Source organism: Lagenorhynchus albirostris, chromosome 11 (assembly GCF_949774975.1).
Source record: "Lagenorhynchus albirostris chromosome 11, mLagAlb1.1, whole genome shotgun sequence".
NCBI lineage: Eukaryota > Metazoa > Chordata > Mammalia > Artiodactyla > Delphinidae > Lagenorhynchus > Lagenorhynchus albirostris.
This window is the reverse complement of record NC_083105.1, coordinates 21,140,513-21,387,160: the sequence shown is the minus strand read 5'-3', so window position 1 is coordinate 21,387,160 and position 246,648 is coordinate 21,140,513. Positions and strand designations below refer to the sequence as shown.

At 40.1% G+C, this 246,648-nt stretch overlaps 3 protein-coding genes and 1 long non-coding RNA gene across 5 annotated transcripts in view; all 4 read left to right on the top strand.

Moving 5' to 3' along the window:
* The first annotated feature begins 51,361 nt into the window (after positions 1 to 51,361).
* On the top strand, positions 51,362 to 117,586 carry NR1H4 (nuclear receptor subfamily 1 group H member 4). 2 transcript variants are annotated; one of them, XM_060164795.1, is made up of 11 exons: positions 51,362 to 51,474; positions 67,024 to 67,200; positions 67,862 to 67,996; positions 81,832 to 82,197; positions 97,447 to 97,599; positions 99,528 to 99,661; positions 101,161 to 101,259; positions 101,585 to 101,684; positions 106,522 to 106,668; positions 114,306 to 114,419; positions 116,386 to 117,586. In XM_060164795.1, exons 3-11 carry the CDS (start codon positions 67,918 to 67,920, stop codon positions 116,622 to 116,624), a joined length of 1,431 nt encoding a protein of 476 aa, XP_060020778.1. In that variant the 5' UTR covers positions 51,362 to 51,474; positions 67,024 to 67,200; positions 67,862 to 67,917; the 3' UTR covers positions 116,625 to 117,586. The 2 variants fall into 2 exon arrangements, with proteins under 2 accessions (XP_060020778.1, XP_060020779.1); XM_060164796.1 differs by lacking the exon at positions 67,024 to 67,200 and having other exon boundaries at positions 51,424 to 51,474.
* A 5,291-nt stretch (positions 117,587 to 122,877) lies between these two features.
* Positions 122,878 to 156,676, top strand: GAS2L3 (growth arrest specific 2 like 3). Its single transcript, XM_060164751.1, has 9 exons — positions 122,878 to 122,925; positions 134,221 to 134,263; positions 139,196 to 139,364; positions 140,525 to 140,640; positions 142,910 to 143,051; positions 147,149 to 147,212; positions 148,136 to 148,274; positions 150,702 to 150,809; positions 152,334 to 156,676. Exons 2-9 carry the CDS (start codon positions 134,240 to 134,242, stop codon positions 153,660 to 153,662), a joined length of 2,091 nt encoding a protein of 696 aa, XP_060020734.1. The 5' UTR covers positions 122,878 to 122,925; positions 134,221 to 134,239; the 3' UTR covers positions 153,663 to 156,676.
* Positions 156,677 to 181,153: 24,477 nt separating this feature from the next.
* LOC132529129 (uncharacterized) lies at positions 181,154 to 200,498 on the top strand. The gene is made up of 3 exons (XR_009543382.1): positions 181,154 to 181,266; positions 185,380 to 185,532; positions 199,462 to 200,498. It is a non-coding gene; the product is annotated as an uncharacterized LOC132529129 (long non-coding RNA).
* An 11,242-nt stretch (positions 200,499 to 211,740) lies between these two features.
* Positions 211,741 to 246,648, top strand: part of ANO4 (anoctamin 4) — a 454,222-nt gene continuing 419,314 nt past the window's right edge. The window contains exons 1-3 of the mRNA XM_060165661.1: positions 211,741 to 211,783; positions 235,741 to 235,824; positions 245,867 to 246,118. Of these exons, the coding sequence (XP_060021644.1) occupies positions 211,741 to 211,783; positions 235,741 to 235,824; positions 245,867 to 246,118 (379 nt within the window). The remainder of the gene's footprint in view (positions 211,784 to 235,740; positions 235,825 to 245,866; positions 246,119 to 246,648) is intronic.

The following is a 246,648-nucleotide window of genomic DNA, read 5'->3' as shown; positions in this document are numbered from 1 at the left end:
AAAGGAGAGAATGGAAGCCGTAGGGGTCTCTTGAGGCCACGTCTCAGATACCCCACAATGTCACTTCCTCCAGATTCTCTTGGTTCCAGAGCCAGCCCCAGTTCAAGGAGAGGGAAGATAGCCTTCATGTCTTGATGGGAGGAGCCTCAAAATCACCTTGCAAAGGGACATCCATGCAGGGTTGCAAGGATTATAGTGATCATCTTTGCAGGCAACCTTATTATCACAATTAAATAAAAACAAAATTTTCACTATGGCCCCCAAGTCCCTACATCATCTGACTTCCTTTTCAAACTTGTATTGTTCCACGCTTCCCTTTGTTCCTTGCCCTCCTTTCTGTCACTCCAACAGCCTCACCTTGTTCTCTCTGTCTCAAGTGCTCCTTCCTCATATCTTGGCTCCTTGTTGTCACTCAAGTCTTAGTTAAATGTCACTAAGAATATATATTTTTAGAAAAATACTTTATTGAGGTATGATTGGCATATAAAAAGCTATACATATTTAATGTATACAGCTCTATGAGTCTGGGGAGAAGTACACACCCTTGAAACCATCACCAACATCAGTGTCACAGACATATCCATCACCTCCCAAAGTTTTCTCCCACCCCTATTATTATTATTAGTGTGTGGTGAGAACACCTAACATAAGATCTATGCTTAGTAAATGTTGAGTATACAGTACAATATAGTTGGCTAGGCACTATGCTGTATAGTAGATCTCCAGAATTTATCTTGCATAACTGAAATTTTGTATCCTTTAACCATCACCTGCTCACCCCCCTCCACCCCCCGCAATCAGCCCCTGGTAACCACCATTCCACTCTGCTTCTACGAGTTTGACTATTTTATATTCTACATATGAGAACCCTCAGAATGTCTTAAGTTGCCTCTTCTACTTTCTTAGCAACTCTTTATTACTTATATGCTTTTATTTATTTTATTTATCACTCTCTGAAATTACCTTATTTTTTAAAAATATGCTTATTGCTTATTTTCCCACTGGAGTATTAAGTTCTACGGGAGCTAAGGCTTTGTCTGTCTTGTTTATTCCTATATGTTTGGGGACGAGAATGTGTCTACCATAATGGTCCTCAACCTTGGCAACACTTTAGAACCACCTGGAGGTTGTGGGGTGATGCCCAGGCTGCACTCCAGACAACTGGAAAAGCCAAGGGATCCCACAGACCACTGGCCTAGCCTGAAAACCTCAGAGAAGAGCAGGAACCAGGGCTGGGTATTAAAGCGAAGGCAAGATTTAGAGATGTGGAGGAAAGAAGACGGCCTCCCAGTCAGAGTGGACCTAGGAGGTGCAAGAGGGAAAGGAAATGGGTGTTGCCGAATGAGTCATGCCAGGAATAGGCTTGTAAACTTGATTCGATAAGTGGTTGGTACATCGACCATTCTTCCTGAATTTTCCAAGCTAGCTGATTTGAAATACTGTATTCCATTTTCCATGTAAATCAGCAAGACATCTTCTAACATTTCAGCATCTAAAGTCCACATCTAAAGCAGAAGCGACACAATATCATAGTAAAATGATGAATCTTTTGTTTTTTTAATCAGCAAATATATACTCTGACATGGGAAATCTTATCATTTAAGAAAGCAACTTTATATTCTTAAGTGGGGCACAGGAGTGATAAAAGTGATGTCTTAGGGTTGTTCTGTAAGAAAGGATTGGAGATTAGAGGAGGAAAAGGAAAGAGATGGGTACCGTAGCCATGCTGGTGCATTTATCCAGGTGAAGTGGATAAGGGTCACGGTGATGGGAACATAAAGTCAAAGGTAGATGTGAAAGGCATTTGGAAAAAAGAAGCAAGACACAACTCATGATGATGGGTCAATAGTGTCCCAGCTGGAAGAGAAGGGTGGCCTTACTCTCCTGGGTTAAATTATTCCGGTGAGCATTTATATTGACCAATTTCACAGAATTAAATTCACATAGTGCTGTGTGTTGCCTGAGTGACAGGGAAAAGAGCAGAGAGAAAAAGACATTTACCTGGTACCAGTTTCCAAAAGCCTAAATCCTTTATTTTTAAAATTAAGATATAATTCATGTACTATAAAATTCACTCTTTTAATGTATACAATTCAGTGGCTTTTCATATATTCAAAAGGTTGTGGGACCAACATCACTGTCTAACCCAGAACATTTTTATCACTCCAAAACAACCCTGTACCCATTCAGTTACTCCTCATTCCCCCCTCCCCATCTCTTGGCAACCACTAATCTAGTTTCTGTCTCTATGGATTTGCGTACTGTGAACATTTCATATACATGGAGTCATATAATATATGGCTTTTTGTGATGGACCTCTTTCATTTCACATAATTTTTTCAAGGTTTATCCATGTTGTAGCATATATCAGTACGTTATTCCTTTTCATGGTTGAATAATATTATATGGATATACCACATTTTGTTTATCTATTCATCAGTTATTTGGATTATTTCTACTTTTTGCCTTTTATGAATAGTGCCTAAGCCCTGCAGTATTGAGATTGCCTTTACTACGTTCATGAGCCATCTTCAATATCTCAAGGATACTACTGGAAACATCCCTTTGGCTCACACAAATGTTAGAATGATGCCATCAAAATGGAAGACCAGGCCATTCCTTTTCTCAAAATGCTCCAGTGGCTCCCTTCTCACTCATAGTAAAAGACAATCCTGAGCACAAACTCTGAGACTTTCTTCAGTCTGTTCTGTGTCTCCTGGTTCCATCCTTTGTCTCAGCTGCCCTGCCTTCCAGTTGATATTCAACCACGCTGGGCATGCTGTCTCCTCGGGGCCTGTTCTCCTTGCTTGCCCCTCTTCTCCCAGGGATCTCAATGGATCACTCTGTCCCCTCCTCCAGATCTTTGCTCCAATATCAGCTTCTTGGGAAAAAAACACCCCTGTACCTACACTGTGCTTTTCACATCCCATCTCCCTCCTTGCTTTGTTTCCCTTAGAACTTATTCTATCTATATATTTTATTTATTTATCTTGCTTATTGTCTATCTTCATTAAAATGCAAACTCCAAGAGGGTAAGAACTTTGATGTGTTGTGTTCACTGCTATATCTCCAGCACCTAGAATTGCATCTGCCACATAATAGATGTTCATTAAATATATGCAGAATGAATATTCTTCAAATTAGGCTGCTCAGGCTATCTGAAATATCAAATTTCTTTGTTTCTGACTGGAAGGATACCCATGCAGTATGAAAGTATGTCTAACTCATGCTGATCAAAAGTTCTAGTGAGCATAAGTCTTTGACTATACTTATTAGTTTGACTAATATAAAAAAAATACAGGCATTATCACTTAGATGCATCAGTTTATTTGGTAGAAAAAAAATTCAGAAACTTTGGTTTATGTGGGGGGAGGTTATGGGGAAAGGGGGGTGCCTCGTGGCAAGAAGTTTGGGAACAACTACCCTAAACAGCTGTCTAAAAGGATCTTGGTTAATGCAGTTGGTTAATTACCGAGAAATTCCAGGAAAAAATAAAAGAGCTTCATTTTAAACAAATGTTTATCAGCACATACCATTTGACTGGACTACTGTTCAAAGGTTCCTGTTGCAACTCTTTTTGGCAGCACCTGTGTAAAACTGAGGCAGCAGTAAGTGACAAAGGTTTTATTTATCTCCTGTTATTATCTGTTGACTTTTAAAAGGCTCAGTAATGAACAGCGGCAGATTAGCTAACCCATCAGGAAGAGTGAAGCAATGTCTTGTGAGGCCCAATGTTCCCACCAGCCCCCTTGGAACTCTCCAAGCCAGTGAAAGAGAACATCTCAACGAACTTTTTATTACATAGTTGTGTGAAATGAGGCTCCAAAAGGGGAAGTAAGCCATGCTGTTAAATAAGAATCTGCCAGAGTAAAACAAAGCTAGCACTAATTGGAGAGAGTTCACATTAATTGTACTCTGATTACACTGGACATTTTCTACACATATATTACATCGCTTCATCAGTAGTGTGACCTTTGAGATAGATATTATTTTTTCCTTCTACATTCAAGAGACCTGAGACTCACAGAGGCTAACTTGCCCCAAACTTTAAGTAAATGGCAGAGCTAGGATTCAAATCTCATTATCTGGACCATGAAAATCTTTGCTCTCTTTCTCTGAAGTCTAGTATCTCCAGGTGGGAAAACCTCTTTCTCTAAAAGTCTCTTAGTTCCTGCCCCTTGACATTCACAAATAATAATGATGATGATAATAATAATGATAAGGATTATGCATATTTACTTGGTGCCTACATTAGTCTAACCTCTGGGATATGTTTAAAAAAAGGAAGAAAAATTCCTGCCTTTGTGGGAGAAGAAAGACAATGAACATGATATAGAAACAATTTAAGTAGTTTTTTAAGAAAGTGATATTTGTGATGAGGAAAATAAATAGAACAAGCTAAGGGGCAAGATCAAATAGAGTGGTCAGGGCAAGCTTCATTAAGGTAATACTTGAGCAAAGACTTGAAGGAGCTGAAGATGCAGATATCTGTGGTGAAATGTTTGAGGCAGAGAGAAGAGCTAGTTCAAAGGCTCCGAGGTGGAAACATGCCCTATGGGTTTGAGAGACAGTGAGAAGGCCAGTATGATGACAATGGCTAGAGTGACAGCAGAGAATGGTGGGAGGTGAGGTCAGGTGAAACAGGGGCCAGACTGTGCAGGGCCTTGTAGGTTACTGTAAAGACATTGGTTGGCTTTTACTCTCAGTGAAATGGGGGAGTCTTTGTAGGATTTGGGGTAGAGGAGTGACAGGATCAGATTTACACGTTAAAAGTATCCCTCTGGCTGTGGTGGTGAGGAAAGTGAAGGGGGAGAAGGATGGTCACCCCAGATAGGAGCCTTCTTCAATGATCTAGACAAGAGATGATGATGGCTTAGAGCAGAGTGGTAGCAGTGGAGGGAGAGGGAAGTGACTGGGTTCTGGATAAGATTTGCTGAGGGATTTGATAGACAGTAATCAAGGATGCCAGTGGCTTTGTAGTAGGCATCTCCCCATTAAATCTTCTAAGCAACACGGCCACAAGGGAATGCAGGGTTCAAGAATCTTCACAGTGTGCGTGCGACACATGGCAAAATATTTTACAGCCTGAGGAGGAACCAAAATACTTTAAACTATTTCATCAAAACAATCAAGATACAATATTTAAAATTCTAAGTATCAAGAATCAGAATCTAGTGCTATCTCTCCATTTGATCATGGTCAGAGTTACTTAATCTCTCTGAGCCCCAAGTTCTTTTTCTGTAACATGGGGATTACTGTTCTGCTGTCTCAATTGTGAGACAATGTGATCTCCATGGGAGCAGTGACTTTGTTTGGATAACTGCTCTACTCAGGCACTTAGAATGGTGCCTGGCACATAGCAGGTGCTCAATAAACTCAAATGACTAAATGGAAGAGAATGTACTCAAGACTTTTTTGGGAAAAAACATAAGTATGTTAGGTTAATTATTAGTGAACTAAGACAACTGCCAAGACAAGCAGCTTTGGGGGAGGCCTAAATTAACAGGGTAATTACTTTGCTTTGACTTAGCCTGTCACTTCTAGTTGTTCATGTAATGGAATAATGAGGACATCCCTTCAGAGTTTCTAGCCTCTTGTGCTCATATGCACTTTCATAAGCCAGCAGCACCTGGACAACTTATGTAAGAACAGCTTTGATGAGCAGCCTCCTTTTAATTAAGGACATCTGCTTTTTTAATTGGTCTCATTAGAGAGTTTCTTTGCAGCGTGAATCTGATCACTGAGGAAGCTGATAACGAAAATAGACCAGGTACATAAAGCCCGGGGGAATTGAATTCTAATCTCGAGTCAATGAATTAATACATGAAAGCACTTAGAATAGTACATGGTAAGAAAATGCTCCAGAAGTACTAGTTATTCTTATTGTTATCTGTTCGTTCATTCATTCATTCATTTTCCTCCTCTCTCCCTCCCTCCCTCCCTCTCTTCCTTCCTTCCTTCCTTCCTTCCTTCACAATTCACTAGTCCATTCATCTTATGGCTGTTTTCTGAGACCTGTTTCGTGGCAGGTCCTGTGATAGGTGTAGGGCATATGAAGACGAATGAGATACTACCTCTACTTATGAGATATTCACACGAAGCCAATTAGAAAACAAAGCAGAAATGGCATCTGTCCAGCCCATCTTTTTCCTGACATTATATTAATGTAACATAAATGCCTGAGTGGGTGTCCTTAAGTTCCCCAGACTTTTGAGGTCCCCTTTTCTGTTCATTTAGGAATAAAATGTCTCCAGACCCCATTGTATGGGGTGTAGGAAATTCAGCACCCTACCAAGCTTTCTGAGGATTCCTGTTGGTCACTTCTTACTCCAGTGTCTTCCCTGCTCTTCATTTGTCATCTTGTCTCCTACTTTTTCTCTGCTAGATCTGAATGGATTGACCACAAGCAACCCAAAGCACCACTACTCAAGGTTACTATGGATAAGAGATTTTTGCTATGTGTTTTGTGTGGATAATGGGAGATGGGGTGCGTAATTTAAGCAGAGTAGGACTATAACTTCATATGTGATGTCAGAGTGCCTTCAAATTATCAGTCTTTTCTGCAATTCCCCCATTAAAAATGCTCCTCTTTTATACTTTAGCTTGTTGCTCTAAATGGACTCTGTTTTACTCCCTGTAATTTTCTCTTATAACCCCTCCTTCTGGTCCTTCTGGAGATTGGGGTGGGGGTGGGGGGGAAGTATGGAAACAGGAAGACCAGAAAGAAGGTTGTGGTAGAAATCCAGGCGGCCAATGATGATGATGTGGACCATCATAAGGGGAGGAGGTTAGTGAGCAAATAGATTCAGAACTTCTTTGAAGGTAGAGTTGACAGGTTTGCTGATGGATTGGATATGGGATTTTAGAGGGAAAATGTCCATATGGCTCTAGGATCATTGGCTTGAGCAATAGGAAACTTGGAATTAGTAAAAGTAACTCATGTTTAATGCAGGATATCTGGGAAATATCTAAAATATAAATAAGAAAATAATTATCCACAGTTTCTATTACCTAAAGATAATCATTTTTATCTTTACTATTTCCCTGTATTTCCATCTAGTCATTTTTTTCTTCCTTGTTCTAGGCTGTTTTTCTATGAGTGTCTATATGTACATACATACAAAAAATATAAATACACATATAGAGCAATGTATATGTATACACACACACACACATATATTGCTTTAACTGTACAGAATACATATTCTGCTTTTTTTGTTTGTTTGTTTTTCGGTACGCGGGCCTCTCACTGTTATGGCCTCTCCCGTTGCGGAGCAACAGGCTCCGGACACGCAGGCTCAGCTGCCATGGCTCACGGGCCCAGCCCCTCCGCAGCATGTGGGATCTTCCCGGACCGGGGCACGAACCCGTGTCCCCTGCATCGGCAGGCAGACTCTCAACCACTGCGCCACCAGGGAAGCCCCATATCCTGCTTTTTAAAAAAGCCTAACGTAATGATAATACCTCTGAGCTATTGATACCCAGCATTTCTCCGTTAGCAAGCAGCATTATACCACCAAACTTCCTTGTAGCATTATTTTTTCTAATATTCTGAGTATTTCCCCATGTCATTAAATGGTTTTGGAAGGCATTTTTAATAGATGCATAATGTACCACAGTATAGCTGCAGCATAATGTCTTTAGTTATTGCTCTATTGTGTGTATCATTTCTATTTTCATGCTATGAAAAATAATGCTGCAATCTTTGTACGTAAATATTTGTGTGTGACTGATGATTTCCTCAAGAGAAATCGCTAAACATGAAATCAGCAGGTCGGTATTTTTTAAAGGTTAAAAAAAATGACTTCTTGATTATTGATCATTTCTCAGCATTATACCTAACACATTATGATGATAAGCTGAGAGTTGAAGGTCCCCAACGGTGAGTCACTTAAGCGCTCACTTATTCAGTTTCTCACCAGGCTTTTAAAACCTGTGCCTACTTCTCTTCTAACTTTGATTAAACTGAAAGGGCTAACTATAATTAATCTGTGTTAATGAACCTGAAGAGCATTTGAAAGTCATCTAGAAACTGATGATTATGAAATCTTTTCATCCACCTCAGTGCCCTTTATTTTGTAGGAGAAGAACTTCCTTTTCCACCAACCCTATGTCCGTCTCTTTCCTCCTCTGCCCCCAGTTTGGCAGGGCATGGTCCTGGGCCCAATAGTAGACAGTAGCTTCTCCAGATGCTAACTAAGGATGTCACTTAGGATGATTACAAATAACTGAAACCCAGTAAAACTATTGGAGGGCTCCAGGCTTTTAGGCATAGAAAAGCAAGAGGCCAAAGTTAGGTCTCTGGCTAAAAGGCAGTCTTAGGCTTGAACAGTAAATCCTTGCTGTATGGTTTGGATTCTGATTTGGCTTCACAGGGGTGCAGCAAGTGTGGCTATATTATTCACCTATAATACAGATTCACTTGTTACTATCGTATTCCATTTTGGGTCGCCCCCCCCCCAGCCACTGCCCCCCTGCTCTCATTCATACACTCATCTTATGATGAGTTGATGTTAATTGATTATTTTTGTCATATGAAACATTACTATGATTCTAAGAGTCAAGGCTGTCCAAAAGGTATGTCCTAAGATTCAAGGCTGTCCAAAGGAAGTATTACTACCTACCTCATCCCCACTACCCCAAACCCCTTCCCCCATTCTTTCCACCTCATCCCACCCACTCCTCACAGGTAACAATCTCATTAGTTCCTGGTTAATCTTTCCTGTATTTCTTTTGCACAGAGACATGTATGTTTTCTCATACACTTCTTTCTTACAGGAAAGGTAGCACACTATATACATTCTTTTGTAATTGGCTTCTTTTTCATTTAGCAATATATCCCGGAGACTACTCATAGTAGTATCAGCTCATAGAAACCTTCCCCTTCTTTTATATAGCAGCGTAACATTTCGTTGTGTGAATGTGTCATAGTTCATCCAACTAGTCTCCTATATTTGAGCATTTAGGTTGTTCAGTATTTTGCGGTTGTAAACAACGATGGAATGGATAACCAAATGAGTATATGTATATATATATTTTTTATTGTTGAAGGTGTGTCTTCAAGGTAGATTTCTAGAATTGGGATTGTTGGTTCAAAAGATAAGCACATATATAGTTACTGTAATGTGTTGCCAAATTTTCTTCGTGAAGAATTTTACCATCTGTATCCCCACCAGCGGGTATGAGAGTGCCTGTTTTTCAACAGTCTTCTTAACAGAAAATGTGGTCATAATTTTTAATTTTTATCAATCTGATAGCTGAGGAATAGTACCTCCCGAAACTCTGACTTCTGTCTCCTCAACTCAGCCAGATTGCCAAGTGAGCTCTGTTTGGCTATATCCTCCCTGCACTGTGGCCTGGAAACTGCCTCCCTGAAGCAGTTTGGCCAATCATAAGGCTCACCTCATTTCTTTCACTTTTCTCAGGGATGATAGTCCTGAATTCTATTATCCATGTCTAAAAAAAAAACAAAACTTTGTTTCATATATTTTGTCTAGTTTTCTAGTTGTTTAGGGCAAGAGCATATATTCAGTCTCTGTTACTCCATCAGTGGTGGTAGCAGAAGTTGATCCAATGTTCATATGATAAGATGTCCAGACACAGAGGGGAAATTACCAAAGATTATCAAAGCAATTGGAAAAAACCTCTAAAACTGAATAAACACTTTGTCTTACACTGAAAGGGCCCAAAGAATTACAAGCAGAATGAATGCCACCAAATCCACTCTGTGAAAATTCTTAACTCTAAAAGAATAAAGAAAAAATGGAAAACTTCTACAAAGGGAGAAAAGAGAAAGGGAAGCTCTCTCTACAAAAGAAAGAGAAGCTGAGTAGTAACAGACTTCTCATTGGCAGAATGCTAAAAGACAGCTGACCGACCAAATTTTCAGAGACCTGAAAGAATTTTATTTTGAATCTAAAATTCTATAACCAGGCAAATTAGAATATGAGTGATAGTAAAATTTTAAGAGAATACTGTGAACAGCTTAATAGGAACAAATTTGAAAATAAAGTTGAAATGGATGATTTTCTTGGAAAATATAGATTAACAGAATTGATTCAAGAAGATATAGAAAAATCAAATAGACCGATATTCATAGAAGAAATTGAAAATTAACTTCAATATATACCTATTAAAAGGCACCAGGCCCAGAAGTAACTATAGGAAAGTTTTACTGAACTTCAAACTACAGATAGAAAAAATATGAAAAGGTTTCTAATTCATTCAAAGAGGCTACCAGACCCAAAGCCAGACAAGCATAGCGGACCAATGAAGGTCCAGCCAGAGACAGAAACCTTGCCAGTTGTTGAAAATGATGGAAGGAATTAATTAGTAGATGTACAGTTGTTACCCAGGTAACCAAAAGGATAGAAAGAGAAGTCTAAGGTATCAGAATTGTAGCAGCTGCAGAAAGCAGTTTACACACTAGGGTGTGAAGGAATAAAGAAAGGAAGTTGAATGTATTAAAATATAAAAGTATAGAGAAGGGTCCCAATGAATGGAAACTTGGACCTCTGAAGAGAGGCTGCTGTCACACCTGTGCTGGTGTATCTGAGTGGTGGGGATGGCGGGGCGTGGTGGATACTGAGGCTGGTTCTGCAAGTGTTAGAAAAACAACAAACTGGATTCAGCTATTGGTATGGGAAGAAACTGCCCTGGCTGAGTGAAGAAGTGTTGCCAGGATACTGCACACAGGAAAAGGAAGCAGACAGGAAGATCACAGCAAGCTGTTGGAAGGAGCAAGTCCCTTCTTCCTCTCCTAGCCTTTGTTCGTCAGAGACTAAGAAGAAACCAGTTGGCAAAGCAGAAATGTGGTTTGTGGGGTTCCAGCCCCAGCATCACAAATCAAAGTATAGAAGAGTGGGTTTGGAGCTGAGAGAGCTCAGAGAGCATACACACAAAAGAAAATTTACACCCACCCCATTTATAAATGGATGAAAAAAAAATCTTAACTAAAACATCAGCATATTAAATCTAGCAATGTAGAAAAAAGTATATATCACAACAAAGTAGGGTTTATCCCAGGAATACAAGGATGCTTCGATGTTCAGAAAGCTATTTATTAGCAGATGGAAGTCGATAGATCCTGAAAAAGCATTTGATGAAAGTCAATGCCTGCTCCTGATAAAATCTCTTAGCAAAACTAGAGTTAGAAAAAAATCATTATATGTAATGGTGATACATCAGAAGAATTCCTACCAAAGTCAGAAAAAAGACAAGGAGGCATATTATCACTGCTTCATTTCAACATTAAACTGGAGGGCTTAAAAAATACAATTAAATGAGAAAAAGAAGAAGGTATAACTATCTGAGTGGAAGAGATGGAATTGTGATTTTTAGTAAAAAGCTGATGTACAATTTTTAAAAATCCAAGAAAAACTAGTAAGACTGATATAAAAATTCAGAAGGTCACATACATGAGCATACCAAAAGCTAGAAACCATGTCTTTCCTGTGTATCAGTGATGACCAATTAGAAAATATAAAACTCTTGTTTATCTTACAATAAAACTATAAAATGTGTACAAAAAAACTAACAAGATTTGTACAGAGCAATAAAAACTATAAAATATATATGAATGAGCTTAACAAGAAATGTACAGAAAGCTCTATTAAAGGACACAAAAGAAGGTCTGAAAAAATAGATCTGGATGGGAAGGCTGAATTTCATAATGTGACACTTATGTGGAAATAGATTATTTGGTCAATGAAACAGAAGACAACATTTGGAAAGAGAGGCATACATTTATGGAATTTAGTCTATGGTAAAATTATCATTTCAATAGTGTTGGAGGGCTTCCCTGGTGGCGCAGTGGTTGAGAGTCCGCCGATGCAGGGGACACGGGTTCGTGCCCCGGTCTGGGAAGATCCCACATGCTGCAGAGAGGCTGGGCCCGTGAGCCATGGCCGCTGAGCCTGCGCGTCCGGAGCCTGTGCTCCACAACGGGAGAGGCCACAACGGTGAGAGGCCCACGTACCGCAAAAAAAAAATAGTGTTGGAAAAGAGAGCTTACTGAATATTGATTTGGAAAAAAATAAGTTTAGATCATAATTTAACACCAACTCTCAGATTAATGGGATATGTCTAAGAAATTATTAGGAAAAAATACATGACAACATATTTACATCTTGAAAATTAGAACAGCTTTCCTAAGCAAAACATAAACACAGGAGCCATAAGGAGAAAGAATGGGTAGACTTGACTGCAGAAAAATGGAAATTATTTTACCCAAAGAAAGACACTATATTTAAGTTAAGAAATGTATGACTGCTTAGGAGAATGTTTTTGCAACGTAGTTAACAGATATTTAGCCTCAATAACCTTTTCCAGTATTAAAAGCAATCTATTAATGTACTGAGTTAGAACTTTTAATTATTTATCAAGAACGTACTTATAAGCCAGGCACTGTGTTAGCTTTGCAGACATGATTTAGTCCTCAGAACAAGAGGACTAATTGGAGTTGATATTATTGTCCCCATCTGGCAGAGAGAAAACTGAGATTCGGAAAGTATAAGCAACTTGCTTCTCACAGTTTCTAAACTGTGGAGCCAAAATTTCCTACCAATTCTGTTTGACTGCAGAGCTCTTTCCCATGACCTTTTCTTTTCCTAGTGCTAACTTAGTTTACCTTTAACATTTCTAAAATTGCGCTATTATCTCATATGAAGTATTCTCTGACCTCATCTTTTATGCTATGGTCCTGCAGAGTCTTAGCCCCTTAAATCACCCATAGCACAATGAAAGAGTAAATGGAAAGTCAGAGAGTCTACAAATATTTATTCTAAGAGAAGGGAGAGGGATAACCTTATCATCTCCATTCACAATTAAAAACTTGGCAAAAACAGAAGCTAATAGGGAAATTTGAATTTGGCCCGTTCTCTGATTTGTTGTGTGGTGGTGTCAAAATTATTCATTAGCCTAGCTTCATGCTGACAAGCAATAATTTCTGCAGGGCCAAGTGAATTTCATGACCCAAACGCATAGGAAACTCTTAAGCATGGAATCTGAAGATGCTCGCTTTATCTATCAATGAATGACTCCAAACAAATTCTTGATTGGAATAATGTGGTGAAAAAAAGAATGAAGTTCCCAGAATTTGAAAAAAAAACTTTGTTTAGATAAAAACCTACAGCTCCCATTTTCTACCTTATCTTTGGCCAAATATTTGAACAGAGTTGCAATAAAGGAGCTAAACTGACAGTTTTCAGTTACATTTCTTTTCATCTATTTCCTTGTGGTGCTGCTAGATCATGACTACAATTGTTACCTTTGTTATATGGGACTATGAACATTTCCTGGGCTAATCTTTCTCACACCCCTTGGCAGCTTTCCCTTCTTCTCTGTCTGTCCTTTTAACATTGGTATTTTTTAGAACTCTACCCAAGGCGTTTTCTGCTGGTCTCATCCACCCTATAGCTCCAGTTACCAGGATGTGCAGGTGATACCTGTATTATTTAGGGAGATTTTGGTGGCAAATATCAGAGGACGCAGTAATGACCTAATGATGATATTAAGTACCTCATAGAAGTGAAATCTGGAGATAGTGTGTTCCACGGGTGGTTCAGGGGTTCAGAGATGCCATCAGGTACCAAGGTTCTTTACACCTTTCAGCTCTGGCATTCACAGAGCCATGTCACCAGTTTCTAGATGGCAGCTGAAGCTCCAAACCTCAGGTTCTCATATAACACATTTAAAGTGGGAAGGAAAGGGGTTTTGAAGGCAGAAGAGAGCTTTCTTCTCATGTTGCTCTCTGCTTTATCAGGGAGGAAAATTTTCCCTAGAAGTTCCTCAGTGGATTTCACTTGCCTTAGAAATGAATCACATATCATACCAATGACAAAGAGAAATGGAGTTACCAGGGTTGACTTAAATTTTTATTCATTCTTTTGTGAACTGGGTGCACCACTGCCTGAATAAAATTGGAGTTCTGTTAGCAAGGAAGATGGGAGGGTATGGTTGGTGGACGGTTAATAAATAATGTCAAGCATAGCGCCCCAAAATCAATGTCTTCAACCCAGATCTTCTACATGAAGTTTAGCCCCATTTATGCAAATGCCTGCAAAACATCTCAGACTTCTCAGATTCCATAAACTTGTCACTTTCCCTGACAGTCCTCTGCCTAAACCCTGATATCCTGTCCTATTGCATGCACAGACCTCCTCCTGCTTTAATGAAATGAATGGCATTGCCGTTCATTCAGTTGTCCAGAACAGAAACTTAGGTGTAATCCTTAACATCTCTTATCCCTTAACCTTCACATTTTAGTCAATCACAGATTCCTATCCAATGTATCTTCTAAATATGGCTCAGATCTTGTATTTCTCTTTATCTTCCTTTCCATGGAAGCAAGCAAAATCACCAAATGATTGATCTGCCAACAAACCAGCTCATTATACAATAGTTACAAAATTTACAAATTGTGTCTTTAGCATTTTAATATACCTGTTTACCAGTTTTAGTAAAAATTTTGAGTTTTACTTACTGATGGATAACACATGTTTTTTTTTTTAATTTTTAAGTAAACTCTGTTAGTTTACTTAGTAAACTAACAGTAAACTGGTGTTAGTTAGCAGAATGATGTGCATAAAATTTATTTCAAGTCTGAAAGCACACAGAAGAGTACTGTGTACCATTTGTGATTTGGTATATTATAAAAATGTAAAAATATGCATAGGAATGAGAACATACAAAGCTCATTTATAGTGGCAAACTTCAGAGAAGAAGGAAGGAGAATGGGATTGGGGGTTGACAGGGCCTTCAACTACATGTAAGGTTTTATTTCTTTCAAATAAAAAAATGAACGAAATGTGACAAAATCTAAAGGTCTCTTGACTTTGATTGATTAGTGATTTCTAGGGGTTTTAAAAAAGATATTCTGTTTTTCTGTATGGTTGAAGACTTCATGCTAAAAACATTTATAAAAGATAAAAATCTAAAAGAAATTAAAATTGTAAGCTTATGAAATTTAAACAGAAAAATTTAATTTAAATGTAAACTAAATTTATATTCAGAAGCATTCATTGGAAATGGTTGGAAAAAATCTTACCCCATATAAAATGCTAAAATTTTTATTTATAATCCAAAAGAATAGAGATCCATCTGCTTGATAAGAGTCTGCAGAATGATTCTACATGAAAAAGGAAAACAAAAAAGCAATAGAAAGGAAATGAGCAGGGCTTACTCTAATGGATAATCTGATTAGAATGCCTGTCACGGTGTTTATTGATGCTGCTGATGCTGTTTGCCAGTATCTGTGTAAAGAGGAGTATTAGGCAGGATACAGTTTTAGTGGCTGACACAAAGAACCAAAATAAAAGTAGCTTAAACAAGGGAAAAGTCTGTTTCTCTCTCGTAAATAGTCTGGGTGTAAGTAGTTCAGGACTGAAACAGTAGCATGACAGTGTCAGGGACTTGGACCCCTTCTTTTTTTCTTTAATTTTATTTTTTAATAAATCACAAATACAGAGTCAAAGGGACATTCCATTATACCACAGTACAATACTTCTTTTATTTATTTATTTTTGGCTGCGCTGGGTCCTCATTGCTGCGTGTGGGCTTTCTCTAGTTGCGGCAAGCGGGGGCTACTCTTCGTTGCGGTGTGAGGGCCTCTCACTGCGGTGGCTTCTCTTGTTTTGGAGCACGGGCTCTAGGCGTGCGGGCTTCAGTAGTTGTGGCACACGTGCCCAGTTGCTCCACGGCATGTGGGATCTTCCCAGACCAGGGCTCGAACCCGTGTCTCCTGTACTGGCAGGCAGATTTCTAACCACTGTGCCACCAGGGAAGCCCATACCCCTTCTATCTTGTTACTCTGTCATTCTCAACACACAGCCTCCTCTTATGGTCCAAGATGGCTGCTCCAACTTTCACCATCAGGCCCACATTTCTCCAATAGGAAGAAGGTACAAAGAAAGTGGAGGGCATGCTCCTTCCTTGTAAGGACATGACTAATAAGTTACTCCATCAGTTCTGCTCTTATTCCATGGCTACACCTGGCAGCAAGGGAGGCTGAGAAAGACAGTCTTTTTCTGGGTGTCGTGTACACAGCTAAAAGTCAGGAGCTCTCATTCGTAGCACATAAAGGGAGAATGGATAGTAGGAAATAATTAGGAATCTCAGATCAAGTGGCAAAAATCATTCCTTAACAGCTGGTACAAAATTCTTCTTAGGGTGAGAAATGCCTTGTTTAGGGAAATATCTTTGAGTTGTTTGGGTGTGAAAATATATGCAGGGCAGAGACTAGAAAGAGAAGATAGAATAAAAGGAGGTTGGCTGTTTCTCTGCATAGGTAAATTGGATTTTTTTTCCTACAAAGAGAAGAGAGGGAGGGGTACCAAGTTACTTGACAGAAGTCTGGACTTCCCAGACTTTTATCAAGTCTGCCACTTAAAGAAAGGCTCTGTGAAGTTGGGTTTTATATATGGGTATGTGTGGAAATCCAGGAAGGAGCTGAGTTTCTGTATGAGCAAGTATCGTGCATGACAGGGAGACCACTTGAGAAACTAAACAGTTCACGAATAGAAGTATTCAGAATCACCCCTCAGCTTTCCATTGGCTTGTTTTCCTTGAACCCAATTTTGGAAGAGTTATTTCCCGAGAGCCTTCTAGGTTTTCCTAGTGAATGAAGCCCTGGCAGTTCTCTTTCATGTCTCCAGATATGCCCGAGTTCTAGGAAGAGCACAGCAGAGGCTCCAGCTGAAGGCTTTGCTAATCTCAGTCTGATCTTGGGGGAGTCCATTCACCCCCTGCCCAAACTTCTTCTATCACTGAGAGACAACGTGCAACATCAAGACTCCACATCAGAACTCTGTATGAACTCATTAAGATTTTTTTTTTTACTTTCAACATATTCCCATTATTATTTTTTTTAACATGTTTATTGGAGTATAATTGCTTTACAATGGTGTGTTATTTTCTGCTTTATAACAAAGTGAAGCAGCTATACATATACATATATCCCCATATCTCCTCCCTCTTGTGTCTCCCTCCCACCCTCCCTATCCCACCCCTCTAGGTGGTCACAAAGCACCGAGCTGATCTCCCTGTGCTATGCGGCTACTTCCCACTAGCTACCTATTTTACATTTTGAACTCATTAAGATTTGTTTGCGAATTTTGGTGAACATAGTCACAAAGAAGTCCAAACTCTTAAGTGCTGGCCATGACTTTGAAAGTTCTCTAAAAATTGACTCTGGTATTTTAAAAAGTCAATAGTTTGTGGTATAAAGTTAAAACTTGTATTTAAATTGTTATTATTTAAAAAGTTATTTGTATTCTAAGACTCAGCTAAACGATATTCATTCACTCATTCACCATGACAGGTGTTGTGGAAGATAGCACAATGTATTAAATATGGTCCTTGCCCCCATGTAGCCTTTCATGAATTGATTCATCAAATATTTATGGAGCATCTGCTATATGCCTGCCACTGGGTAAAAAGTCCAGTGAGGAATGAGCTATACGGCCAACCCTCAAAGAGTTTCCTATGAGTGAGGCAGACAAGGAAATAAATAATTACATGATGGTGGGATGTATGCTATCAAAGAGGAAAGCTTAAGGTGCTGTGCTTGTCAATAGCAAATACACAACTTTTAAAGCCAGTCATTTGTGGGATCTTTAAGATGAAAAAAACCTGCAGATTGGGAGAGCCTTCCCAGTTTTCAAAGCATCTGTGATTTCTCTGATATTGTTTACAGAACAGAGCCTGAGAAAATCTTTCCTGCTAACAAGCCAGAATTTAGTTTATAATTAGACAAGAGGGCTCAACAGCCAGGGGTGATGGAACATTGCCGAGAATCTTGGAGAGGACCAAGGGAAACAGCTTAACATTATTTTAAATTTTGAGTTTTGAAAATGCCCATTTATTTCCCATGGAAACCAAGGTCAACCCACCTCAGAGTGGAATTATTAAGGGTGGAATTATTTGTTGTATCATTTACCTGCTTTAATCACAAGTAGTGATTATTAAACACTTACTATGTGCCAGGCAGTGCTGGATGCTTTATATACACCATTATCTTATTTTTTTTTCTAAGGAGGATAGAGGGAAAGAGGATGCAAGTGTGGGATTCAAGATTTTGCCTGAATCAGTCTCTGAGTAACCATCCCATCAGAAGGATTTGTGGTAACTTAAATGTATTGATTCGTAGCCCCACTGAGAAACAGCACTAACTGGCATCATTTCCGTTATGTAATTAAGAATGCATTTGAACCAAACCTGCTTGCTGACCATCTATCTATGCAGAATGGAAACAACAGATAACTGTGGGAGAGAAATTGGCTATATAGGTATTTTTAAATCTAATCTGGGCTTTGTGAACTGTAGTCAAACAATTTATTAAAGAAACTGTTTACCTTGCTGTTCTTTCTTGTCAATCAAAAAATGGGAAAAAAGATAGAAGAAATAGAAAGTAGCTTCTGGACTTAGAAGGGGATGAGAAAAAATATTTGTAGCTTTATTAAGGCTGTTGGAGCTATTTACTCTGCCACATTGTGTATTTTTTTGTAAATTCCCTCATCTTGCTCTCTTAGCTCATGAAACACAGTTATACTGCTGTCCTTGAGTCAACCTTTCTTGAGGAAATCCTTCTTTTATTTATTTTTAATTTCAATTTATGTCAACTAAAACCAAAAAAAAACCCCACAATTCACCCATTTCTCCTATCCCTGCCTTCTGCCTCTGGCAAATACCAATATATTCTATGTGTCTATGAACTTGTGCCCCCCAGCAAGGTGTGTGTGTATGTATGTATGTGTGTGTGTGTGTGTGTGTGTATATATATATATATATATATATATATATATATATATTTAATTTTTTATTGAGTTATGTTTGATTTACAATATTTACAATATTATATTGGTTTCACAACATAGTGATTCAAAAATTTTATAGATTATACTCCTCTGAATGTTACTATAAAATATTTGCTATATCCCCTGTGCTATACAATATATCATTGTATTATTTATTTTACAGACAGTAGTTTGTACCTCCTAATGATCTACTCCTATCTTGTCCCTCCCCACTTCCCTCTCCCCATTGGTAACCACTAGTATGTTCTCTATCTCTGTTTCATTTTTGTTACAGTCACTAGTTTGTTTTATTTTTAGGTTCCACATATAAGTGATAACATATACTATCTTTCTCTTTCTGACTTACTACCCTTAGCCTAACACCCTCCATCCGTGTTGTCACAAATGGCAAAATTTCATTCTTCTTTATGGCAGAGTAATATTCCATTGTATATGTATACCACATATTCTTAATCCATTCATCCATTGATAAACACTTAGGTTGCCTCCATATTTTGGCTGTTGTAAAAAAAAATGCTGCTATGAACATTGGGGTGCATATATCTTTTTGAATTCGTATTTTCATTTTCTTCAGACATATACCTATGAGTGGAAGTGCTGGATCATATAATAGTTCTATTTTTAGTTTTTTTGAGGAACCTCCATACTATTTTCCACAGTGGTTGGACCCATTTACATTCCCACCAACAGTGTGTGAGTGTTCCCTTTTCTCCACATCCTTGCCAACACTTGTTATTTCCAGTCTTTTTGATAATAGCTATTCTAACTCGTGTAAGGTAATATCTCATAGTGGTTTTCATTTGCCTTTTCCTGATGGTTAATGATGTAGAGCATCTTTTTTATGTACCTGTTGGTCATCTGTATGTCTTCTTTGGAAAAATGTCTATTCAGATCTCATATTTATTTTTAATCAAATTATAGTTGATATAGTTGCACTTATTTATTTTTGCTTTTATTGCTTTTGCATTTCATGTCAGATTCAAAATAATCATTGCCAAGACCTATGTCAAGGAGTTTACCACCTATGTTTTCTTCTAGGACTTTTATAGTTTCAGGTTTTACACTTAAGTCTTTAATCCATTTTGAGTTAATTTTTGTGTGTGCTTTAAGAAAATAGTCCAGTTTTGTTCTTTTGCATGTGGCTGTCCAATTTTCCCAACACCATTTATTGAAAAGACTGTCCTTTCCCCATTGTGTATTCTTGGCTCCTTTGTCAATATATTATTTGACTATATATGCATGGGTTTATTTCTGGGCTCTTTTTTCTGTTTCATGATGTATGTGTCTGTTTTAATGCTGACATCACACTGTTTTAATTATTATAGCTTTGTAATATGGTTTGAAGTCAGGGAGTGTAATGCCTCCAGTTTTGTTGTTCTTTCTCAAGATTGTTTTGGCTATTCAGGATGTTTTATGGTTTCATACAAATTTTAGGACTGTTTGTTCTATTTCTGTGAAAAATTCCATTGGAATTTTGATACGGATTTCATTGAATTTGTATATTGCTTTGGGTAAATGTACATTTTAACAATATTAATCTTCTAATCCATTAGCATAGACTATCCTTCCATTTATTTGTGTCTTCTTCAATTTCTTTCATTAACATCTTGTAGTTTTCAACATATAGGTCTTTTACCTCCTTGGTTAAATCTATTCCTAGGTATTTTATTCTTTTTGATGCAATTATAAATGAGATTGTTTTCTTAGCTTCTCTTTCTGATAGTTCATTATTAGTGTATAGAAACATAACAGATTTTTTATATTGATTTTTTATCCTGCAACTTTACTGAATTCGTTTATTAGTTCTAACAATTTCCTGATGGATTTATGGGGCTTTCTATATATAATATCATGTCATCTTCAAATAATGACAGTTTTACCTCTTCCTTTCCTATTTTGATGCGTTTTATTATTTTTTTTCTTGCCTAATTGCTCTGGTTAGGACTTCCAATACTATGTTAAATAAAAGGGGCAAGAGTGGGCATCCTTGTCTTGTTTCTGATCAAGCTTTCAGCTTTCCACTGATGAGTATTACGTTAGCTTTATGTTTGTCATATATGGCATTTACTATGTTGGATATGTTCCCTCTATGCTCACTCTGTTGAGAGTTTTCTTAGATTATAAATGAATATTGAGTTTTGTCAAATGCTTTTTCTGCATGTATTGAGATGATCATATGATTTTTATTCTTCATTTTGTTAATGTGGTATATCTTATTTAATATTTATGAACATATTGTGTGGGAATTCTTAGGTCCCATTTTACAAATGGATAAACTGAGGCTCAAAGTATAAATTGTCTCCATCTACACTGTGAGTGGGTAAAGCTGAGATTTAAACCCAGAATCTGTGAGATTCCAAGCCCTGTTCTCTTAGTCCCTAAGATGTAGTTTGTCCCAGATGCTATCAGTTTTTACAATAAAACGTTTTCATTGTCTCCCATTTATGTGTTATACTCTCCTACTTTTGAAAAACATATAATAAAAAATATAACAATAAACATATAATAGAAAAGCAGTTACAATAAACATAAAAAAGAAATCAAAAGCCCTTTGAGGCAGGGACAATATCACACTAAAATAATCACACTAAAGTAATCATTTTCCATAAATGTTTGTTGAATAAGCAAATAAATGAATTAAACTAAAGTCAGAGATTTTAAGCTTAGAAATTCCTAGAAGCTAGAGCACAAGGAGAAACATGATGAGTTATGTGTCTAATATAAGAAAGCATATAACCTTAGTGAAACAAGTTATTGTGTGGACATTAATAACAGGGTGACATAAATGATGATATTGTTTACTGCAGTATTTCAGAAGAAGCAGAAATGATCTATATATTAAAGTTATTTTTCTAATGGTCATTAAAAAAACAGATGATTAATCCTTATGAAGCATTTCTATGAGGAGCTAAGCTAATATACTCTACATAGGTCTCCTTCTGTTAGCTAATGTGATGATTCTGATTCTTAGTTGGAAGGAAAAGCCCTCTTCCCAGAGATGTTCCAGTACAGAGCAAGAGTGTGGTGCTGGAAGGCTGATTAGTGTTGGTTCAAACCCCACTGCTTGAACTTTCTAGCCTTTGGCCTTAGGCAAGCCCCTTAACCAGCTTCAGCTTCCTCAGCTGTAAAAAGGAGAACAGGATCTACTTTGGAAAGTTTTTGTAAACATATTAGAGTAGTTATATGCAAAATGGCAGGTCACAATATAACAAGAAGGATGATGATTATCTAATTTTCTTTGATTCCTCTCTTTGCAGTCATGGAGGTCTAAATTAAGATTTACTTCAATTCTCTTCAGGTGCTTTTTACTTTTGAACATTTTCCCCCATTTTGTTTCATTTATGTGAGGTAGATTTGGAGTTTACTACATAATATGCTTCATAAAGGTAGAAAACGCATCAATCTTGCGCACTGTTGTTCACCCAGTAACTGGTCCAGAGCAGGGGCTCATTAAGTGAAAGATTGAATGGATGAATGAATTAGGGTAAAGTGGGAGGGTTGTTGCTTAAAACTACACTCTTCCTCATCATACCATGTGCCAAATATTAGAAATATTTGAAAATATTAGAAGTACAAGGATACAATGTCATATTACATTGTAATATATTCTTCTAATATTATATTGCACCTGAGTATGAGGTCTTCTATTTTTGAAGAGGTCGAAGAGTCTGGACCCTCCCCACACCCTCACTGGTCTGATTGATATTCACAGGCTCTACTTTCTGCAACAGCTGAAAATCTGTTTGATTTTCATAATCTCCTTCTCCAGCTTACTTTCTTTTATATTTCAGGGGAAGAAGATAAACTCCAGATATGATTATAACTTTATACTTTATATGTTGTTGCTATAGACACATTTTGCTCATTTTATCACATAGATAGTAGCTTTGCTTTTTCAGTATAGTTCACTCAGCAGTTAAGCCCAGAGAAGCCCACATTTGCAGATAGATGGTTTGATATTATGCTAAAGAGCAATATTTTAACAAACTATTCATTAATGGATAAGCCCACAATTAGTTGTATTTAATCATTGGTGATGGATTCACAGAGACAATACTACCAAAGTGATTCATAGAGACTGGTGTTTAGAACTTCATTTTTTTAATCAACTGAGAAAAAATGTTAACAAAACAGGTATTCAGTACTCATAGACAGGGAATAATAAAATCACAAAGAATGGGAGAAATTTCCAAAAGTTTTTTTCAGAGGAAGAGAATGGAAGGAAGTGGCATTGATGAAATTAAACCCAGTAGTTAAAACCTAATGAGTAGGGAGTCAAGATGGCGTACTAGTAGGACAGAGAATTCATGTCTCCTCACAACTAGGGCACCCACCAGGCACCAGTGGGGGACCACAGACACCTAAGGGGACGGGAGGAACCCCAAGCGACCGGGTAGGACATGGGACATGGGGGGATTGAAGGGGGAGGAGAAGTGGAGGTGGGATGGGACTGGCGCCCCTGAGGGGCAGCTGGGGGAGGGGAAGGGATCCCATGCCTGAAGGGGGAAACTGGGGAACCATTGGGAGGGCAGAGGATCGAAAGGGAGCATGGCCAGGTTTCCCCTGGCCACTTGAGCCCCCAGGAACCTGTTGAGACCCTGGGCCTGATCCTCTGCCCACCTAGGCCCCCTCCAACCACGCAGGTCCTGAGGGAGGGGGAGGGAGGGAAGGGGGAGCAAAAGTAATGGCCTGACCTATGGGACTGGCACCCCTGAGGTGTGGCTTGGGGAGGGGAGGAGTTCCAACACCCAGCAGGACCCACCCATGGTTAGGGGTCCAGAATCATCGGGGGAGACCATGGGGGAGACAGTCAGGGAGGAGCACGAAGGAAGGAAGGGACCGGAGCCAGTGCTTTCCCTGTACACTTAGGCACCGGGAAGCCTCGTGGGTGCCCGGGCCTAATCCTCTGCCCTTGGAGCCTCCCTCCTGCTGCGCAGAACCCAAGCCCCATCACTACACCCCCACCCAGGCCCCCACCTCGACACTCAGAGACCCACTCCAACTGCTCTGGGCCTAAACCCCACCCACACACCATCACCCAGGGCCCTACCTCTAAACTCCAGAACTCCACATTCCAGAGGCCCTCCTTTCGATGTGCTGCCTCTCCCCTACCGTGCAGGTCCTAAGCAGAGGCCTTGCCCCATGCTTGAACATCTCTGTGCCTAGGCCCCACCCCACACTCAGATGTCAACCCCCAACCCGCCTAGGTCCCACCCCACCCGAAACCCCACCCCTGCTTAAGTTCCACCCCGCCTAAACTCTGCCCCCATAGCCAAGACTTTTTTTCCTTTTCTTTTTTTCTTTTCTTTTCTCCTCTTTTAGATTGGGGTTCTGTTCTACCTTGTTGATTCATTGTTGTTGATTCTTTATATTTTTCCTATTCTTTTATTTTTCCAATTTTATTTTATTCTTTATACTTTGCTAGTGATTTCTCCTTTTGGCTTTTTGCCCCCCCCCACCCATCCCCCCCTTGTATTTCTTTTTTCTAAAGTTTTTTTTTTAACATCTTTATTGGAATATAATTGCTTTACAATGTTAGTTTCTGCATTATAACAAAGTAAATCAGTTATACATGTATGTATATCCACATATCTCCTCCCTCTTGCATCTCCCTCCCTCCCACCCTCCCTATCCCACCTCTCTAGGTGGTAACAAAGCACCAAGCTGATCTCCCTGTGCTATGCGGCTGCTTCCCACAGCTGTCTATTTTACATTTGGTAGTGTATATATGTCCATGCCACTCTCTCACTTCATCCCAGCTTACCCTTCCCCCTCCTTGTATCCTCAAGTCCATTCTCTAGTAGGTCTGTGTCTTTATTCCCGTCTTGACCCTATGTTCTTCATGACCATTTTTTGTTTGTTTTTTAGACTCCATATATATGTGTTAACATACGGTATTTGTTTTTCTTTTTCTGACTTACTTCACTCTGTATGACAGACCCTAGGTCCATCCACCTCACTACAAATAACTCAATTTCGTTTCTTTTTATGGCTGAGTAATATTCCATTATATATATGTGCCACATCTTCTTTATCCATTCATCTCTTGATGGACACTTAGGTTGCTTCCATCTCCTGGCTATTGTAAATAGAGCTGCAATGAACATTGTGGTACATGACTCTTTTTGAATTATGGTTTTCTCAGGGTATATGCCCAGTAGTGGGATTGCTGCATCCTGTGGTAGTTCTATTTTTAGTTTTTTAAGGGACCTCCATACTGTTCTCCAGAGTGGCTGTATCAATTCACATTCCCACCAACAGTGCAAGAGTGTTCCCTTTTCTCCACACCCTCTGCAGCATTTATTGTTTCTAGATTTTTTGATGATGGCCATTCTGACTGGTGTGAGATGATACCTCATTGTAGTTTTGATTTGCATTTCTCTAATGATTAATAATGTTGAGCATTCTTTCATGTGTTTGTTGGCAATCTGTATATCTTCTTTGGAGAAATGTCTATTTAGGTCTTCTGCCCATTTATGGATTGGGTTGTTTGTTTTTTTGATATTGAGCTGCATGAGCTGCTTGTGAATTTGGGAGATTAATCCTTCATCAGTTGTTTCATTTTACCTTATTGCAATTGTTTCAATTACAGTTTTACTTTTCCTAACATACTTTTTATATTTCTAATTTTATTTAGTTTTTTATTCTTTGATATTGTACTGCTCCTTTTTTTCTTTCTTTCTTCCTTTTTCTTCTTCTTACCGAGCCACAAAGCTTTCAGGATCTTGGTTCCCAGGCCAGAGGTTGGGCCCGAGCTCCTGTGTTGGGAGTTCTGAATCAAAACCACTGGACTAACAGAGAACCTCAGACCCCAGGGAATATCAATTGGAGTGAAGCCTCCCAGAGGTTCTCATCTCAGCACCAAGACCCAGCTCTATCTAACTGCCTGCAAATTCCAGTGCTGGATGTCTCAGGCCAAACAACCAATAAGACAGAAATACAGCACCACCCATCAAAAAAAAAAAAAGAAACGACAAAAAAACATGTTATAGATGAAGGAACCAGGTAAAAACCTACAAGACGAAATAAGTGAAGATGAAATAGGCAACCTACCTGAAAAAGAAATCAGAGTAATGATAGTAAAGATGATCCAAAATCTTGGAAACAGAATGGAGAAAATACAAGAAACATTTAACAAGGATCTAGAAGAACTAAAGTGCAAACAAACAGTGATGAACAACACAATAACTGAAATTAAAAATACTCTAGAAGGAATCAATAACAGAATAACTGAGGCAGAAGAATGGATAAGTGAGCTGGAAGATAAAATGGTGGAAATAACTTTCAGGGATCAGCATAAAGAAAAAAGAATGAAAAGAATTGAGGACAGTCTCAGAGACTTCTGGGACAACATTAAACGCACCAACATTCAAATTATAGAGGTCCCATAAGAAGAAGAGAAAAAGAAAGGGTCTGAGAAAATATTTGAAGAGATTGTAGTCGAAAATTTCCATAATATGGGAAAGGAAATAGTTAATCAAGTCCAGGAGGCACAGAGAGTACAATACAGGATAAACCCAAAGAAAAACACGCTGAGACACATATTAATCAAACTATCAAAAATTAAATACAAAGAAAACATATTAAAAGCAGCAAGGGAAAAGCAACAAATAGCATACAAGGGAATCCCCATAAGGTTAACAGCTGATCTTTCAGCAGAAACTCTGCAAACCAGAAGGGAGTGGCAGGATATATTTAAAGTGATGAAAGGGAAAAACCTACAACCAAGATTACTCTACGCAGCAAGGATCTCATTCAGATTTGATGGAGAAATTAAAACATTTACAGACAAGCAAAACCTAAGAGAATTCAGCACCACCAAACCAGCTTTACAACTAATGCTAAAGGAACTTCTCTAGGCAGGAAACACAAGAGAAGGAAAAGACCTACAATAACGAACGCAAAACAGTTAAGAAAATGGTAATAGGAACATATATATCAATAATTACCTTAAATGTAAATGGATTAAATGCTCCAACCAAAAGACATAGACTAGTAGAATGGATCCAAAAACAAGACCTGTATATATGCTGTCTACAAGAGACCCACTTCAGACCTAGGGACACGTACAGACTGAGTATGAGGGGATGGAAAAAGATATTCCATGCAAATGGAAATCAAAAGAAAGCTGGAGTAGCAATTCTCATATCACACAAAATAGACTTTAAAATAAAGACTATTACAAGACACAAAGAAGGACACTACATAATGATCAAGGGATCGATCCAAGAAGAAGATATAACAATTGTAAATATTTATGTACCCAACACAGGAGCACCTCAATACATAAGGCAAATGCTAACAGCCATAAAAGGGGAAATCGACAGTAACACAATCTTAGTAGGGGACTTTAGCGCCCCACTTTCATCAATAGACAGATCATCCAAAATGAAAATAAATAAGGAAACACAAGCTTTAAATGATACATTAAACAAGATGGACTTAATTGATATTTATAGGACATTCCATCTGAAAACAACAGAATCCACTTTCTTCTCAAGTGCTCATGGAACATTCTCCAGGTTGGGTCATGTCTTGGGTCACAAATCAAGCCTAGGTAAAGTTAAGAAAATTGAAATTGTATCAAGTATATTTTCTGACCAGAATGCTATGAGACTATGTATAAATAACAGGAAAAATTCTGTAAAAAATACAAACACATGGAGGCAAACAATACACTACTAAATAACCAAGAGATCACTGAAGAAATCAAAGAGGAAATCAAAAAATACCTAGAAACAGATGACAATGAAAACACGATGACCCAAAAGCTATGTGATGCAGCAAAAGCAGTTCTAAGAGGGAAGTTTATAGCAATACAATCCAACCTCAAGAAACAAGACACATCTCAAATAAACAACCTAACCTTACACCTAAAACAATTAGAGAAAGAAGAACAAGCCCCCCCCCCGCCAAATTTAGCAGAAGGAAAGAAATCATAAAGATCAGATCAGAAATAAATGAAAAAGAAATGAAGGAAACAATGGCAAAGATCAATAAACCCAAAGCTGGTTCTTTGAGAAGATAAACAAAATTGATAAACCATTAGCCAGACTCTTCAAGGAAAAAGGGGGAAGACTCAAATCAACAGAATTAGAATGAAAAAGGAGAAGTAACAACTGACATTGCAGAAATACAAAGGATCATGAGAGATTACTACAAGCAACTCTATGCCAGTAAAATGCACAGTCTGGAAGAAATGGACAAATTCTTAGAAAAGCACAACCTTCCAAGGCTGAACCAGGAAGAAATAGAAAATATAAACAGTCCAATCACAATCACTGAAATTGAAACTGTGATTAAAAATCTTCCAACAAACAAAAGCCCAGGACCAGATGGCTTCACAGGCAAATTCTATCAAACATTTAGAGAAGAGCTAACACCTATCCTTCTCAAACTCTTCCAATACATAGCAGAGGGAGGAACACTCCCAAACTCATTCTACGAGGCCACCATCACCCGGATACCAAAACCAGACAAAGATGTCACAAAAAAGGAAAACTACAAGCCAATATCTCTGATGAACATAGATGCAAAAATCCTCAACAAAATACTAGCAAACAGAATCAAACAGCACATTAAAAGGATCATACACCATGATCAAGTGGGGTTTATCCCAGGAATGCAAAGATTCTTCAATATACGCAAATAAATCAATGTGATACAACATATTAACAAATTGAAGGAGAAAAACCATATGATCATCTCAATAGATGCAGAAAAAGCTTTTGACAAAATTCAACACCCATTTATGATAAAAACCCTCCAGAAACTAGGCATAGAGGAGCCTACCTCAACATAATAAAGGCCATATATGACAAACCCACAGCCAACATCGTTCTCAATGGTGAAAAACTGTCACCATTTCCTCTAAGGTCAGGAACAAGGCAAGGTTGCCGACTCTCACCACTATTATTCAACATAGTTTTGGAAGTTTTAGCCACAGAAATCAGAGAAGAAAAAGAAATAAATGGAATCCAAATCAGAAAAGAAGAAGTAAAACTGTCACTGTTTGCAGATGACATGATACCTTACATAGAGAATCCTAAAGATGCTACCACAAAACTACTAGAGATAATCAATGAATTTGGTAAAGTAACAGGATACAAAACTAATGCACAGAAATCTCTGCCATTCCTATATAGTAATGTTGAAAAATCTGAAAGAAAAAGTAAGGAAACACTCCCATTTACTACTGCAACAAAAAGAATAAAATACTTAGGAATAAACCTACCTAAGGAGACAAAAGACCTGTATGTATAAAACTATAAGACAGTGATGAAAGAAATTAAAGGTGATACAAACAGATGGAGAGATATACCATGTTCTTGGATTGGAAGAATCAACATTGTGAAAATGACTCTACTACCCAAAGCAATCTACAGATTCAATGCAATCCCTATCAAATTACCAATAACATTTTTCTCAGAACGAGAACAAAAAATTTCACAATTTGTATGGAAACACAAAAGACCCCAAATAGCCAAAGCAATCTTGAGAAAGAAAAACAGAGCTGGAGGAATCAGGCTCCTGGACTTCAGACTCTGCTACAAAGCTACAGTAATCAAGACAGTACGGTACTGGCAGAAAAACAGAAATATAGATCAGTGGAACAGGATAGAAAGCCCAGAGATAAACCCACACACATATGCTCAACTAATCTATGACAAAGGAGGCAAGAATATACAATGGAGAAAAGACAGCTTCTTCAATAAGTGGTGCTGGGAAAACTGGACAGCTACATGTAAAAGAATGAAATTAGAACACTTCCTAACACCATACACAAAAATAAACTCAAAATGGATTAAAGACCTATGTGTAAGGTCAAACAGTATAAAACTCTTATAGGAAAACATAGGCAGAACACTCCATGACATAAATCACAGCAAGATCCTTTTTGACCCACCTCCTAGAGAAATGGAAATAAAAAGAAAAACAAAAAAATCAGACCTAATGAAACTTAAAAGGTTTTGCACAGCAAAGGAAACCATAAACAAGATGAAAAGACAACCCTCAGAATAGGAGAAAATATTTGCAAATGAGGCAACTGACAAAGGATTAATCTCCAAAGCATACAAGCAGCTCATGCAGCTCAATATCAAAAAAACAAACAACCCAATCCATAAACGGGCAGAAGACCTAAATGGACATTTCTCCAAAGAAGATCTACAGATTGCCAACAAACACATGAAAGGATGCTCAATGTCACTAATCATTAGAGAAATGCAAATCAAAACTACAATGAGGTATCACCTCACACCAGTTAGAATGGCCATCATCAAAAAAATCTACAAACTATAAATGCTGGAGAGGGTGTGGAGAAAAGGGAACCCTCTTGCACTGTTGATGGGAATGTAAATTAATACAGACACTATGGAGAACAGTATGGAGGTTCCTTAAAAAAGTAAAACTAGAAGTGCCATATGACCCAGCAATCCCACTACTGGGCATATACCCTGAGAAGACCATAATTCAAAAAGAGCCATGTACCACAGGGTTTGTTGCAGCTCTATTTACAATAGCCAGGACATACGAGCAACCTAAGTGTCCATCGACAGATGAATGGATAAAGAAGATGTGGCACATATATACAATGGAATATTACTCAGCCATAAAAAGAAACAAAATTGAGTTATTTGTAGTGAGGTGGGTGGACCTAGAGACAGTCATACAGAGTGAAGTAAGTCAGAAAGAGAAAAACAAATATCATATGCTAACACATATACATGGAATGTAAAAAAAAAAAAAAGGTTCTGACGAACCTAGGGGTAGGACTGAATAAAGACGCAGACGTAGAGAATGGACTTGAGGACATGGGGAGGGGGAAGGGTAAGCTGGGACGAAATGAGAGAGCAGCATTGACATACATACACTACCAAATGTAAAATATATAGCTAGTGGGAAGCAGCTGCATGGCACAGGAAGATCAGCTCAGTGCTTTGTGACCACATAGTGGGGTGGGTTAAGGAGGGTGGGAGGGAGACACAAGGAGGAGATATGGGGATATATGTATGCATATAGCTGATCACTTTGTTATACAGCAGAAACTAACACAACACTGTAAAACAATTGTACTCCAATAAAGATGTTTAAAAAAAAAAAAACCTAGTGAGTAATGATCTAGCTTTCTCTTTAAAATAATACTGGACCTTGTTCTGATGATAATCTGATCTCTTTGATAAGCATAGGAGCAGAGACGGATAACGCTTTGAAAATGGGCTTTGTTGAATAACAAAGCATTCACTGTTTTCAGCTTCATCTGTGATACCTGATCCCTAAATCTGATACAGACACACTGCCTTTGCCTGGAGACAGGAAAGAGGGGGCTGGGCTGACAACACCTTCCGTCTAAAGTAATTCATCATTCTGCAGTGAGATGTGTCTCCTCAATGTGTCACCTTGTCTTACATCCTCCCAATATAATAGATGATGATGAATCATTGTAGTAGGAGTAGGAGTTTATTTGTGAAACGTAAGCTCCAGAGATCAGTATAGCGAGTCTGCTCATCTTTTGTATATTGCCCCAGTCCTGCTTTTAAGACACCAACCTGAGCGCTTATATCCAAGGGGTAGAGTCTGATTAGTTGGGCTGGACCAGGGGAGAAATTTGCCAGACATGTTAAAAGCAACGCTCTCAAAAGCTATAGGCTGCAGGGTCCAGGAAGGAAGATTTCAGCCACAGCTGTAGACATACCACGGAGGTTTCATATCCAGAAATGAGCAGGTTTAAATCTCAGGCCAGAAACTCAAGTGTATGAAAAATAGTTCTGTTTTCCATTCTGCCCAATTGCCAAGAAGTTGAATTTTGGTCATTTACTGGGACTCTACCCCAGTGTTGTGTCAAGATCTCACACATAGTCAAAGCTTCACCAACCGTGGAACATCACCCGCAGTGTTCACTGTTGCGCTGCCCTTTGTTCCAGCCTGCAGGGAGCCTACAGCTCAGTTGCTTCTGTGCCATATTCAGGGTACCTGAATCTTTGGCAAGGTTTGCACTGCTGGGCCCAGAGCCCAAACTTTCTAGAAACCCCTTGAAGCTATACCTCAGTAGTCCTCCCCACTACCCAAGACCAAGTGGGACGTGAGTTCTCACTAATCTTCTCCCACTTTCCCTCGTAATAGCTTCCCTCGTAAGCACTAAGCACTAGAAGAACCCATAGGTGGAATAGCAGCCAGTCAGGGCACTAGCAGTGCAGGGGTGCACATGTGCACACCCCTACACACACACACACGCACACACACACACACAGAAACCTTGAAAAGAATTAATATTATTAAAAATCATTAATCAAAAGGAAAAATCCAAATTTAATTGGATTTCTTTGTTTCTGATGTTATGGATCAGTATTATTTCTATCTTGAATTATTTTCAGAAGATGGTGGTATTGGCACCATATTCCTCTCAGTGCGGGTCTCTAAAAGCCTTAATCTTATCTAGAAGGCACTTCTCTTCTTTCTCCATTCTCAGATTACCTTTAAAATCCCCTTGAAGAGGGCTATTCTCCAGCAGCTTCTGCTTTCTTCTCAGTTGGATGACGTGTGTGTGGCAAAGAAAGGAAACACACAACATCTACCTGCTGCTTAGAGTGGTGGCCTTTTTGGAGGGAAACTGGAGAGCAGGGGGACGACACGTGCAAATCATCATTCCATTAATATCCTGTTGCCCTGGTCATGGTTAGAAGTGATAAACATGATAGAAGTCAAATTTGAAAACCATTTGTATTTACTTCGTTCGGGACCAAGGGAAGGAATTATAACTGCCAGGTTAAAGGGGACCTGTGGGATACATGTTTATGGGAGAAATGCCCAACTATTTTTTCTGCCAGTTTATTTCAAACAACAGTGATATTTCTTTCGTTTGCCTTAATTATATAAAGAGCTCTGTCACTTTAACTTTTCAACCGCTAAGATATATTCCTTTAGGAAAAAAATATTTAGTTAAGTTTTGTATTTTTGCCACTTGGACCAGGTTTTTTTTTTCCTATAGATATATTCTGTTCTACCCTGCCTTTTAAATGGAGAATGCAAGACATAATTTACCTCTCTTTGCAGCTCTTGAACACAATTTCTTACCTGGGCTGTAACACTAATGCACTTTTCTCGTATTTTAAGGAGTGCTTTGGTCTCTCGCATTGCTGTTGCCTTTTACTTTGCGCTTACGTTCTTTTCCACTTTGCTGGTGAGTAGATGCTCTTAGTGGGAAAACCAAGTGACCACAACTGGTGAGGATACCTACCTAATAATAGTGAATAAAGCTCTGGCCTGGGACCTGTGCCCAGCTTTAGTGCAGGGGCTTTGTGGCAGCCGTTTTAATGACATAATCAACTTTTACTGAGGACGAGCTATTAAATAAATCCTAGGCACAATGTACCTGGTGTCCTAATTGAAACTTCTTGAGACACTAGGAGATAGATACTCTAATCCCCTTTTTATTGATGAGCAAGTAGACCCCAGAGTAGTTAAGAAAGTTGCCCAGTGATGCCCAATGCAGTCAGGAGTCACAGATCTAAGACTCTACACAAGCTTTGAAAACTATGGGTCACAATCCACTTGTGGGTCATGAAATCAATCTAGTGGATCAAAAGCAGTATTTTTAAAAATTAGAGCAAAATGAGATAGAAGATATCAAAATAGATGCCACATAGAAAGCCTAAGAATTTTCCCACAAACTTCATTTCAGTTACACATCGATGAGTGTGTGTGTGAGAGTACTGTGTTGTGATATGAAATTTATTTACTACTGTGGGTCACAGTCCAAAAGATCTGAAAAACTCTGTTCTGTACAGCCCCCCTCCAGAGGAGATGCTGTTAGAAATGTGTTTTTGGGAACACGGCTGACAGTAGAACTCTTTACAATCGAAGCAGATAGGCTGAATAGTCTAATATTTATTCCAGAAAAGTTAGCATTTCATTATAAAACGGTGTACATAAGACTATTGATGAAGCATCTGGGAAGTTTGCTTGAATCAAAGAGACCTTCAGGGACCGTGCCAAGTAACCATCTAAATCACTTAAGACCTTCATGTTTAATAAACACCATTTTGCCGTAAAGGACAAGAGCTGCAATTTATTCAGAATTTACTATATGTTAGGCCCTGTTCTAGCTGCAGAGAACAGCTGGTCACCATCCCACTGACAACGATGCGTCGTCAAGGAGGGGACAGTAATTGTCCTCCTTCAGAACTGACAATCTCAGCTCCTTGAACTGTTTTCCCTTGGCCCTATTTTTCCCCAACCCTTCAATTACATCTTTGTTTCTTGTGGAGGGGACGGCTCCACAGCTCATCTCCTTACCCGCACTAGATGTGTGACAGGGCGAGGTTCAGGCACTTTGAGTTTATGTTCCTCTGAATTTCCTTAAAATGAGCACCACTGGGCTGACTTCTAATCTGCAGTCAGCCTCAGGGGCCCCTTACAGCCCCTCCCAGGTCCCTCCACACCCAAATCTTAGCTTCCTGTGCATCTGCTCCCAACTGCAGAGGGCACACAGACCTCCAGTGAAACTTCCTCTCATTTCGTGTTGTCAAAGTCCCAGTCACAGTCTCCATATCTCTGCCTCTTCCCTTGGAATGCCCTTCCCCCACTCTCTAAATATCCTCACAACTTCCCCGTCTTCAAAGGCTCTGCTCAGAGGCTCAGCACTCCCTGATGACCAGGAGGACGGATTCTCTCCCACCTCCAGCCAGCTGCATACCTTTTCTATTTCTCTCTAAGCTCTTTTGACTTAGAATCTTTGTGTACATATCATTCATTCAAAAAATTAATTTGCAGTTTAATTTTTAAAATAGGCAGTATGTACACATAGTATTCAGTCCAGAAGGTACAAAAAGCACACACAGCAAACATTTTTCCTAATACCTTGTCCCCCTAGAGACTGGCAACCTATGTTATCAGTCTCGTATGTATAATTCCAGACATAGCCTGTGTATCCAATTTGTGATTTTATATATATATATATATATATATATATATATATATATTTAACAACTACACACATTTTTCTGTACTTTCTTTTCAATTAGTAATATAGCTTGGATACTATTCCATTGTGAGCTCATAAAGAGCTTCCTCATCTTCTTGGCTGTATAATATTCCATTTCATGGCTATACCCTAATTGATTTCACCAATCCCTACTAAAGGACATTTTGTTTTAAGAGGAGAGGCCTTAGAATCAGATTACCTTGATAGAATTCCTCTCATCACTTATTAGCTATATGACCTTGGGCAAATTACTTAACTTCTCTTTGCCTCTGTTTTTGCATCTGTAAAATGGAAATTACAATAGTACCTCCTTCCTAGGGTTGTTGTGAGGATTAAATATGTTAATCAATGTAAAGTACTTAGAGTAATGTATGGCACATATTAAGCTCTTAATAAATGTTAGTTTTTGCTCGGGTTGTTTCCCAAGTTTTGCTATTGCATTCTATGCTACAGTGCATAACCTTGAACATAGGAGTGATATCCAAATATTTAACACTAACAGCACAGGAACCCACCAATCAGAATGAGGCTGGCCATAGTGCTGAGCATGATCCTGGGGCCCCTGCAATATCAAGCATTACCTCTTGAGTTGCCGGGTTGCAGCAAGGTCTGGGGATTTTGGGGTAGGGGCTGGATGACAGGGCACCAGTAGGATGCCAGGTGGACTCAGGTCAGCAGTATTTACCAATGAGCAGGTAACAATTTCAATATTTTAACAATTGGTACAGCAGTTCTGGAGCATACAGGTGAATTTAGCTGTGTTCACACATCATTTCACACATCTGTGCACATATCTTTTCAGTGTGCTTTTAATTTGCATTTCTTTTATTATGATTGAGTTTGAACGTCTTTTTATGTGTTTATTGGTCATTTGTATTTCCTTTTTTGTGTTTCATCTTTTTGTGTGCTTTACCCATTTTTCTTTTGTGTTGTTGATCCTTTTCTTATTGATTTGTAGGAGCTCTTCATATATCATGACATTTATTCTTTTACTTGACTGTAGAGATTCATTGGTCACCTACAGCAGGCTTGGTGCTGTGCTAGGACTAGGGATACAGAGATTAAAAACAATCACAGAACTTGTCTTCAGAGAGCTTACAGACTAGTGAAGGAAACAGATAAGGAAATAAACCATTGCAATAAAGAATAAAAAGTGCTTTGAGAGGGGTGAGCCTCAGATGCTTTGAGAGCGCAGAGGAGAGAGAACATTTATGTTGACCATGTCTGATTAGGAATTGCAGAGGATGTACAAAGCCTCTGAGTAACAAATGCTTAAATGCTGTCCCATGTGTAAAGACTAATGTTTTAAATACTTGGTTGACTCCTCTGTTTCAGACCCATTTCTAAGAAAACCAACATTATGATTTCATCATATCTGATTCTACTTCATGGTCATGACCTACATCCAGACCCTGAAACACAAAAGGAGTAGTGTAGATACATCTCCACTTTCCTGATGGTAAGTAGCTTTGTCTCCATTGAAGACAGATAGCTTACCATTGAACTATCATCTAAATTTCCTAGACAGGTAGAGGCATTTCCAAATAGAAAATGGGCCATGTCCCCAAATGTGGTTCTTTGTTCTATCTATTAATAATCTTTTTAGCAATCGTTGGGTTTTAAATGCAGGTTGGACATCATATAGCACTCAGACCCAGGACTGACCTTCATCTTTCTATTACATCTTTTATTTTCTTTATTGTGAACCTGCTGCGAATATTTCACATCTAATTAACCCGTATAGCAGCACATGGCATTAAATGGGTCATCCTATTTTAAGACCTTTTTTTTTTTTTTAATCAGTTGAGTGCAGTTTGGGCAATCTACTCCAGCTGGGGCTGGAACAATGGAACACGAGCCTTGGGCAGAACAAAAGTTCTAAACAGCTTCTCTTATGAGTTGTTCTAGTGCAGAGCAGAATTTTGAGATGCTGTGTGTCATAAACCCACTAGGCAGCTTGTCCTTCATCCACTGAGGTGGAGAGTCACTGCTTCAGCTCTCAGCAGTGCCAAAGAAAAGAATTTCACTTTCTTTTTTTAAATATCTTTATTGGAGCATAATTGCTTTACAATGGTGTGTTAGTTTCTGCTTTATAACAAAGTGAATCAGTTATACATATACATATGTTCCCATATCTCTTCCCTCTTGCGTCTCCCTCCCTCCCACCCTCCATATCCCACCCCTCTAGGTGGTAACAAAGCACCGAGCTGATCTCCCTGTGCTATGCGGCTGCTTCCCAATAGCTATCTATTTTACATTTGGTAGTGTATATATATCCATGCCACTCTCTCACTTTGTCACAGCTTACCCTTCCCCCTCTCCATATCCTCAAGTCCATTCTCTAGTAGGTCTGTGTCTCTATTTCCCTCTTACCCCTAGGTACATCATGACATTTTTTTTCTTAGATTCCATATATATGTATTAGCATACGGCATTTGTCTTTCTCTCTCTGACTCAATTCACTCTGTATGACAGACTCCAGGTCCATCCACCTCACTACAAATAACTCAATTTCGTTTCTTTTTATGGCTGAGTAATATTCCACTGCATATATGTGCCACATCTTCTTTATCCATCCATCCAATGATGGACACTTAGGTTGCTTCCATCTCCTGGCTATTGTAAATAGAGCTGCAATGAACATTGTGGTACATGACTCTTTTTGAATTATGGTTTTCTCAGGGTATATGCCCAGTAGTGGGATTCCTGGGTCATATGGTAGTTCTATTTGTAGTTTTTTAAGGAACCTCCATACTGTTCTCTATAGTGGCTGTACCAATTCACATTCCCACCAGCAGTGCAAGAGTGTTCCCTTTTCTCCACACCCTCTCCAGCATTTATTGTTTCTAGATTTTTTGATGATGGCCATTCTGACTGGTGTGAGATGATACCTCATTGTAGTTTTGATTTGCATTTCTCTAATGATAATTGATGTTGAGCATTCTTTCATGTGTCTATTGACAATCTGTATACCTTCTTTGGAGAAATGTCTATTTAGGTCTTCTTCCCATTTTTGGATTGGGTTGTTTGTTTTTTTCTTATTGAGCTGCATGAGCTGCTTGTAAATTTTGGAGATTAATCCTCTGTCAGTTGCTTCATTTGCAAATATTTTCTCCCATTCTGAGGGTTGTCTTTTGGTCTTGTTTATGGTTTCCTTTGCTGTGCAAAAGGTTTTAAGTTTCGTTAGGTCCCGTTTGTTTATTTTTGGTTTTATTTCCATTTCTCTAGGAGGTGGGTCAAAAAGAATCTTGCTGTGATTTATGTCATGGAGTGTTCTGCCTATGTTTTCCTATAAGAGTTCTATAGTTTCTGGCCTTACATTTAGGTCTTTAATCCATTTTGAGCTTATTTTTGTGTACGGTGTTAGGGAGTGTTCTAATCTCATACTTTTAAATGCAACTGTCCAGTTTTCCCAGGACCACTTATTGAAGAGGCTGTCCTTTCTCCACTGTACATTCCTGCCTCCTTTATCAAAGATAAGGTGACCATATGTGCGTGGGTTTATCTCTGGGCTTTCTATCCTGTTCCATTGATCTGTCTTTCTGTTTTTGTGCCAGTACCATACTGTCTTGACTACTGTAGTTTTGTAGTATAGTCTGAAGTCAGGGAGCCTGATTCCTCCAGCTCCGTTTTTCATTCTCAAGATTTCTTTGGCTATTCGGGGTCTTCTGCGTTTCCATACAAATTGTAAAATTTTTTGTTCTAGTTCTGTGACAAATGCCAGTGGTACTTTGATAGGGATTGCATTGAATCTGTAGATTGCTTTGGGTAGTAGAGTCATTTTCACAATGTTGATTCTTCCAATCCAAGAACATGGTATATCTCACCATCTATTTGTATCACCTTTAATTTCTTTCATCACTGTCTTATAGTTTTATACATACAGGTCTTTTGTCTCCTTAGGTAGGTTTATTCCTAGATATTTTTTTCTTTTTGTTGCAATGGTAAATGGGAGTGTTTTCTTAATTTCACTTTCAGATTTTTCATCATTAATGTATAGGAATGCCAGAGATTTCTCTGTATTAATTTTGTATCCTGCTACTTTACTAAATTCATTGATTAGCTCTAGTAGTTTTCTGGTAGCATCTTTAGGATTCTCTATGTATAGTATCATGTCATCTGCAAACAGTGACAGCTTTACTTCTTTTCCGATTTGGATTCCTTTTATTTCCTTCTCTTCTCTGATTTCTGTGGCTAAAACTTCCAAAACTATGTTGAATAAGAGTGGTGAGAGTGGGCAACCTTGTCTTCTTCCTGATCTTAGTGGAAATGCTTTAAATTTTTCACGATTGAGGACGATGTTGGCTGTGGGTTTGTCATATATGGCCTTTATTATGTTGAGAAAAGTTCCCTCTATGCCTAGTTTCTGGAGGGTTTTTAATCATAAATGGGTGTTGAATTTTGTCAAAAGCTTTCTCTGCATCTATTGAGATGATCATATGGTTTTTCTCCTCCCGTTTGTTAATATGGTGTATTACATTGATTGATTTGTGTATATTGAAGAATCCTCACATTACTCGAATAAACCCCACTTGATCATGGTGTATGATCCTTTTAATGTGCTGTTGGATTCTGTTTGCTAGTATTTTGATGAGGATTTTTGCATCTATTTTCATCAGAGATATTGACCTCTAGTTTTCTCTCTTTGTGACATCTTTGTCTGGTTTTGGTATCAGGATGGTGGTGCCCTCGTAGAATGAGTTTGGGAGTGTTTCTTCCTCTGCTATATTTTGGAAGAGTTTGAGAAGGATAGGTGTTAGCTCTTCTCTAAATGTTTGATAGAATTTGCCTGTGAAGCTATCTGGTCTTGGGCTTTTGTTTGTTGGAAGATTTTTAATCACAGTTTCAATTTCAGTGCTTGTGATTGGTCTGTTCATATTTTCTATTTCTTCCTGATTCAGTCTTGGCAGTTGTGCGTTTCTAAGAATTTGTCTGTTTCTTCCAGGTTGTCCATTTTATTGGCATAGAGTTGCTTGTAGTAATCTCTCATGATCCTTTGTATTTCTGCAGTGTCGGTTGTTACTTGCCCTTTTTCATTTCTAATTCTGTTGATTAGAGTCTTCCTCTTTTTTTTCTTGATGAGAAAAAAAGTGGTTTATCAACTTTGTTTACCTTCTCAAAGAACGAGCTTTTAGTTTTATTGATCTTTGCTATTGTTTTCTTCATTTATTTCTGATCTGATCTTTATGATTTCTTTCCTTCTACTAACTTGGGTTTTTTTGGTTGTTTCTCTAATTGCTTTAGGTGTAAGGTTAGGTTGTTTGAGATGTTTCTTGTTTCTTGAGGTAGGACTGTATTGCTATAAACTTCCCTCTTAGAACTGCTTTTCCTGCATCACATAGGTTTTGGGTCGTCGTGTTTTCATTGTCATTTGTTTCTAGGTATTTTTTTATTTCCTCTTTGATTTCTTCAGTGCACTTCGTTATTTAGTAGTGTATTGTTTAGCCTCCATGTGTTTGTATTTTTTACAGATTTTTTCCTGTAATTGATATCTAGTCTCATAGCATTGTGGTCGGAAAAGATACTTGATACAATTTCAATTTTCTTAAATTTACCAAGGCTTGATTTGTGACCCAAGATATGATCTATCCTGGAGAATGTTCCATGAGCACTTGAGAAAAATGTGTATTCTGTTGTTTTTGGATGGAATGTCCTATAAATATCAATTAAGTCCATCTTGTTTAATGTATCATTTAAAGCTTCTGTTTCCTTATTTATTTTCATTTTGGATGATCTGTCCATTGGTGAAAGTGGGATGTTAAAGTTCCCTACTATGAATGTGTTACTGTTGATTTCCCCTTTTATGGCTGTTAGCATTTGCCTTATGTATTGAGGTGCTCCTATGTTGGGTGCATAAATATTTACAATTGTTATATCTTCTTCTTGGATTGATCCCTTGATCATTATGTAGTGTCCTTCTTTGTGTCTTGTAATAGTCTTTATTTTAAAGTCTGTTTTGTCTGATAGGAGAATTGCTACTCCAGCTTTCTTTTGATTTCCATTTGCATGGAATATCTTTTTCCATCCCCTCACTTTCAGTCTGTATGTGTCCCTAGGTCTGAAGTGGGTCTCTTGTAGACAGCATATATATGGGTCTTGTTTTTTATCCATTCAGCCAGTTTGTGTCTTTCGGTTGGAGCATTTAATCCATTTACATTTAAGGTAATTATCGATATATATGTTCCTATTACCATTTGCTTAATTGTTTTGGGTTTGTTATTGTAGGTCTTTTCCTTCTCTTGTGTTTCTTGCCTAGAGAAGTTCCTTTAGCATTTGTTGTAAAGCTTGTTTGGTGGTGCTTAACTCTCTCAGCATTTGCTTGTCTGTAAATGTTTTAATTTCTCCATCAAATCTGAATGAGATCCTTGCTGGATAGATTAATCTTGGTTGTAGGCTTTTCTCCTTCATCACTTTTAATATGTCCTGCCACTCCCTTCTGGCTTGCAGAGTTTCTGCTGTAAGATCAGCTTTTAACCTTATGGGGATTCCCTTGTGTGTTATTTGTTGTTTTTCCCTTGCTGCTTTTAATATGTTTTCTTTGTATTTAATTTTTGATAGTTTGATTAATATGTGTCTTGGCGTGTTTCTCCTTGATTTATCCTGTATGGGACTCTCTGTGATTCTTGGACTTGATTAACTATTTTCTTTCCCATATTAAGGAAGTTTTCAACAATAATCTCTTCAAATATTTTCTCAGTCCCTGTCTTTTTCTCTTCTTTTTCTAGAGCCCCTATAATTCGAATGTTGGTGCGTTTAATGTTGTTCCAGAGGTCTCTGAGACTGTCCTCAGTTCTTTTCATTCTTTTCTCTTTATTCTGCTCTGCAGTAGTTATTTCCACTATTTTATCTTCCCGGTCACCTATCCGTTCTTCTGCCTCAGTTATTCTGCTATTGATCCCTTGTAGAGTATTTTTAATTTCATTTATTGTGTTGTTCATCATTGCTTGTTTCATCTTTAGTTCTTCTAGGTCCTTGTTAAATGTTTCTTGCATTTTCTCTATTCTATTTCCACAGTTTTGGATCATATTTACTGTCATTATTCTGAATTATTTTTCAGGTAGACTGCCTATTTCCTCTTCATTTGTTAGATCTGGTGGGTTTTTATCTTGCTCCTTCATCTGCTGTGTGTTTTTCTGTCTTCTCATTTTGCTTATCTTACTGTGTTTAGGGTCTCCTTTTTGCAGGCTGCAGGTTCGTAGTTCCCATTGTTTTTGGTGTGTGTCCCCAGTGGCTAAAGTTGGTTCAGTGAGTTGTGTAGGCTTCCTGTTGGAGGGGACTAGTGTCTGTGTTCTGGTGAATGAGGCTGGATCTTGTCTTTGTGGTGGGCATGTCCACGTCTGGTGGTGCGTTTTGGGGTGTCTGTGGACTTATTATGATTTTAGGCAGCCTCTCTGCTAATAGATGGGGTTGTGTTCCTGTCTTGCTAGTTGTTTGGCATAGGGTGTCCAGCACTGTAGCTTGCTGGTCGTTGAGTGAAGTTGGGTGTTGGTGTCGAGATGGAGATCTCTGGGAGATTTTCGCCGTTTGATATTATGTGGAGCTGGGTGTTCTCTTGTGGACCAGTGTCCTGAAGTTGGCTCCCCTACCTCAGATGCACAGCACTGACTCCTGGCTGCTGCACCAAGAGCCTTTCATCCTCACAGCTCAGAATAGAAGGGAGAAAAAGAAGAAAGAAAGAAAGAAAGAAAGAAAGAAAGAAAGAAAGAAAGAGAGAGAGAGAGAGAGAGAGAGAGAGGGAGGGAGGGAGGGAGGGAGGGAGGAAGGAAGGAAGGAAGGAAGGAAGATAAAATAAAATAAAGTAAGGTAAAATAAAATAAAGTTATTAAAATAAAAAATAATTATTAAGAAAAAAAGTTTTTTTAAGTAAAAGAAATAAAACGGACGGACAGAACCCTAGGACAAATGGTGAAAGCAAAGCTATACAGACAAATTCTCACACAGAAGCATACACATACACACTCACAAAAAGAGGAAAAGGGGAAAAAATAATATATCTTGCTCTCAAAGTCCACCTCCTCAATTTGGGATGATTCGTTGTCTATTCATGTATTCCACAGATGCAGGGTACATCAAATTGATTGTGGAGATTTAATCCGCTGCTCCTGAGGCTGCTGGGAGAGATTTCCCTTTCTCTTCTTTGTTCGCACAGCTCCCGGGGTTCAGCTTTGGATTTGGCCCCGCCTCTGCGTGTAGGTCGCTGGAGGGCGTCTGTTCCTCGCTCAGACAGGACGGGGTTAAAGGAGCAGCTGATTCGGGGGCTCTGGCTCACTCAGGCCAGGAGGAGGGAGGGGCGGCGAACCTGCGGCTGCAGAAGCCGGCGTGACATTGCACCAGCCTGAGGCGCGCTGTGTGTTCTCCCAGGGAAGTTGTCCCTGGATCCCGGGACCCTGGCAGTGGCAGGCTGCACAGGCTCCCGGGAGAGGAGGTGTGGAGAGTGACCTGTGCTCGCACACAGGCTTCTTGGTGGCGGCAGCAACAGCCTTAGCGTCTCCTGCCCGTCTCTGGGGTCTGCGCTGTTAGCCACGGCTCGCGCCCGTCTCTGGAGTTCCTTTAAGCAGCGCTCTTAATCCCCTCTCCTCAAGCACCAGGAAACAAAGAGCGAAGAAAAAGTCTCTTGCCTCTTCGGCAGGTCCAGACTTTTCCCCGGACTCCCTCCCGGCTAGCCGTGGCGCTCTAGCCCCTTCAGGCTGTGTTCACGCCGCCAAGCCCAGTCCTCTCCCTGGGATCCAACCGAAGCCCAAGCCTCAGCTCCCAGCCCCGCCCGCCCCGGCAGGTGAGCAGACAAGCCTCTCGGGCTGGTGAGTGCCGGTCGGCACCGATCCTCTGTGCGGGAATCTCACCACTTTGCCCTCCGCGCCCCTGTTGCTGCGCTCTCCTCCGCGGCTCTGAAGCTTCCCCCCTCCACCACCCGCAGTCTCCGCGCACGAAGGGGCTTCCTAGTGTGTGGAAATCTTTCCTCCTTCACAGCTCCCTCCCACTGGTGCAGGTCCCGTCCCTATTCTTTTGTCTCTGTTTATTCTTTTTTTTTTTGCCCTACCCAGGTACGTGGGGAGTTTCTTGCCTTTTGGGAGGTCTGAGGTCTTCTGCCAGTGTTCAATGGGTGTTCTGTAGGAGGTGTTCCACGTGTAGATGTATATCTGATTATCTGTGGGGAGGAAGGTGATCTCCGCGTCTTGCTCTTCTGCCATCTTTCTCCTCCAAGAATTCTGCTTTCTTATCAGGATGACTTCATATTGTCTGAATTAGTACACTGGACCAACTATATACTGTGTGGGACTCAGTGGAAAATGAAAATATGGGGACCTTTGTTGAAAAATTAAGAATTTCAAAAGAATGACAGCAGAGTGTTAAATCAAACATAGGGTCTTCTAAGTGAGGGACCCTGTGTGACTGAACAGGTCACTTGCTCATGAAGCAGTCCTGTGAATGGGATGCAGGAAACTACAATGGATCAGCATAACACAGCTGATCCCTCCATCAGACCCTCGGCACCACGCATGGAAGGAACCTTGGCTATCATCTGGTTGAACATCCTCATCTTCCAGGTAGGGAAACTGAGGCTTAGAGAGATTGGGTTGATAAGTTCCAAACACAGCTGGGCAGAGGCAAAGTCAGAGCTATAACCATAGACATAATGTGACTAAAATATATGGAGAAGAGAGCTCCAGACTACCTGTTACACCCTGAAATTGATCATATCTCCTATTATATAACCATGACTTAGGTTTTATGTGCACCTTTGAGAGTTTTATCACATTTCTATCAACATTTTTCTACCGGAGATAGTAAATGGGATGTGTGCCCTTTCTCTTTGCCCTTGGCTTCCTTCTCCACCTAATTACATCCAGAATCCAAGTCCATGGGCACTGATTCAATGATCTTTTGACTGATCCCATGCTTTTCAAACTTTCGAAACTTTGACCTTACAACTGTGTTATACTGAAATCTAGGTCGCATCAACACACACATATATAAGCGAAACAGCTCCATTAAGCAGTACTTACCTTTCTACTTGCAAAGGAAATATTTGCTATGCTATTTAAAAATACTATTTCATTGAAAACAAACAAATGCTGGTCATGACCCCCTAAATTGATTTTGGGAACCACAATGGGTTATATCACACAGTTCAAAAACCCTGCTTGAATGTCCATGTTGATTCTCTACTGGGAGGGGTAGGTGAGGACTGGAGGCATCTCACAAGAAAGCTCTTCTGGAAAAAAGAATCGCCAAGGCCCCCACGTGCTGGCAGAGGGGCAAGAAATAGACACATTTGGACCCTACGGGGGGGATATAAATTGGCACCACCTTTCTAAAGGCAGTTTACTATAGCATCTTAGAAACGTGTTCACTCTGACCAAGTAATTCTACCTCTAGAAAACAAGGCCAAGGTCATAATCACCGGTGTAGCCAAAGATTTAGCTACAAGGGATGACCAATGCAATATCATTTATAATAGAGGGATATTAGAAACAATTCGAAGGTTCAACAGTAGGGAATTGGTCAAATGAGGGCATATCCCTGTGAATTCAATAGTATACCTCCATTAAATTATTTTGTATATGTAGTGAAATATTTAGTAATATCAAAATATTTATGATACATTAAATGAGAAAAGCAGATTCAGAGCCGTATATACCACATGATCCCATTTTCTTATGAAAAGAGAAGACTTGGGTGTATCTATTCTTCATTAAAAGTCTGGAAGAAAATATATCGCAGTTTTGATAGTGTATTCTATGAATATGTGGGTTGTAGGAATATAGGTGAATTTTATTTTCTTTAAGATTATCTATATTTTCTAATTTTTCTACATGACCGTAACCACTTGTGTAATTAACAAAACAACAACAACAAAGGACTCCTCAAAAAAATAGAGGGGCAGGGAAGATACAGAAAGCAAAGTGCATTTGATCTAGGATGAGTGGAGAAACTCATTTGAATCTTCCTAAGTAAAATATAGTAATGTTTTCTCTTATGGGTTACATATTCCACAAAACAGGTTGTAAATATTTTCTTTTTAAAAAGTTTGAGCATTAGGACTGGCCATCCAGGTTCAGATGAAGGTTCAGCTACATTCTTCAACATTTACAGGAGGGTTCTCTCTCCAGTGTAGACCCAGTGATTTCAATGGGTCACTTAGAAGCTTTTTTTTTTTTGGGGGGGCATGCCATGTGGCATGTGGGATCTTAGTTCCCCAACCAGCGATCAAACCCATTCCCCCTGCAGTGGAAGCACGGAGTCCTAACCACCGGACCATCAGGGAATCCCCCAGTGAGTCATTTAGAATAGCTGAATACAGAAGTGGGTGGAGTCCCTATAGGGCTTCTAGTTTCTGGAAAATTTCACATCTAATGGGGCCTGCCAGATGCTTCCCTTTGATTTTTGTACCACACATTTTCATGTGACATTTCATGTTGATCTTCACAATAACCCTATGAGATAGGCATTCTTTTCTTGTTATTATTAGGGGTGGGGGAGAAAATTAATACCCAGAGACTGGCTTGCTCAAGGTCATATGGCAAGACCAGTCAAGGTCATATGGCAGGACCAGTCAGGACTCAAACACAAGCCCCTGACACTAACACCCATGCTTTAGACACTGCCCCTACCTCGTTGCCCTACGTCTTGAAAACGTTTTCTGTTTCTGAAAGCACAGCTTCTTGAAGGTTGTGGTGCCTTACTAGGAAAAAGCCGTTACTCAAAGCTATAGTGTAAGGACCACTGCAGACACACTGATAGGTTCAAAGTTGGGGCAGAGATTCATGCTCACAGCCAGGTCTGAGCCAGTAGGAAAAGAGGCCAGCTTGATTATCCAAGCTCTCCCTCCTTTCCTTCCTCTGTGCATTTCAGTGTCCCCCTGTGGTCACCACCCTGTGAAGCTGAGTGCCCTGGCTCTGTTCTCTGTCTCTGGTGATTACTCAGACTTCCTAGGTGGGGTTGCACCCTCACTGCACCAATATCCAAAGTTCACCCATTCTACTTCCCTTTCGCTTCAGGATCTCTTACAGTCCCTGATCTGGGGTGACCTCATTCGTTAAGGTTGGGGGGAGAAATTTTCAAAAAAAGGAGGGATCCTGGAGAAGATAAGGAAGCCAACATATTAACCAAGAAATAACATTTATGAATGGAGATCTTTTTTTTTGGCAGAATGACTTTTCTACTATATACTCAATACCATTCCAGAGTTGGTCACTAACAATATGTTAATGACTTCCTTCATCTGTATTCTATTCAGCAATTAATTAAAATAAGCCAGTATTGAGACGCATTTCATAGAATAAATATTTTGATCTCACTTTGCCTAGGTTGATAGTGGAACAAAATATAGAAGAAAATATAGCAGCTTTGGAGAAAACAAACTTAAATTTAAAGCCCAGCTTTCTTGCTTTGATGAGTCGTTGAACGTCTGAGTCTTACTTTCCTCATCTGAAAAATGGAGATAATACTTCGTAGCTCCTAACTTGGAAGGACAACACGTAAGAAGCCCTCATTCCCCCAATGGTGTGCTGAGTCAGCTTGCCCTGGCTCAGAGAACCCATGGTTAATTTAAATTTTCAGGTTTTTCTGAACTGGTTGTTAAACATAGTCGCCATTAAAAGTTAAATTACATAAACTTATAATTAAATACATTTTAAATCAAAGGTAATAACTACTTAAAACTCATCACATTCTAACTATTTTACTATATTTCACAACTGTCTATGCTCTCATAGCTATTCACGTCTATTGTATCTGAACAGTGGAAACCCTAAGTAACAGTGTGCCTCTGTACAGCTCTTCCCAAGTCTGTTCAGTGACATCACACTAATAGTTTGAAATTGGCCACAATGAGAATATTTACACCATGTGTATGAGCAAAATCCACAAGTCAGTACTCCATTTACTGCTTTGGTGATTGTCTAACACAGTGTTTCTCAACCTCAGCACTATCGACATTTGGGGCACAATAATTCCTTGTTCTAGAGGGATGTGCTGTACGTTGTAGGATTTTAGCAGCATCTCTGGTCTCTACCTACAAGTTGCCACTAGCATTCCCTCCAAGTTGTGACAATCACAACTGTCTCCAGATATTGCCAAATATCTCCTGGTGGGCAAGATTGCCCCCTCTTTTCCCCATCGAGAGCCACTGGTCTAAAGGGTTGGCAACCCAAGGCTGGTGGACAAAATTTGGCCTGTGGATGTTTTTGTATAGTCTGTAGGCTAAGAAGAGGTTTTAAATGTTTAATAGGTTGAAAAATATGACAGAGACCAGATGAGGCCACAAAGCCTATAATATTTACTTTTGGCCCTTTAGAGAAAAAGTTTGCTGACCTCTGGTCTAAGTTGTGGAGATGTTAATAATACAGATTATTTACATTGTGAAGAGCACACACAAAAAACTGAAGAAATGTTCTTCCAGTATTTGAAAACTGTTATTTAATTCAGCAAAGAAGCTGTTTATGTTTCTGATAAATGAGTGAATTTCCAACCTATGCAGTTTTGGAGCCGAAAGAGGGTCTGGTTTAATGAATGCAATTTGTATAAGACTAAGAGTTTAACAGTACATCACATGTGTGATTTCAGGAAAATAAGTGTATTGGGAAGGAATTAGTGGAATGGAGTGCAGTTCCATTTGTCAAATCATGCTTGAACTGCAGCCAGAAATTGGCTACCAATACAAGAGTTCAGCAAAACTCAATGAAAGCATTCTGTGAGAATCAGTTGGCCACCTGGAATTTATAATTCACAAAATTGTACATTTTATTATTATTTGTAAAACGTGTGTTAAACATCTGTTATATCAGAAAATTTTTAAATAAGTGAGTGTATATGTATATGTAAGTGTGTGTGTGTGTGTGTGTGTGTGTGTGTGTGTGTGTCCCCAACTCTGAGAGCTCGTTGTTAAACACTTCCCAGCACATCACTGCCCCTACCTATCCCACCCCTATTTCTTCAAGGCTCCTCCATACTCTTAGTTGAGAAACATTGGCCTTCTCTTTGCTTCATGGGATCCTCTAAGCTACCTCCTGCCTCAGAGCCTTTCCTTAGCCTGAAATGCTCCCTTTTCTCCTCCTCAATACCTTTCACTCTAGATCTTTCAGATCTAGTCCAATCATGCAAATGTGATTGTGTGAAATGCTCAGAGAAAACAATAACAGCTAATGCTTATGTAGCACTTCTGTGTATCAGATACTCTATATGTACCAGCACTTTGCATACATTCATTCATTTAATCCTTAGAGTAACACCACGAAATGGGTAGTATTTATATTACCATTTCACAGATGAGAAAATTGAGAGATGGAAATGTTAAGTAAAAGGTCTAAGGTCACAGAGCTCATCAGTGACAGAGCTGGGATTTGAACCCAGGTGGTAGGCTCCAGAGTCCGTGTCCTCAACCCATACCTTCCACTGCTGATGAAGAGAATGAGATCATAACACAGGCTCTCACCATCCAAGAAGAATTTGTCTGGGAGTCTTGCAGGAGCCTCTCGGGCAGCCCAGAGCTGCAGAGCCCAGTGAATGTCATGGCAAAGACTCTTCAAATGGGCAAGGGAGAGTTTACAAGGGCTGGGCTCCCCCTCCTCCTTGTGAGAAAGGGTGTGGGTGGTGTGCTCAGTCTAGAGGGAGCCCACGGTGGGTAGGGAGTCTGAGCCTGCAGGACCTATACATGCTATTTAATGAGAGAAGTAAAAAACAGCTTTCCTAACAAATTTGACCGTAGGCCTTCCACTAACTTTATAATAGGGAACATTGGCGTGCACACACACACCCCCCCCATGTGTGTGCACAGGCTCACTACTTTGGAAAGTTATCATTTTCTCAGCTCACTCATTGATTCAATTAAAAAATAGTTATACAATACTTTGTCCATGAGAAGCACTGTGCTAAGACCAGGGATTGATACAGAGGCAAGTCTGCTACTGTGCTTGTCCTCCAGAATTTTGTTCTTGTCAAAGAGCTAAGTAGGTAACTATAATGTACAAAGCCAGAGGAATTAAGGGACAATGAGAGAATTATAAATAAAGGATGAGGGGCGTTTGGTGGGCACCATAGGGGCAGATGAGAAACAGGGTTGGCTTCAGGGGGGACTCAGCATTTGAGATGGGTCTGTGGATATGAAAGGAAGGCTATTCAGGTAAAGGGAAGAGCATATGCAAAGGCATGGAGGGAGGAGAGCTTGGCATAGGTGGGTAAGAGGTTGGGGTCTCTGAAGAGACAGGATGTGAGAAAATGCTAGATAGATAGACTAGGGCTATCAGGGTGGAGGGGGTTCTATACGTCAGGCCATACCATTTAGAGTATATATATATATATATATATATATATATATATATATATAAAATTTATTTATTTATTTATGGCTGTGTTGGGTCTTCACTTCTGTGCGAGGGCTTTCTCCAGTTGTGGCAAGCGGGGGCCACTCTTCATCGCAGTGCACGGGCCTCTCACTATCGCGGCCTCTGTTGTTGCAGAGCACAGGCTCCAGACGCGCAGGCTCAGTAGTTGTGGCTCACGGGCCTAGTTGCTCTGAGGCATATGGGATCTTCCCAGACCAGGGAACCTGTGTCCCCTGCATTGGCAGGCAGATTCTCAACCACTGCGCCACCAGGGAAGCCCTAGAGTATATTTTTTAGACCACGGGAATCCATTGGAGATTTTTGATTAGGAGACTGTCTACCAAGGTGCTGGGTACCTAGTGTGCAGATAACCAGTATTTGTTCAACTGATAAACAATAGTGCCTAAAATTTATTGGGTGCTCGCTGTATGCCAGGCACTTTTCTAATCATGTTATGTATTTTAAACTAGGCATGTAATTTTTGCCACAGCATGTAAGATAGTTGCACTATTCCCATCTTGTAGACAAAGAAACCAAGTCTCAGAGAGGCTGAGTGTCTTTCCCAAGGTTGCAACAAATGGGTAGGTATCTGACCAGAGCCCTACGCTTTACACTGCTGTGCAGTTTGGAAAACAGAAAAAGAAAAGGAGAGACGAGTTATGGGGCCAACCAACAGTGTTCTTTAGAAAGGAAGCTGCAGTAGGCCCAAATTAGCAGAGGAACACAGTGGGTTGGAAATAAGAGACAGTCCAAAGATAGAATCTACACGAATCTGTTATTACTTGTTATAGAAAGCCCGGGAGAGGGAAGGGTCAAAAAGGCTCAGAGTTGCTAACTTCAGTCCCTGGGAGGTGGTGGAGCTATTAAAAGCAATTGGAGAGAGGGAGGGAATATGACGATTCAGTTTTAGATGATGTGTGTAGAAATCTGGGTGCTAAGGACCCTAAAACGCAGCCTACAGAGAAGTGTTTTAAAAGGTGAGCTTCAGGGCTCCCCTGCTTTGTCACAGTCCCTACCCAGGGGCTCTGGGAGTTCGTCCTGGGAATCTCGAGGCTGTCCCAAGGTTCCTTTCTATGTTTATATCATTTAGCAGGGGAAGGATTGTTAATGACTAATCTCTGTCCATGAGGAACAGAGCCAAGGCAGAGATGCGGCTGCTGGGTGGGAAGGCCGACTGTGATCGGCCACAGCTCCTGCTGGAACTCCCTCCTCCTCACCCCACTGTCTCCTGGACTCGCCCCAATGCAAAATCAGATTCTGAGGATTTGTAGCAAAGTCACTGGGTTTTGGAGAGGAAGACTGGACTCAGAATCCTCCCAGGACTTTGAAAGTTCATCGCCAACCTAAGACAATCCGAGTGAGTATCTAATTCCTCTGGGCTACGGTATCCATCTCAGGGCAGCAGAGGAGAAGTTGTCATTGGAAGCTTCTCTTTAGCATCAGGAAGTTTGGTCGATGAATGAATTCTAAGTTGGTAGAGTTCGATGTAAATCCTGATAATTTTTTTAAAAGTAAAAGAAACTCTTCAAAACAAAGAAGCAGAGGTTCATGGGTCAAAATTAATTGAAAAATAAGCTGGTTTCCTTATTGAAAAATTACTTAGGAATATCTTTTTAACACTGTGGTTGCCCAGGAGAATCACGGGAGACCGTAAATTTCGGAAATGTCTCTGTTCTGATTCCATAGGCAATTTCACCTGTGTAGCGTGCTGTGATTTATCAAATCCTGGTGTGAGTTGGGAAATATTACTAATGGCAGATGACTTCAGATCTAAGACTAGGATGACATTTAAGCTATGCTTTATTGAAATGAAATTCTTTCCTAGGAGGAGAGTAGGTTTAAAAAGCTTTCTCTTTTGACTTCTACTGTAAACGTTTCTATTGTTTTCCATTTCTTATATTGGTATCAGATGGAAATATTAAAATAAGATGGAAAATGTTAGGAGGAACTTTACTATTAAAATTGTCCAAGGTCTGAATGTCAGATTCAGATAAGGCATCTCTTTGTCTGCGTACTGCCAAGGAAGTAGACAACTATTAGGGAAGCCTGGGTCATTTCTCTTAACTGAGTTTTATTTAGAAGGAAGGGGCTGGGGAAGGGGATGCAAGTGACTCATGCTGGATTTTTTGTCTGAGAAACTCACCTGAGCTTTAAAGAAATCAGATAATGCCACTGATACTGCCTTAGAACCACTCAGTGGTATCCGACAAGAGAGATAGAGAAAGCCAACGCTGGGTTTTTAGCTGTGATTTTATAAAATGATAGACGTCTTTATCTCCCCCACCCTCCAAATGGTGGACTTGTGCCATTTGCACCGTGAACTTATCTGTTTTGCTGAGAATGTTGCAATATGTCTGATGCAACTCCGAGTTAGCTGATAAAGTACTGGCCAGACTCTCTTGTCCTGAGACACTTCGTCAGGACTTGCAGCATTGTTTTCCACCACACACCTCTGCCTCTCCCCCGAGCTGGAGAAGGAAAGTAATGTAATCCCTGTCCTTCCTCTTATTTCCACACCTCCAAAATCTGGCCACATGTTCATGGAATACTCAATAGTTGTGCTTGGAAGGAAAAGAAAAGAACTGTGTATGTGCAAGAGTGTGTACCAACATGTCACAGGCTTTGCCTAAATAGCCTATTTTCTTCTCACAATAACCCTGAATGGAAGTTCTTATACTCATTTTACAGATGAGGAAACTGAGGCTCAAAGAAAGCAAGTAACCTGTCTCCGGTCACACGGTTAGGAAGTAGCAGGACCTGAATATGAGGGCAGGTCTTTCTGACTCCAAAGTCTTCTCCTTGCTACCCCAATATTGTTGGAGGCTAGGAGAACTTGAAATCTAGAATGATGGGAGAGCAGGTGAACCAGTCCACAAATGTCTCAGCTTGACAGGGGCGATTTGTTAAGAGCCAGCACAATTGTGAAGATTCCCAAAAGCTCTTAGGGTATTGTCTAATAACTATACCGGGAGCAGAGGGAGTGGAGAGTTTTCAGCACTAACCCAAAGGTCAGTCTAGGAGAGCTGATTGGAGACTTCAGTTATCAGCATCTTAAAGACTTGATGAGCCCTCCCTGGTTGTTGTGATTGGCCGCTTGTATTTCCCTTTTGGTGAATTTCCTCTTTATATCCTTTGCCAGTTTCTCCCTTGGATTGTTTATCTTTTCTGCTTTTATTTATAGGACTTATTTATATATTGTTTGTACTAATTTTTGGCTGTTATTTATGTTGTAAACATTTTCTCCCAGTTTGTTTCATATATTTAGTTTTGTTTATGGTGTCTTGATTTCTGTCTTCTTGATTTTAGTGTAGTCAAATTGATTCTTTTCCTATTTGTTTCTTGTTTAATGAGTCTTTCTCAGTCTCTAAATTCATAGAGATCATAAGGGTGTTTTCCTATATTTTCTCCCAATAACTTTTATCATTTTAAAAGTCTTTGATCCACTTGAGACTTATTTTTCAAGAATGATACAAGATAGGACCCTTTAATGTTTTTCCCCCAAAGGAATAGTCATTTTTCTTGACACTGTTTCTTGAATAGGCCATCCTTCCTCCACTGATTTGAGCTAAATCCACTCACTACAGCACAGAGGACAATGTATGGTCGCTCAGAACACAGCATGTTATTTTCCTCCCATAACCATCCCCACTGCATGCCTTTTGCTTAGTCTAATGCCTACTCCTTTGAGATTAAATTCAAGAACCAGCCCTCCACCCTCAGGAAGACTTCCCTTATTCTCTTAGTCACATCCATGCTTAACAACCACCAGTGATTACCACTGAGAACACACCAGAACTCCTTGCCATAGTTGACAGGCCCTAGAGAGCCGCTTACTCTCATACCTCATCTCCTATGCTGCCTCTTTGCTCGCTCAGCTCCAACCTCATTGGGCTTTGGCTGTTCCTCCCGTGCCCCAAGCCCAGGCCCTTAGTGCTTGCTGACCACTCTGCCTGGACTTATTTCCCCCTTGTATGGCTCACTCCTCCTTCTCCTGCACATCTCTGGTCAAATGTCCACTCTTTAGAGAGCTCTTCTAGGATCATCCTCTCTGAAAGAGTATCCAGCCACATCACTTTATCCCTTATCTCCTTTATTTTCTTATTAGCACCACTGGAAGTCATATTACTTGTTTACTTGCAAATTATCCATCTCCCTCATTAGAATGTAATCCCCATGAAGACAGGATCTTTTTTTTTCTGTCTCATCCATCCCTCTATTTCCAAGACCTAGATCAAAGCCTGATACATAGTGGAGAATTAATGCATGTTCAATGAATGACTGCCCTTGCTCGTGTTCCTGAAGGGACTTGTGCTTACCTCTGTCATAGCAATCCCCATACCATTTTTTTAAAACATCTTTACTGGAGTATAATTGCTTTACATTATTGTGTTAGTTTCTGCCAAAGTGAATCAGCTGTACGTATACTTATATCCCCATATCCCCTCCCTCTTGCGTTTCCCTCTCACCCTCCCTATTCCACCCCTCTAGGTGGTCACAGAGCACCAAGCTGATCTCCCTGTGCTATGCGGCTGCTTCCCACTAGCTATCTATTTTACATTTGGTAGTGTGTATATGTCCATACCACTCTCTCACTTCCCATAACGTTTTAATTGGGTTGCCCTTACCTGACTTTTCTACTAAGCTTCTTGAAGGATCATGATTTTTTTTTTTTGCCTTTATCTGTCCAGTACCTGACAGAGTCAATAAATGTATATTGACTGAATAAATAGGTGAGTGAATGAATTTACTTGGCATTGATATTGGAAATTGACATTGAAATGCCATTTTTTAAAGAGTAAATGTAGTATTCTTCAGCAAGTGCTCTCTTTTTGAGACCCACTAGGACAAAAGACCACATGCCATACTGTTCATTTTGGGAGATGGTATCAGTTATCTAGTACTATGTAACAAGCCACCCCAAAAGTTAATGGCTTAAAATATAATGATTTATTATTTCTTATAATTCTGTGGGTTGGCTAGGTGGCTCTTTCCTGGTTTTTCCTGGGCTCATTCACATAACTGATGCCAAATGGAGGGTCAAGTAGGTCTCACACTCATGACTGGGGCCTTGATGCTGGCTGTCAGTGGGGCTAATGGGAACGGCCCAGTCTCTTTCTCCTAGAGTACTTCATTCCTGGCTTCTTCCTGGCATGGTGGTCTCAAGACATCATTCCAAGAGGGTGAAAGCAGATGTCACAAGGTTCTCTTGAGGTTTACCCTCAGAAGTAGAAAAATTCTATTGGTCAAAGCAAGTCATCGTAACAGCTCGTTCAAGGGTGGGAAAATAGACTTGACTTACTTATGAGAGGGATTGCAAAGTCAGCTTTTAGTTTGTGATGGCATTGCTCTCACTAAAGCAATTTGCTCAAACACTTTGTGGATTTCTTATGAGTCCTTCTGGGACTCACTCCATGCCTGGAAACTTATACCCATAATTTTTGTTTGTTTGTTTGAGATAGACTTTCTACTCTGGACATGTTAAACTACTGCGAAACAATGCTGTGAGATAATGCCCCGACATTCTTAGAAGTTCTTTTACCTGGATGAGAGGGTCTCCTAGGTACCTCCTTACTTCTTGTGAGCTCTTAGCAAAGGATCTTACAGCCGCACCCATGATTTGATATTTACCATGGAGTCATTTCTTACTTTGAGACTCTTATGCCAGATGGCGAGACCAAAAATGCAAAACAGTCTTATTTTTTGACCCAGCACATCCTGAACCTTTCATATTTACTCCAAATTCTGCTTTCAAAATGAACAGCTCCTTCCATAATCTCTCTCTCTCTTCATTACCTTATCATGAACTGCTAAAAATACCACCTGACACATTCACCATACTACTTGGAAAGCTCCTTAATCTCACACTGAGCCACAGAGTTACCTGGAGTTCTGTCGGAAAGAGGCTCTGCCACTCCTGAAACCAAACCAGACCAGAGAGAAACAAACAAACAAAACCCACAGGTTCATTAGGAAATTTTGTATCTTCCACGTTACCACATGTTGGACAGTTTTGCCAATTGTTTTGTGACTGCAAGATATGACCCATTCCTTTTCCAGCTTCCTAGAGTGATTTCCTCACCACTCTTCCAATGTTCACTATCCGTGTTCTCACTGCCCTTCCAGGCTCTGCCCACCTCCCAATCCCCAAGCCAAAGCCATATGTTTTAGCCTCCTTTTTGTTTTTTTTAAACAGCATCCCCCTTCTAAGTGCCAATTTCTGTAGCAATTATTTACTTCTTTGTAACAGCTACCACAAAGCTTAGTGACTTAAAAGAGTAATGATTCATTAATTCTCATATTTCAGCAGATCAGCTGCTCTGCTGGTTTTGCCTGGGCTCACTCATGGGACTCTTTCTGATGGACGATCAAATGGAACAGAAGGTCCAAGGTGGACTCACTCATGTCTGGAGTCTTGGTGTGGCTGTCAACTGGGCCAGTTTGGGTAGCCGACTTCTCTCTCCATTAGGTTTTTTATCTGGGGCGTCTAGTTGTATTGATTTTTTTTCCCCTAAATGTGTTATTTTAATAAATATCTCGTGAATGAGTTTGAAGTTTCAAAAAAAAAAAAAAATGCTGCCCTGAGACTGTCATTGTAGCGTGACAGTCTCAGGGCAACATTCCTAGACTGAGAGAACAGAAGCTGCAAGGCCTCTTAAGGCCTAGCTCAGAAGTCTCACAACATCACTTCCATCATTCTATTGGTCAAGGAAGTCACCAGACCTGTTCAAGGGCTTGGGAAATAGCCTTCACCTATCGATGGGTAGTGGCAAACTCTCATTGCAAAAGGGCACATGGAATGGAAGAAGTTGTGGTGGCCGCTTTTGCAAATAACAAATAATTTATGTAAATAATAGTCATAAAATTTCAGAAGATCTAATTAATTATTTGAAAAAAGATGACAGGTCAGTCATGGGGAAAGTATAACATTTTCCAAATTCTTGACCATTTTGACTACAGCAGATAATGGGGAAAAACTTTCCCAACTATGAATGTTAAGAAGATAAAAAAACTATTCCTGGTAGTTCTCAAGGAAGAGAAATTAACAAAAGGAGATTTGGGAGGATTATTAAAACTATTTCCTGGCTGGTCAATTCACTTATAAAATGTGCGGGGCTCACTGCTTAAGAGATTTCCAACAAGAATAAATTTAGTTCACTAATTAGGGCTACATTGTGGGGAAGCAGCCTTAGTTGTCAGGTTTTTTGTGTGATTAAAAAAAATAATAAGTCCTTCTTCAGCTCTTAGGTGTGCTGTCCTTCCACAACTCTATTTACTATTGATCCTATGGCTAAACAAGACTGATTCTAAAAATGGGTATCTAGTAAGGTATACTATTCATTCATTCATTCATTTATGTATTTAGTTATTCATTCATCCATTTATTCATTCAATCAATAAGTATTAACTCTGTATCTAATATGTACTTGGCAGTGGGCTAGGAACTGGAGATCCAGAGTGAGCTCTCCTGGAGCTGATGGTCCAATGGGGAGACAGACAGCCAAATCACCAAAAAAACAAAGGGAGAATTACAACCGGACACACTCTCGAAGAGGTGCCCAGTGCTATGAAAGTCTTGCTGGAGTCTTGACTGCTGGTGCTAGCCAAGAAGGCTGAGAAGCAAGGGGACTTGAGTGAGACAAATGAGTTGCCTAGGGTACAAAATGTAAGCAGCCCTTACTTTCAGGTTCATGGCCCTGGGGACCTCTACTGCAAGCGCTTCTTTTACATCTAGTTAAAAATAAAGGTCAGCCACTCTTTGTGCCCCATTGTGTAACCTCCAGAGCACAGAAGGGCAAAAAGCTGTAGAGGTCTGTTGGGTGAAAAGCATTTTTATTGTACATCACCTGAAGGAAGTACACCTTTAAATGGAGACTTCAGAAACAGCAAAAGAAGTTTGAAAAGAAACAAAATAACATAACAGGCAAACCCTGGAGAGTCTTACTTAATTGTGCATGCGATCAGCTAATGTTGAAATGCTTTAGGCAGACGTGACCTTGCAGAAATGCCAATTCACCCTCACTAGGTGTTGGTGAGCAGTTAATGACAGTCTCAGTGGGAGCATTGTGTGAGAAAGCATGAATTTAGAGTGAGATGGTGGGTTTACATCCCTACTCTGCTTCTTACTAGTGGCGTGACCTCGGAAAAGTTGCTTAATCTCTTTGAGCCTCAGTTTTCTCATTTACAATGTGTGTATATTAATACCTGCTTAGTTTATTATAGATTAAATGAGATAACATAGCATGAAAGCTGCCACATAGTAAGCACTCATAAAATGGTAGATATTATTTTAATCTATGTCCACAAAAAATGTAAAGTTTACTATGATAGCAGTAAAGGCCATCTAGTTCCTATAGGGCACCACCCTCAGAATAATGTGATCACAATGACCATATTGTTTGGAGGACATCATGTCTGACACGTGGTCACTACTGGCCACACGTTGTCCTTTAAATCTCTCTGCACTTCAGAAAGGATCTATTTTCTTAAATCTGTATTTTTGCCCTGTAAAAAATTATTGGGTTGGCCAAAAATTTCATAACGTCATACAGAAAACCCGAATGAACTTTTGGGCCATCCCGATACTTCAGTTTGATTGCTTCTGGGAAGACCAAATCCCTGGAAAGATAAAACCGTTTTTCCTAGAGCTCCTTTCTCTTTTCCCTTAGGAACATTCTTCCAGCCTTGGGCTGAATCCAGGGCTTCCCCTGGGCATGAAATTATGATGGCTAGAAAAAGTTTACTTTTCTCCTGCCCTTTATGAATGGACTACATAGATATCCAACAAAATGTATGCTTTGCCACCAACAACTGGGTTCATCTGAGAAAAATGTCACCAAGGATGGTGACTTTGGGCGTGGAGAGTTCATAGGGTACCAGCGCAAGTAACTGGTTTTTATCTTCATCTTCTGAGAGCTGAGATTCTTCAAAATCAGAGTCAAGGCTATTTAATTGGAGCAGGGTCTTTCCAAGGTCTCTTGCAAATGGTTTGTGCTAAATCAGAGGAACTCCATACACTATGAACTCCCTGTGACACACAGTATCTAAACAAGTACAAATTGATAACCAGAGAGTAGGAGTCCAGGCTACCAGTCACTCTGTGTCTTATCACATTAAAAACAAACAGTGCTTACCACTTCTGAAATTAATCCTGGGTCTTAAGTTATGGCTTACATTACACCATAGTACAAATAAACAAAAGTAAAATAAACATTTTGTCCCTGCTTCCACGCATACTCAAGGCTTAAACTTCATATCATCAGCCTGCTTTCTCTCCTTCCTCCTCCTCTTTGTATACGGTACTCAGGTCTCTTCCTTTCCATCTCTACAGAAACCACCCTGCTATGCACCTAATCATCTCACTTCCTGAATGAGAATTTCCTGAATCTTCCTCCTCTTTCACTGCTTGCCCTCCTCATCCTGCCTTCTCGTAAGAGTAATCTTCTTGAACATAGATTTCATTGTGCCACTCAAAATTTCCAACAGCACCTCACTGACCACAGTTTGAGTCCCCAGACGTTTTATGGGAAGGAAGTACTTCCTCTTCAAAGCCTCAAGAGTGTGTGTGTGTGTGTGTGTGTGTGTGTAAAAGTATGGAAGAAACAGAGAATCCCTGTAGGAGTTTGCATATCTTTATAGATGAGGAACATTTTCACATATAGAATTTCATTCAATCTTTTTTATTATGAAATATTTCCAACATGCAAAACTAAGTAATATCATCAGCTTCGTTGTAATTACCCCCTAGTTTAAGGAGAGCATTACAGATGCTATGGAAATTCCCTGTGTACCTGCCCAGTCATTCTGGACCACTGTTCTGAATGTGGGTTCAACACTTCCATGCATGTCTCTATAGGTTAGACAGGGATCACAAGCTTTTTTTTTTTTTTTAATTATTATTTATTTATTTAATTTATTTTTGGCTGTGTCAGGATTTAGTTGCTGCACGCAGGATCTAGGTTGAGGCATGCGGGATCTTTCGTTGCGGTGCGCGGGCTTCTCTCTAGTTGTGGCGCACAGGTTTTCTTTAGTTGTGGCGCACAGGCTTCAGGGTGCATGGGCTCTTGTAGCTGCGGTATGCAGGCTTAGTTGCCCCGCGGTATGTAGGATCTTAGTTCCCTGGCCAGGGACCGAACCCCCGTCCCCTGTGTTGGAAGGCGGATTCTTTACCACTGGACCACCAGGGAAGTCCCACAAGCTTTTTCTATAAAGGCCACAGAGTGAACATTTTAGGCTTTGCAGACCACGTGGACTGTGTCGCAACTACCTAACTCTGCCATTGTTGTGTGAAAACAGCCATAGACAATATGTAAACAAAAGGGCAAATTTGGTTCTGGGTGGGCTGGATTTGGCCTGTGGATCACAGTTTGCTGACCCTTGCATTAGGGTATCAGTAGTAATATGTAGCATTGTTTTGCATATCTTTAAATTTATATACATTTTATCAAACCGTCTGTATTATTCTGCAACCTGATTCTTTTGCTCAATATGAAGTTTCTCAGTTTATCCATATGAATACTTAGTTCATTCATTTTAAGTGCTGTATAGCACTTACGAATATAATATACTTACAGCATAATGCATGTATTATTTCTTTATTGTACCCAACTTCTTGTTGATTGACATTTTTCCAGCTTTTTACTATTGGAAACAATGCAGTAAAAATTTTGTACATGTCACCCTATATATATGAACAATTATGAAGTTACCTTTTAATCTTTACAGCAGTCCTATTATTTAGACTTTTAAACATGCAGCTGAGGCTCAGGGTGTAGTATGGGGGCAGGGTGTTAAGTGAATAGTTGCAGGTCATACGTGAAGCTATGAAAGGTCAACACTGGTTCTCCATTCTAATGTTCCTTGTTTTAAAAAAAATTTTTTTGAAGTATAGTTGATTTACAATGTTGTGTTAATTTCTTCTGTACAGCAAAGTGACTCAGTTACACACACACACACACACACATACATATTCTTTTTCATATTCTTTTACATTATGGTTTGTCACAGGATATTGAATATAGTTCCCTGTGCTGTATAGTAAGACCTTGTTGTTAATCCATTCTATATAAATAGTTTGCCTCTGCTAATCCCAAATTCCCATTCTTTCCCTCTCCTTTCTAATCTTCTCATTGCCTCCCCACCCCGAATTTTTTTTGGGCCGCGCCATGTGACATGTGGGATCTTAGTTCCCCGATCAGGGATTGAATCTGCACCTCCTGCATTGGAAATGCGGAGTCTTAACCACTGGACCACCAGGGAAGTCCCATGCTTCATCCCACTTGACATCTGTACTAGATCACAGCTATTATTTCTGTGTATGCATAACACTGCTAGCTGTGATGGGGGGTACAAAAGTAATGTAAGCTATGATTCCTGCCTTCTAGGAGTTTACAATATAGTGGAGAAGACAACAGATGCCGTTAAATCATTAATGACCACATGAGGAGGGGGAAGATAAATGACAGGGGATGCATCCATGGAGAAGTTGGGAAATAAATGGAAAAATAATCTATCAAATTGAGAGTTATAAAAATATATTTGAATAAATGGAGATATACCTTGCCCCTGAAAGGCAAAACTGAATGTTATAAAGATATAAATCTTCCTACCTAAATATATAGGGGTTTGGTACCATATCAAACTCCCAAAGAAACTTTTTTTTTTAATGTGATACAAGATGTGATAGTTTATCACAGAGAATGAGAAGGTGAGAATACCTTAGAAAATGTTGAAAAAGAATGAACAATAACAGGAAAACATGATGTTGAAACAGATGTAACTGTATGATCAATGGAAAACTAAATTCAGTCTCAATAAAGGAAAAATTATAAATCAATGGGAAAGGGGAAAAGTATTCAACAAGCAATTCTGACAAAATTCACCCTGTACTAAAAACTAAATATAAGGGGCTTCCCCGGTGGCGCAGTGGTTGAGAGTCCGCCTGCCGATGCAGGGGACACGGGTTCGTGCCCCGGTCTGGGAGGATCCCACATGCCGCAGACCGGCTGAGCCCGTGAGCCCGTGAGCCATGGCCGCTGAGCCTGCGCGTCCGGAGCCTGTGCTCCGCAATGGGAGAGGCCACAGCAGTGACAGGCCCGCGTACCGAAAAAAGAAAAAAGAAAAAAAAAAAAAAAACTAAAAATAAAAAGCAATAAAAGTAAGCTTTAAAAAAACTAATATATTTAACTACATACAATGCAAATCTTTTCAAGTAAAGATAATTAAAAGACAAATGAAAATGTTTGTAGTAAATATACCAGAATGCTAATACATTCAATATACAAAGAACTCCTCTAAGTCAATTAAAAAAAAAGAACACTTCCATAGAAAAATGGCAAAGAACATAAAAAATGGAAAGAAACTATCACATCTAGACAATATAAATTTTTTTTTCAATTTCACTCATATTCAAGGAAATGCAATTTAATACAGTGAGATAGGATTTGTCACTGGCAAATTAGAAAAGATTGTTGAAAGTGGGAGTAGGTAATGCCAATGAAGTTGTGATGAGACAGGCACTCTTATCCACTGCTGGTGGGAGTGTAAATTGGAACGAAATTACAGAATGCCACCTGACATTTTGTAAATGCTTTTCTGTATTGTCTGAATTTTCTGCAATGACCCTTTTATTTAAAAAACACTTTCATTTGGAAAATAAATTTTAACAAATTTTCAGGAAAACAGTGCATGAAGTTAGAGAAGGTATTTTTCTTTATCTGCTCCAATTCCAAACTTAATACTTTGTGTGTTAAGACATACATGAATTCACCTGAATAGAAATGATGGCTTCCTGCTAGCTGGGCTTTTATTACTAACTCCAGAGAATTCTTAGGCTCTCTGTCTGCAGTTGCTCAAAGTTCATTATTTAATCAGAACCTTTACCCGTATTTCTAAGAAGGTGTTCTTCCCCTAGTGCGTGTGCTCTGTCAGTGCTGGCTAGGGCTGTTGCCCAACAATCCTGTCTTCTGTCTGCATGCTCTTTCCTCCATGCCAAACTGCTTTCTCCACTCATGCTGTGGCATGGGAGAGAGTGAACCACCCTATTTGCAGAGAAAGTCTAATAAGCATTAATAATAACAGCTAATAATAAACTTAATCCAGAAAAATTTTTATCTAAACACTTAAAATCTTGAAGTCATTAGAAATTTTTAAAATCCAAATTTATATACAAAATTTAGTCATAGAAAAGTATGATAGAATGATCAATAATAGACATTCAACCATTAAAATGTGCTACATTAGGGTAAAATTCTGCAGTGAAGTGGAATGAAATGGGAACTCAAAAAAGGACAGGAATGGTTAAAAATTTTTCCAAATTTTAAAGAACATTTTCTTGTATTTCTTAGAAGGATGAAGAAGGATATTAAGTTGCTGTGGTATTTAGATTTAATTGAATAGATCTGAGTAATGTAATGACATGTAAAAATGCCAATTTTTGCAATATGTCAGAAATTACATTTTTTGCAACTATTTTATTTTTCAGTGAAAAACTTTAGATGTCAACCCAAAAATGTGTTGAGGGAGCATAGTGTTTTTTAAAACTTCGTTTAGGGGGGAAAGAAAAAAATTCAAAGGCCACTAGAGTACAGAATACCCATTGCTTATTCTGAACCTATAAAATGACTCCTTATATGAAAGGGAGGATTCAAAGGGGAAAAAAAGACTCCAGAGCTAAGATCTTCCTTAGAACTTGCAGGGCTTTATTCTCCTATTGCATTTCTTCCCCTAAAAAGAGGGTGAAGAGTATTAGAGAAAGGACACAGAAGTAACCCTCATGAAAGAAATAACATAAGTGGAAACGCTTGCCAAATGCTTGGGACATAGTAGGTGCTCATTTAAATCACTTAAGGCAATTAAGGCTAAAGCTGCCAAACCCAGGAAGGAGCTGTTAAGAGGTAAAGAAGACCCTACTATCATGGGATGTATACAATTAAGTTGATTTATATCTCCAAGGTACTCATTACAGTTATTCATAGTTTACCTATGATGTTACTTTGATTTTTTAAAAAATTTCTTCTGTTATTTGTTTAAGGCAGGAATTAAACTTTTTCTGCAAAGGCTAGATGGTAAATCTTGGCTTTATGGGTCATACAGTGTGTGTTGCAACTACTCAACTCTGCCACTGAGCAAGAAGCCATAGATAGTCCAGAAACAAATGGATGTGGCTGTGGGCCAATAAAACTTTATTTATAAACACTTCAATGTGAATTTCATGTCATTTTCACATGTCATGAAATATTTTTCTTCTGATTTTTTCCCAACTATTTGAAAATGTAAAACCATTCTTAGCTCACAGGCTTTACAAAACCAGGTGGCGGGCCAGCTTTGGCCTGAGGGCAATAGTGTGCCAGACTCCAGTTTAAGGTATGGGGCCCTTTACGGTAAGAGAGGGCATAGTACCAGAAGGACACACAGGAAACCAGCTATGGCGGTTGGTAAGGGAAATGCATGACAGAGCTAAAAGGAAGACTTATTTTTCAGTGTACTGTTTGAATTGCTTACCATGTGCTTGTGTTACCATTTCAAAAATGAAAGAGTTTCCTATGTATTAAACCCCTTCAGGAATCATAAACCAACAGACCTGATTTGAGCAGACTCGGTCAACTGTCTGGATTCTGGAGGGCTTTTTGTTATTGGCTAATCAGGGGCACCCACGCAGGGGATCTCCAGCCAGGGGTAATAACCCAAATGATGCAGAATTAGGAGAATTGGACTTTCATTCAGGCGAGAAACTGGTACATTTTGTCCCTTTTGCCAATAGGAGAATGAAATCCTAGTCTTGTGCCATTTCTCCAGGAAGAGCATGCCGAGTGTCAGAGAGTTTGGCAGAACTAAGCAGTAGAAACAATTAATACAGATTATTTGATTGAGCCAACATTTCTTAGGGGCCTATTGTGTGCCAGGTACTTGAATTAAAGATGCCAAGTTTATATGAATATATAGAGGAAAATATAAGAATCCAGAATGAAAATGAGCATACATGGAAAATACTAGAGAGTTGTAATGTGCTGTGGAAGTATGGGGGAGCTTGGTGACCAGGATGGAAAGTTAAAAAAGACAAATGTGAGAAAAAGCACAGAGGGAAACCCAAAGTAAGAGTCACAGAGCTGAAATCTCTTATTGTTTTTTAAAGACCAGAGCAAATATGTCTTAAATGACAGAGGGTAACTTTGGATTGAATATTAGGAAAAATTCCTGACTTTGCTCATTTGTGGATTCCTGGAAATTATTATTATGGGAAACTGTTGAATTTTCTACTCCAAAGATAAGGGTAACTATTTAAAACAATAATTGCCTAAATTTGGGGGGAGCTTTTCAACCTACTTATTATATGATATGCAGACACATACACAATTGTTATACATAATTCATATATATATTAAAATATACACATTGAATAGATACCTATACAATTCATATGCACATTGTGAAAGTTGCATTTCCCTAGTTCTCAGCTAGCTTATGAGTATGAATGAGGTCCCATCAATAGTGACAACTGAACTTTTACGGGCTTATTCCTCAGGGCCTCCAGTTCCCTATCAGAGGCCTCCTCCCCTTGCAGGTATTTCAGGAATGCCCTGAGGTCTCTTTATGTTTTTTCATAATCAAGTCTACTCTGGCCACTTCTTCCACTACTTTTGGTGTCCATGGGGGAGAGCAGTGCCCAACCAGTTGTCACGGTTCCTCTGCTGGGCACATCTCCACAGGTTATGGTGATACCTGGCGTGGTTCTGCTGTTTCACAATTGCCCCAGAAAGGCTTGGAGTCCTCTTGGAGTCAAAGCTCCACTGTGATACATGGCAGAGTTGTTTGAGGGTGAGGGTGGAGTTGAAATGAGCTCTCTCCTACTTGTTGCATTCTTTTGGAAGATCTATCCTACACTTCAGTACTTCCAGACTCATATTTATTTATAACCCTTTCCCTTCTCACCTCAGGGTGGCAAGAAGGCCTCTTGAATCTGGTTTGGGTTGGTCAAACACCGTGCCACATTGAGAATTACACATTCCTCTAAGGACTGAGGCTTTACTTTGAGGTGAAGATCATGGTTCTTGGTTCCTTCTGACTTTAGGATGGGTTTTCTCCTAAAAAGCCCCTTGGCTTACTGGACAGTAGACTTTGGTAGGGCCAGGCCATTGGTTACCAGATGGACCCAGATGTGTCTGCATTCCCACAGTGGACACAGCTTGTATCATTTCACAGGAGCTGCTCTCTCTCTCATTTCTTCAACTTCTCTGGTGTATTCAGATGTGACCTAGTATTGCCTACCTTTAAAAATTGCCCTCAAAACCACATTTTCCTCCAGCTACTTCTCTACCTCAACTCCTTTTCACACCCAGCCTCTCCCCATCAGAGCATCCTCATCTTTGCCTTCATCAACAGCTTTTAAGTTAATACGTAATCATCTATGTATTCCTGTGATTGTTTTTTAATGTCTTTATTCCTCATTAAGCTTGATGTCATAGATTTTGGATGATTTTTTTTTCCTTTAACCATTTTATTTCCAAAGATCCAACACAGAGGTTAGTTCAGAGTAAGTCCTCAATAAATATTTGTTGAAAACATGAATAAATGAATGAACGCAGCAAATGTAGTCTGGTGTACTACCTTACCATCAGCCAGATGTCTGCTTGAGCTGTCACTTCTGCTTGAGCTGGAACATTTTGCTGAGTGAGGGAGAAAGAAATAGAGACATGAATAGTAGGGAAGTTCTAATGAAATAAATATTTGTCCAACAAAAACCCTGTATTCTCTTTCTGAGTAGCAAGTATAAGTAGGTATTTGTAAACGAAATGATTTCTTGGTGGAGATAGGATGAAAGGTTTAGAAAATCATGCTCAGAAAACAGCCTTGGAGAAAAGTTCTGATAGCATACATTTTCATTATTCAACTTTTCTCATTACTTTTTCAGGGAGGTAGGAGACATTGGAAGGAAGGAAGAAAGGAAGGAAGGAAGGAAGGAAGGAAGGAAGGAAGGAAGGAAAGAAGAAAACAAGACCTAGAGATATAGCTAGAAGTGAACACTGCATATCTTGGAGTTTTGGATGCATTCTGGACATCTCCTCAGGATGAAACTTCAGACATTTTGGTAAGATTTACCACTTTTTTTTTTTTTACCATAACTTCTTTTACCCTAGTTAAATATATGACCAAGGTAGACCATGAGAGTGAAAATGCAAGCCCCTGAAATTTTCTCTAAAAGGCTAAATTAAAGATGATCTTGGGTGAACACTTTTTGAATTTTTTATCTGCTAATATGATGCCTGCTCGACTTAAGAAAGAAGGAAGGAAGGAAGTTGTCTTGAACCACTTTTGTGCCTTTGCAAAGACCTGTTCAACTTTAGAATAAAATTTAAGATAATAAATCATCAATTCATCCCATTTTAATCAAGGCTTTTATATCTGTTTCTGTTTTTTCTACATGTAAAAGAAATAAAGACATAACTAAAATATCATCATATCTTGCCCAAGTCTCCTAAGTGCTGAAACAAATGAAAACATATGGTGTTTTCCCAGATAAATTAGAGAGTATCTATTCTGAAAGCATATATCTTAGATATTTGTAAGTCCAAATGAGGTGTAAAAATGGTAAATGTTGAGGAAAGATATGTACAGAAAAGCTATGATAAAATGTCTACAAAGGGAACCATATGTGCTTTTTAAAATTAGCTTGCTCTCTCTCTCTCCCTCTCCTTCATAATCACCTCCCTACCCTTCCCAAACACTCTATGTATTTATTTACCTTTCAGGGGATTTTTTTGAAGACCACCATAACGAAGATACATTCTCAAACAGAAAAGTTTGGATGGGATCAAAAATGAATCTCATTGAACACTCCCACTTACCTGCCACAGATGAATTTTCTCTTTCTGACAATTTATTCGGTAAGTTGTCAAGTTCATTTGAATATTAGTAAAAACAAACTGCAATTTGGACATACATAAGAAAAAAAACCTGACTAAGTCCAACAGAGAGTCCAGAACATTTTTTTGTTCCTTCTAAGTACTCAATAGTACTTAGCTATTAATAGCTACTACGCAAGGTTAGAGGTAAATTGGACCTTGGATTCATTGAATCTAATGATCTTCTGTTTTATAGATGAGGACTGCAAGACTCAGGGAGCTTTGTGACTTGTCCAAGGCCATGAGGCTAGGTAATTAACAGAGCTGGGAGTAGAAATGCATTCTTGTTCCAGGGCTAATTCTAGTATTATTATAGCCTGTACTAAATTATGAAATCATGATTCTTATGTTTTAATATTGTACCTATTAAAGTCTTAAGTTACTTAGGTTATAGCTCTGCGATGGGTTTCCTTTCCAGCATTCTTCTGGTGCTGGGGGAAATACGGCACCGTGTCAGGATTAGTCATTTAAGATGGATTGAGGACAAATTGTACTAAGTTGTTTTCAGTAGATCTGTAACTAGATGATACCATAAAATGATCTATTGCTCCACTTTATGCATTTATAAAATAACGTCTCATTATAAAGAGTCTGAATTGAGAACATCAGCAAAATGCCGGCAGGGGCAATATTTTGGGTGGGGCAGGGCAGCTTTCTGCCACGCTTAAAATAATTCCCTTCTGCATTATAACTCTGCTGGGAGGTTTGGATGCTCCAAGTTTTTCACTCTATATTAATATATCAACCATGATTGATGATGATAGTGAAAATGCAAACACTTGAAATTCACAAAATTCAATGTGTTAAGGCACGATCCCCTATTTGGTTGCAGAAAGCCCTGGGAGACATTAATCAATAGCTTATACGATTACCTACCAGTCATTAGCTTTAGTGTGCAATGATTTATCAGGTCATTTCCAAGGAGGGGTCATTATTTTATTATCTATTTACATGTCTACCAGCCGCCATTCAGTATAAGAGTATCTAAGGACAGTGACTGTATTTTATTAATCCTAGTATGTACTTGATAAATAAGAATCAAATAATAAATAATAGAGGGAAGGAGAAAAGAGGTTTAGGGGAAAAAGAGATGTTTATCAGTAACTCTCAGAGAGATCAAAGGCAGCAGTTATTATTTATGCAATGCTAGTTCTCAGACATACTTGCTACATCTTATTCCTTCCAGTTGGCTTCTCTTCATCCTGTGGTTACAGTCAAGGGCAGTGGGACACCTACCTCCATGTCTGGACACTTGACCATTTGCTCCTGGCCTACCCTTCTATGGGTCCTTAAAAAAATCAATGTATGGACATCTTTATAATTTGTGACCTACCCATCAGAACTCACGGGATGATTAGGACTGTAGATGCATATCACAGACTAAAGAAAATTACTCTTGAGATGATTTTTTTCACATATAAACTCCATTTCCTGCTCTGAAATTTTACAACTGCATCTTAAGATCTCCAAATCTAAACTCTGGTGTCATCATTATTAAACAAATCCATTCAGCTCTCATTTGTATATACATCAAGAGGAAAGGGTAAGATCTTTCTTACAAACTAGCCCACTTTAAGCAAGCCCATCAGGTTGAAAGTTGACCTCAGTTGTCATGAGGTGAAAAAGATGTAAGTAGATAGAGAAAAAGTTGTGAAGGAGTTGTCAAGTTAGAAGCATCAGAAAATGATTGCTAAGGAAGCACCGTGGTTCATGCTTTCTTTCAGTGATGGTCTTCCCTCATCCCTCCTTTGCTGGACCACATTCTTATACAGTTTCCGAACACTTCTTTTAAGGCTTCTTAAAATATATAGCACAAGATGCGTAAGCTGCAATGCATAGCTGTTATTCCCAGCTGGAGCAGTTTCCTCAAATCTTCATCTGGTCCACCTCTCTTGGGAAACTAATCAGAGCCATGTGACCATTGGGACTCCTTTTCCTCTTCCCCATTAAGTTCTAGAGCCAGGTCGAAGCATTTTTTTCCCCACGCCTCTTTCCCCCAGGGGGAAATCATACCTGCGCTAAAGGGGAGGACAAAGAGTATTTTGACCCCTTTATTCCTCCCGCCCATCTTCTTTTATGTCCTGATGACACTGATGGACTCTATGGACCTCCCACCCTGAGCTTAGGGTACAGAGCACCAGGGAAAGGACTGTGGCTCATGGATGAGTAGCCCACAGTGCCTAACTCACCACTCCTAGATCTTGAGATGTGCCCGAGATTCAGAAGTGTTAACTCATGGGCTCAATTAGCCAGAGAGCTGTACTCTTTTCCACTGGTCTAACTGTAATCAAAAACAGCCATCAGGGCTTCCCTGGTGGCGCAGTGGTTGAGAGTCCGCCTGCCAATGCAGGGGACACCGGTTCGTGCCCCGGTCCGGGAAGATCCCACATGTCGCGGAGCGGCTGGGCCCCTGAGCCATGGCTGCTGAGCCTGCACTTCCAGAGCCTGTGCTCTGCAATGGGAGAGGCCACAACAGTGACAGCCCCGTGTACCACAAAAAAAAAAACCAAACAACAAAAAATCCACTGAGGCACCGGGCATGGGGGCAGTTATTAACCGACCTCTGGCTCCCGTTGGTTGAGGGTCGCCCTTGGGGGCATTAACTTCCCTGCACTTCTGGGCTGTGCTTCTGCTGCTCCCAATGGAATCAAGCCGGGTGGTCTCCTGTGGCATTGGAGAAGCTCTGGGAAGAAAGCAAAGAGAGGTGCAGCAGAGTGCCAATGTGAAGTGAGTCTGAGCTTGCACGTGATTACCTGCTACAGCTGCAGCTGAAATGAGAGGTGGGTCCAAGGATGTGCATCATCACCAGAGGGGCTGCCACACAGTATTAGTGTGATTTCCCCCCAAAATCAATTGGAATGTTTAAAGGAAAGCGAAGGTGGTAGGCGAGGGGAAAAGGTGGAGATTTGCTCTATAGCTCTGTTTTCTTAGGCTGGCCCTTGTAGAAAAGAAGTAAAGAGACTTAGACTAGAATTCCAGGGATGGGGCTGGAGTCACCTTGGGAGGTCCTTTAACTTCCTCGGCTGCCACACATCCCGAACAAATCCAGATAGGAATCTAGCTCATTGGTAACTCAGTCCACGCGCAGAACACAGGGTGGAAGGACGTGGTGACCTAAGAGAGACAAGTCTGCTTTCCTTTGGGAGATCCTGAGAGCCAGGAAACTTGGTCAAAGATTAATTTAGTGGGTTAATAAAGGCGTCTCTGATGAATGAAGAAGGCAGGGTCTTATGCAATTAGTGCACAATAAAAGGTAATAATGACAAAGTCCACAGCTTCCCATGGTTTAACGTAGTGAATAGGTAGAATGTGGCATGTTAATTAAAATCTGTGTATCCTTTTAGCAGATTGTGGTTTAAGAACTAAAGAAAAAAAAATCACAAATTTTAAAGACTCAGTAAGTAGAAAAGCATTCTAATAATAGCACAGAATAAGCAAGAAAAGGTATAATCTTATGTTCCCGTACCAAATGTTTCCAGTACAATGGGTCCAGTTCCTTTAGATTGGTGAAACTGGGAAACGTTCAATGAATGTGAGTGGAAATAAACAATGAAATTGAAAGAAATAAAGTCTCAGAGGCAACTGAGACTCTCTGAACTTCAGTTTTCTCCTCTGTAAAATGGGAATACTAATGACATTCACTTCACAGTTTGTTGGAGGATTGAATGGCTGTGTGGAAAGTGTTCTGTAAATCTCAAGGCATCATAAAGCAGTATCGCTACTCCAGGGTTTGAAATGTAGTTGTTATTATTTAAGTTGTTAGAATAATAAACACCACTCTACTTATTAAAGAGAGGAATTTCTGTTAATCTTATCATTGTTGAGTGCTAAGAATTTTCAAGGAGCCAACAAAAACCAACAATATGGAACTAAATTTCTGGGTGCTCTAAGGAAAAAACACATGTTCTATCTCACATTGGCATTACAGCATTGCTAACAACAGCTATGGAATCCACGTTTTTGTATAAATTTTTTGTTTCTAGTAGTCTTTCCAAAGCCCCATTCTGAATAAGGCCTAGCAAGGGGCAGGAGGGCAGATTCTAATACAATCCTATTCACTCGCGCTTCATTTCCTTTAGCTACTTCTCATAACGTTATGCTTTTCTCAGCTGTTGATACTCATTTTCTCTGGGTAGCTTTATTTTTATTGGAATCTGGTTCTTGCCTATGTCTTTTGCTTAAATTAAAAGAATCTTGCAGATGTTACAGAATCAGCTGGATGTTTTAAAATACAATGAAAGGTCTTGAGATGCAGGGTTGTGTAATATTTCTGACATTTGATTTCAAGTCTTTTTCCATCGCACTGAGTTTAACACAAGTGAATGTAGTTCTGACCTGATGGGTCAATCCAAGCCAAAAGTTTCCAGAAGATGGAAAGATACCACTGTCTCAGACAAAATGGAACGTTGCTTTAGCATAATTTAAATATTTTGTCACTACCATTTCTTATCCATATCTCTTCCACAGATTGAAGCAGCCTCTAAGATTTTTTACTAATTCCCTGTGGCTTTGGTTTTTGCTCTCCCAGGATTCTCAGATCTGGTGCTCTTGTTAGTGAGGTTAAGAAATGGGAGAAGGAAAAGAAATATCAGAAGAGCCTTTCCTTGTGACAACATAAATTACTGCTTCTTTTAGATGGGGCATTCATAGTTTGGAAAATGCATGCAATGAGGTGCATGTTGGCCAGCTAGTGGGCAAATCCGTTGCCATCCAGAGCCTGGCTCTCAACCTTGCAGGCTAAGAAACAGGTCTCAGGGGCTCTCAGAATAACCAAACTGAGAAAGGTTGACTATGAAAACAGACTGCAAATTTATACATTTACAGTGATAAAAAAAATTGGGATCATAACAGCTACCATTTCTTGAGTGCTTTCTATATGTCAGGCGTCACGCTAAGCACATTTTCCATTTGTTAGTGGACTCTCATGCGATCCCATCTCTGCCATTTACTGGTATGTGGTCGTAGGCAAATTCTTTAACTTTGTGCAAGTTACTTGTCTTATTTAATAGAATTCCCAGAAGAATGCCTGGCACATTGTAAGTACTCTGTAACTATTTGCCATTAATATTAATTCTCATAACACTCCTATAAGGTAGATACCATTACTATTCCCCTTTTACTGCTGAGAAAATGGAGATTTAAAGATGTTAAAGAATCTGCTGAATTTCCATAGATAGTAAGTAGGCAACCAAATTATGGTCAGCACAAGGAATCGGAATTGGATGATTACGGATTCAGGTTAAGAGAACATTCCTGTTCACCTTCTCAGTGGAGAAGGTCTTTCCAGTGAGATTATTTCACTCAATAGCCAAGTCTATTCTCAGGGATAGTTCTCAGAAAAGCATTGCCAGCATTTGCTCTGGAACTTCCCTGTTTTTTATAGCATCATATCTAACGCCCCTCCTTGCCGTGACTGACATTTTATTCACTTTGCCCCAAGTACCGTCTACAACGGTGCTGTCCAATAGAACTTTCTGTGGTGATAAAAATGTTCCAGATTTACTTTGTCTAATGCAGTAACCACTAATCACACGTGGCTACTGATCGCTTAAAATGGGACTAGTGTAACTGAGGAACTGATTCTAATTTTACATAATTTAAATTAACTTAAATTTAAGTAGCCATACATGGTTAGTGGCTACTGTTTCAAACAGCACAGACTTGTAGGGAAAAATGTACCTTGGGAAAAAAAAATAGCACGAAGCAGTTGGTCCTCACTGCAAAAGAAGCAAAGGGATTCAATCAGTCTTATCATGAGAACATCCTGTGTGAATTTCACTCAGCAACAAGGGTCTCCTGGATCAGGTAAATTATCCTGCTCATTTCTTTTTTAGTATTGAAGTTTCTGAGGGCAACAGACAGGCTCATCTGTCTGACCAGTGAAAAACTCAGTAGAGACTTCTTGAAATATAAAATTCAGAGATAGTTTGTCCTGGTTCTTAGCCTTTGGGTAGCTCTTCCAACTTAGAGTCCCTCAAGGCAAGTATAGCTCTTGGGTTGTGAGGAGGGGAGAACGAGGTCAGAAGTAAACTGAGGATTGAGAACAGCTTTGCAAATGGTGATTCTTGGTTGAGCAATCAAAGCTGAAATACACCTAGGAACCATCACTCTTTCCTTTTTCTTGACAATTAGGGCAAGCGTGCTTTAGTTTTTCCACCACAAGGTTTTGAGTGAGAAGACCTTGGTTAAAGCCTTTGCTTCATCCCTTAATAGCTGGGTGACTTTAGACAAATCATTTAACTTCACTGAGTTGACCTTCCATGTCTGTAAAATAGGGTAAGAGATAGTGGGCATCATAAATTATACCTTCCTCAAAGGGTGCAAGTAAGGATCAGATGAGATAATGCACATAGAACCACCTTTTAAACCCGTAAAGGCTGTAGAAATGGCTCAGCAGTGATTATCACGTTTATATAGATCACATTTGCCTTTTAAAACTGCTTTCACACTTATTATGTGATTTTATCTTCACAACGGGTCCATGAGGGAAGTAGAGCAGGAATTATTATCTCTGTTTTACCATCTGTTGATGTAGACAAATGAGGTCTGCAGAAGCTGAGAGACTGTCCTAAGGTGACACAGTGTATTTGGTTGCATTATCCCTAAGCTCAACCCTGGACCTACTGAGTCCTATTCTGAAGCCCTCCCTTCCAAAAAATACCCAACAGTCACAAACTTGGTATCCACAAGTTATGCTGCAGAAATTATTCCTGCTCGGGAAGCAAGCCACCCTACAACAAGAGTCCAAGGCTAAATAATTATAATATCAGTATGATGATTGTGGGTAACCACACACTCTGCTAAGCATTTAATAAATATTTTATTTAATCCTCATAATAACTCTATGAGGTTGCATGATTATCAGTCCCATTTTACAGATGAGGAAATTGAGGCATAAAAGGGTTCAGCTAGGGGCAGGACAGCAATAAAGACGCAGACATAGAGAATGGACTTGAGGACACGTGGAGGGGGAAGGGTAAGCTGAGACAAAGTGAGAGAGTGGCACGGACATATATACACTACCAAATGTAAAATAGACAGCTTGTGGGAAGAAGCTGCATAGCACAGGGAGATCAGCGTGTGCTTTGTGACCACCTAGAGGGGTGGGATAAGGAGGGTGGGACGGAGACACAAGAGGAAGGAGTTATGCGGATATATGTATATGTATAGCTGATTCACTTTGTTATATAGCAGCAACGAACACAACAGTGTAAAGCAATTATACTCCAATAAAGATGTTAAAAAAAGAAAAGAAAATGGTTCAGGAGTTTGTCCATGGTCTGCAGAACTAGTGAGTGCCAAGGGAGCCTACATGTATTAGTTTGCTAAGGCTGCTATAATAAAATACCACAGACTGGGTGGCTTAAATTGCAGAAATGTATTGTTTTACCATTCTGGAGGCTAGAAGTCCAAAATCAAGGTGTTAGCTGGGTGGGTTCTTTCTGAGGGCTGAGAGGGAAGGATCTGTTCCTGGCCTCTCTTCCTGGCTTGTAGATGACCTTTTCCTTGTGTATCTTCACATTGCCTTTTCTCTATGAGTTTCTGTCTCTGAAATACAAATTTCCCATTTGTATAAGGACACCGGTCCTATGGGATTAGGAGGGGACACACTTCCACCCATAACACTGGATAGAAACCCAGATTAGTTTACCTCACGCCGTTAAGTATTATGCTTTAATGATTCCTGACATTACAAAATTATACCAATCTGTATCCTTTTGAGAGGAACGAATGTCAAGACGTAGAACATGGCATTTGACCTCCAAATCGACTTTTAGAGCCACTGAACAAAAATCTGTCCTCTAAAAATTCCTAAATTTGAACGTGCTCCCCAAAAATGTTTATCTAAGAGACTGGTTTCCAGCTTACTAGGCAATTTGACATCGAGGACTTTTCTCATAAACATTTACAAATATTCTGCTCAGTAATGAAGTTAATCAGTAAACCCCACAACCTCTGGCCTCTGTCACTCCTTACCTAGTCTCATTTTCAGTTGCTGTGAGTAAGCTAAGAATGGTAATGCAGTTTCCGGAGTTAGAAAATCCAGGTCAAATTAGTCCTTGTCACAGCTGCACGTCGTTGGGATTTGCCATGGAAATGATGAGCATGAAGCCTGCTAAAGGTAGGCGGAGGTTCTCAGATGCTGGCGGTGGGGCTTCTGCCACTGGACTGAGGAAACACGGGGCACTTTTGCTTGAGATTCCAGTAACAGATCTCTGTCAAAGATGGCTCAGTCAGAACCAGAAGACTGGGGTGAGAAGCTGGGGTGGTGTGATTTCTATAGGGCTCTAGGCAGGTGTGTATCTCATTGAGACTAAATCTAAGTGTGTTTTCCCTATAATTCTTCACTGGATAGTGTGTAAAATTAGCACCGTTCTTCCAAGTTAAACACTAGGCAGTTCTAGCATTAATGCCTTGGACACTTGAAAAAACATTTTAAAGTACATGGTTTCATGCAGTGTTTTTAAAATGGCAAGTCTCAGATCCCAGTGGGTCATGATATCTATTTTGTGACTTGTGACCAGCATTAAAAATTTAGAAGAGAATAGAATAGGAATACAATAGAAATGTCAGAGTGCCCGTCAAGAGGTAAGGATAAGTGTTATTTCACGGAAATTTTGTTTCAATTATTTATACATATGTATAAGTGTGTATGGGGTAATGATATAAGATTTATTTCAAACTATGCGTTGTGATGAGAAAAATAAAAAGAGATTAAAAAAACATTAATTTACTGAACTAGTTTCACAGTAGATTTCTCCCAATAGTCAATGGAAAATCAGATAAGTAAAGAGTTTACCTTTAAGCCCGCTTTGTTTTCTCTGAAGTAAAATATAGATTATAATTAAAACATAAACAGTATAATATAATGTTGTCTGTTTTAATATTTTTTTCAGAATAGAATCTTACCTTTTGAATTTCCAGCTAAAAGTGAAACTCAAATCATTTTCATAATAATTACAATTTTGAACATATTTCTGGTTGTAGACTTGGCAGCACGTTATTTTGTTTAAATGTGTTGTTGAAAAATGGCTGACACTGTATTTTTTTTTTAATTAACTTATTTATTTATTTTGGCTGCGTTGGGTCTTTGTTGCTGCATGCGGGCTTTCTCTAGTTGTGGCGAGCCGGGGCTACTCTTCCTTACAGTGCGTGGGCTTCTCATTGCGGTGGCTTCTCTTGTTGCAGAGCACGGGCTCTAGGCGAGTGGGCTTCAGAAGTTGTGGCATGCAGGCTCAGTAGTTGTGACTCACGGGCTCTAGAGCGCCGGCTCTGTAGTTGTGGTGCATGGGCTTATTCACTGCACGGCATGTGGGATCTTCCTGGACTGGAGTTCGAACCCATGTCCCTTGCATTGGCAGGTGGATTCTTAACCACTGTGCCACCAGGGAAGCCCCTGACACTGTATTTAGAGATGGAAATTAGTTGGAAGGCTGCGGAAGTAAATTTTCCATCGTTTCAATTTAATAAGCATTTATTAAAGATTTACACTGTGTCCGGCTTTTTGTAAGGTGCCAGGAATGAAGGAGAAAAGGGAATGTAATATATAGTAATCTAATGTATTCCCCAGGAGTTCAAAGACTAACCACAACAACAAAAATGTATTGAGGAGCTTCCCTGGTGGCGCAGTGGTTGAGAGTCCGCCTGCCGATGCAGGGGACATGGGTTCGTGCCCCGGGCCGGGAAGATCCCACATGCCGCGGAGCGGCTGGGCCTGTGAGCCATGGCCACTGAGCCTGTGCGTCCGGAACCTGTGCTCCGCAACGGGAGAGGCCACAGCAGTGAGAGGCCCGTGTACCGCAAAAAAAAAAAAAAAAAAAAAAATGTATTGAATGTTTATGCTTAGGCACTATGCAGTTTACATTCTTTGTCTTAGTTTATCTTTATTACAACCTTTCACCTAGATACTATATTTTGTTTCAATTACTATATTATCCCAGCTTTTCTTTAAAAAAATTTTATTGGAGTATAGCTGCTTTACAATGTTGTGTTAGTTTCTGCTGTACAGCAGTGAATCAGCTATAGGTGTGCATATAGCCCCTCTTTTTTGGATTTCCTTCCCATTTAGGTCACCACAGAGCACTGAGTAGAGTTCCCTGTGCTGTACAGTAGGTTCTCATTATCTATTTTATACATAGTATCTATTTATACATAGTAGTGTATTATATGATCCCGGCTTTATAGAGGAAGGAACAGAAGCTTAAAGAAGTTCAATGTCTTTCCCAAGTTCATACATCTAGCAAGTTGCAGGCGAACTGAATCCAGGTTTGTCTACACAGAAGCGCTTGTAACGAGTACGTCCTACCACCTCAAATGATAGAGCATGAAAGATAAGCCTGTAAACCAACAAAAGTGATGGTACATGCTTCTGAGTGCTGCAGTAGAGTGTGTACAGAGGGTAGGAGAGATTAATTCTACCTAGGAAAACTGGGACAGGCCTCACAGAGGAGGTGATGGGTTGACAAACCAGGTGGGGAGAGGCACCAACATCACAAAGGCCTGGCACCAGGAACGGCGCACAACTTCATAAACCAAGTCATATCATCTGTTAAGAAACCATGGATTGGGAAATAAAGGAAGGCCGAGAAGGCAATTTTTCCATTCATGAAACATTTCGACAAACATTCATGAAACGTTTACTAGAAGCAGCGTTGTGCCAGGGATGAAAAACTGGACATAATCTGAACCCTTTATCGGGCTCATCAGAAACTAACTGTGGGTTTATGAAGAAGGGCCATCCTTTGTACGTGAACCTGATTCTCCCATTTGGGTTCACAGTGGTTCTGGTCACAAACTCCTTAGAGCTGCGCTGTCGGATATGGCAGTCATTAGCCACATGCAGCTATTTAATTTTAAGTTTTAATTATTTAAAGTTACATAAAATGAAAAATTCATTTCCTCATTATTACTAGCCGTGTTTCAAATGTTCAATATTCCATATGGTTAGCGGCTACCATGTTGAAAGGTATAGAATGCTTGCATCTCAGAAGTTTCCCTTTGATGGTACTCCTTTAGAGAAATTATTAAATGCTACCAAATGACCCTCTACCCAGAAAAATGTTGCTTCCCTTTACAGGGGGTGTCAGCCTCTCCTGGAGTCCATTCAAGTGTTCGCATTTAAGAACTCTTCCCTAAACTCCCATGGAGAATTTGTGTTATAAAGAAATCCAAAATCTCCTCTTTCTTGATAAACTGATTCTTTAAAAAATCACTCATAAATTGCATTAAAATAGAAATGAATTTACCTTTTCCGAAAGTACACTCTAAAGTTGACTTACCTTTGCCCTCTCCACATCTTATGCTCTGTCAGAAAATTCTGTATTTGCTTACTTGGTTTTATCCCAGCCCTTGACATACTCCCACCTCTCCCCACCCCAAATACACAAACAAGAGAAAGTCTGGGGCCTCTTCTATCTGTTTTCTGTCTGTCTGTCACTGTTGTGTCCTCGGAACCTAGGACAGTGTCAGGCAAATTGTTCAATATATTTATGAGTGAAAGAAGTATCCTATAACTTATAGCATCAAAACAGACTGATGTGTATTAATATTTACTAATTAACTATCATACAATCAAGATTTTGCTAGGTTCTTTAGGAAACAAACATGTCTTTTTATGGCACTCCACTTACCAAAACTTTTTCTCAGAAACTGTATCTTACACTCAGAATTACCTTATGAGATAGCGAGCCTGGGTGTTAGTAGCCCCATTTTACAGAAGAAACAGAAAAATGTTAGGCAGTTGTTCAAGGTCTCACAGTCAGTTCATGGAAGTTATTCTTGTCCCACCATTTTGGAGGATGTTGTCCATGCTGGGGTTTTTTATTGTAAGTTGCCTGTATTTTTATTGTCTCTACTCTGTGGAAATTTGGTGGGAACACCGTGAAATACTAGAAGTGGATGTGCTTTGGGAATAGAGGCATTATTTAATAATATTGTGTACTGATCTCATATTCTTACCCTGTTTTGTGTTGTTTTCATATAGTAGAATTGATGTCTTTGTGAAAGTGTTCCATTTTAACTGAGATGATTCCAGATATTGATAACATGATTTGACTTGAGTTGGGACTCCATTGTGTCTCTTGACTATTAAAAGATTTGTTGAAATAATGCTCAGAGATCTTGGAATTGTCTTATGAGGAGAAAACAACTACATATTTCCTTAGATTCTACGGAATCCAGATTCTGACATTAATTGATTATGTGACTTCAGGCAAGTTGCTTGACTTTACTAGACCTGTAGATGGAGAGAAACTGGGGCTGGGGGTGGGGATGGGAAGTTGAGTGAGGGTAAGATGGGTCGGAGGATAAAACCTAGATGAAACGAATGATTTTAATGCTTTTAGCTCTTTTCAGTTGTATTCACTCCAGAAATTTTAACCATATTTAGTTATTAAATAGATCAAGATTTTGCTCATATTTTAGCTTCTCTTTTTTCTGTAATAATTCCATATTTTTATATTTTTCCATTTTGCAGTCATAAGACAAAGCCCCATGGCCAAAATTTTTTGACTGTCAGATATACTGACTCAGTGCTGGTTTTATATGGATAAGTTGGGCATGAAAGTAACAAAATTGATTTTGCACAGATATTGTATCCTTTGTGTTCCATCAGTGATTTCCTGTATCAATGCAGAAAGCATTTTATTTTAAACAAACATTTAACATACATATTTTCCACTTTGCGTTGTAGAAAGGCCCTGAATTCTAATGCCCATAAACTGTTGGTCATACACTTATAGAGGTTTTAGACATAAAGAAGAACTATAACATCATGCAGCATGGAGTCTTCTCTTTACAGATAAGTAAAGGGAGGCCCATGAAGGGTAGGTAAGTACTATACAACTGGGTTCAGACACCCAGGGACCTAGGTTTAGGGAAGACTTCCCAAGAGAAGCTATACTTAAAGGGAAATTTAGAGGTAAGTGGAGAATAGTGAGATAACGTTCTTGGAGGGGATGGCTGTTGAGGAAATTTCCAGGCTCAGGAAGCAGCATGTGGGAAAGGTCCTGAGTCTGGAAGCAGCAAGGCATATTTAAGGAATATGGAAGGCGGAACATGGGAAATGGCTGGAAAAGAAAGAAAGGGTAAGATCATGCAGAGTCTTGCAGGCCTAGCTATAGGTTACCTGAAAGCGGAGGCATTGAAGGGACTAACAAACTCAAGTACAGAGGGAGGAAGAGACAAGCTTTAAAGCATCACACATTTGAAATTATCGCAGAGAGGAGCAATTCAGCACATGGGCTTTGAAGTCAGACTCAAAGTCCAAATCTCAGCTACTTAGGTGTGTAGGAATAAAGTTGCATAATTACTCTGTGCCTCTGACTACTCAATTTTAAGTGGGGATAATACTGTTAACCCACTTTATAGGATTTTGTAAGACAGAAATGACAAAAGATAGCATTTGTGTATATGCCTGTCCTTTATCTTTGTTTTCTGTGGATTGTTGAATGTTTTCCATGTTGAATAGTTTTTTTAACTTTCCTTTTTTCTTTTTCTTTTAAACATTCTTGTTTGTTTTCCTTTTCTCCATGTTGAATGTCTTCTTATTGGTTTGCAAAAGCTCTTTACATATGAATGATGAGTGTTTTTGTCTGTCCTCTATGTTGCAGATATCTTTCTGAGCTTTTAATATTGTCATTTAATCTGTTAATAGTTCTTTTACTGTAAAAAAGTTAATTTTATATTAAAATTTTAATGTAAATATTCAAATATTTCAATCTTTCCTTAGAGCCTGTACTCCTAACCATATGCTAAACTGCCTCTCTTATTTATAGAATGATGACATTAATTCCAGTTTTGTTATCGCTTTTGTTCAGGTGTACTAACAGAACAAGCAGCAGGTCCTCTGGGACAGAATCTAGAAGTGGAACCATACTCACAATACAACAACATTCAGTTTCCCCAAGTTCAACCACAGATTTCCTCATCTTCCTATTATTCCAACCTGGGTTTCTATCCCCAGCAGCCTGAAGAGTGGTACTCTCCTGGAATATATGAACTCAGGCGAATGCCTGCTGAGACTCTCTACCAGGGAGAGACTGAGGTAGTGGAGATTCCTGTGACAAAGAAGGCCCGACTGGGTGCATCAGCAGGGAGAATAAAAGGGGATGAGCTCTGTGTTGTTTGTGGAGACAGAGCATCCGGTTACCACTATAATGCACTGACCTGTGAGGGGTGCAAAGGTAAGCTTCTTTTGGTTGGCAGTTTTCTCCTTATTAAAGTTTTTCTCTACTGGTTGTTGAAATCCCTCAAACTGGATTCTTCCCTTTTCCCAAATAACTTCCCATTTTCTCCTCCTCTGCTCTTACTTCTTCCTACGTCTTCTCCTTCATTGGGATGTCATAGATTCCTAGGGAAATCTTATTAGAGTATTTAGCTTGGATATAAGTAAACTTTTTCCTATTCACAACCTCACACATAGTTAGAAGGAATTTATGATTGTGGGTTTTGTTTGTTTGTGTTGTTTTTTGAAAAGAAAGAGAAATTGCTGAACTCATCTCTTTTAAAATTAAGGTCAAGGAGAATAAGATTTTATTCAGTAAATATTTTAACATTCATTTTCACGTACTTTAGTTAATTGAGAAAGAGACAGAGGAAGAAAAGCAAACAAAAGAAAACAAAAAGGAAGTAATGATAGCCTATATTCAACAAATATTTCACTTAGCAGGAAAATAGATCTGTGAGCAATGCTGTAGGGGAAATCGATGAAATTGTAATCCATTTAGGATGGATAAGGTATAACACATGAAACATGAAAATGACTCAATATAAAGCCCTATGTGATATTCTCCCGATAAGGACACAGATGATAAGTTTGTAAAATGTGAGAGGAAAGAACATAATGGACTAGTAGGTTCATCTATTTATTTTTGCATTTGTTCTTTCAACAAATATTCATGGGATGCCTACCATGTATTAGGCACTCTGTTAGCTTCCAGGACTTTGAAAGCTGATAAAGAACTGTCCCTGGAGCAGAATCTGTTGAATGGCGAGCCAGTTTGGTATTCCCAGATGCCAATGATTGCCATAAAAATAAACAGAGGACCCAGCCACGTAAGAATGGCTCTAGGACATTTCAGACCTTTGAAAGTTCAAGTGATCAGATTGTCTAAAATTATATTAGTCAGCTCTTTAAAACTTGGTGTGATTTCATTAGATTTTTAAAAAACAAAGTAGTATTTATGCCCCAAATCAAAAAATTAAAACAGATCTATAAAGAAAATTTCAAAGATCTCGTTTATGGCCTTTAAAATACTCTTATCCTTTTTGTGGAGAGCCAAGTCTATATGGGTAAAAGTTACATGTAAGTTCTTTGAAGACATAGATTGTGTCTTCTTCAGCTCTGTTACTCCTCATAGCGTCTAACACAGTGTCTGGTACATAGTAGATGTGTAAATAAATAAAAGCATAGTAAATTTGGAATGCCATAATGAAAATCCATGCTCATCGCTTCCTAGCTAAGAAGGGGTGTAGCTTCAAATCTCCTGCTTCTAAATCTAACCCCAGAGACTCTATTATTAACCACCAAGTAATCATTCTGCTCTCTGAGCTATTGTTCAAGGCTAACATTGACTAACTTGGTGGCCAAAGGAAGAGAATCAAGTGCTCCATTTAGGTGTCGAGGTATCGGTATTATCCAAGCCAAGGGGATAAAACCTTAAAGTTAGTAACCTGGGCCAGCTCACCTCCTTACAGGTGAAGGCTGGAGTGAAACCTGGTCCTCCTGAGAATTCTGGGGCATGGCCAGGTGAGTAGAGGGAGACCAGAGTGCCATGGACAGCCCTAAGAAACAGCGACTCAAAGACAGGAAGAGGATGAGAAGCCCATAAAGGATAGAAAATAGAAGTCAAAGCTAGGAAGCTACTAGGCAAGTGCAGGGTCAGGAGACCAGGGGACAGAAAACTGGTCTAAGGAGAACCGGTCCTCTGGGGAGCTCAGGGAGGAAAACCTGGATCTGAACGTAGGTATATTTTTAAAAGCAGAGAAAGGCAGGGCTTTTTCTTTGATTTTGATTTGAGACTTTGCCCCCATGATGACAGCAGAAGGACAAGAGTGCAAGAGCAGATGAGATACAGCCAGGCAGGGCCCATGTTCTACATCAGGGTTTGGCAATTGTTTTCTGTAAAGAGATGGATAGTAAATATCGTAGGCTTTGCACCATAGCGGCCTTGTTGCGATTACGCAACTCTGCAAACTCAGCCACGTAAGAGTGGCTTTACTTAGCCTACAAAAATAGGCAGGACAATAAAAAACAGGCAGTGGGCCAGATTGGGCCCAGGGCCTAGCTGTAATTTGCTGACCCCTGTTCTAGACCAATAACTCTCAGAATTAACTGGAAACTATGCAGTGAGAGAGCACAGCACTCAGGGTATATGTGCAAGAAAAATAACCTTTTTTGTATAATTGGATTTAATCCAATTTCAAGCCCTGGTGGAAACTATTTCATCAGTTCAGAATGAATCTACTGAGTTTTCTGGGTCCTGGAGGTGGGGCTCTGGTTCTTGGTGCTGTTAACATAGTCCAGCGTCTGTTGAGGGCTGTTCTCTCTGGTCTTCGCTCACCAGTAGGAAAGGTCTCGGAGGTGCTATCCTGGCATCCTGAGCACACCCCTGCTTCCCATCTGGCCCCACCTGCTTCCCTGCTGCTCAGATGGGTGGGCTCCTGATGCTGCCGCACTGTCACCTGGAATGCCTGGCTGCCCAGGGAAACCACATGGCCACGTTATCCGTTCCTGTGCCTTGTGGGGTGCAGGGAACCCCAAGGGCCTCCCCTGACTCTCCCCAGGAAAGAGCACAAGAATCCCTCTCTTCTAGGATTTCTCAATGATGTGGAGTTCCCATAAGCTTTCTGCACACCCAGTCCCAGGAGGGGTCTGGTGTGTGAGGATGAGGGGGTGGGAGGGACAGAGTTCAGGACCTTCTCGTGTACTTAACATGTCTTAACTCTTTGGTCGTCTGCCTCTCCCAATTTGGGGAAATTTTGTTAGTGTCTGGCATCTTGGGGCTTAGGCTTTGGTGACTGAAAAGCCAATAATTGGCTCCTTTGTGCTTTTTATTCATTTATTTTTATTTTTATTTTATTTTTTTGCGGTACGCGGGCCTCTCACTGCTGTGGCCTCTCCCGTTGCGGAGCACAGACTCCGGACGCGCAGGCTCAGCGGCCATGGCTCATGGGCCCAGCCGCTCCATGGCATGTGGGATCTTCCCGGACCGAGGCACGAACCCTCATCCCCTGCATCGGCAGGTGGACTCTCAACCACTGCGCCACCAGGGAAGCCCCCTTTGTGCTTTTTAGATGTTCTCTCGAGAAAACAAATGAAAATCATTCTGGCTTAGTAAATGGGGAGGAAGTGCACAGAATAGGGTAGAGTTCAAGCCAAAGAACAAGTGCCTCTGGGCCAGGCAGGCCTAAAAGCTTGGCCACCTTCATCCCCCCGCCCCACACCCCTTGGATATCTGCGCCTACCAGATACAAAATGAATTTCACGCCATAACTTTCCATCAGAGGGAGTATGAGCTCTGGGATTTGACAGGCATGAATTGAATCTAGGCTCTATACCTCTTGGCTGACTAAGCAAGTTCCTTAATATATTGATTAGTCAAAGTTCAACAAAGTAAAGCAGAAACCAAATTTCAAGCAGAGAAGAATCAGTACAGGAGAACTTGGAAGGGCAGAGGAACAGGTTCTATGCTGAGTCTCCAAGCCACACTGCAGAACTGGTTTGCCGGGGCAGTTGTTATTCAAGAAGATGGGGGGTCAGGAAGCTAACATAAGAATTATTGACTCCAGGAAGACGGTACCTTAGTTGACCTTTAGGGATCAGGCAGTTGCCTTCACTGCAATTACTGGCTCCAGAGCCATGGTGCACCTGCTATATCTGTACATACAGAAGATGAATACCCTGTGTCTAGTCTCTCAATGCCCTGGAAGCTAGCAACTGGAAAACAAGATGCTGCCACAGCAAAACCGTGATCCTGCTTGCCAGCAGAAACAACAGAAGCACAGCTCTTTCTTCACTTCCACTTTTCAAATATCTTACAAGGGCATCTGTTTGGCAGAGCTTAAATTGTATCCACATTTAGCGGCAAGGGAGTCTGGGAGAGATTGTGTTCAACTGTCCTGCCTTCACAGTAGAGGACGCACGAATCCAACTAGCCAACCTCAGTTGACAGAATACGTAACTTCTCTGAGCCTCCAATCTGTGAATTAGGAATAATATCTATTTTTTACAGGGTTCTTGTGAGGATTAAATTAGATTTTTTTATGTAAAGATCCTGGTAGCTCTCTTGCCTTAGGACTTCACTGCAGATCTTTCATGAATGTAATACTTTAAACACACACAGACACACTCATACATACCCACGAGAATTTTTTTCTTTTTTTGGTTGCTCTGTGTCTTAGTTGCGGCAGGCAGGCTCCTTAGTTGCGGCTGGCAGGTTCCTTAGTTGTGGCATGCAAACTCTTACTTGAGGCGTGCATGTGGTATCTAGCTCCCTGACCAGGGATTGAACCCGTGTCCCCTGCTTTGGGAGGCGGATTCTTAACCACTGTGCCACCAGGGAAGTCCCAATTTTTTAAAACTTAAAAATAAAACAAAGACCACGGTTAAACTTCCTGATTTCACTGGTCTCTGTTTCTGTTAGAAATACTTTAATTTTTTTTAAGGTTTTATTTGTTACAGGTATTCATGGCATCAATGAGATAAATTTTGATTTTTTAAAAAAACAACAACTGCAGAACATAAGCATAATGCCAAGTGACAATGAGAGCCATTTGCTCGGCACTAGATTAAATCGAGAGCTGTCCCTCCCCCTTGGTTATCAGTGTGGAGCATATGGAAATATGCTAAGGTCTGGATGAATTTTGACTCAAATCTCAAACCTCAACTGAAAAACTGATCTGCATCTGACTGGATATTTCAAATGGCTGCATTCCCAAATAGGTCAATGTCAATGCCACTCACAACCATCTCCATGCCAGGAAAGAATGGTAGAACATTTAAAAGGCATTTTATATGAGCAAATGGGGGACTTTTCATCCTTTGGAACATATTTTTATATAAGATAGTGAACCAGCATTAGACTTAGTTCTGAAGTTTTAGAAAAGATTCTAGAATTATTGAAACAATTGTGACATGTAGGATAGATGTAGCGAGTTTCCAACAGGCCTTTGGTTTATGGGTTAGAGCTGAGGAGCCCTGACTTACTTATAAACTTACTGAAATCCTATTTGATTTTGAGGTCTGATTTTATAAAATTTAATAACGATCCCAATGAACTCTATAGGTCAAATTATCTTAGAGTGTGATTCAAGGGGTGGGGATTAAACGATTTCACTGCATTGGAAGACTTTTGTCATAAAAGTCTTGGGAAGAGTAGGACTCTGAAGGCAGATAACCTGGATTCCAACCCCAGCTGATTCTCTTCCAAGTTACTTAATGTCTCTGGGCTTCAGACTCCGTACCTGTAAAATGAGGATAATAATAAAGATGAGGAGGAGGAAGGTGAGATGATGGCAATGTGATGATGATAGACAGAGAAATAGCATACATCAAGTGATTATTTTGTGCAGGCTTTATCAGGAGACTTTACGTGTACTAACTCATTTCATCTTCAAGAAAACCCTTTGAGGTAGATTTAAATAAGGTAATGTGCGTAAAGCGATTATCATAGTCTTTGCCAGTAGGAAACCCTCAATAAATGTCTGCTATTATTACTATTATGATTGGGTTGTCATGAAGAAAAAATGAGACATTTGTGGGGTTTTTTTGTTGTTGTGGTTCTTTTATTTTTTTTAAGTTTCCTTTTGTTTTTTCACAACTCACACACACACACTGTATTTTATTTTTACAAGAGATAAATAAACTGACACCAAGCATTGTAAATGGATGACCACAACAAAAGCAATGATGATTGCAATTACCAAACACGAAACACACTCACGCTATGTCATAATATTGACATTCAGTCCAGTAATCCACCACTGTAACAGCTTCTTTACTTTGCAGTGAAAATTGATTTGTATATTTTTGCCTCTGAGTCCTTGTGGGATTTTTTTTTTATTCAAACAGAAAGTCACAAAAATTATAATCATCCTCAACAGTTCACTCAGTCCCATGTAATTAATTTTTTTTTCATCTTGATCTTTTGTTAGCACTTTTACGAATTCATCAGTTTTCCATTAGAGTTCTGAAAATGCTTATTCATTCACTTCAGCAGTATAGTCGGTTACCAGAAACCTGTACTTGTCAGAGTCTTTTCCATGAATTCCTTGAAGATGAAACCCTTTTGTAGGAACATTTTTGTGAAAGCGTCAGAGTACACCCAGAACTGTCTCTAAATGACAAACGACTTAAAAATGACCACGGTTAAAGATTTGATGAAAGTTCATAATAATGCAATTGACAAGGAAATTTAGTTATTTCTGAGATATACATTTTAAAGTAATAACTAGAATTATGACTTATAATATTATACCAGAACATATAAGATTTTTAGAAATTTCATGTGATATCTGAAACATTTATATTAACATATTTCCATATAAATAACCCAAAGAAAGTTTAGTATTAGTTGTTTTTTGTTTGTTTGTTTGTTTTTTTATACTGAAGGTTCTTATTAGTCATCAATTTTATACACATCAGTGTATACATGTCTGTCCCAATCGCCCAATTCAGCATACCACCATCCCCACCCCACTGTGGTTTTCCTCTCCTGGTGTCCATACGTTTGTTCTCTACATCTGTGTCTCAACTTCTGCCCTGCAAACCAGTTCATCTGTACCATTTTTCTAGGTTCCACATACATGCCTTAATATATGATATTTGTTTTTCTCTTTCTGATTTACTTCACTCTGTATGACAGTCTCTATATCCATCCACGTCTCAACAAATGACTCAATTTCGTTCCTTTTTATGGCTGAGTAATATTCCATTGTATATATGTACCACCTCTTCTTTATCCATTCGTCTGTCAATGGGCATTTAGGTTGCTTCCATGACCTGGCTATTATAAATAGTGCTGCAATGAACATTGGGGTGCATGTGTCTTTTTGAATTATGGTTTTCTCTGGGTATATGCCCAGTAGTGGGATTGCTGGATCATATGGTAATTCTATTTGTAGTTTTTTAAGGAACCTCCATACTGTTCTCCATAGTGGCTGTATCAATTTACATTCCCACCAACAGTGCAAGAGGGATCCCTTTTCTCCACACCCTCTCCAGCATTTGTTGTTTGCAGATTTTGTGGTGATGGCCATTCTGACTGGAGTGAGGTGATACCTCATTGTAGCATTTCTCTAATAATTAGTGATGTTGAGCAGCTTTTCATGTGCCTCTTGGCCATCTGTATGTCTTCTTTGGAGAAATGTCTATTTAGGTCTTCTGCCCATTTTTGGATTGGGTTGTTTGTTTCTTTAATATTGAGCTGCATGAGCTGTTTGTATATTTTGGAGATTAATCCTTTGTCCGTTGATTCATTTGTGAATAGAGACATTGTTTTTAAAACCTCCAGCTCTGTACCTGGCACACCTTGAGTGCTCATAAAACATTCGCTATTGTTGTTTTGTTGATGAATTCCTATTATTTTATCATCGTTATTCTTCTCTTCATCCAGCCCCCTTAATTTGGATCATACACTATTTTCAAAACTATCTCTCTTCCTATTAGTTAACTAATTAAGCCTGTAGCTGCTGGGAGTTTGAATTAATTAATTCAATTTTTTTCAGTAAATATTATTAAGTACCAACTGTATGCCAGCCGCTATTCTAAGCCTACGCGATACAGTGGTGAACAAAACAAAATTCCTGCTCTCACTTTCACCATTTTAAAGCAAAGTAGGAAAACAGTTTACATAATTGAGCTAAAATAGAAAAAAAGAGAAACCAGTAAAACAAACAAACAAAAAAGATTAAAAATACAAAAGCAATAAAATGGTATCTAAAAGAACAAATAGAAAAAGGAAACGATAGAAGGGTGATTTCCAATGAATAAAAGTTGATATATCAAATAAATACAGAGCAATGATATAAGACAAACTGAAGACAATAGAAATTAGATTTAAATAAGAAAAAATATTTAAACTAAATATATAAGCAATATATAAATAAGAAAGTAGTGACTAGAGGCCACTAGTCAGTATAAGCCTCCAGCTCCTGGGAGTTTGCCTACCTGGGAGTTTAAACAGCTGTTAAGGGCCTGAAAAGCCCAACCCCTGCAGATGTTACCCTTGCCCTCAGTCTCCCAAGGATACCCAGCAGGGGTGAGGGTGTCCACGGATTTTTGCTTTCAACTCCTTTAGACAACTTCGTCACTTGAACATTTTGTCAAAGCAATGAGTACATGTCATTCAAAAGTCAAACGGTAGAAAATCCCCTGCACAACCATTTCTGCCCCAAGTCCTGTTCCCCAGAGGCAACCACTGATAACCACTAGTGGTTTTGTGTTTTTGTGTTTTGCATTTTGTTGTTTGATCATTTGGATAGGCTTTATTTCCACAGAACCATCTCCCCTCCTTACAAACACAGAATTAAAGATATAGAGAAGGCATACAATTTTTAAAATAATATTCCTTTATTATGCTTTTCATATCCATGGAATTAGTAGTAATGGCTCTCTTTTATTTCTGATACTAGTAATTTGTGTCTTCTCTCTTTTTCTTGGTTAGCCTTGCTAGATATTTTTCAATTTTATTGATCTTTTCGGAGAACCAGCTTTGGTTTCATTGATTTTCTCTGTTGTATTCCTATTTTCTTTTTTTTTTTTTTTTTGTGGTACATGGGCCTCTCACTGTCGTGGCCTCTCCCGTTGCGGAGCACAGGCTCCGGATGCGCAGGCTCAGCGGCCATGGCTCACGGGCCCAGCCGCTCCGCGGCATGTGGGATCTTCCCGGACCGGGGCACGAACCCGTGTCCCCTGCATCGGCAGGCGGACTCTCAACCACTGCGCCACCAGGGAAGCCCTGTATTCCTATTTTCAATTTCACTGATCCTGCTCTAACTTTTATTACTTCTCCTCTTCAGCTTACTTTGGATTTAATTTGCTCTCTTTTCTAGTTTCCTAAGGTGGAAGTTTAGATTATTGGATTTTATGTATTTCTTTTCTAATGTATTCAGTTAATGCTATGAATTTTTCCTCTGAGTACTGCTTTTGCTACATCCCACAAATTTTGATGAGTTGTATTTTCATTTTCATTTAGTTCATTTCTACGTTTTTCCTTTGATAGCCACCTCCGTATTTTAGATGTACTTTATGTGTAGCATTTCAGAAACACTTTGTTACTGAAACAGGTAGGACTAAGTGTAAGATATATCATATTTCTATATTTCTGTAATCAAATTTAATCTTTCCCAGGCTCATAATCCCCCTGGCTGGTGAGAAATTCCACTTGGGATATATTTGGGGATGCTCTTTTCCCCAGGAACATGCACAAATCTCAGGGGTCTTACACAGGGGGGAATATTTTGGTATTAGTTGATATGCTCCTTGTTCACCTTTGAATTGATCCCTTGAGAGTGGACAACTCAGCCACCTTTTGACATGGGTATTTTATCTCAGGGTTTCCAACGTCATGTTATTAGTATCTTCCTGTCCTCATCTCAGAGCTATCCCATTAGAGATTTGTCACCTCTCTAGAGGCTCTTTAGGGGTGCTGGTCCAATACTCAGAGAACCTGTGAGACTCATCCCATTCTCAGGCTCTGGTGAAGTTCCCCAAACCTTTTTCCAGCTAAGCTGCCTCTGCTCCCCCAACTCTAAAAGCATTGACCTCCGCCTCCATCATCTTTGATATGATGCAGTGTAACCCTTTCAATGAGGGGTTGAAAACAAAAGCCCTATCCGAGAGTTATCTTTATCTAGAGGTAAACAACTTCAGCTTTTGTCTTAGCAAGTGAGCATAAAAAGACGGCTACCCTCTTGGGATGGGATAGAAAAGCAAAAGACAACAAAACAGCACCCCCAAACCCCAAAACAATAGGACCAAGTATAAATCACACATGAGTCACTTGATAAATCATCCTTTACATTAAAATTCCTAAAATTGTTGAAAAATACACATTTATGGACTCAGACAAACTGGGGAAAATAATGATTCTCAGTTATGGGCTGGACAGTTTCCACTGGAGACTCTTTATTTCATTTATCCTTATAGTGGCTCCTTGAGATAGTATTATCATCTCCTTTTTCCAAATAAAAATACCAACACTCAGAAATTCGCCCAGATCTCACAGCTATGAAAGAATGCAGTAGAACTGGTACTCAAATCTGCAGGACTCTTTTGTTTGTTTGTTTGTTTTGCGGTACATGGGCCTCTCACTGTTGTGGCCTCTCCCGTTGCAGAGCAACAGGCTCTGGACGCGCAGGTTCAGCGGCCATGGCTCACGGGCGCAGCCGCTCTGCGGCACGTGGAATCTTCCCGGACCGGGGCACGAACCCGTGTCCCCTGCATCGGCAGGCGGACTCTCAACCACTGCGCCACCAGGGAAGCCCAGACTATGTTATTTTAATGAACTTTTATTTCACAGTATTTTTTTTTTTTCCAGAGGGAGTATAGAAGTTTTACGAATGCCCTTTGACTACTAGGTTGTTTGTTGATTTGCCTACTTTGGAGTGACATTAGGCAATTTCCAAAAGTAATTCAAAGTCAGTTCTTTTTAAACCTATTTAAGAAAAAAAAATTAGAAATTATAGTGATAGAAGTAAGTGTTGGAAAATCAGGGAGACATTTTTTTGTGGCTCCCTAACAGATAAAGGGGGAAAAAAACCTTAAAAGCAACATTAACAAGAACTAAATAGTCAAGAATAATTTTTATCGACTGCATCTCAAAAGTTTGAGAGTTTGCTTTTTCAAAAACAACGACCTAAAACAGCTCCTGCCAGGCGATCAGGAGTCTATTACTGTGTTCTAAAAAAATCAGCAAACAACTCAAAGAGAGGAATTGAGATCCTAAAGCCTAAGAAACTGTGTGATGGAGACCAAAGCTTACCTGGTTCAGTATTGGCAGCTCTTCTGTCTAGTTTGTGCTACTTTGCAGTTTTCTACCAGTGAGACAGAGGTGGAGCAGACATCTGGAGTGGGGAGGGAGAACAGGATGTTTCTGAAGAAGCTTTGGAGATAGGGATGAAACTGTGGAGCACTTCACCTGCAAAATGGGATTTGGGGAGATTAATGTCAAAAGACAATTTTTAAGAATGTAATCTCCTAACTAGAAGGACAGCATAATATAGTGGTTAAGAGCATAGAGTACGGAACTGAGCCTATCAGCGTTCAAATCTGAGCTCTACCATTTACTATCTGTAGGACCTTGAGCAAATGACTTAATTTCTGTGTAACTCGGTCTCCTTACCTATAAGAGAGAGATAAGACTAGGTCTACCTCATAGGATTGTTATTAGTGTTAAGTGAAACGCCATATGCAAAGTGTTTAAAAGCGCCTGCTACAGAATAAGTCCTGTACAAGTCGGTGGTGGAGTCCTTTTTATTCTATGGTCTGCTGAGGCAGAACTAAAAGCTGACTTTCTTTAGGCCGTATTGGATGTTAACATAACTAATTCCTCAGTCCTATGTGTCTGTTGCTGTTTAAAAAGTCAGGAGACCCTTAGAGGTTGAAACATCAACCAACATCTTATTGATTTCAAAGTAATGTGTGGCCTACTGTCAGTCCCTGGAGTCCAGTATGTGCATGTGTGTCTGTGTGGACATGTATGTAAGTATGAGTTGGGAGTAGGGTATGGTATGGGTTCTATCTGTATAAAGAAGCAGAAAAGCAGGATGTCCAATATTCTGCGTAACTGAGGGATCCATTTTACCATCCTATAGCTTATTCGCCTGCCACCCCAGGAAGCCCCCTAGCGCTACATACTCCCCTGAGGGCAATGCCAGCCCTGTCTATTCATCTTCGTTTACCGGGGAGCCTCTGTTCCTCAGTGAATTTCCTTTCCATTCATTTTCATATGACTTTTCTGATATGGGCATTGTTGAATATGCACAAGAGAGAGGCAGAGGTATGTGTACGGATTGATTTGCATAAGTATAAATACAGTATATGTAGCCTTATTTAAATGATAGAATGATAACATTGTGTTGCCACCTTAGAGTGAAAGCTAATTAATTCAGCTATTGAGATGATAATGATTCCTTTCTCAGTTAATACCAGAGCAAAAAAAACCCTGCAGAATTGTCCTAGCACTGTTCCTTTGACTCATCCTGGAATAAGGAATTTTATTTCAATTCATTATTGAGCTATCAATATCTATCATGGTTTTAGAGGGAATTGTGCCTGGGAGGGGCAGAAAATTAGTGGGAAGATTGACTCAAGTAAGCTAAAGTGGTCATTGTGATCAATCATTTGGTATCAGGAAAAAGTTCTTTTTTTCTTTTCTTTTCTTTCTTTCTTTTTTTGTCTGTAGTTTCTTTTGAATTACACGATGTGGTGTTTGCACTCCCAATATCAACACTGATCTGAAGCACAGTCTTTTTTTAGACTCTATGTGGTTGGATTTGACATTTAGGAAAATGGTAATGCCATTCCTACTGAAAGTTATACCAGCTCACAAATTCAAAAGCAAGTCTATGACTTTTTTAACCTTGACATCTCTAACTTTTTCTTCAGCTTGTTTTCATACTGAGTTAGTTATCAAGTCCTGAATGTTCCTCTGTTTCCTGCCCCCCCACTCCCCGCCTCATATAGGTCAGGCATCAGTCACCCTCTGGCCATAACAGTCTCTTGCCTCCAGTCTCTGATCTCCCTGTCCCACCTTTCTTGACCTTGCCCCAAGGAGTCTTCCCAACACGCAGGTTAGGTTAGACCCTCCCCTGCCAAAACCCTTTAAAGGCTTCTCTCTCTCTCTACTTGATATAAAGATTCAACTTCTTTGCTTGGAATTCAACGGCATTTAACCATATTCTGTCCCACTACATGCCCTCATCCAGCTCCCACTAATTCTCCCCACACTCTACCCTCCTATCAAGATGGATTATCTACCCTTCCTTGGAATTTCCATAACTCCGTGCACTTGCTCATTTCCCAGACTGTCCTTCCTCCCTCAAAGTCCATGTTTCAAAATCCTACTTATTCTCTGGGGTCCAGCTCAAATTCTACTTCCTTCATGAGGTCTTCTGTGATTCCCCCTACTTGGAATTAATCAGGGCCATTCCCAGCCCATATAATGCCTTTTCCTCGAGACACTAGACTTTTAGCTGATGGGAAATTGTCATAGTATACTTATTTTACTAGGACAATTTTTATTGCCTTCTGCTTGGAAAATTGTCATAACAAATGTGCAGATCTCCAAGTCTGTGATGGAATTGCTGTCTCCCTTTAATGTGGCACGTCCTTCACAAGCATTTCGTGTGGCCATGAAATGATCACTTTTTCATCTACCTTCCAATAATGTATTACTTAATTGGCTATCCTGTCACTCTGCATTTTTATTGTGTTGTGATTTTACTGCTTTGTCTTCCCCCTAAGTTGGAAGCTCTGAGGGACAAGGAATGTTTTCTTCATCTTGGTGTCTCCCTTGCATTCTCTGATGCAGCTTTCAGATAGTAGGTATTTAAGATTAAGTTATTCTACTCTCTTGTGATGCAAGGGGGGCAATTATAACATAGTGGTTAAGAGCGTGGGCTTTGGTGCATGACTGCCTGGATTTAAATTTTTTTAGTCCAATTATTAACCATGTTATCATGGCCAAATATTTAACCTCTCTGTACCATTTTTTTCATCTGTAACATGGGGACACATAATATTATCTTCATCATAACATTGATATGGAGATTAAATAACTAAATGCAGGTGAAGTGGTTAGAACAACAGAGAGTGGGTGCTTAGTAAATGTCAGCTATTATTCCAACAGGCTGTTAAAATAGGAAGGACACTGCTGTCTCAATTTCGGCAAAGGCGTGAAGACAATAGATGCTACATTCCAAAGTGAGCCCATCTTGCAGTGGGTAGTTAAGAACTAGTTAAATACCTCGCTTACTCTGAAGGTATGAAGTGAGCAGGAGTTGGAAGTTAAAGAGTGATCTTTAAAGCTTTTGGAACATGTGATTAGTGTGCTAGGAATCCCACATTCCCATTGCAAAGGGGTGGGGTGGGGTGTGGCTGTCTGCCCCTGGGGGCCACCGCTGGAAAGTATGGGACTTTTGTGAGAATTAGAAAAAGGTGTCCCCCTTCTCCAGATAAAATCTGTACACTAAGGAGGCCCTGCTGCCCCAGGCCCAATGGAAGGGTCTTCAACAGGATCACTCAAGGAGATTGACATGTATTCCCTGCAGCTGAGGGACACTGAAGATTGGCGTCTGACTTTCACCTGAGAAGTTGAAAGGGCAAGAGGGTGGGTGGCTGACTGCTCATAGGTAGGTGGAAGCAATTTTCTCTGAGTTTGTTGGAGCAGAGAAAACTGGCATGGGGTTGAGTCCATGGAGTGGAGGGACCTCAGAAGAAAGAGGATGCAGGTGAATTGCCGAATTCCAAGAGGCTGAAGAATGAGATGCAAGCCATGGGCTAGAAGAGAGACATATTTGCCCTCAACAAGGAACTGCAGAGGAAAGTATCCCAGTGATGGGAGGAGTTCTCAAAAGAACCCAAACCAAGGGAGAAAGAGTCAGTTTCCAAAACTTGCTAGATACAAACCAGCTTCTAACAACACCAGGCAAGTAAGCTCTTTCCTGTCACTTCTTCCCCTGCCTCCCCCAGCCCAATCCTTATTCACCACTCCACCTCGACTCCAGAAGTGTCAGGAACCGTGGTCATCCAGGTCTATGGGTGGAGGAGGAAGAGGAGAAGCAGAAAGGAGGCCAGTCAGTCCCCTCCCCACCTCCAGGCAGCTGAACTGTAGCAGCTGTAGCTGTGGCTGCATGCTCTCCGGGGAGATGTTTGTTTTAAAGCAAGGTTGGCATGTTTATTATTATACCAAGCTGCGTATATTAAGTACTGAATTGAAACCTCAAGCTCACTTTCGAGTCTGACCTCTGTATCCAGAACTGATCATTCAGTCAGCCTCTCTGCCTCAGCACAGCCCAGGAACACGGAATTTCGCTAGTTTGGTTGTTTGCCTCTCTTTGTTCTCAACCAACCCGTAAACTGTAAGAGGGCAGTGATAACTTATTCACCCCTGTACCACCAGCACCTAGAGCTCATTAGTACATAATGGTCTCCCAGTAAAGATACACTAATGAAAGTAATCTATCTTTTAAAACAAACCAAGATTTTTCCAAAGAGAGGCTATAATTCAAATGTGTCTTTATTTTTGAGAAATAAATCATTAACAACAGCAGCCGTCTGGACCGTGCAGCACAGCCAAAAGTACATTTGTCACCGATATGCTCAAGGATGGCCTGGGTGCCCCACGGGGGTTCATGAGAAAAATGCTGTGGCATCTCTCAATCCAGGTGTGTTGCTTGGAGCCTCTTACTTCTTTCCGTTTCTTCCCCAGGTTTCTTCAGGAGAAGCATTACCAAAAATGCCGTGTACAAGTGTAAAAACGGGGGCAACTGTGTGATGGACATGTACATGCGAAGGAAGTGCCAAGAGTGTCGACTAAGGAAATGCAAAGAGATGGGAATGTTGGCTGAATGTATGTATACAGGTATTCGCAACAAGCAGTTAAATTCCACTAAAAATCTCTTAAGGAGGCAGATGTCAGGTAACTCACATGATTAGAATTGTACGTCACATATTAAAGCAGAGACTTACTAAGCCGTCTAAGTTCTTGAAAAGGGTAATGAACCACTGAAATTGTCGAAACTGTCATTTAAAGAGCATCTTATGCACCTGAAAGAAACAGCTGTGTTTTGGTGTCCATTGTTGCCATGAATTATACGTGAAGTGAAATGGCATTAACATACAGTCAAAGTAACATGTTTTAAAAAGCTACAAAGAATGACAGTCTAAATGTTTCCTCCAAATATGATTTAATATCCTTCTTATTTATTGTTTAATCAGCATAAAAATTCACAGTTGTGGGAAAAATTAAGAATGTTCTATAAGGTGTAACTGCCTCTGAATTGTCTAAATAGAGTTTTAAACCTAGTCATTTTATTAAGACTCCTTTTTCTCTTAGTGCAGCTTTGAACCAATTTGTATAGGTTTACACAGGAAATTACTCCGAGTTTTAATATAATTCGGTCCTTCAATCAGATAAAGAGACACTATTAACTGCTGGCTTTGTGAGAAACCATAATCTTCATCAAAATTTGGAATGCATGCTCGTACATAACATATTAATTTTTCATTCTGCAAATTCTACAGACCACTCAGATTCTGAGATATGTCCTATTCCTGCTCAAAACACAAATAAACAAACAAGCATCACCAAGGGGATGATAACACTCAGAGAAGGAATGCCACATGAAATAAAAGCCTTTGGAAGGTGACTCCAGTTCTATTGTTCCCCAACTGCAGGCAACTGGGATGGACCCAAAGAAATAACGCGTGCAGGAGGGGGGTAAAAATAGGTCAGTGTAAATAATCCAGCTCTGGATGGATGAAAATTTTATAGTGCCCGATCACAATCTCTTCTTAGCATATATGAAACAAGAGACTGCGGTAGGGGCTGTGGCTGGAATCCAATCTTGCAGTGGAAACACTTACTTCGATCCTGGGTGGTTCATGTTCCTCATCACTTAAATATGAACCTGTTCCAGCAAAGTCCTGAGGACATTTTTCATGACTCTACCTACAAGAGTCTATAATGTTATTTATGAAAACACACACTTATCTAGTAACAGATATAAGAGCTTTTGTATGATCCTATAAAGTAAATGCCCTGGACAAAGAAACTCTTGGAACTTCGTTTCATTAACATTGAGAGAATAAGGAAGTTAAATAGGAACATGGGAGGTTGTTCTTCATTATTTTACTAGTTCTGTTTAAGTGTAAATTTATGGTGATATTGTATGATTATTCAAAAGAAAATTTCAAAGTCCCCTGGAGATATTTTCATCTGTAACTATATTCTTAATAATTTATACAGTTCTGAAAATTAACAGGACTTTAAAATTTTTCCCTCAAGGATGTTGACATCATTTTCCTCAACACATTTACTTTTGTGTTTAATGTGAAATTGGATCTACTTCTTACAGTACAGTTATGTAAACATCGATGGAAAACAATATTAATCCTATGTTTTGAAACACTAGCTTTCAAGGCCCCCTAGGCCAGGAAGAGGGTGAGTGTCATTCACCTTTTTTATTGGGTACCTTACATTTGTACAATGCTCTGGTGTTACAAATTCTTTGCAGAAAGCTCATTTTAGAAAATGACCTAATGATATTTAATCTACAGATAACTCTGTGGGTTAAATATTATTCTCATTTTACCAAGGAAGAAACTGAGGCTCACAGGAGATACATTTCTTGTTCAAGACCAAGTCTTAAACTGTCAGTAGGGCCAGAATTAGCTCTGTGCTAAATGGCAAAGGAGACCTTTTGAGCTGACCACACCTCAGCTGCCTTGGGACCACAAACCCAACAGGACTTTCCTTGGATGGCGAAGACTCTCTGTTTATGTTTTCAGGCTTGTTAACTGACATTCAGTGTAAATCTAAAAGACTGAGGAAAAACGTGAAGCAGCACGCAGATCAGACCATTAATGAAGACGGTGAAGGGCGTGACTTGCGGCAAGTGACCTCGACAACTAAGTCATGCAGGGTAATGACGGGCCAGCGCGTCCACCATAGCCGGCGGCCACTGAGCTTCTAGGATGTTGTGACTTGGGCGGGGAGCTTTCACACCAGGGCCACAGCCACAAGCAGAATTTCATTTCAAGTGTGCATCAAGAGCTTTTTAGTCAAGAGAGTAATACATGCTTCCATGTAAAAATTCAAAGGATAGCAGTTACGTAAACATGGATGAAGTAAAATCAGTGAAAGTTCTCCATCTCCCTGATCCTATTCTCCTCCTGCTTCCCAGAGGTAACCGGTGGGAATGGTTTGGGCTTTAAAACGAGTGTCGATGACATTTCTTTCCCTGTCAGTGAGAAGGGAGGCTGAGACTGGAAAGGATGTGGACTCAATAGGGGTCTGTGGATTAGTCCTTATCGAGGGGTAAAACAGGGTGAATACACATCTGTGGGTCAATAGAGAAAGGCCCTTCTCCCTGAGGTCACAAATTACTCAAGAAATCCTTTGAGTGACTCAGGACAGAATAGAGGAACAGCATCTTGGATGCTCAGCCAAACATGTTGTGATAGTTCACAGAACATTTGGAGGAATTTTAATTTGCCATTAGTTGCAAAACCTATAATCCATGATTGATTAAGTCACACTCTTCTCAATATTTATTATACTACTGACAAAGAAAATTTCATCCAAGTTTAGTTTTGCAAATATGTTATTTAGTGTTCATTTCAGAAAAAATAATTTTATGTAAAAAGTACAGTTGACCTTTGAACAACTTGGGGGGGGTATTTAGGGATGTCCACCCTCGGGCAGTCGAAAATCCACATATAATTTCACAGTCTGGCCCTCCCGTAACCTCAGTTCCGCCCCTGTGAATTCAACCAACCACAGATTCTGTAGTGCAGTAGAACATGTTTAGTAAAAGAAATCTGTGTATAAGTGGACCCATGCAGTTCAAACCTTGTGTTGTTCAAGGGTCAGCTGTATTACTTTGTCATAGTGCTTCACCAATAACACTTTGGTAAAGGAAGCAACAAGTCGACACTATTATTCACACTCATCAAAAGATGCTAATCAGGGGGAAAGAGGTGTTTGTGGTCTGAATTGTCCAGATTGATGACTTACTACTTTGGGGGTTGGCAACAGTTCTGTAAAGGGCCAGATGTTTTAGGCCTGGCCACATGGTCTCTATGAGAACTACTCAACTCTGCTATGGTAGTAGGCCTGACAGGCTTCATATCCTGCTTATTATTTATTCACAAGAAATACATGAAAGGAATATTTTGTTATCCCTGTTTCATAGATAGGAAAATTACCCACTTGGGACAAATTTAGTGAAATGTGATGTGGCTTGCCCAAGGAACTAGAGAAAGCAATTACACATTATAACAGAGTGCATGCACAGTTTCTGCCATATTTAGGGCTTTTTTCAACAATTTCTGCTAGTGGTTTACTCCAGATGAGAGTACACATGGGAAACATGCCTTATAACCAGCTTCCCTGACACCTTTCATTTTTTTGCCAGTGTAGGAGAAAACTGAACTCACCCCAGATCAACAGAATCTTCTTCATTATATTATGGATTCATACAGCAAGCAGAGGATGCCTCAGGAAATAACAAATAAAATTGTATGTACAATATCTGAGGATACATGGGTTTAAAGTTAATATTTTCTGGAGCTTTTACTACCTTGGGGGTCAAATTTATATATGAATATGTTAGTTAAAATGATTAGGGCTTAGAGTTTAAGTCGTACATTTAAACTTTTTGCAGCATTAAACAAAGTGTAAGAAGTCTCATACCTAGCTTGGTAATAGTAATTGTTCTCCAAGGATCTGAAAAATTTGAGCTGGGTCTTAAAATTTATTATCTAAATATGGTTCTATAGTGTAACAGTATTATATTGATTTCTCCTTCTATCTACTTATCATTTGCTTTTTTCTTAAAATTTAGTTAAAAGAAGAATTCAGTGCAGAAGAAAATTTTCTCATTTTAACTGAAATGGCTACCAGTCATGTACAGATTCTCGTAGAATTCACAAAAAAACTTCCAGGTATTTTTACATGTAGTTACTTTTCTACTACACTGTACAATATTCTTGTGACATTGAGAGGCAGGTCTGTTCATCGTAAAAAGGGAATAATGCCACATCTGCTTTATAACTTTTTATTTATTTACTTATTTTTAAAATTCTATTTATTTAATTTTTGGCTGCGTTGGGTCTTCGTTACCGTGCGCGGGCTTTCTCTAGCTGTGGTGGTCCTGGGCTACTCTTCCGTGCGGTGCACGGGCTTCTCATTGCAGTGGCTTCTTTTGTTGCGGAGCAAGGGCTCTAGGCACGTGGGCTTCAGTAGTTGTGGTTGGCGGGCTCAGTAGTTGTGGCGCACAGGTTTAGTTGCTCCGTGGCATGTGGGATCTTCCCGGACCAGGGCTTGAACCCGGGTCCCCTGCATTGGCAGGCGGATTCTTAACCACTGCGCCACCAGGGAAGTCCCCCACATCTGCTTTAAATTAATGTGTCTAATTACTATAGACATGAAATATTAGAGCCAGATGGGATATTTTAAATTATAATAATTCTCCAAATTGATAGATTAAAAAATTGAGACTTTCCAAAGTTGTCATTCATGTATTTATTCATTTAATAAGCATTTTTTGAAATGTACTCTATGCTAAGTACCTAGCAATTACCATCAAGGAGAGTGATTAAAGGCTAAAATTTTAAAGAACCCCAAAAAACCATGTATACAAAGTGCTGTTGAACAGAGAGAAAATGATTCCTAATTGTATCTGAGAAAGACAGGGAGGATTCAGAAAGAATTATATTTGAGTGTAAAAGAAAAAATGATTTTTCCCGGTGGTATGAAAGAGAAGGAGCATTCCAAGTCGAGAGATCTGCTTGTGAAAAGGTAATGAGGTATGAACAAGAATAGGATTATTAGAAATGGAAGAGAAGATTCAGTGTAGCTATAGAATAATGTCTGTGGTGGGCTCCTTGGCTAGACATAAGGCAAGTTGGTACCAGACTGATAAGGATGCCCTGGATGGTAAGAAGTTTTTGGTGGCTTTTTTTTTTTCTTTTTGAGAGGAACATAATGAGATTTATGTTATAGATATATGGATTTATTGGGTTTGTGTAAGATGGATTTGAATGAGGACGGACTGCAGGCAGGGAGGATCAGTTAGTATGCTACTGCACCAGTCCAGGTAGAGGGCTTGAAATAAAGCAATAGCAGTGGGAGAGAGAAGAGGAAACAAAATGAAGAGAGACTCAAAGATTGGTAGGGCTTGATGAACAAGTGTATGAATGGGATGAGGGAGAGGGACTTATCCATAGTCATTTAGATGGTACCAGTACAGAATGTGGAATTCAAGGTTCCTGTCTCCCAGTGCCACTCCTCCCCCATTCTTTCAGCCACATTATCAATGCTCTATAAGGCAATAGGTTTAAGTTGTTTCAGTGTTTTTAAAATATTTTAGTACATTAGAATCCATGGTCTAGTAGAGTATAATAAATATCTTGCATAGCAGCATAACACTGTAATATTAAATTACAGAAGGTGACTTCTGATGTAGGATTTTAATTAGACAGTTTAATTTGCTTTCTTTTGTCAGCATTATGCTATTATTTTATTAAATGTGTCATGGATAGACATAAGCTTATATAAAAGTCATAAGATGTGGGGAGAAAGTTCTTGTTATCATTGAAACATTAATATTCTCTCATTTATTTATTAACAATGAAAGAGAAACTTAATTGTTATATGCTAATTTGGCTGAAGGCAATCATGATTAAAAAAAGATTACACGAGAGTGATAACTGTGGGGGGAGAACTGGGAAAGGGAGAATATGATGTTCTTGGTTGTTTATGGGAAAAGGTTTTTCAGTTCAAATGGTCAGTTGGTATTGAATCAGGAAATAACTGAAGGCGAAAAAGTATCTTATTCATAAGAAGGTAACTTATCTGAAAGCAATGGCAATATCTTACACACTTCTTCATTTCCAGTGCCTAACCTATTTCCTGAGGGAGAGAAAGAGTGCAATTAATGCATGTTTAACGAGTAAAGTAGAAGGAAAAATTTAAATGCAGCAGGAAATAAAAGGCAAGAAAACCTTGAGAAAGAAAAAAATGTCTTTTAACAATAATTATAGAAATGACAACATTATTATATATAGTAATAATAGTGATATATAATACCAGTAGGAAAGGGTGTTTTGTGAAAGACCCAGCTGAGTCACTCCTTTCAGCAGTTCATCGAGCATAACCTGTGCCAGGCACTGTCCAGGGTGCTGGAGACTCAGCATGGCTCCTGCCCTCAAAGGAGCTCTTAGGTTCTCTAAGGTAGTGAGTTTTTGAAGAGTCATAAAAAAAGACTCAAGTTCTCAGAACAGGGGAAGGTTATTCATTATCAACAGGAAAAGAGATGGTCAATGCAGAGCTGATACTTAAAGAAGATGTTCTGCTGCTCTCATTGATCAGGCATTTGTGACACTGAGGTGAAAATGAGACTTAGGACTGATTTAAGTTTCTAGGTTATATTTTAGGAAGAGAAACAAATGGGCATACCTTCTAAGAGAGTGATTCAGAATCTTGGGTAGAGGGAGACAGGGAGTATAGATTGAAAAAGCCTGTTCTTTACTCTCATGATCTGATTTTACACTTGGGGAAAAATGCAAATTATAGAAAGGGACTTAAATATTTGCTTATCAACATAGGGGTTGAATTTAGAAGATCAATGGACTTTGATAAAAAGTCCTACCAGATACTGCTGAACTGAATGAATAAGCATTTTCAGAACTCTAATGAAAAACTGATGAATTCATAAAAGTGCTAACAAAAGATCAAGATAAAAAATTAATTACATGGGACTGAGTGAACTGATGAGGATGATTATAATTTTTGTGACTTTCTGTTTGAATTAAAAAAAAAAAAAGTCCTACCGGAGACCTTTCCAAACATCCTTAAAATCATGCCTCAGAGAGCTGGACCATCTCGGAAGGCAGGCTCAGCAGGCAGGAAAAGAAGGACATTTTCACCCCATTTTTAAAGTTTTGTATACAAAAACTCCAAATAGATTGGTACCCATTGTAAGTAATTCAATCATGCAATTCAAACAATGCAGAAATTTATGGACCAGAAAGTTAAAGTCCCCTCCACAGCCATCCGTATCATCTTTATTATAGGCAACTATTGACAGAAGTCTGGTTTGATTTCTTTCATATATTTTAATCTATACACACATACACATATATAGATTGTTGTTTTTAAACATGTAAGTGAGATTATATAGTACATATTTGTTTTGGGGTATCGTTCTTTCTTTAACATCTTCCCATATATGTATACCAGCCTCATGCTTTTAACAGTTGCATAGTATTCCATTGTAATAATAATAGTTAACATTATTTAAGTATTTGCTGTATGTCAAGAACTGTACTAAGCATTTAATATGATTGCCTCATTAATACTTCTGCCAATCCTAAGGGGTGGGTGCTTTTATAATCCCTATTTTGGAGGTGAGGAAACTGAGACACTAAGAGATTGAGTACGTTTCCCTAGACCACAAAGATAGTAAGTGTCAGAGACAGAATTTTCTTCTAGGCAATCTGATTTTAGAGACCTCATTTTATACTGCCCTCCTATGGATCTACCATCATTTATTTAAGTAATCACCATGAATGGACTCCTGCTATGTTTTCAGTTCTTCAATTCATTCACTTATTCATTGAGCAAGTATTTTTGAATGCCTACCATCAAGGTAGTGACTTTTAATCCTTAGCATTACTCTCTTCTCTGAACTCCATTGTTATTTAATTCTTGGATACCTATTATATGCCAGGCACTTGGGATACAGAAGTGAATAAAACAGGCAAAGTCTCTGTCCCCAAGAAGTTTATACTCCAGGAGAGGTGGCAGATAATTAACAAATAAGCAAATAAACTTATAATATCATGTCAGGCAGTAGTAAGTTTTATGAATGAAAACAAAGCAGGTAGGGACTAGTGAGTGCTGGGGAGTGCTATTTTAGGTAGGGTCACCTTGAAGCAGAGCCTGCATACACTGAGGGAGTGGGGCATGGGGATAGCTGGGGAAGAGCATACACCCTGAGGCAAAATCAGACTTGTGTGTTCACCGCAGAGCCAGAGGTCTGTGTGGCTGGAGCACAATAACTGAGGAGGAGGTGATGAAGGAGAAAGTGAGGTCAGAGAGGCCACTGGGGACTATAGCATATAAGCCTGCATAAGGACTTTGGATTTTCTGGGCAGTGTTACATTTCTTCAGGTCATCAGTTTTTTCCTATATGTCTCTGATTTTCCCTACCCCACATGTGCAGTGCTGAGCTCAGAGCAGATACCTCAGCATGGCCCTGATTGGTTTTTTGGCGGGCGGGGTGGAATGCTACCCATTCTTCACATTGATTAAAGACTCAACGAGTTGGCCAAATATTCATTTAAACCTCTGAGTACATGTAAAATGTTTTCTGGCTTGTGGATGCTTCCATTCTGCAGAGTTGACCCTCTCTGACCCTCTCTGATGTGACAAGGTATGACTAAAATAATGGCTCAAAGAGAATCTACTTTATCTCCAATATTTCATCTGAATCAGCCTGTCTCTTCCATAGTATATAAGTATACATATTTGGTATGGACTTGATATCCTCTTTAGTCTGGACTTGTTAAATAAATCCTGCTCGATGAAGATAAAAGTCAGCTTCTATCTGGGGGAGTACGATAGATACTTATTGACTCAGTTTAGCTGTTCAATCTTAAAACAATTACAAAATCACTTTATGGAAAGGTTTTATCAATGGGGATGATGGTGATGATGAAATATTGTTATACAACATTCACAATTTTTGATACTGATTTGATTATCATCTTCACTCAGGGTTTCAGACATTGGACCATGAAGATCAGATTGCTTTGCTGAAAGGGTCTGCAGTTGAAGCTATGTTTCTCCGTTCAGCTGAGATTTTCAGTAAGAAACTTCCAGCTGGACATGCTGACCTATTGGAAGAGAGAATTCGAAAGAGCGGTAAGTAATTTGGCTAATGGTAAAAAGTCTGTTCCTGCAAGTAAGAATTTGTACATCCCATGAAGGCAGGCCTCTTGCCTATCTTATGCAGTTATATGCCCACTGTGACTAGCAATGGCACTAAAAATGACACTATCTTATGCAGTTATATGCCCATTGTGACTAGCACAGAGAACGATACTAAAAAGAATAGATGAGAATTTAGTGACTTGGTTCAAAAATTCTTGTTGTAATAGCAAAATACCAAAAATACTCTTTTCACTGCATTAAGATGAAGGACCAAAGGAGAAATTTTTTAAAGATTGGAATATTAGTCTGATTTTTAAAATAGCCTAAAGGAGCTGGGATTATTCAGTCTAGAAAAAGGTTCATTTATTCAAAATCTTCAGGTATGAATGACTATGTATCAAACTATTATCCATCTCGATGCAAAGCAAAATAAGAAATAATACTAATAGCAACACTTATACATAATTTATTAGGTTTCAGACACTGTTCTGAATACTTTATATGTATTAGTTCATCAAATCCTCATAAAAATCCTATAAGTTCTGGTATTATTCCAATTTTATAGATGAGAAAACTGAGACAGAGAGTGGTTAAATAACTTTTCCAGAGGCAGACATGAAGCCTGACTTCAGAAGCCATATATATTAACCACTATACTCTACTGCCTCTCAAGAGATAAAAATGAAATAATGAATGAATAACACAATTTAACTTATTATGGAGGAATACTGTGACAGGGAGGGTATGGCGATGACAATGTATGGTCTTTGTCCTCCAGGAACTCACAGACTAGTGGGGAAGGTGTACAAGCAAGTGATTCTTAATCAATGTGCAGTGTAATAGGGACTATAAGGAATGTGTATATAAAATGAAGCGTAAAGATGTGCCTGCCTTCCTGTGAATCTACTTGGTGAGTCACAAAAGGCACACAAAGTTGACAATTGAACCATGGAACTTGTCAAGAACAAGTTAAGAACTTGTCAAGCCACAAAAGTCTGAGAAAGGCATTCCAAGAGATATAGCCATTATAACATAATAATATAGAAATTGCAGGTACAAAGATGTGGAGAAATGAGAGAGCATCTGTGTATAGGACTCACAAATACCTTGATATTGCTGGAAAATAATATTTGTGGAGCTGAAAATGTAGTGAGTACTAGATTATTAAAAATGGCAAATACCACAAAAGGAGCTTTAGTTCTTACATAATGGGGATTCTTGGTAATATTCTGAGCAACTATGATACGACCATAGCAGTACTGTGGAAGATCTTTCTAGCAGTAATTTGAAGGAAGGTTTGGAGGAATTGAGACAAGAGGCACGTCTCTATAAAGAGACCAATGCAATAACTAGGTGAGAACACATGAGGGTCTTGCAGGTTAAAAATATGTCGTGATCAAAAAGAAAAAACCTTGCTTGAGAACATAAGTTTCAGAACTTGTGATACTGCAAGTTTCAGATGAGTTCAAGAATGAAGTTTTCCAGAACACAATCTGTATGAATAAAATGCATGCCTCCAGCTCATAATAAGATACTTTACCCAAACATCAACCACATATTGTGACAATAAAAACCATCCAAACTCACATGCTGCTTCGTATTTTATTATCTATAATGATGCTTCCATTTATTAATATTTATGAATTTGCTTCTCCCAGTGGATTTTCAGAACATTGCCTCTTCCCCACACCACAGAAAAACCTGATCTTGCAAGATGACCTTTCAGAATAACTTTTTATTTTTATATAACACATTCTTATTTCTACTGTACATTTAATTCCAGAATAACATAATATTTCAAAGTTACCCTGTTTAAGCCTATAGAACTCTTTAAAGAACATCATGTGAAATTTCTTTTCTTGTTCTTCAAATTCATACTCTTTTGTTTGCTTTTATCAAATCCCATCATATATACAAAGATACTGTCTCCTGAGACACATTTACTTAGTGAGGGTTACAGGGTTTATTTATATTAATTGAGGCTTCAGAACACATATCTGATACAACCTGTGGCTGAGTTGTCTCTACATAATTCTAGTGCATCAATTTCTTTATTCCTAATGTGGTATTATGCAAAATTCATTTATAAGCTGGAAGTTTTAATAAATATAGGAATAATCATACGAAAACATAAAATATGATAGAACTGGAAAGGGCTTTCTAACACTGAATGAGTTTACATTTTAGCATTAAGGAAGTTAGCAATAACTTCTCACAGACTTAACAGAACAACTTGTTCTATGTTCACTTCAAATACAAATAACCTCTGAAATTTATAGGATTTTTCGGCCTTTTTTGATTCCCCGCAACAGACATGAGTGAAATATTCAATTCAGTAAGTGTTTATCAGGATGAAAGTATACCTTGTGATCTTACAATGGTTTGCTTTTACATGCATCATCTCCTTAGTATTTCCAATGGCCCCTAAATGTGAGTGCTGTGTTCCTATTTTATAGATGGGGAAACAGGCTTAGATGGGCTAGGTGACCTGCCCAAGGTCATACAGCTAATCAGTAGACTACCAGGAGGGGAACACAGGTGTTCTACTCAAAGCCCAGTACCATTTCTGCACATTGCACCTGTCACTCGCTAAGATATAATATTTGCCCAACTGTCAGCTGGTAGGGAATATTAAGACCCAGTAAGACATGGTTCCTGCCTTTTGGTTGAGTGAGAAAGCATAAGCAGCAGCTAGTAATTTGAAATTGCTTTTAAGCAAATGATAAAATGAATAAAGACAATGAGGTCAGAGGAAGGAGAGATGCTTATAAGAGTGATGAAGTTGTAGTAGATAGTAAAATATACTGTACATAGTATATTGTGCTTATTTTTTCTGCTCTTTAAATATATATGATTTTGCTGCTTTAACCTTGGCAACTTGTGCAAGATGAAAACAATAAGAACTAAATTCTCTGATGAAGCCCATATAAGCTGATTATCAGTTCATAGTCTTGGAAAGAAAGGTTGGAAATGTACAGAAACAAATGACAATATTTATGAGAAAGTTTAATTTAAGAATTAGAATTCTTACCAACTCTCATGTTGCTTTTTAAAGTTGTCACACAGTAATTTTGGCATGGACAAATTTGGGAGTCAAATTATAGGAAGAAACCTCTTCAAAGTAAAAGAGATTATTAAACTAATAAAAGCATCAGTATTTCCATTGCCCCTCAGCAGTATTCCCCAAGCCTTCTATACTTGCCCAGTTTAGGACATTATGTATTTATTTATGTATCTGCCTTCTCCATTAATCTGTAAACTGTTTGATGACTATTCCCAGCACCATCACAGTGCCTGGCACAGATGAGGCACACAAAAATTGGTGAATTTGGTTGAGATGAATCTGAAACTTGACAGTCCAAATCCTGGCAACTCTTAAGCATCGTTATCCTAAGATAAATTTTAGCCAGTAGGACTACTGGAAAGTATGTTATTTATTAAATATCTTAAATATTTTACATTGAAAGCAGTTATTTTTTGAATTGCTAATGTGACGGCAGCTTTTTACTCAAGGCCAACAGTATGGTACAAATGACTCACTGAGTGGAGGTTAGCAATTGAAACAGAGGCCAAGGTCCAATCTCTTAGCACCAAGAGAATGTTTCCATTGTCTGAGTGGCATCCTTTCCCCTAGCACATCTCACAGCTATGTAACCTTCATTGCTAGGCACAAACAAAACATAACATTGCCTAATTTAACAAGCATTTATTAATCTCCTACTCTGTCTCCAGCAGGACCCTAGTTACTAAGGATACAGAGAGGAATAAGAAACATCTTTATTCGTTAGGCAGTCTGCCAGGCATTGGGAATACCGCAGTTGACTCCTGCTCTCATAAACTGTATATGGTATTTCACTCTAATGGGAGGGAGAGATATGAATTGTGAGAGGTGCAATAGAATTGAACGTAGAGAAGGGAGCAACTAATTCTGCTTCACCGTGACAGGTAAAGCTCCACAGAGATAGCAAAATTTGAACTTGGCCCTGAAACATGGGTAGGGTGTCCTAGCCGAACAAGGATGCCTTGTATATGTACACTTGTGTATAATACACACACATACACACCTTGGCTTTATTTTTGTCCCCAATGAAAATAACTCAAAAGAGCATAGTGTTAATTCTATCACATGGTTATTCTCTCAGGGAATATTTCTTATCACTGGACAATTAATTTATCAATCACAGACCTCTTTTTTTTTTAAGGCAAACAAGAAACAGAGGAGCAGAAACAATGGTTTTTTACAACTGAACATTTCCATGGTAGTCTTTGTGATTAAGTTAGAAAATAGCCCCCTCTTGTGACCAAAAATCAACTAATTGGACTTGAGTAAGTTTCAGAAAGGAGGAGTCAACAGGAAAACATGAAAAGACTGCCCCTTCAGGACGATGCTATTGTTACATTTCTTATGTTAGAAATTGCTGGCTCATAAACACTTAAAACACCCTTTGTTTATGTTGGTGTGATTAATTCTGATTATTGACTCTAATTCCAAAAGCAGGTTTATATTTTATCTATCCTGCAGGAAAAAATTTTTTAAACTCTTCTATTATTTATTTTCTACATTTTCTCTATATTCACTGTTGTTCTTTACAAGGTGCACAAGACAAACAGTTGTAATAAACATTTTAACCTGTTTCTGTTTTTTTTTCCAAAAATTATCAATTGCAATTAGATAGCTAATGGAGGTATCATCTTTGGAGGGTGAGAGAGGATTTAGAAAAACAAATAAGATAGAAAATTAGGTAGTCAAAGATGATTTCATAAATATTTTCAAATCTGTTGCCTTTAATCTTATCTCCAAACCCTTATATACTATTTAAAATAATGACACAGTCGTGAATTATTATTTTAGGTAACCACAATTAATGGTGTAATACCCAACTATTGAAGACTGACATCTTTTGAAGATGAAAAAGAATAGCTTTATTAACAAATACAGATCTTAGCTTAGCTTTAATACTTAGAAAAATACTAGGGCAAATCACTGATCAGCCAATTTGTATTCATCCCTAGCAAACTGCAGAATGCAAAAGCAAAACAAAAACAAAAATGTAGCTTTGTAAACACAAAAGTACATGAGCTTAATCGAAGGTTGAGATGGAACTAATGTGTTGACCCAATTCTCCTGAATAACAACATTAATAGTTCTTTTTATAATTATTTGCTCTAACATTTATTGAGGGTTTACTATGAGCCAGGCTTGGTGCTAAGAACTCTACATATATTATCTCATATAATACTATTGATATAACTCACATTTCACAGATGAGGAAACTGAGGCTTAAAGAGTTTAAGTAATGTGCCCGAGATCAAGTCATAGGTCAGCTTTTTTTTTTTTTTTTTTTGCTGTATGCGGGCCTCTCACTGTTGTGGCCTCTCCCGTTGCGGAGCACAGGCTCCGGACGCACAGGCTCAGCCGCTCCGCGGCATGTGGGATCTTCCTGGACCGGGGCACGAACCGATGTCCCCTGCATCAGCAGGCAGACTTTCAACCACTGCGCCACCAGGGAAGCCCCATAGGTCAGCTTTTAAACTCAGGCTTACTACCTCTTAACCACTATGTTTGTTGGAAACCGGGACTAGTAGTCCCAGCCTCGCATACTCCAACCCTCTGCATTTTAAGTTGTACCTAGTTTGGTCATGGGTATTCAGTTCAGTCTGTAACAGCTGGATAGAGGGCAATCTTCCACATGGTGTCATCCCCAAGTTGCTCAACAAAGACACTGTCGTTAAGAGAGCCAACTGGGGTTGATTAAACGTCAAAGGAGAAGAAAGTGTGCTACTTTGACTAAAGACAGAAAGGCCAAGGATTCTGTTTGTGAAGATTCTTTAGATTCATCTAAAGGTGAGGATTCAGGCTTTCTGATCCTGTGAAGTATAACATTAGATGATAATTATACTCTTTAGCATCTGGAATCCAACTTTATTCTGGTGTGTTTCAACTCAACTGAAGCTCTAAGGCTTTTAGGTCGGGTTTGGGATGGAATAGAGTAGTCTATTCTAGTGTGGACCAATTCTGGGAAACTCATCTTAATTCATCCGTAAGTCACAACACACCTTTTTTTTTTTTTTTTTTTTTCTGTCTGCACAATTCCCCAGTCAAAGCTTTTCTGGAGTGGAGCCATGCACAGAACAGGCACCAAACTAATAGCTGTTTAATGATTGGAGGAAGTGGCACAAAGGAATCTTAAATTATGAAGAGGAGTAGTTATAAAGGAGAAGGAAGATATTCCAAGTAGAGAGAACATGTACAAAACTGGGCAATAAGAATTGTTCAGGGAACTCCGAGTGCCTGAACATGGCTGGAGTATAGGCTGTGTGATAGAAAGATAGTACCCCTTAGTCACAACTAAGAGCCAGGACTCTAAAGCCTACTAGCTTTGGTTTGAATCCTGGTTCCACTTCTCACCAGCTGTGTGTCTTTGGTCAAGTTACATAACCTCTCTGTACCTATCTCAATGGGGTGTTAGAAAGATTAAATGAGTTCTAGCATAAGAAGTGCTTAGAACAGTGCCTAGTACATAATGAGTACTCAGTAAATGTGAACTATTGCTATCATGGGGGTGAGTATTGGGTGGTGGGAGAGGCAGGAGACGGGTCCAGGAGTTTCCTATGTAAAAAGGAAGAACATTTATGCCAAAAGCCATGGAGAGTTTTTGAAGGTTTGTAAGAACTGGGGAGACAGAGTGTGGTTTGAATTTTAGAAAGGTGATTCTAGAATGGTTTAAAGAGAACCACACTGAAGACAGGAAGACCAGTAAGGAGGCAATTGGAGTGATCCAGATGAAAAGAAAGAAAGACTTAAACTAGGTCAACCAGATGCAGTGAAGAGGGGAGAGAGCACCAAGTGAGAGTTAGCTGGTCAAATACACAGGACTTGACTCAATCCAGGCACTGGACTGAGTTAGAGGAAGGCTGAATCTTGGTTGTCAGGTGGCAACAATTGGATGGGTGAGGATACCAATCACTGAAAATGGGAACATCAGGAAAGGAGTGGATTTGGAGGAAGATGGGGAATTTAGTTCTATACATGGTGTCTTTGATTTTGGACACACTGAGTTTGAAGAGAAGGGCCAAGTACCATTGCCTACTAGGCAATGGATAAACAGCTTTGGTACTTCAGAGAGAGATCAGAACTCTGATAAGAATTCTAGCCAATGTATTAAGTAGAGTTTATATTTCTGGACTGAAGAACAATAATTTTTTGTTGGTTAAGATGCTGTCTATGTCTTGATTATAGATAGTAATGTTAAAAAGATTAACTAAAGCCCATCGAGAGCATGGTGAAGTTCAGAGATTCTTTTGGCAATTCGAGAACATTATCATTTATTGTTACACAGTAGTGACTAAAACAAAGGCACTGCCAAAATCAAAGACATACAAATCGCTGATTAGGTTATATTTTGAGGATTTTAACTGATCTTCTTTGCAATGCCTCACCTTTGGTTGGGACATTTAATATATAGTCATTATTTAAATGTGGCTGGGACGTTTATCAAATATCTGCATATGGGTATATTAACATGTATGTGTATATATATATATATATATAATGTTTGTAATTTTACACTTTTCAGTCATTCAAAAATTTTACTATGCCTCTGCAATTTTTCACCTTTCCCCCATAGGTATCTCTGATGAATATATAACACCTATGTTTAGCTTTTATAAAAGTGTTGCAGAATTGAAAATGACTCAAGAAGAGTATGCTCTGCTTACAGCAATTGTTATTCTCTCCCCAGGTAATTTCAATGTTACATTTTTATTTTTATGCCCTTTGTTGGTTTTCCCCTCAAATATAGTAGTAATATTAAAGAAAATCTTGGATAAAAAACATAAAGAGAAAGTAAAATGGCATATAATTCCACCAGTCAAATGGAACCACTGTTAACATTTCAGTGTAGTTGTCCTCAGCCTTTTTCTAAACATCATACTCATTCAGTAATTTCATTCTGAACACCTTATATGCACTAAACATGTTTCTAGACATTGTGGGATATAGCAGCAAAGAAACAGGCAGGATACAGCTACATGGAGCTTACATTCTAGTAGGGTGAGAAAGACAGTAAATAAAGAAATGAATACAAATAATTTTCAGGAGGTGGTAATACTACAAAAAATATAAAGATGTGGGTATAAGGAAAGAAAGCGGCAGCAAAATGCTGTTTTAATCAGTGGTCAGGGAAGGCTTTTTTAAGGGGTTGAAGTTTGAGCAAGGACATAAATTATATACTTTTAACATAATAAAGAACATACTGTCTGTAAGTGTACTTTTCCCATGTCATTAAATAATTATATTGGTAAAAGTTTGTTGTAATATGTACATCATATTCTATTGTATGATGTACAGTCATTTACTCAGTTTTACCATGTTTTGATATTCAGGATGTTTCCAGATTTGTTGTTGCTGTTGTTTTAAACAACGTTGAAATGAATACCTTTGTACATAAAATTTGTCTATATTTTTGCTTAATTATTTGGTAGTAAGTGATGCCATGTTCATGATTTGTAAAGCTTAATTACAATGATAGCCTTAAACCACTTTTTTTTTTTTTTTTTTTTTGCGGTTCGCGGACCTCTCACTGTTGTGGCCTCTCCCGGTTGCGGAGCACAGGCTCCGGACGCGCAGGCTCAGCGGCCATGGCTCACGGGCCAAGCCGCTTCGCGGCATGTGGGATCTTCCTGGACCGGGGCACGAACCCGTGTCCCCTGCATCGGCAGGCGGACTCCCAACCGCTGCGCCACCAGGGAAGCCCTTAAGCCACTTTTATACATGATACTGAGGCAGAAGCTAGTTGTCAGTTTTACCATAAGAAATTATAATTTAAAAAAGAAAAACTTTTCAGCGGTACATACTAAAGTTACACACATTTATACCCTATAACCCAGCAATTCCAGAATATACCCACCAGAAATGATACTTATGCCCATCATAGAGTTTACCTTGAGTGCGTTTATTACCTAGTCCAACCTCATACTGCTCCCTGCATGATGGGCCAATAAATCAAGAGACGAGGTGTTGGGACAAGGAATAGCAACTTTATTTGGAAAGCCAGCAGACTAAGAAGATGGTGGACTAGTGTCCCAAAGAACCACCTTACCCGAGTTAGAATTCAGGTTTCTTTTCTACTAAAAGGGGAGAGGGTATGGCTGGTTGCTGCAAACTTCTTGATGCTGGAATCCTTTGTTCTTGCAGCTGTCCACATATGTGCGGTCACAATGTTCCTATAAACCTCCAACAAGATAAATGTTATTCTCTGTTCTGCAACTTTTTATCTCTATATGAATGGAAAAGTGTTATACCTTTAAAGGTCAGAACCTTGAGAATGGGATATCGTGTATATTTCAGGCTCTAGGCAACATTCTTTCACAAAAGGCACAGAGCCAGCATGACTATGCAGAAGCAACAGAGCACAAGGGTTAGAGCTAAAGGAATAGATTCAGTATGGAGTCTTTCTGGTACACATTGATTGGAAGGAGAATTTAGGGAGGCCTCTGGGGGGCAGTAAAGGTCTTATAGCTTGATCTAGTTGTGATTACATGAGTCTAAATACGTGTGTGTAAAAATTCATCAATTTGAATACTTAATTTGTACATTTTAAGTGTACATTTATAACTTAACACTTCAAAAACGTTAACATTACTGTAATTATGCCAAATTATTACTTTTCCACTTTTTTTGTCATTTTATTTTAAACTTCTAAACAGACAGACAATACATAAAGGACAGAGAGGCAGTAGAGAAGCTTCAGGAACCACTGCTTGATGTGCTACAAAAGTTGTGTAAGATTCATCAGCCTGAAAATCCTCAACATTTTGCCTGTCTTCTGGGTCGCCTGACTGAGTTGCGGACATTCAACCATCACCACGCAGAGATGCTTATGTCATGGAGAGTGAATGACCACAAGTTTACCCCGCTTCTCTGTGAAATCTGGGATGTGCAGTGATGGGCATTGCAGGGGCAGGGTCTAGCTCTTCATTTTCCTCATAATATAAATCCTATATATAACTTTCCTTTATTTCATTTGTACCTGGTTTTATGCAAGAATTCTCATCAATATTTATGTGGTAGTTATATAACCTCCACAATTGTAAATGTGGGGCTAGGTTGAAATACTTTCTCTACATTTTATTCTACAAGGCTTCAGGGAATCTTTCACTCAAATTGGTATGCCCTTGTTTGCCTAATTAAATTAATCATTACTTCAAGTCTATCTGTTGAAATAAGGAAAATCTCATTTTGCTCTTCATCTTACCTTACTGCATATATTTTATTAAAAGGCTGTGTTCAATTTGGGCAATAAACTGAACATAATGGCAACAGGCTTTTCTTTGGGAACAAAATTTGAAAAATATACAACTTATTTCTTTAAATGATGAATAGCATCCTATCGAATCTGAGGGGGTAATTTCCAAAAAGGCAAACTCTTAGGACATAAATTGTGCTTTTCTCATCCCTGGAAGCCCTGGTGAATATTCATTCATTTTCCATAGCCCCCTGATCATTTCATATTCTTTGAAGTTCAAAGAGAATAGCATACAGAAAAGTTAATTATTGTCACATGAAACATTCCCTCAAGCAATCTCTTTCCTTAGTTAGGGTCTTGAGGCAGCATTTACAAATTCAGAGTACGCAGATAACTCCAGTGATGGGACATTCCATTTAGTCTCTTAAAAGTGCTCACTATTGGCTTTAGTGCATATAATTAATCATTTTTCTTTTGTTTGTTTTGTTTTTGGAAAACACTCCTTCAGCAGGGTGCACAGCTGTTGTATACTTCCCCTAAGGCAGGAATTAGTTCATTTCCTTCCTTCATTGTTATACTGTTGCATTCTTCTCCCCATTTTCCTTTGGTGAATACAATAAAACACCTATAAGTAATGGGCTTATATGTCCCTTTCTCCTGAAATCAGCCAAAACGGAGCTTGCTTAGCAAGCAAAGAGGTTTTCGTATTAAAATATTAGGGCAACCCTGAAGTCCTAAAAATGGCTAGTCAGTAGAAAATGGAGTGAGTTGGGGCTAACAGTTGGATTCCATTTGCTACAACAAAAAAGACTTGAGTCCCCACTAGGTAAGATATTGTTGCTAATCTCCATAGGAGATACAAAGACGATTAAGACACAGTAACTGCCTGGAGGGTCTTACAAAGAGCAAAGCGCTGTGGGCTCACCTGGGAAAACCTCAAGGAGGAGGTGGCATTTCCCCTGGGCTTGGAAGGATAGTCAGGACTCCATGGGTCAGGGCAGGAGGGGAGGGGATTCAAGGTGAAAGGGGTGGCAGGAGCAAAAGAAGGGAGAAAAGGGAGTTGTGCAGATGTTAAAAGACCACAAGTAACCTGGGCCAGAGAGGGAGGGTGCACAGTACCGTTGTAAGCCCCAGTTTCACCACTGCAAAATGAAGATCTCAGTACCCACCAACTAAAGGGATTTAGCTGATGAATGAAGAGCAAATGGGAAATTGCAGACCCACCAGGGAAGAGGGGGGTAAGGAAAGGACATTTAAGACAGAGAAGTAAATTTCTGAATGCCTGAGGGAGTAGGTCCAGTTTGGGGAATTGAGTGTATTTTGGGGTTTCCAGATCATAAGGCATCTGTGGGGAAGGTGGTGGGAAATGAGTGGGAACTAAGGGGGCACTGTAGACAGAGCTAGGAGTTAATCTTCTAGGTCTGGATTTATGCAAGTGGTTAAGACCTTATAATAGCAAGTAATAATGCTTCTTATGTGGAAAATGAATTGTGATATAATGAGAAATATATATTTGGTCTTTGTCCCCAGTTTCTGACAGGGAGCTTCTAAAACGCTTGGCATTTCCTGAGCAATAGGAGCATCTTTCATTATTCATAACAAGACCCTTTCAACCACACCTGAGTTTATGCTAATAAGGTGACTCTTGGGAATTCCCCATGGGTTTGATCCCTGGTTGGGGAACTAAGATACCACATGCCACTTAGCGCGGCCAGAAAAAAAAAAGTGACTCCTGGTGGGCCCCTAGATGCTTCAGGATGGGACATGGCTGCCAGAGGAACCAACCACGTGATTAGAGGGTTAGAACTCTCAGTCCCATTCCTCAACCTCCAGAGAGGGGAGAGGACCCCAGAGATGGAGGTCAATTAGCAACGGCCGATGATTTAATCATTCATGTCTATGTAATGGAACTTCCAATTTAAAAAAAACCCCTAAATGATGAGATTTGGAGAGCTTCTGGGTTCGTGAACACGTCGAGGTACTAGGAGGGTGGTGTGCCAGGGCATGGAAGCTCCATGCCCCCCCCATGCCCTATGTCTCTTCCATTTGATTGTTCCTGAGATGTAACCTTTATAATAAACTGGTAATGGTAAGTGAACTGCCTTCCTGAGTTCTGTGAGCCGTACTAGCAAATTAACAAACCTGAAGAGGGAATCATCTGCAAATATCTTATTTCCAAATAAGGGCACATTCTGAGGTTCCAGGTGGACATGAAATTTGGAGGGAACACTCTTCAGCTCACTATATAGATATAATATTTTAGTATTGATCACAACTGTTGTTATCATACAATTTTATATCATTGAATTACTTACAGATATTTGTTAATGTAAATCAATAACATTCCTTTATAATAGAACTTAGTCTTGTTTTTAATGTAGTTGGCTCTCAGCTCATCTGCTGAATGAGTAGTTTGTGAATGAATCAAGATCTCTATTGTCCCAAAATTTCATACAGCAGTTCATACAAGGCACAATCTCTAGACTGATAGTCAATAATGTCAAAGCGTTAAAAACAACAGCAGAAACTACAAAATGCAGAACAAAACAACTAATAAACCAATAAAAAGAAAAAAAATTCTCCAGCAACTACAGTAAACTTCAAGCAATAGAGAATTCTTGAAGAGCTGTGGGGAAAAAAAAATCATATTTCAATATTCAAAGGTTATATAAGAGACTCTTCTGTATTTGGTAGAGATGTTTAGTCAGATGAACAAATATCCCTAATGTAATAACTTGAAAATTTTAGATCTCCACGCATGGTGCTTTCTTAAAGCGGGCACATAATCACAATCTCAGGAAAGTCAGAACGAAAATACTTTATTATCCGATGGAAGCAAACTGGTGAGTCTTGCCTTGCATGTTACAGCCATGTCAATTTCAAGTGAGACCATCTAAAACATTGCTATTAACCTAACCACCAATTAGAAAATGTACACATGAAAGTAGATTGCAGCTCATTAGGTGAAACCCTCAATTACTAATTGCAGTGTTAAAATCAAGGTAGGTAAGATGGTGAGTGTGCTTAGGGGGCAGGGTACTAACTGGGAATTCATGTAAAAGTGAGGTTGAGGGAGCAACAAGGGAACTTTTCTCTTTTTCACACATAAGGGAAAAGCAACAAGAATCAAAAGAATCTAGAAGGGAACTCTTTACCCAATCCCCACATTTAACCAGGAAGTTAAATGTGGAAGTTAAATGTGAGGAAGATGGGCTTAGAGAAGTGATTTGCACAGATTTCCTGACTTCGGATTCACTTTCCATCACAATGTCCTGTATCTTTTAGAGGAGTTACCAAGACAAACCGAACAGACAATGAAAATAAAAAGAAAGCAACCATAAAGATACCCTGCTGCCAAACTTTCGGCAAATGTCTTAGAGAAATATTAAGTGGTGTGTGTGTGTATTTGAATGAGAATGTGTACATACTTCAACTAGCATAGTTTCTATTTTTAATAAGTGGTATTCAAATGTTTAGTTACATAGTATGTATGTAAGAAAAAATGAAAGACATGTTAACTACTGGCTCATCAAACAAGATCCGTGTGACACAATTCACTTATTCTTAAGGTTCTGTAGAGAAGTGTACATATTTTCATATTAGGGCTCAACAAATCCAATTTAAAACCAGAACTCCATTTGAAATTTGGCTAAATGAAATGGTATGGAAAATTGCCCTTTAGCTTTTGTTTCGTTTTTTTTTTTTTTTTAATAATTTTTGGCTGCATTGGGTCTTTGTTGCTATGCGGGCTTTCTCTAGTTGTGGCGAGTGGGGGCTACTCTTCATTGCGGTGCATGAGCTTCTCATTGTGGTGGCTTCTCTTGTTGCAGAGCACAGGCTCTAGGTGTGCGGGCTCAGTAGTTGTGGCACGCGGGCTTAGTAGCTCCGCGGCATGTGGGATCTTCCCGGACCAGGGCTTGAACCCATGTCCCCTGAATTGGCAGGCGGATTCTTAACCACGGCACCACCAGGGAAGTCCTGCCCTTTAGTTTTAAATAGAAACACTATAAAACATAGGTTGATTTGAACAACAGGTCCTGTGAAAATGAATCTATAGCAGTCATGGGCAGCAAAGGGTTCTGGGATAGACATCAGTAAAAAATGGAGCAACCACTCTTGGGCATCAGGTTCAATGACCACTTAAATGTCAACTTTTGGATGACCATCTTCACCTGCTTAACCAGAAGGTAAGCTCTGTGAGAGCAGGACCCCAGGGCTTAGGATGGAGTCTGGTGCAGAGAAAGTGTTTAACAGTATTTGTTGAATTGACTTCTCAAATCTGTATCTCTTTCACAAACTAATTTAACCAGCTTCAGACCTAACTTTCCAACCATCTTCTGAACACCTCAACCTGCACGTTCCTCTCACATTTCAAAGTGAACACAACCCCACACCAAAATGCATTATTCTTCCCCCACAGTTGTTTTTCCTGTGCTCTTTAGAGCAGCATCGCTGTCACATGATACCAAGTCCAGATAAATCAGCCTCTTGAATATCTCCAGACACCTCTTTCTCACCCTCCCTTCTGAGCTAGTTTATGTAATTATCATCTTTTAATTTTTAGAATTGCTGCCAGTCTTACTCCTTTCTTCAAAAATCCTCAAAAATGAATTTTTTTTCTTTTCCTGAAACACAAATCAATCACAATTGCCTGCAAGAAAGGATCTAAATTCCTTAGTACCTATGAGGGTTTTCATCTGTGCCTACTCCTCCAGCCTGATCTACCTCCGAATCCCCAAACTTTAATCATTCAGAACTACTATTCCCAGAACAACTGCTCTCACATCCCTGGAAGCTTGTTTTTCTCTCTGCCTAGAAAGCACTCCTTACTCCAAATTATCCTCTCTCTTGGCAATTCTTATTCGTCCTTCAAAATTCAAGCCCTTTCAAACCTCTGACCATCACCCTACAAGATTGTTAGGTGTTCCCTCTTTTCGCAGACGTCCACTGGTTTCCACTGAGTCATTACCACGCTGCTGGGCACTTGAAGGCAGGGGCTGTCGTTTTCACTTTTGTCTCTTCAGCAAGCAACAGTACCTCCTCATTGCTTTTGATAGGTGAATGAAGGAATAAATGCTGGGGAACATCATTCCAGGCAATTCCACTCTTTACAGATGGGAAACTGAGGCCCAGAAAGGCAACATGATGTGACAAAATAAAACTAAGAAGAGGGGAAAGGCCTGGCCTTCCAGGCTTTCGGCACCGATTTTGTCCCCATAATAAGCCACAATTAGTGATCACGGACCTACCTCTTGTTACATTCAAGACCAGTCTCCATACTTCAACTCTGGGAGCTAGTACGCAGCTCTCATTGCGTTGAGGTTACTCCTTCTCCCCCCCTCCCCCAGACCCTGCTCCGGTGTTTCCTCAAGGAAAAGCCAACATCCTCTTTCCGCTTTCAGTTGTGGCCTGCAGCTACAGGATTTCTCTCCATCCCTCTCCCCACAACCCTCACAGGACTCCCATTCCTGCAGTTTGTATCCGGAAACCTAGCGCCCTCAGTACAGCCAGATCGCGGGTGCATTTAGAATTGGGAGGGGCTCTTAACAGAACAGGATAAAACTCAGAGCAACTCTACCGCGCACTATTCCGGGATGCTTGGAGAAGTTGATTCACCTCTCCTGCTAATCGGGACAAAAAGGGTTTGTTGCTGTCGCTGAGGGGCCAGATGAGAGGAGGTACTCTATGACCAAGCCATTGTGTGTGAGAAGAGGAGCTTAGCCCCCCAGAGTTGTGAGACGCCAGGCGGAGGAAGGCGAGGCGCCCCTCGACTCAAGGCCCGCGGATCTCTTGCTTCTCTGCGGCTTGGGGGCGGGGCCTCCAGCCAAGCCCCCTCTCCGCCTTCTGATTGGTTCCTTCGAAACAGGCGGCGGCGAACCGCTGCGAAGCTCGAGGCAGAGGCGGCGGCTGCGGCGGCGGTTGGGCAGGGGCGTGCCGGTTAGGCACAGATTGAGCGAAATGTCGCCCCACAGGGAGCAGTGACCCTCCTGCGCCTGGGCGGGTGAGTACTTCCCTGTTTGCCTTCTCTTTCCTCGCGAACTCTTACTTGCCTTCTCGGGGCTGCCGCGCCTCAGCTTGCGCTCGAGGAGCCCCCAGCGCTCCGCGCAGGGGAAGCGGTGGTTCGGTTGGGGCCCCTAGCTACGGGATCCAAGACGCTGTCCGATTGGCCCGCTGCGGGAGTCCTGTGCTCTGATTGGTCCCCGGGGCCGTCAAGGTGAAGTTATGCCTGCCTTCCCATGCCCACCCGGGTGCGGTGCGAGGGGCCACAGGTGTGCTGGGGCGGGGGACGGCAGGTGTGGGTGTGCTAGTTAGGGGAGAGGTAGCGACCCGCTGCCGCTCTGCTTTAGACTCCAAGGAGGGATGAGAGCCTGAAGCTAGTTTAGTCTCTCCAGGGGCACCTTCATTTCCAAGCACCTAGCACATATAGGGTCGTTTGATTCCTTAGTGCCTCCCTCAGCAAGAAGTGATGAAGTCACTGACGTTGGAAGGAGAACGACACATAGTCATTTTGCACTCTGGCAGAGTTTACAGTTTCTTCCCTATTTGTTCCCTCCAGTCGTTGCAAGGCCCATGTCGCCGAATAACTGGAGGCTCTGTTCGATGCTTTCCCCACCCACACGTCTTGGTTTGAAAGGCTGCGTTACGGGGAGGTTTGTAGATTGCCTTGGAAGTAGGAGGAAAGTTCTGGAGGGAGTGCTTGACCATGCAGTCATTCCTGGTTCCTAACTTTTCGAACCACGGGATTGAGTCTTATGGATTTAGAGTGCTTTGTGGTACGTCTGGTGAAGTTGAGTCGCTATTCAGTGAAGAGATTTTTTTTTTTTGCAGGCCCTGTCTAGGTCAGAGTTTGGGTTTTGCTTCATTTGTGTGGAGAGTGCTCATACCTACTCTCTCAGAAGATAAGCAGTTTGTGAACTGCTGTCTGATTACCTCACTTGGGACTTAAATAATTAGGAATTGGAAGTCTCACCACCTCAGATTCCCTTTGGGAGGAGATTGGAATGGATTTGAATGAAAAAGTGGAAACTGGTGATAGTCATCTGGTGTAGAATCCTGATACATGTTACCTGTCTGACTCATCTCTTTCAGAAACTCATTAAAAACCCACAGATTTTGAATAGTGGGTGTCTCTGCTATTTTTATATTAATGAATTATAAGTAATATTTCTTTTAATGTAGCAGAGTTTCTAAACATGGGGGCTCTGAAATCACACTTTACTATGTGTGTGACCTTAGGCAAGTTACTTAATCTTTCTAAGTTTCATACTGTGCAAACGAAGGTTAATAATAAATAGTTCCTACCTTATTGATGTGAAGGTTGTTGTGAAGATCAAGTGAAATAATCCATAGTACGGTGCCTGACACATAGCTTGTATTATTTCTATGCTGTTTAATTTGGATTAAAAGTTTCAAGCTATCCCCAAAGGGCAGGCAGAGAGGAGCAGAAGGTGAAGGCAGTGCCAGAGGTCATGGTAGCTGCCATTCGTTGATTAAGTTAGTCCAGGTAAAGCACTTAAAATTATTGCTGGCACATACTGAACACTCACTACTGCTTATAACGCATTATTACCTAGAATGTGTCAGGTACTGTTCTAGGTGCTTTACTTATATTATTGTTAAACCTCTTAATAATCCTGCAGTCTCCTTGGTGTTTTCTCCATGTCATAGATTAAACTGAAGCTCAGAGAAAGGAATTAAGCTACTAAGGTCCACCCAGAATCCAGTCTAGACTGTCTCCAGTGTCCAGCCTCTTTTTTTTTTTTTAATCACACTACTCTTGCATTTATATTCCCAGCTATAAGCAACTTCTCTGCAGAGTTGTTTGTATGGCCCAGGTTCATTTCTGCTGTGGGTATCAGTTTATTTTGAATACTTCATTAAAAAATAGTGAGAAGTAACTTGTGATGGTAAATCAAAGTGTGTGATAAGGGAATAATGTCAACAGTATACCTGCTAATATACTAAAAAACTAAATGAGTCCAGTGATGTTTGGATGATTGGTCAGTTCAGAAGTAATGTTTCCTAATTTATATTTTCCCATTTAGTTTTTGCTCATTTACTGTACTTTTTACTAAGCAGCACTTTTTTTTTCTTTCCTGTCAATCTCAATTTAAGTTTGGAGATAAGAATGAAAGTGCAGTTATTTCAATAAGTTTTTTCAATCTGGCTGTTGATGAGGAAAGTAAGGGATTAAGATTAATGTGTATTGTTATGTTTTGCTTTCTTACAGTAACATGGCTGTGTATGTATGTCTATGTATGTGTGTTTTACTTTCTTCCTATTATTTGTTGCTTCCTATACTTTGATATCAGATATACCTTTACATCCTTAATGAACCATACAGTGTACATAGAATTTGAGAGACTAGGAAACTTGAGTCTGTCAGTCTGTTGTCTCATTTTGAATTTCCCTATTTTAGTTGAAATGTAACTGCCATAGAGAAATGCCTAAGAAGTAATGTTTATAAGATGCAGGCAATAATTATAATTGTATCTCTTTAGTGTTTCTCCTTCTAAAAACTCATAAAGTTTTATCATGTTATTACGTTGTTACAGAGTTGGTGGTTTTAACAGAATGTTGCCATGTATTTCATAAGTGAATTACTAATGTACAAAGACCTAGAATGTATGAAATGTAGCAGAGACATTAAATGCAGTTTTGTTTTTGCTGCTGAAAGTGTCATGGGGATTTACAGTATTAAAACCATCAGTCATATGTTAGATATTGCTGAAGTGCTGATAGAGACTTCTGCCGACTCTCACAAAACATAAACCTTTTTGTAAGAAAGTATAAGCTTTGGTGAAGGACTCACTTTATATGGAATTTTAAACATTATGACTTTTGTTTTCCCTTGATGGATGACTTGTTAATATTTTTGATCCCCAAAATAAAATTGGCTCTTGGGGCTTCCCTGGTGGCGCAGTGGTTGAGAGTCCGCCTGCTGATGCAAGGGACGCGGGTTCGTGCCCCCATCTGGGAGGATCCCACATGCCGCGGAGCGGCTGGGCCCGTAAGCCATGGCCGCTGAGCCTGCGCGTCCGGAGCCTGTGCTCCGCAACGGGAGAGGCCACGACAGTGAGAGGCCCGCGTACCGCAAAAAAAAAAAAAAATTGGCTGTTGAAAAAATTATTTAACTTTGTTCAAGAGTTTTTCTTTTTCACACACACACACACACACACACACACACACACACACACACACAGTTTAGAAAACACTGTGATCCCAGTAACATACTTAAATACTGTACTGCAGATTGCTTTTGGTTGCATGACATATAATAGACATCTTTTCATATCAGTACATACAGCTCTTATTCTTTTTTTAATGTTGTTTTTACATTTCTTTGTTACCGTATACGTATGTTTTCCAGAGTCTTTTAGTCTATCATATATAAAGGCAAATGGATTTTAAGTTTTAAAAAAATTTTTGTATCCCACAAAATTTTATGACAAACTAATAATTCTGTGTAATACAAAATTAAATTATTCAGGTTGGATCTCTGCCAAACATTGCAAAAGGAAATTTTCAAATAAAAAAGTAAAGACTCCCAACAAATGAAGAGGCTTTATATTTTGCAGATAACATGTGATGTTTTATTACGTAGTAAGAATCTTATTTCTTCCTCTTAAAAATCTTCATCTGCTTTGGAAGCTACCTTTACCTTAAAGGAATATACCACAGATTTATTTCATTATTGTTTCATATTTCCTTTAGTAATAAATACAACACTTATTGTTTAGGAGTAATTCCAGGGCTAAATTTAGCACTGAGTTCTACATACAAGTGGAAGAGATGGAGAAGGTTACCCCCTTACGAATCTTATTTTTTTTAAGTATAGAGTACAGCAAAATAGAAGCCTATATTGCTATACAACCTAAACAGAGGAGGAGGTCCACGGAGGCTTTTTAGAGCAGTTGAATCTGAAGGGTAGGTAGGAGTGAGTCTGAAAGAGGGGAGGAAGGGGAGCGTTCCATGTAGATGGGTCACAGAGATGAGAGAGCAGCGTGCTCCACGGGCCAAAAGAAGTTCAACATGGCTGGAGTGTAAGGGTCAGAGGTGGCCGAGGGGATCCTATAAGGCTTTGATGGCTTCCTTAAGGACTTTAGGCTTTATCCTGAAGGCAGTGGAGAGCCATTAAGGGTTTTTATTTGTTTATTATTTCTGGCTGCGTTGGGTCTTCGTTGCTGTACGCAGGCTTTCTCTAGTTGCGATGAGCAGAGGCTACTCTTCGTTGCAGTGCGCGGGCTTCTCATTGCGGTGGTTTCTCTTGTTGTGGAGCACAGGCTCTAGGCACGCGGGCTTCAGTAGTTGTGGCTCACAGGCTCTAGAGTGCAGGCTCAGCAGTTGTGGCACACGGGTTTAGCTGCTCCGTGGCATGTGGGATCTTCCCGGACCAGGGCTTGAACCTGTGTTCCCTGCATTGGCAGGCGGATTCTTAACCACTGCGCCACCAGGGAAGCCCCCATTAAGGGTTTTAAGCAGGGAAGTAGTAACATCCTTAGATGGGAGTTTGTGAAGGCTCACTCTGGCTGCAGTACATGAACAGGTTGGAGGCATGAAAGGGTAGAGAGAGGGCGACTGGTTGGAGGCTGTTTCAGTAAACCTGGAAAAGGATGGTGGTGGCTTGAACTAAAGGAGTGGCCTTGGGTATTGAAGAGAAAATGTAAAGGTAGAAACAACGAGATATGGCCACTGATTGTTCTGGCTGAGGTAGGGTTGGAGCCTGGGGCGGAGCTGTGAGAGAGGAAGGAGTCCGCAAGACCTGGAACTTGGTGAGTGTGGGTGCTGTTCCCTGAGACAGTAAACGCTAGGAGCCTTTGTAAATATTTAAATGAATGAGTGAATGAATGATCTCAGATGTACAAAGGCAGGGCCATTGTTGACGACGATAGCACACACACAGCACTCACAATGGCTTTTACCTGTAAATTTTGCATCTTTTTTTTTTAAGTGTACTATATACAGCTGGTGCCCTTTACTCGTTGCTTCAATGCATTGGCCTTGCTATGTCTTCTAACCATGTTTGGATACGTATCGCTTTCTCTAGGTCAAATGTCTTGACCCTTTGGGAATATCTTCCTTTCTTCGCTTAAGATGTGTATTATTACATTATGTTTATGTGTATTATTCCTATTACTGCTAGAACAAATAACCACAAACTTGGTCGTTTAAAACAACATAAATGTATTTTACAGTTGGGAGGTCAAAATTCTGAAATGAGCTAAAAAAAAGAAAAAGACGTTAGTAGGGCTGCATCCATTTTAAGGGTTGGGGGTGGGGGGGTAGCTCTTTTCTTCCCCTTTTCCAGCCTCTAGCAGGCACCTGCGTTTCCTGGCTGCTTCCTCTCCAAGCCGGCAGCGTAACAGCTCCAGCCTCTCTCTTTCTCTGCCTCTTGTGTCATGACATCTCTTTCTCTCTCTCTGCTTCTCTTGGCACATCCCCTTCTCTGGCTGTGACCTTTCTGCATCCCTCTTATAAGGACTCTGGTGGTTACATTGGGCTCACCAGGATAATCTCCCATCTCCTTAGGCCCTTAATTTACTCAATCGCCAAGATCCATTTTGCCCACGAAGGCAGTATATTCACAGGTTTTGGGGTTTAGTACATAGACATCTTTGGGGACCATTATGTGGTCTACCACAATGGAATTTATTTAAAGCCGTAATAAAAATGTACCTGTCCAGTAGGGCAGCCCCATGAATTCCTGAGTAGCACATTGCTCCCGGAGTCCTTGTGCACTGGCCCAGCTGTTCTGTCCCGTTCGTTTGGACCCTCTGCCAAATACACCAGTTTTAGTCATTTTTTTCATAGTGATTCCTCTGGTGTATCAGGCAGCTCACTTAACCTGCTGGTACCTTGACTAGTAACCACTTCACATATTTCACCTTGGACATGTTTGGTGAGAGGCAAAATTATTTATTGGGTCACATAATAAATAAAAGTGAAAAATAATAAATAATACCCAAAAAAAGTCTCCTGTCAGACATGTGTCTGCTGTATGGCTATTTCCAAGCTTTGCTGTCACATTTCACCTACCTGGTTTTTCCTAGAGATGTTCACATATCTCCCACCAAAAGTGTTTCCTAAACTTTCAGCTTGAATACTTCTCTCAACACTACTTCCGACAGCAATCCAGGAACTTAAAATATACTTGGTCAAGCAATGTACAGAAACAACGAAAAAATAGTATAAAGCACGGTAAGGACAGGTAGTTGGGAGAAATGCTGTGTGAATTCAAGAGCTACAGATATAGGCAGAATTAATTCAGGCCAATCAGGAAGGGCTTCTGGGAGGAGGTAAATCAGAAGAGTTGTAAACCTGGATTAGTCGAGGTAAGGACTCTATCTCCTTTGCTGACTCTTTCTCTCATGTCTAAATGTTGGTTTTTTCCAGGACTTGTTCCTAGATCCTTGTCACTGCTTTCTCCATTTCTTTCTCGCATGATCTCATACTTTCCAGTGGTTTTATCCCCCAAGGATTGCTGGCAATTTCTATCTCCTCCTGAACTTTCTTCTTAGCTCTAGATTAGTATTTCCAACTGCCAACCTGACATTTCCGCTTGAATGTCTTTGAAGCCTTCTCAAATTAGACATGACCAAAACATAGCACTTTTGCCCTGTCTCTGCTGGGTTCCCCGCTTCAGTCTGTTCAGACTCCCATCATCTTCATCGCCGCAAACGCTGCAACTATCCATTTGCTCAGCTGCTTAAGCCAGAAACCCAAGAGTTGTTCCTGACGCTTCACTCTGCCCTTACCTCCCTCGCCTTCACCCTCCATCTCTAACCATTATCAAGTCTTGATTCTAACTCCAAAATAGATGTCAGACCCATCCACTTTTCTCCGGTGGATACTTTGTCAGCATCCCTGCCCAGGCACCATCACTGGTCACTGAACTGCTGCAGTGGATCCCCTCCTTTTCCCCTTCCGGGCTGCTCTCCAACTCACTTTCTGTGTGCTCAGTTTCCTTTGCTCTCACTGTTTCTACCCCTCTATGCTTCTCCTTCTCTCAATGTTTCCACTAATTCTTTCCCCCACATCTCTACCCACCTCTCCTTCTGTTTTCTTCCCCCTTTCTCTGTTAAACCCATCAGTATTTCACTCCCATGTTTCTCTCTCCCCCTCAGGGAGCTCTGTTAAACTATGAAATACATTATATCTCTCCCTTGGTTAAAACTCTTCCATGACTTCCCACTGCAATTAGAATAAAATCTACTTTCCTCAGTATGGCGTCACGTGGTGGGGCTACTGCCTGACTTTCCAACCCTATCCTAAGCCGCACGTGCTCCACGCTTCAGCCATACTGGCTTCTTTCAGTTCTCGGAATGCGCCAAACTCTCTCCCCTTCTGTACAGTCTTTGCAAAAATTGTTCTCTATGCATAGAACTCTTCCCTGTCTCTCTCCCTGGCTAATTGCCACCATTCTTCAAGTTCATGTTTTTCCTCCAGCAAAACCATTTCTAAATCACTCAATCAAAGTCTTAAAGTAGGCCCCTGCTGTCTCTCTCTCTGTTTTTTCTTTCAAAACAATTACCATGATTTAACCTTGTGTATTCACTACATACACGAATGTAGTAGCTCCATGAGAGCATCACGTCTGTTATGTTCATCACTGCGTCTGTTGCCTGCGGTGCCCAGTTTAATAAAGGGTGTGAATAAATGATTGTTTAATAAATGAAGGAGTGGACACTGCTTGGACAAACGTATAGCTTGAACAGTGATAGAGCCACAGAAATGAGTGAAACCAATAGAGTGGACGGTGAGGAGACAGCCTGAATGGAGCAAAGGGCCTATGTGTGACACAATCCTTAAGCCTTATTCTAGCAAGAGACTTCTATGTTACACATTCGTATTTGAGTATGGATGTTGGTATTAAAGTTTTTATGTTCACTTACAACCGTATTTATTTTTATGTTAGTAAAAGAAGCTTTCCAAATTACACTTAATGATTTCTCATATTAGCTTTCCAAATTACACTTAATGATTTCTCATATTAGCTTTGTTTTCTTACCTCTTTTTAATTTGGTGAATTATGTTAAATGAACTATAAGTATGTCCTATCATAGTATCATCATAACAACTCATTTGTTAAGTGCTAGCTATATATCAGGTACTTTATTTGTATCACCTTATTTAATCTTTACAACAAGCATACACGAGAGGTGGTGGTACCCCATTTAGCAGATGGGTCTGCTACTTTCTACTACCCCAGTGGTGCCTTTATGGTGATTTATTTTAGTATACATTAAAAAATATGAAATATGTTTGGTATGGATACAGCATTTCTATTTTTTCTTCTAGGCACTTAGGAAATATTTAACTCAGAATTTTAAAGCTGAGAAAGTTGTTTTTTATTCCCCTGAACAAATCAGGATATCTTCTTTAACTATTTTTCTAAATGAAACATTAAAAATGATGAAATGTTTTTTTTGACACACAGAAGGGCGTACAGACCAGTATAATAATACCTGTGTTCTCACTGCTTATCTTGAACTGAAATCTTACTGGTACAGTTGAAAGGCCTCTGTGCATTCCGTCCTAATCTCATCTCCGTCCCCTCCTCAGCAGTAACCACTGCGCCAGCTTGGGCATTTACCGCATCCCTGCAGCTTATGTGTCTTGGCAGTAATCTGTCGGCTGGTGCCGAATGTGTATGTGTTGCAGTGGCAGTTAATGTTACTATTTTTCTGAGGAAACTTACTTTATTTCTTTGCTTTTTTGCCATTCTTTTCCAAGTCGGCCCCCAATTTGTACCAGGATTGAGACATACCACCTTGTGCTCTCCCCACCACATTTTATAATGTGAGTGAGGAATTAAAACATACTCAGTTTCAGAGCCTACAGCTGTGGAACAAAGGAGCAGCTCCACGGGCTGGCATTTTTTTCCTATCATGATCTGAAGTCAAACTGGTATGAAGAGCCTTACCATAAATAATCTTGAGGACCTCATGGCTGAAACTGTTTCTAAGTAGGCCAGGCCCAAATTCTGTTTAAGTTTCAGGTGGATAAATGCACTCTGTGCTTCTAACATTTTCTCCAGATTTAAAAATTAAGTGTAGTATTCACTTGTGATCTCTGCATAAGCTGTTTGTCTTGTTAAAGCAGGGTTAGCGAATAGTTTGGACTTGGTCATCTGAGAGCTCTTTTTTTTTTTTGCCCTAATCCGAGGGAAAAGAATTCCTCAAGATGGCACAGAATTAAAGTAGTCTTCTCCAAAAAGACAGACAAAAACAGAAACCAAAAAAAGCCAATAAATTGTTAATCAAGGTGCAGATCCAGAAATGAAGAGTTGCTGATTCGGTATAATTGGTTTATGTGGGGAAAAAAAATGTAGAGACTGAGACTTTTAGGGAAAGATAGATAAGAGGAAAGCAGGTAATAAACTGAGTAAGAAGCAAGAATTGGGATTGTGATGCAGATTGGGGACTGGGCTAACGGTAGACAAGAATGAGACAAAAATGATTTGGAAAGAGAATGGTGAATGACTAGAAAGTATGAATAACTGGCTCTTAGGATCTGGAGCACAGTAAATACTCAGGAGTTAATGATGATTCACTGATACAATCTCATCAGTTTATAAAAGTTTTCCAATAAAAGCATATCTTTGTGTACCTGATAGTTTTTCACATATGAAGATATATTATAACTTATCTGAGTACCATTTATTAAATAACTTCTTTTTAAAGGTAATCCAGATGGTTAATTTTGTTATCTTTAAAGTAGTTCTTTCTATTTCATAAGAATGATGTGGGGGAAGATATATATATATATATGTATATATATATATATATATATAAGACTCTCTGCTAAAGTTCAGTGATTGAAGGTTGTGCACAAATTCTTCATTTCTTTCATAAAACTAATTTTGAATTTTCCATAAAAACTGCAACTACTAAACATTCTTGTGATAGCTTCTTTGTGACTGTGTCACTGTTCTTGATTTGCACACGCCTTATAATTCAGGCCTTCTTTTGTTTGGGGTTGGCAGTTCCAGCTGTTCAAGCTCTTGTCTGATTATGTGGGACTCCTTATTTTAATGGGAGCAGCTTCTTTGCTGTATTTTTTAAAAAATGGTCTCGGAAGCTTCTTACTGTGGATCTTTGTTGGGGACAAAGGATTATTTATGCTAAAGGAAAACGTATTCCCCACTGAGTTAGCTCGTGGGAAGCATAACAAACTCATTAGTAATGCCCAATTGTACTTTGGCCTTTTGCTAGGGTAGAGAGAAGGAAAAATGACATCAAGGACATTCTGCTGTCCTTTGCCTTCTTGCAAAGACAATGTGATGTGTAACATCAGACTTTTCAGTTAGGTTTAGCTCCAGTTCAGCTTTGGTACTGGAAGAAATGTTCCTGAGAGGAAAGTGGGATGTGTAGTTGGCACATCTACACATCTGAGGTATGTTTGGTATAACTTAGGGGAGAAAGTAACTTTTCCTTGGAAATTGATAGCCTTATAAGCCATTTTCTATTTTTTCTTAGAATATTTTAATGGTGGTTTACAATAAAAGATAGACTAGTATGTTATGCTGCTATAAGCAATCTAAAATCCTAGGTTTTATATAGTCTGTTATTCTGAGTGTTTTCAAACTCTTCACTTTCTTTCTGAAAATACATTAAAGAATTGTATTAATCTAACTTAAAGTTGTGGTTTTTTTTCTTGTATGTTTCAAGAATAGTCCTTTAGAGTTCAAATTGCTTTTTTTTTGGTCTTTAGCACCTCATGGAGAAAATAACTTATGGAAAATTATTAAGGAAAGGCATTGAGTATTGTTTCATAGTTAAAATTGATATTTTTCTTTATTACCTTGTCATCTGGTGGAAGAAGCTTATGGTTAAACTTGAGAATTTATACAAAGTTCGGATGAACTTATCTCTTTGTAAAGATCAGGTGAGAGATACTTGACTTTCAGTATCAGTTGTTGTGATATTTGTATTTACATTATATTTACAGTGTGTTTACAGGGGAAAATTCTGGGGCAGTTTTAAGGTAAGCTAAGTTTTATTGTTAGTTTTATTTTACTAGTCAGATGCTTCAACAATTACTTTGATATTGGTGCCAGAAACTACATATTAAAGTGTGTTTCAGATTTTCCTCTTTCAAATGAGGAGTACTTTTATGAAGTAAGAAACGAGGAGTATGATTGCCTTCTCCTGTGGTCAAATTATTCCAAATAGAAAAGTATTAGGTTTTCAGTCAGATAGGAGAATAAAGCAGATTCCTTGTAATTTGAGGGTTTGCGGGAGTAGGAAAGCTACCATTGTCTGCATATTAATGTTTTGTTTTATTTTCATAGCAGCAGTATCGTTTGAGCATAGATGACCATGCTGCCTGCAATTCAAGTAAGTGGTTTTCTTGGGAAAATATATATTTAAGTTAATGAGACTAATATAATAAGATTACAATAGTTAGAAAAAAACTAAAATATCACAAAACTTTTCTATTTTACTGTTTTTTTAAGCATCAAATTTAATAACAGGAATACTATATTTTCACTCTCTAGTTCTGAAAAGACTTTAATATTAAGCTTTCATTTATACTGCATATTTGTAAGAATCAAAAATATCTTAGGATTGGTGGGTTCATCGTATTTGTACTACTCTGGGAAAAGAATTGGAATCGTTTGTGATTTTCTTCTCATTACAATTTAGTATATGTTTGTAGTTAAAAGAGCTTTCAGTGAAAACAAATATAAATTCTTAATTTTAGATAATTGTACATGTGCCCTGTAATGCCTGTAAATAATGTGTCATTAAAACTTAAAATTTAGAGTGGTTTTTTTGGTTAGTTTTTTGGTGAGGGGAAGCAAGATGGAGGTAATAAGACAAACCAGAATGATCTTACATTTGAATGATTTCCAGAGTTGGTATTTATTCTTAGATCCTTTAAAAGTTTTCTTTCTTTTGGCATAAATAGAACATGACTGAATTTTAACTTAAAGATAAAAATCACCTTGAAGGTCTACCTAGGAAGATGTAAGCAGCTGATAATAAAATTTGCCTTTGAAAGTGAGAATTTTAGAGTCAGTCCGATTTTGTGTCTGATTTTTGTTCTGCCACTCTGCTTGTGAGATCCTGGCAAGTTATTTTACCTCTCTGAGTCCCCGCTCCCTTGCCTTTGAGGTGAGGATAACAGCGTGTATTTTTCAGGGTAGTTGTGAGGAATCAATGAGATAACATGAGCCCCAAGTGCCTCCTGGAATGTGTTGTTACCTAGTAGGCACTTCAGAACTTTGGTTGTATCATTGGTACAACGAAATTATCCGGATGTAAAGCTGGAGATTATAACTGTGTCATGAAAGTTTTTTTTTTTAATTAAGAAAGAAGGCTTATCAAGATAGCACTGTGTGATAGCCTAGAGAAGATAACTTACTTATAAAATGGTTAAGAACAATTCTGAATGGGATGCTGCTTTCTCCCTCCTACGCTGTGCAGCTATATCCTCCTACTCTACTAATAAAGAGTTCTTTTGTACTGTTTTCCTTTGGGGACTTGGGAGTCCATGGCAGTCTCCCAAAAGGTCTTACTCTTCCCCTTTGGGGTCTTCTCTAATCCACATTGAGTATGCTCAGAACTCCTTACTTCTCAAAACCACTTTTTATCTGATTACTTCTATTCATCTCTTTTTATCCAAGTCTCAGAAATGTCATCAGTTTCATGTTGATTATATTTTCTCTATTCCTTATAAAGTGCTTTTTATCATTGCCACATTGACCATGTTTTTCTCATTTCTCTCCTAATGGCCATTAATGCCTTCTTAAATTGGTGATTTTTTTTCATAGTGTTGTCTTATAGTTCCACAAACCCGTCTCTGACCTAGATTCCACAGATCTGTCCCTATTGATTCTTCTCCAGGAGTACCCTTGACATCCCTCACGGAAGTTTTTGCTTCTCTCCCTGGTGAATGTGAGAACTTCCTCGGATTTTCACCTCTTTGCTAATTAGGCTTCGTTTTTCATAAGTGCCTTGCAGAGAGGAGACACCCAGTAGATAGCTGGTTTCTTATTCATTTAATCCATGAAGGTCTTCCTTGCCCCTTTTTTATGTCCCTGATTCTGATTAGTAAATAAACTTACAGTCTAAAAATCAATGAACTAGATAGTTCCTAATCTCTTTTGGGTCACAGACCCTTTCCAGAATCTAACAGAAACTATGAACTCTCTCTCTCTGAGAAAAGGCCCATTTGTATGTAGGCCTAAGTTTTTGTCTAAATGTAAGTTAAGTTTATATACTGATTCAAGTTCTTCTGTAGACTGCCTGTGGTTAGGAATTTCTGCAGTGTGACAGCTTTCAGCATGATTGAGAACAATCTTTATACATGCAGGTTTTGTTATTAACATCTAGCTTTTAACAACATTAATATGCTACTGACTAGCCCAGGTTTTTATAGTTTTCTGCTTGTAATAATAGGAAAATCCAAGTACTCTTCTCCCTAATGTGGCAAGAACTTAGAATGACTTTTGTTAATTTTAGCTTCTCCATTTTCATACATGATATTTTCAAAAACACCTTCGTAGATAATGTACATGTTTCCTTGACAAACATTTGCATCTTCTCTGCCTTTTGTCAGCTCAGCCAAATGGTTAAAGGACAAATAACATTCTGTTGACTGTAAAATACCATTTACTGTAAGATGCATCTTGATTTTGATGGTAGAGTCATTTGCTAGTATCTGTTCCTCAAGTATTCAACTAATATTTTTGACTGCCTATCATGAGGTAGGTCTTATACTGAGTCCTGGGATTACAGAAGCAAGACATTCTTATGAAGGGAAGATTTAGATATTATATCTTTGCTATACTCCCTTTGAAGTAATTCTAAGAGAATTTGGGGAAATAACATCTTGTTTTTTTCCAAAAACTTTATGGGATCCTCATGTATTTAGGAGTTCATTCCCCAAATCTCTACCCTCAGTTTCTGAAATAATGCCCCTCGAATAACAATGTTTCTCTTAGTATTTGGGTATTTTTATTAAGTTTTGCTACTCCTGCTTGCCTCTTGTGGTATATATTCATTGTCTTCCTTTGCCTGTGAGATTTTTAAAGAACGTGTTTATTTCTCATCGTAGGAGATTGGAAGCAGCTCTTTTTTTCCCCTCTATGTTTGTCTGGGTTAACAATGGTTTTGTTATGGCTTTTGATTTGGTATAGTAACACTTGCCTCAAATAAACCTCAGTAAGTTTAATATATTTCAGGGGGGGGAATTATCTACATTGAAAAATCAAGACAGAACTAGATTCACTTGGTATTACCTATACTTATGCCTCTTTTTAAAAAACTTTTTAAAATTTTATTTTAAAGCAATCACAAACTTGCAAAGTGGTTGTTAAGTGTAGAGCAGAGATATTTGTTTGCTGAACCATTTGAGAGTAGGTTGCAAATCTAATGTCCCGTTACCTCTGTTACTTTAGTGCATTTATCGCGTGCAAGGACTCCCTCCTATACAGCCACAATGAAATCATCAGAATCAGGATATTAGCGTTGGTACAGAACTACTATCTAATACTCAGACCACATTCAACTATTTGTCAGTTGTCCCAATAATGTCCAGTTCAGAATCACCTGTTGCGTTTAGTTGTCGTGCCCCTTAGTCTTTATTAGTATTTGCTTTCTTTAATGACCTTGACACTTTTGAGTATTACAGACCAATTGTTTTGTAGAATGTCCCTCAATTTAGATTTGCCTGATGTTTTCTCATGATTAGATTCAGATTATGCATCTTGGCAGGACTATTACAGAGGGATGTGTTGTCCCCTATCCTGTCAGGTGCATATGATTTTGATTTATCCCGTTGTTGATCATGTTCACCTGTGTCACTCAGTTAAGTTGCTGCCTGATGAGTTTCTCTACTGTGAAATTACTTTTTTTCTCTTTGTAGTAGGTATTTCTGGGGAAGTACTTTGAAAGTATATGGAAATCTCATTCCTCATCAAAATTGCAGTTTATTCATTTATTTATATCTATGTGGACTCAGAGTTGTCCATTTTATTCAGTGTGTTATAATCCACTTATATTATTATTTTGATGCTCAAATTCTTCTTGATTTAGCCAGCAGAAGTCCCTTCAAGCTGACTTCTGTGTCCTTTTGCATGTCCCTATCATTCTTTGAGCGCTTCTTTGCTTTCTGGTAAAACTTACTCGATTCCAACACCATAGGGTTCATTCTAGTTTTCTCAGTCTATAGTTGTACCTCTTTTCTTTGGCAGTGAGAAACCTGGCTCCCATTTGATAAATCCCCGTGTATGTAACCCGTCTCTCTTTGTTGCTGCCACCCCTCCCTGAGCTGATGCCCTTCTCAGCTCAGTTGGGCTCTGACACCCTGCACTGGGATGTTCCCCCGTTGTCCCCAGTGGACACCCTCTTTATCCTGCTCAGGGTCTGATGCTGCACAGGGATGTTGCCATGCGTGGATGCCCTGTCACCTCACTCAAGCTCTGACCCTCCATTTCAAGCTGCCCTCCTATGAGAACCCCTTTATCACTTCACTTGGGCTCTGATACCCCTTCCTGAGTTGAGATTTGACACAGTCTTTTCTCTAACTAATCTTATATTAAAAGTATATCTAGTTGTATTTCAAAATTTTGCAAGTATTGGTTTGATAGCATGTTTCTGTCAGTTTTTATTCTAAACCAGGGATTGACCAGGTAGTAAACATTTTTAGCTTAGTGAGTAAGCAGGCAGAATCAAAGCTATTATGTAGGTACTTACATAACTACCATTTTAAAATGTAAAAACCATTCTTAGCTTGTGGGCCATGCAAAATCAAGTGACAGACCACATTATTTAGAATTTTTTTTTTAGATAACACTGTTATTATTTAAAGTTTATAAAATGCCAACTATGCATTCATTCATTTATCCATTATTCAACAAATATTGTTAGGCCCAATGCTAGATTCTACAAAGATGTAGCTTATAAGGCAGGTATTATTAATTCATTTTACAGCCAAGATACTGATACTCTGGTCAAGTAACTTGTTAAACTTACGCAGCTAAGAAGTGAAAGAAAAAAAATATTTGTTGACTTTCATCCCCTCAGTTTGATGGTAGAACCCATTCATTAATTAGGGATTCACTTACATTGATCACAGAATTGAATACGGAAAGTGTCTCAAGTATCTAGGCTAATAGTTTGCTTCTAGTTTATTAACTTTCTGTGAGCTGCTGCAGCTCTGTATATTAAATATGGTCTGTAATTCATTATTTAAATATAAATGTTAGGCGTGCTGACTTTTAACAGGGTTGCATCCATTCAGTTGGTTGGTGTTTTCTCTAGGTGTGGTTTGGAGAAGACCTGCCCCTAAGTCCACGGAGTCCTCTGACCCCCAGACATGGGCCAGGTTTGGCTGACGTTTGTCAGTATGATGAGTGGATAGCTGTGAGGCACGAAGCTACCCTGTTGCCCATGCAGGAAGATCTGTCGATCTGGCTCTCTGGTTTATTAGGTAAGGCTTGCAAAGATGCTCAAAACTGTAATCTCTTATTCAGTAAATGTTTATTGAGAATCTTACTCTTTGTCAAGGAATGATAGTTCCAGAGGCTGGGGATCCTCTAGTGAAGGAAATATTTGATGTCCTTTTTCTCACCAAGCTTACATTCTCGTTGGGAAGATATTCTGATTCACCCTGACTCTCGGGGCTTGAATAGTAAGCAAGTTTGAGGCTTCATGGAAGAGGTCAGTAGTAAGAGCTGTGAATAATCAACATTTTAATTGTTAATGTTAAAAAAAATTTTAAGTGTAATAGGTCTCATTTGGGGGTCTGTATTTTATTGATTTCTTTTTTCTCCTTAAACTTGTGTAAGGCATGAGATTCTGGGTGGAATATATGCTGTAGTTAAAATGATTCCTGTTTCTGAGGCTTCTAGGGGCAGAGGTATATGAAACCTAGGAGGAAATGTCAGCTTGGAGAATGCATGGCATCATATTTCTTTACTCAGTTAGAGGGACATGAGTGCTCTGAACTTTCTCCCTAGAAAAAAATTCTCTTTTAAATAACAGAATTTCATGTAGCATTGTAAGGTTTTCGTGAGGAGGAATATATACGTATAAAGCTCATCTGTGGTCTTTGAAGAGAATTAAAAACGCACTAAACACTCACTCTTATATCAGTTTGAAGATTTGGATAATTTCTTAAAAGTTTATTATGTAATAATGCTTCCAAATAAGGGATTTTAGAGGTGAAAAGTTGGTATTTTCTGAGTGCTTGTTACATTGTTATCTTTAATTTTTAAATTGCAACAAAGACCATCTTACTTATAGAGAATCTTTCTTGTGCAAGCAGTTGTAATGTGCAGTGAATCAAAACTTAACCTCAATAGTGGATCTTGAAATATAAGACACTTTGGTGTTTTTCAGTGAAATAAAGTAGATGTCATTTATTTTTCCTGTGCTTCTACACCACAGATATTTTTGTTTCAGTTGACTTTCTCTTAATTTGATATTATCTGCCGTTTTAACTGTACCTTCTAAGAGTGAATGCTCGGAGTCTGATCTAATATTTGCCTAGTGTTTCAGCTATAATCTGATTACATTTAATTAAACTTTAACCATATTGTTTGAATTTACTGTTTCTAGAAGGCTCTTAGCTTTGAAATATGTTTTTAGGTATTGAAGTTAAGGCAGAAAGGTTATTGGAAGAACTTGATAATGGAGTACTGTTATGCCAACTGATTGATGTTCTTCAAAACACGGTGAAAACATGCAACTCTGAAGAACCAGTGGTAAGAAAATGTTTGACAGTAGTGATTTAATACCTTGGTACATATTGATTTGCTTATGTACATTTCTTATCATCTCTACAAGGTTGTAAACTTCCAACGCAACTATATGTAAAATCTTGGATAATTTACTTAATCTTTTTGAGCATCTGAAAAAATATTCTCACTTGTAAAATGGAGATACTAACCTTTACCTTATAGGATATATTTTCGAGGATTCAGCAACATTAAATGAGATAATATATAGATAGTGGTTAGCTTATATAGATAATGCCTGGTGCATAGTAAATATCTAAATAGCTAGTTCTTCTTGAGAACAATAATAGTACCTTCCTTATAGGATTCCTGTGAGAGTTAAGTGAAAAAAGAGGTTGTGATGGTTCCTGGCACACAGTTAAGAGCTATTATCATCATCTTTTTATTCTTTATATATTGTCTTCATGGTAAATTCATAAATATTGGCTGAATGAATAATACTTTTTTTAGATACTTTTCTACCGTTGACCCTGAAGTTGGGATTTCAGGTAGATAAGGTTTCCTCTCTTTTCATCAAATATGGTTATTTTCACTCATGGGATCTGGTGTCTGTGAGTGTGTATTCTAGATATTAACATAGTGCTGGTGGAAATATAAAGTAGTACCATCTTTCTTGGGAGACAATGGGTAACATATATCACATTGAAAATAAAGCACATCCTTTGATACGTAACATAATTCTAATTCCAGGAATTTATTCTAAGAAAATAACCACAAATTCACAAAAACGACTGTGCAAAAAAAATTAAGAACAACCTAAATGCTCATCAGTAGAGAAGTTATTTAAAATTAATTATGGTACCTGAACAGAGTAGAATATTATCTATTCATTAGAAATGACTATTTTAATTTTTGTGTTTTTTTTTACCTTAAAAGATGCCTGCAACCTATCATTAAGTGTGCATGCACACATACACAAATCAGATTGCAGAATAGCCTGTTTACGTAGCATTCTGTAGGTACAGATATACTTGTGTATGGAGATGTCTTACTGAAATGTGGATAAGAAGATTTCAATTGATACTAAGCATCTTTGTATTTGGCTGTGTTGATTTTTTTTTCCTATATACAACTAGAAAAACTCACAAGGTTATTGTAATCCTAGAAAATAATAGCAACAGGAAGGAAACATAAGGAACTGGTAATAGTGTGGTTCTCTCCAAGGAGAGAAAGGAACTGAGGGGTAGTGGTAGGAGAAAGACTTATACTCTACTGTGCCCATTGCATTTAAAAAAAATCATATGCGTGAATTTCTTATTCAAGTAAAAATTTGAAACAAAACTAAAAACCCCTCAGCTGGGCTTCCCTGGTGGTGCAGTTGTTAAGAATGTGCCTGCCCCAGTGCAGGGGACGCAGATTTGAGCCCTGGTCCGGGAAGATCCCACATGCCGCAGAGCAACTAAGCCTGTGTGCCACAACTACTGAGCCTGCACTCTAGAGCCCGCAAGCCACAACTACTGAGCCCATGTGCCACAAGTACTGAAGCCTGCACGCCTAGAGCCCGTGCTCTGCAACAAGAGAAGCCACTGCAATGAGAAGCCCGCGCACCACAACGAAGAGTAGCCCCCGCTGGCCACAACTAGAGAAAGCCCGTGCACAGAAATGAAGACCCAATGCAGCCAAAAAAAAAGAGATGAATAATTTCTAAAAAAACCCCAAACCCTCACCCTCAGCAGGATTATCTGAATACTCTTGGTCCAGGAAATAAAAATGAATTAGGATTCTGTAAAACTTAGCTTGTCAGTTTTTAAAGAACTTTAATTAAGAATGGGCTACTACTTCCTTGTTTGAAAGTCTCCTCAAGAAACTCAGAACCATATTTATGAATCTGCAAATAAGGAAGTTAGCAAAATTGAGACTGTGTAAACCTTTAACATAGCAATAATTTTGTGTTTGTATTGAACTGTGTTTGGAGAGATAAACTATAAAGATGTGCTTTGGAATTATTAGACTGTCATTTTTTGTCTTAACTAAGACTCTCATGTCATTTTAAAAAGAGAGGTTAGATATGCGTGATCCTGCTGCTAATTTTGACCTGTTTTCCTAGGAATCATTTTCTAGAATATGCTTAATGAAAAGCAAAATAAAATGATTTTTGAAGATGCCTTTTTCCTCTAGTGCTATGCACTTTTTAGTTACATTCAATGCACTGAACATTTATTTAGTAATATTAAAATGGATATTTAATGAAAATATTCTTGATGCATGTTTGAAATTATCCTTTTGTCTTTTTCAGAATTTTCCAATGAGAAAAGTGCCCTGTAAGAAAGATGCTGCATCAGGTTCGTTCTTTGCTAGAGACAATACTGCGAACTTCCTTCACTGGTGCCGGCACATCGGGGTTGATGAGACTTACCTCTTTGAATCTGAAGGTTTAGGTAGGTGTTGTTGTGTTTAATGTTTATTAGGATAGTTTTGTATGCCTCACTTCTAATTTTTCTTTCCAAGTAAGGACTCAAATGCCACATTTCATTTTACTAGAAACATTTATACTCTAGATATATGTAAACAATTGGAGAATCAGATTCCAGATCAAATGTATGATAAAAGCTTTTCATTTATGTTTTAGATCCTATATATCTAGAATGGCCTGGACATACTTTACTTCCTAAATGAGTTGGCTATGGGAAGGTTCTGGATTAAGGCTTAACTAATTAATGTTTTCGTCAAGAATTACTCTATCAAGTCTAAATTACTAGTAATTTATTTTTAACTAGATAATTACAGAAATAACAGAAGGCCAAATGATGTATGTTCATGGTGTAAACAGCAGGTGCCAATTTGGTTATCTAAATGGGCTAATGCTTTTAAAAAGTCATGCTGTATTGAAGAATTATTGATGTATTTTCTCATTTCATTTAAGTCAACAGAAACATCTGTGCAGTGACCAAAGTGAAAGCTATCTAAGTTTTAGACTATATATTTCCTCAAAGTATTTATGTGTGTGAGTGTGTGTGCGTGCACACGCAGACACACACACACACACACACACACACACACACAGAATTGATAATGTTTTGATAAGAGCAGTAGCATACCAAGGGCGGGGGTCATGGGAATAGTATTCGGTCCTGGTAGAGAGAAGTATTTTGTCACTGACATTGCTTAGACTTGCCGGTTCATGGTGATAATAAAAAGCAAACCAACTTTTTAGTTGGTTTCATTATTGTTTTAGGTTATTAATGTTGTAAATATTTCTATTGACCATGCACACCCTGTTGCCTGCAGACAGGTAGCTGTTCCCCACTGTTACCTGTTTAGTATGCCTCTGGATATTCTTATCCAGTGTAGAATTAAAACTAATGGATTGCTATTTTACCCCCCAGTTTGCGCCCTGCTTTAATCCAGGTGTGCTGATCATTAAGCACATTAGGTTTCTTTTTATTCATAGCATTTAAAAAAATTGAGGTATGTTCACATAACATAAAATGCATCATTTCAAAATGTAGACTTCAGTGGTTTTTAGTATACTCACGATTTGTGCAGATATCACCATTATTAATTCCAGAACATTTCCATCACTCCAAAAAGAAAACCCATAACTATTAGCAGTTGGACCCAGTTACTCCATATCTCCATCCTCTGGCAACCATCAGTCTACTTTCTTTCTCTATAGATTTGCTACTCTGGACTTTTCATATAAATAAAATCATGCAATATGTAGCTTTTGTGTCTGGCTATTTTCAGTTAGCATTATGGGTCATTTATGTTGTAGCATCTAACAGTACTTCATTCCTTTTTATGGCTGAATGATATTTCGTTGTATGGATATACATTTTTTAATCTACTATCAGCTGATGGACATTTTGATTGTTTCTATTTTGGGGTTATTATTAATAATCCTGCTATGAACATTTGTATGTAAGTTTTTGAGTGAACATATGTTTTAAATTCAGGGATGTACCTGGGAGTGGAATTATTGGGTCATATGGTAATTCTGTGTTTATCTGTTTGGGGAACTACCAAACTGTTTTGACAGTGGCCACACCATTTTACATTCCCACTAGCAATGCACAAAGGTTCCAATTTCTTCACATAGTTGTCAACACTTGTTATTATTTTTTAAAATTACAGCTGACCCTTGAACAATCCAGGAGTTAGGGGCAGTGGTCCCCTAACCCTGCAGTCAAAAATCTGGATATAACTTTACAGTCAGCCCTTTGTATCCACGGTTCTGAATCCACAGATTCAACCAACCACAGATCTTATAGTACTGTAGTATGTATTTATTGAAAAAAATCCATGTGTAAGTGGACCCACACAGTTCAAACCATGTTGTTCAAGGGTCAACTGTATAACCATCCTAGTGGGTGTGAAGTGGTAACTCATTGCGGTTTTGATTTGCATTTCCCTAAAGACTAATGATGTTGAGCATCTTTACATGGGCTTATTGGCCATTTGTATATCTTCTTTACAGAAATGTCCATTCAAATCTTCTCCTCATTTTTGGGGGAGTCAATTGTCTTTTTTTTGTAGACTTGTAAGAGTTCTTTCTTTATTCTGGATATTAGGCCCTTATTAGATATATGATTTGCCAATATGTTCTTCTGGCCTTTGGGTTGCCTTTTCACTTTCTTGATAGTGTCCTTTGATGCACAGAAGTTTTTAATTTTGATGAAGTTCAGTTTATCTTTTCTTTGATTGCTTGTGCTTTTGGTGTCATATCTAAAAAACCATTGCCTAATCCAAGGTCACACAGATTTTCACCTATACTTCCTCCTAGGATTTTTATAGGTTTAGCTTTTACATTTTGGTCTGTAATGCATTTTGAGTTATTTTTTGTATACTGTGTGAAGGAGTCTAAATTCATTCTTTTGCATGTAGATATCGAGTTGTCTTAGCACCATTTGTTGAAAAGACTATTTTTTCCCCTATGAGTTGTCTTGGCACCCTTGTTGAAAATCAATTGAACATAAACATATGAGTTTATTTCTGGACACTGTTTCATTCCACTGGTCTGTATGTCTATCCTTAAGCCAGTAAACACTGTCCTGATTACTGTAGTTTTGAAATTGGGTAGTATGAGTCTTCCAACTTTGTGCTTTTTAAAAGTTGTTTTGGCTATTCTATATTTCTTACAGTTCTTTATGAATTTTATCATCAGCTTGTCCATTTCTGGAAAAAAAAAAGGCTCTTGGAATTTTGATAGGGATTGCACTGAATCTGTAGGTCAGTTTGGAGAGTATTACAATAACAATATATGTCTTCCAATCCATGAACATAGGATGTCTTTCAATTTATTTATATCTTATTTAATTTCTTTCAACAATATTTTATAGTTTTCAGTGTACAAGTCTTACAATTCTTTGGTTATATTTATTCCTAAGTACTTTATTCTTCTTGAAGCTACTGTGAATGTAATCATTTCCTTAATTACATTTCAGATTGTTTATTGCTAATGTATAAAATGCAATGACTTTTGTATATTGATCTCATATCCTGCAACTTTGCTGAACTTGCTTATTAGCTCTATTAGTTTTTTTGTAGATGCTTTAGGGTTTTCTAAACAAAGGACCATATCACCTGTAAATATAGTTTTCCGTCTTCCTTTCCAATCTAGATGGCGTTTATTTATTTTTCTTGCCCAAATGCCCTGACTAGAACCTCAAGTACAATGTTGAATAGAATTGGTACGAGTGGACATCCTTCTTTTCCCTGCTCTTAGCCTCGAGGAAGACATTCAGTCTTTCACCATTAATAATGATGTTAGCTATGGGTTTTCCAGAGATGTCTGTTTTCATATTTATAAAGTTCTCTTCTGTTTCTACTTTGTTGAGTCTTTTTTTGTCATGAAAGGGTGTTTGATTTTGTCAAAAGCATTTTCTGTCTCTACTGAGATAGCTGTATGTTTCTTTTCCTTTATTTTATCAATATGGTGAATTATATTGATTGATTTTCATACGTTGAACCAACCTTGCATTTCTGGGATAAATCTCGCTTGCTGCTGGATTCAGTTTGCCAGTATTTCATTGAGAATTTTTTACATCTGTGTTCATAAAGGATATTTGTCTTTAGTTTTCTTGTGATGTCTTTTTCTGACTTTGATATCAGGGTAATATAGGCCTCATAGAATGAGTAGAGAAGTGCTCTCTCCTCTTCTATTTTTGGAAGAGTTGAAGAAGGCTGTTAACACATAGTCCTGTGCTAAAGATAGTTTAGAATAAAATTGAAGTGATAACGTTTCTTCAATAATATCTCCTATTAAGAGATCTGAAATATTAATAATTTAATGTTACTAAGCTCAGTTTTTTAGACTTAAAATACTACACAGGTAAGCATCCATGGTAAATTTTAATCTTCTGGTTGACCATTTTCTTTTTAATTTCAGGAAGATGATAATATGTAGAAGAAATAAAAGTCTTTTCTGAGTCTCCAAATAAGTAATGCTACTGTCTTTTCTTTTACTTCTTTCATGCCGTAAATATATTTGCCTATTTAATTTGCCCCCTAAAATATGTGGTCTTATTTTTCACAGTTTTGCACAAAGATCCGAGACAGGTGTATCTTTGTCTTCTTGAAATTGGTCGAATTGTGTCAAGGTATGTATTCCACAATATTTCAGAATTTCAATGTCACAAACATTTTTTAAGCTGCTTTATTTTATCGAGAACACTATTTTCTATAAATGAAAATAATTTTTGATTGGAATAAAGGTAACTTAATTTACTGTTTTCTCTTTCTTTTTGTTTCTTTATTAACTTTGTTCTGTTCACATGAGCCATGTCATGTGTCAACATCTGCTTGCTCATGTAGCTTGCCTTCATTTAGTATTAAACTGTAAAAGTGGATACTTACATTTTTCAGATCAAAAGTAGAGTAAGAGGGCTTCCCTGGTGGCGCAGTGGTTGAGAGTCCGCCTGCCGATGCAGGGGACATGGGTTCGTGCCCCGGTCCGGGAGGATCCCACATGCCGCGGAGCGGCTGGGCCCGTGAGCCATGGCCGCTGAGCCTGCGCGTCCGGAGCCTGTGCTCCGCAACGGGAGAGGCCACAACAGTGAGAGGCCCGCGTACCGAAAAAAAAAAAAAAAGAAGTAGAGTAAGAGCATGCAATCTTTAAGCAGTTCAAGGTGAAGCAAGTCCTTTGGACACAAAGAGGGTCTGATAAGAAGGCTGAGGCCTGGTATCCTCCATACCTAGCTCGACCCCGTCTTCACTCACGAGATGACTTGTTTTTTGTTTTTTTTAACAAGCTGATTTTTAAAGGTACGTTTAGGATCCCTGATTGAATATTGGGAGCATCCAGTAACCCAAATATATATATACTATGATGTAAAGATGATAATCTGAATTTTTGGCAATCTGTGGGACATTATAAAGCATTTCCAGATGTCCCAGTGAAACAACTGGTAGAAGAGAGTCATACAGACTTCATTTAAAAATAAAAGAAAACCTATTGTGATATACATGGAAGTACTTGCCTCAGACTTCACTTGTTTGATGAGATCTCATGATTGGTTTTCAGCTATGGGGTTGAGCCACCAGTATTAGTAAAATTTGAGAAAGAAATTGAGCTAGAAGAGACCTTACTTAATACTTCTGGGGCCGAAGATTCCATCAGCATTCCAAAATCATGCTGTCAGCATGAAGAGCTGCACGAAGCTGTAAGTAATTGCACACTTTCTTTCAAATATGATGCGTCAGAATCTCATAGTTCGCCAAAAGTGTTCCTCTTTCATTTTTATTATACTTGAAGAGGGAAAAAAAAGTAGCATGAATGAAAGTATTTATTGCAGTATTACTTATAAGGCTGAAAAATTGGAAGCAATGTAAATACTCTCAAATTGGGCAATGGCTAGGTAAATTAGGATTTACTATTTTAGCAGAATAATCATTTTTTGTAATCATTATGAAGACTATATAGCAACAAGAAAAATGTTTACTTTGTGAAAAGTATGTATCAGAACAAGGAGAATGAAAATAATTGATATTAGGGTAGTACCTTTACAGATGATTTTAATTTCTTTAGCTTTTTCCTTTAATGTTAAAATGTTAATTACACAATAGCTAAAACCAGAAGAGAACATTTTTTATTCACAGCACTTACTCCTTTTAGGCTCACCAACTTATTTAGATTGTGGGTTAGTGCTGATTTGTACTGCTGAATATAAGTGGTATTTGGATATTTTAAACAAAGAAAATAAGTGACCTTTCATGCCTGCAAGCTTGTTATGAAAACTAAAAGGAACACATTTCTTTAAATATATATGTGCTATATGAATATATTCAGAGTCCACCTACACATATGTGACCTGCTGAGATCTTATGGTCATGTTTAAAATTAAGGAACAATTATCTGATTCATTATTTTGAGTGCTGTTAAGAAATACACAACTGCAATTCTGTGTACCTAAGAAACCTTAATGGATAGAAAATAATGACTGAAATAATTACCTCCTTTCAAATTACTTTGTTATCCAACTTGTAAATGGTTCAAATAATTGTAAATTCTTTACCCAAGTTCAGAATATTTTTTAGCCATCTTATGCATGTGGTATGTATGTGTGTGTATGCATGTGTGTACCTATGTGCTCATATAACCAAACTAAACAAGATAAACTTCATTGAATCGCTTATGAAAATCAGTTCTATTTATGATCATGTTATTCTGTTAAATGAATGATGTAGGGAGATAAATCCGGATCCTTCTGATCAGGCCCGGGTGAATCCACATGTGTCCATTTTGTGTAGATAATTAAGACACTCATAAATTTCTGTTAGTGCTCAGGTAAGTTGGGTATATCTGAAGAGACTTTCTTTAACATCATGCCTAAGTGCAATTAAGTGTATTTGTTTAGATATACTCTGTGTGACAAGTAGTTGAGAAGAATATACTTTTTCAGAAATATAATCTTAGGAAAACAAAATGGTTTCCATAGTGGCTGATACGTGACTTTTTTTTCAAATCAAACATATCTCAGCAAATATTTTCATTTAATCAATTTATATTAATTTCCATGTTTTAAATAAAGAATTCCTGAATTTTAATTTTTATTCCAGTTTTTACTTTTTTTTTTTTTTTTTTTTTTTTGCGGTACGCGGGCCTCTCACTGCTGTGGCCTCTCCCATTGCGGAGCACAGGCTCCGGACGTGCAGGCTCAGCGGCCATGGCTCACGGGCCCAGCCGCTCTGTGTCATGTGGGATCTTCCCGGACCGGGGCACGAAGCCGTGTCCCCTGCATCGGCAGGCGGACTCTCAACCACTGCGCCACCAGGGAGGCCCAGTTTTTACCATTTTTAAGATATTTACTGCAGTTAAAAATTCTGTAAGCCCCTCGAGGAGTAGAGGTAGGATTTTCTCCTCAGTTCTCATCTCTTTAGCAGACTATTGAAACAAAGTGAGTGCTTTTAGAAAAATGCCTCTTGAGTTGAAATTTTTAGAATTTACCTAGTCTTGGGTGAATATTGGATTGGCCAAAAAGTTTGCTTGGGTTTTTCGTAAGATGTTAGGGAAAAACCCGAATGTACTTTTTGCCCAGCCCAATAGCTATAAATGCATCTCTGCCTATTTTAACAGTAACTTTGGAACAAATCTGGATATTCCCCCATACATACAGTATTACTTTCACATGGTGGTAAGGGACAAGTGAAAATTCCTGGTTAAACTTTATCTAACGGGTCCATCTTTGATTTGACAGATATATTAATCCAAGTCTTAAAACAATTCAAACTTAGTAACGAACTGTTTCCTATGACTGAATGAATGTGTTTTGAATTGACTTCACTGTCTACACATTCACAGACCTTCTCCGGTGATCAGTGAGTACACGACGAGCCTGATTGCACTTGGGCAGAGAGAGAGAGAGAGAGACTCCAGACTTCCTCACTGTTAGGTTTTATTAGATTAGCTAATGTCTAATCTCAATATTTGACAACAAGTAAAAGGGAAGAGATAATAAATAGTTGAACTGTCTTTAAATTTTTTTCTTTGAGTTTGATTTTCCCAACTATCAAATAACCTTGCATTTTAACATTAAACAAAATAGTTTTTGTCACAAGCACTAAATCTTGTTGTTTATTTTTAATCTTAGGTTAAACACATTGCTGAAGACCCTCCTTGTAGTTGTTCTCATCGATTTTCTATTGAGTACTTATCTGAAGGACGGTATCGACTAGGAGATAAAATACTTTTTATAAGAGTAAGTCCACCGATTACATCCTGTTTAGATCTTGTTTTGAAATTGAATTTATTGCTTTACCAACCTTCTTTTGTTCCCCTTTTACTTTTTAAAAAATTGCAATAGAGGATGTTATTAATGGAAGAATTTCACTGTATAGGAGGAAATATATGGAATATTTTCAAGAGTATATAATGTGTTTAGGTAAATACGCTTAACACAGCAAACAACTAATTAAGCTAAGACTATTTGGACATTGAATATAATTGGGGGAAAATTTTTTGAATACCTCAGGTAACTTATTCCATTTTTTAGATTTCCTAAAGAGGAATAATTTTCTATCATAAGAAGAAGAAAAAAGCAAAACCAGAACATCTAATAAGATTAAATGTCAGTAAGAAGAAAAAGAAGTAGAAACATTGCAGTTGATAATAATATAGACTTTGGGTCTTAAGTATGAAGCCATTTTTTCACTGACACAGCATCAGCATCTATACTAATATGCTAATGTACATGCTTATTTTCTTCCTTTGTCCCATTTGCAATCTGCAATTGATTAATTGTCCCCTTTGCTGATAAGGAGATTGAAGTTTACCTGTTCATCATTCTGTCCACTTATTGATACAAGAGCTGTTTTATTCCCAATTTAGGAATGTAATATAAAAGTATGTAAAAAATATAATTTTACCACCTGTATTTTCTTTTATTTCATATATTATCATTAGTTCCCCATACCCTGTTCAACTCATACAGAAACAGGCATATGCATTTTGTCTTTTAATTAGATTTCTTTTCTTAAGCAGTATGATATAGTGATAGTGCACAGAGCATGGGATTTAGAGTGAAAATTTGCAGAGCAGTCTCATACAACTTTGCAGATTTGCCTGCTGAATGAATAGGGGCCTGAGTCCGTCCAGCTCGGGCTGTGCTGGCAGACCCAGGATATATCTTATCAACACAAAAGCACCTTTTGGGTTGGGCAGCCTGGTGCGTTTGAGGCCAGGCCAAGCTGTGTGGTTTGAGACAGTTTCCTTAATGTCTCAGAGCCATAATTTTCTCATCTGCAAAGAAGAACTAGTAATAAATTATATCAAAGTTTTTGAAAGATTAAATTGATATGATACATATGAAAGTAATTTGTTAAATTCTAACATACAAGTTTTGGTAGTTTTTATCTTTCTTCTGTAATTATGTTTTTCTTTAGTATGAGTCTTTTTTTCTCTCCTCCCCTCCTTTACTCTCCCTTTTCCTTTCTTCCATCAATATTCAGTCCTTGCAGTTTTGCGTATTAGTAATTTGGATTTTTAGGATGTGTAAATATCTTCCTGACAAACTGGAGGATTCTCTATTGTTAGTTGCATGATTCAACATGAATTAAATTTGTTACTTTAGTAACACAAGAAAGAGACTAGCAATTTATAGTGAAGCTGTTGGCAAATACACTGAATTTCATAGTCACAGACATCACAGACTGTGACTGCTAATGAACCGTAACTGCACCTTACAGTTTTACAGCTTTACTTTTTACTTTCTTTTGGGGGAAAGATGCTTCACGGAAAACATGTCATGGTCCGTGTCGGTGGAGGCTGGGATACTCTTCAAGGATTTTTGCTTAAATATGACCCCTGTCGAATATTACAGTTTGCTACACTAGAACAGAAAATTCTAGCATTTCAAAAAGGAGTTTCTAATGAAAGTGTGCCTGATTCGTCCGCCAGAGCACCTCAGCCTCCTGAAATGAATCCTTTGTCAGCAGTTAGCATGTTTCAGAAACAAAATTCAAAACCTGGCACACCAGTTGGTATTCCAAGGAGCAGAGAGAAGCAGGTACGTCTGCCAGGTGTGTCGCCACCAGCATCTTCCCTGAAAGGAGGCAATCTGGCCTGTGGGTCAGTCCGTTCTAAATTTCCAAATTCTCCAGCAGTGTCCTCTCATCTCAAACTCAGATCTTCAAAGGACGTAACAAAGAAAGCGCAGCCTCCTTCAAACGATGCATCATCTGCATCTGCTTCTTTAAATCCAGTAGGTAAAAGCACTTTTTCACCAGCTTTATTAAGAACTGCACCTTGTGTATCTGAGTCGCTGAGAAAATGTATCTCATCCCCCAGTACTCCTAAGGCCAAGCTTATTCCAGCCCAGAAGTCAAGAGATGTGCCTGAATCCACACTTTTGCCAAATAAGTGTTCTGGAAAAATTGAACCAAAGCATTTGAAACACCACCATGTGTCTTCCAGGGATTATGCAGTCTCTCACTCAGCTGCACGTTTAAATTCATCATCAAAGTGTCCAAAGCCACCTAAGGCAAATCTGCACGTAAGGCCTAACCCTTCTCCTTCTTTCCAGTCTCCTGCAAAAGTGACAACATCCAGTTCCAAAACGATAACCACGGGTCTGAGAACACAGTCTCAGCCACGTGTTGGAGCTCCGCAAGCGGGGGCAATGCCAGCACAGAAACTTAAGTCAGCCTTGAATTTAAACCAGCCACTTTCTGTATCCTCAGTTGCTCCTGCAAAAGCTGCAGAGAAGTCGAAAGATAATATGGTTTCAGTTGCCAAAAAGCAGCCCCAGAGTAAAATCACATCCCAGAAGACAGGACCCAGCTCCTCCAGGTCCCCGGGCCGTACCCCGCTGTCCATTGTGAGTCTTCCCCAGTCTTCTGCCAAAGCACAACCTGAACCAAAGTCAGCACAGACTGCCACCAAGAGCCAGTGCTTAGCCAAAGGGCTTCCCAAAAGTGGCAAAGCCCCGGCTGCAACCAGGAAGCCACCCTCATCTGGCAAGGAGGCAGTTAGTGGAGATAAAAAACCTGCAAAGAAGAAGGAAGACAATGATCATTATTTTGTTATGACTGGAAGTAAGAAACCTAGAAAATAAACATAATGTGTCATTCTAAGAGAAGAGAGGAAAGAAAGTGAGTGTGTTAGCTGCACACCTTAAAAGTTTCTTCTATTTGTGTTTATCCAAATAGGTTCAGACATTAAGTACAATAAGATGGGGGTAGAGGTTGGGGCGAGGAGGGGCTCATCAGAATTCACACACCTGAATTCAGCAGAAGGTACCCTTTTAAGGTGAACAGTGGTAAAATCACCGGGAGAGTCTTATTAGTTATAGACATTTATATGATTTTCAGTCCATGACATCTTCGTTAATGTCTGCCCATTAATGGAAATGTAAAGTCAAATAACACTACTAGGTTTATAACTGTAGTTGCTGTATTTTGAATATGTGTTAAATGTGGAGGTTATTACCTGCTAATAGAAACGGAGGTGCTCTTAATATAAGTTACTGCATTTTAGTTTAAAAGCAACGGTTTGGCACTTGTCTTACAAAAGACATCTTATTTTGTTTCCTGTTCAGGATTGCCTGATGGAACAATACTAAGTACCAGTAGCTGCTGCTGATTAGCTTACTGTTACTCTGGGTTTGGTAGAATTGCTATTATTTAAAATTTTTTTAAGCTTTCCAAATCAGAAGGAACTGATTTTTTTAACTGACTTCTATTAACCTTGGTAATATTTTGTTACCAGTATTTTTGGTAAAAAAAATAAAATTAAGGTATTGAAATATAAATTGAAACTTGGAAAAAATTTTTTTCACATATTATTTATAAGAACTTATACCTTATATTTTAGATGGACATTGTGCAATGTGAAAGGGGAAATGATTTAGTAGCTTTTAGCATATTAGAAATATTTTTTAATAGTGTAATTTTCTGTGAGTGCAGATATCAATTTTTACATTAAAATAATGTTTAACATCAGAATTATGTTTTAACAATCTTAAAATTAAGGTGATATTAAAGAATATTAAAGTGGTGCTACATAAAAATTCTGTCATGTGATTACTATTTTTCTTTAGCGCAATAATACAAGTTTTAATTAGAGGTTTCCAATTATGTTAATTTTCTTCAATAAAGTCATGCTGCCTTCAGTTTTCCAATGGCAAATGGACAGTATGTATGCAGCGTTTTCTATTCTGTAGGCAGATTCTCCAAGGAACTTACCCAGATCATGTAGTTGCTATATAGACTGTCGATCTGGGATGATATTTGTAAATAATATGTTTTTTAATAGATTGTGACTATTTAAAAAATTGTTAATGTACTTTCAGAAGTTTTAGGGGTGTGTTTAATAACTTTACAGTATTATCAGCTATCACAGGTTATTTTCAGTATTGAGGTCTGTGTTTCCCTATTTTAAACTAAAATGTGTCTTCTAAAGAAAAATAACGGTTCACACAAATGTGCAATCGTAGAATAAGCATCTTAAGCTGACTACTGATGTTTGTAGATTTTAAAGCAAGAAACTTTTGTATAAAAGTGAGCTATCTTTTGTCTGAGAAATACAGTTAAAATCAAAGCTGCGTGCAGGCTAGTTTTTGAAATAATTGATGCTTCTCTTCTTAAAAGAGACAGTCACCAAATATTTAGTTGAGTTCCACTGTTGATCTGGGCATTGAGGGAGATAATATTTACATCTTTGGAAAGTGAAGTCAGTGTTCAAGAAGTACCAGAAGGGGCTTCCCTGGTGGCGCAGTGGTTGAGAGTCCTCCTGCCAATGCAGGGGACACGGGTTCGGGCCCTGGTCTGGGAAGATCCCACATGCCGCGGAGCAACTAGGCCCATGAGCCACAACTACTGAGCCTGTGTGTCTGGAGCTTGTGCTCCGCAACAGGAGAAGCCGCGACAGTGAGAGGCCCGCGCACCACAATGAGGAGTGGCCCCTGCTTGCCACAACTAGAGAAAGCCCACGCACAGAAACGAAGACCCAACACAGCCAAAATTTAATTAATTAATTAATTTAAAAAAAAAGAAAGCAAAACCAAGTAAAATTCATTAAAAAAAACCAAAAACCAAGAAGTACCAGAAGCTTTACAGTTTTAGTGATGAGAAATATTTAATGCATCTTTCAAAGAGGAAGAATTTTACCTTTAAGAAGGAGTTTATTCCTTTGTAAGACCAAACAATTCTGTATCAGTAACTTCTGGAATAAAAGTATCATCTGGCAGTTCCAAGAACTGGTTTTATTTTTTTGAAAAATTGTAAGTTAATTCATAAATAGCCCTATCTTCATCAGGCTACTGATGGTAGGAAGTTCCAACTCCTATAGTTCTGTTATAATTTCACACTTGGTACAGTGAGAATATTCTTGAAATACACATTTTATCCAGTATTCATGATCAGGGAATTTCTCCAATTATATTCACATTGGATGAATTTTTATTTATATATAGCTTACTCTTCCAAAATAAATTTCTTTTTTAAAGTAAGCAGTGGCTGAAAGATACTTTCTTCAAATATATTTTGAAATGCCCTTAAAGACCTAGTGTTTCTAATTGTTTTCACAATTTTAAAAGTACATTGTTGAAGTTAGAAAGAAATCATTTCTTCTTAATAATAGTGCAAGATTTTAAAAGTTTCTTTTTGTTTAATATTTAGTAAAATGAATATCAAGCTTAAATTACTGATGTACCTGGAAGAAGAAATAATGTGTACTTTAAAAAAGAATGAAATATTTAAATTTTTCGTTTCTATAATTTAACGTGACTAACATATCAAATAAATCTTCAGAGGAAAATGAAATGCTGATTATTTTTGCATTGTTTGAGCTTACACTAGGTGTTTAAGGCTTATATCTTTAAAATGCTTTGATAAATTAGATGATCTCTAACTTTCCTCTCCACACTGAGTTAACAATTCTTAATGGATAAGGGAAATTTTTTGAGAAAAGAAATTACTGTTCCTTCTGCAATATATATCTGATACAAAAATCTGTTACTTCTTTAAAAGGCTTTGTTACAAGTTGTCATGATACAGTCATATCCAGGTTTACGTACTGACTCCATTTGAATCCAAATTTGTGTATATTTTCTTGTGCCAGCAGTGTTTGTATCAGATTTTAACTTATATTTTCTCAAGTATTAAAGTTTAAACATATATACCAAGTCCTCAGTTTACATTTTTGTGTGTTGTGAATACATTCTGATCACTTGGTTCATGTCAGAAGTTACATATATGAAGCATTCATAATTTGAGGATCGTTTTAACTTTATTGCTATTTAAAATGCCCTTCTGATACCTGTGGAATTTATTTCACTGCTCCTAGGAGATTATCAAGGTTTTGCCATTAATAACGGTATTTGTTCCGCAAGTTGTTGTATCTGCTAGAAGTTTGTCTCAGTAAGGCTAGACTCATATTTAATAATCTCTGATGACAGAAATAATTTATAAGTTATGAAAGCAGAATTCTATAGATCACATAAGTATTGTGTTCACAGAAGGCTACTGACAGTAGGAATTTCCAATTCCTGCAATTCTGTTTTAATTTCACACTTTGATACAGTGAGAATATTCCTGAAATATTCATTTTATCCTATATTCATGATCAGAGCAATTATAAAAAGCAGTTAATTAAATATGTATTTTCTGTGATGTTTCCAAATGAAAACAAAAACACCACTTAGACAAAATCAAAATTCTTATTATATTTTCCTAATCATTTGTGGATGTAAAAATTTTAAACAAGTTCATTTTATGAAATTTTGGGGAATATTAGGAAACTATTAATGAAACAGTTGCCAGTAAATCTGAAAATATAAAGACACATATTTTATTCAATTAGCTATTTTCCTATAAATATACTGTTTTGTTCCTGTAGAAAAACACAATATGACTCGATCTTGAAAAAATAATACATGCAAAGATTTAGCTATAAGGATGTTAGTCATAACACATCATTAATATTGTTATGACCATAAAATAGAACACGATACAGACATTAAAAAATGATGTAGGTGTTGATTCTTTTTTCCTTCCCCTTTTTTTTTTTAAACCTTTTGGTTTATTTATCTTCATGTAGATTACGTAACAAAGTTTATTTCAGTAGTCACTTAAAACTAAATTCCTGAATTCTCACATTGTGTAGAAATATCACAGGAATCCTTTCTGGGTTGAGCAAGACGTTTGTATCAGTTCATGAGGTATGGTGATATATTCTTGAAGTTGGCTGTGGCTATAGCCAGTTTGCATATCTGAATATGATGACAGTACTTTTGATTAGTCACAGCCACTGGTGAGGATAATTGACTAATTTAAAAAATGCTCGGCAAACACTTGGGATTTATCTTAAAAGATGTATGTATGGTGATGAAGTGATTTGTTTTGAGAGATGGCAATGATAAAACAATATATAATATTTCTGAATTGTCTGTGTTCTGCCAGGCACAATACTTATTGCATGGTGTGTGAAAGGATTTTTTCCTGAGGAAATGTTGTGGTAGAGTTTGAAGAAGCCTACAGATATGACCTGCTTATTTCTGGAGGGGAATGGACAGGAGAGGGGAAGAGGGCACTAATAAGAGAGGCCTTGAAGTTATGGATTTCTTCCATTACATTAAATAACAGAAAATGCTGCACTTTTACAGAAGAAAAATGTTACTATCTTACTATCCAGGTTTTTGTTTTAAAATATTTATTTTTGGGGTTTGAGAAGATACTCAGAGCATCATGTATAGACTTAGATTAGCAAGGGTCCTGCTACTGCCTTATTCAAACTCAGCCCAGGGAGTCTGTTGATAGAGCAGAGCGTGTTAACTACTGAAGTCACACCAACCTGTGAGCAGCAGACGGAAGTCAAGGCAGTGGTCCCAGGGAGCTGTGTGAGTTACCCCGAGCGCTGGCCCCTTCAGTGGGTCCTAAATGCATGGGGTCTAGCCCAGCAGATTCCTTGTATTACCTGTATTGATGATTATTCCAAAGCAATCTACTCAACCACAAGGCACCGAAACACCAACTCACTCATTTGCTCATTTAGCAAACATTTTTTCTGAGTGTCTGTGGCAGACACTAAGCTAGATGCTAGGGATGCAGTAGTAAGAGCGGTCAGTGCTCTCCAGGAGAGGACAGTCTTCATTCAAGTGGTTAAAAAAAAAGAAAAAAAAAGTATGATGTTCTTTTTGACTGTAGCCCACTCAGTTCTTTCTGGGATAAGATACCTTGGTGAAAACCGTCTGTCTTTTCTCATATTGCTTCGGATCAGGAGCCCATAGAAAAAAGTGAAAAACTTGTATTTGTATCTGAGCCTTAAGAACAAGAGTCATTCACCACCAACTGTTTCTCAGAAAATAGAGCAGAAAGAATCAAGTCCTAAACAAGGGATGGGAAACAAAGAAATCTGAGCTTTCTCTGGATAAGCCGTCAAGAAGCACACATCTCTAATACAAGGATGCTCTTCTAGCTCTAGGATGTTTCCTGTGACGGTGGGGATTGATTCCCACCCTGACCCACCCACAAACTCCACCTTGGCCTTAACAAGTGTGCCACAGACCGAGGTGGGATCTCAAACCAGCTGCCTGTGGGAAGGCTGGTCTCCCTCCAGCCGCCTCAGTTATGTTGGAGGAACACAGCTTCGAGCAGATGCTCCCTGTGATTTGACATCTCAGTGCCTCCTCCTACTGCCTCAGCAGGTGACAGGAAAATTGTCCTGTAAAATGCATTGCTGTGACTCACAGAACAGCACCTTCTGGGCCTTTGCAGCATCTTCCTGGCTGGCCTGTAGCCCCAAGGGACCCATAGGTGTCCTGGGAAGACCTGGTGTGTTAGGTCAGCTCTTTTGGTTGCAAGAAATAGATTTATTTCAGTTCTCTTTAGTACTGTGTTGTTTTATGGATACACAGAACCTAAAGGACGAGAGGAATCCGGCAGCAACCCAGAAATATCTGTTCAGTGAGCCTCACAGAAATTGGAACTGGAGTCGTTGAGAATGGGGAGCTCTAGAGACAGGTAATCTCATCTCCCATCTGCAGCCCGAGTTCCCCCCCTTCACTGTGGTTCTCTGCCAGGAACATACTCTAGCCAGCCTCCAACCTTCTGATCCTCTTTGTGGGTTTTCTTGCCTCTCTGAAAAAACCCAGCCAACCAACCAACCAACCAAACAAACAAAACCTACCTGATACCATTTACCCCTTCAAAGTCTCAAGAGAGAATTTGATTGGTTTAGTTAATTACCATTGTTCTATTTTGGGCAGTTTTTTGCTCCAGGCCACTGCACAGGTCACTAGTCAACCAATGAGTTGGCTGCCCTCCATATACCCATCCCCCTTGATGAACCAGCATGGTGAACAGATAGGTCACGTGGTCCAGAGCATGGCTACCTTGATGTAAGGAATAGCTTGGTTCACTTGTCTTAGCAGAAGCTGCAGCCAGTTTTCCTTAAAAGGCTAGGCATGACTGATTTGTCCAGTTCTCTCGGTAAAGAAGCCCAGAGTTGGGTTGAATTTGGCCTGAGCTACCTAGGGAGGTCTTTTTGCATCAAGGAGCCATCAATTTCCAGCACTGACCTTTTCTTTCAAGGTTATTGAGGCCAATATGACCTCCAAAATCCAAATCTGCACTTTTGATGGCTGGAAATGCTCAAGTACATGGATGTTACTGAGGACGGGTATAAATAATGTTCAGCGATGTTTGTTTTATCCCTGGATCTTGGAGACTCACCAGCTTTCCCTTAATTGGCCCACTCTGGGATATTTCAAAGCCTTTTTCTGAGTGGGAGAGAGAATGTTCTAGACCCTCGCTTCCCAATTTCTAAAGAAGCCTCTCCAACCCTTACACTACAGTGTCAAAACAATCAATTGATTTATCAATTTTTTAAAACCATCAGTGAAACCAGTGCTTGGGAATCATGTTATAAAACAATGGATCTTTTGACTTTTTCTGTTGATGGTTTTGGTATTTTATAGACACCGTCTGAGATGCCCAGAATGTATTTTATCAGCCAGAATCATTTCTTACCCTGAAATTCTGTCCCAGTATGATTTTCAATGACTCCTTGAAAGTATTCAAGGGCTTTTACCTGTGCTGAGTCTGATTGTTTTTTCCCTAAGAAATTCCTGTTAGATGAAATGGCACAGCTGCATAAGATAAATTAAGATTGGTTTTTATTTACTAACACTAGTTTTGAAGCTGGTAGAGATGTTAAATATATTCATCAATGCCTGTTTGCCTCCTTGGAAACCAGAACTTTGCTGTTCCTTACAATTCTTCTTTGTTGTTTAAGCGATTGCAGGAAAAAAAAAAACTATTAGCAGATTTCACCACCATATTTAGAGCTTATCCTAAAACCTGAAGGGGTTCTGAAATCATACTTAAATAGAACTCACTTTGTGCCGGATGCTCTTCTAAATGCTTTATGTGTAGTAACTTATTTAATTTTTACAACTCTGTGAGGTAGACTCTATTACTATCCCCATTTTATAGATGAGAAAACTGAGGCACTGAGGAGATGTTTCTTCCATTCTTCTGTGTGTTAAATTAGAAGGCCTGACACTTAATCATCTCAGCAAATACTTGATCATCAGTTCTTTAGCTTTCTCCAGAAGTGATTCACTGGGCAGAGAAGTGTGCTGGCCACAAATTGCGTGTCACAAGTGTCTCCTAGTTAGGTGTGTTGGCAGTGTATCTGATCTGTGGTATGCTGGTGTACACAGCAGTAACACAGCCCTTGGCCTCCTCCAGAGCCGAGGCTAACCAGCTATACCTTCTCTTACATCCAATTTCTCTTTTTCCCAGCCTTTCCCCCTTAATCCTACAAACATGGTCAAGTCTCTAATCACACTTTCTCTCTTCTTTTTCTCCCACATCCCCAAGTGGCCACCACCTGTTGGTCAGGATGGGCTAGGCTTTGCTGCAAAAAAGAAAACACTCTTCGTGGTTTATAGCAACAAAGGTTTTACTCCTCAGTCATGCTAGATGCCCATCAGGGACATCTAGGGCTCTGCTCATCTTAGTTGCTTGGGGACCCAGGTTGATAGAAGCTCCATCTTGACAAACACTAAAGGGATTACTGTGGCAGGGAGGAGGGGCATGGGAATGGCCAGCCTCTCCTTTCTGAAATTCCTCCCTTGGTCCTCATGACGCGATTCTGATTTTTCTCATGATTCTCTGATCCCTCACTCCTGTGTTCTGACTTGTGTTCCGTCTCTGCCCTTTTCATGTAGCTACTCCCTAAGGACCATTTATTCCTTGGCCCTCTTCTAACAAAAAAATATTTCCCTCCTTCTCTTCCTTCCTTCCTTCTTTCCTTCCTTCCTTTTTCTTTCTTCCTTCCTTCCTCCCTCCCTCCCTTCCCTTCTCTTTCTTTCTTTCTTTTTCTTTCTTTCTTTCTTCCTTCCTTCCTTCCTTCCTTCCTTCCTTCCTTCCTTCCTTCCTTCCTTCCTTCCTTTCTTTCTTTCTTTCTTTCTTTCTTTCTTTCTTTCTTTCTTTCTTTCTTTCTCTTTCTCTTTCCCCTCCCTCCCTCCCTTTCTTTCTTTCTTTCTTTCTCTTTCCTCCTTTCTTCCTTTCTTCTTCCCTTCCTCCCTCCCCCCTCCCTCCCTCCCTCCCACCCTTCCTTCCAGTTCTGTGTGAATGATTTCCAGATCTTTATTTTCAGCCCAGTTTCCCTGAGTCCCACTTCCACTGTCAGTAGCCATCAGCCTTCTCCCATTAATAACTCAAAATCTCTTACCTAAAAAGAAAATTTCCATCTCCACCAAATCTACTCTTCCTCCCAACTCCCCTATTTCTGTTGACATCCCTTCCTCTCCTCATATTGAAACTTGCAAATAATTTTAGAATGTGTCTCGAATCCATCCCCCTCCCTGTGGTACTTCCCAAGTTCACGGCCTTCTCACCTCTCTCCTGGAAGACAATAGCCTCCCAATAGCTCTTGACCACGCTTTCAGCCTCTCTGCATGGCTCAAGGCTGCACATTGTACAGCTCTAGGAGCATCATTCATGGTGTATTCTAGGTCAGTGGCTCCCTCTGGAGTTGTGCAGTTGCCCTGCAGGTCCACACTGAGCCCACAGTAATCTGCCTACAGCTCAACTTGAATCCTGACACACCACTGCTCAAAAACCTTCCTGGGCTTCCATTCCAACCTGCATAAAGGCCAAATGCCTTGGCTCTATTCCCCCCACAGGCCCCAATGGGAGTCACCCTCTCTCTTCTGTCTCCTACAGCAAATGGCATTTTCTACCCTGCTTTATAGTGATTTAAGAATAGTTTCCTTCACTTACTCTATGAGTGAGAAGGTAAATTAATCGAGGGATTAAATTAGTAAATATTATTTGTTGCTAATGGTAGAAAAACTCAAGCCAAAATGACTTAAGTTTTAAAAGAGAATATCTTGGCTTGCATACATGAGAATTACAGCGGGTGTGTCTTACTGCTTCAAGAATAGCAGGGTGCGGGGCTCAGCAGAGATCCTCGGGACTCCTTCCCTCTCTTTCCACCTCAGGAAACTGAAACCACAGCAGGCCAGTCTGGCGGGAGCTACAGCCAAGGAGGAGAGGGAGCTGCTGCCAGAGATGCTGCCCACTGCACTAGAAGAGGAGGGACACTCTGGCGTCCCCCTTCTCCTGTCGTCTAGTGGCCCATTGCTGCCTTCCATTGGCTGATGCTGGAGTCTAGGAAACACAGCCTGAAGGGGAAAGGGAAGAGGTGGGTCTGAGAGCAAACAGGTGAGTCACCAGCACAAGTTCCTCACTCAAAGTCACACAACGGTAAGTGGTGGAGCCTGTCTTGAGCCATAGCTGAAGTTCTGAACCCTGCCACTCCTGCTGCAGCCAGCACAAAAGCGTATTCCAGCCAGAGGCATCTGTGTGAGCAAAGGTAGCAAAGTCTGGAACATGTATGGAAATAGCAGAGGGTTCCTTTGAGCTACAGTGTAAGGCACTTGCAGAGGAACAGCAGGGAATAGGATCCATACTATGTAAAATCTAAAGGCCTGGCTCAAGAATTTGGCCTTGGTTCAGGAAGCAAAAGGAAAGTTATCAAAGGAGAGAGTTAAGGTAATTTATTTATAGCTATAACGATGTCAGAGAGAGGAAGGAAATGCTTGGACTCTCTTCAAACAAAATCAAGATACAAAGTGAAATAATTCTCAAGAATAAAAATTACAAGCATAGGGCTTCCCTGGTGGCACAGTGGTTGAGAGTCCGCCTGCCGATGCAGGGGACACGGGTTCGTGCCCCGGTTCAGGAAGATCCCACATGCCGCGGAGCAGCTGGGCCCGTGAGCCATGGCCGTTGAGCCTGCGTGTCCGGAGCCTGTGTTCCGCAACGGGAGAGGCCACAACGGTGAGAGGCCACAATGGTGAGAGACCTGCGTACCGCAAAAAAAAAAAAAAAAATTACAAACATAATAAAGAGTTGCTTTTTTCCTAATTTTTGTATAGTTGCCATCTTTGATACTGGTAATAGAAATTAGGAAATCAAAAGCAACAAAAACAAAAATAAACAAGTGGGACTACATCAAAGGAAAAACTGCACAGCAAAGGAAACCATTAACGAAATGAAAAGGCAACCTATCGAATGGGAGAAAATATTTGCAAATCATGTATTTGATAAGGGGTTAACAGGCAAAATATATGAAGCGCTCATACAACTCAATAGCAAAAAAACAATCCAATTGGGTGTGGAGAAAAGGGAACACTCTTGCACTGCTGGTGGGAATGTGAATTGGTTCAGCCACTATGGAGAACAGTATGGAGGTTCCTTAAAAAACTACAAATAGAACTACCATATGACCCAGCAATCCCACTACTGGGCATATACCCTGAGAAAACCAAAATTCAAAAAGAGTCATGTACCAAAATGTTCATTGCAGCTCTATTTACAATAGCCCGGAGATGGAAACAACCTAAGTGCCCGTCATCGGATGAATGGATAAAGAAGATGTGGCACATATATACAATGGAATATTACACAGCCATAAAAAGAAACGAAATTGAGCTATTTGTAATGAGGTGGATAGACCTAGAGTCTGTCATACAGAGTGAAGTAAGTCAGAAAGAAAAAGACAAATACCGTATGCTAACACATATATATGGAATTTAAGAAAAAAATGTCATGAAGAACCTAGGGGTAAAGCAGGAATAAAGACGCAGACCTCTTAGAGAACGGACTTGAGGTTATGGGGAGGGGGAAGGGTGAGCTGTGACAGGGCGAGAGAGAGTCATGGGCATATACACACTAACAAACGTAGTAAGGTAGATAGCTAGTGGGAAGCAGCCGCATGGCACAGGGATATTGGCTCGGTGCTTTGTGACAGCCTGGAGGGGTGGGATGGGGAGGGTGGGAGGGAGGGAGACGCAACAGGGAAGACATATGGGAACATATGTTTATGTATGACTGATTCACTTTGTTATAAAGCAGAAACTAACACACCATTGTAAAGCAATTATACCCCAATAAAGATGTTAAAAAAAAAAAATCTTCCAAGAAAAAAAAAAAATCCAATTAAAAAATGGGCAGAAGACCTGAATAGATGTTTCTCGAAAGCAGACATGTGGATGGCCAACAGACACATGAAAAGATGCTCAACATCACTAATCATCAGGGAAATGCAAATCAAGATCAAGATGAGATATCACCACACACCTGTTAGAATGGCTATTATCCAAAAGACAAGAAATAAGTGTTGGCCATGATGTGGAGAAAAGGGAACCCTTGTACATGGTTGGTAGGAATGTAAATTGGTGTAGCCACTATGGAAAACAGTATGGAGGTTCCTCAAAAAACTAAAAATAGAGTTACCATATGATCCAACAATTCTATTTCTGGCTATATAACTGAAAAAAATGAAAGTGCTAACTTGAAAAGATATATGCACCCCAACTTTCATAGCAGCATTATTTATAATAGCCCATATATGGAAGCAACCTAGGTGCCCCTCAGTGGACGAATGGATAAAGAAGTGCCATATAAACGTATGATTTATAATAATGGGATATTACTCAGCCATAAAATAGATGGAAATGTTGCCATTTGCAACAACATGGATGGATCTTGAGGGCATTATGATAAGTGAAATTAATCAGACAGACAAGTACCATCTGATCTCATATATGGAAGCTAAAAAAACAAAGCGAAAAACAAACAAAAAAAAACAAGGAAACGAGTCTCCACTCTCTTTGCAGTACCTAACAAACTACTTAGCACCTAACAGATGCTCAATAAATATTTGTGGAAAATATGAATTTAAAAAAAGTGTGGTAATGGTAGATCAAATGCAGAGAATTTAAAAATAGATCCACACAAATACACCCAATTAATTTTTGACAGAAATGCAAAAGAAATCCAATGGAGGAGAGATAGCTTTTTAACAAGTGGATTAATTGTGGTATATTCTTAAAATTGAGTAGTACAACAGCAATAACTGCTGCTACACACAACAACATAACGAATCTTACAGATAAAATGATTGTCAAAAGTAGCCATATACGAGAGCTTAATAACAACAAATAGGAATGAACATTGAGTCAAGTGAGGACCTACTATGAGCTGGGCTCTGAGTCGAGGCTTTAGAGCATGTCAACATGAATAATTTGTTGGGCTCTTATGTTTTCCTTTCCTTTTGAAGTTGCAGGAGAACACCCCATGTAATGACGTTTGATCTGAAAAGAGATCTGTGGTATCCAGAAAATACACAAAATGATTGTTCACTTTGTTCTCATTTTGTGGTTTTAAATCTCAAGGTCATATGCTCTGGCTGGCTTTATTTGAAGTTAAATGGCTTGACCTCACTTGCAAATGAATGGAATGTGCACAAAAAAAGAAATGTCAGCTAAGAAGGAAAATGTCTCTGGGTGAGGGCAGTAAACGGGGAGATTTTACATCTTTTTTTTTTTTTTTAATTTATTTATTTGGCTGCGCTGGGTCTTAGTTGCGGCACGTGGGATCTTCATTGCCGCGTGCGAGATCTTCATTGTGGCGTGTGGAATCTTTAGTTATGGGATGAGACTGAGTTAGTGATTAAGCCCCTTGATACTGCCATTTGTTTAATCACAAACTGAGGATACTTGTTATTTAATAATATGTATATCATCATCATCTTCAACGGCACAGATACGCCAACTAAAGGTCTGGCTGTGAGCCATACAACATTAGGCATGTCACAAAGGGGACACTAAATATTATATAAACTGGGTTCCTGAAGGTGGCTAGCTTTACAAATTTTAATCAATAGGCAGTGAGTCAAAAAATATGAATCCCTAGGTGGTTGTAAAATTTAGTTCAGCTTCCCTGCCATGACCTTACACTTGCAACCCGTTCACTCATGCATTCATTCAACATTTATTAAGTACTTTCTATCTTCCATGATTTCAACAAAGATTTATTACTGGCACATATGTGCTCGGCTTTGGGTAATGGTGAATAAAATAGATATGAGTCGACCCTAGTAGAAGTGCTGTTTACGCCCACGGTTTGACAGAGATCGTGCTGTCCAAAAACTCACTCTTTAGCAGGAAGACAAACTGGTAAGCCAACCTGCAGACGCAATGTCATGAGTGTATGGAGGTGTTCATTGGGAATAGTGGTAAGCTCTCCACGTGTCATGGGAAGGCTTCTCTAAGAAGCTAATGCAGCAGCTGGACCTTGAAAGAAAAACAAGAGATTTCAGACATTTGGGGAAACATGTTTTTTTAAATTAATTAATTAATTTGTGGTATGCGGGCCTCTCACTGTCGTGGCCTCTCCCATTGCGGAGCGCAGGCTCCGGACGCGCAGGCTCAGTGGCCATGGCTCACAGGCGCAGCGGCTCCGCGGCATGTGGGATCTTCCCGGACCAGGGCACGAACCCGTGTCCCCTGCATCGGCAGGCGGACTCTCAACCACTGCGCCACCAGGGAAGCCCGGGAAACATGTTTTGAGTAGAGCGAGTGGCAGGATGCTGAGGCATGGGAATGTGAAACATCATGCAGGGTTTGGAATGCAGAGCTCTGAGGGCGTGGGGACGGGGGGGGGGGCAAAGCTAGGCCATGTGAGGCCTTGTGAACCATGTCTTGGAACTCGGATTTTATTGTGAGGCGTATGGAGGCGGTTGATGGTTGTGAAACAGAGAAGTGACATGATCAGGTTTGCCTTTTTAGGAAAACCATCTACCAACATTGTGACTCCAGGAGCTACTAGAGAGACTGGATCAGTGCAACTTGGCCACTCCCTGGATGCAGGTGTGTGTGTGGAGGTGACAGGGTATGGGGGGGGAGTCTAGGAGACTCCCAGGCTTCTGGCTTTTTGCAGCAGCCTCTGTTTGACCCCCAGACTCCAGACTTTTCACACTAAACGCATTCTGCAGGTGACAACCAGACCTATCTTCCTGGAACAGATCTTTTGTCATGTTGCTTCCTTGTTACAAAACATTCAGTCAGGATTTCTCACTCCACAAATACGAATTTCTGAGCTTCCTTCCAAGGCCCTTTGTTGGGTCTACTCTCTGGTTCCAACTTTAAATCCTTCTGCTCACCAGAACGCTCCTCTTTCCATTGCTGCAAAGACATTCCTTTCTCTTCCATCTCGCTGTCCCTGTATCTTCCTTCTGGATACCTTAAGCACACCATCCTCCAAGGCTAGCCTAGCTTCATCTCCCTCATACGGCCTTCTCTGACCACTTCATGCCTCACTGATCTGCTGTATCTTCATCTACTGCAGTTTGGAGCTAAGTACGTAAGACTAGAATATGAGACTCACAAGGGCAGGGATTTTGTTTATTTCACTGCTACATTCCCACACTTGGGAACAGTGCCTGGAACATGGTAGGTATTTGATAAACATTTGCTGAATGAATGAATGATTATTTGGTCCTCCATAAATATTTAAGAAAGAAAACATTCTCAAGAAATAGAACATTTGATGGGTCTGATCATTAAGTCAACCAGCATATACTGAGTGATTGCTCGTGACAAGCATTGTGATGGTTTCTGTGTATTCAAAAAGTAATTACGGGCTTCCCTGGTGGCGCAGTGGTTGCGAGTCTGCCTGCCGATGCAGGGGACACAGGTTCGTGCCCCGGTCCGGGAAGATCCCACATGACGCAGAGCAGCTGGGCCCGTGAGCCATGGCCGCTGAGCCTGCGCGTCCGGAGCCTGTGCTCCACAACGGGAGAGGCCACAACCGTGAGAGGCCCGCGTAGCGCAAAAAAAAAAAAAAAAAAAAATTACACCTGGAGTCCACAGTGAGAACAAAGTCATTATCCTACAGATTAGAATCTGATGAATATTTACATTTTAGCACACATAAACATCAGTAGGGAACAGTACAAACAATTTTTGTTAAAAAACCCCACAGAATTTCATGTCCCTTAGATTTCAAAGTTTTGTTTTCAAAGACTTATTTTCAAAGTCTGATAATACCAAACTTTGGTAAAGATGTGGAGAAATAGCCACCCTCAAACACAGCTAATGGGGAGGAAAATTAGTCCAATCATGTTGGTGGGCAGTTTTCCAGTTATCTAGTAAAAGTGAAGATGGGTGTACAAGACAGTCCAGTAATTCTACTCCTACACAGGAAAGTTCTCAGACATGTGCTTGGAGACAGAAACGATAGTGCTAAATGGTAGCACAGTTTGAAACAAACAGCTAGAAACAACCAAAATGTCTCACCAGCAGCAGAATGGCTAAATAAATTGTGGTTGCATCCCGGTGGTGGAATCTTCTGGAGCTGTGACATGAATGAGCTTGAGCTATAACTATCCACCTGACTCAATCTCACAAATGTTATATTGAATTTTTTAAAAAAGCAAGATGTAGAATAATAATGCATAAGGATCCTCTTTACATAAAGTTTAAACATAGAATATAATACAGTATATTATGTGTGAATTGATATAAACGTAGTAAAAGTATAAAATATGCCTGTTAAGGTGACCAACCATCACAGTTTGCCTAGAAATTTGTTTTACTGCTGAAAGTTCCGTATCCTGGAAACCCTCCATTTTTCAGGCGCACCAAGACCATTGGTTGCCTTACCTGAAGAAGAGAAACATCCGGCTTAGAGTGGGGGTGACTTCTTCAGGAAGGGAAGGAAATGGGATTGCGTAAAGCTACGCTGAGTATAATTCAGCTGAATTTGTAATGTTCTGTTTCATAAACTGGATTATGGGTATGCGGGTATTTGTTATATTATTCTCCATTTGTGCATCTTAAATATTTCGTAATTAAGAAACAACCCCCCCCGCAAACCTCCTATAGTGGATGCACCCCCAGCTTTCAGGACTGAAGCACTCACTCCTTCAGCTGCCTGGAGTGCTGGCAGGTTCATCATCTTACTCTCACCTGAGTTTTGAACTTCCCCCATTCCTAACTGGCTTTGTTTGAATGGATACACTTCATTTCTGGGGGCAGCCTGCAGTCAATGACTGCTTGATACATGGGTGTAAAGGCTCATTCCTCGTTCCTCAATTCGGGACCCTTCTGAAGGGCCACCCAGGCTTCAGAGCTCCCTGCAGGGTCAGCTGAAGTGTCTGTTGTGATAGCATCACAGCCCACCTTCTTCTGCCCAGTCTCGCCTCCTTCCCTTCCCTTCCAGATGTTGACCTGAGAGTACTCCCCGGTAGACAGGATGCATGCAGATCTCCATCTCAGAGTCTTTTCTCCAGGAGAACTTGACCTGTGACACTGTCCTTCCAAGAAAAAGCGAAAGAGAGAGGGAGAGACACTGAGATCACAAATTGTGAAATGACTCCCTTGGCCTCTTTTTTTCTTTAGCACTTGCCTACTCCACCTTGTATCCCAGTTAATTTTTAAATCTCAAGCTTATATACTACACAGAATTCTAGGTCTGGATGTAGAAAAGAAGCAGAAAAAAAACTGATTATTTTTTAATGAACAATAACAAAATGATATAATTTTTATTTCCCACAGAGGGGTTTTGTGGGTTAGAGAACATTCTAGCACCTGTTTTTGCTGTTCCCACCAAATGAGTCATTGAGAGGGATTGGGTGATTCCATCTGAGCAGAGGTGTATGACTCTGAAAAAAAAATAAACAGAGTCTAAAACAATACATAATGAGCCACTGACTTGTGTCGTGTGGATAAATAAATCCTCTCAGAACAGAGAGGAGGGGCAAGTCAGTGAGGTAAAGCAATGGGATCAGGTTCAGAACACGGTTACAGAATAAAAACAAATGAGAAAAAGAAGGAGCGTCTCAAAGCAGGCATCTTCCCACAAGCCTAGCAGATCTAGGAGCAAGTTCAGTCATTTGATCTTGGACCATAACCTAAAATCTGCCAAGACCACTCTCACCACTATCCTTTCCCAGTCTCCAAGACTGCAGGGCTCCCTCCCCTAGAAACACACACACACACACACACACACACACACACACACACACACACACACACACACACACACACACACACACACACACACACACACACAGCCAAAATTCCCACCATGGTTCCTAAGCCCCCGATAATGTCTCGTGTCTCCCTCGCCAAGTTCCCTAATGGGAGGAGGTACGGTTTGGTACTGCTTTCTAAATTCTGCCGGCAGGAAAGGGCTCTGGAAGTCAGCTAGATTTAAATCACAGCTCTACCACTCACTAGCTATGTGACCTGGGTCAAGTAACCACACCTAAATTTCCTCAACTATGAATTGAGAATAACCCTCCTAACGTAGGTAGGAGGACTAAGCAAGAAAATGCTTGCTAAGCATTAAGGGCAATGCTTGGAAGATCTGTGTAGAGTTTAATAAATGATGGATTACTTGAATATTTTTAAATGTAAAAATAATGATTCTAAGAAGGTGTAGGAACAAAACACATACATATTTCAATACTATGCAAATTATTTTAAACTGACTGTGATGTAGGATTAAAATAAATCTAGTGAGGAAAGAAGGGAGGACTAAACTTCACGTTCCTACCAAACCATCTGTAGAAATGTTAAAATTAGAACATTCTTGTGACAGAATTGTCATGTTCATTGAACTGAATTGTCAGGGGAAAAAAATGGTCAGGTTCTGTTCAATGTTACAATTCCTATGAGAGTAATTAAAATCTGAAGTTCTGTTTCTTTATTTAGAAATAATGTCTGCTTGAAAAAAGAGCTCTAATTGTCCCTATTTACACACTGGCTGCAAGAGCCCATTCTAGGCAGACAGACAACTCTGTAATTAGCCCCCTTCAAGAACAAAGCAGTGACCATCTTTCAGCTGCTTTCTGGCTTTTGAGCTTAGGAAGCAAAGGAGAGTTTTTGGCTCGCTTGCAAAATGGAATTTAAATCTGCCCCAAGCAGTCAGTTGCAAGAATGATAATTGCGCAGTTTGTTACAATTGATTTATAGAGGCCCCAGGAAAGAATGAAGAGCTTCTAGCTAAAATTGTCAAATGAATAATCAGTGATATGTGAAATTTTCTCTCTTAAGATTTTAATGGCTGTATTTAGAATAAAATGGTAATGTTGACCTATTTCTCATGCAGTGAATAAACCAGCTGATATTTTGGAGTGTCTATTAATCATTCTTATAGACACCACCCTTCTGAATATCCACTAGGGTCTGCTTTATATTAGTATTTTGCACATTTCAGATGAACTTTCAATGAAACAAATTTCAATTAATTGAATTACGCCTTGTAAAAGAATGTAGGCAAAAGTTAAAATTGTGCTACTGGGACCAACAAAAACTTTTATGTGCTATCAGAATCTTCTGCAAAGAGCGTATAGACTGAATTAACCTACCCCCTCTCCCTTGCAAAACACACATATAATATACACACGCATATATACACACTCAGCTCCAAAGAAATGGAATGATTCCACTTTGGTGTGTCACATGCAAATATTCTGCTCGTTTCATTCAGTCTAGAAGTCTATGATGTGAATTTAATCTAGCTACATTTATTGTGATTACTGATGTAATTTGGACTCTCTCTGCTCTTTTACTCTGCTATTTTATTAGTAGTTTTTCATAATTCTTTGCTCTTGATTACAGCCTCCATCCTTTATCTCTTTTAAGATTTTAACGTAAGTAAAGATCCTTTGGGGATTGCTATCTTTCTATTTCTTTGGCTGATAAACTCTCCTGTTTGTTTGGTTTGTTAGTATCTTTCCTGGGTTTGGATTACTGCATGAGTTTGTAAACTTGCGGCCTCATCCCTCGCTCATTACTCTGGATGACTCTTCCTGTTCTACAATGACTTTTTTTTTTTTTTTTTGCAGTACGCGGGCCTCGCACTGTTGTGGCCTCTCCCGTTGCGGAGCACAGGCTCTGGACTCGCAGGCTCAGCGGCCATGGCTCACGGGCCCAGCTGCTACGCGGCATGTGGGATCTTCCTGGACCGGGGCACGAACCTGTGTCCCCTGCATCGGCAGGCGGACTCCCAACCATTGCGCCACCAGGGAAGCCCCACAATAACTTTTTAAAAAATTGTGACTATAGATTTTTAAATTTGAGACTATATAAGCTATCATTTTAATGTATCTGGGCTGGAATTTAAAAATTCCATGTACTCTTCTCTATTGTGACAGGAAACCAATTTATTTGACTTAAAAATCAAATATTGAAAGAAAAGATAAAGCAGAAAAATATATCAAACATGTTTATAGAGTTAAATAGGACCCTGGAGGAACCAGCAATGAAGCCCAGATCAGATTTTCAGCTTAGCAACCAAGAAGTTGCTGCTGCTACTCATGAAGATAAGGGCCTTGGAGGAGGAACAAGTTCGCCTCAGATTCCCTGCCCGTATATTAGGGAGAATCAAGCTATTGTGAGGGACCAGGTAGAACAAGCCTCTTAGGAACTAGTCGTGTGCTTCATTAGACGAACCAGTTCCGAGCTCTCATCTGCAGGGGCTCTGGGGGAAAGCAGAGGGCCCACACAGTACGGGGAGTGGGATGGGGGCCTGAGGCAGAAGTGTCCAGGAGGTCCCTAGGGGATTTCTTGTCACCTTAGAGTGACAGTAAGAACTGCACAGAAGGAAGGTGAAGGAACTTAGAAGCCTTTTAAGAAACATAACAGTAGCCATACGCTGCTTGAGAGCTGAGAGAAAGAAACCATCCACAAAGAGGTCAAACTCTTGACCTATGATTTTCGGTTAGGATTTTGTGTAAGTTTTTATCTGCTAATACCATATCATCATGCTTAACAGTTTTTAATGTTGCATTATTTTATGTCATCTTGTAAAAACTTTGGAGGGTAAGAAGAACAGATATTATCTCCATTTTACAGATGAGAAAGCTGAGGCTCAGGGAGATGGTCTTATTTAAGTTTTCATGGCTAGAAAATATGAAAATCAGGATTAATGCCAAATATTTTGATTTTTATTTCCTTGCTCTTCCCATTTCTTGTTATTGCCTCTCAACATGCATCTTGTTAGTGGGGAACCCTTTTTCTCATCTCCTGATGTATCCTTCCCAGGAAGGACGCTCCACCAGTTTAACTCCTGACCTCTCTCCCTTTCCTCACTCCAGCCCGGGGAGGTAGTAAAGGTAAATTTAGGAAGAATTCCCTCCTTATTCCTTTTGTGAAGGAGTTTGCCTGCCCAGAGAGAATATCTACTCTACTCTGCAATTCTAAGAGGTATGGGGGAGATGGGTGGGTGGGTGGGAGTTGGGAAGATTTTCTAGTTCATTTCTGCCCAGAATTTGGTACTTAAATTTGCCTAATCCAGTCAACAGGCCCATTTGGTTAATACCCTAAACTCTACCTTCCCATCTAGCTTCTATTTTGAATCACACTGGTATCTTGGCTTCTATCCTTACTCATTATTTTAGTTCTCATCTTGCTCAGAGCCTGGACAAAAAATAGGGTTACTATTTATTGGAGACCTCCCATATAATCTGCAACACCCTAGGGAGTTTGGAAATAAGAATGAGGTACGGGAGCAAACAGTCATGACCAAATACTACAATAACCACAGGAATATTGCACAACTCAGAAAATATATTAGGGACTTCCTTGGCAGTCCACTGGTTAAGACTCCGTGCTTCCACTGCAGGGGCCATGGGTTTGATCCCTGGTCGGGGAGCTAAGATCACCCCGCATGCCATGTGGCACGGCCCCCCAAAAAATTATATAAAAAAATAAAATATATTAGACATCAACAGAACTTAGCTAGGAGAATCCATTTAAGTATGAGTAGCAATTTATAAATGGAAATGCTGAAAATGAAACCCATTCTCTTAGGAGAAAAATCAGTGGACCAGGTAACAAATTAACTGCTATTCACTGCTTAAAGTCTCTAGGAGCAGAAATAAAGTCAATGCATATGAGGTATGCAGTGGTTCAAAGAAATAGCATCAGAAATGAACACTAAGGTGAAGCATTAAGCTTATGGCAAAAATCAGTTTTATAAAATAGCCTTATATATGAGCTTCTTTCCTTAAAAAGCACCTTGATAGTCACTTCTTCAGTGCAGCCTGCCCGGATTAACCTTACCCAAACAACCTTTTTGTTAAGTGCTTACTATATACTAGACACCTTTTTATACATAAAACGTACACAAATACATGGGTAAAAGCAGAATGTGGCTCCTTACTGAAGAAAGAAGTGTGGCAAACTTCTGAGTGGGGAATGAAGATGAATTTACCATGAGAATCCCTTCCACTTTGGAAGGGCTGGCAAGCTTGTGAAAGTGTATTTGCAGATCCTGGTTCTTGTGGATGGTGGATTCATGTGTTAAAAACACCAAACACGTCCCTGCTCAGGTCAGAATAGATATCACACAGCTAATCCCAGAGGGAAAGGAGAGGTTCAGTTATCTCTCGACATCTTCCCACCTCTCCTGCTTCTCTCCTGGAACTGTCAGTGTGTGTGGTCCATGTGTGTGTGGTCACCCTTTGCTCACCACCTCTGAGCCTCTGACGAGGATGGTCACCTCAGGATGCTTATCTCTACTGAGTTTCGGTTGCTTTTTCACTTACTAATGAAGTAATATGAGATCAGCACTGTGTATCATTCTTGAAACCTGCATTGAAGATGGTGTGATGTGCGTACAGTAGATAGCTCAAAACAGAAGTGTTGGAAAGCATTTGGTACTTTTCATAGTGATTTTTTTCTTTTCTACTTTGGATTTTTGCCTGGATGCTCCTGAAATGACGTATACGCTCCTCTGCCAGCCTCCAAACTTCCTGCGGGCACGAATCGAGTCTTACTAATCTATGTAACCTCTCCCCAGTGTGTGCATACAGATTGTGCTCGATAAGTACTTGTTAGATGAAAGACTGGTCACATTACTGAGGGAAGAAAGAATCCTAAGCCACCTTGAGATTTACTAGTTACTCTAACTTAACATCAGGCTCAGGATACTCCGCAGATGCATTCATAATGGAGAACCAAGATGTCGGGCTGTAGGGAAGAGCGGTTCTGGCAGCGGGAATTTTTTCTTGATATCTAAAAAGTTTGTGCATCAACTTTAATTATGTGCTAGTAGCTTCAAACAAAAGAAAAACACTTTAGTACAACTAATCTAAAATATTTTTATTTGTCAGAAATAAAATTAATTTTATTAGGATTACTAATCAGTGTTAACATGTTTTTATATTTATTGATAAATATCACCAACTGCTTTTCAAACAACTTTTCTCGGTTTCCTACGCCACCAGAGGGATCAGAGCACACCTTCCACATCACTTCTCTCCCTTCCCCAACTCTGGGTAGTAACCTTTTTTCCCTAAAGTTTCACTTAATGAAAAATGCTAATTTGCGGTTCTTTTCCTTCTTATTTCTTTGACTACGCTACTGAGGCTGAACAATTTCTCCTATTAATGTCCTTTGCTCATTTTTATCCCCAGGGATCATAGTGGTCTTCTTGCTAATGTGCATAAATGTTATTACATAAAGGTAAAAAATATTAACTGCTGCCTATGTCCTTGTTGTATAGGTAGTTTTTCCAGTTGACCTGTCTTTTCCTTGGTTATATTTTTTATGTGAAGAAGTTTCAAAATTGTGTGCAGTAAAATCTCTCCCACTCATGATTTCTTCAGTCACTCCCAAGCTTGGAAAGTTGCACTGCCCCCAGAAGTTTGATAAATTTTAATTTAATTTAATTACTTTTTAAAAAAATGGTCTGAGTTTTATATATAAAGACTTAATCCTTTTGGAACTTACTGGGGTACATGTGTAAGATAAAAATCTAAATAATTATTTTTCTGCCAAATTGATAGTCACGTATCTTAATACCATTTGTTGAATTATTCTCTCCTCTACGTTATTTGGTGATGGCTTTGTGAAAAATCATTTAAATTCTTATATGTAATAGGATCTCCATCTTCTGTTTATTCTAGTCCAATGATCTGTTGTTGAAAGATCACCACACTATTTCAAATTTTGCTTTAGAATCTTCTACCATGTAAGACTTTTTACCACCAATGACATTACTACTGCTTTTTGAAAGTTATTCTATATTTACCTTTGTTTACTGCTTCATGTGAACTTTAAAATATTTTCCTTTTTTCCCCACGAAAATGATTCTGTTGGGATTTATCTATGAATGAATCTGCAAAGAACTGACATGCTATTTAGTTTTCCAATATGGTATACCTTTCCATTAATCAAGTATTTTAACTCTTTAAGCAAAATTTTGTATTTTCTTTAAAGAGGTCATACACATTTCTCATAGAAATTACTCCCAAGTATGTTTTTTTCTTGCGACTGCAACTGGAATCTCTTTCTCATTATATTTCTTAATAACTTCTCAGTGGTTTGCAGAAATGCTATTAATTTTCACAAAATGTATTTAGCTCTTATCCAGCCTTTTCAAAACCATGGGTCCTATCTTTTGTAGAGGAGTATTAGGGGAAGCATTCATGGAAGAACATTTCTGTGCCATTTATAGAAAATCCAGAGTCGCCATGCGACTCAAACGCCCTTTATATGAAAGATGAACATAGGTTTCTTTTATGGGGTGAAGAGATATATCTATGCCCTCTGCATCCCTGGTCTTAAAACTACTGCTTTCCCTCCCAAACCATGGGAACAATCCCAGCTGTTCTTCAGGAATGCTCTTTCCTAGTCTCGTTGGTGTTCCAGTCCTTGCTCTGGGCCTGTTGGCTTGCGCAGCCCATTCACAGCGCTCTGGTGGCTTTTAGAGTGTGGCCTCTCACCATGCCCTCACAATGCTACTCCTCTAGTTTTGGTGTCACCAGCTGCTACCACTGAGCGACTCCTTGTCTCCATTTGTCCTTCTCACCTGGGAGTCCTTCCAGCCAGACTAGACCCTGGTGCAGAGCCAGAAGCAACCGCCCATCTTGTTTCCTTTTTGTTCCCCAAGAAATCCAAAGCTAAACTTGGATGATTTAGCTTACCCCATGCTCTTCTCTTCTTTTGATGGTTTTTCAGTCTTCTAAATATTTTTCATTGTCTTGTGTTATATGTGATTTAGCATAATAAACCACATCAAGTCTTTTCTAAAAATAGGCAAGATATAAATCTTAGCAAATTTTTCTAAGATTTATGGTTTTATGGTTAAGATTTTATGATTTATTAAATAAACTACACCATGTATGCTATTCAGATTAACAGCATTAAAAAAAAAAGGAATGAAGCAGTGGGGAAAGGGCACATGTATTACTATGTAACCAATTTTCCATTCAGAAAACAAGCTAGAATACTTCCTGGGTGTCTATGTATGTATATATGTGTGTGTTTATTTTTTTATATATACCCATGTGTATGTACATATATAGGTTATTCAAAACATACATGTGCACACAGGTGATATTAAAAATAGTTTAAAACAACAGTCACCTAAATTCGCATATAAATAAAAATTTTAAAATACATTCCCTTTTGTTCTCTAATAAAACTGCTTTAAACAATGTAAGTTGTAGTGAAAACGGTGCATCAAATAATTTCTAAATTGTTTGTTGATTTTTAGAAATTGCTGGTGTGACATTGTATATGACCTAGCTGTCACTGGCTAAATGACGCCCCCTTCTGAGCCCGGAGCTGTGTCAAACTCTTCCAGCTACTTCCCTACTGCATGGATGGACATTAGATTCCCATAACCAGGGACTTTGTTGCAGGCAGAGAGCAGCTAAGCCTGCTGTTCACTGTGACAGCCAGGCAGCCTCTGGACGCCAGCGCTTCCCACAGAGACTGGACCCAGACTGCCTTCACCTCGACCCCTGCCCACGAAATGGTCTCCTTGTTTCCAGAATACTCCTGGCCACTCTCCCGAATCGGGTCAAGGAAATGGGTGCTACTTCCTAGCGATTCCTGGAATCACCACTGATAGAGGACCCAGAACAGTCCCCATCCTTATTTAAGCTCAAGCAGACAACTGCCACCAGGTGGCGCCAACCTCAGCGGCCTGGACGTGAACAGATACGGCTCTTGCAGCTCTGGCTGTTAAAACTGGCCTGTCGTTTAACTAACCTGGCAATAATGACCCCGCATTTACACGGTGAGTTTTTTGGGCTTCACTTACTGTATTATGGGTGAGGGAATTAGATTTTAGATTGTTATGAGGCTATACCTAAATTTTTTTTCCCCTTCTCAACAATTTGATTTGGAAAAATTTGAAACCTAGAGAAAAAGTATAAGAATAGAATATATTTAATGACACCCATATACCTTTCACCTAGATTCACCAATTCTTAACATTTGGCCACATGCTCACCCTCTCGCACTATATCATCTCTCTCACCTCTATCTCTCCCTGTCTATGTGTACATTTTTCCCCCTGAACCATTTGAAAATTAGCTGCATCATCCTGACTCTTTATCCCTAAATACTTCAGCATGTTCTCCCAAGACCAAGGACATTCTTCTACATAACCACAGTCACACTCAGAAAATGCAGTGTTGAAAACGATATCATTACCTAATATTGAAAACGATATCATTACCTAATATATAGATCTTAGTACTGAACTTTCTAAATTGTCTTAATAATGCCACTTATAATTTTTTTTTAAAATCCAGGATCTAATCAAAGATCTCACACTGTATTTAATTATTTAATTGTCATGACTCTTGAGTCACCTTAACCTGGTGTGGTTCCTCAGCCTTTTAGAGTGTGTTTGTGTGTGTGTGTGTGTGTGTGTGTGTGTGTGTGTGTGTGTGTGTGGTCTTTTATGAAATTGACTTTTTTGGAGAGTCCAAGCCAGTTTTTTGCACTTGTCTGATTCTTCCTTCATGATTAAATTTGGGTTAAACATTTTTGGCAGGAACACCACAAGGTGATGCTGCATTCTCTTAAAACAGTTTTTAAAAGATTTCAGCAACCCTATTTTAACAACATACTTTTTGTTCTAGAAAGAAAACCGGTAATCACTGGCTCTTTAATTTTAAAACACATACGCAAACCTTGGGGCTTCCTCCTTTGTCATTCGGATGCCATTTCCATGAGTATACCACAGATAATGGAGAGCATGTAAAACAAAAGGACATTACACCATGAAAACCAGCAGATCCAAGTTCATAAGGGATTACATCTAACTAAAGTCCCTAGTAGTTCTATTACCACATGGATTGTCTGTACAGCAACCTTCCTTTCAATGGCCACCAAACTTCCCTCTCCATGTGGCCTTGGTTGGCTGTCAATCATGGGACTTAACCTCTCCACCATGGTGATTGGTTTAAGGATAAGCAGGACATGACCTGAACAGAGCCAGCCTCTTCTTTGAGAGATTACACATGGATTCTGAAAGAGAAGTCTCTCTCTTCCTCTGGAATTGTGAGATAAATGGTAATGTTGGCTGGAACCATTTATGGTCATCTTCCTGGTTTTATGGAGGAAACTCTGCAGGAGAAGAAAGTTCACATAAACAAAATGAAGCAGTGGCAAGTGGAAACAGAAAAGATCAATAAAAAGAGACAGAGTTAGTCCATGTGACATATGTTAGTCCCTGGATCTAGCCATGCCTGAAGTTGGATCATCTATAAATTCCTTCCCCCACCACCCCCGTAAGCTAGTTTGAGTTGAGTTTCTGTCTCTTGCAGCTGAGTTTTGAGTAATGCAGTCATGATTTAAGGACTTGGTCAGAATCTCAAGGATCTTTTTCTTTGCCATTGGCAAAGCCATGGCCAGTCACCAAAGAGCCCCAGTTTCCTGGGCTATAAGTAGGGATGATAATTCACACTTCAGGGTACCTGCTGTGCAGATTAAGAGGGGACCTGGGTAAGCACTTCACAGCACCTGGCTCATATTAGGAAATCGATGGTCGCTAGAACTGTGTACAAAAGTCTAGGGCACCTCTCGAGGCTTCTGCCGTTTGCTCTGTGCCCTTGAATTTTCCCTCACTCTACCCAGACTAAACCAGACTGTGCTGAGAACAGTGCTTGCTCAGGTAGTAATCATTGCTCACTGTCAACATCGTGGTTATATTCTCCCCATTTGTCCTATAAGCGCAACAACATGAATAGAGCATTGAATATGTGTTGAGGGTATTCCGTGTTTGTCAGGTTATTATTTTTCCAAGTGAGAGAGGAGCCAAGGGTGAGGCTAACAGATAGCAACTGCACTGACATTTTTGTCAGCAGGCACTCCCCGCATGAGCTGGAGTTGAAACTCGAGGGCCAGGGAAATACGAACATTGGAGTTGGTATGTTTTGGGGGGCTACCATGTGTATTTGTTTTGGCCTCATTTATCCTATTTCTGCAACTGTTTCCAGGAGGAAGTTTGTCCTATCAGAGCCCACAGTACTTGTTGCTGTCAAAGGGGCCAGTTGCAAACAGTCTTTCAGAAAAGCAAGATTCCCAGAGAAGAAATCATGAGGTTTATGTAAGTACCATCACAACGCAGGCGTATTGCAGGGATTCCAGAGTTGCACAGATTCTCACAATTGCTGCATTTTTCTGGATTCCTGCTCTAAAGTACCTTAGCAACTGCTAAGAAGGGGGCACCTCAAGCAGGAGCTAACAGATGTCCTGGCTGATTTCAGGCCTGGAAGATCAGTGGAGGTGACACAGAACTGCTGTCCCTGGCATGAGTTTGTGGCCGGCGTGGACTTTCCACCCAGTCCATGGTGTGTTTAGAGTGGGGATAAGGGTGCAACAGTGACCTCTCATGCCTGAAAATTTCAGTGTCAAGTGGGAAGAATCTTCTGGACTTGGCTTTGTGGAATTCAACCAACTCAGTACCCCAACAAGTTCTTGTATGTTTTGGAGTTGAGTGCTGGTAACCCCAGGGCTGGAAGCAGGTGTTTTGAGCACATCTCTTTTTGCTACTTGGATTCACCTGTACGGGGAAAAGACTGCTGGGTGGACCCAGCAGGATCCTCTTTTTTTTTTTTCTTTCTGCGGTACGTGGGCCTCTCACTGTTGAGACCTCTCCCGTTGCGGAGCACAGGCTCTGGACGCGCAGGCTCAGCGGCCATGGCTCACGGGTTTAGTTTCTCCGCGGCATGTGGGATCCTCCCTGACCGGGGCACGAACCCGTCTCCCCTGCATCGGCAGGCGGACTCTCAACCACTGCGCCACCAGGGAAGCCCCAGCAGGATCCTCTTTGCTTGAAGGGCCATTAGATCCTCCTGGGGAAGAACTGGTGCTAAGGACAGAGGTGCAGGCACACAAATTCAGCCCAAGAACAATGTCCCTGCGGCCTGAGGCAGGAGTGGTTTGAGTACAGGGCAGGCCACCTCCCAGCGAGAGGAGAAGCCACCGTAGAAACCCAAGAGCTGCTCTCACACGTCTCTGAGCGTCTGCAACACAAGTTGGCCCTGCTTTGGGCCATGCCCTGGGGAGGGTCCAAAAGGCACCGAAAGAGCGCTTCCTCCTTCTAGCAAAGCAGCTGCGGCATCATGGTGAGACTTGAAGGGCCAGTGCAGAGAGTGTGAAGGATGGCGGCAGCTGCGGTCGCCACAGGGAGGGGCCTGCGGACAGCTCTCCTGGACCCCAGTGCCTCAGGAGCGAAGGCAGACAGTGGTGTGGTGGGAAACAGTGCCCTCTACTGGGCACCAGAGGGAGTACCACACTGCGCCTGCTCCCTGTGGTTCGACCTGGGCAGAGACTTCAACAATGGGGATGAAATGGTGGCTGGTAGAAAGATGCCCAGGATCCTGTACTGGTGAGTCCATGAGGCCCAGCCCCAGGCTTTCCAGAACTAATTGGGGGAAACAAGGTGGGACAGGGGAGTGGGAGAGATGTAGCAAAATACGATTTGTTACTGTAAATGTAATCCCATTATTACCCTTTAACTCCCAAGAAGTGTGGCCTAGGGTGGAAGGGAGAGAGGGGACCATGGGCTCCACCTATAATTTCAAGTCTGCTTATTCTGATGATAAACAGCTTGTGCCACAGAAGAGTAGAAACGAGTATGACGTGGGGTTGTTTCACTTGATTAGCAGAGCAGCAGAATTAGGAGGAAGCCTGATCCTGTGCCCTGGTGCCCCAGACAGCGTCAGGAGCTCACAAAGGGACTTCTGATGACCAACTTACAGCTTTCCTTTAAATTCCTGTGAGGACCAAGAGCCTCCCGTTAGCTCTGGAAATGTCTAAGGATTTATAAGCAAACATTCTCGGGAGAAAGTTTGAGCTGAAGTATTAACAAAAGAGATGATCCCATCTAAATCAGCTTAAGAGTTCAGGGCATCATCTACTCACCAGCCGCAGCAGAGGGGGAATTCCATAATTACAATAAAGCAAAGTAAATGAAAGGGAGTAATACCTCGATAGCTCCAATACAGGATCTTTGGAATTACCACTTGCAGAAATATTGACTACTTTGGATCGCCCATGTCAATCTGTCATTCTCTAGTGAGACTAATTTGCATGCAGAAGTGTAAATCTTTAATAGGATTGCTGAAGCCATGAAGTCTAGTTTTACGATTTGGTTCTTGGGAGAGTCAGTATGGACAAAGGACATTTACATTGTAATCATAACTCGGTTTGCTCTACTTATTACTAGCTTGTGTGACCTCAAGGAGATCACACCTCTCAGATTCAGTTTCCATACAGGTAGAATATGGATAATAACTAATTCGCTGAGTTCCTGTTAATTGTGTGTAAGAAGCAAACATCTCTAAGTTTCAGTATGGGTTATTAACACAATATAATATTTATTGTGATCTGATTTTAACAAAGTCTGTATAAGCAGAAATAGATCTGATAAACACACGTTGCAAATTAAGCTAACCACTGAAATGATCATGACAGGTGTTGGCATTTAGGACCTCAGGTTAGGTCAACGCTGTTTGCTCTCACTTTTCTATTGGCTACAACTGTGGGGATGCTGAATCTAAGGCTCAGCAACTTAAACCTGAACCAGAACAATGATAGTGTTAAATCCTTTGAACCTTGGTCTATCTAGAGCTGAAATGGTTCGATACTTCAGAAAAATAAAACACCAACACTTGGATTAAACATTAAGTTTTAAAGGGCTATGATTATGCTACACTGAGTATCCAGAAAACCCAAAACTCAAAGAGGAGATGAAGTTAAGGTCTAGTTTCCCTGTTTAATTTGAGTTTCTACCCTGGAAGTCATTTTCCTTGACTGTACCTTGTAGTTCAGGCCCCGCAAAATCGGGATCCACCCCTGAGTAGGATAAATAGAGCGCCATGAGGGCACAGAGATGGGACACAATGTCAGGCTAGGAAAACTTCCAGGAGGAGGTGGAACTTAAAAATGAGACTTAAGGGTTGAGAAGGGGGTTAGCTCCACAGTTATGGGGAGATCAGAGCAACATTCCAGTCAAAGGGAATAGTCTGTGTGAGGAAAAGTATGGAGGGATGGATGAGTGGATGGGTGGGTAGGTGAATGGATACCCTTTGCCTAGAAATAAAGATATCTCCTAAATATGACTAGAGCTTACGTTAGTTAATGGCGAATACCGACTCTTCTCCCACTGGAGGTGTCGTAGTGGCTCAGGGCATCCATTGTATGATTGGTGAGACCCCAGTTTGAATCCTGGTTGTGTTGGTTACTCATTACCTGTGTGGTTTAGAACTAGTTATTTTCTGCAGCTACTTAGGCCTCAGGCATCTCAGTTAAAAAATGAAGACATTAACATCCACCTCAAAGGGTTCTTCTAAGAATTAAATGACATTTTGCAAAGTTGTCAGCACAGTCCTTGGCATGTAGCAAGTACTGGGTTAATCATAGCTTTAACCATCATCATCATCAACAACAGGTGATTTCCATCCAAGAAAAAGCAGTGACTGACTGTAACAGCCACCTGAATAACATTTAGCAAACACCAAGGTGAGCTAGGTCATCTCAAAAGCAGAGATTTTGAAAAGAAATGCACAGGGCTGTCATCTGAAGATCTTCGTTAGTCCAAACACATGACTCAGCCTTAGAGACCACAGACTGGTTTGGGGTGCTGGCTACTGACCCAGGGACAGGGAATGAGATGTGATGCACGGTATAGTAAATTCTTGGTTCTATCCAGGCAGTACAGAGAAGCAGAATGGCTCATCTGGAAAGAAATCCCGGGGGTTGTTGTCCTTTATAAGAGCTGACACTTATAAAGTGGACTGTAATTCTTGCCCCGCACAGAGAGCAGAGGTGTGCCCAAAAGAGACCAGTTACAATACTGTCTCCTGGACTTACTGGCTCTGTACACTTATTTAATAACTCTTGTGTTTCTTCATCTTTAAAATGGAGACACTCTTCCTAACTCCCAAGGTTGCTTTGAGCCGTAGACAAATGATGGAAAGCAACAGACAGGGTCTATGATTACTGGAGCCGCTGGTAACCAACAGCATCCAATTCTTAGACAAGTTGCTTTTCTCAGAGAGCAGAGTGCTACCTGCCTATAATAAATATTTCAGGGATGCTGAATTATTTATTTATTATATACCTGGGTTTACAAGGAAGGAAATTGGTTCCTTTAAAACAATAACATTGATTGGCTTAAATAGCAGAAACAGCACTCTCCCATCCTTGTTTACAGACCCTGGACTGAGCTCAAGTGCACAGCGGCACATTATGGATGTTCCTGCTGACCTGCAGACAAATAGGAGGGTTAAAGGATCAATTAAATAATCTTAACTCATGAGCGGCAGGGAAAATATTTCAGCTGCAACACTGATTGTCGTTCTGAAAGGTAAGACAGCGGAGCTAAACAAGTTCATGTATTCACAGAGAGCGGGCCCCATTTCCTGGCTTGTATCCCAGCCCTGGGGGCCTGTGACTGATGGAAGGGAAACAGAACCCAAGGGTAGGAAAAGAGGAGAAACAAGTATTTACTAAGCGCCTCTTCTGGCCAGGTAGTCTACCTAGCCATTTCACACAGGTAGGCCACCTAATGGCTTTTAATATCTGGGAGGTTAAGTTCCTTGTTCCTTATATTCAGGTGATACAACTGGTCATTGGCAGGTGTCACTAAAACCAGGATCTGACTCACAGACCAGTGTTCTTTGTCACCACCAGCCTGACCACTCATTTTGGCAGTCAACAAACATCGTTGAGCTGCTTCCACACACCAGGCACTTGGGATGCAAAGACATAGCAGGTAAGTTATCTGCCCCCAGGGGTCTCACAGTCCAGGGAGGGAGACAGACAAGGGAACCTCCAATTTCCACCTGGGGTGGAAAGAGTGGGATCAGAGGGCAATTTACTGCAACGCCTCAGGACTCCTCATTTGTATGTGTCCCTTCTAAGTAAATATTCACTCTTATACCTAAATCTGTATTTGAAATTTTGTATTATTTTTCTTAAAGAGTATCCTCAAATTATATAAGATTTGGGACCCACCACACCTGGATTCAGCCCTTAGCAGGATACAGTGAGCCCCATGGACGTGCAGATACAATATCTATATCAATCCGCAAGGCTTCCAGGAGGTAGCCCTTGAAATGAGACTTAAGCAAGAGAAGTATTTTAGCGACACGGAGAAGTGGAGACGGGGATGGGATGGGCAAAGAGAAGAGATGTATGAAAGCCATTGGTGGGCGATTTAAAATATCTCAACTTATTCAGGAAGCAATGATGCCATAGTGCTGGATGGTTGTTGAGAAAGATGTGTTGGCTGTGAGGGCAGCTGGTAGATAATGGGTTGCTGGTGCAGGAGGGGCAGGAGAGACGCTGAGACCAGGGTAGGAGGGACTTTTGTGCTGAGTTCTACAGAACTTTAACTTTGATCCTTCATGCTAGAAGGAAAAACGGAAGGATTTTTAGGATCTACTTTTTAGGATTATATTTTAGAAGCATCCCTCTGACAGAAAGATGCAGGATGAGCTGGAATTAGGGTGAACAACAGTTTGTACCCAGGACTGTCCTGCTTTTAAGCACTGAAAGTTCTGTGTCCTAGAAAACCCTTCAGTTCCAGGGAAACCAGGACAGTTGGTCACCTTACCTGGAAGAGGGTGAGCCCAAAGCCAAGAGAACCACTGAGAAAGTCTTCTCCATAATATGCATCCCGCTACCTACTTGACAGCTCCACTTTGATGTCTAATTGGCATCACAAAATCAGTGTGCTTAAACCCTCAGGGCCTTTGCACTTGTTGTTCCCTCTGCTGTTCCCCAGGATAACCACACGGTTCACTCCTTCAGGTCTTTATTCCGATCTTAATCTTCTCAGCAAGGACTTCCTGAAACCCTCTTTTATAATTGCAATCCCTACTCCTGACATTCCGTATCCTTGTTTTGGTTTTGTTAGCACTTCACCACCGTACAGCATACCTAACATACTGAATATTTGTATTTTTTATGGTTAGTTTCCCCCACTAGAGAAAACCCTTCATGAAGGCAGAAAATTTTTTTGTTGCATTTGCAGCGTCCAGGACAGTGTCTGGCACGTAGTACAGGTTGTTTTACTGAATAAGCTGAGACTTCCTTGATTCCTTTCTACTCTCTCATACCCCACATCCAATTCATCTGCAAATTCTGTTGACCGTCTGTTCACAGTAGATCCAGAATATGAATAGCTCTTACCACCACCGTGACCACCCTGGTCCAAGCCACATCACCTGGATTATTACAACCAAGGACAAAGGATGACCCCACCTGAAAAAGTGTCAGTGTTACACCCCCTACCGGACTCTTACTCGCCTTCCCCGCCATGTTGCGATGGTTACGAAATTCCTGAGCCCACCTGGGCGATGCCCACCTGGGCAACGGGACCTGTCCCAAATAAGGAAAGGCATCTGGCCTGTCCTACTCCCACCCTATAGAAGGAAGGTATATGTGCCTCGATCAATCAGTAAACGAAATTTTCACCTCGGACCATTCCTTTGTTTTCTGGCTATAAAAACTGACCAATAGCACATGTTCAGGCTGGGCTCTCCCAGACTACTAGGAAGTCAGACCGCTGTTCTAGCAGTGACCCTTCCCTCTAATAAATTCCATCTTCTTTACATTCTGCCTTGGGTCTGGAAGTTCTTTTCCAACCTGCTTTCAGACCACGACACCTCTCTCCCTGGGCTTCCTGTGTCCACCCTTGCTTCTGGACAGCCTGTTCTCAAATCAGGAGCGAGGGGGATCCTGCTAAAATGTGAGTGTGATCATGTCACTCGTCTTGCTCACTTCCCTCCCCTCCCCCACTTCCCTCCCCTCCCCCACTTCCCTCCCCTCCCCCACTTCCCTCCCCTCCCCCACTCCCCTCCCCTCCCCCACTTCCCTCCCTGCCCTTTCCTTCCCTCAGGCCCACCTCAGCCTCTGGGAAGGCATCTTCAGCTGTGTCCAGTTTCTATCCATTCCAGCCACAGAGGCTTCCTTTGTGTGCTTCAAACACACTAGGCACTTTCCTGCCTCAGGGCCTTTGTACTTGCCATTTAATACTCTTCTCCAGGCATTTGCATGGCTGATTGATTTCCTTCAGGTCTCAGCTCAAAAGTCTCCTTAGCCTTCTCTCCCACACCCAGAGAAAATAACAAACCCACCTCCACACAGCTGAAGGCCCTTTGTTTTCTCTCCAGCACTTTGTACCTCCCCAGGTACAAATGGCGAATTGTCTACTGTTTCTCTTCTCCCCCTACCCAACCCTCCCCTCACCTATGGACGTGGAACTACAGGACTTGCTGGAAAGAAAGAAATGCCTTTATGAACTAATTTTCTTTCCTTCTTAGAAAAGGCAGAAACTTGTGTGCTTGTCATATTGAAAGAACTAATTACCGTCCTCATGGATAAAGAGAGTAAGGTAGAAGCATAGTTTCAGAAAAACAGCTCCTTTCCCTTTTTTCCTCTTTCCAGCCGCTGTATTTACCAATCTTCAGGGAATGGCGGGTTTTGCTGTTCAAACTTTCTTCCTGACTCTCAAGAAGCAAATCTCTTGAAAATTCTTTGCAGAAAGCCTGTTTGCTGCTGGAATGTGCTGAGAATATTGCTTCTTTCACAAAGTCTGTTTTGTATGTCTTAATTCGTAAAAGTTTTTCTTTTGTTTTCCCATTCACCACCTCCCATTTCTCCCTACTCATTCCTCTTGGGCTTTCCATGTGTTTCCCTCTTTGTGTCCTTCATGATGTTCAACATGTACAAACTCTCTGTGTACTCATGTGCCACGCAGTTACACACACATCATCTCATTTAATCTTCATACCCACCCTGTGAGATGCTATTATTATGCTATTGTACACATGGGGAACCTGATGCTTACAGAGCTAAGTAGTGGAGTGGAGCAGTCAGTACTCCCTCCCGTGACACCATTTCAGTGGGCACTGGCTGGCTCTCCACTGCCAGGGTCTGCATCTGTTTCCCTGGCTGCTGGAGGAGGCCAGAAGTGCTGGGGAATATGTCCATTCCAATCCCAACAAACCCCCGCCCCCCCCCCCCAGCACCCTTTAACCAATGACTGATGGAGTTGGTGTCTAAATACCCCAACTCCCCTGCTCCTTGGGTGGGAGAGAACTGAGGGGCATTTTCTATGCTGGCTCTCAGAGACTCATCATAGGATTGTACCCGGTGGCCCATAGTTACCTGTATTGATAAAGAACCTTCTATTGGCTGCCTCCCCTTCTCTCTCTCTTCCCCTACTGGTGTTTCCTGGGGTCACTTCCGAGACGTATATTTGCACTAGAGTCCTTGTCTCAGGGTTTGCTTCTAGGGGAACCAAACCTTAAGATTGAACAGCTGCCAGATGGCAGAGCTGAGCCGCAGACTCAAGCTGTGTGATTCCAGAGTTTGTGTGTTTCATTGTGATGTTCTAACCCCTTCCTTCTCTTTAAGAATTTATTTTTTTTTATTGTAGTGGTGGTAACTTTTTCTTCTTAATGTGTCAAATCATAGCAAACAATGGTTTTGCTTAAAAAAAAAACTATCCTGATAACTCAGTTGGAAAATGCTAACATTTTCTTCAGACTGAGAATTTAGTGTTATAATGACAAATTATTTTAGCTATGAAAGGACAAGTTCCCACAAGTCCACAACTTAGCGTTAATGGGGACCATATGATATGAGTCATGACAGGAAGAAGAGCCAGGGTGGTTGATGATAAGTTAGGGGTGCTTTGTTAAGTTAAAAATAAATTTACTGGAAAGTCTTGGTTAGATTATGGAATTGAAAGAAGAGCTAGATAGTCAAGTTCCAGAAAGGACAGACACCAGGGCAGCTTTGGGGAACCAGGGACCAGAAGCTACTGGACAGTCATTTTGGGGAACCCTAGTCAAGTTGATTAAGCCTCAGTTCATCTTGGTGAAGACTAATTCCAGGGACAGACAGTGTGATTGGTTGAGCTGAGACAGCCGTGGGGAGCACTTTGATTGACAGAAGCAATGGGAGAGATGCTCTTTCCAAAAAAAAATCACCTTGCTGCTTTAGAAGAGGAGGCGTGGGATTCTGGGCAGTAAAAAGGACAAATATTCCTGAGAAAGAGAAAAGACAATGTCTGCTGAGTAAAGGTAAGAGAAGCAGGAAATGACAGCACACAGAGGAGACACATAAGGTGACTACAAAGAAAAAAAATTGTGGAAATTCCCAGGTGCCGACAGGGACCTTGCAGTGTCTGTTCCCTTTTGATGTAATCTCCTGTTACTGTCCCTTTTTTTCTTTCTGCCCTGGACACACTGGGTTTCTGGCCTTCCTCTATCACACCAGATACATTCCTCCTCAAGACATCTGTACTTGCTGTTCCAGTTTCTGGAACAGTCTTCCCTCAACGATCAGCATGGCTGTTCCCTTATATCCTTCAGGTCTTTGTTCAAATTTCATCTTCAAAGGGATGCCTTCCCTGATCACCCATTTCCTGCTCTCCTGTCCCTCCTTCTCTGCCTATATATTGGATATTATTACCATCTCACATGATGTACTTATTTGCTTAATATGTGTCTCCCTTCATGAGAATAAAAACTCCATGAGGACAGAGATTCTGTAACCCCAGTTTCTAGAATGTTCCTGACATGTTGTAGGTTCTTGATAGATATTTATCGAATTAACAATGAATGGTTTCTCCTTTCTCCCTCCATTATGCCTATCAAGTGTGAACATAAGGTTTCAAAATGACTGAGAGAGACAAACCCCAAACTGAGGTTCTGGGGCAGGCTAGAGGGGGACCAAGAATATCCCATAGAGGCCTCTGTGGGAAACATGCCCAGAGAATTCTCTGCCCCCCCAACCACTGCACACGACGAGGAAGCCACAGGCAGATGGGGATTCTGGCTAGGGATGGAATTCCAATTTCTTTACACCATTACTTTCAATGTTTTAATTGATTCTTGTTGACATCTAGTTTCATAACCTTGTGGTTATTATACACATATAATAATAATAACCCCAAGAGGAGTGGTTGGCATGATCATCTGTTATTTTATAGATTCCTAGGGGCTCTGGGAAAGTGGGAAGACTAGCCAGCAAAGAAATGAGATTAATTGAGAAACTCATCAAAGGGTGAACTGACCTTGTTTTACTCAAATGAAAAATAATCCTTACCAGTCTTGCAGACCCACTCTCTATGTGGTGTTTGTGGGTCCCTTTTATCTTACAGTGTTCAAATACAAAAGTTGACTTATATTTCTTACTTTCTAAGTCACCAGACAGCAGTATTAAGTTTTTGTTGTCGTTGTTGCTGATTTAGGTACAAGTCTGCAAAATAATGTTTCTGAGTTAAATGCATCTCCAACTCTAATTTCAAGTTTTCTGAGAATTAAGTAACAGTAAATTAGCTAAAGTCTGAGGAATGATGAAAGCTAAGTATATATCATCAAAAATTGACTTAATGACCATGAAGGCATAACAGCTAATGCTTATTGAGCACTTAAAATGTACCAGCACTATGCTATGTGGGTATGGTGGAGAGAAATGATCTTATTTAGCTCAGAAGACATTTCATTTCAGATCTATAAACATTTACTGGGCCCATATGTGCCAGGCAATGGATATACAAAGAGAAATTATCATTTCGGTCTTCAGTTTTCTTTTGTGTTAGATTCATTTCTTTAAGGTCAGTGAAATAGCATGGAAAAATCTCCTCAAGTGTGAAGACACGTGTGCCCGAATTATCTTCGTTTGGGCACACAGAGACCTTCACGCTGGCTTCACGCTTGCCCATCTTCCCTGCCACACTGTTTTCTCCTCAAGTCATATCCTAACCCTACTCATTTCCTCTAAATAAGCCACACGGTCTCACGTGCTTAGGTCTACACAGTCTTCCCTTTGCTTTGAAATCCCTGATCTGTCAGCTGAATTCCAAAGGCCCTTCAAACCCGATTTCACGCATCAACTCTTCCCTGAGGCTTTCTTTCAAGCCGCCTTCTGCTTTTGCCTTCCCAGCGTCCAGCCTCCCTTCTTTTGGTATTAGCACCCCACTCCTCATTAAGGAAGTCACTCCTCCCACTCTTCATCCATAAGGCTTGGGTGGGACTGATCCCAACTCCACCTCCACCTCCACCAGGGAGTGGGTGCTTGAGCTTGAAGTCCCAGTTCGGAGGCACACGAGTGGCTCAGGGATGGACACATGACTCACCCGGACGGCTGAGGACCAGCCTCAGCACTTTTGCCAGAGCTGTTGAGAAAGAGGCTCCCTATTTCAGCTGAGGTTGCTAAGCTAGCAGACAAAGCTGGGGGCTGCCTTTGGCCCATGTGAAAAGAGCCTGTCAGAGGAAAGTGGAGCTAAGGGTGGGAGAGAGAGAGAGGGAGAGTTCTAAACGTGCAGACCCAGCTTTGAAATGTTTGAAAAATTTACCTCTAGATAGTTCAGCAGTTTATTGTTGAGTAAATGAATGAATGAGCCAATAAATGCTCCCTGTCCTTTGAACTAGTCTGAGTTGGGTTGCAGTCATTTGCAACAGGAAGGATTCTATAAAATGGACCCTTTCTCACTGTTACATGATTGCTAGATAGAGAGATGATAGAGAGAGAGAGAGACAGCGACAGATAGATAATGTAAACTGTGAGGTTCTTAAGGAAGGAGAATATCTTGTTCCTCAACATATCTTTAATACTAGCATGGTGTTTGTTGAATGAACAAAGGAGTGAATTTTCTTTATATAATGACATAGTAGAATGCTACAGAATTTTAAATGGACATAGGTAATCCCAGGAACTTTCTGAGTCATGCTTAGCACATTTATGTCATATTGGTGATGACTTATACAAGAATAACTCTCAAAATCTCCTGGGAGAAAGTATTGAGATGGCCACACCTATCATTTTGTTACCATTCTTTCGATAAAAGACAAAAATCCTGCTTTAGAAAATTACAGTACCGTGTGATATGGGCCAGAGTTAAGTATAATAATTAAAAAAAATGTATATGGTACTTGCTATGTACCAGGCTCTGTTTCAAGTGTTTTGCATGTTTTAACTCATTTAATCCTCACAACAACTTTATAAGTTAGATAAAATGATTACTTCCATTTACATCTTGGAAACAGAGGTATAAAGAGGTTTACAACCCCAGTTCTCACAAATAGCACATGGCCGACCCTCCTTGCAGTAAAGAATCCAGTAGAGGCTGGTAGGAGGTGAGTCAAGAAAGGCACCTAGAAAATGTCTTAGTGGAAGAGAAGGAGAGGAATACGAGGGAAGGCTTCATTTTATAGGAAGAATGATGCAAAGGTCCAGATTCTTAAAAATTCAGTGCCAGCTTTTTGCAAAATAAGGAATTAGAAGAAGTTTGTAGTTAGCACCTCCCCTTTCAACGTCGAGCCCTTACGGTGACTGCTTACTGTGAGCAAAGCTCTGTCTCTAATGTTTATATGGTGTGGCAGAGATGATTAATTTCCGCCCAATATCTGTGATTCATTTCTTCCATATTACAAGAAATCCTGGTTTTTAGCTGTGCCTGTGGCTGGCTGGAATAAAAAAAAATTCCCAGCTTCCTTTGCAGTTGGGATGGCCATATGGTTAAGTTCTGGCCAGTGGGATGTATACATGTGTCATGTGTAATGTTTAGGAAGCATCCTGAAAGGAAGGAGGCGTGCCCATCTCGCTGCCTGCCTCCCTCTCATTGGCTGTGCTGTGTACATGATAGGGATGCTGTGATATTGTGATTTATAATAAGAAATATATACTTGGTCTTTGTTCTTGCTTCTGGCAAAGAGCTCCTAAAGCCCTTGGAACTTCCTAAGTGATGAGAGCAATAAAAAAAGTCCTTTGTTACGTTAATGAGGTGACTTTTAGAGGCACCTATGGATGGGGGCAAGGGTTGGAACTTCCAGTCTCACTTCCCTGACCTCAGGAGAGGGGAGAGGGGCTGGAGGTTGGAATCAATCACCAATGTCCAATGATTTAATCAGTCGTGCCTATGTAATGAAGGCTCCATGAAACCCCAAACGGACAGGGCTTGGAGAGCTTCCAGGTGGTGAATGTGTGGAGGTGCTGGGAGAGTAGCGTGCTTGGAGAGAGCATGGAAGCTCCGATCCCCCTTCCCCATACCTTGCCCTGATATCTTATATTAGGCTGTTCCTAAGTTACATCCTTTTATTTTATTTTATTTTTTAAGATTTTTTCATGTGGACCATGTTTAAAGTCTTTATTGAATTTGTTACAATATTGCTTCTGGGTTGGTTTTTTTTATGTTTTTGTTTTGTTTTGTTTTGTTTTGTCTTTTTGCGGTATGTGGGCCTCTCACTGTTGCGGCCTCTCCCGTTTCGGAGCACAGGCTCCGGACACGCAGGCTCAGTGGCCATGGCTCACGGGCCCAGCCGCTCCGTGGCATGTGGGATCTTCCTGACCGGGACACGAACCCGTGTCCCCTGCATCGGCAGGCAGACTCTCAACTACTGCGCCACCAGGGAAGCCCCTATGTTTTGTTTTTTTTGGCCTTGAGGCATGTGGGATATTAACTCCCCGACCAGGTATCGAACCCATACCCCCTGCGTTGGAAGGCGAAGTCTTAATCACTGGACCACCAGGGAAGTCCCCTATATCCTTTTATAATGAACTGGTTATCTATTAAGTAAAATGTTTCTCTGAGTTCTGTGAACAGATTAATTGAGCCCAAGGAGGAGGTTGTGGGAACCTCTGGTTTACAGCCAGTCAGTCAGAAGCACTGGTGTGGATCTGGACTTGGCTATTGGCATCGGATGTGGAGGGCGGTCCCGTGGGATGGAGCCGTTAACCTGTGGAATCTGACGCTCTCTCTGGTAGATAGTGTCAGAATGGAGCTGGATTGTAGGGCCCCAGCTGGTGCCCAAGAACTGCTCTGTGGTGTGGGGACACCTCCCCCCGCCCCCACCGTTGGAATTTGGGGCAGAACCTTTAGATGCTCAAGCAACTATCTTGGCCCATGACATTTGGTGCCATTTGCTAAAATGGCAGTCACACATGCTGAGCTTCTTCACCCATTATGTAAGTTCACCCATTATGTAAGTCACTCCTCTTCCCTTGGGGATCAGAGAAGGACCAGGAGTGTGACTCTAATGGAAGTTTTCCAAGTGGAAACATGAAGAATGGGAAATCAGTGTTACATGACGTAGTATTTTTTTTTTTAATCTCAATTTTACTTTGGGAAACTAGAGTTAAGTAATATAAGTGTGAGGCTAGGACTGTAGTTCAAATCAACCTGATTCTAAAACCGGTGTGCTTATCTACTATATAGACTGCATAGGTTACTATTACTAATAGTAGTGTGCTGGTAAAGATTTAACCAGCTGGGGCTGAGAGGAAGGACACTGATTTTTAGTGTTTTCCAATTTCCTTGGTGTAAATATTCCCACCAGGCCAATTTCAAGCTACCAATTGTTCAACAATTGACCTGCGAAATTCCTGAAAATTTAACAGGCTGCCCTTGTGAGCGCATATGAGCCAGCTCCAGCGCGCTTCTGAAAAATACTTAGCTGAGCCTGAGAGAAGACACTCCAGGCAAACTGCAGGATGTCTCCAACTGTCTTTCCTAACCTCCGGGTTGTAGGGCTTTGGGTCTAATTAGGATAACAGCATTCCAGAGCAAGCAGAACACCTGGGGAGTCCAGAAGATGACCTTGGGCAAGAAGTGATGGAAGGGTAACCGCTTGACCTATGGCCTCTGAGGGATGTTAGTGGAGCTTCATCAGAAGTGTCGTGGCTGCCCTGTTTCTTTTGGATGGGCGATCCATTTTCAGAGAGATCTTCTGGCCAAAAAGATTTTCAGATTCTCCTCCAGCTGGCAGAACGCTTACAATACCATCACTGGAGTAGAGGGAGTGTAGTTCTGCAGAGAGAAGCAGGACCAGAGCACATGGGTGTGTGAGAGAGAAAGCTCCACTGTCACAAATCTGCAAGTAGCATCTTGCAAGGCAAGTTGGAGGGACACTAACGTTTCCTCCTGCAATCAGTGGATACAGTGAGGGCTATAATTTCAGCCAGTGCTGGAGGGAAGACTGAGAGGCCTTAATAGGGTGTCTGTGGTGACAAGGGCAATGCAGGACACACAGACGAGGATTTGGACAAAAGCTGCCCCGAGAACGTTCTCTTACCACATCCTTAGGAGGAAGGCTGGAAACTTATTGGAACCCACTGTACATCCTTTGTAGTGTGTGGACGGTGAGTTTATGCCACAACTATTAATAGTTCTCCTGACAGAGTGGGTTCAGTTACACTCAATAAATCATTTTGTTAACTACACAAATTCCTGAGCTAAAGAAGCTCTTTGGCTTTATGGAATAAGGATGCCCGTCCTGGAGGGCCCTGTGTGAGAAGGAGAGTCAGAGTTCTCCACGTGAGCAAAATTAGGCCATCAGCCCCCTCCCAGAGTTCTCGCTCGACCGAGCCCTAACCCTATCATTACGTATGGGGGACATTTTGACCTAGCTCTGTTCTCCTTTGCGTCTCTCTGCTCTCTGAGAGAATCTGTTCCAAGGTCCTAAAGTTTGTGATCCAGCTCACTTGTTTTGAATCTGTTTTATTACTCCCAAGGTCTCTGTGTGGATTCTCTTTTTCTGGTGGTAGCACAGTGCTTCTCCAGAGACAGAATTGTAGACATTTCACATGGAGGTGTTGGAGAGTGAGGGTCCTTCCCCCTCCTCGAGTATCACTATTGTATGGTCAGGCCACCCAAGGTGGCTATTCTCTTCTTCTCTGTACATCTCCTGCCCCACCAGTGCCTGCTTCACCTATACCCTATTTACCTGACTGACCTTCCTACATACTTGCTCCTGGCCCCAGCTAGTGACTGTTCTAACTTTAGAGCATCTCCACTATGATAGCTTATCAAAGGGAAAGTGAGGGGCGTGCCCCTCTGCTGGTTTCCCTGGTAACCGATGGGCTGACCTGATGTCAGTTCCCCCTCTAACTGGTAATCTCCCCCTGCCACTGGGAGCAAAGACTGCCGCCATGTCCTGCCCCACCTCTGCTGCACATAGCGGGATGTCACTCCAGGACCTTGCTTCAGACATGTAAGGTCCCCCATCCTTTAAACCACTGATGTCTCTTTTGCTGACTCCGGCTTTTTCTTTGGTCTTGATGCTAAGCAAGTACAGGCTTTGCAGACCTGTAGGATACAGCCCAACAAATATGGACTCATTATTTCTTTTAATTCAATGCTTCTTTGTCCTTTTGACATAGCCGCATCCATCTTTGAGCACTTCCTTGCTGTCTGGCACAAGATGTTTCCATATCACCTTCTACTTTCCCTGCCCCAGACCAGGAGCCAGCCGTGTTCATAAGAAGCCCTGGTTTCTTTGAGTGGGAAATGTTATTTGGAAACAAAGAACTGAGTGTGAGGTATGCTCATTACTACTGGAGTATCATTGCTTCTGGCCCTTTTTATAGACAGAGCTAGAAAAAAAAAATTAAATGATGAATTCATAATGCTTCCTTAATTCGAACAAAAAATGGCCCCAAACCTTAATTCTCCCATTCCGTATATGTCTTTTCCTTATCCCACAGTGAAAACCTTGGTTTCTGACATCAATATTTTTACTTGTTTATACTGTTACACATTAAACACAATTTAGTTTTGGAAACACAACAATCAATAATACTATCAATTATGAACCTTAAGTAAAGTTCATACTTTATAATTCTTTAAAATTATAAAGATATCTTTATAATTCTTTTGACCTTAAGATATATTCTATTAATGGTATACAATCTTAGTATTATATTTAAAAGTTATTTGAATTAATTCATTTTTCTGTGTGGCTATGTTGTGTATGTAGTATACAGCAACATTCACTTCTTCCTGTATTTAATGTTAAGGTTTTATCTTATCTTTCTTTTTATTGAATTTTATGTTTGAATATGTAAAAAATGCATAGCTTAAAAGTAAAAACTAGTAAAACAGTTCTGATCAGGGAAATTGTGCTTGCACCCTTATTCCCTATACCCCACTCATCCACCCTTACAGGCAGCTGTATTCATGAGTTTTAGATTTATTGTTCTTGACTTTCTTTTTGCAAAAATAAGGGAATATATACATATATGTTTTTATTTCCTCTTCTTTCTTATACAAAAGAGCATACCATGAGCGTTCTTTTGCACTTTTCTTTTTATCACTTGACAATATAGTCTTCAAATTATTCCATATTAGTTCATAGAGATCTTCCTCATTCTTTTTTTATGTGTTTTTTCTATATTTATAATAATGAAATAAACCTGCTTCCTCATTCTTTTTGATGGCTGCATAGTATTCTGTTGTACAGATGCACCATAATTTATTTGTAATGCCCTATGGATGGGCATGTGGGTTGTTCCTAATACTTTATTACAAATAATATAATGAATAACTTGTAATGAATAACTTTTTTTTTGTATTTGAGAAGGTATATTTTCAGGGTAAATTTCTAACAGTGGGATTGATGGGTCAAAGGGTTAATGCATATGTAATTTTGCTAGGAAATGCCAAATTTCTCTCCCTATGGGTTGTACCATTTTGCCTTCTCACCAGCAATATATGAAAGTCCTTTTTTCCCCCATAGTCTGGCCATAAAGTATATCATCAAAGTCTTGACTTTTTTTGTAAGATAGTTGAGAAATTCTACCTCAGTATAATTTTAATTTGCATTTCTCTTATTATGAGTGAAATTGAGCATTATTAATATATTTAAAAGGCCACTTATGTATCTTTTTCCATGAACTACCTGCTCATGTCTTTTACTTTCTAGTAGGTTTTTAATGTGTATTCTAAAAATCATCAAATGCTATTTATAACATTGGAGTTTACAAAAGACTTTCACAAGTCATCTTTTTGATGCTAAAAGATTTTGAAAACCTCAGAAAGGATAAGGACAGCACTGCTGAACTAGAACAGTTTCAAAGGTAGTCTTATTAATCTGGAAAATACAGAGTACCTGAAATTATATGCATGGACTATCTTGTCTGATGGTGTTAGAAAACTTGAACAGAATATTTCATGTAGAAGATTATTAACACTGGCTGAGGGAGGGTTGTCACATCTTCATAATCATTTAATAAATATTCTCAGAAGTCTAAAATTGTCACAGAAAGCCTGACTTGTTTCCTGCTTACAGTTGCACCTAAAAGGAGCCTTGAGATGGAAATGGGGGGTGACAGAATAGCAGGTACACCTATGAAATATCACAGTCTGATGAGTTTGTTCCCTTGTCTACTTCTGCGGTTTGTTTTTGAATTTTTGCTTTTATTCCTGTTTTTATTCAGAAAGTAACTTGAACTCTCCCCAGTATTTGTAATGATTGCTAAGTCCAGCCATTTTCCTTAACAGGTTCCCTGATAGGAATCTTTCATTTAGCAAAACCAAACCTCTAAAGGCAAGAGGGGTTGAACTATTGGAATTACTGCTTGGCAAATGCAGAAGAGTCAACCCTGCCACACTGTGACCCAGAGAAAGATTTTTGGAAAATAAGGATCATTCTCTTCAGTTGAAATAAAACTGCTCTGCAAGGAATCAAATTGGCCTTCTGTCAGCATGATCGTCATGAGTCAAGAGAAAGGTGAATGTGCTCTGTCCACAAATGAAGTTGGCCAAGCAAACTGGGGAAGGATGGGGGTTGGAAAGAACCTCACCAGCTTCCCCATTGATCTGAAAATCACGTCGAAGATATATGGTGAGAGAGAGCACACATCTCTAGTCTACAGACTGCTTTCGCTCACGGGCAGGAAGACGGAAAGAATATCATGTCTCGTTAGTACAATCCTTAGAAATCATGCCAAAAATGTACACACAGTTGAAATGGAGGGGAATGAATGACTCAGAATTTCTCATGAAGGATGCAAAGCAGTTACCCTCTGGGGCATTTCCTTGACTAAAGCTGAGGTCAGAAAAGACAAATCATAGTTACCATGTGAAGGTAAAGCACTGACCACAGGGAGTGAAGTGCTTGAGACCTCAGAATTTCTATAGGACAGGTTTGAAGGTTACAAGGGTAACTGACAGTGCCTATAATAAATACGAGAGAGAAGATACAGATTACAGGGAGATTATAGGAGATTAAGAGTTGGATGCAGGAGAATTTTCATATATTTTTAAATCAACTTGATTAAGTATAATTTATAAACAATAAAATGCACACATTTTAAAGGTACAGTTTGAAGAATTTTGACAAAAGGGTATGTGCATGCTGCCACCACTATCCAGATATAGGCATTTCCATCATCCTCAAAGTTTCTCTTTTTGCCCCTTCCTATTCCTGGGCTAAGGTAACCACTGATGTGCCCTTTGTCACCAGAGATTAAATTGAACTTTACTGTGAGTTTCATGTGCATGGAATCACGCAGTATTTGTGTCATGCATTTGTGTCATGCTTCCTTCACTCAGCATAACAATTTGGGATTCATTCTTGCTGCTACTTATATCAGCAGTTAGTTCTTTTTATTTATCCTTTGTCTGGGTGTACAACAATTTGTTTATCCATTCACATTTTTTTTTTTTTTTTTTTTTTTTTGCGTTACGCGGGCCTCTCACTGTTGTGGCCTCTCCCGTTGCGGAGCACAGGTTCTGGACGCGCAGGCTCAGCGGCCATGGCTCACGGGCCCAGCCGCTCCGCGGCATGCGGGATCTTCCCGGACCGGGGCACGAACCCGTGTCCCCTGCATCGGCAGGCGGACTCTCAACCACTGCGCCACCAGGGAAGCCCCTATCCATTCACATATTGATGGACATTTGAGCTGTTTATAGTTTGGGGCTACTATAAATAAAGTTGCTATGAATATTTAAGTACAAGTCTTTGTGCAGGCATGTTTTCATTTCTCTTCGATGAACACCTAGGAGTGGAGTTTCAGTGTCATACGGTAGACATATGTTTATCTTTATAAGAAACTGCCCAAGCATTCTCTGAAATGGTTGTACTGTTCTACATTCCCACCAGCGATGAATAAGAGTTCTGGTCACTCTACATCCTCTCCATCACTTGGTATCTGTAGTCTTTTAATTTTAGATATTCTGATGGTATCTTGATTTGCATTTCCTTGATAACTAATGTTTCTCTAGCACCTTTTAATGTAATTATTGGCTATTTATGTATGTCCTTTTCATATTTTTTGCCCATTAACAATTGGGTTGTTTGCCTTGTTATTGTTGTAAAATCGCTTTATAAATATTCTTGTTACAAATGCTTTATCAGATACGTGTAGTGCTAATATTGTCTTGTAGTCTGTGTCTTGCACAGGGGGCTATTGGTGGACCCAAAAAAATGAACCCAAACTAGAGACATGAAGAAACACATTTTCCAAGAGAACGTGGCTCTTGAATTTAGACTTTAAAGAAGAAGTCAGTAGGGAGGTAAGTAGAATGGTGTTAAGGCCCCCATGGTGGAACTTTCTACTTTTTTAATTTTTAAAAAGTTTTATACAATTTTTAAAGGTTACTTTCCATTTACAATTATTACAAAATATTGGCTGTCTTCCCTGTGTTGTACAACATATCCTTGAGCCTCTCTTACACCCAGTAGTTCGTACCTTCCACTCCCTCACCCCTATGTTGCCCCTCCCCCTCCACCGGTAACCACTAGTTTGTTCTCTATATATGCGAGTCTGCTTCTTTTTTTGAGGTATTCACTTGTTTGTTGTATTTTTTAGATTCCACATATAAGTGGTATCATACAGCATTTGTTTTTCTCTGTCTGACATATCTCACTTAGCATAATGCCCTTAAAGTCTATCCATGTTTCTGCAAACGGCAAAATTCCATTCTTTTTTATGGCTGAGTAGTATTCCATTATATATATATATGCCACATCTTCTTTGTCAATTCATCTGTTGATAGACACTTAGGTTGCTTCCATACCTTGGCAATTTAAATAATGCTGCTGTGAATGTTGTGGTGCATGTACCTTTTCAAATTTTTTTTTTGTTTGTTTCTTTTGGATATGTAAATAAATGTAGGGAGTTCCCTGGTGGTCCAGTGGTTAAGACTCTGTGCTTCCATTGCAGGGGGCATGGGTTCGATCCCTGGTCAGGGGACTAAGATCTCTGCGTACCACATGGCGCGGCCAAGAAATAAATAAAAAAGATTGTTTAAATGTATATGTAAATTGGTTCAGCCACTGTGGAAGACAGTATGGAGGTTTCTTCAAAAACTAAAAATAGAACTACCATATGACCCAGCAATTCCACTCCTGAGTGTATATCCAAAAGAAACATGATAGACTTTCTTTCTTCTCTCATAGATAAAGCTTCAATCCAGGCTGATTATATCCAGGTGTGGATATCATTAAATTAATTGATACTAATATTTGAATCACTAATAAATATATCCCTCCAAAGGGCTATTTGAAACTAGAAATAACAATTTGCTTACCAAATTACTCTCTATTTACTTTTTTCCATAAATCTGCAAGTGGTGAAGTTATAGAGGAGGAATTTGGGGGTAGGTAACTTCTGGTTTTGCCTATAAATATTTGTCAATAAGCGTCTGTCAATAAACATAAATTCATAGGTTAGGCCAACCCTAAGCAACACTTAAGCAATTTGTTTCAACTTCCTTCGTCACCATATTAACAATGAACTAACCATGCTCTGTAAACAGTTATTCTCAAAGTGCTAAAATAATATATCTATGAGTCAGCTGGACAGACCATGGCCTTGATGAACTTTCGCTTCGTTCCCTTTACTGTAGTAGCAGCTAGAAATATGAAGTGAAGAAACTCACTAGTTCCTGGTCACAGAAGCTGGGACATAATAGTGGCTCTTTCTTTGGAGGAGTTGTTTTTCTGTTGGTGTTGCCAGGAAGTGAGCCCTTTCCTTCCAAAATGATGGGGATTCCTGAGGTAGGTAATAGATAGATGTATCGATGGGTAAATGAGTGGATGTAAGGCTAACCAGCCAGCCAGAGGGGCTTTTATCTATCTATCTTATAAGATCATTAGATGAAGGAGACATGGAAAGAGTATGCATTGAATGGGAAGGAGTGAAAAGAGAAATCAAGAGATAATAGATCATTGTTGTTAGCAGATAAGAAAAGGAGAAATAAAAGCACACAGAAGAAACTATTTACAGCAGAGGACCACATGCCTCTTTCAACATATACAACCACAGAGACTATGAAAGCGTAAAGTTGTTGAGAGCTGGTTTAGCAGCCAGCCTTGCTGTACAGTCTCTGATGAGAGGGTGATGGGCAAGGTCCTAAGGCAGGAGAGACAAATAACCTTTGCTGGTTCTCTTCCTTCTGTACTCCACCCTCCTGTATTGTATCCAGTGGTCTCCTGGTGAAAGGAAAAGAGGTGAGATCTTCATTATACTCAGTACATGTTTCTTTTCTTTTTTTTTTTTTTTTTTTTTGCGGTACACGGGCCTCTCACTGTTGTGGCCTCTCCCGTTGTGGAGCACAGGCTCCAGACGTGTAGGCTCAGCGGCCATGGCTCACGGACCCAGCCGCTCCGCGGCATGTGGGATCTTCCTGGACTGGGGCATGAACCCGTGTCCCCTGCATCAGCAGGCGGACTCTCAACCACTGCGCCACCAGGGAAGCCCAGTACATGTTTCTTTTTAATTGGAATATAATTCATATAATATAAAATAGGCCCTTTAAAAGAATACAATTCAGTAGTTTTTAGTATAGTCAGAGACTTGTGCAAATATCACCACTATCTAATTCCAGCACATTTTCCTCACCCCAAAAAGACACCCCATACCCATTAGCAGTCACTTCCCATTCCTTCCTCCCCCAAGCCCTCAGCAACCACTATCTACTTTTTTGTTTAAAATACTTTATTATTTTTAGAGACATTTTAGGTTTACAACAAAATTGAGAAAAAGGTACAGAGATTTTCCATATGCTTCCTGCCCCCCATACATGCATAGCCTCCTCCATTATCAACATCACTTGCCAGAATGGTCCTTTATTATTTTTTTCATTATTAGTAGTTTTTTAAACAAAGGATGAACCTATATTGATATAATCATCCCAAGTCCATAGTCCACCTTAGGGTTTACTCTTGGTGTTGTATATTCTGTGGGTTTGGACAAGTGTATAATAACATATATCCAACACTATAACATCATACAGAGTATTTTCACTGCCCTAAAAATCCTCTGTGTTCTGCCTATTTATCTTCTCCTCCTATAACTCCCCCCCCCCCCCCACCGCCCCAAACACCACCACTGTCTGTCTCTATAGATTTGTCTATTCTGGGCATTTCGTATAAATGGAATCAAACATGTGGCCTTTAGTATCTGGCTTATTTCACCTAGCATAATATGTGTTTTTTTCTTTCTTTTTTAATTAAAGAATTTTATTTTTTAGAGCAGTGATAGAAAAATTGAGCCGAAAGTAGAGAGTTCACATACCTTCTTTCCCCACCCCTTGCACAGAATTCCCTATTGCTTTTATTTTTTTTTAACCGTCTTAACCATTTTTAAATGTACGGTTTGAGTCAACTATATTCCCATTGTTGAGCCAGTACACTGGTTTTGTTTTGTTTGTTTGTTTATTTTAAGATAGGGTGGAGAGTAGTCTTCAAATCAGGAGAAAAAAAATGTGCCCTCCCTGAGACCAGCACCTCACAGTCTTGAATAAGACTCTCACTTCTCATGATCATGCAGCCCCACTGGGCTTTGGCTCACTTCCCTTTGCCAAGCTCCACAAAAGGCCTGAGATGCGCTCTTAGGAGCAGCGGTGACTCTCCAAGAATGTGCACGTTCCTCCCTGACTTTGTAGCATTGATTTCTTGTCCTCCAATTTAGTAAACATCTGAAGGAATTGAATTGGATTTTAAATATCAGAGCCTTATTTTTATCTTGAATAAAACTTAACTGAATTAATATTCAAAGCACTAAATGATTCAACTCTAAAAACTTGTTGAGGAAGTCTTCCTAAAACTCTTTTGTCTCCTCTGGGCACAGAGGCCACTTGACTTAAGAGACTTGGGATGCGGATGATAGTCTTAAACTTTGGAGATCTTTGCAAACATCGGGGGTAATTTAGGGGTAATTCCCAAGTGACTGTATTACTTTTCATTGAGTATCTATGAGAGGATAAATTGGAGAGAAAGTATAAGGACATAATAAGATGTTCTCTGCATTTTTAGTTTATCTACATCTAGTACAAAAAACACTGGACTGGAAATAATTGCTACCGTTTGTTGACTGGTTAGTATGTCTCAGGTACTGTGCCAAGCATTTTTATATGTTTTTTCTCTTTTCAGTCTCACAATAGTCTTATGAGGTAGCTGCTTTTATCATTTTTTTAAACATCATTACTGGAGTATAATTGCTCTACAATGGTGTGTTAGTTTCTGCTGTATAACAAAGTGAATCAGCTATATGTATACATATATCCCCATATTTCCTCCCTCTTGTGTCTCCCTCCCTCCCACCCTCCCTATCCCACCCCTCTAGGTGGTCACAAAGCATCGAGCTGGTCTCCCTGTGCTATGCGGCTGCTTCCCACTCGCTATCTATTTCACATTTGGTAGTATATATATGTCCATGTCACTCTCTCACTTCGTCCCAGCTTACCCTTCCCCCTCCCCGTGTCCTCAAGTCCATTCTCTATGTCTGCGTCTTTATTCCTGTCCTACCCCTAGGTTCTTAAGAGCCTTTTTTTTTCTTCTTTAGATTCCATATATATGTGTTAGCATATGGTATTTGTTTTTCTCTTTCTGACTTACTTCACTCTGTATGACAGAATCTAGGTCCATCCACCTCACTACAAATAACTCAATTTCGTTTCTTTTTATGGCTGAGTAATATTCCACTGTATATATGTGCCACATCTTCTTTATCCATTCATCTGTCGATGGACACTTAAGTTGCTTCCATGTCCTGGCTATTGTAAATAGTGCTGCAATGAGCGTTATGGTACATGACTCCTTTTTTTTAATTTTTAAAAATTTATTTATTTTATTAATTTATTTTTGGCTGTGTTGGATCTTTGTTGCTGCATGTGGACTTTTTCTAGTTGTGGTGAGCGGGGGCTACTCTTTGTTGAGGTGTGCAGGCTTCTCATTGCGGTGGCTTCTCTTGCTGAGGAGCACGGGCTCTAGGTGTGCAGGCTTCAGTAGTTGTGGCATGCGGGTTCAGTAATTGTGGCTCATGGGCTCTAGAGCGCAGGCTCAGTAGTTGTGGCACACAGGCTTTGTTGCTCCGTGGCATGTGGGATCTTCCCAGACCAGGGATCGAACCTGTGTCCCCTGCATTGGTAGGTGGATTCTTAACCACTGTGCCACCAGGGAAGCCCTGACTATTTTTGAATTATGGTTTTCTCAGGGTATATGCCCAGTAGTGGGATTGCTGGGTTGTAAGGTAGTTCTATCTTTAGTTTTTTAAGGAACCTCCATACTGTTCTCCACAGTGGCTGTATCAATTCACATTCCCACCAACAGTGCAAGAGCATTCCCTTTTCTCCACACCCTCTTTAGCATTTAGTGTTTGTAGGTTTTTTGATGATGGACATTCTGACCTGTGTGAGGTGATACCTCATTGTAGTTTTGATTTGCATTTCTCTAATGATTAGTGATGTTGAGCATCCTTTCATGTGTTTGTTGGCAATCTGTATGTCTTCTTTGGAGAAATGTCTATTTAGGTCTTCTGCCCATTTTTGGACTGGGTTGTTTGTTTTTTTGATATTGAGCTGCATGTGCTGCTTTTGTATTTTGGAGGTTAATCCTTTGTCAGTTGCTTCGTTTGCAAATATTTTCTCCCATTCTGAGGGTCGTCTTTTCATCTTGTTTATGGTTTCCTTTGCTGTGCAAAAGCTTTTAAGTTTCATTAGGTCCCATTTGTTTATTTTTGTTTTTATTTCCATTTCTCTAGGAGGTGGGTCAAAAAGGATCTTGCTGTGATTTATGTCAAAGAGTGTTCTGCCTATGTTTTCCTCTAGGAGTTTTATAGTGTCTGGCCTTACATTTAGGTCTTTAATCCATTTTGAATTTATTTTTGTGTATGGTGTTAGGAAGTGTTCTAATTTAGTTCTTTTACATGTAGCTGTCCAGATATAACATTGTATAAGTTTAAAGTATATGAAGCATTGATTTGATACATTTATATTGCAATATTATTGCCATTGTAGCATTAGCTAAGACCTCTATCACATCACATAATTATCATTTCTTCTTGTGGTGGGAACAATTGAAGATCTAGTCTCTTAGTAAATTTAATGTTTATAATATAGTTTGGTGTCTATACTCACTGCATTGTGTTTTAGTTCTGCAGGACGTATTTATCTACTAGTTACAAGTATGTACCCTTAAACAGCATCTCTTTAGGAAGGCAATGAAGCTAAGAGAGATTAAAGCACTTGCCCAAGTCCCCCATTTTGCAGGTGAATTTAACCCCAGAGTCAAAGTATTCAAGCACTCTGCTGACCTGGGAGCTGGATCCAGTAAGTTCTTATCCTGATTAAGTGACTTATGTAATTGGGCCTCATTTGCTTCATCTGTATAATGAGGATATTGGACCATATCCATGATTTCTAACCTTTGGCTGCCTTGGAGACGTGCTGCCCCGTCTCCTTTAAAACAAGCTACTGTGGGGAACCTGGTTAACTGACAGCCCCCAGCTACTGCCCCTGTGAATCTGAGGCAACCTTTATACCAGGCTGCACCCAACCAGTGACTGAGCATGGCAAGGGTCCTGGTGCTGGCCCAGTGGGAGCTTCCTCTAACGGGCAGGTTTGGCTCAGGGACTCCTGAGCGAAATGCAGTCTGAGACTCTTCCTATCCAATCCTTCCCTCCCGATAGCCTTCCTAGGACCTGCATTTGTGATGTGAAAGCTCTCCCTGCCTACTCTTGCCCACATCCCATTTAACCTTCACAGAAATTTCCCTCAATAAAGCTTTTGCACATCTAATCCTGTCTTGGCATCTGCGACTCAGAGGACCAGAACTGACAACTTCCAACTTGAGTGGGAGGGTCAGGAGAATATTTCAAAGGGTCCGGAAATTCCAAGTTCAGCAAGAAATGTCTTTAGACTCTACAAATCCTAGGTCTCACGTTTATATGAACTACTACCTTCCAAATGAATGTAGATGATAAATATAATGTAGAGTCATTTAAGAGTGTTATTGAATTTACAGATACTTTTGTTACTAAGTATGTTTTCAACCAGTAAATTTTGAAAACATGATTGATAAAAGGGGTCTCCATGCTCGAAAATATTGGGAGCCACTGGGCTGGATGCCCACTCAGGGTCTGTCAGGCCTGACATCCTTTGATCCATGGCAACGGCAGTACAGCACAGCGGTTAAGGAGCGGTGCTGAGAGCGTGGCCTTTGGCGTCAGACGGCCCTGAGTTTGAGTCCTTACTTTGCTTCTCACTAGTTACATAATCTCAGGCAAGATGCGAAACCTCTCCAAGTCTTTGTTTCCTCATCTAAAATGGAGATACTAATGGTAACTTCTGGATGGTATGGTTGTGAGAGTTACATAAGAAAAGTGACTGTAAGGTACTTTGCATCATAAAAATTCATTGGAATTATTATCATTACTCGTCCTTAGTTTCATTCTGTGTGTTCATCTTCAGTTCTAACCAAAAGATTGTTTATAGTGTTTTTTTTTTATATAGTTTTTTAACTCTTACTTTATGAGAACGGGAGATAGTATTTCTCATCTTCCTAAATTACTTGGGTTATCCTTCCAAACAAATTGCATCTCATGTTTAATACACCTCTATTCCTTTGAGCTCAGACCTTTGTAACCAACTGAGCTTTCATTTAATCATCTGGAATAATCTTGCCCTTAGAGTTCTCCCTCCTGTGTAATTTCCTTTCACAGCCAATTTGTCCTTAATGCTCAGACTAGAGCCATAACAGCAACATGGAGAATTGAGGACATCTTCTGTCAATCACACAACCCCATCTCAAATAGAGGATGATTTCCGGCAGATGTAGGGGTGTGAGGTTTGGGAGTAGGGCAGTTTTTTGAATAATGTAAATAATTGCTTATTTGAGTGCTGATTTTGTAGTTGACAGCAAAAAGTCTTCTGGGGTGGCTCATTAGTGGCACAGGTGCAAGAGCAGCTGTTCTAATTAATGTATTAGGAATCCCCATTCTTGATTTCTGTTAAGGATTAGAGAAAAGCTTTGTTATCCACCTGATTACACAAAAAGACGGGACTGAGGAGGGGTAAACCCACAGGAACGTTTTTAGCTGGAGGTAATAAAATACATGACTTCAGGGTTAAACAAACTGGAGTTTATTTTTCTCATATAAAATGAAGTCAGGAAACAGATGGTTCCTGGGGTTAGTTTATCAGTTCAACAATGTCTAGGATCATCTCGCTGAGATAATTTGGGCCTTTCTTTCATTGTCCCAGAATGGTTACAGGAATTCCAATCATCATGCTCGCAATCAAGGCAAGAAGAAGGAGGAAGGAGCAGGGAGTAAGAAGTTCTGGGGGATCCCCAGCAGACCATCAGTATTAGCAAACCCCGTATGTATGTTTCATTGGCTAGCACGGTGTGTGCAGCCCTCAGCTAGCCACAGAGGAGCTGGGAAATCAGAATTTAGCTGGGCCCCTTGCCATCCTGGACACAATCAGGATTGTATTAGTCAGAGAAAGTAGAGAAAGTACATTGGGAAGTTAACCAACACAGTCTGCTCTCAGAGGCAAGCCTAGGGATGGCTTGGTTCCAATTTTTTCTTCATGGGAAGAATGAGAGGAGTAATAAATGTTATAGTGAATATATTGGAGATCAAAATACATCACAATCAACTTCAAAGAGGCGTCCGCAATGTTCTTTCTCTGTAAGCTTACACTGTCCCGAGAAATACTTGTGGTAAAACTTACAAGTCATCTTCTTAGTCACGAAGAAATTTTTTTCTTTAACAATGTCATGCTAATATGCTTTACTTGAAATTGCAGAATGTAGCAAAGATTCTTATGAAATTGCCTTGATTTCTCTGAAACAACATGTTATATGTAGGGAAAGGTACATCCTGGAATCTGTTTGAGAGTTCAGTTGTAATTTGCTGAAATTAGTTGTCCCCAAATTCACAATTTAATTTTAAGTTTTAAAAGAGATTCAAACTACATCAGGAGCTTAAGCAGAATATAAATAGACCTTAGAGTCCTGAAGCATGCAATATAAAATAGGCCACGCCTCAAGAGTTTCTCAGGAAGATGCCCGCAACATGAACTTTTGGACCCTGATTCTGCAAAAATTATCTTCAGAACTAGGTAAAATTGTGAAAGCTGGGCAAGTATCTGGCTGAGCTTTTTCGCATTTGTATGGTATGTAACTACCTTTGTCAGAAATTACAATCTAAGTATGTAGTTTTCATTTCATTTTTATTTTAAATACTCCCTGAAAGTTAATCAATTATATGTTTGTCATGGGTAAATAAATACAGCTATTTGACTTGTAGCATATTTCTGTTACTTATATAATGCTCCTCTTCCCTGATATCTTTGCTCTAATATCTTAAAATCATTTAGCCGTCATATTTTCCCTTTAAAAATTTAGTGATATTTTCAAATTATGTTTTTTATGGAAAACTTGAAAACCATAGAAAAGTAAAAAAGAAAACCTCAATTATTTATGACACATTTATATGCATTTATTTGTTTCAGCCCTGATGACCACATGTGTGGTGTCCAAGATGGGATGTATATATACAAAGAGATGTGCAGGGCTGGTGTGTGCCTGGAACAAACCAACACCTCCCTAAATATGGACAAATAAAATCATATTACGACTTCAACTGATGCATTTGGTGAGAGCAGTCAGTTTTCAGGCCAGTTTGTTAATGGGCAGCAAGAAGAAGCATTTGATCATTTATCACATTGTGAGTAGGCCTGGTACCTTATTAGTTTGAAAATCTGTGTAAATACATATTATAACCAGAGAAACTGTGATGTAACAGGACACAGAGACAGAGAATCAGAACTAGAATTTGGGCTTTCTTATCCTTGCACTAATGAGTTCTCTCAGAATGGATGTCCAGGTCACACAAGTAAACTGCAAACTCATGCAGCTAAAAAGCCCCCTTTTTATATTTTCATAGTTTGTGTATATGTACTCGAGAATAGGTTGAGGAGACAGAGCTGCTTTAAAATAATGCCCTTATTTCTTGCTTTCCTATTCTATCTTCCTCCCTCCATCCCTTCCTTCCTTGTAGGTTAGGGGCAAGGAGATTCAGTGCGTGGACTTTGGAATCAGACAGACCTGGATTTGAATCTTGGGCCGCCCCTCACTGGATATGGGACTCTAGGCAGTTGGTGTAAACTTTCTCTGCCTCATTTTCTTCACCTACAAAATTGTCTCATAGTATTATTTACTGTGTTTAGGCCCAATTAGGTTTGATTCTACTACTGTAACAAATAACTCCAAAACTTTCAGTGGCCGCCATAACACAAGTTTATTTCTCACTCACTCAAGCAAAGTTTGCTCTGTGTCCGGGTGACTCTCCAGGGCTCAGCATTTCATGTTGCCTCAGTTTCATGGCACCTGCATATTAACATGTTCTTGTATGATCTCCATGGCAACTAAATACTTCAGCCTAGAAGTGGCACATATAATTTCTGCTCACAGTTTTTTGTTTGTTTGTTTTTTACTAATAAACAGTTTCATGGAAGTGCCTAACTTCAACAAGCTGGGAAAATGCGATGCGTCTACGTCCCCAGAATGGAAGGAGAACTGGAAATGTTGGTAAGCAGCATTAATATCTACCTCACTCTACTTTCCTTGTCACCAAATTTTCAATGTGCTCTTTCTCACACAGAGAATCCACTCACGCTTTTCCAGGGAAACAACCCAGTAGTTCCACCTCTCTCAGAGTCCAGGATGAAGCGTACTTTGGATCCACATTTTGCCTGTCTTGGTCTGGAGCACCATACTGTAAAGTTCGTGAAGTTCCAGTGCTTGGCACAGAGCAAATTCATTATGATTAGTAATCAGAGAGAGTAGGTTAACAACAGCAGCACCAGTAGTATCTTGCCAGTCATGTTATAACATAACATCTCCTTCATTAGGACGTTTTGACAGCTAAGGCACCCATTGTTTGGGCAGTTGAGCATCCAGTCCCCCTTCTTAGGGAATTCACCCCTTCTCATCTCAATTTATGTGATCGAGGAGGAAGTATTCCTGTCCTACTGCTAAGGGTGGGTATGTGAACAAATCCTAAAGAATCAACTTATTCCATCTTACTGGCCACTAAGATGGGTTCAGAGAGGCATGTGCTACTTTCGTTGGTCAAGGAAGACTCAATCCTTTCCACTGGAAAGGGGGAGAAAACCCACTTTTTCTCTATTAGGGTTGTTGAAAGGATAAGATGAAAGTCTGTACCTACCAAAGGTCATCTTGTGACTAAAGTGAGAACCTTCCAGGAATGAAGTCAAAAAGAAGGAATGCCAAGAAGTGATGAAAATGAGATTGAGTTCTGCTAATAGCATTTGAATCCCTGGATTCAGCCATGGTTGGTTGTCTGGAATTTTCAGTAACTTGAACCAATAATTGCCTCTTTTGCTTAGCTCGGGTTGATTTGAATTGTGTTACTTTTAGTGGTAGATTGCAAAAATGGCCACAAATTCTTCTCCTCCATGTATTCCTACCCACTTGCTGTATACCTTTGAAGACCCTCCCACACTGACCCTGGGCCTAGTCATGTGATTTGCTTTGGAAAAAAGATGCCCACAATCATGACATAGAAGAGGTTTGAAAACCATGTGTGCACTACCATGTGTAAAATAGATAGCTAGTGGGAACTGTGGTATGGCACAGAGAGCTCAGCTCTGTGCTCTGTGATGACCTAGATGGGTGGGATGGGAGTGGGTGGGAAGGAGGCCCAAGAGGGAGGGGATATACGTATACATATAACTGATTCACTTTGTTGTACAGCAGAAATTAACACAACATTGTAAAGCAATTATACTCCAAAAAAAAAATACAATAACCCATGTGTGTAGCAGAGCTTATCCTCTCTTGGCACTCTTCAGGCTCCTCATCACTGCTTCCATGTGAATAAGTGCAGGTCACGTCCTTGCTGAATAACAGAGCAGAGAAGAGTTGTCTCAGCTGAGCCACCTTAGATTAGCCAGCCCCAGCCAATCCACTAACTCATCTTAGACACATGAAAAAGCCCAACAGAAATCAGCCAAACTTTTTCCAGACCTGAAAAACTTCCCAGAAGAATCATGAGCCAAGTAAATGATTGCTATTTTAAATTACTAAGATTTGGGGTGGTTTGTTATGCAGCAAAAGCCAACTGATGCATTTTCCAATGAAAGAGTTCTACCTGCTACAACCATGTTATGGTAGTTCTTTTATATCTCTCTACCCATCTTTAGAACATACTAGTTTTGTGATAGCTTAATGAGCATGTAAGTAGGTACTCAACAACTATTCCCTAAATAAGTGCTTGAAATGAATAGGGGAACTAAAGAGACAATGTCGTAGTCCACTGAACTGATTCCAGTGCTGAATATTTTAGGCATCAAGGAAGAAGTACCAAGAAAATGAGTGTCTAGTCGTACACTTATTGACTATTTGCAGCCTTCTTTTGGGAAATGTCTGTTCAAATATTTTGCCACCTCCTCCGCACTTTTTTTTTGGCAGGAGGAATTGTTTGTCTCATTGAGTTGTGAGGATTCTTTCTATATTCTAGATACAAGTCTTCCCTCAGATATAAGGATTGTGAATATTTTCTTTCATTCTTGGGCTTGCCTTTCTCCTTTTCTCAATGGTGTTTCTTGAATAGCAAGTTTTATAATTTTGATGAAGTCTAACTTATCAATATTTTAAATGGTTCATGATTTTTGTTTCATCTTAGAAATTTTTACTTAACTTGAGATCACAAAGATTATCTCCTGTACTTTTTACTGGAAATGTTAATGTCAAATTAAAATTTGTATTTGGTGTGAAATAAAGGTCAGGGTTCTTTCTTTCTATTTTCTCTCTTCTTCCTTTCCTTCCTTCCTTCCTTTCTTCTTCTTCTTCTTCTTTTTTTTTTTATATATATGGGTGCCCAACCATTCCAGCAAAATTTGTTGACAAGACCATCCTTTCCTCATTGAATTACCTTGGCGTCTTTGTTGAAGGTCAGTTGACCATATAAGTGTGGGCCTATTTCTGGATGCTCTATTCTGTCCCATTGATCTATGTCTATGCTTATGCCAATACCACACTGTCTTGATTCTGTAGCTTTAGAATAAGTCTTGAATCAGGTAGTGTAAATCTTCTAAGATGGTTTTTCTCTTTCAAAATTGATTTGGTTCTTCTAGTAGTAGTTCTATAAAAATTTTAGAAATAGCTTTTTAATTTCTTAAAAAAAAAAAAATCCCTGCTGGGATTTTCACACAGACTACAATGCAACTACAGTTCAATTAGGGGAAAATTGATATCTCAACAACTGAGCCTTCCAATCCACAGAACAATATATCCTACTACTTATTTAGATCCCCTTTACTTTCTTTCAGCAATGTTTTCTGGTTTTAAGAATACAGATTTTGTATAACTTTCATTAAATGTATTAAGTGTTTTTATGCTATTGTAAATGGAAATAGTTGCTGGTATATAGACATAGAATTAATTTTTGTTCAGTTTTGATTTTGTATTTCTAAAGGAATTTGTATAATTTATTTCAGTTGTCAAATTTACTGGCATGAAGTCATCATAATATTCCCTTATAATCCTTTTAATATCTGTAAGATCTATAGTAATGTCCCTCCTTTCATTCCTAATGTTGGTAATGTGTTTCTTCTCCCATTTTTTCTTGATCAGTTTAGCTAGATGATTTCAACTGCATTAATCTTTTCAGAGAAACAGCTTTTGGCTTTATTGACTTTCTTTACTGCTTTTATGGTTTCTATTTCTTTGGTTTCAATTGTTATCTTTATTATTTCCTCCCGTCTACTTGCTTTGAGTGTAATTTATTCTTCTTTTGTAGTATCTTAAAGTGGAAACTTAGTTTATTGATTTGAGACCTTTCTTATTTTCTAATATAAGCAGGTAAAGCTATAAGTTTCCCTTTACATGCTGATTTAGCTGTACCCTACAAATTTTGATATGATTTTTTTCATTTTTATTCAGTTCAAAATATTTTCTAAGGCCTGTTGTTATTTGTCTTTGATCCAAGAGTTATTTAGAAGTATATGTTTCATTTCCAAGTATTTTGGGATTTTCCAGAAAAAAAAATCACATGATCTTATCAAGAGATGCAGAAAAAGCATTTGATAAAATCCATCACCTAGTCAATCAAAACTCTCAGTAAACTGTGAATACATGGGAACTTCTTAATAAACTTAATAAAGAATATATACAAAAAGCTTAGAGCTAATGTCACACTAAATGGTGAGAAATTCAAAGCTTTTACACTGAAATCAGATACAAGGAAAGGATGTTCCCTCTCACCATTCCTTTTCAGCAACATACTGAAAGTTTTAGCTAATGCAGTAAGAGAAGAAAAGGAAACAAAATGTATACAGATTGTGAAGGAAGAAATAAAACTCTCTTTATTCACAGATGACATGATCATCTATGTAGAAAATTCAAAAGAATCAACAAGAACAACAACAACAAAGCACTCCTGGAATTAATAAGTGATTATAGCAAGGTTGCAAAGTATAAGGTTAGCATACAAAAATCAGTTGCTTTCCTATATATCACCAATGAACATGTAGAATTTGAAATTAGAAACATAATACCATTTACATCAGCACGCCCCAAAGTAAATTACTTAGGTATAAATTTAACAAAATATGTACAAGAACGGTATGAGGAAAAGTATAAGACTCTGACGAACAAAACCAAAGAAGAAATAAATAAATGGAGAGATGTTCCATGCTGATAGATAGCAAGACTCAATATTGTCAATATGTCAGTTTTCCCCAATTTGATCTATAGCTTCAATGCAATCCCAATCCCAGAAAGTTATTTTGTGGACATTGACAAACTAATTCTAAAGTTTATCTGAAGAGACAAAAGACCCAGAAGAGTTAATACAATATTAAAGGAGAAGAACACAGTTGGAGAACTGACGCAACCTATTTCAAGACTTACTGTAAAGCTATAATAGTCAAGACAGTGTGATACTGGTGAAAGAATAAAGATATCAATGTAACAGAACAGAGAGCCCAGAAATAGGCCCACATAAATACAGCGAACTGAGTTTTTACAAAAGAGCAAAGGCAGTATAATAGAGCAAAGAAAGTCCCTTAAACAAATGGTGCTGGAAAAACTGGGCATCCATATGCAAAAAAAAAAAAAATCTAGACACAGACTTTACACCCTTCACAAAAATTAACTCAAACTGGATCACACAGCTAAACGTAAAATGCAAAACTATAAACCTTCTAGAATGTGACATAAGAGAAAACCTAGATAACATTGGGTATGCTGGTGGCTTTTTAGATATAACACCGAAGGTATGATTGGTGAAGGAAATAACTGATAAGCTGGACTTCATTAAAATTAAAAAACTTCTGCTTTGTGAAAGACAATGTCAAGAGAATGGGAAGACAAACCACAAATGGGGAGAGAATACCTGCAAAAGACACATTGATAAAGGGCTGTTATCCAAAATTTACAAAGAACACTTAAGATTCAACAATAAGAAAACAAACAACCCAATTAAAGAATAGGCCAAAGGCCTTAACAAACCCTCACCAAAGAAGATAAACAGATACAAATACGCATATGAAAAGATGCTCCATATCATATGTCATCAGGGAAATGTTAATTAAAACAAAATGAGATACTACTACATAACTATTAGAATGGACAGAATCCAGAACACTGACAACACAAAATGCTGGCAAGCGTGTGGAGCATCAGGAACTCTCATTCATTGCTCCGGGGAGTGCAAAATGGTACAGCCGCTCTGACAGACAATTCGGCAGTTTCCTACAAAACTGAACATCCTCTCCCCATACAATCCAGCAGTTTTGCTCTTTGGTGTTTCAATTCCAAAGTAGTTGAAAACTTAGGTCCACACAAAAACCTGCACATGGATGTTTATAGCATCTTTATTCATAATTGCCACAACTTGGAAGCAATCAAGATGTCCTTCAGTAGGTGAATGGATAAATAAACTTTAATATATCTAGACAATGGAATATTATTCAGCACTAAAAATAAAGGAGCTATCAAAAGACATGGAGGAGATTTAAATGCATATTACTAAGTGAAAGAAGCCAACCTGAAAAGGTTACATACTGTATGAGTCCAACTATAAAATATTCTAGAAAAGGCAAAACTATGGAGACAATACAAAGATCAGTGGTTGCCAGGGGTTGGATTGGGGAGGCATGAATAGACAGAGCACAGAGGATTTTTAGGGCAGCGAAAATATTCTGTATGATACTATAATGGTAGATACTTGTCGTTATATATTTGTCCAAACTCAGAATGTACAGTATCAAGAGTGGACCCTAATGTAAACTATGGATTTTGAGTGATTATGATGTGTCAATGTAGGTTCATCAGTTGTAACAACTATACCACTTTGTGACGGATGTTGATCACGTGGTGGGTGCGTGAGTCAGGGCCGGGGGTATGTGGGAAATCTCTAATACCTTCCCCTCAATTTTGCTGTGACCCTAAAACTGCTCTAAGAAAAGTCTTATTTTTTTGAAATTCTTTCTTCAATTTTTTTTTTTTTTTTGGTGGATGCCCCAAAAGGCCAAAAGCAAAATGGGTAGAAAATATCTCATTCCAAAATAAGATGTTACACTCCTCACAAAACTTACAGATGAGGTGGTCAGACACGGGTTTCGCAACTTCCAGCACACACCTACCTTAGGGATATATTGTTGAAAATGAGAAGGGTGAACTACTAGACTCCCGGGGGCTCAGAGAATCACAAGCAGTCAGCAGAGGAGATGCACTGCCTGTGTCACGGACGTTCAGATGGATGTTCTCTGAGGAACCTACAAAAGTGCCCCATGAGAGAGGAAGATCTATCCTGACAGGAAAGACTAAATTCTCTGTGATCCAGTGTTCACTCTTTGGGCTTTAGATTGTTCGACCAAATGGAGAAAACTCAGTTCAAGTCAGTGAATGGAGGATTGGTGATTTCTTTCATTAACGTGATCTTTTCCCTTTAGGACTTTGCTGCCACTGGTTTTTAAATCTTCTCTGGATTTTGTTTGCCTTTTATTTCTTAGTCTGCTTTTCTGCAGTGGAGGCAAATATTTTCCTCCCTAATGATCGTATTCTTCTCGCATGAAATTTATTCTCGGTAGGCAGCTAATAAAAATCCATTCAGCATTTCTCTTTGTTACCATTAATTTATTTATTTTGGATTGTTTGGTTGATGTTATTTTAAAATCCCTTGGCACTTACCACCCCATATATGTTCTATTAAACAGATATTTAAAATCTCTTATTAAGAAGTGTTCATAAATAGAGGATGTACATGTCTCTCCTAAATATCAGTTGTTATATATATTCTGATTATCCCATTATGTTTGCTTTCACCTCTCTCAGTAGGGAATTAGAAACTAAAATGTGTTTGGGCTGAAAAGGACTGGTGCTCTGTGGAGTGATTAGAAAGTTCAGTGGTTTGGATGTCTAGGATGGGAAGGTGAGAAGCAGAACTGATGTTCAGCCAGGACACACTGGTCCCAGTCTTAAAGTCCTGAAATCCTCCATTCTTGTTATAACAAACAGGCACTGACCCAAGACCCACATTGCCTGGCACCTTGTTTCCCCGGGACTTCCCCACAACCCAGCGGCTAAAGGGTTAAGCCTGGCACACCTGGGGTCCCTGTTTAGGGGTGCATGTGCGGTATTGGCTGTTCAATATTATGAACATCATTAACCCTTATGAAAGGGATTACTACTTGGTTGGCATTCCTAAGAGAATCCCGGAAAACTGCTTATAATAAATAATAGGGGTTAACCTCTATTGAGAACTGTTCTAAAGGCTTTATACCTATTAACTTGTTCGACACCCTCAACAACCCTATGCTGTAGCTATTATTATTGCCCCATTTTGCAGATGAGGAACTGAGGCCCAGGTCATACAATGAATACGTGGTGCAGTTTGGAATTTGAATTCAGGCTGACCCCAGAACCAGTGCTCTTTTCTAAGTCTCCTCTTGGATCTGACCTTCCATGATTCTCTGAGCAATACACATTTATTTGCCCATTGACTGTGGGCAAAATAAAGAAAAATAAGACATAATCCAGTCTTTTGCATAGTTTGTCATCTAGTGAATTTGGTCAAGCTCCTCTTCTCCTGTTCTGGACAACACAAGTCCCACACAAATTCCTTTCCATGTCAGAGAAACTATTTAATGAACAAACTCCAGAGGAAATAGTTTTTACATAAGACTCTTGTTTAATGGTGTTCATTGCAGATTAGAAAGGTGATATTTTCATATGTTGCTTTCTAGGAGATGGGAAATAGTTTTTTTTTTTTTTTTTTTGGCTGTGTTGGGTCTTCGTTGCTGCACGCGGGCTTTCTCTAGTTGCGGCGAGCGAGGGCTGCTCTTCATTGCGGTGCACGGGCTTCTCATTGCAGTGGCTTCTCTTGTTGTGGAGCACGGGCTCTAGGCGCACGGGCTTCAGTAGTTGTGGTGCATGGGCTTAGTTGCTCCGCAGCATGTGGGATCTTCCTGGACCAGGACTTGAACCCATGTCCCCTGCATTGGCAGGTGGATTCTTAACCACTGCGCCACCAGGGAAGTCCCAAATAGGAAATAGTTTTTTAATATAGAAATTTTTGCTTTTCACATTGAGATGGAAGTTATGGTAATTTTTTCACCAATATGAATTCAGAATAATTCAAATCCAAATGAATCTGAATATAAAACATTTTCACCCGTACAGTCATTGCAACACTCATAGTTTCAGGATGAGATACACATGTCTGTTTTCAGAAAGGAGTCATACGGCATTTGTATAACAAAATAAAGCATATTTCAGGTAAATATTATTGGATCCTCTAATAAATTTTCCTTGGTATAAATGCATAGGATTTAATAACAAGATAACGTCCCCCCAAAGCAAATTCTATTTTATGCTAAATTCAGTTAAGTTGGCTGGAGAATGATTAGTGAAATATGTTATAAAAGGCATTCGTACAAGGAAAGAATGCATGAAGCAGTCTCTAAACACATTTAACTGTGAGGGGCTAACTGCTTTGTATAATTTGAATGCATTTAATTTTGGAATTTTGAAAAACAAAAGTTGTCATTTCATTTTATCTACATTTATTTTTTGCAGGTGTAGCAAATTATAGCAGAGCTCCAAGGGAGCCCTTATTGTTATAGAAACGGATCTGTTATGTAGCTATAATGCTCCATTGTTGAAATTAGTTATTTTAAAACATTCAATTTGTTAAATCTTTAATAATGGATCACATTCTAAGTCAAGCTGATGGTGGTCATATGAAAACTAAATTAGTTTTCAGCTGCAGCAGTTTTAAAGAATGAGTATTTGCAGAGTAGTTACTAAACTAAAAACTTAAAATAAATTATTAAAAATGTTAATCACCAAAACAATGTTAATCACAGAGAGGTGGCCACTTCCAGTGTCAAATGCAATATAATCACGTTCAGAGCAGTTAATAATACCTCAAATAGTTCAGGTTCAGAGCGTGCTGAAAAGTGAAGGACTAGTTTTCCTCAGTCTATCATCTGAAAAAGGCATTTTCCTGGAAAGATTTAGAATACAGCTTTCATCAAGGTTGTGACAGTTCATGTTTTACTCCTGAAGACATGGTGAATGAATAAAACATAAGAAAATCTGAATGACAAGCTTGTCTTTAAGAAATTTTACCGACAACAACACAAATCCTGGACCTCATCTTTCAAATGTCGTTTCCTCGGTGAAGTCATCTGTGAACACTGCGAAGAAAGACCCCTCTCGCTCCTTGCAAGGTGTCTTTACCACTCCGTGCTTCATCACAGTATCATAACTTTTTTTGGCCTGTTCTTCTCAAGAATGAGCCAGGGTGAGGCTACCCCTCCTGCTGCAGACCAGGAGACAGGGATGCTGCTTCAAGACCTCAGCCCCGCCTGACAGCGCAGGGCCTGAGCACAAGGGAAGGCTCTTGGCAAACCTGACAATGAAAGAATGAGGTGTATTTGTCCATGGATTCCCCAACCAAGAGGCCCAGGATTCTCAAGGACTTGGAGTGGTATTATATGGACAGAAGTTCAGGTGGCCTGAAGAGAGGTTAATTAATTAGACACTACTTTTAAGTTCCTGCTGATTAGAAAGAGCTGTCAAGAAGAAGTAAAGTGCAATTTGTAACACATTTTGATCATCCTTCCTCATGACCCTACCTGAGCTAAAATGTGGAGGCAGAGGGAGAAGAAAGACCAGCACCTGGATTGCAGAAGACAACTTGCAGATGGACTTGGGTCTCAGCGGAGGCATGAAGGGGAAGCAAGGGAGCAGCTCCAGGCTCAGGCCCCAGGGCTGGCACAGGACTGGGCACCAGAGGTGGGACAGGCTGACAAGAGCACCCAGCCCAGAGTGTTGAGGAGTTGGATCCCTGCCACCCGGGCCCTGCCACTGTCCTGTGAGGTGGGCACAGCGCTAACTAGCAACGGTGACCGCCACTTTAGAGATGGGGAAAATGAAGGGTCACACAGGGCATCTTGACTAAGGGTCACCTGCTGGTAGTTGGATGACCCAGCAGGAATAAACTGTCAGATCACGCGATCTCACTACCCAGGGCGGCCTCGCCCTTCTCCCGGCCTGACTCCACCGACCACAAAGTGACATTTCATCCTAGAGCTTCGCCCATCGGTCCCCCGCTGCCACCTCGCTGCCCTCCCAGAAGAGCCGGAGCGCGGGAAGGGAAGGGGATGGGAGGGGAGGACAGTTGCAAGTGCGAAAACCTGACACCTGGGATAGGCCGGCGAGCACCAAGGACAGTGGCGGTGGCGAGAGGGGCGCTCGGAAACCTTGCTAAAGAAACGCCCTGTTTTGCCTGAGCCAGATTTCTCTGCCCTTCCTGTGCCTCCACCAGGGTGGGCACAGCCCACACGCGGTTAAATAGCCTTGACAGCATCGCCCCGCAATTCGTTGGGCACTGGAGTTTTTCAAGGCCGAGATACCCCGGTGACCAGGACAGTCAGCCCCGCGCCAGGAAGCCCCGAGGGCCCTCACCGTGTCTTCGCGACTCTGCACTTGGGACTTGCAAAGCCTCGGGTGCGCCTGAACCCGAGGGGGCGTTAGGCGGCCTCCCCTTTTCTCTTGTCCCCATCCCCATGGATACTACTGGCTTCTTGGATCTCTTTCTCGTTCCCCATTTTCCAGACCCTGATTCAAAACAAAGAACTCTCACAATAGGATGGGTAGGCTTCCAGCGGGGTCGAGCAAGGGGCTCGGACATTAAGTCATTTCGACAAATAATGTTTGAGTTCGTGCCCTGATCGAGGCGCAGGGCAGTCAGAGGGGAATAGGACACTGATCACAGCCTCGTGGGGAGAGAGACGCACGAATAAAGGTGACAGGATGCTGCTGCTGCTGGGACAGGTATGAACTGTTGGGGTCAGAACTCGGTACTTAGCTGTCAAGGACGTCATTAATAAAAGTCCTCAAGGCAAAACTGCCACTCGCCCCTGGGCTTTGGCCTCGGAGGCAAAGCCTTCTCGAGACTGCCGCCTGGGCTGGGAACCGCACCCTATAGTCACAGGCGGCCGGACCCAGGACCCCATCCCCAGGCACGCTCTCCAGGGGAACTTCCCTAGCAAGGGAGCTGAAGGCTCGAGGTCCCGGAAACCGTGGCGCGCTCTGGACTTCCCGATCCCGCGTCTGCCCGCGTCACCCCTGTCGCCCCCACCCCGAGGGCCACCCGGCTTGGCGTGGACTCAGCCGGGGTCCCGCCCGCCGCCGGCTGGCTGGGGCCGCAGCCGCCTCGCGCTTCCGCCCGGCCCCTCCCACCGCCTGTTTCGCCCCTCCTCTCTCCGGGTCGCGCGTCCTCCGGCGCAGGTTCAATCCCCGCCGGGACCTGGAGCGCCGCGGCCCGTTTGCGCCCTTGCTCCCCGCGCCCTGGCAGCGAGACCCGGCCCCGGGTGTCTGCGCGCCGCCGGAACCTCTCCGGGGCGGCCGCGGCGGGCTGACTGGGCGTGCTCGGGAGCTGGGAGGCCGGGCGCCGCGGGAGCCGAGCGCATGCCTTCGCGGGGCGGGACGCCCGCCGTCCAGGGGCGCCACGCGCAGGCGGCCGCTGTCGCCGACGCCCTGGCCAGCCTGGGCAGGACGCGGGCCAGGATGGCCTCCTTCACAACATACGGTAACGGCGGGCGGTCGCGGGCTCTCGGGGCTCCTGGGGCGGGCAGACCCGGGAGCCGTCTGATCACCCTGGGAAACTTCGGGGCTCGGCTCCCGGGAGGGTCTGGAAGGGAGGGAGCCCGGCTGCAGCGCGCGCTGGCCTGCGGCTGGGGGACCGATGCCCTGTGCAATTGGAGGATGCCCGGAACCTGGGAAGGGGGGGTTTGTAGAAAGAGTCGGTGGAGTAAAATCGCCTAAAATTTAGGTGTTTTCGAGCTTCGGCACTCCAGTAAAATTCCGTTCGCTTCAGACCACCGAGGGGAAGGTATACGTGTGTTGAGTCCTTTCCTAGCGGTGTGAGGCTTGGAGTTAGAACTGCGTTCAGTCCTTGCTTATCTTGTCCCTGACTGACCTTGGGCAAGTTATTTAAACTTTTCTGTTCTTGCATATCTCCATCTGTAAATTAGAGATGAGAACATCTCTCTGACAGATGCTATGGGGTTAAATTATATGCACCAAAATATGTTTTTAATACAAAAATAATCAGCTTGGAAATAAAAGTTGCATGGAAATAGAAGACATTCCTTTCCCCCCTTTTTTGTTAAAGAAATATATTTTTAATCATTATTTTTAAGGCATTGTACAGTTCTGAAGGAAAATGAAATCACAGTGTGAAGGTTTCATACTCAGCTAGAAATCCCAGACACTTGGGAAGCCAACAAGCCTTTTTTTATCAACATTTCTGCTTGCGTGGAAAAAAGCAATTCTCTTTAATCCTTTATCAGAGATGCTGCCGAGACTGGGTTATAGGAGGCGGAAACTCAAGTAAGACCTCCCTCCCTTACCCTGGCTTGCAAGCAGTTGCTGTGATAACATCTAGTTTTGGCGTTTTAAACGCGGAGGTACTGAGCAATTGTTGGGGAATGTTCTGCGGGGACATCTCTGAGCCAGGGCTTGGTGGGAGGGAAATTGCTGCCCTTTGGCATGGAGGCTTCATTCTCCAGACCAGTGATGTCCCCTGCTCATTTTCCCAAGGTTAAAGGGGTCAGTCTCTATTTCTTGGGATTTAAACTGTGTAAAATGATCACTCAGGTGGCTCTGAGGGTTTGCAGTTGATGCTTGGGAACCTAACAAATTGTGAGCAGATTACAAATTGCATACTAGTGGCCTATTTTTTTTAACTCGGGGCATTTTCTGCTGGGATTTGGGTTGTTGCCCCTGCTGCACATTTAATACATAACGTTGTCATTCTTGGGTTACCATTTGGGACTAATTCACCATCCTGACGGTTTTTTAGTCATATTCATTGGCAGAAACCTATTTTTACACCTTTTTCTATCAGGGGGATCTAACTTCTGGTTTTTACATGATGTTAGGTTTCACATGCCGTCCTGTGGATACCGTCAGTAAGAGGTTTACATACTAATCAGTTCCATAAATTTCTAGACGCTTTAAAAGCTTAATTGGGCACCCAGGTGGAGAAAATGAAGTCAGAAGAAGTGAATTGTTTTGGAAAAGCAAGTATATTTCAGTAATTAAAGGAAAAAAGGTGGCAGATCATTTTTTTTTGGCAACTAAGAATTAACATGGGTTTCTCTTTAGAACCTTAAAGGGAACTGAGACAGATTTAAGTAAATATCTCAATTAGAATTTGTGCTATTTTAAATCTATTTTGACACACTCTTCTCCCTCCCCCATCCCTAAAGTGGTGAATACACTTGGCCGCTAAATGCACATTAGTTTCTTGGTCTGTAGCGATGTGACCCAAGACACGACAAGGTAAATGAGTCCATCAGGGTTTTCAACCTGGTGAAAACAAAACCAAGCACATTCAATATATTCCTCATCCACTGGATGCTGAGATTATTTTCTGTTGAGAGTTTGGTCCAGCTCTGGAACCTTCATCTCTCTGAAAATCTAACTGCTTTAAAAAAAGTCCCCTTTCAATTCTGTTGGATTTGGGTTTAGATATCATGATGGGGGATGATCTAGGTTTCTTGCCTGGGATTTAGAGGGTTCCATTTTTATATTCATTTGACTGATTTAATAAATGCCTCAGTCCTGTCTTTAGCACAGGGGCTGCCAAGAGAATGAACAGTTACAGTGTAGACCGTGTGTTTTAGGTTCCTAAGAAGAGAGAGAAATTTGGCTTATGTATGCATTTCATTAGCAGCAGCCTCCGGTTAAACCTCATTAGCTTCCCATCCAAATATGCATTTTTTGATCCTATGTTGGAACTTGTTTTTTCTGTATTTTGGCATGAACTTTTACTTTCGGGCAACCATCTAGACACGTATCCTCTGGAAATGTGGAATGAGATTAGGATAATCGATAACTGTGATATGTCCTCTAATAAATATATGTTCAATGGATGATGCACTTTTAAAAAATTCTGGATTTTAAATGTCTCAGCCTTTCATACTCACTATTCATCTTTCTTTCCTTGTCCTTTACATGGTTTAGGTTCTTAAACGCTTTTAGCTCATTATGTAACCACGTGCATGAGACCAAGGAGGGTGACAAGAGAGAAGGGACCGGGACTTGATTCATTCTTGGCCGTGCAAAAGAAGGCACAGGGGGCTGTGTCCCAGGCTGCACCAGGAAGGGACTTGTGGTTGGACCTGCCGGCCTGGCATCGAGCTGTCAGCGTGGGGTCTGAGGAGCTTATGGGGCACAGTGGGGGCTCCTTCAGATAAGGAGGTCCTCTCTGAGGAAATATTTGAGGGAAGGGCTAAATGAAGGAAAGGAACAAGCCATGTCATTATGAGGGGAAAGCGCATTCCTGGCAAAGGGAACAGTAAGTACAAAGGCCCTGGGACAGGAATGAGCTTGCCACGTTCAAGGCTAGCTGGAAGGTCAGTGTGGCGAGAGCAGAGAGAGCAAGTAGAAGACGAAGGAGATGCAGTCAGAGCCAGTTTTGTTGTTGTAACTATTGTCCCCTCATTTCCCTCCTGCCTCTTAAAAGGCTTCTTCTTTGTGGACTCCTGCATCTGTTTATGTTGGTGTTTGCCTGGGTTCTGTCCTTGGCTTTATAATCTCACTCTCAAACATTTGGATGACATTGATTAGACATCTACTAAATGAGAGACAATGGCCCTGAGGGCAAAGTCAGTCCCTTAGCAGGAGGCCTGTAAACTGGGGTGACAAAGTTGTAAGCAGAAGTGTGGACTATGCTGGGACACAAACAATAACAACAGCACTTTATGCGGATTAGCTCATTTAAATCTCGCAACCATCTTTTTTTTTTTTAATTTATTTTTGGCTGCATTGGGTCTTCGTTGCTGTGTGTGGGCTTTCTCTAGTTGCGGCGAGCGGGGGCTACTCTTTGTTGCGGGGCGCAGGCTTCTCATTGCAGTGGCTTCTCTTGTTGCAGAGCATGGGCTCTAGGCACGTGGGCTTCAGTAGTTGTGGCACACGGTCTCAGTAGTTGTGGCTCAAGGGCTCTAGAGCACAGGCTCAGTAGTTGTGGCACACGGGCTTAGTTGCTCCACGGCACGTAGGATCTTCCTGGGCCAGGGCCCGAGCCCGTGTCCCCTGCACTGGCAGGCAGATTCTCAACCACTGCGCCACCAGGGAAGCCCCTCGCAACCATCTTTAAGAAACTAGTCCAATGTTAGCCCTGTATTCACTTGAAGAGCTTGAGGCCCAGAGAGGTTGAAGAATTTACCTAGTCTCAGCTAATGAGTGGGGTGCCTGAAGGCAGGTTGCAGAGTTTGGCTGAAGAGCCTGGGGCTAGGGGCAGTTAGGAAGAGGAGAAAATGTGCTCGTTCATGCAGACGTTCACCAGGTACGGGCAGCTGTGTGGGTAATCCCAGGGAGAAGGCATGGCTTGAGCAAAGGCTAAAGGGCAGTGGATGACCAGAAGTGCAGGACTTCTGACTGGAAGGGGGTATAGGAGGGGGGTGTAATGAGAGCCAAGCCTAACCATGCAACACAGAATGGAGCGAAGCTAAGAGATGAGAGCCTAGGGCATAGCTTCCTCACCTGTCATTTTGTCTTTATTCAGGTGAGTCCCGAATAAACAGAAATCACCAACTCAGAACTTCTTTCTTGTATGTGCTGTGCTTGTCTACCCAGCTGTCTGCTAGACTTCTTTACCTGTATACTCCTCTGACATTGCAAACTCATTGTGTCCAAAACAGAATTCCTCTCCCATACCTGTGTCCTATAGAATCACTCCAGCTACTGAGCTCCAGCTACTGGACCATGGAGTACCAGAATAAATGAGATCTCACTCTTTCTCTCAGGATAGCACAGTCAGCTGGAGGAAATAGGCTCCTAAAGAGATTTATAATGCAGTGCTGCGGGAGAGGGGATGGGGGGAGCGAGGGATAGGTCAGGAAGAGTTACCTGGAGGAGACGATGTGAAAAGGCCAATTGGGAGAAGAAGGACGTTCCAGGGAGGGGCAACAACACGAACAAAGATGAAGGGGATAGATGGCAGGGGGCATAAGGCAGCTTCCAGCAGCATGGTGTTGGTGGAGCATGACATCCAAGACAGGAGACATTGGCCGGGCCAGCATGCTATGCAGTCACCTAGACTAGAATCCTGGGAGTCGTCTTTGAGTCCTCCCTTACCAGAATATACTAACAGTGACCTTGGGCAAACCAATTCACCTCCTGTGCCTCAATTTTCTTATCTGTAAAATGGGGTCACTCTGAGGTTTAAATGCAACAGTACTTGTAAGAGCATATGAGAGACACATAGTGAGTACTCGGTAAGCATAGCTATTACTGTCAACTGCCTCTCCCAGCCCGTATACTCTCAACTACCAAGTCCCATTGGTTCTTCTTCCTTAAAGTCTTTCTACTCTGGTTTCTCCTCTCCCTGCCCCCTCCTCTTATGCTGGTGGAGGCCACCGTCACTGCCAATTTTGACTGCGGCAGCAGCCTCCCAGCTGTCTCTCTGCCTCTTTCCCCGCCTCTCTGATCCCAGTTGCAGATCTGATCCTGTTATTCCTCTGCTTAAAACTCTCCAAGGGCTCCCCTCTGCTTACAGGTCAAAGTCTAACCTCCCTAGGTTGGCAAACAAGGCCCTTCAGAAGCTGACCATCCTTCTTTCCTGCTGCCCTCAGCCCCAGCATCCTACCTTTTAGGGAGGGAGGTGGCTGGGGGTGGCTGATTGCACCTGGTTTTCTCAGGTGTCTGAACCTTGGCCCATGCTCTGAAACACAGCCCTTCCTCCTTTATGAGACTCCCCCTCTCCTTTGACCTCCCCATCCTACTGGGCTCCTCTCTTGGAACCTTTCAGGGTACTCCTCTCCCCAACAGCTTTTCATTTTGTACTGTAATGAGGACTCCTCTCTGTGGGTTGTAAAATCCCAAAGGCCAAGGACTACATCTTTATCTTTATATTCCTTGTGCTTAGCCCAGCACCTGGCATATACTGGGTGAGCAATCCTTGGCTGTCTGATCGACTGAAGGACTGAATGGACTCTCGCAAGGGGTAGTACACCTATGCTAACGGGCTGGAAGTCATGCTTTAGCTGCAAAATAGATCCAAGGAGCTGTTTGAGGACTTCTCTTGTTTTTGCCCTCTACCACCTGGCATGCTTGTCATTATGCAATCCAGACACTCATGGTCAACATTGATTTAGGATCCTTTTTGATTAAGAAGCTGCAGCAAAGTCTACACAGATTAGTTTTTGACCTTCAGCCCTTCACACTTTAAAAGTTTCTTTCTGGGGCAAAATTAAAATTTTATTTTGAGCCTGTGAAGGAGCACTTTAATCTTTTCCTTTAAAACATGATGTTCTTTGTAATAGGCGTGTGGATTTTTCTATTAGAACTTAGTCCTAGGCAAACAGTCCGTAGCTACCAAGGAAGTTTCTAGAACAATTCAACATATGTTTTGCGAGTGCTTACTATGTGTCAGGTACTGTTGTGGGTTCTGGAAGTAAAAACAAAATTAAAAACTGTTCTCATGAATCTTACATTGTAACGAAGAGGCATGGGTCTTTACCTTCCGGAAAAAATGAAAAAGAATGTGGGATTTTCAACACTGAATCAAATAGGTACAAGGAGGAAAGAAAGGAAAGGAAAGGCTTTTCTCTAATTAGGGTTCCTGCAAGGTCTTTTGGCCACTGTGCCTGCAAGGGTGGAATCAAAGGAAAGCTGAGATAATCAGTATCAGGCCCGGTGTTTAAAATGCAGGAATGGTGACTATAGTATTTGAAAGCTTACTAGAGTCTTTGGCAAACATTTATTGTGCTTTTTATGCATTAGGCAGAGCTAGGCACTGTGGACAGAAGGTGAATAAGGGATGGTCCTGCCCTCCAGGGGTTTGGGTCTAGCTCAGGTCCAGTGGGAGACGCAGAGGAGGGAACAACTCCTAGTATTATCACAGCTGGTCCCTGCCCTGCTTGTCTCCTAATGCTGCTGCAGAGTTACATGAAAGAGCAAAGGTGAAAATGTTATGAAAACCTAGAAAGTCCTAGAGCAATGTAGTACACAGCACTGTGGTGTGTTTATTGTCATTACTGTAGGGAAAGCTCTGTGGAGTGACGCACACTCTCTACACTTTGATTAATTCATCAACACCTTAGGGGAGACCTTCCAAGGCACCAGTTCCTACCTGGTGCCAGCCTGCATCTACTGTGTGTGCTAGGCACTCAGTGTTTTTTAAATGAATGAATTTCAGTCACAATGTAAAGGAGGAATTTGAGGCCCAGGGAGCTTAGGTGATGAGATACAGGCTACACAGCTAGGAGGAAAGGGTTGGACTTGAATATTAACTTTTCTGTAAGCCTATAAAATACACAGCAGACATAGAATAAATCACACCAATATTTCTGAGGGACATACATATGCACACACACACACACACACACACACACACACACACACACACATCCCACACTATTTTGTTTTCTTACCGGTGGATTCTCTAGAGCCTTTTATAAACAATTTTAAGTGATTTACAAAAAGACAAAAAAAACCCCCAACCAGATGTAGTAAACAGTTGTAGCTCACTCTGCACAATAAATATGTATTTGGTAAAGCAAATGGTATTTCCAGTACACTTGTGTAGGGTAGTAATTAAAGGAATCATACGGTGAATTTTTTGGTAAAGTCAATAGTTATGCATCATTTGCCTGTTTGGTAATTCTTGAGTTTCATCTGTCCATATGTATAAGCAGACTTCTAATATGTTTTTAAGGGTTTAATGAAAACATTTTCTTTTCCTTTTTAAATTTGTCCTTCCTTTCTTGCCAGTGAGATGTTTTCCCAGGCTTTGTGGATTGTGGATTCCAGGGAAGGATTTTACCAGGACCTGGAGATCCTAGACCAGTAGCATTGCCACCACCTGGGAGTCTATTAGAAATGCAGTTGTCAGTTATATATCAATAAAATGGAAAAAAATGCAGAATTCCAGGCCCACCCCAGAGATAGTAAATCAAGCTCTTCACTTTAACAGGATACCCAAGTTTTTGCAGTCTCAAATTTTCCGTATTTTTCCAAACATTTCTTGCTCAACCAATCAGTTATTGTGTTAAAATCTCCCCCTCTGATGATGGATTTGTCAGTTTCTCCTTGTAGCTCTATTAATTTTTGCTTCATATATTTTGAGGTTATTTAATCTCAAATAACTCAGATGTAACATTTTTTAATATCTTCCTGAAGAATCAGACCTGAACCTTTTATCATTATTTATTGACTGTCTTTATCCTTAATAATTGCTTTTTGTCTTAAAGCCTTTTTCATCTAAAACTAACATAGCTACTCTAGCTTTATTTTGATTAATGCTTGCTATATCTTTTTATATCTTTTACTTTCAACATTTCTGTGTCCTTATGTTTTAAGTGTTTCTCTTATAAATAGCATTTAGTTGATTTTCTTTTTGCTTTCTAAATCCATCTCACAATCTCTTAAATAACAAATTTAGACCATTTACATGTATTGTTACTACTAGTGTAATTGAACTTAATTCTACCATTTTACTTCAGATTTTCTCTTTGTCTTGTTTTTTCCCTATGCTTTCTCATTTATTTCTCTTATCTAAGTAGAATTTTTTTGTTAAATTTCTTCTCCTGTTCTTCCTCACCATCTGTCTCCCACCCCCTTCAGCACAGCAAACTGGTTTGGAAATATAGTTTATTTCTGTTATTTTAATAATTACCCTTCTACTTATGGTTAAATCTTACCTAACAAATTCTACACATATTCATTACATTTTGTTTCACTAACTCTAAATTTAATATGTTAACCTCTCCCCTGAATAATACTTTGATTTTGAGCACCCAGCTCATGGCTTTGTATAGTATGATTATTTTGCATTTTAGTTATATTTCTTTTAAAAAATTTCCCAAATTAGATATTATAATTATCATTTTATATTGACAATTTTTGTTTAGTTTTGCCTACATATCTACCGGAATTCTGCATTTGGTGGGAAAATGAAAATAGGCATGGTACCTGCTTTTTTTGCTGTGGTTAAGATGAAAGATAGGTTGAATGTTGAGATGGGCCTGATTATTTGGTTATAAGACCATACTGTTTATAAGTATACCCAAAATAATTTGAGACAAAGAAAATTGGGTTAATTTTGTCACATGTTTCTGTTTAAGTGGGCCTCTGAAAACAGAATCCCCGAGATGATGTCTATCTCATTCCCTGCAGAACCTCATCAAATAAATGACTGTCAAAGATGTAGCACCAGATACAACAGGAATCCACCTAACACAGCTTATGATGTTAATCTGTCCTCCTCTGTCTTTGCCTTTGTTCTCAAATATTGGTCTAGTGTAAGACAAACCTAGGTTTTAATTCCAGCTTTGTGACGTCCCTGAAGTGTGACTCTGGGCAAGTTCCCTGATTTTGTGAGCCTCTAGTCCCTCATCTGGATAGTGGGATAATCACACCTACCTTAAAAGAGTTGTTTTGGAGCACAAATGAAATAATGATGTAAATGAAATAATGAATATTTAGCATAGTGCCTGGCAAGGAGTAAGTACTCAATGACTATTGTTGTATGAATCCACCACCATCTCATTTTTTTAGACATTTTTTGCAGAATTTGCATTCCTAATTTGTCCTACTGTGATTTCTGCCCCCTTTGCTTCTTTAAAAAAGCTATTGTCCATACAGACAGGTGGGCAAGACAAATTTATAATTTAACAAATAGTTATAAAATGAATACTGTGTTACCACCACCTAGGTCAAGGATAGAACATTCCCAGCACCATAGAACCTACCCCCACTCCCTGTACTTCTTCACAATTTCAAATTGCTTTCTTCCTCACCAGATGTAATCACCATGCTGACTTTTGTGCTAATTATTTTGTTACTTTTCTTTACTGTTTTACCATTTATATATGCATCTATAAACAATACAATTTAGTTTTGTTGTTGAAATTTTCATAAATATAATCATATACCATTTGGGTTTTGCTTCTTTCATTAAACATTATGTTTGTGAGATCCATTGATAGTATTTTGTGTAGCTTTGCTTCATTCTTGTCCTTTGCTATATGGTATTCCATTTTATGGGTACCTTTGTTCTTTTTAAGTATAAAATAAAAATAATAGCTAACACTAATTGGACACTTTCTATGTACTACTTTATAAAGTAAGTGCCTTTATTATCTACATTGTACATACAAGGAAACAGAGCCCCGTAGAGATAAAGTATTGTGCCCAAGGGTTGGAACCAGGTATCTAATCTGGATACTAACTCCAGAACCCACAAAGTTTATTAACCTCATTCATAGTCTCAAGTTCTTCCACTAGGTACCTGATTTTGTTTTTTTAACTACAGTTGGTTCCTAGAGGATTAAATGGATAGTCAAGCCCTCCCACAAAAATCTAACATTTTTGTTTTAATTCTTATATAGGAAAACACCTTCCTTTACAGAGTCACTTTGTACCAAAACTGCCACAGGTTTTTGTACTTCTGCTCTTTGAGTCTTTTCAAAATATTGCCACCCAAACTATGCCCTAGTTTTACCATTCAGATTCAAGTCAAATTTCAGTAGTTTTTCCTGTTCAAATGTACGCACAGCCTCTTCCCAAGCATTCATTCCTAACTCAAGCATTATGCTTCCTTATTGATTACTGATTTCTCAATGTGCTTTTCTTCTTCATTCCTTTCCTCTCCATTCAGAAGCATTTCTGTGGCTATTGAATCTCTCCCTTCACCCTCCTCCCCCCCTTTGATGCCATTGACATTGTCCCTGGGAGGTCTCCTCCCTTCCAAAATCTTTTAAGGACAGATCATTAGTGAAGGGTTTAAAAAAAAATTAGGAATGACAAGTTTAGAGTAGTTTGATATGTTTTAGGTCTGGGTTTTGTTGATTCAGCTGATTCCACAAATATATATGGAATGACTTGCTCACATTTTGTGAAGCTGACTTATTTTTATTAGCCATGCCTCATCCTCTTCCACCTCCCAACCCCTAGCCCAGAAAAAGTGAGATAAGCATTATTGTCACCATTTTCAGATGGAAAGACCAATACTAAAGGAAGTCAACAGCTTGACCGAGTTCAAGGAGTTCATGTGCAGCAAAGCTGGGACTTCAAACCCTAGGTGTGCTGACTCTCAGCCCTGTGCTCCTTCTTTTTGATCACGGCAACCTCTACTGAAGTTATAACTAATAGGAAGGGGAAATGGTCCTTTGTTATCCTTTCTTTAATTTCATGCATTCCTTTGTTCTTTCAACCAACGAACATATATTGAGGATTCACCTTATGCCAGGCAAAACACTAAGCTCTGGAGATAACAAACTGAAAAACGTGTGGACCTGCCCTTGACAAGCACATGGTTTGGGATACCCATAAAACGAGTGCAGTCTCGCATGCACAGTGCTGTTGGAGGTGTGTCTACTGTTCCCGGAAGCCCCCTAGAGAGGGGGGATGGTCTGGGAATATTTCTTAGAGGAGAAGTTGGCCACGTGCACTTGCTCGAATTAATTTTCCCCACAATAAAAATAGTCTTAAAATATTTTTTTACCTCCCTGTTTGTGGACCTACAGTGGCCTTGATGTGGGCTCTGAAGGGCTCCCACTACTTCCCCGCCCTCTGGCTCACTACCTGCGTTTGTCAATACTTTCTAGCTGCTTTCAAACCACAAGCATATCCGGACACGCCGGCGGATGACTCCCATTTCCTGCCCTCTCTGTCCAGGTACCTGCTGTTCTTTCCTCCTCCTCATCTGCAAAGCCATCTTCTCTAAAAATCCGCATTGCTCTCTCAATAAAATATGACTCAGTACGTTTCTAGAAACCCTTTCTCTTTGACTACGTTTGACATTCTTGATGATTTCTTTCCCTCGGACTTCTAATTTTCATCATTATAGATCAGAGTTTCAAAGTTTTCCTGGTATCCCATAACATGTAATATTCAAATATTTCCTTCAGGTCAGTTTCGCAGCCATTCTTACAGTAACTCTGTGTAAACTGTAGCGTTTTATATGAAACAATATGTATTTATTTTGATATTTTAAATCACGTATGCCCTGCCTTCTTCATAAACAATTTGAAGCAGTTCTGATCTCGATTTGAGCTCTGTTCTGCCACATGCTGTCGTGTGACCTCGGGCAAGGTGCTCGGCTGCCTGGAGCCTCAGCTTTTCCACCAGAGACGTGGGGTGACGCGCGCCCTATTTCACGCCGTGCATGAGACGATGTGGCTGAAAATGCTAGGGTGCCGTGTGAATGGGAGGTTTTGGTGTCTTTGCCCCTCTGTTGGGAACATGGTCTGCTCATGGTAGTGAGGACTGCAGTTCAGCTGGCTGCTGAACAGAAAAGCCTTGCAGGGAATTGCCCCCGCTTCTCTGTCTCCACGGCTGCTCCTCCCATGGTTTGGCCACCACCATCTCTCATCAGGATGACTGCAGTGGCCTCATAAAGGAGTCTTTCTGCCTCTCCTTTCATCCTCCTCCTGACTGTTCTCCTTGCTGCCTCAAAGTGATCTTTCTGAAATGAAAATGGGATCCTGCTCTCTTGGCAACATCCAAACTTGTTAACGTGGTTTATAAGACCCCTCGTAGTCCAGCGGCTGTGCACCTCTCTTGTACTGTGTTCAGCTGCTAACTCGTGAAGCAGAGGCTTCCGAGTCTCCAGACAAGATGATAGCGCTCTGCCTGGATCCTTCCCCTCAATTCACCCCCCTTTTGCCTAGTTCACTTCCCCCAGGAAGCCTTACCTGATACCCTCTAGTCTGGGTCAGGTGTTTTCTCACCTTCCCCTGTAACCCTCCCCCAGCAACCTCCCCCTATTATAATAAAGTGACACCAAACTGAAATTGCCTGTGTGACAGTCTGGGTTGTTTGTTGAAATGTTTCAATGCACCTAGCATTCCCTAAATGTCAATGAATGAACCAATGAATAGGTATGAGATACTCAGACACAGACAGCTGGTTTATTTACCAGCAGTCATATACTTTGTGGTCATGGTGTTTACCAGGATGTAATTAACCTTCTCCTCTTTTGTTTTCTTAAACAGACAAAGATATAAGCAGTGGGAGTTATAACCTTTCCTCCGCAACGACGGGCAGCTACTACAGTTGTGTCAGCCAGATCACCATAGGTGAGCCACCGTGCCGGCTTTTAATGAAACCTATTATTGCCTATAAAGGTTGGGGGTGCAGGGCTGTGGAAGGAGTGAGTAGAAAGGGTAAGCGCATCAAATTTATTTTCAGAGTCAGGGTAAATACTTGTGGACTCACCTTGTTGGGGTGCCCTCTTGTGGATCCTTATTGCTTTTGCATAGAGATGGATGGAGGAAATGTGATCCAGAGAGATTAACAAAACAAAACAAAACACAGGTTTCCCAATTTCTCTTCATTTGCTTTCTCTTTCATTTGTGTATCACCTATATTATTAGGTACTTAATATTAAAACTGACTCTTTAAGATTTATTTTCATTTATTTAAAAAAAATTTATATCACAACTGCAAATAGAAAATGTACATTTCCCATAAGTATAAGTTAATGCATACATGCATAAAATAACAAATCAGTGTTCCTGAATGCTAGCTATGCTTTGGGGGATTCTGTGTATGCCAGCTGTCCTGTCCCCTGACTTCACAGAAATAAAATTCCATGTCATAGCACATGGCCTTCTCAGAAACTTGAAGTCTGCAGTTTGGGGTGTGTGGTTCTCTATCCCTTCCCCGCTGGATGAGGAACCCCCCTATGGAGACGGTAGGATCCTGGCAGAATATACTGTGTTCACCTAGCACTCTCCCAGCCGCCTTCCTGCTCACCTTTAAACATGTTTTGTTTTGGTCAAAAAGGGAAGAGTGACCATGATTATTTTTCTGTCTGCCGAATCTTTCCTCTCCTTTCCACTTCCTTTCAAACTTTTCTTGATTTAAGAATCTTGGCTATGACTTAGAAACAAAAGAGTAATGGTGATACTTGCAGCTAACATTTATTTTGCACTTATCGTTTGTCAGCTGCTCTTGGCCCTTGACATACATTATTTGACTTAATTGGGACTCTATGAGGAAGGTACTGTCATTTCCCCATCTTACAGATGAGGAAACTTGCTGTTTGCCTCACAGCCAGAAATGGATGTGCCTAGGATTCCAATCCAGGAATGACACAAGCTCATGCTTTGAAACACAGTGTCATGGTTTCTCAGACTCCAGCAATGTGAACCCCTGTAAAAAGAAGTAATAATTATGAGCCTCTAAAATGGATTTAAATTATTTTTATTATAAGGATACCTAAGTATGTTCCAACATAAAATGTAACTAACTATAGACACCTTATTTTCCAAATAGCCATAAAAATCAAATCAAATTTATAAATGAAATTTAAAACACTGAGAAGAAAAACAACCACAAATTCACCACATTAATTTAAGGTGATGGGCTTTGTTATTTTGCTGAAATGCAATCACTGCTTGTAATGCAACGCGGTCCTGGCTGCAGCAGTGAAGGTTCTTTGCACTGAGCTCAGTATTTACAGTATTTACGGTAACTCTGCTGTGCCACCACCTCTCTCTGTTCAACCCACTCTGAAATCTCTGTTAATGCTCTCTCAGGTGAGATTATTGGATCTTTGTTTGTTTGCACCTTTGTTTGCACCTTGACATTCCCCTCTCTCTCTCCTCTTCTCATTAAGTGTATCAACTGGTGGCAACTTGATGGAAACACAAAAGCAAACTCAGGCACTAAAATTAAGTGGCAAAATTTGGTCCATGGTATGCACATATTCATTTTTAAATGATTAAATTGACTTTTAAATGAAAAATGAAAACAACTTAAAAATCCCTGTGGAGAGTTCATGGACCCTGGTTTGAAAACACTAAATAACCTAAAATGACATTCCTAAAGACATTTGTTAAGTAGTGGGAAGTTGTTTAGAGTTCAGAGTAGGAGGGTGACAGGATGAATGCATGTATGAAAGGTTATTTGGGTGGTGAACAGGATGGATTTCATGTGCAAGAATCTGGTGTTATGACAGAGTAAGTGGCTCTGACTGTGGTCTTGACATGAGACAGTAATGAACGTGGGAAGTGGGATAGAGAGGCAGGTCTGGAGGGAGAGGCATGGAAGAGTCAGGAGGACTAGTCATTGCCTGGATGTGCCTCAGATAGTGTGCCCTGAGACTTTGAGTCAGGTTGACAGGGAGTCTGAGCCGTTCATTGAAATACAGAGGTCAGGAAGAGGACTGCATGGCTCTAGGGTCCCAGTGTGTTGGGTTTGAGGTCCCAGTGAGACCCCCCACCTCAGAATGACCCACAGGAAGTTGGAAATGTGGAGAGTATGGGCAGGAGATGAAGATGTTGGCATTCCCTTCACAGAGAGTTCAGTTGAATCTTTGGAAGAGGATGAAATTATAAGAGTGGGCATCAGTATATTGAGTGTGTAGAGGGTCAAAGACCAATCTTTGGGGGAAGCACAATTAGGATAGAAATAACGGCAGTGGTAGGAAAACCTAGCAAGTACATTTCTTGAAATGCCCAGAGAATTTCTAGAAGGGGAGACTGAGGAGGGTTAAAGTTAAAAGGCTGCCCTGGTGACATCCCATGTCAGTGGATGGTGGGAGGGGAGCCAGCTTACAAGGCTCTGAATAAGGAGTGATGAGCTGTGAGTAGAGACCTCCATTAAGACACTTGTCAGTGAAAGTGGAGGGGTAAACAGTGAGGACCATATGGGAGCTTTCTGTGCCAAGTGCTGTTCTAGTTGTTTTTCCTGTATTTACTCATTTAAGATGAGTAAATGCCACCAGAAAACTACTAGAGCTAATCAATGAATTTGGTAAAGTAGCAGGATACAAAATTAATGCACAGAAATCTCTTGCGTTCCTATACACTGATGATGAAAAATCTGAAAGAGGAATTAAGGAAACACTCCCATTTACCACTGCAACGAAAAGAATAAAATACCTAGGAATAAACCTACCTAAGGAGACAAAGTATGCAGAAAACTCTAAGACACTGATGAAAGAAATTAAAGATGATACCAACAGATGGAGAGATATACCATGTTCTTGGACTGGAAGAATGAACATTGTGAAAATGACTATACTACCCAAAGCAATCTACAGATTCAATGCAATCCCTATCAAACTACCAATGGCATTTTTCACAGAACTAGAACAAAAAATTTCACAATTTGTATGGAAACACAAAAGACCCCGAATAGCCAAAGCAATCTTGAGAAAGAAAAATGGAGCTGGAGGAAGGAGGCTCCCGGACTTCAGAGTATACTACAAAGCTACAGTAATCAAGACAGTATGGTACTGGTACAAAAACAGAAATATAGATCAATGGGACAGGATAGAAAGCCCAGAGATAAACCCACACACATATGGTCAACTAATCTATGACAAAGGAGGCAAGAATATACAATGGAGAAAAGACAGCCTCTTCAATAAGTGGTGCTGGGAAAACTGGACAGCTACATGTAAAAGAACTAAATTAGAACACTTCCTAACACCATACACAAAAATAAACTCAAAATGGATTAAAGACCTAAATGAAAGGTGAGACACTATAGAACTCTTAGAGGAAAACATAGGCAGAACACTCTATGACATAAATCACAGCAAGATCCTTTTTGACCCATCTCCTAGAGAAATGGAAATAAAAACAAAAATAAACAAAAGGGACTTAATGAAATTTAAAAGCTTTTCCACAGCTAAGGAAAACATAAACAAGACAAAAAGACAACCCTCTGAATGGGAGAAAATATTTGCCAGTGAAGCAACTGACAAAGGATTAACCTCAAAAATTTACAAGCAGCTCATGCAGCTCAACATCAAAAAGCAAACAACCCAATCCAAATATGGGCAGAAGACCTAAATAGACATTTCTCCAAAGAAGATATATAGATTGCCAACAAACACACGAAAGAATGCTCAACATCACTAATGATTAGAAAAATGCAAATCAAAACTACAATGAGGTATCACCTCACACCAGTCAAAATGGCCATCATCAAAAAATCTACAAACAACAAATGCTGGAGAGGGTGTGGAGAAAAGGGAACCCTCTTGCACTGTTGGTGGGAATGTAAATTGATACAGCCGCTATGGAGAACAATATGGAGGTTCCTTAAAAAACTAAAACTAGAACTACCATATGACCCAGGAATCCCACTACTGGGCATATACCCTGAGAAAACCATAATTCAAAAAGAGTCATGTACCACAGTGTTCATTGCAGCTCTATTTACAATAGCCAGGATATGGAAGCAACCTAAATGTCCATCGACAGAGGAATGGATAAAGAAGATGTGGCACATATATACAATGGAATATTACTCAGTCATAAAAATAAACGAAATTGAGTTATTTATAGTGAGGTGGATGGACCTAGAGTCTGTCATACAGAGTGAAGTAAGTTAGAAAGAGAAAAACAAATTCTGTATGGAAATCTTAAAAAAAAAAAAAGTGGTTCTGAAGAACCTAGGGGCAGGATAGGAATAAAGACACAGTTGTAGAGAATGGACTTGAGGACACGGGGAGGGGGAAGGGTAAGCTGAGACGAAGTGAGAGAGTAGCATGGACATATATACAATGTAAAGTAGATAGCTCGTGGGAAGCAGCCGCATAGCACAGAGAGATCAGCTCAGTGCTTTGTGACCACGTAGAGGGGTGGGATAGGGAGGGTGGGAGAGAGGGAGACGCAAGAGGGAGGAGATATGGGGATGTATGTATATGTATAGCTGATTCACTTTTTTATAAAGCAGAAACTAACACACCATTGTAAAGCAATTATACTCCAATAAAGATGTTAAAAAACAAACGAACAAAAAACCAGGAAAAAAAGGCAGACAACAAATTTCCCCCTAGAGACTTCAGAGAGAGCACGGCCGTGCTGAAATCTTGATTTCAGACTTCCAACCTCCAAAACCGTGAGAGGAGAAATTTCTGTTTTTTTTTAAGCCACCCAGTTTGTGATCCTTTGTTACAGCAGCCCTAGGAAACTCATATAACAGGTTCTTACTGACCTATGAAGTCACCTCTGAAGGGGCAGTGGGTATGTCACACAGTTTTCTCAGAAGGTGATGGGACAACTGATAGGCCCTTGAATGTTGCTTCTGTTTCAACAAACTCAAACTGGCTGAAACCATAAGGAAGGTTATTATTTCATGTAATAGGAAGGCCTGTTGGGAGGACAGGTTGAGTAGGCTGCTCGATGATGTTGTGAAAGACCTTCTCCCCTTTGCCTTCCTGGGAAAGTCTATCTTTTTGATGGCAGCCCCAAGGCTGCCGTGGTTCCAGGAATTTCACTCAGGCACAACAGTGATCAGAGAGAAAGGAGCTTTGGTGCCTTCCTCAGGTGTTCACTTGAGGAGCTGAAACTTTCCCCTGAAGCACCTCAGAGACTTCTGTCTCATTGCATGGGATTTGGTCACATGACCACCCTTCAGCAAATCACTGACAAGGGAGGTAAGATGGTGTTCTTTACACCCATCATGGCCCATGTGGAGGTCAGGGAGTGTGAGGTCTGTCTGCCCTGAGTCACAAGCTGCGTGGGAGTGGGATGAATTCCCAAACAAAATGTGACTCTGTTGGGAGGAAGGGGTGTGGGTGGAGGATGGATTCAGCACAGTCATCAGGCAGTGTCCACTGCCCACAGTCTGTCCAGTACAAAGCACTTTAAAAATATTTATAGTAAAAGCAGCAAATAATTAACAACTTTATACTCAAAGTACTGGAGGGAGGACATCTCTGAGTCATCTAGCAATTCTTTTTTAAAAGCTCCTTTTGTTTTCTTTCATCTCCTGTACTTCCGTCCTTCTCTTACAGGATAGTCATCTCACACAGAAGTGTCTCATTTGGGAGGGAATTCCATTTAAGAGAACAGCACACTTCTGGACTTCCTGTTAATGTAGTTCCTTATAGGAACCTATGTCCTGACCGAATAATTGCCAAAAGAATTGTCAAAAAATCCAATCAACAGAAAAAGTGACACCTGAAATTTTTCTACCTATCCATGAGACCCTTGGAAAACTCCTTATTTTCTTCTTTTTTTTTTTTTTTTTTCCTGGCCGCACGGCATGGCATGTGGGATCTTAGTTCCCCAACCAGGGATGGAACCCGCACCTTCCCCGACCAGGGACCGAACCCGCGCCCCCTGCATTGGAAGCGTGGAGTCTCAACCACTGGACCAGGGAAGTCCTGAAAACTCCTTATTTTCTGATAGTAAACTCCTATTTTTTCATGTATGAAAGATTTAAGAACTTTAAAGTTGATTAACATCTTTTTTTTTCTCAAGACAGCCTATAATTTTGAGTGTTCCTTACATGTCTCTGTTTAGGATTTGGGGGCTAGTGGGTGATAGTGTTGGCATGCAACTCAGAGAAAGCTGAGACCCCTGCTTCTACCCCACCCCCGACCTGGGGACAGGATGGTGGGTGAGGGAGAGTGAGTAGGCTGCCAATGTGACATTCCTGTTACTTGCCTCTTGGGCACTTGGACACTAGCTGTTCCCTTGGATGGTTGGATAACCACCCACCCCAAATACTTTGACCTCATTGTTGGTTTTAAATTTAGGCTGGTCCATTTCTATTCCATCAAAATTATGCAGATCTTATCATAGCTCATTTGTATCAGTGACATGAATTAATATATCTGCTAATGAACTCCATTTCTGGATTAAATGATGTGGTAATTTCCTAAAGTAAAAAAAAAAAGGGGGTGGCTTCTTAGCACTGTGAACAATATTTTTTCAAAATTAAGTATATGTTATAAATTAGCTATCATTTTATGAAAGAAATGGTAAAACCTGAAATTATGGAGAGTCCAGAGTTCCTTGGGACTTTTAAGCCTAACGCTTTCACGGTGTGTGATATATATTATACACCCTTCTCTGTATAATGACTCCCAAGGAGCTTGGGAATATGGAAAGAGAAGAGGCATTTAAGCAAGTTTCCGAATGAAACAACAAGGCGAGGGAAAACACGGTCCTCTAATTATCTTCTTGTAAAAGGATTCTCTGGTGTGAGTAGGAGGTAATACGTTTTCACATTTTTAATAAAAACATAATGGAGCATCAACTCGAATCGTGCCTCCTAGAATTTCATTTCTATGCCCCAGTACCCTCTTAGGAGCTACGGGAGATCCAAGAGTATTGATCACAAAATAAACACACTAGCATCAGAGGTTTAGTCCAACAAACAGGATCGGGGGGCAGCCTTGGCGTCAGTAGCGTTCAGTTCAGCCTCCACTGCAGCTGTGGCTCCATCGCAGTTCTGAACATTAATTTGTGTTCTCTGTGATTATCTTCAGAGGCTCCGTAGCCCTTACCGGAGAAGAATCACTCACCTCACTGTATTCCACTTACCTTTTAGGAAGGTGACTGACCAAGAAGAGTACAAGCAGTCCAGTCAGCATGTTCTCAAGGGTGTCAGCATTTCCCTTTCCTTGTGCATTCTGGTCCATTGAGATCCCTCTATAAAAAATTGTTCAGAAAGGAATAAATAACCTACGAGCGATTTGAGGGGGAAACAGACCCCGATTCCATCTCCTAGAATCCTTCTTGTTGCCTGTGTTCTCAGTGCGAGGCAGGGGACCAGAACACCCATGTTGTCTTTGATGAGCCTGGGCTTGAATCTGTTATTTCTTTTTTTTTTTTTTTTTGTGGTACGCGGGCCTCTCACTGCCGTGGCCTCTCCCGCGGCGGAGCACAGGCTCTGGATGCACAGGCTCAGCGGCCATGGCTCATGGGCCCAGCCTCTCTGCGGCATGTGGGATCTTCCTGAACCGGGGCAAGAACCCGTGTCCCCTGCATCGGCAGGCGGACCCTCAACCACTGCGCCACCAGGGAAGCCCCTTGAATCTGTTATTTCTGTGTAGTTATTGACCTTGCAGGAGTAATAATGTCCCTTAGCCTCGGTTTCCTCATCTGTCAAATGGGAATATTAGTACCTTCCTGACAGGGTTATTGTGAGGTTAAATGAGGTGGTCCTGATAGATCCCTTAGCACATTGCCAATAAGCATTAGACAGTATTGTATCTTTTAGTGGCTTTATCATTTTATGACAGTGAAGTAGATTGGTCATTCCTGGGCAGCAGGCGTGGTTTCAATGTGGATGAGTTCCAGATTTACAGCTCTGGTCCTATGTCTCCTAATCCTCATTTCCGTTGTTTTTTTCAGTGTACTGCCAGACATTTCCGCATAGATATTTCCACTAAAGCTCCACCTCCTCGTGTCTAAAAAAACACACTCAACTTTCTTCAGCCCTTGCCAGGCCAGTCCTTCTGATGGCCCCAGTGAGGATGAGGAAATGCACCATTCTGTTTGCCATAAGTCTTCTCTGACATCTTGCCAGCAAAAAACAAAGCTACCTGGTGGCCCCAAACTCCTTTCTTTCCACGTCATTGTTGTGTATCTCTCTGGACCTCTTTTCCTTTCTTGCTGCCAACATTTAAAGTTGGTCCCTTAATAACGTTTGCCTGGCCTCTACTTCACAGCCTCTTATGTCACCTCCTTGCCGCTGGTCTAGGAAGAATTCGGTGAGCAGTGGGTATCTATTGAATGCCAGGGGCAAGAGCTGAATAGAGAAATTCTGGGAGGGAGTTTTAAAGATGGCTAAGACACCCTCTGACCTTGAGGGATACTCAGCTCATGAGAGAGACACATAGAGAGAAGGAACACTTGGCTGTGAAGTGTGGGCAGGGACTGTCTGACACGTATCCATGTTCAAGTGGTTTCCCGCGTGGTGTGGGAGGGCTGCCCCAGACAACATCGGCCAGTCTGCAGGATCCATGCACGCCTCCTCCCTTGTTGTCCCTTTTGGGCTTTCTTGGTACCTCAACACCCCCTCCCCAATTTGGACTTTCTCCCCACACACCTCCAGCCCCTGCACACCAACACCTTTTACTGGGCCTCCCTTTACTGCGGTTAAGACAGCTTGGGGGAGTCAGAGGAATCTCCCCAGGAGGGGTCACCACCAGAGGAAGGAGGCCCAGATTCTGCCTTTTGCTGCCGTCCATTTGATTATGCCAGTCTCCACTTCACAAACTTTTAGGGATATTGCTTTGCCTAGCAAGTAAAATCTAATTTTCTTACCTTGGCATTTAAGACCCTCAGCTGTCTTGTATCAACCTACCTTTCCATTCTTGTTTTTTTCTGACTACCCTTACATTATATTTCTGAATTCTGTACCTCGGTTGCAAATACAAAGGCCTGCAGAGATCAGGCATGTAAGACAAATAAGTGAAGCAGGCTAAGAGTAAGGTATTAGGGAATGGTGGGGACTGCGGCAGACAGGAATTCCTTTACTCCGCTTTAAAAGAGTGGCTCTGTGGTTGCTTCAGCTGACAGTTGCCACATGGGAATGGGTCCAGTGTTGCTTGATCTTTAGGAGAAGATCAAGAGATTTTTAAAGAGAGGACAGAAAGCTGGATTTTTGTTGAGAATGCTCTAGACTTTTATTGTTGTCAATTTTAATTTGAACTTCAAATTAAGAAAAATGTGGGCTAACAAAACACATCTACAGAACAGATCTGTCCCTCTGATTGTTTTAGGTGGCAACCCTTGCCTAGAAGGCCAAGTTCATGCCATCTTTTCCACGGCCTAGTTCCTCCACCTAGAAAGGGCTTTGTCCCCTGAAATCCTGGGGAATGTTTTGTCCCACTTTAAACTACTTCTTTCATCTTGCTTTGTACTGTCGTTAGTTGGAAAAAGGGAAAGAACATAGATTTTGGAGCCAGACAGATCTGGGCTTAAATTCTGCCTCTGGCACTTAACGGCTGCTTGACCTAGGGCAAGTTGAGGTCCAATTTCCTGTAAAACGGAAAGAGTAATTGTATCCTTGTACAGTTGCAGTAAGGATTACAATCACTTATGCAAAGTACCTAGAACATAATAGACTTTCAGTTATCTTTTTCATTATGATCACAAGTCTTATCTCCTTTATTGGACTCTGAGCTCCTTAAGGGCAAAGACTGGGCACCTAGAACATAGTATGTGCTTAATAAACATAGGTCGACTAGTGAACAAGATTCATCCAGTGTGACAGTTCCCACCTATTTATCGGTAACATGCATCCTTATCTCAAGTGGTGTTTGATTTGACGCGCAGCTAAGACTTTGGGGGAAATATAGAAAGAAATACGGTATAAGGCTTTGATTGCTGATCTGACCTTATGTGTTTGTCTTGCCAGGTTACGACGTTGCTGGGCCTGTTGCAGTTGGGCTCACCCACTGGAAAAATCCATATGCACAAGGCAGACCCACCCTCCCGTCAGATCTGCCTCTCTTCGTCTCCAAAGATGCAGGCATCCCGGTATATCACCAATCCCTCACTCGCAAGACTGAGCTGGCCACGCCTCTGTCTTGCCCAGCCTCACTGTCCATCACTCCAGTGCCTTCTTACAGCAGCAGCAGCCAGGAAACCCTGAGCCAAGACACAACAGGTAACAGTGCTATAGCTTCCTGTTGGAGATTCAAGACTCCATGTGTTTAAAAGTTCCTTCATGCATTTGCCTGCTGAATGGATTGCATCTGCATTTCTGCTTGTGTGATGCTATTCGCCCATGTTCACTGGCCTTTGATAGCTTGGCTGTATCAGAAGGAAGGTTAGGTGTGTTTAGAAATATTTGACCTAAGCGTTAGTTCTATTTGGTAAGATGTCGTCTGGAAATCAACTCTGAACCAGAATTCCAAGTTTTGTCATAGGACTTTTTGTTTAATTTTTATCCTCTATTTAGTGACAAGGCATTGATCTTGGATTACAGTCTTATATTCAAAAAAGTCATTTTTGAATACTTACCTCAGTTACTAGCAACACATGCTGCTCCACAAATTTGATCTGTGTCGTGGGTCTTCGAACCACTGCCAATGGGCCAGATCTTGGCTGCCACATGTTTTTGTTCAGCCCAAGAACTAAAAATAGTTTTTACTTTAAATGGTTGGTGTTTTAGTCAGTTCAGGCTGCTATAACAAA

Coding starts and splice junctions, on each gene's coding strand:
- NR1H4 (XM_060164795.1), top strand. CDS start 67,918: ATGGGATCAAAAATGAATCTCATTGAACACTCCCACTTACCTGCCACA. Junction 67,997..81,831: donor TCTTTCTGACAATTTATTCG/GTAAGTTGTCAA, acceptor GCTTTTGTTCAG/GTGTACTAACAGAACAAGCA. Junction 99,662..101,160: donor CGACAACTAAGTCATGCAGG/GTAATGACGGGC, acceptor TTGCCAGTGTAG/GAGAAAACTGAACTCACCCC.
- GAS2L3 (XM_060164751.1), top strand. CDS start 134,240: ATGACCATGCTGCCTGCAATTCAA. Junction 143,052..147,148: donor CTTTGAATCTGAAGGTTTAG/GTAGGTGTTGTT, acceptor TATTTTTCACAG/TTTTGCACAAAGATCCGAGA. Junction 148,275..150,701: donor ATGAAGAGCTGCACGAAGCT/GTAAGTAATTGC, acceptor TTTTAATCTTAG/GTTAAACACATTGCTGAAGA.